This window comes from Myotis nattereri (assembly GCF_964212035.1).
Source record: "Myotis nattereri genome assembly, chromosome: X".
Classification (NCBI taxonomy): Eukaryota; Metazoa; Chordata; class Mammalia; order Chiroptera; family Vespertilionidae; genus Myotis; species Myotis nattereri.
The window spans coordinates 80,228,042-80,516,399 of NC_138078.1; the positions used below are offsets into that span (position 1 = coordinate 80,228,042).

Below are 288,358 nucleotides of genomic sequence, written 5' to 3' on the forward strand. Positions count from 1 at the left end.
GCACAGGTCCTTCTCTGCCAAGGGCTGTAGCCCTGTGGACACTGGGTAGTAGATGAAGAAGACATGAGTAATTGTCATTGGGCATAAAAGAAAAATACAAATATTCTCTCCCATTCTGGGTGGTAACTTTTGTTTTCTGGCTTTGGTGTCATATCCAATAAATTATTGAAAAATTTAATATAATGAAGCTTTCTTGGTATGTTTTATCATGGAATTTTTTTAGTAGCTTGTTTCAACTTAGCATAATGTCCTCAAGGTTCATCCATGTTGTTGCATGTGTCAAAATAGCATGGCCTGTGTTACTATTTGGTTAGAGTGTCTGCCCATGCACCAAAGGTTAAGGGCATATATCTGTGTTGCAGACTCAATCCAAGCCTGGTAAGGGCATGTGAGGGAGGTGACCAATAGGCATGTCTCTTTCACATCGATGTTTCTCTCTCTATCTCTCCATCTCTCCTTCCCTTCCACTCTCTCTAGAGATCAGTTGAAAAAATATTCTCTAGTGAGGATTAACAACAGCAACAGCAAGACAAATACTGTATTATTCTACTTATATGTGGTTCCTGGATTAGTCTAAGTCAGACAGGACAAAAGTGGAATAGTTGTTACTGGGGCTAAGGAGACCCAGGAATGGAGACTTGCTTTTTATGATTACAGAGTTTCAATTTTGCAAGATTAAGAGTTCTGAAGATAGATGGCAGTCCATGCAATACCACTGCAGTCTACACCTGAAACTAGTTAAGATTATAAATTTTACATTATGTGTATTTTATCATACATTTTTATGTACCTTAAGAAATGGGCAAAGGAGAAGAAACAAATATTTTGGAAGTTGTTTCATGTATAGATATTCACACAATTCTATGATATATTCTGGGACAATTTTAAGTGTTATTCCTATGTTATTTATGAAGAAACTAGAGGCCCGGTGCACAAAATTCATGCATGGGGAAGAGGGGTCCCCTCAGCCCAGTCTGCACCCTTTCCAATCCGGGGCCCCTCGAACATCCCTCACACAATCTGGGACTGCTGGCTCCTAACAGATCACCTGCCTGCCTTCCTAATTGCCCCTTATTTCCCCCCTTGCTGGCCTGGTCACCCCCAACTGCCACCCTCTGCCGGCCTGGTCACCCCTAACTTCCTCCCTGGTGGCCTGGTCACTCCTAACTGCCCCTCCTTTGGCCTGGTTGCCCCACACAGCCTGCTGTTCAGTCGTTTGATCATCCCTCACTAACCCCCCTGCTGGCCTTGTCATCCCACGCAGCCTGCCAACCTGTTGTTTGGTCGTTACTATTACTGTGACAGTGTCCCAGACAATTTGCATATTCCTCTATTACTAGTATAGATTGAGGCACAGAGAAAAGTAAGCAACTTACTCAAGGCAATAGAGCTAATAAATGGTGAAACTTAAATTAAAAATATAATAATTGTATTATTTGCTTCAATCGCTATATCATGCAGCCCCTATGAAATAACTGCCCCTTCATATTCCTGGTATACCTTCTGCTTAACATAATGACAGTCTGTTGATTCGTGAATTCTGATAGTGCAGCATTAGTTTTGAATTCTAGATTCAATAATTATTTAACTATATACCTGTGGATATTTAAGTCCTTAAACCTCGATTTCTCTTCTTTGCCGAATTTTTTTAGCCAGAGCACATAATAAATCCAGCTTTAGATTTCTGGTATATGTTCTGCTTAACATAATGGTAGTCTGTGGATATTTAACTCATTAAACCTCAATTTCTTCATATGCATATTGAGAATAGTAACAATTCCTTTCTTTTAAAGTTGTGAGGGTTATATGTAATAAACAATGTTAAGTGTTAGAAGAGTGCCAAAGCACATAATAAATCCAACTTATAGCAATGTGTAATTTAGTATGTTTTCAAATGTTTAACTGTAATGAAACATTCCAGTAAACCCAAGTGGTACTTCATATTGACCCTAAAATAATGCTAATTCAAAAGAACTCATGTGTCCTTACCATTTGGTCAATCACAGTAAAAGTGCAACTGTATAGCAAACAGAAATATTTTTGGCAACTTATATATTTGATTGTACCCCACAAAACTTTTGTATGCCTTACAGTTTATAAATAGATCTGAAGAATATTGGTTCCTGGTTAACAGCATTTCCAATAAAAATCTCTAAGTGTCCATCAGGGGACCTGCTACCTCTGACACAATTATGAAAGTGGCAGTTAAGAAGATACTTGAAAAGCTGTTAACTTCAAGATAACACCAAATTAGCACTAATCCAAGAAGCATCAAGCAGTCATTTCCCACCATAAATGCTTCTCAAATCCATTAGCTGGTGATTACGAACTGGAATGCATAACACACACACACACATACACACACACACAGAATGAAGCTTAAAACTTCAAAAATTTGATTGCCAGTGGCAATAACCCAATCAGCACATAAATGTCCTCTGACCCATTCTCTCTTTCTACATTTCACAGACAGCATATAATGGTCAGTATCTAATTTACTAATATAATTTTAGCTTGAAGTGGTCTGAAAATACAGTTTTTAGCTTTCCAGCTTCTGTACACTAGAAGAAAGTTAAAATGGATAGTGATACATAAAAATATGCTAACAAATAAATTGATAGGTTTTAATGTGTTGTGGTTTTTTTTTTTTAATGCAAAGTTATGTGCATTAGCTCTAGTTTCACAGGCAGGTCATAAAGGCATTCTGGTCAATTCTCATACACTTTTTCTTAAAGGCAAAGGTTAATTTACTGACTAAAACTTATGTGAAGTCTATTAATTATCGTTCAATAACAAACCACCTCCAAAATCTAATACCTTAATGCAGGGGTCCTCAAACTACGGCCCGCGGGCCACATGCTTATACAAATATTGTATTTGTTCCCGTTTTGTTTTTTTACTTCAAAATAAGGTATGTGCAGTGTGCATAGGAATTTGTTCATAGTTTTTTTTTTTAAACTATAATCTGGCCCTCCAACGGTCTAAGGGACAGTGAACTGGCCCCCTGTTTAAAAAGTTTGAGGACCCCTGCCTTAATGCAACAATCATTTATTATTTCTCAAAAATGTTTTATGTTGATAGGGTGGTTCTCCTGGAATTGGCCTCACTCAGCTGGCATATTACTGCCAGCTAGCTGGTTTAAGATTGCCCTCACATTGGGAAGGACAGATTACTTTCTGCTGAGAGAACTGAAAAAACTTCATGACTGGTGCAGCCACTGTAGAGAACAGTATGGAGTTTCCTCAAAAAACTAAAGATGGAACTCCCATTTGACCCAGTGATCTCACTTCTAGGAATATATCCTAAGAAATTAGAAACACCACTCAGAAAGGATATATGTACCCCCATGTTCATAGCAGCACAATTTACCATAGCTAAGATTTGGAAACAGCCTAAGTGCCCATCAGCAGATGAATGGATTTGAAAACTGTGGTACATCTACACAATGGAATACTACACTGCTATAAAAAAGAAGGAATTGTTACCATTTGCAACAGCATGGATGGAACTAGAGAGCATTATGCTAAGTGAAATAAGCCAGTCAGAGAAAGCTAAATATCACGTGATCTCACTCATTTGTGGAATATAATGAACAACATAAACTGATGAACAAAAACAGATCCAGAGACAGAGAAGCATCAATTAGACCGTAAAACCTCAGAGGGAAGGTAGGGAAGGGTGGGGGTAAGGGGGAGAGATCAACCAAAGGATTTGTATGAATGAATATAAGCCTAACCAATGGACACAGACACCAGTGAGGTGAGGGCATGAGTCGGGGGTGGGAGGGGCAATGGGGGGATAAGGACACATATGTAATACCTTAATCAGTAAAGAAAAAAAAATGTCATGAGTGAGAGACTGTAAGAGGGATTTGAGGAATAGATAATATTTTGACCAAAAAACAACTTTCAAATAAGAATTAGGAATTAGAAATTCCAAGCAGAAGAGATATCATAAACTCACAGGAGTAATCCAGGTAATCCAGGATATTTGGAGAGCAGTGACCCAGCCAGATCTTCAGCTCAGATAGAACACAAGAGTATATTGATAGGATTGTTGTAGAAAGTTACTTAGAAAGGTCTGTGGAGACTACATGATTACTATTTTTGGATATTAGCCTAACTCAATATCTTTTAACAAAATTGAGCATTTGAACAAATAGAAGTGACAAAATCGGAGTCATGCTTTAGAAATAACAAGTCATAGACAAGATGATGTAGAATAGATGTGGAGTAAAATAAGGGCAGCTCCTTCATGTGTTTTCAATATATTAAATCTGATCTCTTAAAAATATGATTATAGAGTGGGGGGAAGATGGCCGCGGTATAGGCAGACGCGTCCCAGGTCCTGTCCCGGAGCAAATGGAGTGAGCAGCTGAAACAAGTAACATCCACCCCGAATTGGCGAAATTGCTCAGCTGGTGAGACGGTTTGCAGCCGGGAAGAGCAGAACTCCCCTGGAAAGGTAAAAAAAAAACAGGGATTTGAGCAGGAAAGTTTGCCAGACCTCTGAGCCCAGAGAGTCGGAGGGAGACCGCGTGGCAGACAGGCGCGTCCCTTGGGACAGGCACAGCCCCTGACAGGGGAAAGGAGAACCGCGGGATTCCTGGCTCCGCAGGGGGAGTTGAGAGCTGGGTTCTGTGATCACGGAGGACTGAGCCTAAAGGGAGCAGCCAGAAGAGCTGACCAGACCATGCAGTCCCGGTAAGAGAAGAAGCTTACAGAAACCAAGCCTTCCCCGTTTCCTTGGCCGGAGTTTGTTAGTTTGTTTTCACTGAATCCTGTTCATGGGACATTTCGGATACAGACACTCACCTGTGCTGAAGAGAGGGAGAGGGTGCGGAGGAGTGGAATCTGGGGAGAGACTGAGGAGAGAAGGGGGGCCGGGAGAGGTGGCAGCGAATTGAGTGCTGAGACACCCCTGAGCCCAGGACTGGGGCAGCCATTCTCTCCAGAGAGTGAGACTCCTCCCCCCAGGCCCCAGGCAAGGAGCACAGCCACACCCAGATTCCACCCTGTAGGAGATCAAGGATTAAAATAACCTGATCAGTCCCTGGGAGTTAACAGGGTCTGGCCTATAGAGGGATTTTCAATCCCAGCAACAACACAGCGCCAGTAACTAACTATTACCCAGCCAGCTCTGGGCAGTGAACTTCCACTGGACAGAGAGGCCCTATAGCCTCAGAGGCCAACCCCAGAACACTGCCACCCAGAGGCTGACCCACAAACTAACTCTTTGCTAAACACAAAATAAGGCAGTCTGGGAAACAAATGCGGCTTGCTTTAAAATAAGGACTGTGGTTTACAACACAGAGGAACAGTGTATCGCAGGGAAACCCAACACTCTCCTGAATACCTGGCAGGTCTAAGGCGAGCCACACTGAAGAATAGAAGAACCAAAGGACCTTCACTACTGCAATTTTTTTTTTCTTTTTTCACCTTTTAACTAAGAAACCAATTATTTTTTTCTTTTCTTTTTTTTTTCTTTTTTTTCTTCTTTTTCCATCACCTGATTTTACCCTTTTAATTACTACCTTCTTATTTTTAACCGGTATTATTACTGCTACCATTTTACCATTTTTTTTAAAGTGCCATGTTATTTTCTCTTTATTTTATTTTGGGATTAGTGTTCTCCATTCTATTTTCATTGTTATATTATTGGTTGTTTCTAGTTTGCTTTCTTCTCCAGGGAGCTGTTGCTGGAATTCGTTGGGATTAATGGCTGTTCTAGAGGAGTATTCTCCTCATATAAAAAAGTATCTTCCTCTCTTCCACTTCATTCTCTCTTTTCGCTCTTTTCTTTTCTTTTCTCGCTTTTATTTTCCCCACTCCTTTTTCCCAATTTCATTTTTGCACCCCCTTTTTTTGGTCCCTACTTTTCTTTTCTTTTTTTTCTTTTATCTTTTTCTCTTCCTTCTTCCTTATCACCTAATTCTCTTAATTCAGGTGGTCACCTTTATTTGGGGTTATTAATATCGTGAATATATTTGTGTATAGTGCCTGGTACGTGGTGCCTTGTTGTGTTGTATTGTGTGCCTTTAAATCAACGCAGCAGATCCAAGCTTCAGCAACCTCCTGAGCACCACACCCTCTGCTGAGGAACAGCAGCTGTACGTGAAACCTCGCCCCACCAGCCAGAAGAGCCACCACAGCTGTGAACAGCACCCACCAGAGGAGCTGCTGCCAACTGAAGAGCAGCTGCTACCGCAACCGCCCGAAGAGCAACCACAGACCAAGGAGTCACTGCCACCAAGGGAGCAACCACTGAAGGACTCAACATCTAGTTATGTCAGTGAGATCAAACATGGGTAGACAAAGAAACCCCCAAATGAAAGAGAAGGAGGACTCTCCAGAAAAGCAGCTAAGTAATACAGAGGCATGCAACATGAAGAAAAAGAATTCAGAATAAGGGTCCTAGAGTGCATAAACCGGATGGAGGAATAAATCGACAACTTCTGCAAGAAGCTAGAAGAAACAGCTGAAAAAATCAACAACTTAAGTAAGAGCCAAGAAGAAATGAAGAGTGATATAGCTGCAATGAAAAACTCCATTGAAAGTATCAACAGTAGACTAGGAGAAGCGGAGGACCGAATTAGTGAATTAGAAGACAAGGAAGCAAAACACACCCAAAATGTACTGCAATTGGAGAAAAAAATTAAAGGACAGGAGGAGAGCCTAAGGGAGCTTTGGGACAACATGAAACGAAACAACATACGAATAATAGGGGTACCAGAACAACAGAAGGATGAACAAGGATTGGAAAACCTATTCGAAGAAATAATATCAGAAAACTTTCCTGAGGTGGGGAAGAAAAAAGTCACACAAGCCCAGAGAGTCCCAAACAAGGTGAACTCGAAAAGACCCACACCAAGACACATCATAATTACCATGGCAAATGTTCAGGACAAAGAGAGAATCTTACAGGCTGCAAGGGAGAGACAGAAAGTTACATACAAGGGATCTCCCATTAGATTGCCAAATGATTTCTCAACAGAAACACATCAGGCCAGAAAAGAATGGACGGAAATTTACAAAGTGATGCAAAGCAAAGGACTGAATCGAAGAATACTCTATCCAGCAAGGCTATCATTCAAACTTGAAGGGGAAATAAGAAGCTTCACAGACAAGAAAAGGCTAAGGGAGTTTATCACCACCAAGCCAGCAATGCAAGGAATGATAAAGGGACCGGTATAAAAAGAAGAAATAAAAAGCTCAGAAAGAAAACAGACACACAAAAACAGAAATGGCTACAAACAAGTACCTGTCAATAATAACTTTAAACGTAAATGGACTAAATGCTCCAAACAAAAGACATCGAGTGGCTGAATGGATTAAAAAACATGACCCATACATCTGCTGTCTACAAGAAACCCACCTCATTAGAAGGGACTCACACAGACTGAAAGTGAAAGGATGGAAAAATATCTTTCAGGCAAATGGAAAGGAAAAGAAAGCTGGGGTAGCAATACTTATATCGGACAAAATAGACCTCAAAGTGAAGGCCATAACAAGAGATAAGGAAGGCCACTTCATAATACTAAAGGGATCAATACAACAAGAAGATATAACCCTCGTAAACATATATGCACCCAATGCAGGAGCACCCAAATTCATAAAAAAACTCCTGGAAGATATCGAAGGTGAGATCGACAACAATACAATCATAGTAGGGGACTTTAATACACCACTGACAACACTGGATAAGCCCTCTAGACAAACAATCAGCAAAGATACAGCAATCCTAAATGACTCACTAGATCAGATGGACTTAATAGACATCTTCAGAGCACTTCACCCCAAAGCCAGGGAATATACATTCTACTCAAATGCTCATAAGACATATTCAAAAACAGAACATATATTGGGTAACAAGCAAAGTATCCCCAAATTCAAGAAGATTGAAATCATAAAAAGCGTCTTCGCAGACCACGATGGCATAATATTAGAAATAAACTACAATAAAAACAACCCAAAATACACAAACACCTGGAAGCTGAATAGCATGCTATTAAATATTGATTGGGTTACCAATGAAATCAAAGAAGAAATTCAAAACATCCTGGAAACTAATGACAATGAAAACACAACAATCCAAAACCTATGGGACACAATGAAAGCAGTCCTGAGAGGGAAGTTTATAGCTCTACAGGCCTATCTCAAAAAACAAGAAAAAATGGTAGTAAATCATCTAACTCTACAACTCAAAGAATTAGAAAGAGAGCAATGAGAAAACCCCAGAGTGAGCAGAAGGAAGGAGATAATAAAGATTAGAGCAGAAATAAATGACATAGAGACCAAAAAAAAACAATACAGAAAATCCATGAAACCAAGAGCTGGTTCTTTGAAAGGATAAACAAGATTGACAAACCTCTAGCCAGACTCACCTCTAGCCAGACTCACCTCGACCTGCCCGCCCAGGTGTGAGAAGCAAAGAGAGAGGACCCAAATAAACAAAATCAGAAACGATAGAGGCGAAATAACAACAGACCCCACAGAAATACAAATGATTGTTAATAAATACTATGGACAGCTCTACTCCAACAAACTAGACAACCTGGAGGAAATGGACAAATTCCTAGAAAAATACAACATTCCAAAACTTATTCAGGAAGAAACTAATAATCTCAACAGGCCAATAACTATGGAAGAAATTGAAGTAGTCATCAAAAAGCTTCCAGCAAACAAAAGCCCAGGACGAGACGGCTTCACAGGGGAGTTTTACCAAACATTCAAGGAAGAACTAAAACCTATCCTCCTCAGACTACTACAAAAAAATTCAAGAGGAAGGAACATTTCCCAGCTCATTCTATGAAGCCAGCATCACCCTAATACAAACACCATGTAAAGACAACACAATGAAAGAGAATTACAGGCCAATATCCCTCCTGAACATAGATGCCAAAATCCTCAACAAAATCTAAGCAAATCGGATCAAGCAGTACATCAGAAAGATCATACACCATGACCAAGTAGGATTTATCCCAGGGATGCAAGGATGGTACAATATCCACAAATCAATAAACGTGATACATCACATAAACAAATTGAAAGAAAAAAACCACATGGTCATATCAATTGATGCAGAAAAAGCATTTGACAAAATTCAACACCCATTTTTGATAAAAGCTCTCAGCAAGGCAGAAGTAGAAGGATCATACCTCAACATAATAAAAGCCATATATGACAGGCCCACAGCCAACATCATACTCAATGGACAAAAACTAACACCATTTCCCCTAAGAACAGGAACAAGACACGGATGCCCCCTCTCACCACTCCTGTTCAACATAGTACTGGAAGTGTTAGCCATTGCAATTAAGGCAAGAAGAAGAAATAAAAGGCATCCAAATTGGAAAAGAGGAAGTAAAACTGTCCTTATTTGCAGACGACATGATCTTATACATACAAAACCCTAGAGACTCCATCAAAAAGCTACTAGACTTAATACATTAATTTGGCAATGTAGCAGGATACAAAATTAACCCCCAAAAAATATGAGGCATTTCTATACACCAATAGTGAACTTTCAGAAAGAGAGATTATAAAAACAATCCCATTTACCATCGCAGCAAAAAAATTAAGCTACCTAGGAATAAACTTAACTAAAGAGGTAAAAGACCTCTACTCAGAAAACTACAGGACGTTGAAAAAAGAGATAGAGGAAGACATAAACAGATGGAAGAACATACCGTGTTCATGGATTGGTAGAATCAACCTCATTAAAATGTCCATACTACCCAAAGCAATCTATAAATTCAACGCACTTCCCATTAAAATACCAATGGCATACTTCACAGATCTAGAACGAACTCTCCAAAAATTCATCTGTAATAAAAAAAGACCCCGAATAGCTGCAGTAATCCTGAAAAAGAACAAAGTAGGTGGGATCTCATTACCAGATATCAAGTTGTATTACAAAGCCACTGTTCTCAAAACTGCCTGGTACTGGATCAAGAATAGGCATATAGATCAATGGAATAGAATAGAGAGCCCTGAAATCGGCCCGAACCAATATGCTCAATTAATATTTGACAAAGGAGGCAAGAACATACAATGGAGCCCAGATATTCTCTTCAATAAATGGTGTTGGGAAAATTGGACAGATATATGCAAGAAAATGAAACTAGACCACCAACTTACACGATACACAAAAATAAACTCAAAATGGATAAAGGACTTAAATGTACAACAGGAAACCATAAAAATTCTAGAAGAATCCAAAGGCAACAAAATCTCAGACATATGCCGAAGCAATTTCTTCACTGATACAGCCTCTAGGGCACTTGAGACTAAAGAGAAATTGAACAAATGGGACTACATCAAAATAAAAAGCTTCTGCACAACAAAAGAAACCATCAACAAAACAACGAGTAAACCCACTGGGTGGGAAAACATATTTGCCAATGTCATATCTGATAAGGGCCTAATCTCCAAAATTCATAGGGAACTCATACAATTTAACAAAAGGAAGATAAACAATCCAATCAAAAAATGGGCAAAGGACCTAAATCGACACCTTTCAAAAGAGGACATTCAGAAAGCCAAGACACATATGAAAACATGCTCAAAGTCACTAATCATCCGAGAGATGCAAATCAAAACAACAATGAGGTACCATCTCACACCTGTCAGACTGGCTATCATCAACAAATCAACAAACGACAAGTGCTGGAGAGGATGTGGAGAAAAAGGAACACTTGTGCACTGCTGGTGGGAATGCAGACTGGTGCAGCCACTATGGAAGACAGTATGGAGTTTCCTTAAAAAACTGAAAATGGAACTCCCATTTGACCCTGTGATCCCACTTCTAGGAATATATTCCAAGAAACCAGAAACACCAATCAGAAAGGATATATGCACCCCTATTTTCATAGCAGCACAATTCACCATAGCTAAGATCTGGAAACAGCCTAAGTGCCCATCAGTAGATGAATGGATTAGAAAACTGTGGTACATCTACACGATGGAATACTATGCTGCTCTAAAAAGGAAGGAACTCTTACCATTTGCAACGTCATGGATGGAACTGGAGAGCATTATGCTAAGTGAAATAAGCCAGTCAATGAAGGAAACATACCACATGATCTCACTCATTCATGGATAATAGAGACCATTATAAACTTTTGAACAATAATAGATACAGAGGCAGAGCTGCCTCAAACAGATTGTCAAACTGCAGCGGGATGGCCGGGGAGGGTTGGGGGGCAGGAGGTAGGAGGGTAAGAGATGAACCTAAGGACTTGTATGCATGCATATAAGCATAACCAATGGACATAAGACACTGGGGGATAGGGGAGGCTAGGGGACTGTCTAGGGCGGGGGGGGGGGGATAAAATGGACACATATGTAATACCCTTTGTAATACTTTAAGCAATAAATTAAAAAATATGATTATAGATTAGATAAAGATAGATACACAGTCATATGTATCTATGTAAAGGGAGAGATATATAAACCTACAATATTAACATATGAATACATCCAAAATTATATGGTGACATTTTCAAGTAATTACACCTTAAATATCCAACCAATAGGAGTTTTTACAGCAAATAAAAAAGAAGATTGTAGAGAAAATGCCCTTTTATCACAATACATTAGTCATTGATATTGAATGTTAATTATACAAATAAATGAGACAAGTTAATTTATTTGGATTCATTAATTGATTGTATCATAAAAATAAAAGAAAATGAGAATTTATTTAGAAACACTTTATGTTGGTAGAGGAAAAACACATTTTTAACACATTATTGGAATTGCACATGTAGTTAGACTAACGATAAATACAAAAGATTTATTTTTGACCTTCAGAATCTAAAATGTCTAAATGCTTATCAAATGAGAGAAAGGTCAATGAGCTGAGGAAGCTTGTTTTCCTTTAAAGATTTTCTGCTTGAATGTCACTGCCTTTTAGTGCCTGCAGAACACCAAATTACAAATAGAATAAAAGTGTGAACTTTAGAAAATATTGAACCAGGTACTTTCAATGCCTATGCTACACATGAAAACAAAATAAAACACTCTTGAAAAATAAATTAACTTATAATTTTTTACTGTTTCAGTACAAAAAATGATACCTGTCTAGCAGAAAAGTGTTAATATCAATTTATAAATTGTTTAATATACTCTGAAAAACTAGATACTAGTGGGCAATCTTGGGTGGCTTAGGAGATAATGAATTTAATTTGTGGTTTAGCAAAAAGCAAACTTTCCTGATTTAATACTTTAAACTCTGAATCAGAGTGGCTTTTCTCTCACAGATGTCTGAGAATATACAGAAAATAATACCTAGCAAAGATGTTTTGGACAGAATGTACTTGAAACAGACAATTGGGTTATTTGAAATAATGTAAAGATTCTAAGAGATACACAACTGTGATTAATACTTAAAGTAAAGACCCAGAGTCAGCAATGCCACATGGACTAACCACTGCCAAGGCTCTGTAAATCAAATTTCATAAGAACAGAGTTCACCATAATCACATTTCAGCAATTAGGTATTGAAAATGCCTGGAGCTAACATTTAACACAGAATAGAGTTACCATGATGTTGGAGTACTTCCTCCTGAATGCTGCTCAACTATGCCAACTGTGGGTCCTCAGTTCCCTTGCCAGGAACTGGATGTCCGTGGATGCCGGGTATTAGGTGGAGAAGATATGAGAAGTTGTAGGCATGATAGAGAAACTTTATTGCAGACCTAGTAGCCATTGCTAACAAAAGCCATCAGAAAAAAACAGTTCTTCAAAGTAGCCTCACGAAGCAGTTGCTAACAAAGTTGTCACATAAAGTAGTCCCATACCGGCTGGTCAGTAACACATCTTTATACCAACTCAGACCAAAGAAACCTCTTGACAAAGAGTGACATCAGTATTTGGGTTATAGAAAGGTATGCCTGTGCAGTACATACAGAAAGATTACTGTGTCCTTGCTTTTGCACCTGCATATGGAAAGTTTGCCTTGAACATACAGTGTACTCTGATTAGGGTTCCTACACATGCAAAAGCTATGTTGTCTCTTAAATTTTTTAATAATATAATTAATAATACAGTTAAATTTCTCAATGAAACAGTTTGTAACTCACAAACAATCCTGGGTATTTCTTAACTTTGCAGTTGTTGCCTTCACATTTCAAATAGAGCAATGGCATTCTCAAAGACATTCAATAATAAAAAGCCTATCATGTGCAATAATTACTAGATTATTGGCATAATTAGGTAATCACAAATATAAAGAATGTATGTATTTATAAAGTATTAATGAAAATAAAGTTACATATGCTATATTTTACCAGTGTGCTTTGTAACCTCATATGCCCTTGTTTTAAAAATGTAATTATCGAAATTACTCAGCTGGTGAGACGGTTTGCAGCAGAGAAGGGCAGAGCTCCCCTGAAAAGGTAAAAAACCAGGGATCTGAGCAGGAAAGTTTGCCAGACCTCTGAGCCCAGAGGGTCAAAGGGAGACTGCGTGGCAGACAGCCGAGTCCCTTGGGACAGGCACATCCCCTGACAGGGGAAAGGAGAACCGTGGGATTCCTGGCACCAGAGGATTTGAGATCTGGGTTCTGTGATCAAGGAGGACTGAGCCTAAAGGGAGCAGCCTGAAGAGCTGACCAGACCATGCAGTGCTGGTAAGAGAAGAGCTTACAGAAACTCAGCCTTCCCCGTTTCCACAGCCTGCGTTTGTTTGTTTGTTTTCAATGAATCCTGTTCATAAGACATTTCGGATACAGACACTCACCTGTGCTGAAGAGAGGGAGAAGGTGTGGACGAGTGGAATCTGGGGAGAGACTGAGGAGAGAGGGGGGCCGGGAGAGGTGGCAGCGAATTGAGTGCTCAGACACCCCTGGGCCCAGGATCGATTGGGGCAGCCATTCTTTCTGGAGGGTGGGACTCCTCCACCTAGCCCCTAGGCAAGGAGCACAGCCACACCCAGATTCCACCCTGTAGGAGATCAAGGATTAAAATAACCTGATCAGTCCCTGGGAGTTAGCAGGGTCTGGCCTATAGAGGGATTTTCGATCCCAGCAACAACACAGAGCAAGGTAACAATTAAAGAACCAGCTCTGGATAGGACTAAGGCGAGCCAGACTGACGAGTAGAAGACCCTAAGGACCTTCACTACTGCAATTTTTTTTTCCTTTTTTCACCTTTTAACTAAGAAATAATTTTTTTTTCTTCTTTTTCCATCACCTGATTTTACCCCTTTAATTACTACATTTTTATTTTTAATCAGTATTATTACTGCTACCATTTTACCATTTTTTAAAGTGCCATTTTGTTTTCTCTTTATTTTATTTTGGGATTAGTGTTCTCCATTCTATTTTCATTGTTCCTTTAGTATCAATTTTCCCTACCTCAATTTTACCTCTATGCCAAAACCCTCTCCCTCACTTTTCCCCTTTTATTGTCCTGTTTCTCTTACCCTATTCCTGCTTTAGATTTTCCCTATTCCTTCTGTTTACCTCCTGTCAAAATTTCACCCTACTTATATATCCTATTTCCAATCCACTGCTATAAATCCTTATACACATACCCCTTATCTTTCTTCACTATCCAAAAATATTTTTTCTTCTTCTTTTATCTTTGTATTGTTTTGTTGCTGTTTGCTTGATTGTTGAGTATATTGTTTTTTGGTTGTTGTTGTTTGTTTGTTTGTTTGTTTTGTGTCTCTGTGTGTGTGTGTATTTTAGGACTGGTAGTGAGGCTATTTGTCTTTGTCTTTTTCTTTTTTTCTGCTAGTTTTACCCCTCCCTCCCCACCCCCGGTTACTTTTGTGTTTCTGTTTTCCCGTGCCTCTCTTCATATTATTGGTTGTTTCTAGTTTGCATTCATCTCCAGGGAACTGTTGCTGGAATTTGTTGGGATTAGTGGTGGTTCTATAGGAGTTTTCTCCTCATATAAATACACTCCTGCCCTCTTCTACTTCAGTCTCTCTTTTGGCTCTTTTTTTTCTTTCATTCTTTTTTTGTCAACCCTCCTTTTTCCCAATTTCATTTTTGCACCCCCTTTTTTTGCCCCTACTGTTCTTTTCTTTTCTTTTTTATCTTTTATCTTTTTCTCTTCTTTCTTCCTTATCCCCTAATTCTCTTAATTCGGGTGGTCACCTTTATGTGGGGTTATTAATATCGTGAATATATTTGTGTTTAGTGCCTGGTACGTGGTGCCTTGTTGTGTTGTATTTTGTACCTTTAAATCAATGCAGCAGATCCAAGAAACAGCAGCCTCCTGAGCACCACACCCTCTGTCTGAGGAACAGCAGCTGTACATGAAGCCTCCCCACACCAGCCAGAAGAGCCACCACAGCTGTAAACAGCACCCGTCAGAGGAGCTGCCGCCAACTGAGGAGCAGATGCTACCACAACCACCCGAAGAGCAACCAGAGCCCAAGGAGCTACTGCCACCCAGGGAGCAGCCACTGAATGACTCATCGTCTAGATATGTCAGTGAGATCAAACATGGGTAGACAAAGAAACCCCCAAGGGAAAGAAAAGGAGGACTTGCCAGAAAAGCAGCTAAATGATACAGAGGCATGCAACATGACAGAAAAAGAATTCAGAATAAGGGTCCTAGAGTGCATAAACTGGATGGAGGAAAAAATCAATAACATATGCAAGAAGCAAGAAGAAAGAGATGAAAAAGCCAACAACTTAAGTAAGAGCCAAGAAGAAATGAAGAGTGATATAGCTGCAATAAAAAACACCATGGAAAGTATCAACAGTAGACTAGGAGAAGCGGAGGACTGAATTAGTTAATTAGAAGACAAGGTACCAAAAAAAACAAATACTGTACTTCAACTGGAGAAAAAAATTAAAAGACAGTAGAGAGCCTAAGGGAGCTCTGGGATAACATGAAACGAAATAACATACGAATAATAGGGGTGCCAGAACAACAGAAAGATGAACAAGGATTAGAAAACCTATTCAAAGAAATAATATCAGAAAACTTCCCTGAAGGGAGGAAGAAAAAAGTCACACAAGCCCAGAGAGTCCCAAACAAGGTGAATCCGAATAGAACCCACAGCAAGACACATCATAATTACCATGGCAAATGTTCAAGACAAAGAGAGAATCATACAGGCTGCAAGAGAGAGGCAGAAAGTTACATACAGGGATCTCCCATTAGATTATCAAATGATTTCTCAACAGAAACACATCAGGCTAGAAAAGAATGGACGGAAATTTACGAAGTGATGCAAAGCAAAGGACTGAATCCAAGAATACTCTATCCAGCAAGGCTATCATTCAAACTTGAAGGGGAAATAAGAAGCTTCACAGACAAAAAAAGGCTAAGGGAGTTTATCACCACCAAGCCAGCCATGCAAGAAATGCTAAAGGCACTGGTATAAAAAGAATAAATAAAAAGCTCAGAAATAAAACAGCCACACAAAAAAAGAAATGGCTACACACAAGTACCTTTCAATAATAACTTTAAACGTAAACGGACTAAATGCTCCAAAAAAGGACATTGAGTGGCTGAATGGATCAAAAAACATGACCCATACATCTGCTGTCTACAAGTGACTCACCTCATTAGAAGGGACTCACACAGACTGAAAGTGAAGGGATGGAAAAATATCTTTCAGGCAAATGGAAAGGAAAAGAAAGCTGGGGTAGCAATACGTATATCAGGCAAAATAGACCTCAAAGTGAAGGCCATAACAAGAGATAAGAAAGGCCACTTCATAATACTAAAGGGATCAATACAACAAGAAGATATAACCCTGGTAAACATATATGCACCCAATGCAGGAGCACCCAAATTCATAAGAAAACTCCTGGAAGATATAAGGGGAGAGATCGACAATAATACAATCATAATAGGGGACTTTAATACACCACTGACATCACTGGATAACTCCTATAGACAAACAATCAGCAAAGAACCAGCAATCCTAAATGACTCACTAGATCAGATGGACTTAATAGACATCTTCAGAACACTTCACCCCAATGCTACGGGATATACATTCAACTCAAAGGCTCATGGGACAGATTCAAAAATAGATCACATATTGGGTCACAGACAAAGTCTGCCTAAAATCAAGAAGATTGAAATCATACCAAGCATCTTCTCAGACCACAAGGCCATAATATTAGAAATAAACTACAATAAAAACAACTCAAAATACTCAAACACTTGGAAGCTGAATAGCATGTTATTAACAATTGAATGGGTTACCAATGAGATCCAATAAGAAATTAAAAACATCCTGGAAACTAATGACAATGAAAACACAACAATCCAAAACCTATGGGACACAATGAAAGCAGTCCTGAGAGGGAAGTTTATAGCTCTACAGGCCTATCTCAAAAAACAAGAAGAAATGGAAGTAAATCTTCTAACTCTACAACTCAAAGATTTAGAGAGAGAGCAGCAAGAAAACCCCAGAGTGAGCAGAAAGAAAGAGATAATAAAGATTAGAGCAGAAATAAATGACATAGAGACCAAAAAAAACAATACAGAAAATCCATGAAACCAAGAGCTGGTTCTTTGAAAGGATAAATAAGATTAACAAACCTCTAGCCAGACTCACCAAGAAGCAAAGAGAGAGGACCCAAATAAACAAAATCAGAAACTATAGAGTCGAAATAACAACAGACCCACAGAAATACAAATGATTGTTAAAAAAATACTATGGACAGCTCTACTCCAACAAACTAGACAACCTGGAGGAAATGGATAAATTCCTAGAAAACTACAACATTCCAAAACTCAATCAGGAAGAATCTAAAAATCTCAACAGGCCAATAACTATGGAAGAAATTGAAGCAGTTATCAAAAAGCTTCCAGCAAACAAAGGCCCAGGACCAGACGGCTTCACAGGGGAGTTTTACCAAACATTCAAGGAAGAACTAAAACCTATCCTCCTCAAACTACTACAAAAAAATTCAAGAGGGAGGAACACATTCAAGCTCATTCTATGAAGCCATCATCACCCTAATACCGAAACCAGGTAAAGACAACAAAATGAAAGAGAATTACAGGCCAATATCCCTCCTGAACATAGATGCCAAAATCCTCAACAGAATCTTAGCAAATCGGATCCCGCAGTACATCAGAAACATCATACACCATGACCAAGTAGGATATATCCCAGGGATGCAAGGATGGTACAATATCCGCAAATCAATACACGTGATTCATCACATAAACAAATTGAAAGAAAAAAAACACATGGTTATATCAATTGATTCAGAAAAAACATTTGACAAAATCCAACACCCATTTTTGATAAAATATCTCAGCAAGGCAGAAGTAGAAGGATCATACCTCAACATAATAAAAGCCATATATGAGAGGCCCACAGCCAACATCATACTCAATGGACAAAAATTAACACCATTTCCCCTAAAAAGAGGAACAAGACAGGGATGCCCCCTCTCACCACTCATGTTCAACATAGTACTGGAAGTGTTAGCCATTGCAATTAGGCAAGAAGAAGAAATAAAAGGCACCGAAATTGGAAAAGAGGAAGTAAAACTATCCTAATTTGCAGACGACATGATATTATACATACAAAACCCTAGAGACTCCTTCAAAAAGCTACTAGACTTAATACATGAATTTGGCAATGTAGCAGGATACAAAATTAACCCCAAGAAATCTGAGGCATTTCTATACACCAATAGTGAACTTTCAGAAAGAGAGATTATAAAAACAATCCCATTTACCATCGCAGCAAAAAAATTAAGCTACCTAGGAATAAACTTAACTAAAGAGGTAAAAGACCTCTACTTAGAAAACTACAGGACGTTGAAAAAAGAGATAGAGGAAGACATAAACAGATGGAAGAACATACCGTGTTCATGGATTGGTAGAATCAACCTCATTAAAATGTCCATACTACCCAAAACAATCTATAAATTCAACGCACTTCCCATTAAAATACCAATGGCATACTTCACAGATCTAGAACGAACTCTCCAAAAATTCATCTGTAATAAAAAAGACCCCGAATAGCTTCAGCAATCCTGAAAAAGAACAAAGTAAGTGAGATCTCAATACCAGATATCAAGATGTATTACAAAGCCACTGTTCTCAAAACTGCCTGGTACTGGAACAAGAATAGGCATATAGATCAATGGAATAGAATAGAGAGCCTTGAAATCGGCCCAAACCAATATGCTCAATATTTGACAAAGGAGGCAAGAACATACAATGGAGCCAAGATAGTCTCTTCAATAAATGGTGTTTGGAAAATTGGACAGATATATGCAAGAAAATGAAACTAGATCACCAACTTACACCATACACAAAAATAAACTAAAAATGGATAAAGGACTTAAATGTATGACAGGAAACCATAAAAATTCTTGAAGAATCCCAAAACAACACAATCTCAGACATATGCAGAAGCAATTTCTTCACTGATACAGCTCCTAGGGCACTGGAAACTAAAGAGAAAATGAATAAATGGGACCACATCAAAATAAAAAGCTTCTGCACAGCAAAAGAAACCATCAACAAAACAACGAGAAAACCCACTGGGTGGGAAAACATATTTGCCAATGTCATATCTGATAAGGGCCTAATCTCCAAAATTTATAGGGAACTCATACAACTTAACAAAAAGAAGATAAACAATCCAATCAAAAAATGGGCAAAGGACCTAAATCGACACCTTTCAAAAGAGGACATTCAGAAAGCCAAGAGACATATGAAAACATGCTCAAAGTCACTAATCATCCGAGAGATGCAAATCAAAACAACAATGAGGTACCATCTCACACCTGTCAGACTGGCTATCATCAACAAATCAACAAACGATAAGTGCTGGAGAGGATGTGGAGAAAAAGGAACACTTGTGCACTGCTGGTGGGAATGCAGACTGGTGCAGCCACTATGGAAGACAGTATGGAGTTTCCTCAAAAAACTGAAAATGGAACTCCCATTTGACCCTGTGATCCCACTTCCAGGAATATATCCCAAGGAACCAGAAACACCAATCAGAAAGGATATATGCACCCATATGTTCATAGCAGCACAATTCACCATAGCTAAGATCAGGAAACAGCCTAAGTGCCCATCAGTAGATGAATGGATTAGAAAACTGTGGTACATCTACATGATGGAATACTATCCTGCTGTAAAAAAGAAGAAATTCTTACCATTTACAATGGCATGGATGGAGCTGGAGAGCATTATGCTAAGTGAAATAAGCCAGTCAATGAAGGAAATATACCACATGATATCACTCATTCATGGATAATAGAGACCATTATAAACTTTTGAACAATAGATACAGAGGCAGAGCTGCCTCAAACTGATTGTCAAACTGCAGCAGGAAGGCTGGGGAGGGTTGGGGGGCAGGAGGGATCGGGGTAAGATATCAACCAAAGGACTTGTATGCATGCATATAAGGATAACCAATGGACATAAGACACTGGAGGGTAGGGGTGGCCAGGGGATTGTTAAGGGCAGGGGAAAAAAAGGGACACATATGTAATACCCTTTGTAATACTTTTAGCAATAAAAAAAATGTAATTATCTTCTTATATAAGAAATGTTAACAGAACAGAGATCATATAGGCTAAAGTTATCTTAAGTAGGTGTTACTGAAAACACTTCTACTGGATTAAAATGGATCTTTTACAGAAAAAGTAATTCTTTTGTCAAATTTAGAAAATTCAAAATCAAAGTTAAAAAAATATTCTTGTTTGCTTTTAAAAATTTTCCCTTTACGTTTCCTCAGAGCCTCTAAAGAACTAGAGTGCTTCTGACACTCCAAGATAAAATATAGTGTAGCATTTCCCAGATATATCAAATATGGAGCTTTTATTGTAATTGGGCCTTTTGTAACTTGTATATTATACAATACTAGTGTCGTCATGCACAGATTAGTGCACATTGAAAGGAAATTAATTAGAAGAAATATTTAATATCTCTATTTGCATCTTGCTAATGAAAAGAAAATAGGATTCTATCGAGTCTCCTCTCTACCTACTACAGGACTTCTGTGAGGATCAAATGAGATGAGGCATGGGAAAATGCTTCACAGACATTTGGATAAAGTGTGAAATGTTTGCACCTGGCAATAAAGCAAGTCCATTTCCTGGGCTGAAGAAACTCCAAGGAGGCTAGTCGCTAGGGAGAGGAAGCCAGGCAATACTATGCGACATCATTATCTGGTGCCCACAGCAACCATTTCTGAGCTGGGCTGGGCTGTGCGCCGCCTTTTGCACCATGGGGTCTTGGCAACATTGGCTCTTATTTGGCAGGCTGTTGCTCCAGGATGGTAGTGGGGCCTGTGCTTGGGGGAAGTCGAATGTTGGTTTGTCCACACAAGGTCTGTGGTGCCGTTTATTTTTAAATGGCCAGTGTGCCTCATGGCAGCTCCTGAATTGAGTGTCTGCTCCCTGGTGGTCAGTGAGCGTCTTAGCTACTGGTTGGACAGATGGATACTTAGCCTTTTATATATATAGACTAGAGGCCCGGTGCACAAACATTTGTGCACTCGGGGGGGAGGGGGGTCCCTCAGCCCGGCCTGTGCCCTCTCGCAGTCTGGGACCCCTTGGGAGATAATGACCTGCTGGCTTAGGCCTGCTCCCAGGTGGCAGAGGGCAGGCCCAATGCCTAGGTGCAGCCCGTGGTCGGGCTCAGAGCAGGGCCGATTGGGGAGTTGGGGTACCGCCCCCTGTCATGCACAGAGCAGGGCGATCGGGAGGTTGTGATGCCACCCTCAGTCACGCTCAGGGTAGGGCCGATTGGGGGGTTGGGGCACTGTCCCCTGTCACACTCAAGGCAGGGTCGATTGGGAGGTTGTGGCGCCACCCGCTGTCACGCACAGAGCAGGGCCAATCAGGGGGTTGGGGAGCTCCCCCTTGTCACTCACAGAGCAGGGCACATCAGGGGGGTTGGGGCTCTGTACCCTGTCATGCACAGAGCAGTGCCAATCAGGGGGTTGGGGCGCTGCCCCCTGTCACACACAGAGCAGGGCCGATCAGGGGGTTGGGGCGCTGCCACTCTCACACTCAGGGCAGGGCCGATGGGGAGGTTATGGCTCTACCCCATCACACACAGAGCAGGGCCCTTGGGTGGGAGTTGGGGCGCCGCACCCTGTCACACACAGAGCTGCAGGGCAATCAGGGGGTTGGGGAGCTCCCCCCTATCAGGCACAGAGCAGGGCTGATCAGGGGGTTGGGGCTCCTTCCCCTGTCACGAACAGAGCAGGGTGAATAGGGAGGTTGTGGCCCCGCCCCCTGTCAAACACAGAGCCACAGGCCGATCAGGGGGTTTGGGCGCTGCCCCCTGTCACGCTGATCCCTGTGCTGGGAGGCCTCGCGGCTCCGCTGATCCCGGTGCCAGGAAGCATATTACCCTTTTACTATATAGGGTAGAGGCCTGGTGCACGGGTGGGTGCCGGCTGGTTTGCCCTGAAGGGTGTCCTGGATCAGGGTGGGGGTCCCCACTGGGGTGCCTGGCCAGCCTGGGTGAGGGGATGATGGCTGTTTGCAGCTCATCACACATCCTTCAGGGTGGGGGTCCCCACTGGGGTGCCTGGCCAGCCTGGGTGAGGTGATGATGGCTGTTTGCAGCTGGTCACACACCCTTCAGGGTGGGGGTCCCCACTGGGGTGCCTGGCCAGTCTGGGTGAGAGGCTGAAGGCTTTTTTCATGCTGGGGGTGACTGAAGCTCCCAACCACTCCTTTTTTCTTTTTTCTTTTTTATTCTGGGCCAGCTTTAGCTTTGAGGCTTGGCTCCAGCTCTTAGGCCTCTGCTGCTGAAAGTAGGTTTCGGGCCTTTGCTTACAATGTTGCAATCCTGCTGGCTGAAGCCCAGCGGATTCTGGCCTTTGCTTACAATGTTGCGATCCTGCTGGCTGAAGCCCGGTGCACTAAAACAGGTTTCTGGGGTTTTGCTTAGCTTCTATATTTGTTACATAGTTGCTTAGAGTTGCAGCTCAGAGGCCTACAGCGGCAGGCGGGGAATGTTGGAGTCCTCCGTCACTGAATCAAGCAAGCCTCATGTTAGTTTCAAGCTGCCTGGCTGCCGACCGCCATCTTGGCTGACAGTTAATTTGCATATCGCCCTGATTAGCCAATGGGAAGGTAGTGGTCGTACGCCAATTGCCATGTTTCTCTTTTATTAAATAGGATTATCTGGTAAGTGAAGAATTAATAAAAACCACATGCATGAAGTGACTACCCCAAGGTCTCACAGTACCCTAAACAGAATGAAAATACACATCCTCTTGTACCCTGCCCATTGCTGATTCCATTGTCACAAAATAGCTTCCAATTTTAACTGCTAATATTTGTTTAAAATTTAAAAATAATCAAGTTAACTATAAAAGTTATAGAAGACATTGAAAATGAAAGTGGGCCCTAACCAGTTTGGCTCAGTGGATAGAGAATCGGCCTGCAGACTGAATGGTTCTTGGTTTGATTCCAGCCAAGGTCATGTACCTTGGTTGCGGGCACAACCCTAGTAGAGGGTGTTCAGGAGGCAGCTGATCGATGTTTCTCTCTCATTGATGTTTCTAACTCTCTATCTCTCTCCCTTCCTCTCTGTAAAAAATCAATAAAATATATTAAAATTATAAACAAGAAAATGAAAGTAGACTCATAGAACTCCAGAGTCAAGAACGAATTCTATAAAAATAGTATGCTTCCTAATACACAACACTGTCTTCTCTTGTAATTCCATTGTCTAAGTGTGTGCTTTACAAATTATTTTGCTTTTATACACTGAAGCAATTGAAATTCGGGTTAGGTTTCAATGTCAGAATGTCTCACTTATAAATAAACTAGAGGCCCGGTGCACAAAAATTTGTGCATTCGGGGGGGTGTCCCTCAGCCCTGCCTGTGCCCTCTCGCAGTCCGGGACCCTTCGGGGGATGTCCACCTGCTGGCTTAGGCCCGCTCCCTGGGGGATTGGGTCTAATCTGGCAGTCAGACATCCCTCTGGCAGCCCGGGAGCCCTCGGGGGATGTCCACTTGCCAGTGGGAGCAGGCCTAAGCTGCAGTCAGACATTCTTAGTGCTGCTGAGGAGGCAGGAGAGGCTCCTGCCACCACCGATGTGCTGGCAGCCATCAGCCTGGCTTGTGGCTGAGCAGAGCTCCCCCTGTGGGAGCTCACTGACCACCTGGCTTCTTCCATTACCAGGGGAGACCCAAGCCCCCTGCTCACTCCATCTCCATAGTCGCTGTCATCTCAATTGGGTTAATTTGCATATTCACTCCTGATTGGCTGATGGGCATGGCTTTTGGGTGTAGCAGAGGTACGGTCAATTCGCATGTTTCTCTTTTATTAGTTTAGACTAGAGGCCCAGTGCACAGATTCATGCACCAATTGGGTCCCTCAGCCTGGCCTGCACCCTCTTGCAATCCAGGATCCCTTGGGGGAATGTTGGACTGCCGGGATCACGCCGAAACCGGTAGTCTGACATCCTCTGAGGGATGTAGTAGTGCGTGAAGCTGCAGGAGGCCGGGGAGGAGCCAGAATCCAGGCCAGGCACTGCTTCCACTCAACCTGGCCCCATTGTACCTGCCGCAGCTGCTACTCAGTAGCGCTGCCGCAGAGATGGGAGAAACTCGTGCTGCTGCAGCTACACTTGCCAGCCGTGAGCCCAGTGTCTAGCACCTATTGGTCATCTGAGTGGCAATCCTGCTGTAGGAGCGCACTGACCACCAGGGGGAAGTTCCTGCATTGAGCGTCTGACCCCAGGTTGTCAGTGGGCATCATAGTGACGGTCATTTGATCGCTTAGGCTTTTATATATATAGATATTTGCATTGAAACCACAGCACTATATGTATTTTTTAGAGGCCCAATGCACGAAATTCATGCAAGGGCCTTGGACCCAGCCCCCACCCACTGCTGCCATAGCCAGGGGCATCTGCCACCTCTGCCGTGGCCCCTGCCTGCTGTGGCTTTGTCCAGAAGGAAGGACATCCAGAAAGACCACGGCTCTAATTAGCATATTATGCTTTTATTATATATATGTATATATATATATATATTGCTAATCCTAACCCAGAGATATATTTTTCCATTGATTTTTAGAGAGAATGAAAGGGAGGGAGGCAGTGAGAGAGACAAGCATCAATGTGTCCATATCAATTGGTTGTCTCCCGCAGAGCCCCAATCAGGGCCAGGGATCAAACCTGCAACTCACATATATGCCCTTGATCAGGAATAGAACCTGTGACCCTTTTGTGCACAGGCCTATGCTCTAACCACTGAGAGTATTGGCCATGGCAAGTCACAGCAATATTTTTTAAAATATATTTTTTATTGGTTTCAAGGGAGGAAGGAAGAGGAAATGAGAGATAGAAACATCAATTATGAGAGATAAGCATTGATTGGCTGCCTCCTGTATGCCTTCTACTGGGGATCAAGCCCACAACCAGGGCATGTGTTCAGACTGGGCATCAAACCATGATTTCCTCATTTATAGGTCAACATTCAACATTCAACTACTAAGTCACACCAGCTGGGCATAGCAATATTTTAAAGCTACCACGGAATAAACCCAGTTCATATTGTAGCCCTGAAACATTTTCTGAGAAAGTCAATGAGCCCCTAATAGATCTAGTCTAAGTGTCCTCCAAATGTCATTTATGTAATGTGATTATTTATAAAAACTTATTTTTTTCAATTGCTTTTATTTTACATGGAAAATTTGATAAATCCGTATTAGATAACTTAAAGAAATTAATTTTACACTAAAAAAGGGAAATATATTCTTGTACCCCTTACAAAATTACATTATCTTGAGAAATAAACATGGTAGACATAATAAAACTATTTTTTTCTACAAAAGAAGAAATCTCTAATAATGCAAAATAATTGAAATGTTATATTTTGGTATATATTAGACTGAATTTCTCAAAGGCAGTGACTGTTTTAAAAAAATATTTTATGGGGTAAGAACATTGAACATGAGATCTAACCTCTTAATACATTTTTAAGAATAGCATATAGTTTGTTTACTATAGAAACAATGTACAGCAGATCTCTAGAATTTATTCATCTTGCTTAAGTAAACCTTATTCTTTTTTATTAGAACCTCCCCATATTGCCATAAATTCAGAGCCTAGTAACCACCATGTCACTATTTGAATCTATACTGGTAAACTTGACTATATATAAGTAGAGTCATGCAGTATCTTCAATTATGTAACTGGCTTATGCCACTTAGCAATATGTCCTCATGGTTAATCTATGTTGAATGTGCATACAAAATTTTTTATCCATTCATTAGTCAATGGGCATTTAGATTTTCTCCACATCTTGGCTCTTGTGAATAGTACTCTTTGAGATCATAATATCAATTATTTTAGATATATATCCAACAGTGGGTTTGCTGGATTATATGATTCTATTTTTAGTTTTTTCCCATAGTAGCTGTACGACTTTATAATCCTACCAAAAGTGTACAAGGGTTCTAATTTCTTTGTATCTTTATCAGCCTTTCATGCCTTTTTTCTTATGATGGCCATCTTGTCAGATGTAAGGTGATATCTCACTATAGCTTTGATTTGCTTTTTCTTGTTGATTTAGTGATGTATCATACCTGTTCACCATTTGCATGTCTTCTTTTAATAAATGCCTATTCAAGCCCTTAGTCCAATTTCTACAGTGGTTAATTTTTTCGTGTGTGTGTGTGTGTGTGTGTGTGTGTGTATTTTTTTCTATTGACTTGTAAGACTTGCTTATGTATTTTAAAGATTAACCCCTTATCAAATATATGAATTACAAATATTGTCTGCTAGTCTTTAGGTTTCCTTTCCACTGTGTTGATTGTAAACTTTGCTGTGCAGAATCCTTTTAGTTTGTTGTAGCCCCACATTTTATTTTTTTTAAATCTTTACCGTTGAAAATATTACATATGTTCTCCTTCTTCCCCCATTGACCCATTCTAAGCTCAGTACCACACCTCACTCTAGGCCTCCATCATCCTATTGTCTATGTCCATGGGTTATGCATATATGAATACAAGTTCCTTGGTTGACGTTATCCCACCCACTCAACATCCTCCACCTTCCCTCTGAGATTCAACAGCTCATTCCATGCTTCTATGCCTCTGGATCTATTTTAGTCATCAGTTTATTTTGTTCATTAGATTACACATATGAATGAGATCATATGATACTTGTCTTTCTCTGATTGGCTTATTTCACTTAGCATAATATTCTCCAGGTCCCTCCATGCTGCCTCAAAGGGTAAGAGATCTTTCTTTTTACTGATGCGTGGTGTTCCATGGTGTACTAGTAAATATACCACATCTTTTTTATCCACTGGTCTCCAGATGGGAACTTGGGTTGTTTCCAGATCTTAGCTATTGTAAATTGCACTGCTATAATGTGCATACATTTTTTCTGACTGGTGTTTCTGTTTTCTTATGATATATTCTTAGACGTGGGATCACTGGGTCAAATGGCAGTTTCATATTTAATTTTGTTTTGTAAACTCCATAATGTTTTCCATAATGGCTACACTAGTCTGCATTCCCACAAGCAGTGTACTAGGGTTCCCTTTTGTCCACATCCTCACCAGTACCTGTCATTTGTTGATTTGTTGAAGGCAGCCATTCTGATGTGTGAAGTGATACCTCATTGCCGTTTTAATTTGCATCTTTCTGATGATCTGTGATTTTGAGTATTTTTTCATATGTCTCTTGGCCATCTATATGTCCACTTTGGAGAAATATCTCTTTAGGTTGTCTGTGTTGTTGATATCATATCCATTAAATCATTGCCAAGACCAATGTTATAAAGTTTCCCCGTTTTTGTTTTTTTGGAAATTTTTTGTAGTTTTAGGTCTTACATTTAAGTTTTTAGTCAATTTTGAGTTGATTTTTATGTATATTTAAGAGTCCAATTTCATTAGTTTGCATGTGGATATCCAATTTTCCCAGCACCACTTGTTGAAGAGACTAACCTTTCTTTATGTATATTTTTGGCCCCCTTATAAAAAAAAGAGTTTACTGTATATGTATGGATTTATTAATGAGATCTGTATTTTGTTCTATCCATCTATATGTATGTAGATTATGTTAGTACCATGTTGCTTTGGTTACTGTAGTTTCATAGTATATTTTCATATCAACAGGTGTGATACCTCCAGCTTTATTCTTCTTTCTTAAGATTGATTTGACTCTTCATGAGGTTTTATGATTCCATACATATTTTATTTTGTTTTTGATTTTTGTAAAGATTGTCATTGATGTTTCAATATCAAATGCCTTGGATCTGTTGACATTTTAACATATTATGGACATTTTAACATATTCATTCTAAAAATTCAGGATGTCTTTCCATTTGCTTCTCTCTCCTGTAATTTCTTCCATCAGTTTTATTTTTTTTATAGTTTCAAGTATACAAATATTTGACCACCATGATAAAGTTTATTCCTAAGTATTTTGCTCTTTATGGTTCTATTGAAAATGAGCTCATTTTCCTAACTTCTTTTTTCATGTAGTTCATTGATAGTGTACAAAAAAAGTAAATGATATATGTATGTTGATTTTATATCCTGCAACTTACTGAATTAATATTAATTTATTGTTAATATTATAATATTACTAGGGGCCCTGTGCACAAAATTCGTACACTGGGGTGGGAGGTGCCTCAGCCCAGCCTGCCCCTCTCACATACTGGGAGCCCTCAGGGGATGTCCTACTGATGGCTTAGGCCTGCTCCCTGCTCCACAAAGGGAGGCCACCGGGCTGATCAGGGGAAGGTGCCAGCCCCATCACCCCGCTGCTGCAGCCACTGCCAGTCACCCCAGCCACCAAGGTATTTTCATCAACATGAACTCCAGTCCCTTCACCATAAAAAAATTACAACTTTCTTTAGGCATTTTCAAGATGTGTCTTTCCTAGGATATGACATTTCTTTATTATTTTTTGTAATCCTCACCTGAGGATATGTTTCCACTTATTTTTAGAGAATGTGGAAGAGAAAGGGAAAGAGAGAAACATCAAAGTGAGAGGAATACTTTGATTGGTTGCCTCCTGCATGAGCGCTGACCTGGGCCCCAGCCAACGAGGAGTCTGCAACCTAGGTACATGACCTTGGTCAGAATTGAACCCAGACCCTGTGGTAGGTAAGCCGATGCATTATCTACTGAACCAACCCAGCTAGGGGAGGATATGACATTTCTTAGCCCTCCAGCACTGGACCTTCATTTTTTTCTCCAGGAGTGTGGTAGAAAAACCCTAGGTCACCTTCTTGAATTTTTATTACCCAAGTTACTAAGAATATTACCAGTGCCATACAGGAAGCTTTGCCAATGAGAGTCAGAAAAGGTGTTTCCTCTGTAGTTCACACTGATCCCCAGCTCAGCCTCTGCCCAGGCCTAAGGCCTCTGGCCACGGCATTAGGCCTGGGCAGGGGTGGAGCCTTCTATCAGAGCGGGCTGGGGGTGACCCTGCACAGGCCTGAAGGGCTTTAGGCCTGGGCAGGGTACCTTCCAGCCCTGTGCAATCACAAGCTCCACCCCTGCCCAGGCCTCAAGTCTCTGGCCGAGCCTTAAGCCTGGGCAGGAGCCCCCTCAGCTCTGATTGCAGGCTCAGGCCTTGCCCAGGAGCCCCCTGGTTCGGGGCCTACCTCAGAGTGACCTGGGTGCCCTATGATGTTTCCTGGACCCAGGCCACTGGTGCCTAGTATGCAAATTAACCACTAGCTTAGTTGGGTTAATTTGAATATTCACTCCTGATTGGCTGGTGGGCGTGGCTGGTGGGTGTAGTGGAGGTACAGTCAATTTGCATGTTTCTCTTTTATTAGATTAGATACTGTTATTGTTATAAAAGTTTTTATGGAGTATTTGGAGTTATGTGTATACAAAATCATGTAACTTATAAACTGGACAATTATACTTCTTTATTTCTGATTTGAATGCATTTTTAAAATGTCCTAATTGCTCTAAGTTTTCCAGCTCTTTGTTGAGTGAAAGTGGTGGAAATGGGCATCTTTTCCTTGCTCTTGATCTCAGAGGGAAATCTTTTAAATTTTTACCATTAAGTATAATGTGACTTTCTTATGGATGGCATCTAGGTAGGACTTATTTTTTATCCATTCAGCCATTTTTTTGTCTTTTGATTGAGGAATTTAATCCACATATATCTAAGGTAATTATTAATAGGACAGGATATACTATTGCTACTTTACAATTGTTTTCTGCTCATGTTTTAGTTCTTTAATTGGTATTTTCTTTCCTTGTTCTTCTTTGTGTTTTTTGTTTGTTTGTATTGATACAGTTTTAGTCATTTCTCTCTTGCTTTTGTGTAATTTTTACATATATATTTTTGTGTTAATTTGGGGCTAACATATAATGTCTTAAAGTTATCACACTTTATTTTAAACTGATATCAACTTAAGGTCATTTGCATAAAATAACTCTCTACTACACACACCCCCACATTTGATGTTATTGTTGTCATAATTTTCATATCTTGTTATTTTGTATAATGTAACAATTTGTAGCTTTTAAATTATATTTTTTTCAACTTTTACTATAGTAGAAATATATTTTTTTACTTAACACCATTACAGTAAAACAGAATTATGCATACGTATATATTTACCTATACCAATGAGTTTCATACTTTCTGCTATTATACTGCTGTTTTGTTTCCTTTGGTTTCAAATTGAAAAATTCACTTTAGAATATCTTGGCACATCTAGTGGTGATAAACTCCCTCTTCTTTTGTTTTTCAGGGAAAATTTTTATTTCTTCTATATTTTTTAAGGAGAGTATTGTTAAGACTAGTATTCTTAGTGGCCACTCTTTGAGCATAACTTTGAGCATATAATTCCAATGCCTTCTAGCCTGAGAGGTTTCTGCTGAAAAATCCAAATGGTAGTCTTATTAGGACCCTCTTGTATGTGATGGGTCATTTTATCTTGCCACTTTCAATATTCTCCCTTGGTATTTGAATATTAACAGAATTTTTAGCTTCAGTGTGGATTTTGTTGAGTTCATCTTATTTTTTTCTCCTTTGGTATTCTTGAACCTAAATGCCAATTAGCTTTCCCAGATTTAGAAAGTTTTCAGACTATGCTTTTTGATCCTTTTTGTTTCTCTTCTCCCAGGGCTCCCATAATGTATATATTGATTCTTTTGATAGTTACCTGTAATTCCTTTAAAGTTTATTCACTCTTTTTCATTATTTTTTGAAAATTTTTGATCCTCTGGTTGTATTATTTCTAGTGACTTACTTTGAGCTTGCTGTTTCTTTATTCTGCTTTATATAGTTTGTTGCTGAAATACTTTAGTGATTTTTTTCAGTTCAATTACTGTTTTTAAGCTCCGTGATTTTTGTTTGATACTTTTTCATATGTTTGTCCTTTTGTTAAAATTTTCACTTTGCTAATGTCTTGCTCTCTTTACCTCTGTCATCTTTATGACAGCTATTCAAATTATCAGCCAGGAAAATCCTATAACTCTCTTTCATTAGGGTTGGTTTCTGGATATTTATCTTGTTTCTTTGTTTGGGACATTTATGCCTAGTTATTTTAATTCTTTGTGTTGGTTTCTGTGCATTATGCAAAGTGGTCACCTCTCTTGCTTTTTATGTTCTGGTCTTGTACAGGAGAAGACCCTGACCAATCTTTTCACAGATTCTCAGTACCTATCAAATGTTCATAATATTTCAACCCATTTTCTGGGTTTTTTTGTTTTTGTTTTTTTGTTTTTTATTGTCCCTTTTCATCTATGATATGACGGATCCTATACATTCACCAGAAAATGTGATAATAAATCCAGTTTCTTGGTTGCGCCCCGCCTCCCCAAATTGAATCTTTGGATATTCCATTCAACCCCTTTCCTCCTCAGATAGAAGCTTAAAGCTGGATTTTTAAAATCCACTGCTCTATGCTGAACCTGGAGGGAGGGTCTATTGTAACTGCTAGCACAAATCTGTTTATATTCTCACTTTCCCACAGGTAATCAGATTATGCCATGACCTATCAGCACTGAGGTAGGCAATATAGAATCCAGTTATTTGGGAAATCTCTAGAAAAGTTATGGCTTTGGAAACACAGATCAATTCTTCCCCTCCCCAGGTTGAAAGAGGCAGGTTTGCTTTTTGTTTGTTTGTTTTTCTGATTGGACTGTGCTGAGCTGTGGAGAGGAGTTATGATGTCTACCATCCAAGCCAAAGACTCTTCTACTTCATGTGGCTAGGCTATGTTGGAGCTGCCAAAGCTCTAAGATTGGCAAAACTGATGTCAGTTCTTCGAGCCAACCTGGAGTAATTCCAGCATTAGACTCATGAATCAACCCTTTCCCTCCCTGATGGAAAATGAGAGCTGGAATTTTTCATCTACTCACAGTATGCTGAACTATGGGGAGTATAAATGATGTCTACCAGTGTATTCCACTGTCTCCCTCTCCCCTTGGTGGCTAGACAGTTCTAAGCCCACCAGAGTTATACATATGGCAAAACAGAAGCCAGTTCTATGCAGAGCACCCTTGGAAAAGTTGAGAAGATAAAAGCATAATCTGACACTTTTCCTCTCATGAGAGAAGCTGGGGGTAGGGGTTGTCTTGATCATATGATACTGTGTCATGGGTACAGATTGTGGCAAGACGGTATCCAAAAACCTTCTTACTGGTTTCAGTGAGTGTTTTCAGGTTCATCTGAGGTGCTGATGACTTTCAATTAATTTCTGGATTTTTCAAAAAAGGAATTTGTCCTGGAATTGTTATTGAATTGTGTGTTCTTTGGGGTGTGTTTTGGGGGGAAGGAGGGTCTAGTCCTTCCTACTTGCTGACATCACTCACTGGACAGTGACTGAGACATACATCCTTGTAGCAATGATGCCTAGCAAAACCCAGGACTTAATGGGCTCTCCAATTTTTAAATGGATTTTTGAGTGAATGTGTGCTTTCAATGATAGAGGACATATGTTCCAAATTGCTTACAATTTAAACTAAATGCCTTTATAGCTTACATTTTAGAAATGTAGGATATACACAAAGATATACAGTTATGTAAAATGAATGTTAGAATGCTTGAGTGTAGTGTATACGTTAGGGCCTAATATCCTTGGTGTGAAAACACAGATGTGAAATTATAACTGAGAAAATATAATTTTGTATATAATTATTTATATCACACATTTTTAGAAAGACATTTCATGTATAAGTTAAGATCAAACTGTCTTATTTCTCCTTTATTTCTTTTAGATATGTTAATTGAAAGATAGGCCTAAAAGGGATCTTAAAAGGCCATTAATTCATGGACTGCATTTAAACAAGACTAAAACTAAAACTAAAAAAAAAAAGCTCTATCTCTGATAGTGGGGAAGCTTTTGACTTTAAATTTCCTTTATAACGGTAATCCAGAAGTAAATAAAAGAATATTTTTAATTTCCAGATATTTCCCAAATTTAATTTTTAAAAAACCTACATTTATCTCCTCTCTTTCTCTCTCTCTCTCTCTCTCTCTCTCTCTCTCTCTCTCTCTCTCTCTCTCTCTTTCTCTCTCTCTCTCTCTTTCTCTTTTCTCTTTTTCCAGGTGTACTCTAAATGTATTCAAATGTTGATGTAGCAACTATAGCAATCCAACTGTGCTTTTGTTCATTAACTCCACATGATATTTGTGCATAAAAAGTGAACACTTAATAATGAAATAAAGAATAAAAATAGACTAACAAAATATTCTACCATAAATATGTATTAAATATTTTGTACTCTCTTATTTACATCAAGCATTTGTATTGTATCTTATAGATTTATAGAGATATACAGGACTATATGCCAATACTTATCTATACTAATAATAGAGAAATATGCAAATTGTCTGGGAATCCATCACAGTAATGACTGAACAGCAGGCTGTGTGGGGTGACTAGGTCAGCAAATGGTTAGTGAGGGACAACCAAAGGACTGAACAGCAGGCTGTGTGGGCCAACCAGGCCAGCAAGGGGGCTAGTTGAGGGTGACCAGACCAGCGGCGGGGCCGTTGGGAGCAACTAGGCCAGCGGGGGGGGGGGTAGTTAAGGGCAATCAGGCTGGCTGGCAGAGGCAGTTAGGGATTATCAGGCTGGCAGGGGGGGCAGTTAGGGGTGATCAGGCAGGCAGGCAGGTGAGCAGTTAGGAGCCAGCAGTCCTGGATTGTGAGAGGGATCCCTGATTGGAGAGGGTACAGGCTGGGCTGAGGGGACCTCCCCATGTACGAATTTCATGCACTGAACCTCTAGTAATACATAATTTTATTAGTGTTCCACAATTCTATTTACCATAATAATGAATCTAAACATTATAGTTTGAACTACCATAATGTATCATTTATCATTTTAATATACATATCATATTTTGCATATTAATTTAAATATGATGTTATGTAAATCTATTTAAGCTAATTATATATTTTGTATGCACACATGTTAGTTTTGATGGAGAATATGTTATATAATTTTATTAAATGTAAACTTACTCTTTTAAGGTAGAGTTAGGTGACCATGTCAGCCTACTGTTAACATTAAATTAGTCTAAAAGTTTATATAATATATTCCACTGGATATTTCCCTTTTAAGAAGACAAATGCTTATTTCAAAATATTTAAATTTTATAGCATTACAACCCTAATATCCAGATTACTGGATATATTTCATTTCCAAAATTACATATATACTAGAGGCCCTGTGTACAAAAATTTGTGCACTTGGGGGGGTCCCTCAGCCCAGCCTGTGCCCTCTTGCAGTCTGGGACCCTTCGGAGGATGTCCACCTGCTGGCTTAGGCCCGCTCCCTGGGGAATCGGGCCCAAGCTGGCAGTTAGACATCCCTCTGGCAGCCCTCGGGGGATGTCCACTTGCCAGCGGTGAGCAGGCCTAAGCTGCAGTCAGACATTCTTAGCACTGCTGAGGAGGCGGGAGAGACTCCCACCACCACTGCTGTACTGGCAGCCATCAGCTGCACCAGGGGGCAGCTCCTCCATTGGGCATCTGATCCCTGGTGCTCAGTGTGTGTCATAGTGACCAGTCATTCCCAGTTGTTCTGCTGTTAGGGTAAGTTTGCATATTACCCTTTTATTATATAAGATAGAGGCCTGGTGCATGGGTGGGGGCCAGCTGGTTTGCCCTGAAGGGTGTCCCAGATCAAGGTGGGGGTACCGCTGGAGTGCCTGGCCAGCCCGGGTGAGGGGCTGATGGGTGTTTGCAGGCTGATCACACCCCCTTCAGGGTGGGGGTCCCCACTGGGGTGCCTGGCCACCTGGCTGAGGGGCTGATGGCTGTTTGCAGGCTGGTCAAGCCCCCCCCCAGTGGGGACCCTCACCCCATGGGGGTTTGGCCAGCCTGGGTGAGGGGCTGATGGCTGTTTTCAGGCTGGCCACACCCCCTTTAAGGTGGGGGGGTCCCCACTGGGGTGCCTGACCAGCCTGGGTGAGGGGTTGAGGGCCATTTTCAGGTTGGCCAAGCCCCCCGGCAACAGAAGCTCCCAGCCTCTTTTTTTCTTTCTTTTTATTTTATTCTGGGTTTTATTTACCTTCTATAATTGAAACTTTGTAGCCTTGAGAGGATCTCAGAGCCAGCCAGCGTGGGTGGGAGGGAAGCCTCCTGCTAGCTCCAGCTCCGTGGCCACGGCTGGCTGAAAGCAGGTATCTGGGGTTTATTTATCTTCTATAATTGAAACTTTGTTGCTTTGAGTGGAGCTCAGAACTTGCCGCGGCAAGCTTCCTCCATCATTGGGGCAGCCAAGCCTCCTGCTTGCTCTAGCTCCATGGCTGCCGGCCGCCATCTTGGTTGGATTAATTTGCATATAGTTGCTCTGATTGGCTGGTGGGCATAGCTTAAGGTGTAGCAAAGGTACAGTCAATTTTCATCTTTGTCTTTTATTAGTGTAGATAAAATCAACAGCGATTTTCTGATAGACCTCCTCATATAATAAATACTGGGAAGAACCTCAGACTGAACTCTCAGCTTCCCATACTACACTTGCTTGTTTATGCCATCAGAGTCAACCACTGCATGCATACCCTGGTTTTGCCTTCCTACCAATAGAGTGAGACATGTCCTTCCCAATCAGAACTGCACAATTTTCATACCTCACTTACATAAAACAGACATAATTGATAACCTGGGTAGAAACTTTTACTTTAAAAGTTTGCCTCCCCTTGCCCGGCCAGTGTTGCTCTGTGGTTGAGCATTGACCTACAAACTAGGAGGTCACAATTCTATTCTGGCTAGGGCATATGTCTAGGTTTCAGACTCTATCCCTAGTCAGGGGAGTGCAGGAGGCAGCAGATCAATGATTCTTTCTTATCATTGATGTTTCTAACTTTCCCTCTCCCTTCCTCTCTGAAATCAATAAAATTATATGTTATAAACCAAAGAACTTCTATACTTATATGCATAGCCCATGGACACAGGCAATAGGGTAGTTAAGACCTGGGAGTGGGTGGGTAGGGGCTAGGAGGAAGGGGGTGGGGGGAAAAGGGAGATATCTATAATACTATCAACAGTAAACATATATTTTTTAAAAGGTTGCTTCCCCTTTGTTTCAGTGGAACACAATTTAGGTAAAAACCTAAATTTAACCTGAATTTGTGCCTCCTGGGCTGCAGTTTCTTTTGTTCTAATAAACACATATTTATTGTTTACAGTCTAACATTAATTTTGGTTTACTGTAATGGTGGCATTGGTGGGATTCCAGGATGACTGCCCTCTGATCCCTGGTGACACTGTGGACTTGTTCAAGGTACAGGCAAGAGGCCATGGTCTTCTTAGGCAGCCTCATATATCAATGGTAAGCCTTCCTGGATCCAATCTTTCTTTGGTCGAAGTTCTGGATTTTATTTGAGCATTGCTTCTCTATTCGCTGGCTTTCACTCATCTGAGTGAGAGATTCAGACATAAAGATTTATGTCCTCATTTTTTTTCCCCCAGCATATACAGTTTTTCACATAAAAGAAGGAAAACTTTATCCAGTTTTGGGCTTGGTTCATATGATGGTGGATTTCATCCATAAGGTTTGTATTCAACTCTATCATAAGAGGGAAGACACTCGCACTTCAGATCGATTCACCAGGTGAGTTCCAATGGGTAACCCATGTTTACGTTGTAATTAGGTATGTCTTTGAACAAAAATTAGTAGCATCTGAGGCATCTTCTTTGTCTTCCTATCTTTGTCTCCAGATATGTGCAGCCACCAGCTTCCTTTAGAAAAATCTGTCCTTTAAATTCAGGCCTTCTGCAGCCATTCTCTTTTCATTCTGACCTTTCCAACTTTAATGTGAACACTTACTTTCTACTTATTTTTGTTTGTGTTTGTTGATAAGTTGACCTTAAGTGGCACCATTAAAGGAGGAGACCTCAGACTTCTCAGAAACAATAGAATATATTATTTGATTTTAACACAGCTTTAAAAGAATTCTTACGTCATGCAAAAACTTTGGCTATCTAAGCAAAGCTTCAACTTAATCCATTACTAGAAAATATAATTTGGATCTAGTTTTTCTTCTGAGTTTTGTATCGTGCCAGGGACACACAATTTAGTGTTTTAAAATGACATTTATGTGATATCTGTCTGGATTTGTCTGTGTTTTTATGTATATGTATATACATATGTTATAGATATGACATATTTCTACTGCTGGATTGTATTGCCAAAATTGATTAGTAATTTCAAAATTAGGTTATCAGGAGCCTTATTCAATTAACTTAAACAAAAGTGTGCTCATATTAATTGGATAAATAACAGAAACTAACCCAAATACTCTTCAAGTACACACGATCTAGAATATTTAGTAAATAAAACTAGTTTAATGTTGTTGGTTTAATTAAAACAGCCATGTCTTTATTTATCAATGCTGAAAAATAATGCAGGCATGCAGCTTTCATTCTACCTGGTTTTATTAGACAAATAAGTTCAGTTTTCTTTGTTACACAGTTTTCCAGGAAGAAAAATAATGTAAGATAATGGCTAAATACTTTAATTTCTCATTAAATCTTCAGGAGTAATCAAAATATAATTGTTAAAAACAAATGTTTTAACTAGAGATTAAAAGGATACATTTCTAAACAAAATTTTCAGCAAGTAGTTTCAATAATCTTTTTTTTAAATATTTTTTATTGATTAAGATATTACATATGTGTACCCTCTACCCCCCCCCCCGCTCATCCCCTCACCCCCCCGTTGTCCGTGTCCATTGGTTAGGCCTATATGCTTGCATATAAGTCCTTTGGTTGATCTTTCCCCCTTGCCCCCACCCTCCCCTGCCTTCCCTCCAAGGCCCGACAGTCCAATCAAAGCCTCTCCATCTCTGGATCAGTCCTTGTTCATCAGTTTATGTTGTTCATTATATTCCACAAATAAGTGAGATCTTGTGGTATTTATCCGCTCTCCAGTTCCATCCATGCTGTGGCAAATGGTAAGAGTTCCTTTTTCTTCCTCCTCTTCTTAAAGAATACCTTTCAGCATTTCATATAATGCTGGTTTGGTGGTGATGAACTCCTTTAGCTTTTTCTTATCCGTGAAGCTCTTTATCTGACCTTCCATTCTGAATGATAGCTTTGCTGGGTAAAGTAATCTTGGTTGCAGGTTCTTGCTATTCATCTCTTTGAATATTTCTTGCCACTCTCTTCTGGCCTGCATGGTTTCTGTTGAGAAATCAGCTCACAGTCGGATGGGTACTCCCTTGTAGGTAACTGACTGTCTTTCTCTTGCTGCTTTTAAGATTCTCTCTTTATCTTTTGCTCTTGGCATTTTAATTATGATGTGTCTTGGTGTGGTCCTCTTTGGATTCCTTTTGTTTGGGGTTCTCTGCGCTTCCTGGACTTGTAAGTCCATTTCTTTCACCAGGTGGGGGAAGTTTTCTGTCATTATTTCTTCAAAAAGGTTTTCAATATCTTGCCCTCTCTCTCCTTCTGGTACCCCTATAATTCTGATGTTGGTACGCTTGAAGTTGTCCCAGAGGTTCCTTACACTATCTTCATATTTTTTGAATCTCTTTTCTTTTTTCTTTTTCGGTTGGGTATTTTTTGTTTCTTTGTATTTCAAATCTTTGACTTGATTCTTGGGATCCTCTTGTCTGCTGTTGGATCTCTGTAAATTATTCTTTATTTCAGTCAGTGTATGCTTAATTTCTAGTTGGTCCTTTTTCATGTCCTCCATGGTCTCACTATACTCCTTGAGGGATTCATTAAATTTATTGGCGGTTTCCATAAAATTCTTGACAAACCTTATAAACGTGGCCTTGAACTCTATATCCAGTCATCTGCCCTCCTCCGTTTCTGCCAATTGTGACCTGTTTCTTTGTCTCCGCATTTTTGCTGCTTCCCTGTGTTGATAGAGTGGCCCTGCGCGACAGGTGTCCTGTAGGGCCCAGTGGCTCAGCCTCCCCAGTTACTTGGGGTGGACACTCTTGGTGCACTCTTGGTGCCTTGGTTGTTGTAGGATCACTGGGAGGAATTGACCTCCAGGCCAATTGGCTGTGGGAAGCAGCTGTGTCTGAAGTGGGAGAATGGTCCCCCTCTGACCACTGGGTACAGTGGCTCCTGGATCTAAGGAGGTGCTAATTCAGCCCCTGCCTGAGGCCACACAGCAGGAGCCACGAAGAGGCTCAGCTGTGAAGCAATGCAAGCCGCTGAGGGGCCTTGGGCCTTCTCTTGGAAGTTCCGGGTCTGCCTGGCTGGGCTGTAGTTAGGTACATTCACATGCAAAAGCCTCTGCCGCAGCCTGGGTGGGGCGGGGTCTCTGGGAGTCAAAAGGGCGGAGAAAGCAGTTATGGTCATTCTCCGCACCCGGAGTCGTGTGTCTCAGTGTCCCGGTAACGGCTGCAAGCACCTCTGAGGGAAATCCGCCCTCAAGTTCGCCCGCTGCCGCCTGACAGACCAGCCTCTCCCCATATGAGTCCTGGGTCCCCAGAGACTTCCCGGAACCGGAGTTCGATTCAAAAAGACAGCCGCGTCCTCAGGTGCCACCCCCTTTCCGCGCGCGCGAGCTGCCACCGTACCTCTGCACTCAGCCTCCGCAGCTCCTCTGGCTCTCAGCGTGCTTTTCTTTTCTTCTAGTTGTAGAAATTACACTCAGCCAGCCTTCCTGTTGCTCCGTCCTTTGGGATATTTTTCAATTGTTGTGTGAGGCTACTATTTCCCGGTGTTTATCTATGCTGCCATCTTAGTTTCTCCCCCCAAATTGATCTCAATAATCTTTTAATAACTGGAAACCTTTGAGTCCTGTCAAATTAAATTAAATTATGAGTCAAATTACATTAATTAAATACCTAAATCATCACCCAAGAAGTCGAAATACTAAAACATCTAATGTTAAATTCATCTAACTTAATCCTCTTTTGACTTGTTACAGATAAACTAAAAGATAAGTTTGAGCATGTTAATAAAGATGTTTTGTTGAGTAGGCATATTTTATAAAAATTATGAACCTATGTTTTTAGAGGTTTTGAAATAGATTCATGAATTTGTCAGCCTAAAAATGCTGATTACTTACTTTTTAGTGTCTTTAGAAGTTGTTTTCTAAGGGTTAATAATTCTAATTAATATGGAAGGAAATGATGCGTGTTTTCAATGAAGAAAGAAGGAAGGCATGGAAGTTTATTTTTGAGGGTTTGAGGGAATTAGAGGGAAATGGTCTGTCCTAAGATAGTTTGGTGGTTTTTGAGTAAGAAGAAACAAACTAAGAAGGTCAAGGAAAGTTGTAGAAGGCTTGTAGAAAAAGAATCTTGAGAAAGGAATTTTATGTGTGATCAAGATAAATAAAATTAAATGAATTTAAGTGGATTTGACTATCAAAAATGGTCTGTGATTCTGTCGCTCTCTTAAAAGGAAAAGTTACTCTTGTACTATTGGTATGTTCTTAATAAGAAACCATAAACAGAAAATATATATTTTATGTTTTGCTTAAATTATTTCCTGCGATGTACCATAAGGTATAATATCTTGACAGTATGTAGTCTGCCAGGTCAGTGTGTAACTTTTCTTCTCTCACTCTTGGGGTAATTGTACTGAATAGTGTTCAGCATTTTAAAGATTACTTCCCTTGTGGGTGTCTTGTCTTCTATCTTATGCCAATATTTAAAATTAAAATATGTTGGATAATAAATTTAATATATATATATATATATATATATATATATATATATATATATATACTGGAATATTAATAGGCCTTAAAAAAGAATAAAATCTTGCCTTTTGTGACAGCATGGATGAACCTTGAAGATATGCTAAGTGAAATAAATCAGTCAGAAAAAGATAAATATCATATGATTTCACTTATATGTGGAATCTAAAGAACAAAATAAATGAATATACAAAATTGGAACAGATTCATAGATAAAGAGAAGAGACTAGAAGGTTGCTAAAAGGCAGGGGGCTTAGGAACTGGGTGAGAAAGGTGAAAGGATTCACAAGCATACATTGATAGTTACAAAATAGGCATTGGGATGTAAAGTACAATATAGTGAATATAATCAATGATACTGTAATAATAACATGGTGCCTGGTGAGTACTATAAATAACAGGGGGATCACTTTGTAAAGCATATGATTGTCTAACCACTATGTTGTACACTTGAAAGTAATATAAAAAATATTGAATGTAAACTGAAATTGAAAAATAAACTTAAAAATTAAAAAATACATGCAATAATTCAGAAAAAAATTGAAACGTATTATAAGTGGTGTCAGAGGGAATGTCTAACATGTATGAAGAAATCTGTATCACTTTCTGAAATACAAATTAAAGATGAATATAATCAGCATGTGCCCAGACTTGAGCAATATTAATGCAAGTCTTGAGACTCTATAGCTGACATATGAAAGGTTCTGAATTTTATTTATGTGAGTCATTTTAGTTTGATATATTTCTCCTGAAAAAAAATAATAGATTTTGATTTCATTTGCTTTGTTTATCATTTATGGGATATATCCTAAACATTTTGAAAGATCATTTGGAATATAGACTTGGTTTGATTAGTCTACTATAGAATATTTCTGAATGCCTGGAATTTAAGTTATAATCAGAAATGATTAGTTTTAATTGATGCCTAGTTACTTGAAGATATACAAAATGTGTAGACCTCTTAAATGATGACTACTGAAATTTTAAATAATATAACTGCTTTGAAGTTTTAACATCTTTTTAGTGTCATCAGTATTCTAAGCCATAAATAGGAACAGCAGGCAAACTACTACTGAATTTTGCCCAAATATAAAACTGAATTTAATATCTTGTGTGTGTTACACAGTGACTATTTGGTTAGGAATATTAGATCTTGTTACTTACCCAGTGAAGCAAGAATTAATACCCATTATTCTCAAGCTTTCCCCAAAAATTAAAGAATAAAGAACACTTTCCAATTCTTTCCATTATACCAGCATTACAGTAATACAAAAGCCGGAAAAAGAGAATAGCAAAAAATGACAAATATCCTTAATGAACACATGCAAAAAACCTTAATAAAATACTAGTAAATGAAATTTAATAGCACCTTAAAATGATCATATATCATGGCCAAGTGGGATTTATCTCTTGGATATAAGAATAACTCAACAGATGAACATCAACGAAGGATTAAAATTACATGATTAACTCAATGTAATATTATTGAACAGTAAAATGAAATGAGCTCTGAAGCTATGACAAGACATCGAAAAACCTCAAGTACATATTACTAAGTAAAAGAAACCAATCTGAGAAAGCCACATTCTCTATGATTCCAACAATTCAAAATTCCAGAAAAGGTAAACCTATGAAGGCAATAAATAGATCACAAGTTTTCAGAGGCGAGGGAAAGATGAATAGGCAGAGCACAGAGTACTTTTAGCACTGTAAAATATACTGTATACTATTATAATAATACATATGTATCATCATGCATTTGTTCAAATCCACAGAATGTACAACACCAAGAGTCAACCATAAAGGATGGCCTTTGGTGATTATAATCTGTTAATGTAGATATATCCCTGCTAACAAAAATGCTATTCTTTTGAGTAATGTGGATAATGGTGGAAGCTATGCATATGTGGGGGCATAGTTTACATGGCAAATCTCTGCATGTTCCTTTCAATTTTGCTGTGAACCTAAATAAAATCTAAAGAAAGCCCCACATCTACAGAATAAAGGAATCAATCAAGAAAAAAAGGCAACCTACAGGAAAGGTAGAAATGTTTGCAGACCACATATCTAATCATATTATTAACCAAAATATATGAGGAAATTTAACCACAAAATAGCAAAAACAAAACAAAACAAAACAACAACAACACAAATAACCCAAGAAGAAATGGCCAAAAGTGTTGAATAGACATTTCTCCAAAGACAACATAGAAATGGCTAACAGGTATATGGAAAGATGTTAAACATTAATAATCATCAGTGACATGCAAATGAAGACTATAATGAGATATCCTATCTCTGTTAGGGTTGCTATTATTGAAATGTGGGGTTTGGGATGCAGACTTTTCTTCCCGTGGGTTCTTGTCCTCACCAAGTTTGAAGAATAAACTTGCAGACAAAAAGGCTTCTTTAATAAAAAAAAAAATAGAAGTTTATTGGAAGCAGATACAAACTCTATCTGGGCAGGGTTGTTCCCGAAAGGGACCTCATGGGGAGGCCCCTCCCATGATGGGAAAATCCTGCTCTCTCTAGCTAATGGGAAAATCAATCTAAAAAAAAAAATGTGTCTCATGTCCCTTTGTTTCTAGTTTATGTATGCTGCAGTTCTTTTGTCTGAACATGACCCTTTTTAATTGGCCTCTTTCCTTAATTTGGAACCCACATGCTTTCCTCATTGGTCATTGTGCTACATAGAATTATTTTCAAAGTTCAAAACCCACGTGGTGCCCCCTTCTTTCTCTCCCCCTTATCTTGCTAGTTAGAGTTGCTTTTGATCTCCCAGCTGCTCTGGCCAGAGATATCTCTGTCCTTGGTTTATGGCTGTTTTAATTGCTCAGGCCAGAAATGTTTCCATCTGCCTGGACCCCCTCTTCCTGTGGCATTTCTCTATCATCTGTATAAGTACGATATGCATTTTGGTGTCTTCAAGTCCCTATCTATGCATTTCTTACCCATGGACCCCCTTTATCTCTAAAATTCCATAAACCTGCCTATTTTATCTCTAAAATTATTTCCATTATCAAATAGAAAAAAAATAACAAGTGTTGTCAAGGATGTAGAGAAATTGGGACCCATCCTACTGTCATTAGGATGGTAAAATTGTGCAGTAGCTATATAAAATAGCATTGAGGTTTCTCTATTGAAAATGTCTACACAAAAGGGTCCTTGATATTTGATCTTGTCCAAAATATCCATGCTTAAAAAACGCCTCTGGATTCAAATAGCCCATGACATTTATTTATATTTTTTGTTTAAAAGATTAACACATTGAAATGCTATAACAGTTTATGGAGCCAATGATTGTGTTGTGGCTGTATTGCCAATACAAAGCCTTCCTGCCTTGGTGGACTAGCTGGTAATGAATGGCACATTGGCTCAGTAGATGGATCAGAGTTCAAATCTCACAGTATTGTAGGATTTATATTAACTACTAGAGGCATGGTGCATGAAATTCGTGCACTGGAGGGTATCCCTCAGTACAGCTTGCACCCTCTCCAATCTGGGGCCCCTAGGGGGATGTCTAATTGCTGGCTCCCAACCGCTCACTTGCCTGCCTGCCTGATTGCCCCTAACTGCTTCTGCCTGCCAGCCTGATAACCCCCTAACTACTCCCCTGCCAGCCCAATTGATGCCTAACTGCTCCCCTGCTGGCCCAATTGACCCCAACTGCCCTCCCCTGTTGGCCCAGTCACCCCTATCTGCCATCCCCTGCAGACCTGGTCCCCCTCAACTGCCCTCCCCTGCCAGCCCAGTCCCCCACAACTGCCTTCCTTCCCCTGCAGGCCCTGTCATCCCCAACTGCCCTCCCCTGCTGACCTAATTGCCCACAACTGCCCTCCCCCGCCGGCCATCTTGTGGTGGCCATATTTTGCCCACATGGGGGTGGCCATCTTGTGTGAGGGTGTTATGGTCAAATTGCATATTGCCTCTTTATTGTATAGGATGCAAATCAAATGTCTTTGTGGATTTTTTTTTCATCTTTATTGTTGAAAGTATTAATATGTCCCTTTTTGCCCCCATTGACCTCTCCCAACCTGCCACCTCCCATCCCAGGCCTTGACTACATTATTGCCCTGTCAATGGGTTATGCATATATGCATATAAGTTCATTGGTTGATCTATTCCCACCCACCCACTCACCACTGCCTTCCTTCTAAGGTTTGACGGGCTGTTTGATGTTTCTATGTCTCTTGGTCTATTTTTGTTCACCAGTTTATGTTCATTAGATTCTACATATGAGTGACATGATGTGATGTTTATTGTTCTCTGACTGGCTTATTCCACTTACAATAATGCTCTCCAGGTCCATCCATGCTGTTGCAAATGGTAATAATTCTTTCTTTCTTTTTTTTTTTTTTACAGCTCTGTAATATTCCATTGTGTAGATGTGCCACTGCTTTTTATTCACTCATCTGCTAATGGGCACTTGGGCTGTTTCCAAATCTTAGCTATTATAAATTGTGCTGCTATGAACATAGGGGTGTATATATTCTTTCTGATTGGTGTTTCTAATTTCTTGGAATAGATTCCTAAAAGTGGGATTACTGGGTCAAATGGGAGTTTCATTTTTAGTTTTTTGAGGAAACTCCATACTGTTTTTCACAGAGGTTGAACTATTCTGCATTCCCATCAACAGTGTATGAGGGTTCCCTTTTCTCCACATCCACATCAACACTTGTCCTTTGTTGATTTATTGATGATAGCCATTCTGACAAGTATGAGGTGATATCTCACTGCAGTTTTAATTTGCATTTCTCTGATGATTAGTGACTTTGAGCATTTTTTCATATGTCTCTTCACCCTCTGTATGTTCACTTTGGAGAAGTGTCTATTTAGATCCTTTTCCCATTTTTAAGTTGGGTTGTTTATCTTACTTCTGTTAAGTTGTATGAGTTCCCTATAAATTTTGGACTTTAACTCCTTATTGGATGTATCATTGGAAAATATGTTCTCCCATGCAGTGGACTCTTTTGTTGTTTTATTGATGGCTTCTTTTGCTGTTCAGAAGCTTTTTACTTGGATGTAGTCCCATTTGTTTATTTTCTCCTTAGTTTCCATTGTCCTAGGAGCTGTATCAGTAAACATATTGCTACAAGAGGTGTCTGAGATTTTGCTGCTTATGTCTTCTAAGATCTTTATGGTTTGCATTTTACATTTAAGTCTTTTAACTATTTTCAGTTTATTTTTGTGTTTGGTGTAAATTGGTGACCTAGTTTCACTTTTTGCATGTATCTGTCCATTTTTCCCAATGCCATTTTTTGAAGAGGCTGTCTTAACTCCATTATATGCTCAAGATTGCTGTGGCTATTCAGGGTCTATTTCAATTCCATATATATTTTTGGAGAGTTTGTTCTGGGCCTGTGAAATATGCCATTGGTATTTTAATAGAGATTGCATTGAATATATAGATTGTTTTGGGTAGTATGGACATTTTAATGATGTTGATTGCACTGACATCATTAAAATGAAAAACACAGTATATTCTTCCAGTTGTTTATATCTTTCTCAATATCATTTTTTCTAATATCCTGTAGTTTTTAGAGTACAGGTTTTTTATCTCCTTGTTTAAGTTTATTCCTAAGTATCTTAATTTTTTGTTGTTGCAATTTTAAATGGGATTTTTTTTTTAGTTTCTCTTTCTTTCTGAGCTCATTATTGGTGTTTAAAAATGCCATAGATTTCTGGGTGCTAATTTTGTATCCTGCTATGTAGCCAAATTCATTTATTAAATCAAGTAGTTTTTTGATGGAGTTTTTAGGGTTTTCTATGTACAATATCATGTGTTCTGCAAATAATGACAGTTTTACTTCTTCCTTTCCAATTTGGGTGCCTAGTATTTCCTTTGTTTGTCACAGACTATTCCCATGGAAAATAGATTCAAAAGATACCAATACAAGCTCTATAACTTTTTTAAATGCATGTAAAATGCAAAAAGTTTTATATATATATATATATATATATATATATATATATATATATATATTCACTCAATTAAGCTTTATTTATATAAAATGCAAGTGATATGTGGGGCAAGAGTGAAAACCAAGCTGGGGAGATGGAACTACTAAGGATGGAGAAGCAGGCTCCAATCACAAGGGAATTTGTTGAGACTTCTATTTAGCACAGGGTTTGGGGAAATAATTTGTTAGTGTTTCCTCATATAATTTTAGAACTCCTTGCATATTATATAGTTTTGGAAATCCTTGTATATTATAATTCTGATAGAAGCTGTATTTTGTAAAAATGAAATTATTGCTTTACTTTCTAAGTTCCCTTTTTTGTTTAGTGAATATGTATCCATCAATTTGATTGTCCTTTAGATATTGCCAAAGTTTAGATTTATATTGATTTCAGGCAGAAATGAACCTGCTTCTAAATTAAATAAAACAATGCACAACAGAAGAAAAATTTCAAATAAGAAAAACAATATTCATAATGAAATGATTCTCTTTCCCACACCCACACATTAACACACAATGCTAACTACTAAAGAGACACTTTGGGCGGGGGGGTGTGGGAAGAAGCAATATCACTTTGATGTATGTTCTACTCTTAATTTAAAGACAATACTGTTCTATTTGTACTTGAAGTTTGATTTGTTGGGATATTTCTTGAGTTAAATTATCAGAACACCATATTAATATATGTCACTTTATACAATGGTATAAAGTCATATAAAATATTCCCAAATGAAACCAACATGACTTCATTGACAGTAATTCCATACTTTTAATATATTTATTATGATATTGGGATAATTATAAATGTTATTTTATTTGAAATTTTAATATCATATAGTAAGGCTTAGACTTAGTATGCAACCACATGTATGCCATTCCACAAAGTCACATAGCTCAAGAGATTCTGGGTATCTATTCATCATATATAGTAAGTAAAAAAAATAGAATTTTATTATAATTACTAGGGGCCCGGTGCACGAAATTCGTGCACTGGGTGGGGGGGGGGGGGAGTGTCCCTCAGCCCAGCCTGCCCCCTCTCACATACTGGGAGCCCTCAGGCGCTGACCCCTATCACCCTCCGATCTCCTGATTAGCCCCTTGCCCAGGCCTGACGCCTCCGCCAGAGGTGTCAGGATTGGACAGGGGACCCCCATCTCCCCCCGATCACTGGCTCTGGCCCCCACCCAGGCCTGAGGCCTCTGGCCCAGGAATCATGCCTGGGAAGGGGACCCCCATCTCCCTCTGATCGCTTGCTCCACCCCCCGCCCAAGCCTGACCCCTCTGACCCAGGCTTCAGACCTGGGCAAGGGGACCATCATATCCCCCCAATCCCCGACTCCGCCCCCCACCCAGGCCTGATGCCTCGGCCAGAGGAGTTGACCCTCATCACCCTCTGATCACCAATCACTGGATCGGCCCCTTGACCAGGCCTGAGGCCTCCGGCAGAGGTGTCAGGCCTGGGCAGGGGACCCCCAGCTCCCCGCGGTTGCAGGCTCCACCCCTGCCCAGGCCTAACGCCTCTGGCCTAGGCATCTGGCCCAGGCAGCGGGGACCCGCAGTGGCAGCGGGGGGCGCCGTGATCGTGGGCTTCGCTTTAGGCCCAGGCAAGGGACCCCTAGCTCCTGGGACTGCCAGCTTCAACCGTGCCCAGCTCCCATCGCTGGCTCCACCCCTACTTCCTGCTATCACTGGCCATTGCGGCAAAGGCGCCTGATTCTCTGATCATGGCTGGGGGGCAGGGCAAAGGCGGCCCCAGGGCCGCCTTTGCCCTGCCCCCCAGCTCTTAGCTCCCCCCTGGGTTTCAGATCACTGTCAGTGGCAGGGGGCTTCTTCCTACTTTCCCTTTCACCTCCCTGCATTGTGCCTACATATGCAAATTAGCCGCCATCTTGTTGGCAGTTAACTGCCAATCTTAGTTGGCAGTTAACTGCCAATCTTAGTTGGCAGTTAATTTGCATATAGCCCTGATTAGCCAATGAAAAAGGTATCGCCGTACGCCAATTACCATTTTTCTCTTTTATTAGTGTAGATTTGTCTTTAACAAGTTATTTCCTATGTTCTTTTTCAGGATTATGTCCCCAAAAATGTGTTAGAGTATAAAAAAGAAGATGCATTTAAAGGTTTACAAGATAAATATTTGATTGATACTTGAATTGCTGCCCATTAAGCTTACTATCTTGGGAAGAGGAAATACAAAGACAACTTTTTGTTATTTGTTGTTTCTTCCTGAAAAAGATGTAACCAAAATCCATAAAAAGTAAAATTAAAAATTGTTTTCTCTCCTCTCTGCCTGATTCCACACTTTGAGTTAATAGTACCATTTATTGGGCAGCTTTCCCCCAACCACTAATCCCAACAGAATTTTAAAGCTGCAAAATGAAAACTGGAAGCCAGAGCACTCAGAATGACATTGTTGCAAACAATCTCAGCATGTGTATACTTCTGGCTTTGACATTGGCTCTGTATTTCAATTAACAGACTAGTTCATCAGGCAGTAGCTGTTTTCACGTATTATATAATTGTACCACATTACAAAGGTTAGAAAAAATCTCAATGTAACAAAAAAAAGTGGTCTCCATAGGTAGTTTAGAAATCGGAACTACTGGTGTTTATTTATCTTTTCTATTTTTGGTAGAATAAATCTTAAATCAGCACTGGAAGACATGGTGCATAAGAAGAGAGTAAGAAATGAATCATTACTACTTTACAATATACAAGTGGTTATATATACCTAAACTCTAACTATAAATAAATATATGTATGTATATATATATTGTCCAATTGAGTAATCACTATCCATAGGTAGCTAAATTTAAACTAATTAAAACTAAATAAACTTTAAAATTAAACTCTGCCGAAACCAGTTTGGCTCAGTGGATAGAGCGTCGGCCTGCGGACTGAAAGGTCCCAGGTTCGATTCCGGTCAAGTGCATGTACCTGGGTTGCAGGCACATCCCCAGTAGGAGGTGTGCAGGAGGCAGCTAATCGATGTTTCTCTCTCATCGATATTTCTAACTCTCTATCTCTCTCCCTTCCTCTCTGTAAAAAATCAATAAAATATATTAAAAAAATAAATAAATAAAATTAAACACTTCAGTTGTACTATAGACATTTCAACTGATGAGAAGCCACATATAGCTAGTAGTTATCATTTTCTTTTATAGGATATTTCAATCATTGCAGAAAATTCTATTGAACAGTGATATTTTAGACTATATATCTATATACATTATAACATGAAAAATATAAAATTAAAAGATTATACTCAAAGTGAATAGACATTCTAATATTCTCCCTTTCCCCAAAGAACAAGACTGTACATGTACAATCTTTGTGTGCCTACATTGCTCTTTGGAGAATTTGACTGACCTATATAAAAGGAAGTATCAAACTCATGAAATTTATTTTTTAAAATATATTTTTATTTATTTCCAGAGAGGGAGGAAAAGGGAGAGAGATATAGAAACATCAATGATGAGAGAGAATCATTGATTGGCTGCCTCCTGCACATCCCCCACTGGGGATCGAGCCCACAACCTGGGCATGTGCCCTTGACCAGAATCAAACCTGGGACCCTTCAGTCCACAGGCCGATGATCTATCCACCAAGCCAAACAGGCTAGGGCATGACATTTATTTTTATCTACAGTATGTCAACATGTGTTTAAATTAAGTTAATATACTTATTATTTAGAATTAAATGAATATAGTTATTACTTCTTTTTTTTGCAGGTTTTTTTTTTTTTATTATTGCTTAAAGTAATACAAAGGGTATTATATATGTGTCCATTCCCCCCACCCCGCCCTAGACAGTCCCCTAGCCTCCCCTATCCCCCAGTGTCTTATGTCTATTGGTTATGCTTATATGCATGCATACAAGTCCTTTGGTTGATCTCTTACCCCCTTACCTCCTGTCCCCCAACCCTCCCCGGTTTTCCCGCTGCAGTTTGACAATCTGTTTGAGGCAGCTCTGCCTCTGTATCTATTATTGTTCAAAAGTTTATAATTTATTACTTCTTATTATTTTCTTTAGAGCTGGAGACTCTAGCTTTTTTAGGATGCTTTTCTTAATTGATGTAAAATTGAAATACTATATCTTATTAATTTTCGGTGTACATAATAGTAATTCAATATATAAACACATTGCAATACGATCCCTATAATGAGTATAGTTACCATCTGTCACCATAAAAAGTTATTACAATATTATTGACTATCTTTCTTATGTTGTTCACATTCATGGCTTATTTATTTTATAACTGGAGGTTTGTACCTCTTTTTTTAAAATATATATATATATATATATATATATATATATATATATATATATATTGATTTCAGAGAGGAAGGAAGAGGGAAAGAGAGAGAAACATCAATGATGAGAGACAATTGGCTGCCTCCTGCACGCCCCCCACTTGGATCGAGCCCACAACCCTGGCATGTGCCCTTGACCAGAATTGAACTCCAGACCCTTCAGTCTGCAGGCTGACACTCCACCGACTGAGCCAAACCAGCTAGGGCTGGAAGTTTGTACCTCTTAATCCCCTTCATCTTTTTTCATGCTCCCCCAGCCCTTTCTTTCTCTGGTAACCACCAGTTTGTTTCCTGTATCTGTGATTCTGTTTCTGTTTTGTTTGTTTTGTTCTTTTAGAGTCCACTTAAAAGTGAAACCATATTGTATTTGACTTTCACTGTCTGGCACTTTACTTGGCAAAATATCCTTTAGTTCTATCCATGTTGTACATGGCAAGATTTCATTCACATATATTCTTTAATAATTCATCTATCACTGGACATTTAGATTGCTTCCATATCTTGGTTGTTATAAATAATGCTGCAATGAACAAAGGAGTGCTTATATCTCTTCAAATTAGCAAAGTGTTTTTGTTTGTTTTGTTGTTTGTTTTTTAGAATAACTTTGAACATAATTTACAAAACAAATCAGTGTTTTGTAAATATAGGGCATTTCATAAACTGATAATGTCATACAGTTAGAAGACGTATACTTCCCTAAACACAAAATATTAAGTTTCAAAAATGAAATAACTTTTAGGCTGAAACAAAATTACTCAGTTGTCTCTGTGGTGAATTGCCTAGGATCCTAAATATTAAAAAAAAAAATTGTTCTAAGAAGTTTTAGCTTTCCTAAGCTCCTCTGCATGACAATGTACAGAAGTTATAATCACTTTTATGACAGAGTACATTTAAATAAGAAATAGTTTTGCTTCAGTGCCATTGTATAATGGCTAAGTGTGCACTACTTTTTGAATTATAACTATTTCATTATTTGTATTTTTAAATATTTTACTTATCAAGAATTTTAGAAAATGAGTTTATTATTTTGTGGTCATATTAAATATTAAGTAAGCTGGAAATTATATATTATGTAATATAATTTACTTAGAATAATCAAACATTTTTCTTATATAACATTTATTGAGAAGAAATTGGTATATGTGCACAAAGGCTATATTTTTCAAAAATGTATCACATAAAATATGTATTTGACTAAAATCCTTTTTGGATAAAGAAATTATCTATTTATTTAATTAAAGTGAAAATAAATATATTTTGAGGAAGAAACATAACAAGTGTAACAAAATACACTGAATTATGAAATATTATGAGAAGTTTGAGATCTAATATATTAATTTTATCAACAAAAGTGAACAGGGTTTATTCACCTATTTTTTAAAAAAATGAATTTGGCTTACAAAGCAATATCTAACTATGTGCTATACATGAATCACATCCAAAGAAAAGTTAACTCAGAAAAGTAAAGAATTAAAAGATATAAAAAGCTATAGCAGTGTGGGAAACCGTTTATTGTCTTCACTAGCTGATAAGCATAGACAGAGAACCCCAGAAGGCTGGGTGCCTTTGAAGCCCTAGCAAAGGTCAGAGCTAGGCACCACCTTTGTTTGTCCAGACAGTGCTAGCTGAAGCAACTTCCCCATTTATTATTATGTAAATCCTTGCTGATGGGCTAGTCTGCCTGTTGCTGGGGGTCACCTGCCTAAGGGCTATGCTATGGGTATATCCCAGATCAATAAAAGCTTGGTGAGGCCTGAGCACCAGGGGAAGTCCTTCCTCCTGAGTTGGACTTACTCTCCTGGTCCCCCAATATTTCCAAATTATCTCGTGTATTTTCTCTTTCATTTGTGTGCGGCTCTGCTTCCAGGTCCTGAACCCTGATCCACGCAGGACGTGGAGGGAAACCTTTACCAACATAGCAGGAAAATGGAAACATATGGATAGCAATTCTTGTATTAGACAAAGTAGAATTCAAGTAAAAAAGCCTCATATATGAAAGAAGATATTTGAATACTAGAGTTCATAATGTACAATTAATTCATAACTCTTATTATGATTTATGAATCCAAACCCACAGCAATCTAATTTATGAAGAAATTGTATCTGAGATATAAAGAGACATAGAAACAAACTATTAATATGAGATTTTAATACTACCAAAAAATATGGAGATAAAGAGTTAACATACTACTAATGTAGAGAATACATCTTCTACTTAAGTACATTTACAAAAATAAATCATATATTATGTCAGAAAGAATTTATCAGCCATTTCCATAGTTGTAATCTTATAAACAGTACACTTTGATTGTAGTGCAATAAAACTAGAAATTACTAATAAAATTTTAAAAAGGTGTTTTAACTGAAAATTAAAAGAAAAACATCTCAGACAACTTTCAGTTAAAAGGAAAAATACAAACTAAAATTGTAATTCTCAAAAAATAATGGCAATGAAAAACACTACATATCACATCTAAGGATGCATTTAAAGCTGTGACCAGAACTTTCAAAATATTAAACACTTCTATCAGGAAAAATTCTTTAAGTAAAATTAAGTGAATTAAATTCCCATTTCAAGAAATGAAAAATAGAAAATCATATAAATAAAAGCAGGAATTAATGAAATACAGTGTAGAAAAAAACGGAATTAGTAAATTAAAATACTGCATTTATAAATAATATAACAAAAGAGACAAACCAATAGCCAATCTGATCAAGGAAGAAAAGAAAGCAAAAATTCACACAAAAAATATAAAAGGACAATGAGGAAATGACCATTGAAACTAAAGATTTTTTTATTTGAAATGTGAGAGACAAATTTCCAGCCATCTTTGCAAATAAATATAAAAATCTAGATGGCATAGTTAATTTATTAGGAAATACAGGTTACAAATTTGTTCCCTTTAGAGTTAGAAAATATAAAGGGAAAATTTCCATAGAAAATTAATTATGAAAGAATTATCTCCCCAAAAACACAAGGCCCAGAAGTTTTCACATGAAATTTCCATTAAACTTTTAAAATACAGATAGTTCATCTATCTATACTAATAAAAGGGTAATATGCTAATTAGACTGGATGTCTTCCAGATGTCTTTCCAGACAAAGCCGCAGGAGCTGCGAGGGCCAAGAGCCAGTGGCACAGGAGAGGAGGGCCGGCCCCGGTGGGCCTGGGCAGTCCCACCCATGCCACAGGGCCCCTCTGTCCACAGAGTCAGGCACTGGGAGAGGAGGGTCCATGCCAATTGCAGCCCCTCCTTCCACAGAGGCGGCACTAGGAGAGGCAGGGTGGCCCGTGGTCCTGGACCCTCCATAGAGGCTGGAAGGGGTGTGACCATGGTGCCTCAAACTCCTAAAGCCTCTCTCCCAGCCTGCCTCGCCCCAGATTGCCCCCCTACACACAAGTGGGTGAGGGGCAGGGCCAGCGCTAAGAAGCAAGGGCCGAAGGTCAGTAGCCCCAGTGGCTGGCTTTGGCAGCAGCAGCTCATTGATGGTGGCAGCACCTTCTCCTGATCCTCCCTGTTGCCTCGCACAGAGGAAGGCCAGGCTGCAGCTAAAGCAGTCAGTAGGACATACCCTCAGGGCTCCCAGAATGTGAGAGGGGGCAGGCCAGGCTGAGGGAACCCCCACCAGTGCATGGATTTTCATACACCAGGCCTCTAGTCCTATATAATAAAAGACTAGGTAGCATCAGGCCCTTGCACAACATCGTCACAAGATGGCTGCCACAAGATAGCCACCACAAGATGGCCGCCTCAAGATGGCCAACAGGGGAGAGCACCTGGGGGTGATCACGCTGGCAGGGGAGGGCAGTTGGGGGCAAGATCAGGCCGGCAGGGGAGGGTATTTGGGGGCCATAAGGCCAGCAGGGGAGCATTTAGGTGTAAATCAGGCCTAGGAGGTGATCATGCTGGCAGGGAGAAGCAGTTAGGGGCAATAAGGCATGCAGGCAGGCATATGGTTAGGAGCCAGCAGTCCAGATCGTGTGAGGGATGTCCAGCAGTCAGACATCCCCCAAGGGGTCCCAGATTGGACAGGGTGCAGGCAGGGCTGAAAGAAACTCCCTGTGCACAAATTTCATGCACTCAGGAGGAAGGGGGGGGGGGGTCACTCAGCCCGGCCTGTGCCCTCTCGCAGTCTGGGACCCCTTGGGAGATAATGACCTGCTGGCTTAGGCCTGCTCCCGGGTGGCAGAGGGAAGGCCCAATCCCTCGGTGCAGCGCCTGGTCGGGCTCAGAGCAGGGCTGATTGGGGAGTTGGGGCGCTGCCCCTGTCATGCACAGAGCAGGGTGGATTGGGAGGTTGCGATGCCACCCTCAGTCACGCTCAGGGTAGGGGTGATTGGGGGATTGGGGCACCGCCCCCTGTCACACTCAAGGCAGGGTCGATGGGCAGGTTGCGGCACCACGCCCTGAAACACACAGAGCAGGGCTGATCAGGGGGTTGGGGAGCTACCCCTGTCACTCACAGAGTAGGGCCGATAGGGGAGTTGGCACACCACCCCCTGTCACACACAGAGCAGGGCGGATCAGGAGGTTGGGGCGCCACACCCTGTCACATTCAGGGCAGGGCCGATGGCGACGTTATGGCTCTACCCCATCACACACAGAGCAGAACCCGTGTGGGGGCGGGGGGGGTTGGGGCGCTGCAGCCTGTCACACACAGAGCCACAGGGCAATCAGGGGGTTGGGGAGCTCCCCCCTATCAGGCACAGAGCAGGGCTGATCAGGGGGTTTGGGCGCTGCTCCCTGTCATGCTGATCCTGGTGCCGGGAGGCCTTGAGGCTCCACTGATCCTGGTGCTGGGAGGCATATTACCCTTTTACTATATAGGATAGAGGCCTGGTGCACGGTTGGGGGATGGCTGGTTTGCCCTGAAGGGTGTCCTGGATCAGGGTAGGGGTCCCCACTGGGGTGCCTGGCCAGCCTGGATGAAGGGATGATCGCTATTTGCAGCTGGTCACACATCCTTCAGGGTGGGGGTCCCCACTGGGGTGCCTGGCCAGTCTGGGTAAAGAAAAGAAGAAGCCAAATTTATCATTGTCAGGATAGAAAGAGGTATATCACTACATATCACACAGGCAGCAAAAACATAATGAGGAAATATAATAAATAACTAGAGGCCCAGTGCACAAAAATTCGTGCACTTGAGGAGGTCCCTCAACCCGGCCTGTGTCCTCTCGCAGTCTGGGACCCCTCGGAGGATGTCCACCTGCTGGCTTAGGCCCGCTCCCTGGGGGATAGGGCCTAAGCTGGCAGTCAGACATCCCTGTGACAGCCCGGGAACCCTTGGGGGATGTCCACTTGCCAGCGGTGAGCAGGCCTAAGCTGCAGTCGGACATCCTTAGCGCTGCTGAGGAGGCGGGAGAGGCTCCCACCACCACCGCTGTGCTGGCAGCCATCAGCCTGGCTTGTGGCTGAGCAGAGTTCCCCCAGTGGGAGCACACTGACCACCATGGGGCATCTCCTGCATTGAGCATATGCCCCCTGATGGTCAGTGTGTGTCATAGTGACCATTCATTCCCAGTCATTCTGCTGTTAGGGTCAATTTGCATATTACCCTTTTACTATATAGGATAGAGGCCTGGTGCACTGGTGGTGGCCGGCTGGTTTGCCCTGAAGGGTGTCCCGGATCAGGGTGTGGGTCCCGCTGGGGTGCCTGGCCAGCCTGGGTGAGGGGCTGAGGGCTGTTTTCAGGATGGCCACACCCCCGGCAACCCAAGCTCCCAGCTTTTCCTTTTTTGCTTTTTGCTTTTTTTTCTGGGATTTATTTATCTTCTATAATTGAAACTTTGTAGACTTGAGTGGAGCTGAGGGGTGGCCAGGGCAGGTGGGAAGCTTGGCTTTCTCCATCGCTGGGGGCAACCCAAACCTCCTGCTCGCTCCAGCTCTGTGGCTACCACCATCTTAGTTAGGTAAATTTGCATACTTGCTCCTGATTGGCTGGTGGGAATGGCATGTGGGTGTAGCGGAGTGTCAGAGTGATGGAGTGATGGTTAATTTGCATATTTCGAGCTCCAGTAGCGCAATCGGTTAGCACGCGGTACTTATAATTTGGATAATTCTCTTTTATTAGTGTAGGTTCTATGCCTGTAAATTTATTAACCTGAATAATGTAAACAGACTTCTTGAAAGACATAAATAATCAAAACTGGCCCAAGAGGAAATGGAAAATTCTATTATCCCTATATCAGTTAAAAAATTGAATTCGTATTTAAAAGTTTTCCACTTGAAAAAAATGTATTGGGAGTTGGGAGGAAAGTGGGTGTGGTTATAAAAGGACAATTAGGAGGAGAAATAATGGCAGTCGAATAAGCAGATCTACTGTGCACCTGTCCCAGGGTCAGACTAGAAATACAACTAAATTAGAAATCATTCACCTGAAATTACCAGCTGAGATTGAGTTGAGGAGGAGACATATCAAGAAAAGAGAGAAAACACTTTGAAACCAGTAGGAAGGGCAAAGTCTCTTCAAGGGGCACCAGGCCTACAGGCCAAGAGGGAGGAGGGAGCTCTGAGAAGCAGGAGGGTTTGCTCCCTCAGAAGATAGAAGTCTGGAATCCAGGCTGGGCTCCACAGTCCAGAGCACCATAGCCAAGACCTGGGGCACAGGTGACATCCTGCCACAAAAGGTCGCAGAGCTGCTGGCCATGGCAGAGTCTGGAGCTGGTAGGCCTGAGCCAATCAGAGAGAAATCCTCACTTTTATTTAATTTTTAACCCTTAGCACAGGAGTTTTCATTTGCAGTTACTCTCCTGAGGTTTTGCTGAATGTAGGGAGACATGAATTCAAGGGTAGGCTGGGGTGGGAAGCATTGTGGGGAGACTTGAAAAAATAACAGCCAGGAGCATTTGGTCATAGGCCTCCAATCTGAAATAATCATTTTTCCTGAGAGGAGCTAGAGCTCCCAGTAGCCTCAGGTCAGGGAAAAAAAAACCCACACTACACTGGGTGATTCAACCTCTCCCACCCTCAGGATCCCTGTATGCTACACCATACACTTTGAGCTTTTCCTAGAAAACAAAAGCAGAAGCCAAGCCTACAGGTTTGAACAGTCTCAGGACCCTCAGTGATTGGACTGGGGAGGTGTTCTGCCTCACTATCATGGGAACCAGACTGGTACTTTCCTTCTGCACAAGAGGGCTGATAAAAAAAAAAAAAAAAAACCCTCTAGGTTTCTAGCCAACACCACTGGTCTCCATACAAGGATCTCTGTCCAGCCAAGAGCAGAATAATATTTTGAGCAGCTCATAGAGGATGAGCTCTGGGACAGGGAAACACACCCACCACATTCCATGAAAACTAAACTGCATTTCCACCATCTAAAGCTTTTTCAGGAACAGACTTTTGAGTTATTAAGATTGCCAGCTGGCTATCAGGCAAAGGCAGGCAGCGGCAGAGCCCTGGGAACAAGGGAAGTTTACTGACCCAGCCCTGGGCCACATGGTGCTAACAAACCTACTTTAGAGGGCAGATTGGCCCCTCATGCTTGCAGCCAAGGCCTATGGAGATAGACACAAATGGCGGATCAGTGGATTGCTTGGAGCTTCAAGCAGGTTGCTGAAAGCTAAAGGAAGACAGTTGCTGAGAGTGGTTAGCATCAAGTACCTCACAGGGAGACCAGAAATGGCAGTCAGAACAGAAAGATCAGGATCCAAAGTGAGGGCCTCTGGGGCACTAAACTCAGGTGAAACTAACTCCATTTTTTTTTCTTTTCTCTTTTTTCTCCCTGTTTTCTTCTCTTTTCTTTATTGTTTTTTTTCTCTTTAATTTCCTTTTTCCTTTTTTAAATTTATCTTCTTTATCTATCTGCTTTATTGATTTGTTATTCTAGTCTCTGTTGCTTTGTTCAGGTATCTAATTTTCCTCTTCCCTTTTCCTACTCAATTTTTTTTTCACTACTCAATTGTTTTTCTTTTTTCTTTCCCTCTTTTCTTTTCCCCCTGCTTTCTCATCCCTTTTAATTTTCTTATTTTAAGTCTATCTGCTTTCTCCTCTATTTTCCTTTTGAAATTTTTCTCTTGTGTTTTCATTTCTTTTCTCATTTCTTTATTTTAAACTGTTTTCCTTCCCTTATTCCCCTAATTATTTATTCTTATTTTCTTTATTTCAACTCTGTATCTACATATTCCATCTCCCCCCTTTTTTGTTTGTGCATTTTTATTTGTTTTTGTTTTTTACTCTCCTATTTTTTCATTCTTTCTTTTTTTCTTACATTGTTGTTCTCTTTTCTATTTCATTATTATCTCTCCTCTGGTGGTTGCTTTTGTTGGTGTTTCAGGAATCTTGTGTATGGCTTTGTTTTGTTTATCTTTTCCATGTTTTAGTGTGTTGGATTGTGTACTGTTTGGTCAGCACCTCCACAATAGTTTACATGACATGGTCGGGGGTGAGTCACAGAGTCAGCCAGCCTGAGAATAGACTCCATCTATGAACGTGATAATAACATTCAAGACCCAACTATAACAGGAGAAGGCAAATAACTTAAGTACAGGGCTTTCCTAGAGCACCTAGCTTAGAAGATCTAAAAGCATGCACTACTGGGTCCCACAAAACACCTACTACATAAGACCACCCCACAAAATCTGAGAGGCATAACAGTTTGATTAAATGCATAGAAATGAAACAAAGGGACAGAAAAAATGCGGAGAAACAAAAACAAACCTCAAATAAAATAAATGGAGGTATTGCTAGAAAAAGAGCTAAATGAAAAGGAGGTAAACAATTAGATAAATAATTCAGAATAATGGTAATAAGGGTGCTCATACAACTTAGTGATAACTATAAGCAACTTAATAAGAATTATAAGGGTCTTAATGAGACCTATACCAACATGAAGAGAGACCTTGAAACAATAAATAAAAATCAATTGGAAATGAGGAATGACATAGATGAAATAAAGAACACCCTGGAAGGATTCAACAGTAGACTAGAATTAGCTAAGGATCAAATCTGTGGATTAAAGGAAAAGGTAGAAAAAAAGCATCCATTCATAGCAACAAATGGAAAAAATTGAAAAGCAGGAGAAGAGTCTAAGGGAGCATTAGGACAACATGAAAAGTAACAACATTTGCATTACAGGGGTACCAGAAAGAGCAGAATCTGAGAAAGGAATAGACAATCTGTTTGAAGAAATAATGGTGGAAAATTTCCCTAAACTGGTGAAGGAAAAAAGTCACTCAAGTTCAGGAAGCTCAGAGAGTCTCAGTGAAGATTAGCCCCCAAAGACCCACACCTTGGCACATATTAATTAAAATGGCAAACATTAAAGACAAAGAAAAAAAATCTTAAAGGCTTTGAGAGAAACAGAGAGTCACCTACAAGGGAGCTCCCATTAGACTGTCAGTTGACTTCTCAACAGAAACACAACAGGTCAGAAGGGAATGCCATGAAATATACAAAGTAATAAAAACCAAAGGACTTTATCCAAGACTAGTCTATCCAGCAAAGCTATCATTCAAAATCAAAGATGAAATAAAAAGCTTTGAAGAAAAAAAAAAAAGCCAAATGAGTTTATTACAACAAAACCAACACTGCAAGAAATGCTAGAGGGATGGCTGTAATAAGAAAAAATAGAGAGAAAGAGAAGAACACGGGCAAAAAGAATAACAAAGACAATAAATAAGTACCTATCAAGACTATCCTAAAATGTAAATGGATTTAATGCTCCAATAAAAATACATAGTGCAGCCCTAACCAGTTTGGCTCAGTGGATAGAGAGTCAGCCTGCGGACTCAAGGGTCCCAGGTTCGATTCTGGTCAAGGGCATGTACCTTGGTTGTGGGCACATCTCCAGTAGGGAATGTGCAGGAGGCAGCTGATCGATGTTTCTCTCTCATTGATGTTTCTAACTCTCTATCCAACTTCTTTCCTCTTTGTAAAAAATCAATGAAATATATTTTAAAAAAATACATAGTGTACCTGAATGGATAAGAAACGTGATCCATATGTATATACTGTCTATAAGAGACCCAATTCAGAACAAAGGATTACACAGCACGAAAGTGAAGCGATGGAAAAAAAATTCAGGCAATGGAAGTAAAAAGCTGGGGTGGCAATATCCATATCTGACAAAATTAACTTAAAAGTGAAGGCCATAACAAGAGATAATGAAAGCCACTTCATAATACTAAAAGGATTGATACAATAAAAGGATATAATTCTGGTAAACATATATGCACCCAATACAGGAGTACCCAAATACATAAAAAAACAACAAACAAAACAAAACAAAAAACAACAACAACAAAACTTCTGGAAGATATCAAAGGAGAGATTGACAGCAATACCGTCATAGAAGGGGACTTCAATACCCCACTAACATCACTGGATAAATCATCTAAACAAAATATCAGAAAAGAAACATCAACACTAAATGACTCACTACATCAGATGGACTTAATTGAAATCTTCAGAACATTTCACCACAAAGCCACAGAATATACATTCTTCTCAAGTGCATACAGGTCATTTTCAAAGATAAACCACATATTGGGACACAGGCAAAGTCTCTTCAAATTCAACAAGATAGAAATCATATCAAGAAGCTTCTCAGATCATAATGGCATAAAATTAGAAATCAACTACAATAAAAACGATAAAAAATCAAACAACTGGAGGTGAAATAGCATGTTATTAAACAATGATTGGGTTACCAAAGATATTAAAGAAGAAACAAAAACCATCAAGGCAACAAACAACAATAAAACACAACAATCCAAAATCTATGGGACACAGTGAAAGTACTCTTTAAAAAGGATGGTGAACCTTTTGAGCTCGGTGTGTCAGCATTTTGAAAAAGCCTAACCTAACTCGGGTGCCATGTCACATATAGAAATTGTTGATATTTGTAATCATAGTAAAACAAAGACTTATATTTTTTATATTTATTTTATATAATTAAATGCCATTTAACAAAGAAAAATCAACCAAAAAATGAGTTCGCCTGTCACCTCTGACACACGTGCCATAGGTTCGCCATCACTGCTTTAGAGGGAAGTTCATAGCTCTACAGGCATACCTCAAAAAACAAGAAAAAATGGCAACAAATTATATAACCCTACAACTCAAAGAGTTAGAAAGAGAGTAAAAAGAGAAGCCCAGAGTAAACAGAAGAAAATAAATAATAAAGATCAGAGTGGAAATAAATGACATAGAGAAAAAATATATAATAAAAAAGATCAACAAACCAAGAGCTGGTTCTTTGAAAGGATAAACAAACAAGACTGATGAACCTCCAACCAGGCTCACCAAGAAGCAAAGAGAGAGGACCCAAATAAACAAAATCAGAAATGAAAGAGGTGAAGTAACAACCAATCCCACAGAAATACAAACGATTATGAAAAAATACTTTAATCAACTCTATTCTAACAAAATGGACAACATAGATGAAATGGACATATTCTTAGAAAAATACAAGCTCCCAAAACTCAATCAGGAAGAATAAAAAAACCTAAATAGGATGATAACTACTGAAGAAATTGAAGCAGCGATCGAAAATCTTCCAGCAAACAAAAGCCCTGGTCTGGATGGCTTTGCAGGGGAGTTCTAGCAAGCATTCAAAGAAGAACTAAAACCTATCCTCCTCAGACTATTCCAAAAAATTCAGGAGGAAGGCATACTTTCAAGCTCTTTCTATGAAACCAGCATTACCCTAATTCCAAAACCAGATAAAGACACCACAAAGAAAGAGAATTACAGGCCAATATCCTTGATGAATATAGATGCTAATATCCTGAACAAAATTCTAGCAAATCATATCCAGCATTACATTAGAAAGATCATACACCATGACCAAGCGGGATTTATTCTGGGGATGCAAGAATGGTACAGTATCTGCAAATCAATATATATGATACATCACATAAACAAATTGAGAGGCAAAATCCACATGATCATATCAGTCGATGCAGAAAAACCATTTGACAAAATCCAACACCCTTTCTTGATAAAAACTCTCAGCAAAGTGGGAATAGAGGGATCATACCTCAACATAATAAAAGCCTTATATGACAAACCTACAGCCAACATCATACTCAATGGGCAAAAACTAAACTCATTTCTCCTAAGAACAGGAACAAGACAGGGATACTCACTTTCACCACTCCTGTTTGACATAGTATTGGAAGTGCTAGCCATAGAGATCAGATAAGAAGAAGAAATAAAAAGCATCCAAATTTGAAAGGAGGAACTAAAAGTGTGATTATTCAGAGATAATATTGTACATAATAAATTCTAAAGAACCCATTAAAAAAAACTAGTAGATTTAAGAAATGAATTCGGCAACTTTGCAGGATACAAAATTAACATCCAAAAATGTATGGCATTTTAAAAAATATATATATTTTATTGATTTTTTAGAGGGACGAAGGGAGATGGATAGTTAGAAACATTGATGAGAGAAACATCGATCAGCTGCTTCCTGCACACCCCCTACTGAGGATGTGCCCACAACCAAGGTACATGCCCTTGACAAAAATCAAACTGGTACACTTCAGTCTCCAGGCCGTCACTTTACCCACTGAACAAAACTGGCTAGGGCTCTATGGCATTTTCATGCACCAACTAAAGGCCCAAAGCACAAAATTCATGCCTCAGCCCCCGCCACTGCAGCTTTATCTGCAAGGTCATCCAGAAGGACATATGGTCTAATTAGCATATTGCACTTTTATTATTATAGATAATGAACTCTCAGAAAGAGAATCTAAAAGAATTAACTAGGACTTCCAAAATGGCGACAAGCAGGAAGGTAGGGAGGGAGAGAGTGTGAGAGCGCAAGGAAGTGATAGAGGAGTGTGTGGACGCATGTGGTCTGTGTGTATGAGCTAGGGACAGTTAGATTCTGCAGGTCTTCTAAGGGGCTGATAAACCAGGCAGTCTTAGGCGGCGGAGTCCCACTCCCTGTGCAGACACTCCTGGGCGGCCAGCACAGGCATGGCGACCACGCCATCTTGGGAAACAGAGCTGCTTGAGACTAGGATCCTGGCCTCAGCACCACCCAGTCTGATCTCAGACACATACCAGGACCCTGCAGCCACTGGGGACAGAGAACTGTGACCACAGCTACGGACCTGCGGACACCAAAAGTTCAGAAATCCCCGAGGCAGATCCATGAGTAACAGAGCCCATCTCCCCTTCCCGCAGGCTTGCTGGCAGCACCAGAGTAACTAACTGATAGACCCACCCCTTGCCAGGGCCTCAGCACTCCAGGAACTTTAGCCTGGAAGTGCACAAGCACCTTGGAATTGATCCTACATTCTCTGCCACTTCTGAGCCCTGGGCTGGAAGCAAATGCGCGAAAACCAGGAACTGAGCCTAGGCGCAATGCCGGCTTCTGAGCCCTGGGCTGGGAGCAATCACATGAACACCGGGAATTTGTCCCACATATCACAGGCCCAGGGACCCCGATTCTCTGGGCCGGTGGCAGCACCAAGCACCAGTGACTTGACTGTGTTTCTTTTCACCTGCACCTGAGATCCTGATTTCCTGTGTATTCATACTAAGAGCCAGTGACTCCAATTCCTGGTGCAAGGACACACAGGGACCCTGATTCTCAAGGCAAGGTCGCACAAAGCAACAGAGACTCTGATACTGAATTCTGGGGAACTCTGACTCCTGGCACACGCTAGAGGGCTCTGATTTTCAACACGCTTCAGGGGGGGTCTCTGTTTCAGCACGGTGCAGGCAGGGTCCCTGATTCTAAGGGCGCGTACAAAGCCACATTGAGCGCTGACAACACTGACTCTGAGCGAGCCTGGTTCCCACCAACCCACAACAACCACACATATTAGTGTCACAGCTCTTCAGAGACACTAGGGTGGTGGGAGGCTCCCACTGCACACGGCCCAGGCCCACGCAACTTGACGTTTGAACCATCGGGAGATAATCAGAATGAAGAGACGAAACAACACCCAGAGAAAAGACAATGAGGAGTCACCAAGAAAGGACAATAATGAAGTTGAAGCATGCAACATGACAGAAAAAGAATTCAGAATAATGGTTGTACAATTCATTCACCAGATGGATAAGAAAATCAACAACCTATGCAAGAATCCGGAAGAAATGAAAAGTGATATAGCTACAATCAAAAACACCATGGAAAGTTTCAACAGCAGACTAGAAGAAGCAGAGGACTGAATTAGTGAATTAGAAGATAAGGCAGAGAAAGAAGATCAATCTGAACAGCAACTGGAGAAAAGAATTAAAAAGCAGGAGGAGAGCCTAAGGGAGCTTCAGGACAACATGAAACGAAGTAACATACGCATAATAGGGCTGCAAGAAGAACAAGAAGAGCAGCAAGGATTAGAAAATCTATTTGAAGAAATAATGTCAGAAAACTTCCCTGATATGAGGAAGAAAAAAGTTACACAAGTACAGAGAGTCCCAGGCAAGATGAACCCCAAAAGACCCACACCAAGACAGGTCATAATAACGATGGCAAATGTACAAGAAAAAGAATCTTAAAGGCTGCAAGAGAGAAACAGAGAGTTACGTACAAAGGATCCCCCATGAGATTATCAAATGATTTCTCAACAGAAACACATCAGGCCAGAAGAGAGTGGACAGAAATTTACAAAGGGATGCAAAGCAAAGGACTGAATCCAAGAATACTCTATCCAGCTAGGCCATCATTCAAAATTGAAGGGGAAATAAGAAGCTTCACAGACAAAAAAAGGCTAAGGGAGTTTATCACCACCAAGCCAGCAATGCAAGAAATGCTAAAGGCAATGGTTTAAAAAGTAGAACTAAAAAGCCCAGAAAGAAAACAGCCACACACAAAAAAATTAGAAATGGCTACAAACAAGTACCTTTCAATAATAACTTTAAACGTAAATGGAATAAATGGTCCAATCAAAAGACATCGAGTGGCTGAATGGATAAAAAAACATGACCCATATATTTGCTGTCTACAAGAGACTCACCTCATTAGAAGGGACTCACACAGACTGAAAGTGAAGGGATGGAAAAATATCTTTCAGGCAAATGGAAATGAAAAAAAAGCTGGGGTAGCAATACTTATACCAGACAAAATAGACCTCAAAGTGAAGGCAATAACAGGAGATAAGAAAGGCCACTTCATAATACTAAAGGGATCTACACAACAAGAGGGTATAACCCTGATAAACATGTATGCACCCAATGCAGGAGCACCCACACATAAGAAAACTCCTGGAAGATCTCAGGGGAGAGATCGACAACAATACAATCATAGTAGGGGACTTTAATACACCACTGACATCACTGGATAAATCCGCTAGACAAAAATTCAGCAAAGAAACAGCAATCCTAAATGACTCACTAGATCAGATGGACTTAATTGACATCTTCAGAACACTTCACCCCAAAGCCACAAAATATACTTTCTTCTGAAGTGCTCATGGGACATCTTCAAAAATAGACCACATATTGGGTCACAAACAAAGTCTCCCCAAATTCAAGAAGATTGAAATCATACCAAGCATCTTCTCAGACCACAAGGCCATAATATTAGAAATAAACTACAACAAAAATAACTCAAAATACTCAAACACGTGGAAGCTGAATAGCACATTACTAAATATTGATTGGGTTACCAATGAGATCAAAGAAGAAATTAAAAACATCCTGGAAACTAATGACAATGAAAACACAACAATCCAAAACCTTTGGGACGCAATGAAAGCAGTCCTGAGAGGGAAATTTATAGCTCTACAGGCCTATCTCAACAAACAAGAAAAAATGTTAGTAAATCATCTAAATCTACAGCTCGAAGAATTAGAAAGAGAGCAACAAGAAAAGCCCAGAGTGAGCAGAAGGAAGGAGATAATAAAGATTAGAGCAGAAATAAATGACATAGAGACCAAAAAACAATACAGAAAATCAATGAAACAAAGAGTTGGTTCTTTGAAAGGATAAACAAGATTAACAAACCTCTAGCCAGGCTCACCAAGAAGCAAAGAGAAAGGAGTCAAATCAGCAAAATCAGAAATGATAGAGGCGAAATAACAACAGATCCCACAGAAATACAAATGATTGTTAATAAATACTATGGACAACTCTACTCCAACAAAATAGACAACCTGGAGGAAATGGACATATTCCTAGAAAAATACAATATTCCAAAACTTGATCAGGAAGAATCTAAAAATCTCAATAGGCCAATAACTATGGAAGAAATAGAAGCAGTCATCAAAAAGCTTCCAGGAAACAAAAGCCCAAGACCAGACGGCTTCACAGGGAAGTTTTACCAAACATTCAAGGAAGAACTAAAACCTATCCTCCTCAGACTACTACAAAAAATCCAAGAGGAAGGAACACTTCCAAGCTCATTCTATGAAGCCAGCATCACCCTCATACCAAAACCAGGTAAAGACAACACAATGAAAGAGAATTACAGGCCAATATCCCTCATGGACATAGATGCCAAAATCCTCAACAAAATCTTAGCAAATCGGATCCAGCAGTACATCAGAAAGATCATACACCACGACCAAGTAGGATTTATCCCAGGGATGCAAGGATGGTACAATATCCGCAAATCAATAAATGTGATACATCACATAAACAAATTGAAAGAAAAAAACCACATAGTCATATCAATTGATGCAGAAAAAGCGTTTGACAAAATTCAACACCTATTTTTGATAAAAACTCTCAGCAAGGTGGGAGTTGAAGGATCATACTTTAACATAATAAAAGCCATATATGACAAACCCACAGCCAACATCATACTCAATGGACAAAAACTAACACCATTTCCCCTAAGAACAGGAACAAGACAGGGATGCCCACTCTCACCACTCCTGTTCGACATGGTACTGGAAGTATTACCCATTGCAATTAGACAAGAAGAAATAAAAAGCATCCAAATTGGAAAAGAAGAAGTAAAACTGTCCTTATTTCTAGATGACATGATATTATTCTTAAAAAACCCTAAAGACTCCATCAAATAACTATTAGACTTAATAAAAGAATTCGGCAATGTAGCAGGATACAAAATTAACGCCAAGAAATCTATGGCATTTCTATACACCCATAGTGAATGTGCAGAAAGAGAGACTAAAAAAGCAATACCATTTACCATCGCACCAAAATAATTAAGCTACCTAGGAATAAACTTAACTAAAGGGGTAAAAGACCTCTTCTCAGAAAACTACAGGACGTTGAAAAAAGAGATAGAGGAAGACATAAAGAGATGGAAGAACATACCATGTTCTTGGATTGGTAGAATCAACATCATTAAAATGTCCATACTGCCCAAAGCAATCTATAAATTCAATGCACTTCCCATTAAAATACCAATGGCATATTTCACAGACCTAGAACGTACTCTCCAAAAATTCATCTGGAATAAAAAACGACCCCGAATAGCTGCAGCGATCCTGAGAAAGAACAAAGTTGATAGGATCTCAATACCAGATATCAAGCTGTATTACAAAGCCACTGTTCTCAAAACTGCCTGGTACTGGCACAAGAACAGACATATAGATCAATGCAATAGAATAGAGAGCCCAGAAATCAGCCCCATCCAATATCCTGAATTAATATTTGACAAAGGAGGCAACAACATACAATGGAGTCAAGATAGTCTCTTCAATAAATGGTGTTGGCAAAATTGGACAGATACATGCAAGAAAATGAAACTAGACCACCAACTCACACCATACACAAAAATAAACTAAAAATGGATAAAGGACTTAAATATACGACGGGACACCATACAAATACTAGAAAAATCCAAAGGCAACAAAATCTCAGACATATGCCAAAGCAATTTCTTCACCGATACAGCTCCTAGGGCATTGAAAACTAAAGAGAAAATAAACAAATGGGACTACATCAAAACAAAAAGCTTCTGCACAGCAAAAGAAACCATCAACAAAACTATAAGCAAACCCACTGTGTGGGAAAACATATTTGCCAATGTCATATCTGATAAGGGCCAAATCTCCAAAATTTATAGGGAACTCATACAACTTAACAAAAGGAAGATAATACAATCAAAAAATGGGCAAAGGATCTAAATAGACACCTTTCAAAAGAGGACATTCAGAAAGCCAAGAGATATATGAAAACATGCTCAAAGTCACTAATAATCCGAGAGATGCAAATCAAAACAACAATGACGTACCATCTCACACCTGTCAGACTGGCCATCATCAACTAATCAACAAACGACAAGTGCTGGAGAGGATGTGGAGAAAAAGGAACACTTGTGCACTGCTGGTGGGAATGCAGACTGGTGCAGCCACTATGGAAGACAGTATGGAGTTTCCTTAAAAAACTGAAAATGGAACTCCCATTTGACCCTGTGATCCCACTTCTAGGAATATATCCCAGGAAACCAGAAACACCAATCAGAAAGGATATATGTTCATAGCAGCACAATTCACCATAGCTAAGATCAGGAAACAGCCTAAGTGGATGTTCTGTAGATGAATGGATTAGAAAACTGTGGTACATCTACACGATGGAATACTATGCTGCTATAAAAAAGAAGGAACTCTTACCATTTGCAACAGCATGGATGGAACTGGAGAGCATTATGCTAAGTGAAATAAGCCAGTCAATGAAGGAAAAATACCACATGATGTCACTCATTTCTGGATAATAAAGACCATTATTAACTTATGAACAAAAATAGATACAGAGGCAGAGCTGCCTCTAACAGACTGTGAAACTACAGCAGGAAGGCCGGGGAGGGTGGGAGGGCAGGAGGGGGGTGGGTAAGAGATCAACCAAAGGACTTGTATGCATGCATATAAGCATAACCAATGGACATAAGACACTGGGGGGTAGGGGAGGCCAGGGGATTGTCATGGGTGGGGGGAAAAAAAGGAGACATATGTAACACTTTTTGTAATACTTTAAGCAATAAAAAAAGAGAAAGAAATACTAACAACCAAAAGCAAAAAAAAAAAAAAAAAAAGAATTAACCGTTGCAACAAAAAATTCAGACACTTGGGAATAAACTTAACCAAGAGGGTAAAACACCCATATTCAGAAAACTACAGGACTTTGATAAAAGAGATAGAGAAACATATAAACAAGTGGAAGAATATACTGTGTTCATCCATGGGTAGAATCAACAACATTAAAGAGTCCATATTACATAAGCAATCTATAGAGTAAATGCAATCCATGTTAAAATACCAACGACATATTTCACAGATACAGGAAAAAAAAAAAACACACACAAAAAAAATTCCAAAATTTATACGGAACCAAAAAAAAGATTTCAAATGGCTACATCAATCTTGAAAAAGAAGAACAAATTTGGAGGAATCACTATACCAAATATCAAGTTATACTAAAAAGCTATTGTACTCAAAATAACCTGTTACTAAAACAAAAACAGGAACATGGATCAATTGAACAGAAGAGAGAACCCAAACATTGACCCAAGCCCTTATGGTCAATTTCTATTTGACAAAGGAGGTAAGAGTAACAGTGGAGTCAACACAGTCTCTTAAACAAATAGTGTAGTAAAATCACACAGGTACATGCAAAAAAATGAATCTAGACCATCCAGTTACACCATATAGAAGAAAAAACTAAAAATAGAATAAAAGACTTAAATGTAAGTCATGAAACCATAAAAAAAATTTGAAGAATCCATAGGCAGTAAAATCTCAGACATCTCTCATAGCAATATGTTTATCAACACATCTCCTGTGGCAAAGAAAAAGATAAACATGGTACAACATCAAAAAGAAAAACTTCTGCACAGCAAAAGAAACCATCAAGATAACAACAAGTCCACTATACAGGAGAACATATTTGCCAATGATACAGCCAATAAGGGGTTAATTTCCAAAATATATAGGGAACTCACACAACTTAACAAAAGGAAGACACATCTTATCTAATAAAAGAGAAAGATGCAAATTGAACGTACCTCCCCTACACCAACAAGCCATGCTCACCAGCCAAAGCCCACCAGCCAATCAGGAGTGAGTATGCAAATAAATCCAACCAAGATGGCGGTGGCTACAGAGCTGAAGCAAACAGGAGGCTTGGGTTGTCCCTGGTGATGGATGAAGCCGAGCTTCTCGCCTTCCCTGGCCAGCTGTGGGCTCCGCTCAAGGCTACAATGTTTCAATTATAGAAGATAGAAGATAAATAAATCCCAGATACCTGTTTCCAGCTGGGCATGGCCTCCGCTCAAGGAGGGTCTGGGAGCCTGTGTTGCCCCGGGCTGTGGCCAGCAGGCAAACAGCCATCAGCCACTCACCTAGGCTGGCCAGGCACCCCAGTGGGGACCCCCACCCTGAAGGGGGTGTGGCCAGCCTGAAAATGGCCCTCAGGTCCTCACCCAGTCTGGCCACACCCCCATGGGCTGAGGGACCCCACTGGGGAGCTTGACCAGCCTGAAAGCAGCCATCAGCCCCTCACCAAGGCTGGCCAGGCACCCAAGTGGAACCCTCCAACCTGAAGGGGGTGTGGCCAGCCTGAAAACATTCCTCAGCCCCTCACCCAGGCTGGACCCAGCCTGGGGACCCCAGCGGGGACCCCCACCCTGAAGGGGGTGTGGCCAGCTTGAAAACAACCCTCAGCACCTCACCCAGGCTGGCCACACACCCCCAGCGGGGACCCTCACCCTATGGGGCATGGCCAGCCAGAAAACCACCACAGGCCCCTTGCCCAGGCCACACCATGCCCCAAGGGAACCCCCACCCTGATCCGGGACACCCTTCAGGGCAAACCAGCTGGCCCCCACCCATGCACCAGGCCTCTATTTATATTAATAAAAGGATAATATGGTAATTAGACTGGGAGACCTTACAGGAGACCTTCTGGACATTCTTTTGGACAAAGCCATGGTGGCGGGGCCCAGGTAGAGGCAGTTAGAGGTCAAAAGGGGAGGGCAGTTGTGGATGATCAGGCTGGTGGGAGGTGGTGCTATTGGGGGTAAGCAGGTCAGCAGGGGGGCCAGTTGGGGGCAAGCAGGCCATCAGTGGGCATCAGTTGGAGGTGATCAGGACAGCAGGGGGGTGGGCAGTTTGGAGTGAGCAGGCCAGAAGGGGGTCAGTTGGGTGTTAGCAGGCCAGTGGGAAGGGAGGGTGGGGGTGAGCAGGCCAGCGGGGGGGGGCAATTGGGGGTGATCAGGCTGGTGGTGGGGGGCAGTTGGGGACAAGCAGGCCGACAGGCAGAATGGTTAGGGGCAATCAGGCAGGGAGGCAGGCAGGTGAGTGGTTAGGAGCCAGCAGTTCCTGGATTGCAAGAGGGATGTCCGACTGCTGGTTTTTGCCTGATCCCTGTAAACGGGCAGTAGGACAACCTTCAAGGGGTCCCAGATTGGAGAGAATGCAGGCCGGGCTGAGGAACACCCCTTCCCCCATGCACAAATTTCATGCACCAGGCCACTAGTCCTAGCTAATAACAGGGAAATGTGCAAATTAACTGTCACTCCATCACAAAGATAGTGTCACCCATAGCCACAATATGGCGGCACCCAGTCCCCTCAGGCCTGATGGAGTCCCCAGTCCTTTTAGCCCGAACTGATTACTATGGAATGTGGACTGAGAAGGTTTTCAGCAAGTGTGAGAAGCAAGCCTTGGTGGAATCGAGCGAGAGGCGACGGGCTCAGGGCCGCTGCTCCCAGGGGAGGCCCTCGGAGTTCAGGGCTGGGGAGGAAGCGCTGCTGCCGCTGGCCCAGCGCCAGGTCCCTGGTTAAGGAAGCAGGTCCTAGTTGCAGCCATGAGGCCTTGCGGGGCTGTCTCACCCCAGACCATCATGGCTGAGCTCTGGCAGGGGTGGCGAGGGCCTCCAGGATCACTGTCTGCCCCTGGGATCACTGTCTGCCCCCGTGCCACCTGCAGACACTGGAGGCGCAGGTGCGGGTTGAAAATGGGACTCCTGTGCTCCGCCCCACTGTGCCCCAGTCCCCAGCGAGAAGAGGGCAGCAGAATGGGGGTGCAGCCTCGGGGCCCCGTTAGGAGGCACTGGGGCTTGGGAGGTGCTGGGTGCAACCTGCAGATGTGCTACAATGAAGAGGTGCTGAATTGCCAGGATGCTGAGTGCCAGCTGCTGGAGGCACAAAAAGGTGCAGATGATGCAGCGCTCACTGATGCTGAGCTCAAAATTTCATTGACAGCCTGATGGATGAAATTGCCTTTCTGAAGAACGTGCATGAAGAGGAGGTCACTGAGCTGCAGGTGCAGATCCAGTACAATCAGATCTCCATGGAGATGGACATGTTCTCCAAGCCTGACCTCTTTGCCCTGCTCAAGGACATCTGCACCCAGTACGAGAAGCTGGCTGCCAAGAACATGAAGAATGCCAAAGAATGGTTCAAGAGCCACTTTACCATGATGACTGAGAGTGCTGCCAAGAACACTGAAGCAGTGGGCACCGCCAAGGACAAGGTGTCCAAGAGCCACCTGCTCAAGGCCAAGATCCTGGAGATGGAAGCATGCTGGGGCATGAACAAAGTGCTGGAAAAGCAGCTGCAAGAGCTGGAAGGTAAGCAGAACGCCAACATTAGTGCTATGCAGGACACAATCAACAAATTAGAAAATGAGTTGAGAACTACAAAGAGTGAAATGGCATGATATTTAAAAGAATACCAGGACCTCCTCAATGTGAAGATGGCTTTGGACATTGACATTTCAGCTTATAGGAAACTCTTAGAAGGTGAGAAGACCTGGCTCAGTTTCACCAGCGTGGGAAGCATAGCCAGCGGTTACTCCCATTATTCCCAAGTCTTTGGCCAATCTGCCTACAGTGGTTTACAGACCAGCTCCTACTTGATTTCTGCTTGTTCCTTCCCTTCTTAATACACAAGCCATGTCCAGGAGGAGCAGATTGAGGTGGAGGAGACCATTGAGGCTGCAAAAGCCAAGGAAGCTAAGGATGAACCCCCCTCTGAAGGAGAAGCTGAAGAGGAAGAGAAGGAGAAGGAAGAGCCTAAGGAAGAGGAAGGAGAGGAAGAGGAAGAAGGTGCCAAGGAGAATGTGAGGACACAAAGGAGGAAGAAGGAGGTGAAGGTGAAGGAGAAGATGCCCAAGAAGCTGAGGATGAGAAGAAAGATGAAGATGCTGGGGAGGAGCAAGCAACCAAAAAGAAAGATTGAGCCCCCCTTTCCTTAATTATTTCAGGAATAATCCTCCCACAACCAGGTCAACCCCATCACCAACCAAGCAGTTGAGTTCACGATATCACATGAATTAAGAATTCAATATATGTAACATTCTGAGGTGACTCAGGTTGGACATTAATTGTTGCACTATGACTTTTCTCCTTATGCACAGTATCTTTTTCCTTGCAGAGTGGCTTCCTGGCTTGCTGCCAGCCTGTGCATGGTCCACGCTTATGAGTTCAGGATCTATGGGAATGTGAATAATTCAGACGTTTACAATAAAAACACATGAATACATGAATTCACTAATGTTAATGTTAAACTTAATGGAAAAAATAGTCCTTTGAATCTTTGTTGGTTAGAAATTAAAGACCTCAAATCATGTGCAATAAACAGTAAATAAAGTTACACTGAATGACAAAAAAAAAAAAAATACATCAGGAGCCAGGAAACTTTGAAAGAACTGAGGAACCATTCCCAAACCAGAAAGGGAAGCCACAGAGTGTATATTATTGCTACAAATACAGTATTTCCTACTACTTACAATATATACAATGTAATGTAGTAGATGCCTTCCTATCACATGAAGTATGTATTCTCATTCTAATACTGGTAGATGTGTTATAGTTATGGTGTGCCGGGGTCCAACCCCAGCAGGTCCAGGGGTTCCCAAAGGCGTAGACGGAGTCGGCGAAGAAGGAATGACACGGAGACAGAGTTCAGTTGATCAGCAGCCTAGCCAGGATCTCCAGCCAAGTTCTGGTCTCGATCTCCAGAGAGGTTCTGCTGCTTATTGTCTTGTTACATCCGTATTTATACCAGTTGATTTTAATCCTGTCAATTTCTATTACAAAGGTTAGGGCGTTTCTTATCTCCATTCCAGGGAGTAAAGATTATGTAGCTTAAACATGATTGTTTGTAGTTAAAGTGATTAACTACCCGCCTGGCACTTAGTTAAGGAGTTTCATCCCCTCCCTGACTTCAGGGAAAAATCCCTACCTGGGGAAACAACCTTTCTCAGAGAGGTGACCTTGGTTAAAACACACAGCGCTAAGGGGAGCAAACATATTAAGAACAGTATGCTATATATGCCAGGTCCCTTGAAACATATGCTGTGCAGATGTTTCTATCCTGCAGCGACTGTGTCAAGCAGCAAGGATGGACCGGCTTCCGGCAATGGTGGTATGTCATATCCTATCTATACTAATAAAAGGATAATATGCTAATTAGACCATGAGACCTTCTGGACAAAGCCATGGTGGTGGGGCTGAGGCCGAGGCTATTAGGGGTGATCAGGCCAGGAGGGGCGGGCAATGGGGGTGATCAGACTGACGGTGGGGGGGCAGCTGGGAGCAAGCAGGTCGGCAGGGGGACCAGTTGGGGGTGAGCAGGCTGGCAGACAGGGTGGTTAGGGGCAATCAAGCAGGCATACAGGTGAGCGGTTACGAGCCAGAGGTCCCAGATTTCAAGGATCAAGCCTAAACTGGCAGTCGAACATCCCCCGAGGGATCCCAGATTAGAGAGGGTGCAGGCCGGGTTGAGGGACACCCCACCTCATGCACGAATTTCATGCACCGGGCCACAAATAATCCAATAAAAAAATGGAAAAAGGACCTAAGGACCTAAATAGACACATCCAAAGTGGACATACAGAAGGCCAAGATACATATAAAAAAATGCTGAAATTCACTAATCATCAGAGAAATGCAAATTAAAAGTGCAATGGATATCACCTCATACCTTTCAGAATGGCTATCATCAACAAATCAACAAAGATAAGTATTGGTGAGGATGTGGAGGAAAAGGAACCCTGGTACACTGTTGTTGGGAATGCAGACTCATGCAGCCACTGTGGAAAACAGAATGGCATTTCCTCAAAAAATTAAAAATAAAACATCCATTTGACCCACTGATCCTACCTCTAGGAATATATGCTAAGAAATGGGAAATTTACAATAGTCAAGATTTGAGAACAGCCTAAGTACCCATCAGCAGTTGAGTGGATAAAAACGCTGTGGTACATTTACACAATGGTATACTACGAAGCTCTAAAAAAGAAAGATATCTTACCATTTGCAACAGCATGGATGGACCTGGAGAGTATTATGCTAAGTAAAATAAGCCAACTGGAGTAAGATAAGTATCACCTGATCTCACTCATCTGTGGAATCTGATAATCAATATAAACTGATGAATAAAATAGAACCAGAGACATAGAAGCATGGAACAGACTGGAAAATTTCAGAGGGAAGGTGCATTTGGGTGGGGGGGGGGGGTGGTCGAGTAATTAACAGGGAAATTTACATGCATGCACACATAACCTATGGATACAGACAATAGAGTAGGAAAGGCCTAGGATGTGTTAGTATGGGGTGGATGGGTTCAATGGGAAAAAACATACACACAAACAAATGGGACATCTGTAATATTTTCAACAATAAAGATAAATTAAAACTAATAATAATATTTAAAAATGACAATTAGAAGGTTCCACATGGTGATAAAAATATTCTGTAATTTTTAAGTAATCAATATTACTGTGCTGGTTTTAATATTGCACTAGATTTTTTAAAAAATATATTTTTACTGACTTCTGAGAGGAAGGAAGAGGGAGAGAGAGAGATAGAAACATCAATGATGAGAGAGAATCATCGATCAACTGCATTCAGCATGTCCCACTCTGGGTATTGAGCCTATAACTTGGGCATATACCCTGACCAGGAATCAAACGGTGACCTCCTGGCACATAGGCTGACACTCAACCACTAAGCCACACTGGTCAGGCTGCACTAGTTTTACAAGATTTTACCATTGGGAGAACTTAGTAAAGAGTGCATAAGTTGTCTGTATTATTCCACACAAATGTAATTCAATCTAAAATTATCACAAAATTATAAAATAAAACTTTTTAAAAAAATGCAATTGGCAGAATGGATTTTTAAAAAGTTTCCAAATCTGTATGATGTTTATAAGAAACTTATTTCAATCACCATCACATAGGTAGATTAAATGTGAGAAGAAGAGAAAGATATACCATATGGACCCCAATATTTTTAAAGCATAACTTGCTACATTAATATGAAACCAAGTAAATTTCACACACAAAAATTTACCAGGAGCAAAGAGAAACATTTTATAATGATAAGAGAATCAATTCACGAAGAAAAATTAGTGACACTATGTGCGTATATACCACAAACCAAAGCCCTCAAGATACATGAAGCAAAACCTGGTAGTGATAAAAGGAAAAAGAAACAGCCATAACCAGTTTGGCTAAGTGGATACAGTTTTGACTTGCAGACTGAAGGGTCCCAGGTTCAATTCCAGTCAAGGGCATGTACCTTGATTGCAGGCACATCCACAGTAGCGGGTGTGCAGAAGGCAGCTGATCAATGTTTCTCTCTCCTTGATGTTTCTAACTCTCTATCCCTCTCCCTTCTTCTCTGTAAAAAATAAATAAAATATATTAAAAAAAGGAAAAAGAAACAAATTATAGTTTGATATTTCAGCATCCCATGCTCAATGATAAATCTTTCAGACTGAGTACTTCATATAACAGATACCAAAGAATGGTGTGTCACCATGAACCATCAGGATATAAATTAATAATTACAGATGAATCCACACAACAGCAAGTAAGAAAATATTCTCAGTCATAAAAAAAAAAAACTAACAGTTTTAAGAGAATTGAAATAATACTGTGCACATCCCCAAACAATAGTGGAATCAAATTCAATAATACCATAAAAAGACAACAGGAAAAATTTCAAACACTTCTAACACTTCTAAATAATTCATGTCATGAAAAGTAAATATTAAAGAGTATAGAAATACATAGAATGCTATGAAATTAAAATGCAACAAATAAAAATATGTGAGAAATAGCCAATGTGTGAGGGATATTTATAGTATTACATGCTTACATTATAAAAGAGGAACAATCTCACATTAATAATCTAAGTACTTCTGGAAACGACAAAAACAGTGGCAAAATAAATTCATACCTAGCAGTAACAAGAAAACACTTAAAAAAATAAAAGAGCATATATTAATGAAATTGAAAACCAGAAAGCAATGGAGAAATTTATGAAACGGAGTGCTATATCTTGAAAAATAATACAACCAATAAACCTCTACCACAGACAATAGGGTGGTGAAGGCCTGGGATGGGGGGCGGTAGTGGGCTTGAAAGGGTCAATGGGTGAGAAAAGGGGACATATGTAATACTTTCAATAATAAAGTATTTTTAAAAGACTATCCTATATAATAAAAGCCTAATATGCTAAGTGTCCGGTAGTCTGATGACAGATTGACTGTTCAATCAATCAAAGCATAATATGCTAATGATATGCTAAGACTACTCAACCGCTCGCTATGACATGCACTGACCACCAGGTCATGCATCGGGCCTCTAGTAAAAGATAAAAAGAGAGAAAACACAAATCACCAGTATCAGGAAGGTGATAGTTTATATCACAACATATCCTACAATCACTTAAAGGGTAATAAAGGAATACTAAAAAGGAAATCATGTGCACATATTTGACAACTTTGAGAAAGTGGTTCAATTTTTCGAATGCCACATAGTAATGTCACTCAGCTATTATGAATAACTTCAATAGCCTAGAACTATTAAATAAATATATATTTTTTGAAATTAAAAAGCTCTAAAATAAGAAAGTTCCAGGCCCAAATGGTTTTACTACATAATTTTACCAAACATTAAAAAAAGGAAGAAGTAATTAATGTTATGCTATCTTTTCGTGAAGATAAAAGCAGAAAGAGCACTTTTCCTCAACTCTTCTCATGAGACCAGAATTACAGAGAGCAAAGTAAGACAAAGACAGCATAAGAAAGAAAGAAAGAAAGAAAGAAAGAAAGAAAGAAAGAAAGAAAGAAAGAAAAAAAGAAAGAGAGAAAGAAAGGAAGGAAGAAAGAAAGGGCCCAGATGATGTTACTCAGTATTTGAGTATCGACCTATGAAACAGGAGGTCAGCGCATGGGCTTGATCTCCAGTAGGGGCTGTGCAGGAGGCAACACATCAATGATTCCTGCTCATCATTCGTGTTTCTATCTCTCTGTCCCTCTTCCTTCTTCTCAGAAAACAACGAAAAATATATTTCTTTAAAATGCAAAGTATAGATCTGTATATCTCATGAACTTCTCTGCAAATACCCTCAATAAAATTCCAGCAAAAATCCAATATATGAACGAACAATCTATCATATTATATAAATGGTGAATTTCTTGTTGCCATGGGGTAGGGGGTGAATATATGACCCTAATATGCAAATAGATCGAATGGCGGAACAACCAAACAACCAGTCTCTATGATGTGTGCTAAACACCAGGGGGCACACATGGAACATTGTGGGTGTTGGAAGCAGGCAGCAGAGTGTGGAACATGGCAGGTGTTGGCTGCGGTGGGATGGTGGAGCAGGTGATCAGGGTCACCAGAGCAAGGCAGGGCACAGGTCACTGTCATCTGGGCGAGCCTCTGGTGGTTACTGAAAATTCTTTGCTCCCACACAGTGCAGTCCTGTCCAGTGCTTACACCTGCTGCCAGCTCCCGGTGCCAGCCCTGGTCGCTCGGCACCATCAGTGGGTGCAAGCAGCAGCTGCTGGCCATGATTGCCCCTGAGGGTTTCTCCAGCTCCCCCTGCTCCTGCTGATGGTACCTGCCCCAATTGTTCTGTGCTGTCAATGTGTGGGAGCGGTGGTGGTGGAACAGGGCTGCTAACAGACAAGGGACTGTTGGCCATGGCAGGAGGGGCCAGGCAGGGGCACAAAGGATGAGCCGAGACCCACCCCTGTGCCTACCACAGCCTCGTGGCCCACAGTTCCTTTCAAGGTGCACAAATTTGTGCACTGGGCCCCTAGTGTGGAAATAAAGGAAGTCCAAGGGAATCTTGTGGTGATGTAATTTTTAAGTATGATTATGGTGCTTGCTAAATTAAGGTACACATACATATAATTTTACACATGCACACTAATGAATGCATGTAAACATGGTAAAATCTTCATAAACTCTATGGATTGTACCAATGTGAGTTTCCTAGTTTTGATATTAAATTATAATTATATATGCTGTTAACATTGGCATAGACTGGGTGATACGTAAATGTAAACTCTCCATACATGTCTTTGAACCTTCCTGTGTCTCTATAATTATTTAAAAATAAATAAATTGAGTGATATCAACTGATTTCTAGGGTATCTATACTTATAAAAGCCTATGTGGCCCTAGCACCCTCGCGTGAGGCCCTCACCTCATCACAGGATGGCCACCCCATGTTGTCACAAGATGTCTGCCCCCACATCGTCACAAGATGGCCATCACAAGATGGTCACCACAAGATGGCAAGCAGGGGAGGGTAGTTGAGGGCAACCAGGCCTGCAGGGGAGGGCAGTTGGGGGATATCGGGCTGGCAGGGGAGGACAGTTGGGGGCAATCTAGCCAGCAGGGGAGCAGTTAGGCATCAATCAGGCTGGCAGGGGAGCAGTTAGGGGCAATCAGGCAGGCAGGCAAGTGAGTGGTTAAGAGCCAGAAGTCTCAGATTGTGAGAGGAATGTCCAACTGCCAGTTTAGGCCCAAGGGGTCCCAGATTGGAGAGGGTGCAGGCTGGGCTGAGGGACAGCCCCATGCACAAATTTTGTGCACCGGGCCTCTAGTATTATTAAAGAAAAAGAAAAATAATGAAAAGAATCTGCACTATGCTTTCCTTGATGTAGAAATGATAGGGATATAAAATATAAAACGTACATGATTTTTCTAAGGTTTAAGAAGCCATCCAGAAAAGTTTAAGCAGAAGTGAATGAGATTCAGAAACAGAGGAAAATATAAATAAATGGGAATATATTAATAAGGATGACAAGGTGATGACATTACTCTCAGTATATAATTTCATAGCTCTAATTATTAAAATCAAGGTCATGATCTGCACATTCCCAAAATATTAATAACAGAAATCTACCCTATTAGTGGAGCAATGAAAATGGAATATAAACAATAACAAATATATTAAAATGAATAGCATAGCCGAAACCGGTTTGGCTCAGTGGATAGAGCGTCGGCCTGCGGACTAAAGGGTCCCAGGTTCGAGTCCGGTCAAGGGCATGTACCTGGGTTGCGGGCATATCCCCAGTAGGAGATGTGCAGGAGGCAGCTGATCGATGTTTCTCTCTCATCGATGTTTCTAACTATCTCTCTCCCTTCCTCTCTGTAAAAAATCAATAAAATATATTTTTTAAAAAAATGAATAGCATAATCATACTGGACAGAGTAAAGAAGAAAACAACTAACACCTAAGTAATAATTGTTCCATGCAAAAATCATAAATAGATACTAAAATAGAGATTAAGAGAAAATATAACAGAAATGAGATATTTCCATACAGTAGGTCCTCAGGTTATGTTGGAGATTCATTCCTATGGTGTGATGTAATGTGATTTTTGCCATAATCCAGAATCTACCTACATAAGCACCTACAATCACTCACATGGAACATGTACACAGTAGTAATGAAGTGAAACAGTAAAAAAAAAAAATTAAAAGAAACCTAACAATTCCTGACCTTTACTTGTGGTAAATAGATAATAAAAAATATAAAACACATATGTATATATATCAAAATGATGAAACTTTTTTTTTTTTATAAATAAATAGGTGGCGACATAACCATGAAACAACATATGTCAAGTCCAACATAATCCAAGGACTGTCTATACTCTGTTATCTCCCTGCACTATAGAATACAGATAGATGACTTAAGTGCAGAAAAACCTGGCAGCTACTTCCTTTACTAAATAATTAAAGTGAATATGAGCAGTAATAAGGTATATTAACATCAAGTATCTATATATATAAAAGGCTAATATGCTAAGTGTCTGATGTCTGACCGGTCGCGATGATGTGCACTGACCACCAGGGGGCAGACAGTCAATGCAGGAGCTGCAGTAACGCACACAAAGAAATGGCACCATGGACCTGGCACACACAAAGCAACACTCGTCTTCCCCTCAAGTGGGACACAGGCCCCACCACCATCCTGGAGCAACAGGCTACCAAATCTCAGCCAACACTGCCAAGACCCCATGGTGCAAAATGTGGCTCCAAGTCCAGCCCATTCCTATGGTTGCTGTGGGCGTCAGGTAATGATGTCACGTAGCAATGCCTGGCTTCCTCTACCTAGCGACAACTAATCTCCTTACAGTTTCTTCAGCCCAGGAACATGACTTGCCTTATAGCCAGGTGAAAACATTTTACACTTTAACGAAATGTCTGTGAAGCATTTTCCCGTGCCTCATCTCATTTGATCCTCACAGAAGTCCTGGAGTAGGTAGATAGGAGACTCGGTGGAATCTATTTTCTTTTCATTAGCCAGAAAATGGAGATTTACAAAGCATAGAAGCTTGACCCGACTGAAAAGAAATAAGAAATGGTGGACCTTGAAAATGACTTCAGGTTTTCTCACTGCCCAGAATATAGTCAAACACTGCTGCAGTTCAACATTTTACCCTTTGTTCCCCCTGTGTGATCTACAATAATAATCTGCTTCATGTTGGTATTTACTGCTGTGTTGCTGACAATTACCTGAAAGAGATGTTGGGGGTGCTTCACTGGACTGGAAAAAGTTCAGCTACATCAGAAAGCAGGTTTAATTAAGCAAGTTTATTCTATAACTATAAAAGGCTAAGTTGACTCACACATGCAAGATACATATAAAGCTCTTGCTGGTGCCAATCGTATGCATGTGTTTCAATCTGTCATTGTTGATTGTGAATTTGGTTGACACTTCTATTACAGAGAAAGGGCAAATAGCAATATTAAAATATTTCTTCTAATTAATTTCCTTTTGATGTGCATGGATTTGTGCAATGGGCCTCTAGTCCCCAGATAAGATTCACTAAGAAGGGTACATTCCTTCTGTAGCATTCTTGCAAAAACTGCATAACTTCAATCTAATCATAAGTAAATATAGAATAAACCTTAACTGAGGAAATTTTTACAAAAACAAAATCTGACCAGTATCATTCAAATATGTCAAGGTCATGAAAGACAATAAAAGACTAACTGTCACAACAGAGATTAAGGAGACATGATTATTAATGCAATGTGAGATAATGGATTGTCTTTTAGAACAGAAAAATGATATTCACATGAAAAATAGTGGAATTTAAATAAAATTCATAAATTTGTTTGAATGGTAATTTTCTGGTTTCTGTAACTGCACAATCTACACTAACAAAAGAGAAACATGGTAATTGGCGTACAACCACTACCCTTCCCATTGGCAAATCAGGGCAATATGCAAATTAACTGTGAGCCAAGATGGCGGCCGGCAGCTAGGCAGCTTGAAACTAACATGACGCTTGCTTGCTTCAGTGACGAAGGACTCCAACGTTCCCCGCCGGCAGCTGCAGGCCTCTGAGCCTGCAGTTTCAAACATTGTAACAAATATAGATGCTAAACAAAACTCCAGAAACCAACTTTCAGCCGGCTGGGATCTCAGAGCTGGAGTTGATACAGAGTTTCGAGAACCGAAACAAACCAGATACCTGCTTTCAGGAGCGGAGGCCTAAGAGCTGGAGCCTCAGAGCTAAAGCTGGCCCAGAATTAAAAAAAAAAGAAAAGAAAGAAAGGAGCAGTTGGGAGCTTCAGTCCCAGCCTGAAAACAGCTCTCAGCCCCTCACCCAGACTGGCCAGACACCCCAGCGGGGACCCCCACCTTGAAGGGTGTGTGACCAGCTGCAAACAGCCATCATCCCCTCATTCAGGCTGGCCAGGCACCCCAGTGGGGACCCCCACCCTGATCCAGGACACCCTTCAGGGAAAACCAGCCGGCCCCCACACGTGCACCAGGCCTCTATCCTATATAGTAAAAGGGTAATATGCCTCCCAGCACTGGGATCAGCAGAGCCACGAGACCTCCCAGCACCGGGATCAGCGTGAGAGGGTGCAGCGCCCAAACCCCCTGATCGGCACTGCTCTGTGGGTGATAGAGGCCTGCGCCCCAACCCCCCCCCCTCACGGGCCCTGCTCTGTGTGTGATGGGGTAGAGCCATAACCTCCCCATTGGCCCTGCCCTGAGTGTGACAGTGGCGGCGTCCCAACCCCCTGATAGGCCCTGCTCTGTGGGTGATAGAGGGTGGTGCCCCTACCCCCTGATCCGCCCTGCTCTGTGTGTGACAGGGGGTGGTGTGCCAACTCCCCTATCGGCCCTACTCTGTGAGTGACAGGGGGGAGCTCCCCAAGCCCCTGATGGGCCCTGCTCTGTGCGTGACAGGGGGCAGTGCCCCAACCCCCTGATTGGCCCTGCTCTGTGCGTGACAGGGGGTGGCGCCACAACCTCCCCAGCGACTCTGCCTTGAGTGTGACAGGGGACGGTGCCCCAACCTCCAATCAGCCCTACCCTGAGCATGACTGAGGGTGGGATCACAACCTCCCAATCTGCCCTGGTCTGTGCATGACAGGGGGCAGTGCTCCAACTCCCCAATTGGCCCTGCTCTGAGCCCAACCAGGGGCTGCACCTAGGGATTGGGCCTGCCCTCTGCCACCCGGGAGCAGGCCTAAGCCAGCAGGTCGTTATCTCCCAAGGGGTCCCAGACTGCGAGAGGGCACAGGCCGGGCTGAGGGATTCCCCCCCCCCCCGAGTGCACAAATTTTTGTGCACCGGGCCTCTAGTTATTATATAAAATGTTAACAGTAAAAGAAACTGGGTTATGGGTGTGAGGAAATTCTCTGTACAATTTTTGAACATTTTCTATGTCTAAAATTGCTTTAAAATAAAAGTTTTTAAAATGTCAAATGTTGATTCATTTAATGGGAGAAAACTCCCACAAGTTATGTAACAAAGAGTCAAGCCCTATGCAGAGATCACCTACAATGTAAGAAAGAAAAAGCATACAGCCTAAAGAAAAATGAGCAGAAATATACAAGGACAATTCAGGGTGGAGGAAATGCAAATGGCCCCAATAAATACATGACAAGATCCATATTCTCACTAGTGATGAGGGACTGCAATTTCAAATGGCATGATGCCTTTTTATTATTAGGCAGACGAAACATTTTATAAATTACAGTCAAACATCAGTTCTGCAGTGTTTCCCATCTCAAACAATTAGTTTCTCCACCCAGTTGTTCATAGAAAAAATGTCTCAGTTGTTGAACAAAACTTCTGTTCTTGACCTGGGAATTATTTGGGGTTCCTGAATAAATTGATTCAATTTACATTATTTCTAATGGGGAAAAAATTATTCAGTTTTTGAACAAATTGCTTCTCAAACAGCATTACAAAAAGAATTAAGTTTGAGAACTGAGGTATCACTGTAATTTTAACCAGCATCACTGAGGGTCTTGTACTTACATATGTTTGATGGGAGTATTTAGTGCCTCATCTTTATTGGTGTGCCCTTTAATAATGCAGATCAACATGTTAAATATACATACCGTGACCTATCGATCACATTTTTGAAAATTAGCTTTGTATAATATAATAATCAGTGAACATTAGTTGCAATCTGCTGATTCATAAGAATTTGATTGTAAAAAAATAATATTACACAATGTGAGACTAAACATATTTCCATGCTCACATTTTTATTTTTATTTTTTTATTTTTTTTAATCTCTTTAATAAAGTATTACATATGTGTCCATTTTATCCCCCCGCCCTAGACAGTCCCCCAGCCTCCCCTATCCCCCAGTGTCTTATGTCCATTGGTTATGCTTATATGCATGCATACAAGTCCTTAGGTTCATCTCTTACCCTCCTACCTCCTGCCCCCCAACCCTCCCCGGCCTTCCCGCTGCAGTTTGACAATCTGTTTGAGGCAGCTCTGCCTCTGTATCTATTATTGTTCAAAAGTTTATAATGGTCTCTATTATCCATGAATGAGTGAGATCATGTGGTATTTTTCCTTCATTGACTGGCTTATTTCACTTAGCATAATGCTCTCCAGTTCCATCCATGACGTTGCAAATGGTAAGAGTTCCTTCCTTTTTAGAGCAGCATAGTATTCCATCGTGTAGATGTACCACAGTTTTCTAATCCATTCATCTACTGATGGGCACTTAGGCTGTTTCCAGATCTTAGCTATGGTGAATTGTGCTGCTATGAACATAGCGGTGCATATATCCTTTCTGATTGGTGTTTCTGGTTTCTTGGGATATATTCCTAGAAGTGGGATCACAGGGTCAAATGGGAGTTCCATTTTCAGTTTTTTAAGGAAACTCCATACTGTCTTCCATAGTGGCTGCACCAGTCTGCATTCCCACCAGCAGTGCACAAGTGTTCCTTTTTCTCCACATCCTTTCCAGCACTTGTCGTTTGTTGATTTGTTGATGATAGCCAGTCTGACAGGTGTGAGATGGTACGTCATTGTTGTTTTGATTTGCATCTCTCGGATGATTAGTGACTTTGAGCATGTTTTCATATGTCTCTTGGCTTTCTGAATGTCCTCTTTTGAAAGGTGTCTATTTAGGTCCTTTGCCCATTTTTTGATTGGATTGTTTATCTTCCTTTTGTTAAATTGTATGAGTTCCCTATAAATTTTGGAGATTAGGCCCTTATCAGATATGAAATTGGCAAATATGTTTTCCCACACAGTGGGTTTTCTCGTTGTTTTGTTGATGGTTTCTTTTGCTGTGCAGAAGCTTTTTATTTTGATGTAGTCCCATTTGTTCATTTTCTCTTTAGTTTCAAGTGCCCTAGGAGCTGTATCGATGAAGAAATTGCTTCGGCATATGTCTGAGATTTTGTTGCCTTTGGATTCTTCTAGAATTTTTATGGTTTCCTGTCGTACATTTAAGTCCTTTATCCATTTTGAGTTTATTTTTGTGTATGGTGTAAGTTGGTGGTCTAGTTTCATTTTCTTGCATATATCTGTCCAATTTTCCCAACACCATTTATTGAAGAGACTATCTTGGCTCCATTGTATGTTCTTGCCTCCTTTGTCAAATATTAATTGAGCATATTGGTTCGGGCCGATTTCTGGGCTCTCTATTCTATTCCATTGATCTATATGCCTATTCTTGTTCCAGTACCAGGCTGTTTTGAGAACAGTGGCTTTGTAATACAACTTGATATCTGGTATTGAGATCCCACCTACTTTGTTCTTTTTCAGGATTGCTGCAGCTATTCGGGGTCTTTTTTTATTTCAGATGAATTTTTGGAGAGTTCGTTCTAGATCTCTGAAGTATGCCGTTGGTATTTTAATGGGAAGTGCGTTGAATTTATAGATTGCTTTGGGTAGTATGGACATTTTAATGATGTTGATTCTACCAATCCATGAACACGGTATGTTCTTCCATCTGTTTATGTCTTCCTCTATATCTTTTTTCAACGTCCTGTAGTTTTCTGAGTAGAGGTCTTTTACCTCTTTAGTTAAGTTTATTCCTAGGTAGCTTAATTTTTTTGGTGCGATGGTAAACGGGATTGTTTTTATAATCTCTCTTTCTGAAAGTTTACTATTGGTGTATAGAAATGCCTCAGATTTCTTGGGGTTAATTTTGTATCCTGCTACATTGCCAAATTCATGTATTAAGTCTAGTAGCTTTTTGATGGAGTCTCTAGGGTTTTGTATGTATAATATCATGTCGTCTGCAAATAAGGACAGTTTTACTTCCTCTTTTCCAATTTGGATGCCTTTTATTTCTTCTTCTTTCCGAATTGCAATGGCTAACACTTCCAGTACTATGTTGAACAGGAGTGGTGAGAGGGGGCATCCCTGTCTTGTTCCTGTTCTTAGGGGAAATGGTGTTAGTTTTTGTCCATTGAGTATGATGTTGGCTGTGGGCCTGCCATATATGGCTTTTATTATGTTGAGGTATGATCCATCTACTCCCACCTTGCTGAGAGTTTTTATCAAAAATGGGTGTTGAATTTTGTCAAATCATGCTCACATTTTTAAACAAATGATTGTTACACCCCAAGAGAAACCACATTCATATAAATATGAATGGGAAAAGGAACCAGTGCTTAAAAAAGCATGTTTTGTATAAGTAACATTCTGCTATTTAAATACAGGATAATTACACTGATTTTTGCATAAGCTATTTGAATAGACAAAAGTCCAGTTCACAAACTGTAGTCTGTTAATGTTTATAGAAGCATATAGTAGAAAATCTTCTTGGAGGATAAACCTGTGCTATTTTCTATAAAAACAAACAAACAAACAAAAAAAACCCATCTTTTTTTCCCCTTTGACGTAGAATTTCAAAGAATTGTTTTTCTATTTCTTTTTGTAACAGATAAATGTGGAAAAACTAATTACTATGTTTTAAAAATATGAAATGATTATGGCTTTGGAAACAAATACTTGTGGTTATAAAGACCAATCAGCCATAGCCGGTTTGGCTCAATGGATAAAGTGTCCGCCTGCAGACTGAAGGGTCCCAGGTTCGATTCCGGTCAGGGGCATGTACCTTGGTTGTGGGCACATCCCCAGTCGGGGGTGTGCAGGAGGCAGCTGATCGATGTTTCTATCTCATCGATGTTTCTAGCTCTCTATCTCTCTCCCTTCCTCTCTGTAAAAAATCAACAAAATATATTTTAAAATAAAGACCAATCAAATTAATTACATGATATTATGGGCACCTTTCTTGACTTCTACTGGTTCAGATGATATTTTGAAAGATGAACACACAAATACATATCCCACTTCCACATGCCTCTTACTATCATCATTTAAGTTTAGTAAAACGTCTTATTTATTAAATAAGACATTAAGACGCTTGAAATGGATTGGCACAACTTTAACTCATCAAGCATAAATTAAAAACTGTTTAAGGAACAACTTAAGTGTATAGGCCAGTGGTCCACAAACTGCAGTTCAGGAGCCACATGCGGCTCTTTAGCCCCTTGAGTGTGGCTCTTCCACAAAATACCAACTTCTGCGCATTGGCCACAAAGTTTCAATAGCACTGTACATGCGCGCCAGCACATGGTATTTTGTGGTATTTTGTGGAAGAGCCACACTCAAGGGGCCAAAGAGCCACATGTGGCTCGCGAGCCACAGTTTGCCGACCACTGGTATAGGCAAATAGTTAAAGTGTTCTAATTTTAAAAAAAATTTGAAGTAGTTATATGTAAGCTACAGAGTTTTAAATATTTAAATTTATTTACCTCTGTGTGCCAATGGAATTTTTATAGATGAAAACTAAATTTGCTTTTATTTTTAACTAGAGGCCCAGTGCACAAAAATTTGTGCACTCGGGGTGGGTCCCTCACCCGGGTTGGTGCCCTCTCGCAGTCTGGGACCCCTCGGGAGATGTCCACCTGCTGGCTTAGGCCTGCTCCCCAGGGGATTGGGCCTAAACTGTCAGTCAGACATCCCTCTGGCAGCCTGGGAACCCTTGGGGGATGTCCACTTGCTGCTGGGGTCCCACCCCAGCGGGTCCAGGGGTCCCCAAAGGTGTGGACGGAGTTGGCGAAGAAGGAATGACATGGAGACAGCGTTCACTTGATCAGCAGCCTAGCCAGGATCTCTAGCCAGGATCTCCAGCCAAGTTCTGGTCTGGATCTCCAGAGAGGTTCTGCTCTGGATCTCCAACCAGGTTCTGTGTCCATGTTGTCTTGCTAGGTTCTCCAGCCAGGTTCTCCAGGTTCTCCAGCCAGGTTCTGTAGCCAATTTCTGTAGTCAGGTTCAGTCCAGGATCTTTTGCCATGTTCTCACACTAGGTTCTGTCTCTAGGTTCTGAGGCCAGTTTCTGTCCAGGATCTTTTGCCATGTTCTCTCCAGCGAAGTTCTTCTGTCTCTAGAGAACGTTCTGTGTAGGTTCTGTGCCTAGGTTCTGTCTCTTCTCGTTCTGTCTTCTTACATCTGTATTTATACCAGTTGATTCCAATCCTATCAATCTCTATTTCAAAGGTTAGGGCGTTTCTTATCTCCATTCCAGGGAGTAAAGATTATGTAGCTTAAGCATGATTGTTCGTAGTTAAAGTGATTAATTACCCACCTGGCACTTAGTTAAGAGGTTTTATTCCCTCCCTAACTTCAGGGGGAAATCCCTACCTGGGGAAACAACCTTTCTCAGAGACCTTGGTTAAAACTCATAGTGCCTAGAAGGTGAGCAAACATATTAAGAACAGTATGCCATATATGCCAGGTCCCTTGAAACAGCAAGGATGGACCGGCTCCCAGCAACTTGCCAGTGGGAGCAGGCCTAAGCTGCAGTGGGTCATCCTTAGTGCTGCTGAGGAGGCAGGAGAGGCTCCTGCCACCACTGCTGTGCTGGCAGCTGGCAGCCTGGCTTGTGGCTGAGCAGAGCTACCCCTGTGGAAGTGTACTGACCATCATGGCACAGCTCCTGCATTGAGCGTCTGCCCCCTGGTGGTCAGTGTGTGTCTAGTGACCAGTAATTTCCAGTCATTCTGCTGTTAGGGTCAATTTGCATATTATCCTTTTATTATATAGGATAGAGGCCTGGTGCATGGGTGCGGGCTGGCTGGTTTGCCCTGAAGGTTGTCCAGGATCAGGGTGGGGGTCCCGCTGGGGTGCCTGGCCAGCCTGGGTGAGGGGCTGAGGGCCGTTTTCAGGCTGGCTACACCCCCTTGAGGGAGGGGAGTCCTGCTGGGGTGCCTGGCCAGCCTAGATGAGGGGCTGAGGGCCATTTTCAGGCTGTCCACATCCCCTTTAGGGAGGGGGGTCCTGCTGGGGTGCCTGGTCAGCCTGGGTAAGGGGCTGTTGGCTGTTTTCAGGCTGGCCACCCCCCCCCAGCCGGTATCCTTACCCCATGAGGGTGTGGCCAGCCTGGGTGAGTGCCTGATGGCTGTTTGCAGTCTGGTCACAACCCCTTCAGGGTGGGGGGTCCCCCCTAGGGTGCCTGGCCAGCCTGGGTGAGGGCCTGATGGCTATTTGCAGGTTGGCCAAGCTCCCCAGCAGGGACTCTCACCCCATGAGGGAGTGGCCATCATGGGTGAGGGGCTGATGGCTGTTTGCAGGCTGGCCACAGCTCCTTCTGGGTAAGGGTCCCCACTAGGGTGCCTGGCCAGCCTGGGGGATGGCTGATGGCTGTTTGCAGGCTGGCCACGGCCCCCAGCCACCCAAGCTCCCAGTGGAGGCTGGCTGGAAGCAGGTATCTGGGATTTATTTAGCTTCTATAATTGAAACTTTGTTGCCTTTTGCAGAGGCCACAGCCTTATAGAGCAGGCGGGAAGCTTGGCTTCCTCCATTGCCCGGGCAACCAAGCATCTTGCTTGCTCCAGGTCTGGGGCTGCCGGCAGCCATCTTTGTTGGGTTAATTTCCATATAGTCTCTCTGATTGGATGGTGGTCGTGGCTTGGGCATAGCGGAGGTGCAGTCAATTATCATCTCTGTCTTTTATTAGTGTAGATATTTATTTATTTATTTATTTATTTATTTATTTATTATTTTTAAATGTTAATGTTGATATTACTGTAGGTGTTCTCCCCTTGCCCACCTCCATCCCCTCCTTCCTCCCCCTGTCCCTTGGCATTTACCAAACTATTGTCTATGCCCATGGGGCAGACATATTTGTTCTTTAGCTAATCCCTTCACCTTTATCCTATCATCACACCCCCCTCTGCTCTGGCAACTGCCAGTCTCTTCCATGTATTCATGCTTGCAGTTCAATTTTGTTTGTCAGTTTATTTTGTTCACTAGATTCCATTAAAGGTAAGAACAATGTTTAACTACAAAAATAGTAATGAAGTTAGTAAAATAATTATGTCTAATAGTGTCTGATCAGGGAAAATAGTTTAGCCTGCATGTTTGACAAAACAAAAACCTAGATCAGGAACACCAATCAATTCATTTGAGAGAGAGAGAAAGAGAGAGAGAGAGAGTGAACTTAAAACTGAAAGCATAAATATATGAGAATATATTTATACTGATGGCCTGGTGCACAAAATTCATGCACGGGGGTGTCCCTTAGCCCAGCCTGCACCCTCTCCAATCTGGGACCCATGTGGGATCTGGTCTAAACCAGCAGTTGGACATCCCTCTTGCAATCCGGGACTGCTGGCTCCTAACCGTTCACCTGCCTGCCTGCCTGCCTGATCACCCCTAACCATTCTGCCTGCTGGCCTGATTGTCTCCAACTGCCCCTCCTGCCAGCCTGCTTACCTCAACTGCCCCCCTTTCTGGCCTCGTCACCCCCAACTGCCCACCCCAGCCTTCTCACCCCCAACTGCCCACCACTGCTGGCCTGCTTGCCCCAAACTGCCCCCCCCGCCAGCCTGATCACCCCCAACTGCCCTCCCTTCCTAGCCTGATCGCCCCTAACTACCTCTGCCTTGGCCCCACAACCATGGCTTTGTCCAGAAGGACATATGAACTTGCATTGGTGGTATAGTGGTGAGCATAGCTGCCTTCCAGAAGGACGTACCTTCCAGAAGGTATCCTGGTCTAATTAGCATATTACCCTTTTATTAGTATAGATGGAGATATTTAATCACATAAAAGTTATGTAGTTGTAATGATAACACAAATGAATTTGTTACTGCTGCAAAAATATTTTATCTTTGGTCTGTAGCAGTGTCTTAGAATTATGTTGAGGTGAATTGATACCACTTTATCATAAAAAGGCCAATAAGCTTACATTCTGGGGATGTGCCTGCAACCAAGGTACATGCCCTTGATCAGAATCGAACCTGGGGACCCTTCAGTCTGCAGACCGACTCTCTATCCACTGAGCCAAACTGGCCAGGGCGTGAATTTATTTTTCTATGTTTATTTTTTTTACTATAATTTATCTTTATTGCTCAGAGTATTACATATGTCCCTTTCCCCCTCCCTTGAACTCCTCCACCCTGCACCCCTAAGTCTACCACACTATTGTTTGTGTCCATGGGTTATGAATATCCTAGAGGCCCAGGGAACCATTAAAATCAGGGGAGGAGGTGCCCTGCCTCCCACTGTGAGAGGAGGCACCCTGCAGGGGGCCAGGACCAGCACCTGATCCGCATAGCCCCGGCTGACACATAGTGTCTGCTGGGGTGGGGGCATGCTCCGAGCCGCACAGAGGCCACTTGGAACACGCCCCCGGCCACCGCATTGTGTCTGCTGGGGTGGGGGCAGGTGCTCCTGTGAGTTGTGTCTCCGCTCCCATCCACCCCAAGCCCGAGCCTCCCCTCGGCCTCTGGGGTGGGGGCGGAACGCAGTCCCCTCCTGCCCATCTGCATGCCCAGCTCCTCCTGAGCGGTTGTGATGCAGCCTCTTCCTGAGTGGTTGTGAAGTTCAGCTAATTAGCATATTCCCTGTTTATATATATATAGATTAATATATGCATGTAAGTTCATTGGTTAATATCTTTCTATCCCACTTCTCCCCCCTCCCCTCTAAGACTCATCAGTCTGTTACATGTTTCTATGTCTCTGGATCTATTTTGTTCATCAGTTTATAAGTGAGTTCATGTGTGCTGGAAGCTAATTCCAGCAGGTCATAAATGCAAAAAGTTCATCAAAAGGTTGGTCAACCTTAAAGCTTCAACAGGGCTGAATCATATAACCTCCTGCTGAAATAGCTAAAAGCATTTCCCCAAACCTGAAAATCTACATGTTATCACCTGTTGCGGAACAGCTGAGGTCAGTTCCCTCAAACCTGACAATGCCTACTGTATACCAAACCTTACCCTTTGATATGTCTATCTGCTTTGCTTTAGGGCAATTTGTGTTAATTAAAGAGCCCAGGGTCTGGAGATTCAGGGAGAACTTGGTTGCTATAGCTAGGTCTCCTCTGGCTCCCCCATATATTCCAAATTTATATTTTTAGTCTCCTTATTAATTTACACACAGCCCTTCTCCAGATTCCTGAACCCTTCTAGATGCTGAGAAAGACCCTGGCAATGTGACACTTGATTTTCTCTGACTGGCTTATTTTTCTTAGCATAATAATCTCCAGGTCCCCCAAGGCTGCCTCAAAGGTTAAGAGATCTTTCTTTTTTACAGGTGCATAGCATTCGATTGTGGAAATGTACCAGTTTTTTAATCCAATCATCTACTGATGGACATTTGGGCTTTTTCCAGATCTAGTTTTAATATATTAATCTGAAAATGTAGCAGGATACAAAATTAACACCCATAAATAGATGGAATTTTTATACACCAATAATGACTCTCAGAAAGTGAAACTGGAAAAAAAAACAAAAACCTAATTTACCACTGCAACAAAAAAATTAAGATATTTAGGAATAAACTTAACCAAGGAGGTAAAAGACCTGTACTCAGAAAACTATAGGGCATTGCAACAAAGGGAGGGATATATAAACAACTGGAAGAATATACCATGTTTATGGATGGGTGAATTAACATCATTAAAATGTCCATACTACTAAAGCAATCTATATATTCAATACAATCTATATTAAAATACTAACGGCATATTTCACAGATCTTGAACAAGCACTCCAAAAATTTGTTTGGAACAAAAAAGACCCCAAATAGCAGAATTAATTTTGAGAAAGAAGAACAAAGTTGGAGGGATCACAGTACTGAACATCAAGTTATACTACAAAGGCACTATAATCAAAACAGTATGGTACTGGCATATGAACAGGCATACAGATTAATGGGGGGAAAAAAAGAGAACCCAGAAATTGACCCAAACCATTATGCTCAATTAATCTTCCGTAAAACAGGCAAGAGCATACAATGGAGTCAAGACAGTCTCCTCAATAAATGGTGTTGAGATAATCGGACAGCTACATGCAAAAAAGCAAACAAACAAACAAACAAACAAAACTTATGAAGAAACCATAGACAGCAAAATATCAGACATCTCATGTAGCAAAATTTTCACTGATACAATGCCTACTGGAAGAGAAACAAAGGAAAAAATAAATAAATTGGATTGCATCAAAATAAAAAGCTTCTGCACAACAAAAGAAAACAGCATCAAATGTAAAGGAAGCACACTGTATAGGAGAATATATTTGCCAATCATACAACTGATAAGGGGTTAATATCCAAATTATATAAAGTACACATACAACTCAACAAATGGAAGAAAGACAATCCAACTAAAAAATGAGCAGAGGACCTAAAGAGATACTTGTCCAAAGAAGACATACAAAAGACCAAGAGACATATGAAAAATGCTAAACATCACTAATCATCAGAGAAATGCAAATTAAAATGACAATGAAGTGTCACCTCACACCTGCCAGAATGGCTACCATCAATAAATTAACAAACAACAAGTGGTGGTGAGCAAGTGGAGAAAAGGGAACCCTAGTACACTGCTGGTGGGAATGCAAACTATAGCAGCCACTATGGAAAATAGTATGGAGTTTCCTCAAAAAATAAAAAAATGGAACTCCATTTGACCCATTGATCCTAATTCTAGGAATATAGCCTAAAAATCCAGAAACGCCAATCAGAAAGAATATATACACCCCTATGTTCATAGCAACATTATTTACAACTAGAGGTCCAGTGCATGAATTCACTGGGTGGGGTTCCTCAGGGTGGCCTGCGGGGATCGGGCCCCAGATCGCAGCCTCAGCCTCACATCCCTGCAGCCCCGCCTGGCACCCTGCTGTGGCCTGGTGCATCCCCTCACCTGCTCCACCATCCTGCCTGCAGGGCCATAGATCAGGGCAGGGTCCCCCTGCCCTATTCCCTCAGAGCCTAGGAGCCAGGCGGCGGCCCTGCCCCCCAACTCTGCTGCTGGTCACCATCTGCGGGGTGATCGCCTGGGTGATCAGGCCACCACTTGCACCCACCTTGGCCTGGTGCTGCCCACTCACCTGCTCCACTGTCCCACAGTGGTCCCGCTCTTGTCAGGGCCCATTGGGACCAGCAGTGCCTCCACTGCCGCCCACTGCCAGTGCCACATCGCAGATGCCCGCCATGTTCTGCACCACCCCCTGGTGTCAGTGCACATCATAGTGAGCGGTCAAACTCTGGTCGAACTCCCAGTCGAACAAATTTTATATTAAGCTTTTATTATATAGGATAGCTAAGATCTATGTTTATTTTTAAAGTCATTTAATACAAAGCTATAATAATTAAAATAGTATGTATTGGCATAAAAATAGACATGTAAAGAATTAAGAGCCTGATATAAAACCTTGCATATATGGTCAACTAATATTTGACAAGGGCACCAAGAATTCTCACTGGGGAAATTATAGTCTCTTCAATAAATGGTGCTGGGAAAACTATATAATTGCATGCAAAAGAATAAAATTGGAATCTTATCGTACTTTTACCATTCATAAAAATTAACTCAAAGTTTATTAAAGACTTAAGTATAAGACTTGAAAGTGTAAAACCTCTCAAAGAAAACACAGGAAAAAGCCCCTTGTCATTGGTCTTGGCAATGTTTTTTTGTTTGTTTTGTTTTGTTTTGGATATAACACCAAAGTACAAACAACAAAAGCAAAAATAAATAAATTGGATTACATCAATGTAAAAAGTTCCTGCACAGCAAAAGAAACAATCAACAAAATGAAAAAGCAACCTAAAAATAGTAGAATGGTAGAATGTACAAATCTTACATTTGATAGAGAATTAATATCCAGTCCTGGCCAGTGTGGCTCAGTTGGTTGAGCATTGTCCCATGCACCAAAAAGCAGCAGACTCAATTCCCTGTCAGGGCACATACCTGATTTGCAGGCTGGATCTACAGTAGGGGATGTGCAGGAGGCAGCTGATGGATGTTTTATTTCTCATAGATGTTTCTCTCTCTCTCCCTCTGCCTTTCTCTGTCTCTAAAATCAATAAAACCATTTAAAACAAGAATTAATATACAAAATGTATAAAACACTTATATATCTCAATTCCAAAATAAAATAATCTTATCTAAAAATGGTTATAGGAATTGAATAGACATTTTTCCAAAGTATAATGGCCAACAGGTACAGGATAAGGTGTTCTACACCATTAATCATTAGGGAGATGCAAATCAAAACCACAATGACATATCACCACACATACTTCAGGATGAGATACCAAATGTTGATGAGAATGTAAAGAAAAAAGAATCCTTACTCACTGTAGGTGGGGATGCAAATCAGTACAGCTGTTATGAAAAATAGTATGGAGGTTCCTCAAAACCTACAAATAGAACTAACTTATGATTCACCAAAAAATCCCACTGCTGGTGTGTATACAAAAGAAATTAAAACAGGATCTTGAAGAGAAATATGCACTTCCAGATTCATTGTATTATTATTATTAAAAACTAGAGGCCCGGTGCAGAAAAATTTGTGCACTCAGGGGGGTCCCTCAGCCTGGCCTGAGCCCTCTCGCAGTCTGGGACCCCCTTGGGGGATGTCCACCTGCTGGCTTAGGCCCGCTCCCTAGGGAATCAGGCCTAAGCTGGAAGTCAGACATCCCTCTGGCAGTCCTTCGGGGATGTCCACTTGCCAGCGGGGAGAAGGCCTACGCTGCAGTCGGACATCCTTCGTGCTGCTGAGGAGGCAGGAGAGGCTCCCGCCACCACCGCTGTGCTGGCAGCCTTCAGCCTGGCTTGTGGCTGAGCAGATCTCTTACTGTGGGAGCACACTGACCACCGGGGGCAGCTTCTGCATTGAGCATCTGCCCCCTGGTGGTCAGTGTGTGTCATAGTGACCAGTCATTCCCAGTCATTCTGCTGTTAGGGTCAGTTTGCATATTACCCTTTTATTATATAGGATAGAGGCCTGGTGCATGGGTGGGGGCTGGCTGGTTTGCCCTGAAGGGTGTCCCGGATCAGGGTGGGGGTCCCGCTGGGGTGTCTGGCCATCCTGGGTGAGGGGCTGAGGGCCGTTTTCAGGCTGGCCACATCCCCTTCAGGGTGTGGGTCCCCACTGGGGTGCCTGGCTAGCCTGGGTGAGGGGCTGATGGCCATTTTCAGGCTGGCCACGCCCCTTTCCCCTCCCCCACCCCGGCGACCCAAGCTCCCAGCCTCTCCTTTCTTTCTTTCTTTTTTTTTTCTATCTGGGATTTATTTATCTTCTATAATTGAAACTGTAGTCTTGAGCGGAGCCGAGGGCCGGCTAGGGCAGGCGGGAAGCTTGACTTCCTCCATCGCTGGGGGCAACCCAAGACTCCTGCTTGCTCCAGCTCTGTGGCCGCTGCCATCTTAGTTGGGTTAATTTGCATACTCACTCTTGATTGGCTGGTGGGCGTGGCTTATGAGCATGGCTTGAGCGTTGCAGAGGGATGATTAATTTGCATGTTTCTCTTTTATTGTATAGGATAGCCCATGTATAATAGAAATGTACATTTGAAACCTATATAATCTTAGTAACCAATGTCACCCCAGTAAATTTAATTAAAAAAATAAATACCCAAGTTTTAGAAACTATCTAAGTGTCTGTCTGTCCAAAGATGAATGAAGAAAGAAGATGTGGGATATTTAGCCATGAGAAAGAAGGAAATCCTGCCATTTGCAGCAATGTGGATGTAACTTGAGAGTATTATGGCAACTGAAATAAGTCTGACAGAGACTGACACTGTAGGTTATTACTTATATATGGAATCTTAAAAGCCAAACTCAAACAAACAGAGCATAGAATGATGGTTAGCAGGTGCTGGGTAGCGGGAGGTGTTGGTGAAAAAGTAAAAACTTCCATTTTTAAGATGTAAGCTCTAGGGATCTAATGTATAGCATGGTAATTATAGTTAACAGTACTGAAATACATACTTGAAAATTGCTAAGAGTAGATCTTAAATGTCCTCATCACCAAAAAAATGGTGATTATGTGATGTGATGGTGATATTAACTAATGCTACTGTAAGCATTTACAATATATGTGTGTCAACACTTTGTACATCTTATATTTACATGTTATATATATATGTTGATGATATCTCTATAAATATGTAAACAAGTTGTTTTAGACTTTTCAAGTCACAGACTTATTACTTCTCTATATTCACTGTTTTTACGTTGACAAAATTTTTGTTTTTTAAAATATATTTTTATTTATTTCAGCGAGAAAGGAAGAAGGAGAGACAGAAACATCAATGATGAGAGAAAATCATTGCTGAGAGAGAATCATTGATAGCTGCCTCCTGCATGCCCCACAACAAGGATCAAGCCAGCAACCTGGGCATGTGCCCTTCCTGGGAATAGAACTTTGACCTCCTGATTCATAGGTCGTCGCTCAACCACTAAGCCATGCCAGCCAGGCTGATTTAATTTTTAATACTTTACTATTTGTAAATCAGTGATGCTTTTCAGAATCTATAGTTCATGGAACATGACAGGTTATGACATAAGTGAGTAACAATGGCTTGTATGGGACTTATTATTTTTAATTTTTCTTTCATTATCTTTCATACAACTAAATGTGTTAAATAATATTCCTCTTCAATATTGCTTTATGTGAATATGAGTTAGTTGAGATAAGGTCCAGATTTAGATGCACGCTGATTTCTTAAAACATTGCTTTTGTTTAAATTGTTCTCCAACATGGAACAGTTTTTCCAGTAAAAATACAAATTTTCAAATCAGAATCCCATATGTAAAGCTATAAGTGTGAATGTATGATCTGGAAGAGATTAACCAAAGAACTTATATGCATACATGCATAGCCCATGGACAAATAATAGTGTGGTGAAGGGCTGGAGTGGGACAAAGGCTGGGTGGACGGAGGCAAAGGGGGGAAATGGGGGACATCTGTAATACTGTAAACAATTTTTAAAAATGCAAAATACAAAATTAGTAATGTTTGATTGCATTGCCAATATCTGCTTGCTATTTTAATAAAATAGAAAATAATTCTATGCAATGATGTTCCACTTAACGACAGGGATACATTCTGAGAAATGCGTCATTAGGTGATTTTACTATTGTGTGAATATCATAGATGTACTTAAACCCAGATGGTATAGCCTACTACTATTAGTATATAATTGTATATGTTACTTATATATGAAGAGCAGTGCTGTAGGTTTGTTTACACCACCATTACAACAAACATGTGAGTAATGTGTTGTGTTATGATGTTCCAATGGGTATGAAGTCCCTAGGTAATAGAAAAATTTTAGCTTCATTATATTATGTGACCACTGTCATATATGTGGTCCATCTTTTACTGAAATGTTGTGTCACATGACAGTATAATATAATCTCAAGCACTTTGATGAAAATATATATATATTTACTTGTAGTGGCTTATTAGCTTTCTGCTAAAGAAAATCAACCATTCCTTGTTTTCTAAGCTTTACTGATTTTAAAATAGGTTTTATTTTTGAGTACCTTTACTAAGTGGTCATTTTGTTAAAAAAAAGTTGAGAATTAAAAAAAAATACACAAAAAACACACTAGATACCATGATAAATATGAGGGTTTTCTTTTTTTCAGTTTCTTGCAAATATGTTATTTTTCATATTAAGGCCTACCTTTTTTTCCTTTTTTCTTCACTGTCTATTTTATATTTCCTGATGGAAAACAACATGATGCAGAAGGTGTTTTAACAAGCGAAAGAAATTTTAATACAGTAGAATCAAAAAGGAGCACCTTACTGGCCTGAAATAGATCATATGATTCTTTAAGTTTATGAATACTCTGAAAAATTTAGAATAAATACAAACATACACTGAAAATGTCATTGTTAGGCTAGAGCTTACCTATTAATTATATGCAAAATGTGATTGAATGTCACGAGTAATCTTTGCTTAATATTGGAACAATCTAGAACTCAAATCAAAGGGAAAACTCATAATTTCTATACAGGGTGCGGGCTAGCTTCATGGGCATGCAACCTGTGTATTTTCAAAGGCAGGAGTCTTAGAAGTGTCTTACATTTGGTTTAATGCTCTATTGTCATAATCTTGAAATTCTTAATAATTTTTGAACATCAGGCTTTACACTTCCCATTTTGTCCTAGATCCCACAACTTATGTAACCAATCCTCGATAGGTTCTAATGGCTAGGGGCCAGAAGTCCAGCTAGAATAACTATCCAAGCCTATGTACAGTGCTATCTAGGATTATACCAAAATCCTGGGTAGACCAGGGTAGTATGAAAAGCAAGAATAAAGTAAAGTAGGACAAATAATTAAAGGGACTTTAGAAACTGTAGGAAGTATACCTTCCTGTAATAAGTAGAGTGAATTTAACCCTCACATAAATTATGATATTAATATATGTAAAATTGAAAGGGACTTCCCTCTGCCCAATTTGAATTTCTGAGTTTGATGCAGACCTTTATTAGACCCTATATAGAGCAACTTTTATAAGCTATGGAATGATAAAGCACTTTGTGGCAGCATAGTATTCTTCAGCATGTATTGACACAAATGACATTAGTATTTGCATTTTCTGGCAACATGTATTGCTATATTAATCCTAATAAGTTACAGCCAAAGACTTTCTCTATATTTGAAACATGTACTTAATCATTCTAAATGGTTTCACTCTATAATTGATCATTTGATATGTTTAAATCATTCAAAAATATTTATGACTGAAAATTTCATTGAAAATAGACAGTCAACCTTGTATACAAAAGAAAATAGAAGAATTTACAAGCTATGACATAACTATCAAAATATATTTATATTTACTAGAAATAAGCATAATCTAATGTCTTTGAACCTGTTTTCTAATATGAAAATGGGGGAAATCATCTCTAATTCACAATGCCAAGAAGAACATGTAACTTTTAAATGGTAGTCCTTCTCTCAAGATTCTGTATTCTTCTTCGTTGTTTGTATATGAAAAATTCTGCATTTCCAATCTAGAGGTCATTTCAACCTCTAGGGTTGAGGATTTCACCTCAAATATAAACTGTTTTGCTTTACTGATGCTTATTTTTAAATACAATATCTTTTTGTTAAAGTTTTTAAATTTTAACAAGTGTGAGGATAGATTAAGCATAATTTTATATAACATTTATTTAAAAAGTTGTCTAAAGCAATCAGACACACACGGTGTCATTCTCAAGATGCAAAGCACAATAAAACATAGTAAATGCTAATTTGAGAGAATAAAATTCCCATCCTGAGTTTCAAGTTCCAATTAGGTTTTGCAAAGCATGAGTTCTGAATGACTGCATTTTTAAAATCATGTAGGGCAAATATTAATGTCAAATAGCAATCAGGATTGTTTGCATAGCATAGACTTTCATTTAGTTATAACAGCAAACCAAGAAAATTCATCTGTTGTAGAACACGAGCAAATATCATTAAAGACAATGGATTTGCAAGTATGTACCTGAGGACTGATTCTGGCAAAGTTTAGTAAGTTGTTCTGGAAAAAAAATAAAAAAAGAACAAAGCTGTATAAGGAAATGTTCAAATATATTTCAAAATTATAAATAACCAGGCTAATAAAGGTACAAAATATTTTCTACTTATCATAGTGTCTACTTAATAAGTTGAATGATTCCAGTCAAAGCTGCAAAAAAAGCTATTTTAATTAGGGAATTTAATAAGCCCAACATTATTTCATTCACCTGTTACTCGATTAGTTCTGCCTTTTCTCCCCTGTTTGGATTCAGGAAGAGAGTATGTATGTATAATTCTGGTTCATTAAGGAAAAATGCCTAAAACCTATATTGACGATTCTATCAGCATTCTTCTATTCAAAGGGAATAGCCATAATATTCAGCTCAAATTTTAAAAATATGGAGTGATTTGTTTTCAAGCATTGTAGAAGCTAATTGATCTGATTCTCAGATTATTAGGAAAATGTTTCATCCTCTTACACTCATGCACATGTACACACACAAGCCACATTCAAACACATATGACAAGATGAGAATAAAATTATATTAACAAATAATGCTTTAAATATCCATTGCTATACCCTTGAAACAATTTCATATTTTTATTTAGGGTATAGAGAATCATCCCATACCCTTCTCCACATCTAGGGGAGCAGAAAGAGAATCTTTACAATTCTATTCTTTAGTCAGTTCTGAAGTTTACCCACCATAAATAATGCACTCCTATTGTAAGAGTTCTTTGACATGCAGTGGGTTTACAGTTATATTATGTAGAGGAGAAGAAAGATGTAGAAAGGTGTAAGATGATTAAGAATTCTGAGAATTTTAAATTCCTTCATAAAATAAGTATTATGAAAATCCCTAACTTCAAAAATGGTAGAATAAATTTTATCCAGTGATAGTTCCACTAAGCACTTTGTTTTGTACATTAATGTTAGCAAATTACCCTTGAGCAAATTAATTCTCCAATTGATGTGGCTGTTTTCAGTATTACACCTGTGTTCTAAAAAACTTAAATATTAAAGTGCCAGAAGCTCACTTGAACATGAATATTAAAATTGTTTCTTTAAATAACCAAAATTAACTATACAAATATTGAATGCATTTTGAGAGTATTTTAAAATATTTTCATAATGATATCTATACTAATAAAAGGGTAATATGCTAATTAGACCAGGTTGACCAGACATCTTCCGGTCATCTGGTCCTCCTTCCTGACAAAGCCACGGTGGTGGGGGCCAAGGCAGAGGCAGTTAGGGGTGATCAGGCTGGCAGGGGAGCAGTTAGGGCCAATCAGGCCAGCAAAAGAGAGCATTTAGGGGTGATCAGGCTGGCAGGGGAGGGTGGTTAAGGGCAATCAGACTGGCAAGCAGAGGTGGTTAGGGATGATCAGGCAGGCAGACAGAGGGGTTAGGGGTGATCAGGAAGAGAGGCAGAGGAGTTAGGGGTGATCAGGAAGGCAGGCAGTTGAGTGCTTAGGAGCCAGCAGTCCCAGATTGCAAGAGGGATGTTCGACTGCCAGTTTGGGCCTAAACCAGCAGTTGGACATCCCCCAAGGGGTCCTGGATTGGAGAGGGTGCAGGTTGAGCTGAGGGATGCCCCCATGCACAAATTTCATTCACCAGGCCTCTAGTATAGTATAAATCTATAGTATACATGATATTTTTGCTATTCTTTATATCACTCCTTAAACAATTTCTGAAAACAAAAGTGATCCTCATCTTTGTCCATGATCCAGTTTGGGTAGTATCTACAGGCAAGTTTCTCAAAATGTGACCCTCAGGACCTCAGGGGAGTCTGGGAATGTTTCAGGGGTCAGGGAAGTCAACATTACTCTAATAATAATACTAAGATGTTTTCCCTTTTCCACTGTGTTCACATTTTCACTGGAGGTGCAAAACCTATGTGGGTAAAATTACTGACACTTTAGCAGAACTGAGCCAGTGAGTGATTTTATTTTTCAAATTTACACACTCATAAAAGAAATACTAATAAAAAGATAACTTTACTTAACAATGCCTGGATGAGTGAAAGTGAAGAGATTAGCCGAATAACATATATGTATATCACACAGACAGACCACAGTGTGGTGATGGCCAGAGGAAGGGTGCTGGAGGAAGGGTGGAGGTGGGCAAAGGTGAGGAAAATGGAGGACATTTGTAATAGTGTCAACAATAAATAAATTTTTAAAGTGCCCTTGATAATGTAGTAATAATTATTAATTATCAAACCTCAAGTAGAGGTTTTTTTTAAAGAGTCTATATAAGGAAATGAAAAGTATGTATAAAACATTTCTGTTGAACACCCATGTATAATGTCTATCTCAGGAAAACTATTTGTGCCATTATTTGATTGTGAGGTGAACTATCAGCTTTTCTAACAAACTTTTTTATTTTTCTGAGTTTTTACATATTGTTCTTACAGTCACTGGACAAGCCAGATTTCATACTCAGCATTGCAGTTCATAGTTTCTTCTAAACCTAGAAATGCTGAGAGAATCCAGTAACTTTCAAGGTTATATCAGATTAGGCTGGAAGACTATGATGATACAGAAAATATGATGTATCTTTGTTGGAATTTGGCCTTAACCTTAGCAGATTCTAAAACAGTCAATGGTGTTAGGAGATGAGATAACAGCTATAGCTTCTGGGAAATCTCCAATTATCAATGCTTGAAAATCAAAGAAGCAGGTGGAGTTCAGTGGACCTTGGAAGAAGCATAATTTGAGTCTCACATAGTTTACCTATTTTAATATTCATGTAAACTAGCAATCACCTATAACAACAGGCTCTAACACTATAATATGATGCCTTTATTTATGTGAGAACAAAATGATCATACTTTCCCCCCTGGGTGAGATGTGCTCATGGTATAAATTCAATCCTTCTAGACTGTGACTAGTTAACTTTTCCTAAAAGATTTAGAACTTTAGAAAACCAGTTACATTTCCCACTGCTGTAACTGGTTCAAAAGATGAAATTGGTACTTATCATCTCCCCAATACACATTTGTAGGGCGCGGCTATAGGGTTAAGCCTCAGACTGACCTGTTGTCAAAGCCACAAACAAGTCCCAGCCTAGAGGGCACAGTCCTCTTAGCATAATTAGGCTTGACATTATGATGCTCCCTAGATCCTTCCTAGGTAGCTAATGAGCTGTGGGAGATGTAGCAAGTGTTTCCAAAATAAGTGAAACTCACAAGAACATTTTAACTATGGTGACCACTACCTTGTTTACCTCTGGCTATAAAATAAAGGCTCAGCTTGCCTCTGGATCTCTCTCTGTGGCCTCAGCCAGGCACAGGAAGATCCACCTAGACCCAGCTTATTCTCTTCGTCATTTCTTCATCCTTCACCACCCTCACTCAGGCTTGCCGAACCCTTGGCTGAGCTGGCTGGGCACACACATTTAAGAAATGTAATCCTCGCCCTAACCTGTTTGGCTCAGCGGATAGAGTGTCAGCTTGCAGACTCACAGGTCTCAGGTTCGATTCCGGTCAAGGGCATGTACCTTGGTTGCGGGCACGTCCCCAGTATGTGTGTGTGTGTGTGTATATATATATATATATATATATATATATATATATATATATATGATAGTCCTCATGAGATTTGAGTTGCTTTTCTGGTGATATGATTGAGATTTCTATCCCTATTGGATGGAAGGCCCTAGTTGTCTTGCTTTATGATGCTGTGATGTTACATTGGTCCAGTCATATTATCAGTGGGCATGGAAGAACTAAAAGCCACTTTACAAGGCACCAAGATGGTGGCATAAGGTACAAACCTGTACATGCTGCCCCCCACAACAACATTAAAACTACAACTATAAGACAAAACAGCTATCATCCAGAACCACGGGAAAGATGACCGAGTGGAAGTTCTACAACTAGAAGGAAAGAAAAAAGTGCATTGAGACCAAGTAGGAGGTGCAGAGGCACCAAGAACAGAGGTATGGAGGTGCACGCTCAAGGTGGCTGCACCTGGGTGCACGGTTTTTTTTCAATCGGAAGGGGATATGAGCTCTTGAATGCACTGAACTCATTTACGGTGAGACTCTGGGGTCCCAGACTCCTATGGGGAGAAACTGGACTGTCTTGCAGCGGGTCAGAAAGTGAGGGTGACTTTCTCGCAGAGCTGCTCGCAGGGATCATTGTTGCCGTGGGGGTGCGGGACTTGGGGACGCAGAGACACGGAGTCGGAGTCACGGAGACACGAGGAGTTGCGGAAACACTGACAAAACCATTGTTGTTTGCTCCGCCCTGGTGATTCTCTGAGGCCCCGCCCCACTCAGTTTACATCCCCACCCAAGCTGTGCCAGTGGCGCAAAGGAAGCACCTGCACTTTTGCAGCCTAACAAACTGCAGCTGGATCAGAGAGCTCCAAAATTTTCAAACTCCAAACAAAGAGGAGAAATCTGTTGATATTGCTATAGCTCCTGCTGGATGGACACACAGAGTGGTTGACTTGGAGATCCAGGAGCCAGGGTACTCCTAGTCAGATACTAGATTTCAACTCCTCACATCCATAAGGGACACACTCAAGAAGCAGACTCAGTGAGCACCAAAGCCCCACTGGAGCAAGTCCTATCCCATAAGGGTGTCTCCAGCACAGCAGTTCTTCCACTGTAGACACACTGGGTCCTTGCAGTCAGCCAAAAATGCGAAGACAAAGAAACATGTCAAAAATGAAAGAAATGGAGGAAAGCAAACTAATGGAGGACATAGAATTCAAATTCAGTTATAAGGTTACTCAAGAATCTTCTACGAAACTCTGAGGAACTTAGTCAGACCTTCGAAGATCTTAATGAGACCTTCAAGAATCTTAATGAGAATGCCAAAAAAATGGAAAAGGACAAGTCAGAAATTAAACATACACGAACTGAAATTAAAAATAATATACAGAGATCCAACAGCAGACTAGAGGATCCCAAGAATCAAGCCAAAGATTTAAAATACGAAGAAGCAAAAAACACCCATCCGGAAAAGCAAAATGAAAAAAGAATCCAAAAATATGAAGATAGTGTAAGGAGCCTCTGGGACAACTTCAAACGTACCAACATCCGAATTATCGGGGTGCCAGAAGAAGAGAGAGAGCAAGATATTGAAAGCCTATCAGAGGAAATCATGACAGAAAATTTCCCCTACCTGATGAAAGAAATAGACTTACAAGTCCAGGAAGCGAAGAGAACACCAAATAAGAGGAATCCAAAGAGGACCACACCAAGACATATCATAATTAAAATGCCAAGGGCTAAAGACAAAGAGAGAATCTTAAAAGCAGCAAGAGAAAAACAGTTAGTTACCTACAAGGGAGCACCCATACGACTGTCAGCTGATTTCTCAACAGAAACCATGCAGGCCAGAGGGGAGTGGCAAGAAATATTCAAAGTGATGAATAGCAAGAACCTACAACCAAGATTACTCTACCCAGCAAAGCTATCATGTAGAATTGAAGGTCAGATAAAGAGCTTCACAGACAAGAAAAAGCTAAAGGAGTTCAACACCACCAAACCAGGATTATATGAAATGCTGAAGGATATTCTTTAAGAAGAGGAAGAAGAAAAGGTAAAGATAAAAATTATGAACAACAAAGTGACAACAAATAAATATCTATCAATAAGTGAACCTAAAATTAAGTCAGAATAAACTGGGGAATATAATAGAAGCAGGGGCATAGAAAGGGAGTGGACTGACAATTCTTGGGGGAAAGGAGGTGTGGGAGGTGTGGGAAGAGACTGGACAAAAATCGTACACCTATAGATGAGGACAGTGGCAGGGGGTAAGGGCATGGGGTAGGGTGGGAACCAGGTGGAGGGGAACTATGGGGGAAAAAAGAAGAACATCTGTAATAATCTGAACAATAAAGATTAATTTAAAAAAATCCACTCTACCCTTATTGTGCATTAGCAACTCTAGTTCCTCATGGTGATCAAAGCCAATTACCTTAGATAGCAGAGTATCTCCTTTCTTTGATCACTGAACTACTAGCATGAGAAATAAAAAGTATCCAGGTGATAACTGCAGATTTATTTAAGTGAACTTTATTATTTCCTGGCAGAAGTATTCCTCCAGTCCCTCAGGAACCAGGACAACATACCTGGAAGACCATATATTTATGGGTCAGGAATCACAAATTCCAAAGTAAGACACTGGAGTGTTGGTAAAAAGGGATACTCTTCTCCCATGTCCTTTCCTTCTGAACCTATTAATTCTAGTAGTGCCATACATGAAAAATGTTACACATTAGTCTTTGGTTCAGTACAACCTGTAGGATCATGCCCTAACCCCACAAGATGCTTTCTTTGTACTTACACTTTTATTGAGTACTTTGGGGGGGGGGGGTATTTCACCATTCTATCAGGTTGGCTGCTTCTAGGAATTGGAGTACATTGTGAGACCAGTGAATCCCACAATGATAAGTCCATAATACATATCCTTTGATCATGTTGGGTACCATGTCAATGGATTAGGTATTCTGTAAACTATCAGAGTGTGGTGTTGGAAAAGACACATAGAACATTCAGTGTTCCAGTAATTATGAATTTGTGCTCTCTACAAAGAGGAAGGGATATAATTGATCAACATTCCATCAGTGGTTTCCTGTTCTCACCAACAAATGCTGCCATATCATATAGAAATCTTATCACATTAGTATCTTTTTTTTAACTGACAAGTTAAACATTTAGTAGTAGCACTGGCTAATTCAGCCTTGGTAAAGGGGACACTGTATTTTTGGACTAAAAAATAGCCTCATTTACTGCAACCATGGCCACTCTCATGAAGGGTCTATTGTGCAAGTATGAAGGATCCTGTAAAGAGAGTCTAATTATCATCCAGGAGAGGTCATCTTGGGTACTGGTGAATTTTTGTTTTGTTTTGTTTTAGAGATTAATCTGTAGTAGAAGATTCAGGTTAGAATTAATGTAAAATACATCCTCCCTAGACTGTTTTGTCCACAATCTTCCAGTCTTATATATTCCTCATCAACTAGCCAATTCATTTGTCATGTTTCCATAGTGTTATATTCATAGCTCAGACTACCTTTTTCATATGAAGTGGACAACTTGGAGTAAAAAAGTGCTACTCACAGGTCTGCCCACTGGGAAGGTTCCCTTTTACCACTTTTCTTCAAGGTCATCACTGAGTGTGAGTATAGCATGCAGTGTTTTATAACTAGTCCTATCATATCACATTGACCCATTTCAGAATAATACTTGAGTCTTTTATGCTTCCATTTTTAAGGAATCCTCTGTGAAGCCATTAGTTTGGGCTGAAAGAAAGGATTTAGTGTAATAGAGTTATATAACGTACAGTTCTGGGCCATCAGTTTATACAATTTACACATGCTTTTCAGACCTACTCTAGTCTGGTCCTGAATGTGTTATTTCTATAACTTAATGGACTGCTATTGTGCCTACCAGATCTTGGGATATGGTGAATCTGTCCATAATTGACAGTTTATGTTCCATGGCTGAGTACTCAATCTCTATTACTGACCCAGGAGTACACAGGATCTGTTTTTCAAATGGAGAGTAAATCTCTCCTATACAAAACATAGTCTTGTTCCAGAACACTAGAAGGCTGCTCTATAATAGTCATATTGGGGTTTGCCAATGATACCACTAAGTATACTTATCTACGATAGATACTGTTAGGTGCTTATGATGGTCCCAGTTTGTTGGATCCATGTTGATATACTCCAGTGAAGGTATCATATTTCACACAGCATCTGTAATTGAAGCTATCACTGTTTATGGTAATCTATCATCTGGATATTTCAGGGAACAGACTATTGAACCAAGAAGAGATAATAGGGAACCCATTATCCCTATACCCTAAAACTATTTGATGTTGCTTTTTAACCTGCACAATTCCTCTAATATTTTGGTATTGCTTCTGATTTAATTTTTTGGTGTGTGTGCTTGAAGTGGGACAATTTCAGGGCTTTCACTTGAACACTTCCTGCCACAAGAGCATTTACTCCAGCATCAATGTAAAGTTTACTCAAGCTGTTAAGTTTATTTATCCCAATTTGCCATTTAGAGACCTGGGAAAAAATCACAGTGAAGGTCTATGGAATTACTGGACCCAATTTATCACCAACTCTAACTCAAGAACTATGATGGTATTTGAAGTTTATCTGTGTTAGTGCAGATCCCATAAAGAATAGCCTTAAAAAGTTTGGATATTTCTGTTTCCCAAGTGCAGATTTACCCTTGCAATTGGCCATAATAGGTCTGATGAGGCCCAGAAGAAAGCCGAAACAGCTGGTAGAGTTAGGAGATGAGAGAATGAAGGTAACAGCTGGAACTTTGCTAAAGGAATAACTGATGTCCCCCAAGGTAGTTGGGGCCAAGTGAATTTGTTGAGGGGCATAAACAGAGTTCACTGCATCTGCTTTTTGACTCATTTGTTTTCTCAAAACTTGAAGGAATTTTCAGCTAAGGATAGAAATTTTATTCAAGTAGTTATTTTGCAAATGCTGTGAGTGCATCAACATTTGGAGCATGATAAAGAGCAAAATAGTTATTAATAAATAAACAATTGAGCCCTAACCGGTTTGGTTTAGTGGATAGAGCGTCGGCCTGCAGACTGAAGGGTCCCAGGTTCGATTCCGGTCAAGGGCATATACCTTGGTCGTGGGCACATCCCCAGTAGGGGGTGTGCAAGAGGCAGCTGATTGATGTTTCTAACTCTCTATCCCTCTTCCTTCCTCTCTGCAAAAAATCAATAAAATATATTTAAAAAAATAAAATAAATAAACAATTGAAATAATTTTTCATCCAGGAGATTTGGTATCACATGTATGGCTACTATTTTTCTTTTATTTTAAAACCTCTAATCATCTCTATGTCAATAATATTTAATAAATGCTTAGTATGTATTACATGTAGTGTTAATCACTATAAAAGCATGTATGTTAAGTGTATATATACTTATATATACATATACATGTACACCCACACCTCTAATAGTAAAATTACTTTATGAGTATCTATTAATATCCTCCTTTCCATAGACCATAAGCAATACACTTGCTCACATATCATTACACTATTGATAAAGGCATTCCATTTTATATTCCCAGATTCTCTTAAAATCACCCCTAACGTTTGGATATTGATGTAGGAAGAACAATATATGCTATTCTGCTACTTATTTAAATATATATTATAAAATTATCTGATAGAAATAAATCTACTAGAAAAAAAACAATTAGCAGTACCTATTTTGTAGGGGAAAATCTGTTTAATCACTCCACTTGATGGCATAAAAATGTAGTTTCCAAAAATGGTGCAGTAAAAGTACTGTGAATAGTGTCCTTAATAAGTGTTTGGCTATATAAATTCTGATTTAAATTATGGTTATATGTGGCAGAAGGACAGTTATGTTGCTGTTATCTTAAAATATAAGCAATAAATATCACTGACCCTTATTCTCCTGTATCTTAAAACGCTATAATAAACTCATTGGCATCCTACTATATTTTCTGAATACAAAGTTGAGCAGTGTTTATGGGACATCTGGGACCAAGATGCTCAACAGTTTCATCATTTCCTCCTTGTGATACAGCTTTTAGTAGCATTGCTATTGATTCCTAAAAATAGTATTTCTTGTATACTATTTCAGAATTGATCCCTTCATTTGCTTAAAAATAGTCATGCTAATGTAAAGGTTAACAAAATTATAAGCAAGGCGTTTAAAATTCCTTTTTGTACTTAAATTCTGTATAGACTCAATGTGTGAAAAGTAGCTTTTAAATGACATTGTAGATTTCCTATATATTTTTGTTGTTGTTACCTAAAATTATTTTTATCCAGAGCAGAGTAGGCAGCCTCTGGCTATCCTTTAAAGAATAACTTGCCATACAGAGACTGCAAGAAGCCAAGCTATTTTTTCTCTTCAATCACAGTAAATAGCTCAAGTGTCTCTTTAAGAAGTCAACAATTTTCTTCATCACTAAATACATGAACTCCCTAACCTGGTAACATCAAGATGAGCTTCTTTAATATGCTTTTATCTGTCAAATTCCATCATAGAAGGTACAGGTATAGAGGATACTATTAATAAGTAATGATAAAATATTACCAATGGTAAAAGGTTAAATCAGAATAGTTACTAATAAAGTTGTTCCTCTAAATATAAATTTTGGCTTCTTAAAATAACATGATTCTTTATTGTCAAAGATTCTAAAGTAAATTTCAAAGAAATCACAAACTACACTAGTAATAAAGAGTAGATTGGTAAGTAAAGAAGATAGACAGCAAATATTCATTAATAATAAATCCTACATAATTGTGTTAGAATTATAAAATGATGGTAATATTTCTACAAGTGAACTCACATTTAAGGAGTTGGTTACATAAACAACAAAATTTAATCATTAAAATGTTTGGATTCAAATGCTAATTCCCAACAAAGAAGGTTCATTTCCCTCCACCAGGTTCAATTGCTGCCAACTCTTAATTAGAATGCAATATACCATCTCATTTACATATTGTCCTTCTACTCTTTCTTTCCTCCTCTCAAGTATTTTCTACAATGTGTTGAATTCACTTTGAGAGGGACAGAAAAAATAGATTAGTGAATTTTAGTAATTATTGTTATAAATGGCATTAAATACCTGTGAGTTTTGGTTATGAACATAACTATTTCTCCCAGATATAATTGTTGATTATGATCTGGCTGAAATCTCTAAATTGATACCCTTCCCCCTCAAAAAAGAGGCCCTTACCTAAAACTTTCTATTACATCACAAAATTCAGATTTGGGCAGAACTCTACCTATCCATCCATTCAAAAAATATGTATTGGGTAACTAGCACAACACATACATTGTTTTATAAATTGGAGATGAAATAATGAACTACATTGAGTGTAAATATAAATAGTCTGATAAAAAATGAAAATTTATATGTTGTGGGAGGGAGAGGAAGAGATTGTGGGAGAGATGGCTTTAAATAAGCAACAGTGGTTGGGATTAAGTAAGCAAGCAAGAAATGGTGGTATTTCCTAGAGACATACAGTTCATCCACAATAAAAGTGCAAAGGTAGAGTGGATCCATTCACATGCAGTTAACTTGATAGGTGTGTTGAGAGTTGGTGAATGTTTTCCTCTGATAGTTTCTGTTTTCTTAGTGTATTATGAACTAAGGACATTAGCTGAAAGTGGTGAGGGAGAATTGTTGGAGGCATATTACAAGAGAATGTGTGAAAGAGTTGCCTGAAATGTAGCAGAGTGAATAGAGCAGAGAATATAGTATGTTTGATACAAAATGTTGAAAACCATTTAAATTCATTATTATATATTTAAAATAGTTCTATCAGTGTTTTTATCTCTAGTTGAGTTTGAATTTATAAGATTGAGCAGATAGGTTCATCTAGTGTTGTAGTTTGATGAAGTGAGTACAACAAAATGAGAGAGAAGAAAAAGAGTGGAGTATACTAAAACAGTGATAATAGTAACTGACCCTAGGAAGAAAAGAAGTGAGGACATGAGATGATATAAGAGAGAGTGAAAATTTGGTCACACCAACAGATTATAAATTCTGGTACAGTTGTGTAATTGTTGTAACTCGGATATTAGAATGAGTGGGCTAGAACAAGGAGATTTATTAATTAGAGAGTAGGATGTATAAAGCCAAGGTTACAGAGTGGCATAGTTATTGATAATGACAAATTCTTAGATTTGATGATACACATAAGAGACTGACTGTTTCTCGGCCTTTTGGTTAAGATCAAGTGTAGTAAGATTAAGATAATGAGTTAAGAAGAAGTGCAGATTTATTAGAGAAGAGGAGGATAAGGGACTAAAAAGACAGGATTAAAAGTATCATCTACAATGATACTAAAATTACTAAGGATCAATAGTAGAGCTGGATAGACAGAGAATAAAATTTTCGAGAGATAACAGAAAATGAATGTTAGGATTTGAATTTTGTGCTCCTAAAATATATGTTCTACTCTGGCCGTGGGCAAACTATGGCCCGCGGGCCGGATCCGGCCTGTTTGAAATGAATAAAACTAAAAAAAAAAAAAAAAAAAGACCGTATCCTTTTATGTAATGATGTTTACTTTGAATTTATATTAGTTCACACAAACACTCCATCCATGCTTTTGTTCTGGCCCCCCAGTCCAGTTTAAGAACCCATTGTGGCCCTCGAGTCAGAAAGTTTGCCCACCCCTGTTCCTAACTCCCATTACTGCAAAATGTGACTTTACCTGAAATAGTTAAGTAAAGATGAGGTCATATAGGAGCTAGTTTGGTCCTTAATACAATGTGACTGGGAACTTATAAAAAGAGGAGAAGGACACAAATGGGGAAGATGACCATTTGAATAAAGAAGGAGAGGTCAGATTCCAGAAAACTGGGATCTTAAGCCAGCCAAAGGAATGACATTTCAATTTTTCATTTTTATTTTTTTATCATTATTTTGTTAGCTTTTTTTTTTGATTTTTGTTTTGTTCTCCTTTTTTTTTTATGGTTCCTTTATTTCCTACTTTTTTTCACATTATTTTTTCAACCACGTGAGCAGCAGACACATGAGCGGCACACTCTTATCCAGGGAGCATCAGCCCCGTGAGCAGCCTGCCTCCAGCCTAAGAGCAGCAACCTCATGTGGCCTGCCCCTGTCCAAGGAGCAGCAGCTGTGTGAGCGGCCTGTTTCCCCGTCTGAGGAGCAGCAACCACATGAGCAGTCTGACCTGTCCGAGGAGCAGCAGCCGCACAAGCAGTCTTCCTACGTCTGAGGAGCAGAAGCCCTGTGTAGCCTGCCCCCATCCGAGGAGCAGCAGCTGCACACACCCTGCACTAGTCTGAGGAGCAGCAGCTGCACAAACATCTTGCCCTCATCCAACCAGCAGCAGCTGCAAGAGAAGCCTGCCAAATCTGAGGAGCAGCAGTTCTGCCAGCAGCCCGGCCCCATTCGAGGAGCAGCAGCGGCCCACCCCGGTCCAAGGAGCAGCAGCCGCACAAGCAGACCGCCCATGTCCGAAGAGCGGCAGCTCTGCACAGCACACACCAGTCCGAGGGGCAGAGCCACAACAGCCTGCACCTGTCCGACGAGCAGCAGCCGGGTGAGTGGCACGTCCCTGTCCAAGGAGGAGCAGCCATGCATGCAGCTCAATCCCGTCCAAAGAGCAGCAGCTTCGCAAGAAGCCCACCCTGTCCGAGGAGCAAAAGACTCGCAATCAAACTGTCCAAGTCCAAGGAGCAGTAGCCCCACAAGCAGCCCACCACATCAGAGGAACAACAGCAGCGTGCAGCCAGCCCCCATCCAAGGATCAGCAGCCTCGTGATCAGCACACCCTCTGTCTGAGGAAGAGCAGCTGTGTGTGAAGCCTCCCCCCACCAGCCAGAGGAGCCACCCCAGCTGTGAACAGCACCCACCAGAGGAGCTGCTGCCAACTGAGGAGCAGCTGCTACCACAACCGCCCGAGGAGCAACCACAGCCTGTGAAGCCACTGACACCCAAGGAGCAGCCCCTGAACGACTCAACATCTAGATATGTCAGTGAGATCAAACATAGGTAGACAAAGAAACCCTCAAAATAAAGAAAAGGAGGACTTGACAGAAAAGCAGCTAAGTGAAACAAAGGCATTCAGCATGACAGAAAAAGAATTCAGATTAAGGGTCCTAGAATGCATAAACCGGACGGAGGGAACAAATCAACAAGTTATGCAAGAAGCAAGAAGAAACGGATGAAAAAAATCAACAACTTATGTAAGAATCAAAAAGAAATGGATGAAAAAATGAACAAATTATATAATAACCAATAAGAAATGAAGAGTGATATAGCTGCAATAAAAAACTCCATTGAAAGTTTCAACAGTAGACTAGGAAAAGCGGAGGACCTAATTAGCGAATTAGAAGACAGGGAAGCAAAACACACCCAAACTGAACTGCAATTGGAGAAAAAAATTAAAAGACAGGAGGAGAACCTAAGGGAGCTATGGGAGAACATGAAACAAAACAACATATGAATAATAGGGGTGCCAGAACAACAGAAAGAGGAACAAGGGTTAGAAAACCTATTTGAAGAAATAATATCAGAAAACTTCCCTGAGGTGGGGAAGAAAAAAGTCTCACAAGCCCAGAGAGTCCCAAACAAAGTGAACCAGAAAAGACTCACACCAAGACACATCATAATTAACATGGCAAATGTTCAGGACAAAGAGAGAATCTTAAAGGCCGCGAGAGAGAGACGGAAAGTTACATACAAGTGTTCTCCCATTAGATTATCAAATGATTTCTCAACAGAAACTAATCAGGCAAGAAGGGAATGGAATGAAATATACAAAGTCATGCAAAGCAAAGGACTGAATCCAAGAATACTCTATCCAGCAAGGCTATCATTCAAAATTGAAGGGGAAATAAGAAGCTTCACAGACAAAAAATGGCTAAAGGAGTTTATCACCACCAAGCCAGCAATGCAAGAAATGCTAAAGGGACCGGTATAAAAAGAAGAAATAAAAAGCTCAGAAAGGAAACAGTCACAAAACATAGAAATGGCTACAAACAAGTACCTTTCAATAATAACTTTAAACGTAAATGGAATAAATGGTCCAATCAAAAGACATCGAGTGGCTGAATGGATAAAAAAACATGACCCATACATTTGCTGTCTACAAGAGACCCACCTCAGAAGAAGGGACTCACACAGACTGAAAGTGAAGGGATGGAAAAATATCTTTCAGGCAAATGGCAATGAAAAGAAAGCTGGGGTAGCAATACTTATATCAGACAAAATACACCTCAAAGTGAAAGCCATAACAAGAGATAAGGAAGGCCACTTCATAATACTAAAGGGATCAATACAGTAAGAGGATATAACCCTGGTAAACATATATGCACCCAATGCAGGAGCACCCAAATTCATAAAAAAACTCCTGGAAGATATCAAGGGAGAGATCGACAACAATACAATCATAGTAAGGGACTATAATGAACCACTGACATCACTGGATAAATCCTCTAGACAAAAAATCGGCAAAGAAACAGCAATCCTAAATGACTCAATAGATCAGATGGACTTAAATGACATCTTCAGAACTTTTCACCCCCAATCAACGGACTATACTTTCTTCACAAGTGCTCATGGGACATTTTCAAAAATAGACCACATATTGGGTCACAAACAAAGTCTCTCCAAATTCAAGAAGATTGAAATCATACCAAGCAACTTCTCTGACCACAATGCAATAATATTAGAAACAAACTACAATAAAAACAACCTAAAATATTCAAACACTTGGAAGCTGAATAGCATGTTATTAAATATTGATTGGGTTACCAATGAGATCAAAGAAGAAATTAAAAACATCCTGGAAACTAATGACAATGAAAACACAACAATCCAAAAGCTAAGGGACGCAATGAAAGCAGTCCTGAGAGGGAAGTTTATAGCTCTACAGGCCTATCTCAAAAAACAAACAAACAAAAAAAAAAAAACAAGAAAAAATGGTAGTAAATCATATAACTTTACATCTCAAAGAACTAGAAAGAGAGCAGCAAGAAAAGCCCAAAGTGAGCAGAGGGAAGGAAATAATAAAGATTAGAGCAGAAATAAATGACATAGAGACCAAAAAAACAATACATAAAATCAATGAAACGAAGAGCTGGTTCTTTGAAAGGATAAACAGGGCTCACCAAGAAGCAAAGAGAGAGGACCCAAATAAACAAAATCAGAAATGATAGAGGCGAAATAACAACAGACCCCACAGAAATACAAATGATTGCTAAACAATACTATGGAAAACTCTACTCCAACAAACTAGACAATCTGGAGGAAATGGACATATTCCTAGAAAAAATACAACATTCCAAAACTGAATCAGGAAGAATCTAAAAATCTCAATAGGCCAATAACTATGGAAGAAATTGAAGCAGTCATCAAAAGCTTCCAGCAAACAAAAGCCCGGGGCCAGACGGCTTCACAGGGGGAGTTTTACCAAACATTCAGGAAGAACTAAAACCTATCCTCCTCAGACTACTACAAAAAATTCAAGAGGAAGAAACACTTCCCAGCTCATTCTATGAAGCCAGCATCACCCTAATACCAAGACAAGGTAAAGACAACACAATGAAAGAAAATTACAGGCCAATATCCCTCATGAACATAGATGCCAAAATCCTCAACAAAATCTTAGCAAATCAGATCCAGCAGTACATCAGAAAGATCATACACCATGACCAAGTAGGATTTATCCCAGGGATGCAAGGATGGTACAATATCTGCAAATCAATAAACGTGATACATCACATAAAACAAATTGAACAACAAAAAACCACATACTCATATCAATTGATGCAGAAAAAACATTTGACAAAATCCAACACCCATTTTTGATAAAGACTCTCAGCAAGGTGGGAGTAGAAGGATCATACCGGAACATAATAAAAGCCATATATGACAAACCCACAGCCAGCATCATACTCAATGGACAAAATCTAACACCATTTCCCCTAAGAACAGGAACAAGACAGGGATGCCCACTCTCACCACTCCTGTTCAAAATAGTACTGGAAGTATTAGCCATTGCAATTAGACAAGAGGAAGAAATAAAAGGCATCAAAATTGGAAAAGAAGAAGTAAAACTGTCCTTATTTGAAGATGACATGATATTATACATAAAAAAACCCTAAAGACTCCATCAAAAAACTATTAGACTTAATAAATGAATTTGGCAATGTAGCAGGATGCAAAATTAATGCCAAGAAATCTATGGCATTTCTATACACCCATAATGAACTTACACAAAGAGAGACTAAGAACACAATCCCATTTACCATATCACCAAAAAAATTAAGCTACCTAGGAATAAACTTAACTAAAGAGGTAAAAGACCTCTACTCAGAAAACTACAGGACGTTGAAAAAAAAATATAGAGGAAGACATAAACAGATGGAAGAACATACCATGTTCTTGGATTGGTAGAATCAACATCATTAGAATGTCCATACTATCGAATGCAATCTATAACTTCAATGCACTTCCCATTAAAATACCAATGGCATATTTCACACACCTAGAATGAACTCTCCAAAAATACATCTGGAATAAAAAAAGACCCCGAATAGCTGCAGCAATCCTGAGAAAGAAGAACAAAGTAGGTGGGATCTCAATACCACATATCAAGCTGTATTACAAAGCCACTGTTCTCAAAACTGCCTGGTACTGGCACAAGAACAGACATATAGATCAATGGAGTAGAATAGAGAGCCTAGAAATCGACCTGAACCAATATGCTCAATTAACATTTGACAAAGGAGGCAAGAACATGCAATGGAGTCAAGATAGTCTCTTCAATAAATGGTGTTGGGAAAATTGGACAGATACATGCAAAAAAATGAAACTAGACCACCAACTTACACCATGCACAAAAATAAACTCAAAATGGATAAAGGACTTAAATGTACAACGGGAAACCATAAAAATACTAGAGGAATCCTAAGGCAACAAAATCTCAGACATATGCCGAAGCAATTTCTTCATCGATACAGCTCCTAGGGCATTCGAAACTAATGAGAAAATAAACAAATGGGACTACATCAAAATAAAAAGCTTCTGCACAGGAAAAGAAACCATCAACAAAACAGCAAGAAAGCCCAGTGCATGGGAGAACATATTTGCCAATGTTATCACCTATAAGGGTTTAATCTCCAACATTTATAGGGAATTCATACAATTTAACAAAAGGAAGATAAACAATCCAATCAAAAACTGGGAAAAGGACCTAAATAGACACCTTTCAAAAGAGGACATTCAGAAAGCCAAGAGACATATGAAAACATGATCAAAGTCACTAATCATCTGAGAAATGGAAATCAAAGCAACAATGAGGTAGCATCTCACACCTGTCAGAATGGCTATCATGAACAAATCAACAAACGACAAGTGCTGGAGAGGATGTGGAAAAAAAGGAACACTCGTGCACTGCTGGTGGGAATGCAGACTGGTGCAGCCACTATGTGCCGGAGTCCATTCATTGTCTTCACTAGCTGAGTTTAGACAGGGAACCCCCAAAAGCTAGTAACCTTTGAAGTTCTAGCAAAGGTCAGAACTGCGCGCACCACCCAGTTAATTTAGGTAATAATAGTTGAAGCATCCCCGCCTTAGTTCCCTTAATTCCTTAGATACTTATGTAGCTCCTTGTTGATTAGTGTTAATCAGATACTCTTCCTACTCCTGGAAATCTATTGATGAGCTAATCAGATACTTTGTCTATTCCTGTAAATTGTTTGCTGATCTGTGTGTCATTGAAACCTCCTTACACTAAGGGCTACTCCAGATCTATAAAAGATTGGAGCAGCCTCAGCAGTGGAGGAAGTCCTTCGGGACTTGCCCACCTGGTCCCCCAATATTGCAAAATTATCTCATGTCTTTTTCTCTCATTTGTTGTGCGGCTCCTCTTTCAGATACCGAACCCTACTCTACGCAGAACGTGGAGGGAGTCTTACTCAACAACTATGGAAGACAGTATGGAGTTTCCTCAAAAAACTAAAAATGGAACTCCCATTTGACCCCGTGATCCCACTTCTAGGAATCTATCCCAAGAAACCAGAAACACCAATCAGAAAGGATATATGCACCCCCGTGTTCATAGCTTCACAATTCACCATAGCTAGGATCTGGAAACAGCCTAAGTGCCCATCAGTAGATGAATGAATTAGAAAACTGTGGTACATCTACACGATGGAATACTTTGCTGCTGTAAAAAAGAAGGAATCCTTACCATTTGCAACAGCATGGATGGAACTGGAGAGCGTTATGCTAAGTGAAATAAGCCAGTCAATGAAGAAAAAATACCACATGATGTCACTCATTTATGGATAATAAAGAGCATTATAAACTTATGAACAAAAATAGATACAGAGCAGAGCTGCCTCAAACAGAATGTCAAACTACAGCGGGAAGGCCAGGGAGGGTTGGGGGCACGAGGGGAGGGTAAGAGATCAACCGAAGGACTTGTATGCATGCATACAAGCATAACCAATGGACATAAGACACTGTGGGTTAGGGGAGGCCAGGGGATTGTCAAAGGCGGCGGAAAAAAAGAGACATGTAATACTGAAGTATGGTACCTATTTGCTTTTTTTAACAATGGACAGGTTATTTTGATTTTCTGAATTGTATAAATCATCCCTTTTGATTGAACGCCTTATTGATTGAATGACTATTCCATTGATTGTTATCATACTGGTCTTAGAGAGCACATTCTTCTGTACCTGGGAAACAGGACAGCACAATTACCCTAAATTGTTTTAGTGGCCACAGGTTGTGCGTTCCAGCTGCCTCAGTGGTCCCGAGACCAGGACAGCACAATTACTCTAAATTGTCCTGACAACTCAGTTGTCGGGAGACCCGAGGGCTCCAGATAATGTGTTTCTATCAACTCAGTGATCCAGAGACCCAAAACTGTAATTTAGATAACATGCCTAAGTTTAACCCAGGTTACCTAAGGACTCTAGATAATGTATTTCTGTCAATCCAGTGACCCCGAGACCCGAAACTGTAATTAACATGCTTAATTCTGCTTCTGTAATCTGCTTTTTGCGAGCCTGGTGCCTCATTCCAAACCCTGAGATGTAATCAATACCTTTGTGATTTTTGCCTATATAAGTCTGGTTTTGCCACCATCTTATTGCTATGAGATTTGGGAATGGCCCCTCATAGTCCCGGATTGCAATAAATGTGACTCTTTAATTCGACTTCTTGAGGCGTCCTTCTGTGATTCGCGGGGTACATTACAACAATACTCTTTGTAATACTTTAAGCAATAAAACAATTTAAAAAAAAGAAAGAGAGGTCAGAGTGATGACAAAGATTATTGGAAAACAACACAAGATAGAAGTGAGGAAGGATTCTTTCCTATAGGTTTCAAAGGAAGTCCTGCTAATGCCTTGATCTAGCCTTCTAGTCTCTAGAACTTTAATGCAATAAATTTATGTTATTTAAGTCATTCAGTTGTTGCTTAATTAATATTGCATCCCTAGGAAATTAATGCAATAAGTATCTGCAACAAGGAAGGGAAAATTGTTGGGATAGACTGGTGGCATGAATCTAGCACAGAAGTTATGAAGGGAAGAACAATAGCATGTAGTTTGGCAATAAAAAACAGGAAGACAACAATCCCTGACAACAAATAAACAAAATTCACCATTTGAGAGATTTGCAATTGAAATAGTAAAATCAGCAGAGAGGGTTCCCAGGAAGGAAATAAGTGAAACATTTACAGTAGAGATAGAAGATATAGAAATTTTACTAATTACTTTTATAGTCCAGAGTCCCAATAAGTGGGTTTGGGAATTGAGAGGATGGGTATAGATTAGGGGAAATGAGAGAAATGTGGATCTAAAAAATTGGATGGGTAGAAGAGACCTGGAAATCTTGAAATTCTTGGAGTGATTGATGAAAATAGGTAAGGAGGACATGGTGGGATTATTCCTGATGATTTCTAAAGCAAACTATACTGTGAAGGCTGGGAGTCTTAATGGGGAGGGATGAGTAAGGGTTCTTTCTAGGCAGACATATTTGCTCTGGGACTTTCTCTTCTGTTTTGTGTTTACAGGCCATCTGTAGAATGCTGTCACAAGGAAAGATGAGAACCTTTGTGGACTCCCCTTGCCAGTGTGTAGATGGTGATTTTCAGACAAATAAAAAGATAGGAAGCATGCCACTAAGAGCATGCTAGCCTTTGTGGGAGGTCACTGGTATCTCTTAAATGATAATGAAGCTGCTGTATGGGTAATGTTTCCAGAACTAGTGGAGTGTGTTAAGGAAATGTTTATAAAAAGAGTCAGGATGGTTAAAGAAAGCATCCTAAAATAATTAATATGTGAACCAAAGCCAAGCAAATCATTGCTTTGGACTAGGGTCATAGCAATGGGATTTAATAAAAGTGAAGAGTTTCAAACTAGTTGGGGTACATAAAACAACTTACCTTTCTTGGGAAGGGCTGAAAAGAGGAAGAAGACAAGTAAAACCCCAAGTTTCTTGGCTTCAGCAACTAATTGGTTCCATTAATTGAAAAAGAGAAGACAGAGAAACAACTAATTTTGGGCAGACCAATTTGTTTCAATTCAAATTTATTTTATTCTATTTCATATTGACTCTCAACACTTTCAGTAAATGTTTAATTTATCTTTAAGTTTTATATTTCTCATAGGACCTATTCCTAATATTTTCTCCACCTCCTCACCACTATCTCTGTCCATACTCTGTAAATGAATTGCCTTGCTTCCTATTATATTGAGAATCAGTTTTGAAAAGACAAATAAGGTTTCTTTACAATGACGTCTCTTAATTTCAATTAAAATATTTTACCATTCTTATTCTATTGTGCAATTCTCAGAAATGTACCTCTTCTTCTTAAGAAAACCCCTTTCCACTTTGGTTGTTGACCCCATTCCCTACTTTTCATTTCTAATTGGATGTATGACAAGCACTACAAATGTATATGGTCTGTGCTTTTGCTTACTCTGTACTAGTGCTTACACTGTTACCATGACTGAATTATTTTTCATTGATTCACATTCCTGAATCTTTCCATTCTTCAACCCTTTGTCTTATCATCCTGCTGCAAATAATTTTTTTTTCACCTGAATTCAGGTTGTTTATTATCTTTTCTCCTCTAATGACATTTATTACATTCCACCTTATTTGTGGTTATTTAGGAACACATCGTTTGTCTCATCTACTCTGATAGCTAATTTTAAAACAGCTCTGTCTTTTTTATTTTTAATCTAGTATAACTCCTGGAGCAGTGGGTTGTATATAATAATTTAATTAATGAATTATTGATTGATTGAATAACCAAGAACTAGCCAAGGTAACTAGAGTGGAAGCTTTTATTTATGAGAAATTTCTATCCTATTAAAGTTCACACACACACACAAATTATCTCCAAACTTTCTTTTAGACCATTTGATTGTGTGAACTAGAAGATGCCTTTGAAAGTTGGCCTGAGTCCTTTTTGTTTTTTTCCCAGTCAGTCATAAAGTCTAAAATTGTGCTCTATTAAACCTAACTAGAAACCACTTCCTTGTCTCTAAATTCTAGCCATACTGGTAGGCTGGTATGGCTCAGTGGTTGAGCATCAACCCAGGAACCAAAAGGTCTCGGGTTTGATTCCTGGTCAGGGCACCTGCCTGGGTTGTGGGCACGATCCACAGTAGGGGATGTGCAGAAGGCAGCCAATTGATGATATTCCTCTCTCATTGATGTTTCTATCTCTCTATCCCTCTCCCTTCCTCTCTCTCTAAAAAAAAATCAATAAAAACATATCTACACTAATAAAAGAGAAAAATGGTAATTGGCGTACAGCGATACCTTTTTCATTGGCTAATCAGGGCTATATGCAAATTAACTGCCAACTAAGATTGGCAGTTAACTGCCAACAAGATGGCGGCTAATTTGCATATGTAGGCACAATGCAGGGAGGCGAAAGGGAAAGCAGGAAGAAGCCCCCTGCCACTGACAGTGATCAGAAACCCAGGGGGGAGCTAAGAGCTGGGGGGCAGGGCAAAGGCGGCCCTGGGGCCGCCTTTGCCCTGCCCCCCAGCCATGATCGGAGAATCAGGCGCCTTTGCCGCAATGGCCAGTGATAGCAGGAAGTAGGGGTGGAGCCAGCGATGGGAGCTGGGCACGGTCGAAGCTGGCAGTCCCAGGAGCTAGGGGTCCCTTGCCTGGGCCTAAAGCGAAGCCCACGATCACAGCGCCCCCCGCTGCCACTGCAGGTCCCTGCTGCCTGGGCCAGACGCCTAGGCCAGAGGTGTCAGGCCTGGGCAGGGGCGGAGCCTGCAACCGCGGGGAGCTGGGGGTCCCCTGCCCAGGCCTGACACCTCTGCCGGAGGCCTCAGGCCTGGTCAAGGGGCTGATCCAGTGATTGGTGATCGGTGGGTCATGAGGGTCAACTCCTCTGGCCGAGGCATCAGGCCTGGGCAGGGGGCGGAGCCGGGGATTGGGGGGATATGATGGTCCCCTTGCCCAGGCCTGAAGCCTGGGTCAGAGGGGTCAGGCTTGGGCGGGGGGTGGAGCAAGCGATCAGAGGGAGATGGGGGTCCCCTGCCCAGGCATGATTCCTGGGCCAGAGGCCTCAGGCCTGGGCGGGGGCCAGAGCCAGTGATCGGGGGGAGATGGGGGTCCCCTGTCCAAGCCTGACACCTCTGGCGGAGGCATCAGGCCTGGGCAAGGGGCCGATCAGGTGATTGGAGGGTGATGGGGGTCAACGCCTGAGGGCTCCCAGTATGTGAGAGGGGGCAGGCTGGGCTGAGGGACACTCTCCCCCCCCACACCCAGTGCATGAATTTCGTGCACCGGGCCCCTAGTGTATAATAATAAAAGTGTAATATGCTAATTAGACCAGACAGCTGAACAACCTTCTGGACATCATTCCTGATATCCTTCCAGACAAAGCCGCAGCGGTGGGGGATGAGGCATAGGAGGTTAGGGGTGATCAGGCAGGCAGGCAGTGGTGGTTAGGGGAGATCAGGTGGCAGACAAGAGGTTAGGGGCGATCATAGAAGGCAGGCAGAGGCAGTTAGGGGCAATCAGGCAGGCAGGCAAGTGGTTGGGGGGAGCAGTTATGGGCAATCAGGCAGGCATGCGAGTGGTTAGAGGCTATCAGGCAGGCAGGCAGAATGGTTAGGGGCGATCAGGCAGGCAGGCAGAGGTGGTTAGGCGCAATCAGGCAGGCAGGCGAGAAGTTAGTGACAATGAGGCAGGCAAGTGGTTAGGGCAGCCGTGGGCAAACTACGGCCTGCGGGCCGAATCCGGACCGTTTAAAATGAATAAAACTAAAAAAAAAGACCATACCCTTTATGTAATGATGTTTACTTTGAATTTATATTAGTTCACACGAACACTCCATCCATGCTTTTGTTCCAGCCCTCCGGTCCAGTTTAAGAACCCATTGTGGCCCTCGAGTCAAAAAGTTTGCCCACCCCTGGGTTAGGGGCAATCAGGCAGGCAGGCAGATGAGTGGTTAGAAGCCAGTGTTCCCGGATTGCAAGAGGGATGTCTGAATGCTGGTTTAGGCATGAACCCGCAGGGACCTCTGTGGGATCGGGCCTAAACCAGCAGTTGGACATCCCCTGAGAGGTCCCAGATTGGAGAGCGTACAGGCATGAATTTTGTGCACTGGGCCTCTAGTATGTATGTATGTGTGTGTATATAAATATATATACACATATATATGCCTAAGTGATCATTTGATCATTTGACCGGTAGCTATGATGCACAATGACCAGCAGGGGGCAGAAGCTCAATGCACAGGCATGGAAATATGGAACAGACTGATGAATCTCAGAGGGAAGGGGGAATGGGCGAGGGAAAGAAGAGATTAATCAAAGATCTTATATGCATAGTAGAGGCCTGGTGCATGGATTCATGCTCCAGTGGGGTCCCTTGGCCTGGCCTATGGGGATCAGGCTGAAACCAGCTCTTCGACATCCCCCGAGAGGTTCCAGATTGCAAGAGGACACAGGCCAGGCCGAGGGACCCCACCGGTGCACAAATCCATGCACAGGGCATCTAGTATTTAATAAATAAATAAATGAATTCTAGCTATACTAATTCATGTTTTTATAATACTGTTGTATCATTCTTACCCATGCTTTTTGCTAAGTGATTCTTTCTTCTAAATTGTCCACATTTCCAAATAAGAGGCCAAATATCATACTTACATTACAGAGTTGTACAAATATTTGGATTATTCTTTTTAAATGCTTTAAAACTTTTAAATAAAATATGTTAAAATAAAACCATAATTAGTCAACCACCAATTTCACCAACCACAGTTCAACCAGAAACCAAGAAGAATTACCAAGAAGAATATAGACTCAAGAAAAGGTGAGTCTATATTCAAGTATAAATTTCCAGTAATGAAAACTGTTAAAACCTGAAATTTCAATTGGAAAATTAAGAGACACATCCATGAGTGAAAATCTAAATTATAGAATTGGTGTAATATTGGATTTAGTTACTGAAAGTGAAACTTTTTCTAATAGTACTCAATGCTCAATGGTCCTGTAAATGAAATTTACAAATAAAGTGCACCTATGTAAAAAAACGACTAATAAATAACAAATTAACAAAATATGTTAAATGTCTATCATTGTTCTGATGTTGTAGCTTTTTTTGTGTCCCATCCTATCTAATAAAAGAGAAACATGGTAATTGGTGTACGACCACTACCCTTCCCATTGGCTAATCAGCGAGATATGCAAATTAACTGCCAGCCAAGATAGCGGCCGGCAGCCAGGCAGCTTGAAACTAACATGAGGCTTGCTTGCTTCAGTTATGGAGGACTCCAACGTTCCCCGCCTGCCTTGCCGGCCTCTGAGCTTGCAGTTTAAGAAACATTGTAACAAATATAGAAGCTAAACAAAACCCTAGAAACCTGCTTTCATCGAGCCCGGGATCTCAGAGCTGGAGTTGATACAGAGTTTCAATTATAGAACCGAAAGAAACCAGATACCTTCTTTCAGCAGCAGAGGCCTCAGAGCTCGAGCCAGAGCTAAAGCTGGCCCAGAATAAAAAAAAGAAAAAAAGGAGCAGTTGGGAGCTTCAGCCCTCAGCCCCTCACCCAGACTGGCCAGGCACCCCAGTGGGGACCCCCACCCTGAAGGATGTGTGACCAGCTGCAAACAGCCATCATCCCCTCACCCAGGCAGGACAGGCACCCAGTGGGGACCCCCACCCTGATCCAGGACACCCTTCAGGGCAAACCAGCCGGCCCCCACACGTGCACCAGGCCTCTATCTTATATAGTAAAAGGGTAATATGCATCCCAGCACTGGGATAAGTGGAGCCGCGAGGCCTCCCAGCACCGGGATCAGCGTGACAGGGGGCAGCGTCCAAACCCCCTGATCGGCCTGCGGCTCTGTGTGTGACAGGGGGCAGGGCCAAAACCTCCCTATCCACCCTGCTCTGTTCTTGACAGGGGAAGGTGCCCCAACCCCCTGATCAGCCCTGCACTGTGCCTGATAGGGGGGAGCTCCCCAACCCCCTGATCACCCTGTGGCTCTGTGTGTCACAGGGTGTGGCGCCCAACCCCCCCACCCCATGGGCCCTACTCCGTGTGACGGGGTAGAGCCATAACCTCCCCATTGGCCCTGCCCTGAGTGCGAGAGTGGCAGCGCCCAACCTCCTGATCGGCCCTGTTCTGTGGGTGATAGAGGGTGGCGCCCCAACCCCCCCCACCCCACGTGCCCTGCTCTGTGTGTGATTGGGTAGAGCCATAACCTCCCCATCAGCCCTGCCCTGAGTGTGACAGTGGCAGCGCCCCAACCCCCTGATCCGCCCTGCTCTGTGGGTGATAGAAGGTGGCGCCCCAACCCCCTGATCGGCCCTGCTCTGTGCATGACAGGGTGCAGCACCCCAACCCCCTGATCCGCCCTGCTCTGTGGGTGATAGAAGGTGGCGCCTCAACCCCCTGATCGGCCCTGCTCTGTGCATGACAGGGTGCAGCTCCCCAACCCCCTGATTGGCCCTGCTCTGTGCATGACAGCGGGTGGCGCAGCAACCTCCCCATTGACCCTGCCTTGATTGTGACAGGGGGCAGTGCCCCAACCCCCCAATCGGCCCTACCCTGAGAGTGACTGAGGGTGGCATCGCAACCTCCCAATCCGCCCTGCTCTGTGCATGACAGGGGGCGGCACCCCAACTCCCCAATTGGCCCTGCTCTGAGCCCGACCAGGGGCTGCACCTAGGGATTAGGCCTGCCCTCTGCCACCCGGGAGCAGGCCTAAGCCAGCAGGTTGTTATCTCCTGAGGGGTCCCAGACTGCGAGAGGGCACAGGCCGGGCTGAGGGGCCCCCCCCTCCCCCTCGAGTGCACAAATTTTTGTGCACCAGGCCTCTAGTTTATACTAATAAAAGGGTAATATGCTAATTAGACCAGGTTGACCAGACATCTTCCATTTGTCCGGTCCTCCTTCCAGACAAAGCCACGGTGGAGGGGGCCAAAGCAGAGGTGGTTAGGGATGATCAGGCCAGCAGGGGAACGCAGGTAGAAGCCAGCATCCCAGATTGTGAGAGGAATGTCCAACTGCCAGTTTAGGCCCAATACCATTTTGGAGAGGATACAGGCTGGGCTAAGGGACCCACCCCCCACCTGTGCACGAATTTCATGCACCAGGTCTCTAGTGTATAATAAATCTATCTAGCCATTATAATCTAACATTTCCTGTAACACAAAGGCAATCATTTACAGCGGAAAAAATAAGAATCATTGTTTGAAATAGAGTGACAATAACAAACATATGGAGAGCAGTATTTTATTTCCTTTCTTCTTTTTTCTTTCTTTCTTTCTTTCTTTCTTTCTTTCTTTCTTTCTTTCTTCTTTCTTTCTTCTTTTAATTTTAATTTTGCTGAGCTGAATTCTCAGGTTGAAAAGAGAAATACTCTAGCTTGCCAAAAAAAAAAAAAAAATGCTGTCGAAGAACTTCAGTTTTAGGCATCCACTCTATGCACAGAAAACACATTCCAAAAAAAACTGAGTCAGATCCCATCATTCAGGAATAATAAAAACATTTTGATGTGGTCAACAATGCTAAAAATTCATGTAAAGTTGCTGTGCTGTTGCTGTCATCCAGGTTCAAGATTCAAAATCCTACTGAAATCTTTCCATCCCAGGATCTGAAGTAATAGATAGATTTCACAGAACCATGCATAATTATACTCTAGAGAGAAGTAAAAAAGAAATATCTGCTATAGACAAAATAAATACAAGAGAAATATGCAAAAATGATCTCATATGTATATGCAATGGTAGATCCAGGTCTTGTAGAGTTTGAGACTTATTCGATTTGAAGGAGATCTCTTTAAGCAAAGAAATGAAAAAATCAGATATGAAAGTGAATGTTTCTTTAGAATAAGCAAAATAAATAACATGAAATAAAAATTTATAAAAGGTGACAAGTATGACAAACATTACAACATCCGGAAAAAGAACATATTTTTAATTAACTAACAAATCTCTTTTATATTATTTTTCCTACATTTTTCCTACATACTCTTTGAACACCTCTTCATAGTACAAATGTTTTGTGTCATCATTTTCTATTGAATGTAGAGAGTAATAATTCAGTCTTACCCTTAGCATAGTTTAGAAAAGTTTATTTCAGCCTTATAAATCAGAGTTGGTAATGTAAAGTATGAGATTGTGGTCAATTTTTTTAAAGTGGTTACAAAGTCTCTTTTATACAGAAACAATACGATTTGGAATAAGATTATAAAGCTTAACTTTGGTTACACACATTCCAAAATTTGTTTCTCCTCCACTAAAACATAGTTTCAAGTATTGAGTACTTTTGGACAAGATCATTATCACAATATGACTTCTGACTTTGCAACTTCATGTCATGATGCACAATGAATTGGCACAGTAGGAAATAGTCACATACTGGGAGGCCAATTCTATTCCACATTGACAAGCAATAATCTATCTAATCTAATAAAAGAGAAGCATGCAAATTGCCACACCTCCACTATGCCCCTAAGCCACGCCCACCAGCCAATCAGAGCGACTATATGCAAATTAACCCAACCAAGATGGCAGCCTGCAGCCACGGAGCTGGAGCAAGCAGGAGACTTGGTTGCCCCGGTGATGGAGGAAGTCAAGCTTCCCGCCTGCCCTAGCCAGCTGTGGCCTCTGCTCAAGGCAACAAAGTTTCAATTATAGAAGCTAAATAAATCCCAGATACCTGCTTCCAGCCAGCCTCCACTGGGAGCTTGGTTGGCTAGGGGCTGTGGCCAGCCTGCAAACATCCATCAGCCCCTCACCCAGGATGGCCACACCCTCCTGGGGTGAGGATCCACGCTGGGGGGCTTGGCCACCCTGCAAAGAGCCATCAGCCTCTCATCCAAACTGGCCAGGCACTCAAGTGGGGACCCCTACCCTGAAGGGGCTGTGGCCAGCCTGCAAACAGCCATCAGCCCTTCGCCCAGGCTTGCCAGGCACACCAGCGGGGACCCCCACCCTGAAGGAGCTATGGCCAGCCTGCAAACATCCATCAGCCCCTCACCCAGGCTGGCCACACCCTCATGGGGTGAGGGTCCCCGCTGAGGGGCTTGGCAGTCCTGCAAACAGCCATCAGCCACTCACCCAGACTGGCCAGGCACTCCAGAAGGACCCCCTACCCTGAAGGGGGTGTGGCCAGCCTGAAAACAGTCCTCAGCCCGTCACCCAGGCTGGCCAGGCACCCCAGCGGGGACCACGATCCTGAAGGGGCTGTGGCCAACTTGCAAACAGCCATCAGCCCCTCACCCAGGCTGGCCAAACCCTCATGGGGTAAGGGTCCCCACTGGGGGGCTAGGCCAGCCTGCAAACAGCCATCAGCCACTCACCCAGGTTGGCCAGTCACTCCAGTGGGGACCCCCACCCTGAAGGGGGTGTGGCCATTCTGAAAACTGCCCTCAGCCCCTCACTCAGGCTGGCCAGGCACCCCAGAGGGACCCCCACCCTGATCCAGGACACCCTTCAAGGCAAACCAGCTGTCCCCACCCATGCACCAGGCCCCTATCCTATATAATAAAAGGTTAATATGCAAATTGACCCTAACAGCAGAATGACTGGGAATGACTGCTCACTATGACACACACTGACCACCAGGGGGCAGACGCTCAATGCAGGAGATGCCCCCTTGTGGTCAGTGCTCTCCCACAGGGGGAGCTCTGCTCAGCCACAAGCCAGGCTGATGGCTGCCAGCATAGCGGTGGTGGTGGGAGCCTCTCCAGCCTCCTTAGCAGCACTAAGGATGTCCGACTGCAGCTTTGGCCTACTCCCTGCTGGCAAGTGGACATCTTCCGAGGGCTCCCAGGCTGCTAGAGGGATGTCTGACTGGCAGCTTAGGCCCAATCCCCTGGACGTGGGCCTAAGCCAGCAGGTGGTCATCCCCTGAGGGGTCCCAGACTTCGAGAGGGCACAGGCCGGGCTGAGGGATCCCCTGAGTGCACAAATTTTTGTGCACCAGGCCTCTAGTATATATATAAAAGCCTAAGTGACCATTATGACCAGATGACCGGAGGACCGAATGGTAGCTATGATATGCACTGGCCACCAGGAGGCAGATGCACAATGCAGGAGCTTCCCCCTGTGGTCAGTGTACTCCCACAGCCAACCTCCCATGGCCAGCCAACCTCCCATGGCCAGCCAACCCCCCGTCCCCCAGCCCTGGCAGGCTCTATTTGGTTCCGATCTGGACTGGGTGAGATGGCCGAATCATCCAGGAGGGACCACACCCATGCACGAATTCATGAACCAAGCCTCTAGTTTAAATATATAAAGAAATGACTATTATCCATACACTAGTAAACATATCTAAATGTACCCCCAAATCATATTCCTCTAGATCTAAAAATTTTCATTGCTTTTCTAAAATGAGAGGAAGTATAACTGAGAGGAATATGAAATGGAAAGCAATAGCAATCTTAAAATTTTTGGTTAAATTACCTTATTGTCAAACTTTAAACAAGAACATACAACCCATGGGAACACATCTGGAGGACCCTTTCAGGGCTTTGGAAGTGGCCAATGAAGTGAGGGGCTCTGATGTTAAGCTTTATTAGCTTTACAGTAAATTTGACTCTTGTGGAATGACAGACACATACTATCCTAGCAGAATTCTTATATTTTGTCCATTAGAAACAGTTGTATGTGTGAGTATTGGTGTATGTGCATGTGTGTGTGTGTGTGGGGGGGGGTAATGGGAGGGGCTGAGGTGCATGGCTATGGAACTGTGTGTGCTCAATCCAGAAATAGCTGGCAAACTCAAGCTGGGAATCTATAGTGGCCATCTTTTAAGTAATCTGGAGGTAAGAGTCTTTTCACTGTCACATTTATCATTCCAATTCATATTTTATTTTTATTCTTTTTATAATTTCTTAAAAAAAGAAGAGGTAAAAGTGAATCATGAAAGTTTGATCCAAGATGCCTAGAAAGTAGTCATAGATGCAGGAAAAACATTCTATAGCTGCCTATCATTAACATTGTGCTGCCACAAGAGTAAACGCTGGTCTAGTCAACATGATAAGAGTAATGCTTTTCTCTGATAGAAAATATTTTATGTTTTTAATTTTATTTTTAGAGAGAGAGGGAGAGAGAGAGAGAAACATCAATTAGCCACCCACCTGCACATCCACTACTGGGGATTGAGTCAGGAAACTGGACATGTGTTCTGTAAGGCAACCAGTGACCTCATGATGCAAAGAACAATGACCAACGAACTGAGCCACACTGGCCAGATCTCTGACAAAAAATTTAAGATGAGAATTTTCAGATGCTATTAATCTAACACCCATGTGTATTATCAGATATTCTCAGTAATTACAAAACTGAACAGATATCTACTCCAAATCATACAACCACAATAATGAACTCTTGGAAGTTTTTAAAAAATGAAAAAGAATGTTGCCAAGAACTTAAGTAAAACCATCTGTTTTATAACCATTTCTTTTTTTTTTTCACAGAACATTCTGAACATCAGAAAAGTTATCTGATGTTTTACTGCTAAAGATTGATCATAAATACTACTGCTTCACATTTTAAATTATATATTAATTTTATATATATCAATAATTAATAAAGTTTATATTAATATACATTAATTTATATATATATATATATATACATATATATATATATATATATATATATATATATATATATATATATAGTTTTTTTTTTTTTAGAGGCCCAATGCACAAAATTTGTGCAAGGGGCTTGGCTCTCACAGCCGCAGCAGCTTGCCTTGGCCCTCGCAGCCGTAGTTTTGTCCAGAAGGTCATTCGGCAGTCTGGTCTAATTAGCATATTGTGCTTTTATAATTATAGATATATATATATTAAAGCATCCAGGAAGACTCAAAATAATAATACATCAGAAAAAAATATATTTATAAAGTTAGAAAACAAAATATTTCAAAAATATATTCTTTAGTTATAACAAAAACATTATGCTCTGAAAAATCTGATTGTCTGAACCATATAGTTTGCACCCACAAAAAATAAACCTGCCCTAACAGGTTTGGCTCAGTGGATAGAGCATCAGCCTGCCGACTGAAGGGTCCCAGGTTTGATTCCAGCCAAGGGCATGTACCTTGGTTGCAGGCACATCCCCAGTGGGGGGTGTGCAGGAGGCAGCTGATCAAAGTTTCTCTCTCATCGATGTTTCTAACTCTCTATCCCTCTCCCCTCCTCTCTGTAAAAAATCAATAAAATATATTTAAAAAAATAAATAAATAAATAAATAAACCTAAAGTTTTCAGGTCTGAAAGTGACTGGATCATTGACCTATCATGCTTCTATGGCCAATTAATTTCCAAACATAAGTTTCCTTCATCTAAAAATTCTAAACAATTCACTATATCATGAATATAATTAATATAAAATATTTTCACCTTATGCCTGACATGCACTAAACTTTTTAAAAAATAATAATATTTTTCCCATAGAGCTTGGTTCAATCATATACAGAAGAAGGGAAAAAAGAGAAAAGAAAAAAAACACTGCAAATTTTAATGAGTTGTCTTTGGTGGAAGACGGTATTCCTTTTAAGGACCTAGTTTCTCCACTAGCTACCCAAATTTGTTCAGACACAAAAAACACCTTTTTATTTCAGAAAACATTATATGAAAGTCTCCAAGTAATCCCACTTTCATAAATGTCTACCATTCTATTGTGTTGGAAGTCATATTTTCTATATTTATATATTTTAATTTGGGATTAGAAGAGTTTGTGACTGATCATTTACATAGATATTGTTTTACCAGAGGCCCATTGTGCACAGTTAGGGTCCCTAGGCCTAGCCTGGCCTCCATCACATGGCCTCTGCCTCCCTGTGATGCTATGTGAAGCTCCCTGTGCCAGGATGCTCCGTGATGCTAGCAGCATCTAGACTGCTTTGTGATGAACCCCCCACCCCTTGACTGCTTCGTGAACCCTGCGACTCCTCCGCAAGACCCCCCTTCCTGGACTACTCAGGGACACTTGCTGCTGCCCTGTGAAGCTCACTGCTGGATACTCCAGGGAACTACCCTGCCCCACAAAACTTCCCCGCCCTGTGACTGCTTTGTGAAACTCACGGCCACCCGGATGATTGCTCCCCTAAACTCATGGCCACCCCACAAAGTAGCCCACCACCGCCACTCAACAGTCCCCAGTCCTGCCCTGCCACTAGCCCTCCCTCATGGTGAGTGTATCAGGGGCCAGGGGACAGGGGGTACTGAGAGGTGCTCCATGCACTTCATGGTGACTAGCCGCCCGTTCGGTCAAGACAGCACCTAGCTCTTTATATATATATTAGGATAATAAATATGTTCACTTTTATTTTGTCTACCATAAAAATAGCTTTTGAAACTATCAGTATTTATCTATCAGTATTTTATAATACAAAGACTGGAAGGGCATCAAGAAAGAGGTAATGAAGAAGAAAATAAAACATTTAACCATGGAAAGATTTCAAAACACAGAAAAATCTGTCAAAAAGTGTACCATAACTATTGAAAAGTATGCCATTGATTATACTTACATTAGATTCTCAATGTATTAAGTAGCCAATAATATATAACGTAAAATATTTTGTCATTAAATGTTAATTGAATGAATGAAGTTTGCCCATATAATAAGCACTAAAGGCCCGGTGCATGAAATTCATGCACTGGGGGGGAGGTCTGCTCAGCCCAGTCTGAACCCTCTTCAATCTGGAACCCCTCAGAGGATGTCCAACTGCCAGCTTAGGCTTGATCCCAGGCCTAAACCAGCAGTTGGACATCCCTCTCACAATCCTGGACCACTGGCTCCTAATTGCTCACCTGCCTGCCTTCCTTGTCACCCCTAACTGTCCCCCTGCCAGCCTGGTTGCCCCTTACTGCCCCCCTTGCTGGTCTGGTCACCTCCAACTGCCCCCCTCTGCCAGCCTGGTTGCCCCTAACTGCCACCCACTGCCAGCCTGGTCATCCTTAACTGCAACCCCTGAGTGGTCGCCTCTTACTGCCCCCCTGCTGGTCTGGTTGCCCCCAACTGCCTCCCCTGCTGGCCTGGTCACCCCTCATGGCCCCTCCGCCAGCGTGGTCACTCCATGCAGCCTGCTGTTCAGTCATTTGATCATCTCTCACTAACCCCCTGCCAGTCTGGTTGTAGGCAGCCATCTTGTGAGGGTGTGAGGGTTACTTTGCATATTACCTCTTTATTATATAGGATTCTTATGATTCTTTCTTGGTCTGTAAAATCAAGATGCTCATCTTTTCTGAGATACAAAGCAGTATTTTCCCTGTCTGATTTAATTTGAGTTCCCTGGAGAAAGAGCAACAGACCTCTAACTTTTGACCTAAGTTTAAATGCCAGAGTGCTATCCTATAAGCATATTAGCTACAAATAACAAACCTATTTTGTGGCTCTGGAAGACAACTCAATAAGCTACAATTATACTTTGGTTTGCTTTACAGAACACAATGTTTATAGCACACAGACCCTGATAATTTCATAAAGGTGATGAATTAGCAGCCAAGTTCAGTGGTATAAACCTATAAAAGCCCCGGGGATACAGTTTTCTCTCTGAATATAATGAGTATTTATGTTAAACTGATTATGCTAAGACTACTTCAGATTGAGCTTAATTTTTCTGGTTTCTGAATGCTTAGCTCAATATATCACATAATAACATTCCATCTGTGTGAACTGTTTTGTGCTTGTTTGTATGTTTCTGTGTGTATTAACAACAAAATATTAATATAAATACATAAATATTTATCCTAAGAATTCGAGCTGTATTTCAAATTCTATTTTTGGATAGAAATATCCAGAAACTAATAGACTTTCTCATCCAATTAACACCCTGCTTTATAAGTCATTAAAAATAAATGTAAGAGATCATTTAAGAGGTTATACAGTTCTTCACTCTGTTCCTTCAAAGACCTTCATTTAAAAAAATCAAATACTAGTTAATTTATCCAGTTATCAGGCTTCCAAAACTTTTAAGAGTTTGAAAAATTACCTCTGAACCTGACCTAAAGGGACAATAGTCTGCTCTGTCTTCTACATCTACAAGACTAAATTAGTATCACAACCAGGCTTTCACCAAGACTACTATGTGTTAAATCAAGCAATGATTTAGAAGCTACAAGGACACAGATCTGAAGAAAAGGAACAGAAGATTTTTACAGAACAGAGAACATGTCATTAAAAAAAAAAGATGAAAACCACAGTACTAAAGACAATTTAGTGTAGGAAACATAAACTTAGTTTGACAAACACTTTTTAAGCAAAATAATCAGTGGAAAACTCTACCAACTTGCTCAGGAATTGGACAGATAAAAGAATTAGAAAAAATCAAAGGCAGAGAAATTATTTCTTGCTTATTGGTGCTTGGGGAAGACACAGTACAGTCATGCAAAGGTGAAGGGTTATAAACATGATAAGCAAAGTAAGTAATGGGTAACTGAGTTTGGTGGCAGCACTAAGTATATCAATGAAGTATAGAAATGAAATATAGGCTGAAATTATATACAATAAATATCTGATCATCAAATTGAAAATATTGGAATTCAATTAGTAAGCAATAGAAACCTATAATAGCCATTTGCAAAGGAAGGCAACCAACCATCTAATGTCTGTATTTTAGGAATATTTAAACACCAAGCAAACTTACGCTTAACAGAAAATAGCCTTTCACTCTATAGTTTAAAATTATTACAACTAGTTTTTATAATGATCAATCTGTGTCATGAATAAAATTTGGACATTAATAACAGAAAGTGTGTGGGGGAGATTAAATAAGAATATAGAATTTTGTATGCATTTAAGTTATTATTAGCTTAAAATCAATTGTGATAACTAGAAAATATTTTATGTAAGCCTCATGTTAACCACAGATAAAATAGCTAAAAGATAAAAAAATGAGAAAAAATCAAAGCGTGTCATTACAAAACATTAAAAAAACACATAGAAATACAGAATAAAAGAAAAAGTGTCACAAAAGAGGTACAAGACAAAGAAATTAACATGAAAGCAATAGTAAGTCTTTTTCTAACAATAAATAAATTATATAAACTTCTCAATGAAAATACATAGAGTGGCTGAAGATAAAAAGGACAAGATCCAACTATATATTGTCTACAAGAGACTCAATGTAGATTTAATGACACACTTAGGCTTAAAATGAAAAAAAAAGGAAACAATATTTCATGAAAATGTCAATCAAGAGAGAAGACAAAAATAGACTTTAAGTCATAAACTGTCACAAGAATCAAAGAAGGTTATTATATAATGATAAAAAATAAATTTACCAAGATGTAACAACCAGAAATAAATATGCATAAAACATCAGAGAACCTAAATATATAAAATAAACTTTGACAAAGATAAAGAGAGATAGCAATAGCAACACAATAATAGTAAGAGGTTTCAATGCTCCACTATTAATAATGGATACAAGATACAGACAGAAAATAAACAAGGATACATTGGGCTTTAACAACTATATAGACCACATGATTGTTTTAGGCATATAAACAAAAAAAAAAAAATCACCAAACAACAGAATAATACAAATTCTTCTCAAATATGCACAGAATTTTTCCAAGGTAGATTATAGGTTAGGTCACCAAAAAAACTTTAAGACATTTCAGAATATTTTGATCATAACAAATATCTCTTCCAGCCATAGTGGAATGAAGCCAGAAATCAATAACAGAAGCAAAACTATAAAATTAAATATATGGAAGCTATCAACACAGTCTTGAACAACCATGTATCAAAGAACAAATTGAGTTAAATTGGAAAATATCTTGTGACAAAAAAATTGAAAATACAACATACAAAAATTTATGATGCAACAAAAGATGTACAAAGAGCGAAGATTCTACCCATAAACATCTACTTTTTAAAAAAAAGTAACAAACAACTCTATACAAGAAAAAAAAACTGAAAAAGAAAAACAACAAGCACAAAGTTAGCAAAAATAATAAAATTTTAAAGATTAAAGCAGAAATAAATTAGAGAATAGAAGCATAATGGAAAATTGAATGAAATTATGAGTTGTTTTTTAACTGACAAATATTTTTCTAGACTAAGAAAAAATGAGAGAACATCAAAATTAGAAATGAAAGAAAATACATGACATGTGATACTATGGGAAAACAAGAATTATAAGAGATTATTATTGCATTTCAAGAAAGTAGAAAAATTCCTTTAAAAACCACACTAAGACAAAATCAAGAATAAATAGAAATTCTGAACAGAAATATAAGTAGTAAGGCAATTAAATCAGGAAATTAAGCTCCTTGCCCTCAAGAAAAATGCCCATGACCAAACGGATTCACTGGTGAATTCTGCCAAACATTTGAAGAATAAGTAGCAACCCATTATAAATTCGTTCATAAAATTTGAAGAGAATGAAATACTGTCAAACTCATTTTTTAAAGCCAACATTATCCTGATACCAAAGCTAGACAAACATATTATACGCAAAGAATGCTATAGGCAAATATCCTCAGTGAACATGTATGAAAAAATCATCAACAACATACTAGCAAACTGAATCCATCAGCCCATTGGAAGGATAATATTACTTGATCAAGTGGCATTTACCTCTCAGATGCAAGGATGATTCAACATAATAAAATCAATTAATGATATATACCACACTGAGAGAAGTAAGAATAAACCTCACATGATCATTGCAATAGATACAGAAAAAGCATTTGACAAAATTTAACACTGTGTCATGATAAAAACTAAAAATACCAACGACAAAAAACAAACTACGTATTTAAGAAATTTACCTCGCCCTGACCGGTTTGGCTCGGTGGATAGAGTGTCGGTCTGCGGACTGAAGGGTCCCGGGTTTGCTTCTGGTCAAGGGCATGTACCTTGGTTGCAGGCACATCCCCAGTAGGGGGTGTGCGGGAAGCAGCTGATCGATGTTTCTCTCTCATCAATGTTTCTAACTCTCTATCCCTCTCCCTTCCTCTCTGTAAAAAAAAAAATCAATAAAATATTTTTTTAAAAAAGAAATTTACCTCAAACTAATAGAGCTAATATATTGAAAGGCTAAAAGTAACTTCATACTCAATGGTAAAAATCTGAATTATTTTTCTGGTAGATTTTTAATAAGTACAGAATGTCCACCTATACCAGTCCATTCAACACAGTACCTGAAATCTTAGAAAAATTAGGCATGAAAAAAATAAAAGTATTTACAATTAGAAAGGAATATGTAAAATTATCTGTTTGCAGATAACATTATCTTATACGTAGAAAACCCCAAGGATTCCAAAAAAAAGAAACTGTAAGAGCTAATAAATACAGCAGTGGTGGAGGATACAAAGTAAATGAACAAAAATGAGTTCCATTTTTCAGACATCATTATAAATTGTGCCTTCGTTTTTCAAATATATTGAATTATTTCATAATTTTTCTAAAAATGATTTAATTGCCTTTCTATTAAAAATTGTATTTCCCTCTATGTCATGTTGGAGCACAATATATTCTATTTACTAATTGTAGACAAGAACATCTTATTGATGCTATCACAGGGTCAGGATTATACCTGTCAATTATAAACTCAATAAAATATACAGCTGTTTTTCTTTTTAAATAGTATGGTTACATCAGTTGATTCAAAATTAGAATATATTTTATATGATGTAATGTTGTACATTGTTAAACAAATTTTTGAAGTAGCAAATATTGTAAAAATTAAAACAGGAGAAGAAATAAAGAGATTTATGTACTCAGAAAATTATCCTCAGTGTCTTCTTTCCACAAGCAGAAAACGAAGTAAATCTGTTTATCTAATCTAATAAAAGAGAAACATTCAAATTGACCATACCTTCACTATGCCCCAACCCATGACTACCAGCCAATCAGAGTAACTATTGCAAATTAACCCAACCAAGATGGCGGCCAGAAGCCATGGAGCTGGAGCAAGCAGGAGGCTTGGTTGCCCCAGCTATAGAAGAAGCCAAGCTTCCCGCAGGCTCTGGCCAACTCTGAGCTCCACTAAAGGCAACAAAGTTTCAATTATAGAAGATAAACAAACCCCAGATACCTGCTTCAGCCAGCCTCCACTGGGAGCTTGGGTGGTTGCGGGCAATGGCCAGCCTGCAAACAGCCATCAGCCCCTCACCCAGGATGGCCACCACTTCATACGGTGAGGGTCCCTCCTGGGGGTTTGGAAAGCCTGTAAACAGCCATCAGCCACTCACCCAGGCTGGCCAGGCACCACAGCAGGGACCCCCCACTCTGAAGGGGTTGTGACCAGCCTACAAACAGCCATCAGCCACTCACCCAGGCTGGCCAGGCACCCCAGAGGGACCCCCAGCCTGATCTGGGACAACTTTCAGGGCAAACCAGCCGGCCCCCACCCATGCACCAGGCCTCTATCCTATATAATAAAAGGGTAATATGCAATTGATCCTAACAGCACAATGACTGGGAATGACTGGTCACTATGACACACACTGACCACCAGGGGTCAGAAGCTCAATGCAGGAGATGCCCCCTGGTGGTCAGTGCGCTCCCACAGGGGGAGCTCTGCCCAGCCACAAGCCAGGCTGATGGCTGACAGTACAGCGGTGGTGGTGGGAGCCTCTCCCGCCTCCTCAGCAATGCTAAGGATGTCTGACTACAGCTTAGGCCTGCTCCCGCTGGCAAGTGGGCATCCCCCAAGGGATCCCGGCCTGCCAGAGGGATGTCTGACTGCCAGCTTAGGCCCAATCCCCCAGGGAGTGGGCCTAAGCCAGCAGGTGGTTATCCCCCGAGGGTTCCCAGACTGTGAGAGGGCACAGGCCGAGCTGAGGTACCCCCCCCCCCCGCGAGCACACAAATTTTTGTGCACCCGGCCTCTAGTACTATAATATAAATATAAAATCACAATAAAAATAAAATATCATTTGAAAATGATTTTCATATTAATACATTAACATTGGGAATACTGAAAAAAATAAGAAAACATTTTAAAAACCTATAAAATAAAATACTTAGTAATAAGCTTAAACAAGGATGCAAAAATTTGTACACTAACATCTATAATACATTCCTAAAATTAAAGAAGACACAAAATAAATATCAAAACATCCCATGCATTGAAATATAAAATATTGCTAAAATGCACTTACTTACCAAAGTGATCTACAGATTCAATACAATCCTTATCAAAACATCAATGGTAGTTTTTCAGAAATAGAAAATAACAATCCTAAAGTTTATATGAAACCACAAAGGCCCTCAAATAGCCAACAATTCTTGAAAAAGGACAACACACTTTCTGAATCGAAAATATATTACAAAGCTACATTAATCAAGACATCATAATACTAGCATAAAGACAGACATAGAGACTGATGGAACAGTGTGGAGAGCACAGAAGCAAACCCACACTTACAGAGTGAACTGATCTCTGACAAGGCTATGAAAATACACAATAAGGAAAGAATATTCTTTTTAATAAATGGTATTTGAAAAACTAGATATCCACAATTAAAAGAATGAAATTGGACTTTTCTCATATAACACACATGGGGATTAACTCAAAGTGTATTATGCATCCTATCTAATAAAAGAGAAACATGGTAATTAGCCGTATGTCCTCTACCCTTCCCATTGGCTAATCAGGGCGATATGCAAATTAACTGCCAGCCAAGATGGCGGCCGGCAGCCAGGAAGCGTGAAGTGAACATGAGGCTTGCTTGCTTCAGTGACAGAGGACTCCAACGTTCTCCGCCTGCCTTGCTGTCCTCTGAGCTTTCAGTTTGAAACATTGTTACAAATATAGAAGCTAAACAAAATCCCAGAAACCTGCTTTCAGCCTTCCGGGATCTCAGAGCTGGGATTGATACAGTGCTTCGATTATAGAACCCAAACAAACCAGATACCTGCTTTCAGAAGCCGAGGCCTCAGAAATGGAGCCAGAGCTAAAGCTGGCCCAGAATAAAAAAGAAAGAAAAAAGGGAGCAGTTAGGAGCTTCAGTCACCTGCCAGCCTGAACACAGCCCTCAGCCCCTCACCCAGACTGGCCAGGCACCCCAGTGGGGACCCCCACCCTGAAGGGTGTGTGACCAGCTCCAAACAGCCATCATCCCCTCACCTAGGCTGGCCAGGCACCGCCGTGGGGACCCCCACCCTGATCCCAGGACACCCTTCAGGGCAAACGAGCCAGCCCCCACCTGTGCACCAGCCCTCTATTCTATATAGTAACAGGGTAATATGCCTCCCAGCACCAGGATCAGCGGAGCCACGAGGCCTCCCAGCACCGGGATCAGCGTGACAGGGGGCAGCACCCAAACCCCCTGATTGCCCTGCAGTTCTGTGTGTGACAGGGGGCAGGGCCATAACCTCCCTATCTGCTCTGCTCTGTTCGTGACAGGGGAAGGCGCCCCAACCCCCTGATCAGCCCTGCCTCTGTGCCCAATGGAGGGAGCTCCCCAACCCCCTGATCACCCTGCGGCTCTGTGCATGACACGGTGCAGTGCCCCAAGCCCCTGATCGCCCTGCGGCTCTGTGCATGACACGGTGCAGTGCCCCAAGCCCCTGATTGCCCTGCGGCTCTGTGTGTGACACGGTGCAGTGCCCCAACCCCCTGATGGGCCCTGCGCTGTGCATGACAGGGAGCAGCGCCCCAACCCCCTGATTGGCTCTGCTCTGTGCGTGACAGGGGGTCGTGCCGCAACCTCCCCATTGACCCTGCCTTGAGTGTGACAAGGGGCGGTGCCCCAACCCCTCAATCAGCTCTACCCTGAGCGTGACTGAGGGTGGCATCACAACCTCCCCATCTTCCCTGCTCTGTGCATGACAGGGGTTGGTGTCCCAACTCTCCAATCGTCCCTGCTCTGAGCCCGACCAGGGGCTGCACCTAGGGATTGGGCCTACCCTCTGCGGCCCGGGAGCAGTCCTAAGCCAGCAGGTCGTTATCTCCCGAGGGGTCCCAGACTGCGAGAGGGCACAGGCCTGGCTGAGGGACTCCCCTCCTACCCGAGTGAACAAATTTTTGTGCACCGGGCCTCTAGTGTAAATATAAAACCAGAAACTTCTGAAAGAAAAAAAATAGGAAGACATCTTCATGATATTGGCCCTAGCAATGTTTTCTTGCATATGTCACAGAAAGCACAGGCAACAAAAGCAAAATTCTGTAAGTAGGACTGTATTGAACTAAAAATATGCACATCAAAGGAAAGAAGTACTAAAGTAAAAGGGCAACTTAGAGAATGAGAAAAAAGTATATATTTGCAAGCCATATATCTGATAAAGCATTAATACCCAAAATATATAAAGGACTCCTATAACTCAGTAGCGAAAAAATATTAATACAATTTAAAATTGGCAAAGACACATTTCTTTAGGAAAAACATAAAAATGGCCAATAGGTATATGAAAAGATTTTCAATGTTACTAATTTTCAGAAAAATGAAAAGCAAAACTATAAGAACTATCCTTTCACATTTGTTATGGTGGCAATTATGAAAAAAATATAGAAAATAACTAGTAGTGAAAATGTAGAGAAGTGGAACCCTTGTGCACTATTGGTGGAAATGTAAGATAGCAGAACCACCATAAATTACCTTATGGAAGTTTCTCAATTATAAATAACAGAACTACCATACTTATGGGTATTTGTAAAAAAGAATGGTACTCAGAATCTTGAGAAACTATTTACACCCCCTTATTTACTGCAACATTTTTCAGAATACCCAAGAAATATAAACAACTGTAATGTTAAATGAATAAAGAAAATTTGGTATATAATTATAATTAATGGATAGATACAGAAAATGTGGTATATACATACAACCAAATATTATTTAGCCATTAAAAAGAAGCACATGGTATAACAGGAATGGCTCTTGAGGACATTATGCTAAATGAAGTAAGCCAGTCACAGAAGGAAAAACACTACATAATTCACTTCATAAACTGGAAAATAGCATGTTATATTGCCTTTATAGTTATCCTTACAATACATGGAAAATGTAAAATTACTTGTTTGATTTTTTAAAAAAATTTTGATGAAATCGCTTTAAACTGACTTCATATTTTCTAGATTTCATTACAGTATTTACTGTATTTTCTTTGAAACTTTATATTGATTTCAAAATTTAAAAACATAATTACAATGGAAATTTAAATAATTTAACTACCTGAAATACATGATAATTAAATATTAACAATTTTTAAAGAATCCAGGATATATGGATGACTCAAGCACTAGGCAGACATAAACAATAGTATGAGGCATTGTAGCATAACATAGTTGGGAAAGTGTATCCTTGACACATATATCTCTTCAGAAGTGAAAAAATAGAATAGGAGGAGAAAGAAAAGCCCATATTAAATTTAGTTGGTCTCATATAAGTTCAAGATGGCAGCAAAGTAGGTAGAAGTTGCATTCCCCTATTCCTAAGGCCAAACTGTAATTACAACCAATCTGAATATCCAACTGAAGACTCGCTGAACAGAAATCTTATAACCAAACATCTACAGAAGAAGCCTCATCTGGAGTGGTAGGAAGAGCAGAGCTGTCCCCACAACCAGATGCAGCAGCTGAAAATCTGGAAAAATGTTTCACCTGCAAAGTTCCATGCTGAGGAGCAAAATGTCTCCACTCCAAGCCAGGCTCTCCTGTCCAGGGTTCCAGAGATGGGGGGAGGAGCCTATATAACATGTGGCTATAAAATTCAGTGGGGCAATGGGGGGATAAGGACACATACGTAACAGCTTAATCAATAAATAAATTTAAAAAAAATCAGCGGGGATTCTTTCCACCAGGGAGAGGGCCAGTGCACAAAATCTTATTTGTAGCTACTATACAAGGTCTCTGGCAGAGGGAAGGAATCTCAGAGCAAAATAGAGTCTTGTAATGACAGACTGAGTTATATGGCTCCTAAAGAGAGATCTGAAGAAAAAGCCACCAGGGTCCCTGTGCTGAGTCCCCCTCCCACACTGCCCAAGCAGGAAATCTTTCTTGAGTGGAGCACACCCCGCCATATGACATTAGCCTGGAAGTATGCAATAGCCTTACCTTCCTCTGTCACCTTATCACCTCCCTCAGCATAGCTCATGTGCTAGGGTAGACTCAGCTGCCTGGGCCCATGATATAGAGGTCCAGGCAGATTCAGGGTGTGTCAGAGACTGAGCTGTTTGGCTCTGGGGCAGGAGCCTTTTCCCATACTTCCTGTGAGCCTGACTGGCACCATATCCCCAAAAGAGATCAACTAGCCCCACTTTCCTGACTTCTGACACCACTGCTCTGCCCAGGGCTAGCTTTTGAGATCTGGATAGAAACTGGAACAGACTGAGTTGTGTGACTCTGAGGTGGGGGCTTTTTTTTTTTTATCTCACACCCAACTGGTGTGACTGTTCCCGTGCCAAGCCCTACTTTACACAGAAATCTTAGTCTGTTTGGGCCTGATGAAATCTGCTGGCTACGCCCTAACAAATTCCCAAAACCCTACCCTACCACAAAGGTATACAGGTACATGATGTGTGGCAGCTGGCCTTAGTAATCCCTGAGAATTTTTCTGAGTGGCCTCAGACCCAGCACTGCCATTGAGTTTTAATCTGTATCAAACTGGTGAACACCATTCACCCTTACCTTGTGACTCACTGAGAATCAACCTGACATAACTGGTGTACCACCAGAGGCTCTTTAAGTGAAGGAGCCTACCAGGAGGCTAGCTGTCAAAGTCAGACTGAAGCTAATTTCAGGGTGCCTTGAGCGTTTTGTAGACCTACCCCCAAGCTCCATGCTGGTGGAAGCCAATTTTGGTGTGCAGCTTGCCCCTTTCCCATGCATACTCAGGCTGAGCAGAAGCAGCCACAAACTCTTGAATGCTCTGTAATTCCCAAAAGTTTCCCAGAGACTGTCACAAGCAACATCTAACATTTACATACATAGGAGTCCCTTCCAAGAGGCCTCCAAACCAACACACCCAGTGGTGAACTTTAGTCAACATCAAAGCAGGACCCAATTAGCTTCACAAGTGGCATATCCAAAGGGAGATCACTGCAGATACTGAACCTTGCTGAGGCAAATATGATTCTTGTGGTCAGTACATGCAAACAGCTCATACATTATGTTCTGGGTTGATGCTCACTGTCAGCCATCTTGAGGGTCAATTGTTTATATGGATGGGCAACAATCAAGTCTCAACTATAACAAGGGGGCTCATATAAACCACATAAGGGACATTTCTGGAGCACCTTGCTCAGATGATCAGTGAGACTGAGCAACTGAGCCACACAGGATACCTACAATAATAGGTCACCATACCAAGATTGGGAGACATAGCAAATCTACATAATACAAAGAAACAACAGAGAGGCAAACAAAGTAAGAAGAGAAAGAAACTTTCCCCAAATCAAAGAACAGGGGATAGCCTCAGAAAAAAAATACAAAAACAAACCAAAGAAAACTAAGTTAAATGGAGGCAAGCAATCTACTACGTACAGAGTTCAAAACAATGGCTATAAAGATGCTGAAGGAACTTAGCAGAAGAATGTATGAACTCAGTAAAAACTTAAATAAAAATAATAAGCATAATTCAAAGTTTTTTTTTCTCTCTGTCGTTTTGTTATTGTTTGCTTGATTGTTGAGTATATTGGGTTTTTTTTATGCTTGTTTGTGAGATTGTTTTGCTTTTGCTTTTTATTTTTCTGTTGCCCCCCCCCCCCAGTTATTTTTTTGCTTCTGTTTTCCCTCTCCTTGCTTGATATTAATTGTTGTTTGTAGTTTGCATTCATCTCCAGGGATCTGTTGCTGGAATTTGTTGGGATTAGTGGCTGTTCTATTGGATTTTTCTCTGCATATAAATAGCTTCTTCCCCTCTTCTATTTTATTCTCTTTCTTTTTTCTCTTATTTTTTTTCCTTTTCCCAATTATATTTTTGCACCATGTTTTTTTCTATTTCTCTTTTTTCTTTTTCTCTTCTTTCTTCATTATCCCCTAATTCTCTTTGATCTGGTGGTCACCTTCATTTGGGGTTATTAGTATCGTGAATACATTTGTGTTCAGTGCCTTGTGTGTTGTGCCTTGTTGTGTTGTATTTTGTGCCTTTAAATCAACACAGCAGAGAGAGAACTACATAACCAAACACCTGCAGAAGAGAGATCATGGGGAGACAAAGAAACAGCTCACAAGTGAAAGAAAAACAGGCATCACCAGAAAAGGAAGTAAACTAAATGGAAGCAATGGAGGCAAGCAACCTGTCAGAGAAAGAATTCATTCAGAGAAATGCTCATAAGGTGGATGAAAAGAATGAAAGACAAATTCAACAATATGTGTAAGAACCAAGAGGAAATGAAGAAGAACCAAGAAGATATGAAAAATGACATCACTGCTATAAAGAACTCAATAGAAAGCATCAACAGTAGACTAGAAGAAGCAGAGGACCACATCAGTGAGCTAGAAGACAAAGGTAGGAAAAAATACCCAAGCAGAGCAGCTTCTAGAAAAAATAATTAAAAAGCAGGAGAAGAGCCTAAGAGAACTTTGGGACAACATGAAACAAAACAACATCCTCATAATAGGGTTGCCAGAAGGAGAGGAAATTGAACAAGGAATAGAAAACGTGTTTGGAAAAATAATGACAGAAAACTTCCCTGATATAGAGAAGAAAAAACTCACACAACTCCAAGAAGCTCACAGAGTCCTAAACAAAATGAACCCCAAAAGACCAACACCAAGGCACATTATAATTAAATTGGCAAACACCAACAGCAAAGCAAGAATATTAAAAGGGGCCAGAGAGAGACAGAAAGTTACTTAAAAAAGATCCCCCATCAGACTAGCGATGGACTTCTCAACAGAAACACATCAGGCAAGAAGGGAATGGAATGAAATATACAAAGTCATGCAAAGGAAGGGTCTGAATCCAAGAATACTGTATCCAGCAAGGCTATCAATCAAAATTGAGGGTGAAATCAAGAGCTTCACAGACAAAAAAGGACTATGGGAGTCTATTACCACCAAACCAGCAATGCAAGAAATGCTAAAGGGTCTGCTATAAAAAGAAAAATAGGAAACGAAGAAGGAACACAGGGGTAAAGAATAAAAATGGTGACAAACAAGTATCTATCAATAATAACTTTAAATGTAAATGGATTAAATGCCCCAATCAAAAGACATAGGGTAACTGAGTGGATAAGAAAACATGACCCATATATCTGCTGTCTACAGGAAACCCACCTCAGAAAAAAAAGACACACACAGACTGATGGTGAAGGGATGGAAAAAGACAAATGGAACTGAAAAAAAAGCTGGTGTAGCAATACTTATATCTGACAAATTAGATCTCAAAGTGAAGGACATAAAAAGAGATAAGGAAGGACACTTCATAATACTAAAGGGAGCAATCCAACAAGAAGATATAACCCGAGTAAACATATATGCACCCAATATAAGAGCACCATAAGAAAACTTCTGGAGGGGATCAAGGGAGAGATTGACAGCAATACAATCATAGTAGGGAACTTTAACACCCCACTATCACCATTGGACAAATCCTCTAAACAAAAATCAGCAAAAAAACATCAATCCTAAATGACTCACTAGATCAGGTGGAATTAATTGACATCTTCAGAACATTTCATCCGAAAGCCACAGAATATACCTTCTTCTCAAGTGCACATGGGTCATTTTCAAAGGTAGTCCATATACTGAGTCACAGGCAAGTCTCTTCAAATTCAAGAAGATAGAAATCATATCAAGCATCTTCTCAGATCACAATGGCATAAAACTGGAAATCAACTACAATAAAAACAATCCAAAAAAATTAGACACATGGAGACTAAATAGCATGTTATTAAACAATGACTGGGGTACCAGAGAGATCAAAGAAGAAATAAAAAAACATCATGGCAACAAAAGACAATGAAAACACAACAATCCAAAACCTATGGGATACAGCGAAAGCAGTCCTGAGAGGGAAGTTCATAGCTCTACAAGCCTACTGCAATAAACAAGAAGCAATAATATTAAATTACCTAACCATACACATCAAAGAGTTAGAAAGAGAGCAATAGAAAAAGCCCAGTGTAAGCAGAGGAAAGAAATAATACAGATCAGAGTGGAGATAAATGACATAGAGACAAAAAAAAAACCAATACAAAAGATCAACAAAACCAAGAGCTGGTTCTTTGAAAGGATAAACAAGATTGACAAACCGCTAGCCAGACTCACCAAGAAGCAAAGAGAGAGGACCCAAATAAACAAAATCAGAAACGATAGAGGAGAAATAACAACAGACCCCACAGAAATAAAAAGGAGTGTTAAAAAATACTATGGACAACTCTACTCCAACAAACTAGACAATCTGGAGGAAATGGACATATTCCTAGAAAAATACAACCTTCCAAAACTTAATCAGGAAGAATCTAAAAATCTCAATAGGCCAATAACTATGGAAGAAATTGAAGCAGTCATCAAAAGCTTCCAGCAAACAAAAGCCCGGGGCCAGACGGCTTCACAGGGGGAGTTTTACCAAACATTCAAGGAAGAACTAAAACCTATTCTCCTCAGACTATTCCAAAAAATTCAAGAGGAAGGAACACTTCCAAGCTCATTCTATGAAGCCAACATCACCCTAATACCAAAACCAGGTAAAGACAACACAATGAAAGAGAATTACAGGCCAATATCCCTCATGAACATAGATGCCAAAATCCTCAACAAAATCCTAGCAAATCGGATCCAGCAAAACATCAGAAAGAGCATACACCATGGCCAAGTAGGATTTATCCCAGGGATGCAAGGACGGTACAATATCTGCAAATCAATACACGTAATACATCACATAAAGGAATTGAGAGATAAAAGCCACGTAGTCATATCAATTGATGCGGAAAAAGCATTTGACAAAATCCAACACCCTTTCTGGATAAAAACTCTCAACAAGGTAGGAATAGAAGGATCATATCTCAACATAATAAAAGGCATATATGACAAACCCACAGCCAACATCATAATCAATGGGCAAAAACTAAAACCATTTCCCCTGAAAACAGGAACAAGACAGGCATGCCCCCTCTCACCATTCCTGTTCAACAGAGGGCTGGAAGTACTAGCCATTGCGATCAGACAAGAAGAAGAAATAAAAGGTATCCAAATTGGAAAAGAAGAAACAAAACTGTCCTTATTTGCAGATGACATGATACTGTACATAGAGAACCCTAAAGACTCCATCCAAAAATTATTAGACTTAAAAAATGAATTTGGCAATGTAGCAGGATACAAAATTAATGCCAAGAAATCTATGGCATTTCTTTACACTAATAGTGAACTTACAGAAAGTGAGACTAAGAAAGCAATCCCATTTACCATTGCACCAAAAAATTAAGATACCTAAGAATAAACTTAACTTAGGAGATAAAAGACTTATATGCGAAAAACTACAAGACACTGAAAAAAGAGATAGGGGAAGACATCAACAGATGGAAGAACATACCGTGTTCATGGATTGATAGAATCAACATCATCAAAGTGTCCATATTACCCAAAGCAATCTATAGATTCAAGGCAATCCCCATTAAATTACCACCGGCATATTTCACAGATCTAGAACGAACAATCTAAAAATTCATCTGGAATAAAAAAAGATCTCGAATAGCTGCAGCAATCCTGAGAAAGACGAACAAAGTACGCGGAATCTCAATACCAGATATCAAACTGTATTACAAAGCCACTGTTCTTAAAACAGCTTGGTACTAGCACAAGAACAGACATATAGATCAATGGAATAGAATAGAGAACCCAGAAATTGACCCAAACCACTATGCCCAATTAATATTCGACAAAGGAAACAAGAGCATACAATGGAGTCAAGACAGTCTCTCCAATAAATGGTGTTGGGAAAATTGGACAGATACATGCAAAAATATGAAGCTAGACCACCAACTCACACCATACACAAAAATAAACTCAAAATGGATAAAAGACTTAAACCTAAGATGGGAAACCATAAAAATACTAGAGGAATCCACAGGCAGTGAAATTGCAAATATATGCCGAAGGAATTTCTTCTCTGATACTACTCCTAGGGCAATGGAAACTAAAGAGAAAATAAACAAATGGGACTACATCAAAATTAAAAGCTTTTGCACAGCAAAGGAAACCATCAACAAAACAACAAGAAGGCCCACTGTATGGGAGAACATATTTGCCAATGATATCACTGATAAGGGTTTATTCTCCAACATTTACAGAGAACACATGCAACTTAACAATAGGAAGATAAACAATCCAATCAAAAAATGGGCAACGGTCTTAGATAGACACTTTTTGAAAGAGGACATACAGAAAGCTGAAAGACATATGAAAACATGCTCAAAGTCACTAATCATCCGAGAGATGCAAATCAAAACGACAATGTGGTATCATCTCACACCTGTCAGAATGGCTATCATCAACAAATCAACAAACAACAAGTGTTGGAGAGGATGTGGAGTAAAAGGAACCATTCTGCTCTTCTGGTGGGATTGCAGACTCATGCAGCCACTGTGGAAAACAGTATGGAGTTTCTTCAAAAAACTAAAAATGGAACTCCCATTCGACACAGTGGGAATCCCCATAGGGAAAGTAAGGGAGGGTGGGGGTAAGGGGAAGAGATCAATCAAAGGACTTGTATGCATGCATATAAGCCATTCCCACTTCTAGGAATATATCCCAAGAAACCAGAAACACCAATCAGAAAGGATATATGTACCCCCATGTTCATAGCAGCACAATTCACCATAGCTAAGATTTGGAAACAGCCTAAGTGCCCATCAGCAGATGAATGGATTAGAAAACTATGGTACATCTACATGATGGAATACTTTGCTGCTGTAATAAAGAAGGAATTCTTACCATTTGCAACAGCATGGATGGAACTGGAGAGCATTATGCTAAGTGAAATTAGCCAGTCAGAGAAAGATAAATACCACATGATCTCACTCATTTGTGGAATATAGAGAACGACATAGACTGAAGAACAGGGACAGATCCAAAGACAGAGAAACAGCAATCATACTATTAATCCCCAGAGGGAAAGTAGGGCAGGGTGGGGGAAAGGGAAAGAGATCAACCAAAGGACTTGTATGCATGCATATAAGCCAAACCAATGGACATGGACAACAGGGGGATGAGAACATGAGTGGGGGGGGGGAAGGTTGGGGGTTAATGGGGGGATGAGGACACATTTGTAATACCTTAACCAATAAAGAAATTAAAATAATAATAATAATAATAAGCATAAAGAAACAGAAACCACAAGAACTAACCAGTTTGAAATAAAGGATACAATATCTGAAATGAAGAACAAACTAGAAGTAATCAACAGTATGTTAGATGAAGCATAGGATTGAATTAGTGAATTTGAAGACAAGGTAGCAGAAAACACCCAATTAGAACAACAAAAAGATAAAAGAATTTTAAAAATTAGAGTTGTTAAGCGACTTTTGGTACAACATGAAGCATAACAATATCTACATCATAGAGACACCAGAAGGAGAAGAGAGAGAGAGCAAGGGATTGAGAACATATCTGAAGAAATAATAACTGACAGCATCCCTAATCAGATGAAGGAAAAGGACACAAAAGTTTAGGAAGCACAGAATCTCAATCAAAATGAACCCAAAAAGAGCCACACCAAGACATATAATAATTACAATTGCAAAGGTTAAGGACAAAAAATCTTAAAGACAGCAAGAGAAAGACAATTATTTACCTACAAGGGAGCTGCTAAAAGACTGTCAGTTGATTTCTCAACAGAAACATTTCAGACACAAAGGGATTGGTACAAAGTGTTCAAAGTGATGAAAAGAAAAAAACCTACAACCAAGAATACTCTACCCAGAAAGGCTATCACTTAAAAGTGAAAGAAAAGTAAAGAGCTTCATAGGTAAGAAAAATCTAAGGAAGTCCATTACCACCATATAAATATTAGAAGAAATGTTAAAGAGACTTCTTTAAGAACAAGAAAGAAAAAAAAGTGAAACATAATCATAAAGAATAAAATGGCAATAAATATGCACCTATCAATAATGAATTTAAAAAAAAGTATCATCACCTGAGGAATTTTTTCCCCATTACTTTTAGAGAAAATGGGAGGGGCTGAGAGTGAGAAAGAGAAGCATCAATGTGAGAGAGACAAGAATTGGTTGCCTCTTGCACAAGCCCTAATTAGACCCAGGGTCTAACCTGCAACCCAGATATGTGCCCTTGACCAGGAATCAAACCCATGACCCTTCAGTGTGGGTGTTGATGTTCTAACTACTTAACATACCAGCCAGGGTAATAATCACTTTTAATATAAATGGCTTAAATGCCCCAATCAAAAGACATAAGGTAGCTGAAAGGACAAGAAAACAAGACTGATATATATGTTGTCTAAAATAGTAAGACCTCAGCCCAGCTGGCATGGCTCAGTGGTTGAGCATTGACCTATGAACCAGGAGGTCATGGTTAGATTCCCAGTCAGTGCACATGTGCAGGTTGTGGGCTTGGTCCCCAATGCGGGGCATGTAGAAGGTAACCGATCAATGATTCTCTCTTATCATTGATGTTTCTATCTCTCTCTTTCTCTCCCTTCCTCTCTGAAATCAATAAAAATATATTCAAAAAAATAAATAAAATGGTATCACCTCAGAATGAAAGACATGCACATTCTAAAAGGGAAGCATTGGAAAGACATTTCATGAAAATGGAAATTAAAAAATATAAGCTGGGATAACAATATTTATAACAGCAAAGTAGACGTTAAAACAAAGGCTATAATAAGACACAAAGAAGAACACTACATAATGATAAAGGGATAAGCCATCAGGACGTGGTAATCCTTCTAAATATTTATGCACCCAGCAAAGGATCACCTAAATAGATAAAGCAAAACTTGATAGACATACAGGAAAAAAATCAATAGTAATACAGACATAGTAAGGAAGATTAATACTCCATTGTCATCAATAGATAAATTTTATAGACAAAAAATAAACTATTGACTTAAATGACATACAGGACCAGATGAATTTCATTCATATCTTCAGAGGATTTCACTCTAAACAGCAGAATATACATTATTTTCAAGTACACCTGGAACATTTTCTACGCTTGACCACATGTCAAGACACAAAAGAAAAATCTTAGCAAATTTAAGAAGATTGAAAATATATCAAGCATCTCCCCTAACCACAAGGTTATGCAACTAGAAATCAATTAAAAGAAATAAAACTGAAAAACACACAAACACATGAAGACTGAATAACATTTTACTAAACAATGAATGGGTTAAATATGAGATGAAAAATAGAAATCAGAAGATTCCCTGAGACAAATGAAAATGGGTACACAACAACCCAACATCTATGGAATAGAGCAAAAACAGTCTAAATAAGGAAATTCATAGCATATCAGGCCTACCTCAAGAAACAAAAAACATTATCAAATAAACATGTACATCCTAAAGAAACTAGAAAAAGAACTGCAAACAAACACCAAAGTGAGTATAAGGAAGGAAAAATAAATATCAGAGCAAAAATAAGTAAAGTGGAACATAAAAAATCAATAATAGTGTGATGAAGGCCTGCAGGGGAGCAGGGTTGAGAGGAATAATGGGAGGAAAATATGGGACATTTGTCATATTTTCAACAATAATGATAAATTAAAATAAGAGAAACAATAAAATAGATCAATGAAACCAAAACCTGGTCCTTTGAAAAGAAAAACAAGATTGATAAACCTTAACCAGATTCATTAAGAAAAAAAAATAGAGGATCCAAATAAATAAAATCAGAAATCAAACAGAAGTAACAACTGAAACCACATATATACAAATGATTATAAGAAAATATTATGAAAAGCTATATGCCAACAAATAGGACAATCCGAGGGAAAATTGATGGATTCTTACAAACATACAATCTTCTAAAATTAATCAAGAAGAAACATAAAATCTGGACAGATTGCAACTAATAAAATCAATGGAGTAATAAAAAAATAAAACAACAAGAACAAGAACAATAAAAAAACTCCAACAAACAAAATCCTGGACCAGATGGATTTGTAGGGTAGGTGAATTTTACCAAGCACTCAAATATGAACTAACACTTATGCTTTTCAAACTATTCCATAAAGTTCAAGAGGAGGTAAGACTCCCAAGCTCATTTTTTTTTCAAAGCCAGAATTACTCTAATTCCAAAACTAGATAAAGACACTAAAAAGCAAGAACATTATAGACCAATATCCCTGATGAACATAGATGCAAAAATCCTTAAAATATATTAACGAACTAAATTCAGCAATACTTTTAAAAGATCATACACCATGATTAAGAATGATTTATTCATGGGATGCAAAGTTGGTATAATATTCACAAATCAATTAATGTGATATTCCACATAAACAAAATAAAAATCATATGATCATATAAATAGATGTAAAACAAGCATTTGTTAAAATCCAGTATTCATTTATCCTAAAAACTCTCCAGGAAAGTGGGAATACCTCAATATAATAAAGACCATATATTACAAACCCACTGCCAACATCTTACTCATTGGAAAAAAAAAACCTAAAAACATTTCCCTTAAGATCAAGATATAGATATTCATTTTCACCACTCTTATTAAACATAGTGCTGGAAGTCTTGGCTGCAACAGTCAGACGAGAACAAGAAGTAAATTGTATTTCAAATTCAAAAGAAGAAATACAACTATCATTATGTAGACCAAAATAATTCTAAAACTGATAGATAAATTCAGTAATGTAGCAAGATACAAAATAAATATTCATAAATCAGTTGCATTTTTATACATCAATAATGAACTATCAGAAGGAGGAATTAAGAAAGCAATACAATTTATAATTCCATCCCCCCAAAAAACCAACTAGAAATAAATTTAACAAGATAGTTAAATGACCTGCACTTGGAAAATTATAAGACACTAAAGAAAGTAACTGAAGAAGAAACAAATAAGTGTAAGTACCAGTACATGCCATGCTCATGACTAGGAATAATTAATATAATTAAAATGTCCATAATACAGAAAGCAATCTATGGATTTAACCCAATTCCTACAAAATACTAATGGCACATTTCACAGAATATAGCAAATAATCAAAAATTTATATAGGAGGGAGGGGGGTAAGAGATCAACCGAAGGACTTGTATGCATCCATATAAGCATAACCAATGGACATAAGACACTGCGGGGTAGGGGAGGCCAGGGGATTGTCAAGGGCAGGGGGAAAAAAGGACACATATGTAATACCCTTTGTAATACTTTAAGCAATAAAACAATAAAAAATGGTTAAATGGCAAAAAAAATTATATGGAATATAGGAACAGCAATAATTTTACCTAATATCAAACTACAGTACAGAGTTATAGTAATCAAAAAGCATGGCACTGGCAAAAACACATACAAATAGGTCAATAGAACAGAGTAGAGCCCAATAATAAACCCACACCTATTAGTCAATTAATCTATAATAAGGAGTCAAGAACATACAATCAGGTAAAGACAGTCTCTTCAATAAATGGTTTTAAGAAAACTGAATTTAATATATGAAAAAAATGAAACTAGACCACTTTCTTATATAACATTCTAAATTAAACTCAAAATGAGTTAAATACATAAATGTAAGTCCTGAAACCATAAAACTTCTGGAAGAAAAAATAAGCAGTAAACTCATTGACATTTATGTTAGCAATATTTGCTTTGAATATATCTCATTGGGCAAGGGAAACAAAAGGAAAAAAATAAATGGGACTATATGAAACTAAAGAGTTTTTGCACAAGGAAGGAAATCATCAAACAGAAGAAAAGGCACCCTACTTAAAGGTAGAAGATATTTGCCAATGATACATCAGATAAGGTGTTAATATTGGAAAAATATAAGGAGCTCATAAACTTAGCAACAAAAAGACAAACAATCCAATTAAAATATAGGCAGAGGACCTGAATAGAGGTTTCTCCAAAGAGAGCATACAGATAGCAAATGGACATATGAAACAATGCTTAATATCACTAATCATCAAAGAAATACAAATTCAAACCACAATGAGATATCACCTCACACCTCAGAACGGCTACCATTATTAAGTCAATCAACAAGTGTTGGCAGGGATGTGGAGAAAAGGGAACCTTCATGCACTGTTGGTGAGAATGAAGATTGGTACAGCCACTATCAGAATAGAGGATACCCCCAAAATTAAAAAATTAACTGCCTTATGACCCAGTGATTCCACATCTGATTGCATATCCAAAGAAACCCATTACACTAATTTGAAAGAATATATATACCCCTATGTTCATTGCAGCATTATTGACAATAGCTAACAGATGGAAGCAACCCAAGTGCCCATCAATATTACAGCAAGTAAAACAATTGTTTGTCTCAATATAAGATAACAGAAGATTTAACTTTGGGTGGTAGGTACATGGTGCAATATACAGATCTTATAACATAAAAATCCACACTTTAAACCTATTTGTTCATGTTGACTAATGTCACCCCAATCAATTTATAAATATATATTTAAAAGGAGTAAAATGAAAAAAATGTTGTTATATATTTACAAAGGCATATTTCTCGGTCATAGAAAAGAAGGAAATCTTACTATTTGTGACAACATGGATGGACCTAGAGTGTATTATACTAAGTGAAATAAATCAGTGAGAGAAAGACAAACACCATATGATTTCATTTATATGTGGAATCTAAAGAATAATACAAACAAACAGAACAAAAACAGGCTCATAAATACAGAGAACAGATTTATGGTTGCCAGAGGGAAGGGGGTTAGAGACCAGGGTGAAGGGATTGAGAATTATAGATTGGTAATTACAAAGTTTTAATAAGGATGTAAAGTACAGCATAGGAAATACAGTAAAAAATATGGTAGCAATAATGTATGGTGCCAAGTAAATACTGGAAATATAGAGGGGAAACATTTTGTAAAGTATATGATTGTCTAATCACTATTTTATACTACTATAAAATAGTATTGACTATAAATTGTAATTGGAATTTTAAAAATTTAAGTAGTATTTTTTAAAAGTAATATAAAATAGTATTGACTGTAAATTGTAATTTTTTAATTTAAAAAATTTAGTTGGTCTCAATCTATTCATATTGTAACACAGTTGTTTAAACATTCAGAAATCAGGTACATGCAAAAAAATAAAACTATCCACCAATTTATACCATGCACAATAATAAACTCAAAATGGATAAAGGACTTAAATGTAAGTTATGAAACCATAAAAATCCTGGAAGAAACCATAGGCAATAAAATCGCAAACATCTCTCATAGCTATTTATTTACTGATACAGCTCCTAGGGCAAAGGAAACTAAGGAGAAAATAAACAAATGGGACTACATCAAAATAAAAAGCTTCCACATAGCAAAAGAAAGCAACAACAAAATGAAAAGTGAGCCCACTGCATGGGGAAACATATTTGCAAATGATATATCAGATAAGGGGTTAATTTCCCAAATGTAAAAGGAACTCATACAACTTAACATAAGGAAGACAAACAATCCAAGTGCTGGAGAGGATGCGAAGAAAAAGGAATCCTCTTGCACTGTAGATGGGAATGCAGACTTGTGTAGCCACTGTAGAAAACAGTATGGCATTTCCACAAAAAAAAATAAAAATGGAACTTCCATTTGACCCAGTAATCCCACTTCTAGGACTATACCCCAAGAAAACAGAAACACCAATCAGAAAGGATATATGCACCCCTATGTTCATAGCAACACAATTTACAATAGGTAAGATTTGGAAACAGACTAAGTGCCCATCAGCAGATGAGTGGATTATAAGACTGTGGTACATGTACACAATGGAATACTACGCTGTGGTAAAAAAGAAAAAATTCTTACCATTTGCAACACCATGGTTGGAACTGGAGAGCATCATGCTAAGTGCAATAAGCCAGTCAGAGGAAGATAAATATCACATGATCTCACTCATTTGTGGAATATAATGAACAACATATACCGATGAACAAAAATAGAACCAGAGTCATAGAAACATTGAACAGACTGTCCAACCTATGAGGGAAGGTAGGGGGTGAAGGGGAAAGATATCAACCAAAGGACTTGTATGCATGCATATGAGCATAACCAATGGGCATAGGGGAGGGAGTGAGGACATGTGCTGGGCAGTAGGGTGGCCGGGGAGAAGTCAATGGGATAAAAAGGAGACTTATGTAATACTTTAAACCAGGGGTCTTCAAGCTACGGTCCGCGGTCCACATTCGGCCCGCCGAAAACATTTATCCGGCGCACAGGGTGTTTTTGTCTCCGCTGTGTGCATAGGAATTTGTTCATAGTTTTTTTTAAAAAAACAATAGCCCGGCCCTCCAATGGTCTGAGGGACAGTGAACTGGCCCCCTGTTTAAAAAGTTTGAGGACCCCTGTAAATTAAACAATAAAAAAATTAAATAAAAAAATAAAAATAATGGGCAGAGGGCCTAAATAGACACTTCTCCAAAGTGGACATAAAGCATGCATATAAGCATAACCAATGGACATAAGACACTGGGGGATAGGGGAGGCTAGGGGACTGTCTGGGGGGGGGATAAAATGGACACATATGTAATACCCTTTGTAATACTTTAAGCAATAAATTAAAAAAAAGAAAAAAAAAAGGAGGCCAAGAGACATATGAAAAAATGCTCAAATCACTAATTATCCAAGAGATGCAAATTAAAAAACAATGAGGTATTACCTCACACCTGTCAGAATGGTTACCATCAACAAACCAGAAGTGTTGGCAAAGATGTAGAGAAAGGGGAACCGAGGTGGGAATGCAGACTGGTGCAGCCATTGTAGAAAGAAGTATGGAGTTTCCTCAAAAAATTAAAATGAAACACTCATTTGACCCAGTGATTGCACCTCTAGGAAGATATCCTAAGAAACCAAAACCCACCAATTAGAAATAATTTATGCACTCTTATGTTCATAGCAGCACAATTTACAATAGCTCAGATTTGGAAACAGCCTAAATACCAACAGCACATGAGTGGATAAAAAAGCTGTGGTATATTTACACAATGGAATAGTATGCTGCTATAAAAAAGAAGGAATTCTTACCATTTGCAACAGCATGGATGGAACTGGAGAGTATTATGCTAAGTGAAATAAGTATCACATGATCTCACTCAAATGTGGAATCTAATGAACAAAATTAACTGATGAACAAAATAGATTCAGAGATATAGAAGCATGAAACAGATTAAAGAATTTTAGAGGAAAGGTAGGGGTGGGGAGGTGGGGGGAGTAATTAACAGGGGATCTTTTATGTATATATGCATAGACCATGGACGCAGAAAATAGAGTGGTGGAGGCCTAGGTGGGGAGAGTGCGGGGTGCAGGGGGTCAATAGGAATAAAAAACAAAGAGTACATCCGTAATACTTTCAACAACAAAGATAAATTTTTTAAAAAGGTGATGAGCTCATCAGTCATGAATTCTCAATATTCTACTGAACAATTTCTACCAGAAATAAAAGAATCATAAATGAATCAGTCAGCTATCAGATGCATGATTAAGAGTAATTAACTTCAGCTACTCCAGTAACAATTGTGCAGAAATGTATTGTTAAAGATTGCCCTGATGGTTATGGACCTTTGGTTTATTAGTGCAATTATCAGGTATAGAATAGCTTTAAGTTAAATTTTTAAGTAAGCATGTATATTTCCCTTAGTTTAAGAAGAGGAAATTTAAACATTCTGAAAAGCACAATATGTTAATTAAGAATTTCTATATGGAGGATAAAATTTTTCAATTACCAAAGGAAATTTTAGATTAAATCGCAGTTTGTTTTTTTAATCACTTGTAAAACCAATATGTGTGGTGTATCAACATAAAAATCTCTGAAAGTGTAGGAAACTTAGCCAAGACATTCCTGGTGGAAATGCATCAACTTAAAATAATTTTGTTGTATTTAAAACATTACACACCAGCTGTGTAAATTTACTTCTTTACTTCTCAGAGTATCAGTATAATTTTTTAAAGAAAGGCAATACATGAATAATATTATAGTTTGTTTATATTGCCAGGAGGAGGCCTCACCTTTTCATAGTTTATAGTATAAGAGTAGTAAAGCAAAAGCTATATATACAATTGTATTAACAAATACATAGTACAGTTCTAATGGTGGAATAGAGAAAAATGAAGAATGTGTAGAAGAAACATAAATGAATTTAGAACTTTGGTGACTGATAGGGAATACATGTGTAACTATAATACAAATTTTATTAATCCTTCCAAATCATATTTTATTTGGTCAGAATTAATACCAGCAGTTTGTTACTGCATATAGACCTGAGGAATGCTTTGAAAAATATCTGTATTATAAAACAGAACACCAGAAGTATTCGACCCATATTTGAGAGTCAAATAATGATTCATAATTTTAATGGCCTTTATAATTTATTATTTGATTTCTCTGTCCTTGCACAAGATTATACCTCAGAATTCCCCCCAAGGGTTAAAAGATATGTGCTTACAACAACAAAAAAACAAACAAAAATTTTAAGTATGCAAGGTTAAAGAAGTAATTATTTTTGAAAAATAAAAATAAACATATTATTTTTTCCTGTGTTATTCTTAAATGGATTTTTGTTAAATAATTATTAACAGTGATTCTAAAAGAATAAACTAGCATAAAATGTACTTGAGCTTCACAAGTACAAAATTTTTTCTAGAACAAAGAACTTCCCACAATGGATGCAAGACATAAGACAGCATAAAACATTGAATACATAAATTTACCTCTCTAGTAGTTTTTGTATTTCCTTCATCTTCCCTCTACATACCTATAGATTATTCTCTAATAGTTGTTTTTTTTTCCTTTACTCTGTAGACATTCTAAGATATGAATAAATTTATATTTGTGTAAGTAAAAAAAAAAAACCAACAAAGTTAGATATTTTTTTAAAAAATGTTATTCCTCAACCAATAGTTTTGAATTTATTTAAAGATGAAAAAACAACTGTTTGCTTTTATGTCAGAAATGTAAACTGGAATTGTACTTATTAAGCTACCCATATCATATTGTATTATTCTACAATGTCTAATGAGAATTTTCAAAATTTATAATATGCGTGATCCTTATAGGGAGTAAAAATCCTATATAATAAAAGCCTAATATGCCAAGTGTCCGGTCATCCAGTCGTCCATTCAACCAATCTCCAGTCGTCCATTCAACCAATCAAAGCAAATTATGTTAATGATATGCTAAGGCCACTCAACCGCTCTCTATGACATCCACTGACCACCAGGGGGCAGACACTCCGACCAGTAGGTTAGCTTGCTGCTGGGGTCCAGCTGATAGGGACTGAGGGAGATGAGCTGGGCACACCCTAGAGCCCTCCCACAGTCCCTTCCTAGCTGGCCAAATTCCCACATCCTTCCCCAGCCCCAATTGTGCACCAGTGGGGTCCCTCAGCCAATCCGGGACCGGGTGGGGGGGTATCGGAGACCCTATTTCAACCAGATCCTGCAGGCCAGGCTGAGGGATCCCACTGGTGCACGAATTGCAGCAGGCCTCTAGTATGCGTTATAATAATATAATACCCACATTTGGAGAAGGAAACAAGTTTAAATGGTACAAAGGAAAGAGAGCTACTTTGGCCTGTTTTTAGATTTTTCTCCCATATATTTTATTTCTTTTCTTATTATTTTTTTATTTTATTTTATTTTTTTATTGCTTAAAGTATTACAAAGAGTATTACATATGTCTCCTTTTTTCTTCCCTCCGCCCTTGACAATCCCCTGGCATCCCCTACCCCCCAGTGTCTTATGTCCATTGGTTATGCTTATATGCATGCATACAAGTCCTTTGGTTGATCTCTTACCCACCCCCCTCCTGCCCTCCCCCACTCCCCGACCTTCCTGCTGTAGTTTGACAGTCTGTTCGAGGCAGCTCTGCCTCTGTATCTATTTTTGTTCATAAGTTTATAATGGTCTTTATTATACAGAAATGAGTGACCTCATGTGGTATTTTTCCTTCATTGACTGGCTTATTTCACTTAGCATAATGCTCTCCAGTTCCATCCATGCTGTTGCAAATGGTAAGAGTTCCTTCTTTTTTATAGCAGCATAGTATTCCATCGTGTAGATGTACCACAGTTTTCTAATCCATTCATCTACAGATGGGCACTTAGGCTGTTTCCAGATCTTAGCTATGGTGAATTGTGCTGCTATGAACATAGGGGTGCATATATCCTTTCTGATTGGTGTTTCTGGTTTCTTGGGATATATTCCTAGAAGTGGGATCACAGGGTCAAATGGGAGTTCCATTTTTTCTTTTTTGAGGAAACTCCATACTGTCTTCTATAGTGGCTGCACCAGTCTGCATTCCCAACAGCAGTGCACAAGTGTTCCTTTTTCTCCACATCCTCTCCAACACTTGTCGTTTGTTGATTTGCTGATGATAGCCAGTCTGACAGGTGTGAGATGGTACCTCATTGTTGTTTTGATTTGCATCTCTCGGATGATTAGTTACTTTGAGCATATTTTCATAAGTCTCTTGGCTTTCTGAATGTCCTCTTTTGAAAGCTGTCTATTTAGATCCTTTACCCATTTTTTGATTGGCTTGTTTATCTTCCTTTTGTTAAGTTGTATGAGTCCCCTATAAATTTTGGAGATTAGGCCCTTAACAGATATGACATTGCCAAATATGTTTTCCCACGCAGTGGGTTTCCTTGTTGTTTTGTTGATGGTTTCTTTTGCTGTGCAGAAGCTTTTTATTTTGATGTAGTCCCATTTGTTTATTTTCTCTTTAGTTTCCAATGCCTTAGGAGCTGTATCGGTGAAGAAATTGCTTTGGCATATGTCTGAGATTTTGTTGCCTTTGGATTATTCTAGTATTTGTATGGTTTCCCGTCGTATATTTAAGTCCTTTATCCATTTTTAGTTTATTTTTGTGTATGGTGTGAGTTAGTGGTCTAGTTTCATTTTCTTGCATGTATCTGTCCAATTTTGCCAACACCATTTATTGAAGAGACTATCTTTACTCCATTGTATGTTGTTGCCTCCTTTGTCAAATATTAATTCAGCATATTGGATGGGGTTGATTTCTGGGCTCTCTATTCTATTCCATTGATCTATATGTCTGTTCTTGTGCCAGTACCAGGCAGTTTTGAGAACAGTGGCTTTGTAATACACCTTGATATCTGGTATTAAGATCCCACCTACTTTGTTCTTTCTCAGGATCGCTGCAACTATTCGGGGTCGTTTTATATTCCAGATGGATTTTTGGAGAGTTCGTTCTAGGTCTGTGAAATATGACATTGGTATTTTAATGGGAAGTGTGTTGAATTTATAGATTGCTTTGGGCAGTATGGACATTTTAATGATGTTGATTCTACCAATCCAAGAACATGGTATGTTCTTCCATCTCTTTATGTCTTCCTCTATCTCTTTTTTCAACGTCCAGTAGTTTTCTGAGAAGAGGTCTTTTACCTCTTTAGTTAAGTTTATTCCTAGGTAGCTTAATTATTTTGGTGTGATGGTAAATGGGATTGCTTTTTTAGTCTCTCTTTCTGCACATTCACTATTGGTGTATAGAAATGCCATAGATTTTTGACGTTAATTTTGAATCCTGCTACATTGCCGAATTCTTTTATTAAGTCAAATAGTTTATTGATGGAGTCTTTAGGGTTTTTTATGTATAATATCATGTCATCTGCAAATAAGGACAGTTTTACTTCTTCTTTTCCAATTTGGGTGCTTTCTTTTCTTCTTCTTGTCTAATTGCAATGGCTAATACTTCCAGGACTATGTCAAACAGGAGTGGTGAGAGTGGGCATCCCTGTCTTGTTCCTGTTCTTAGGGGAAATGGTGTTAGTTTTTGTCCATTGAGTATGATGTTGGCTGTGGGTTTGTCATATATGGCTTTTATTATGTTGAGGTATTATCCTTCAATTCCTACCTTGCTGAGAATTTTTATCTAAAATGGGTGTTGGATTTTGTCAAACGCTTTTTCTGCATCAATTGATATGACTATGTGGTTATTTTCTTTCAATTTTTTTATGTGATGTATCACGTTTATTGATTTGCCGATATTGTACCATCCTTGCATCCCTGGGATAAATTCTACTTGGTCGTGGTGTATGATCTTTCTGATGTACTGCTGGATCCGATTTGCTAAGATTTTGTTCAGGATTTTGGCATCTATGTTCATGAGGGATATTGGCCTGTAATTCTCTTTCATTGTGTTGTCTTTACCTGGTTTTGGTATGAGGGTGATGCTGCTTCATAGAATGAGCTTGGAAGTATTCCTTCCTCTTGGATTTTTTGTAGTAGTCTGAGGAGGATAGATTTTAGTTCTTCCTTGAATGTTTGGTAAAACTCCCCTGTGAAGCCGTCTGGTCCTGGGCTTTTGTTTACTGGAAGCTTTTTGATGACTGCTTCAGTTTCTTCCATAGTTATTGGCCTATTGAGATTTTTAGATGCTTCTTGATCAAGTTTTGGAATGTTGTATTTTTCTAGGAATATGTGCATTTCCTCCAGGTTGTCTAGTTTGTTGGAGTAGAATTGTCTATAGTATTTTTTAACAATCATTTGTATTTCTGTGGGATCTGCTGTTATTTTGCCTCTATCATTTCTGATTTTGTTGATTTTGCTCCTTTCTCTTTGCTTCTTGGTGAGCCTGGCTAGCAGTTTGTCAATCTTGTTTATCCCTTCAAAGAACCAGCTCTCTGTTTCAATGATTTTCTGTATTGTGTTTTTAGTCTCTATGTCATTTATTTCTGCTCTAATCTTTATTATCTCCTTCCTTCTGCTCACTCTGGGCTTTTCTTGTTGCTCTCTTTCTAATTCTTCGAGCTGTAGATTTAGATGATTTACTAACATTTTTTCTTGTTTGTTGAGATAGGCCTGTAGAGCTATAAACTTCCCTCTCAGGACTGCTTTCATTGCGTCCCAAAGGTTTTGGATTGTTGTGTTTTCATTGTCATTAGTTTCCAGGATGTTTTTAATTTCTTCTTTGATCTCATTGGTAACCCAATCAATATTTAATAACGTGCTATTCAGCTTCCAAATGTTTGAGTATTTTGAGTTGTTTTTGTTGTAGTTTATTTCTAATATTATGGCCTTGTGGTCTGAGAAGATGCTTGGTTTGATTTCAATCTTCTTGAATTTGGGGAGACTTTGTCTGTGACCCAATATGTGATCTATTTTTGAAGATTTCCCATGAGCACTTCAGAAGAACGTATATTTTGTGGCTTTGGGGTGAAGTGTTCTGAAGATGTCAATTAAGTCCATCTGATCTAGTGAGTCATTTAGGATTGCTGTTTCTTTGCTGAATTTTTGTCTAGCGGATTTATCCAGTGATGTCAGTGGTGTATTAAAGTCCCCTACTATGATTGTATTGTTGTCGATCTCTCCCCTGAGATCTTCCAGGAGTTTTCTTATGTGTGGGTGCTCCTGCATTGGGTGTATATATGTTTATCAGGGTTATACCCTCTTGTTGTGTAGATCCCTTTAGTATTATGAAGTGGCCTTTCTTATCTCCTGTTATTGCCTTCATTTTGAGGTCTATTTTGTCTGATATAAGTATTGCTACCCCAGCTCTTTTTTCATTTCCATTTGCCTGAAAGATATTTTTCCATCCCTTCACTTTCAGTCCGTGTGAGTCCCTTCTAATGAGGTGGGTCTCTTGTAGACAGCAAATATATGGGTCATGTTTTTTTATCCATTCAGCCACTCGATGTCTTTTGATTGGACCATTTATTCCATTTACGTTTAAAGTTATTATTGAAAGGTACTTGTTTGTAGCCATTTCAATTTTTTTGTGTGGTTGTTTTCTTTCTGGGCTTTTTAGTTCTTCTTTTTACACCATTGCCTTTAGCATTTCTTGCATTGCTGGCTTGGTGGTGATAAACTCCCTTAGCCTTTTTTTGTCTGTGAAGCTTCTTATTTCCCCTTCAATTTTGAATGATAGCCTTGCTGGATAGAGTATTCTTGGATTCAGTCCTTTGCTTTGCATCCCTTTGCAAATTTCTGTCCATTCTCTTCTGGCCTGATGTGTTTCTGTTGAGAAATCATTTGATAATCTCATGGGGGATCCTTTGTACGTAACTGTCTGTTTCTCTTGCAACCTTTAAGCTTCCCTTTTTTTCTTGTACATTTGCCATCGTTATTATGACTTGTCTTGGTGTGGATCTTTTGGGGTTCATCTTGCCTGGGACTCTCTGTACTTCTGTAACTTTTTTCTTCCTCATTTCTGGGAAGCTTTCTGACATTATTTCTTCAAATAGATTTTCTAATCCTTGCTGCTCTTCTTGTCCTTCTTGCAGCCATTTTATGCGTATGTTACTTCGTTTCATTTTGTCCTGAAGCTCCCTTAGGCTCTCCTCCTGCTTTTTAATTCTTTTCTCCAGTTGCTGTTCAGATTGAGCTTGTTTCTCTTCCTTATCTTCTAATTCACTAATTCGGTCCTCTGCTTCTTCTAGTCTGCTGTTGAAACTTTCCATGGTGTTTTTGATTGTAGCTATATCACTTTTCATTTCTTCCTGATTCTTGCATAGGTTGTTGATTTTCTCATCCGTCTGGTGAATGAATTGTACAACCATTATTCTGAATTCTTTTTCTGTCATGTTGCATGCTTCAACTTCATTTATGTCCTTTCTTGGTAACTCCTCATTGTCTTTCCTCTGAGTGTTGTTTCGTCTCTTTATTCTGATTATTTCCCGATGGTTCAAACGTCAAGTTGCGTGGGCCTGGGCCGTGTGCAGTGGGAGCCTCCCACCACCCTAGTGTCACTGAAGAGCTGTGACACTAAGATGTGTGGCTGTTGTGGGTTGCTGGGAACCAGGCTCGCTCAGTGTTGTCAGCGCTCAATGTGGCCTCGTACGTGCCCTTAGAATCAGGGACCCTGCCTGCACCGTGCTGAAACAGAGACCCCCCTGAAGCGTGTCTAAAACCAGAGGCCCCTAGTGTTCACCAGGAGTCAGAGTTCCCCAGAATCCAGTATCAGAGTCTCTGTTGTTTCGCGGGACCTTGCCTTGAGAATCAGGGTCCCTGTGTGCCCTTTCACCAGTAATTGGAGTCACTGGCTCTTAGTATGAATGCACAGGAAATCAGGATCTCAGGCACAGGTGAAAAGAAACACAGTCAAGTCACTGGTTCTTGGTGCTGCCACCTGCCCAGAGAATCGGGGTCCCTGGGTCTGTGATATGTGGGACAAATTCCCGGTATTCGCGTGATTGCTCCCAGCCCAGCGCTCAGAAGCTGGCAGTGTGCCTAGGTTCAGTTCCAAGGTGCTTGTGCACTTCCAGGCTAAAGTTCCTGGAGCGTTGAGGCCCAAGCAAGGGGTGTGTCTATCAGTTAGTTACTCTGGCGCTGCCTGCAAGCCTGTGGTAAGGGGGGATGGGCTCTGTTACTCACAGATCTGCCTCGGGGATTTCTGAACTTTTGGTGTCCGCAGGTTTGTAGCTGTGGTCACAGGTCTCTGTCCCCAGTGGCTGCAGGGTCCTGGTATGCGTCTGAGATCAGACTGGGTGGTACTGAGGCCAGGATCCTAGTCTCAAGCAGCTCTGTTTCCCAAGATGGCGTGGTCGCCGTGCCTGTGCTGGCCACCCATTAGTGTCAGCGCAGGGAGCGGGACTCCGCCGCCTAAGACTGTCTGGTTTATCAGCCCCTTAGAAGACCTGCAGAATCTAACTGTCCCTAGCTCATACACACACACCACACGCGTCCACACACTCCTCTATCACTTCCTTGCGCTCTCACACTCTCTCCCTCCCTACCTTCCTTCTGGTCGCCATTTTCTGTTCTCTATATTTTATTTCTTAATGATCCCTCATAAATATAGGAAAAAACAAAAAACACACACATGTGGGTATGATAAAAATCAGATAAAATAAGAAGCTATAGGTATGAATCCTCCCTAAGATTCCTTTTCCTTATTGAAGTTAGCAAAGTGAACTACAGTAAAGGGAAATTGCACCTACGCACAGTCCTTGCTTTCATTAAGGAAGTTGGTGGTGTATGTAGAACATAAGGGATTAAATGGGTAGTGATTTTGAAGAGCACATCAATAAGAATTGAGGATAAAATTTGTTTCAGATATTTAACCCTGATTGAAAGACGAATGCTTCCCTTGGTGGAAGTAATGAAATTAGGAATAATAGTGCAAACCCCATAAATATTTTTTGAAGAGCTGAGGAGATGAATCTTATTTTATGTATGTGGAGTAAGGAAACAATTGGACTTCCAAATAATATTACTGCCAACACTTAGACTTATGAAAATAGAACTAAAATTAGAGAGGTTGCAGCTAAATATAAATATATGAGGATGTCAGTATAGAGGTGGTAATTTAAGCCAGAATTATGATAATTTTATTAAACCAAATGGAGAAAATAAATAGACTTAAATGAATTATTGACCAAATGCACCTTTTATGAAAGAGTTAAGAAGTAATATTTGGGAAATTTAAGTTTATGTTTATATGTTATTACCATGAGTATACACTGACAGGGGATGATCAAATTAAGTATGATTTCATTTCTATTTTAATATAAATTTCTAGTTGACTCACTCATTCCAAGTGTTCATCTTACTAGTGAGTCCCAGTCCTGGAGCTAAGGGAATATACTGAAATACTTTCTCTGGCACAGGGAATTCAACTTAATATTTTCAGGCTTAAATATGCACATTGCTTCAAATATATTTTATCATCTACTAGTATAATGAGAAATGAAATATTTGTGACCTAGTTATCAGAAATGGGTCTTTGGTAATTTTAGTCATCCCTGTTAGATATATTGAATAACTAACGATTTCACTGTTCATTTATTTACGTATCTATTTAACAATTACATATTTAGTTTATTCTCAATGTTATGCTTTGTGCCCGGAATTGGGAATATATCAACAAGAAGAAAATGGCCCAGTTTTTCCATGCGTGGAGCTTATAATCTAGAATTGGAGAGAGATATAACACATAAGATCACATAAATATAAAATTACAAAATAATAAGTTTGCTATGAATACAAAAGTATAGAACATAATGAAAATTATACACACACACACACACACACACACACACAAACTGAGTAGCCAGATTATTATGACCAGTCAGATTATTATGACCACCCCATCAGTACTTCGTTGGGCCACCTTTTGCCTTCAATACTGCAGCAATTCTTCTTGGCATTGACTCCACGAGATGTTGAAAAGTGATGCGAGGAATCTGACACCATGCCTGATGAACAGCACTGTCCAGTTCTGTGAGAGTTGATGGTTGTGGAACCAGCTGCCTGATGGCTCTTTTAACTTTGTCCCACAAATGCTCAATTGGATTGAGATATGATGATTGTGGGGGGCACCTAAGCAAGGTAAAGTCTCCCTCATGTTCTTGAAAGCACACCTGCACAATATGAGCACCGTGGCATGGCGCATTGTCTTGGAAGAAGCCATATCCATTGGGATACACCATCAACATGATAGGATGAACTTGCTCAGCAATTATACTTAGGTATGTTGTGCTATTCAGACGTTTATAATGGCCTGGCCCTCTAGCAACTGCAGCTCGAAATTATAGCTAATTTGCCTACAAACGTCAGGTGGTCATAATAATCTGGCCACTCCGTGTATATATATATTGAGAGGCTAGTAATAGATTTCTCTGAGGAAGTGTCCTTTAAATTAGAACTGAAAGGGAAGTAAATGCTAATTTAGTGAAGTGGTGTGAAGAGAAAAGAACATACTAGGTAGATTAAATTGTGTATTCAAAGGCTCTGGAGTTGAGGAAGCCTAACATTTCTTTGAACTGCAAAAAAGCCCATTGTCACATTATCACTGGATTCCAGAAAGAGCAGTGGTAAGGATAATACTCATAGTATTTTGACACCAGAGGGCACAGTCACTGACCCAGTTAGATGTAATATCTATCCTGGGTGTGAACTGAGAATAATAAATTACTTGTGAGTTAAATTGTACAAAGACTTTTATTTTATATAAATGATTATGTACTTATCCCAAGTGCAATGAAAAACTATTGAGTTGTTTGGAAATTTCTAGTACAAGACTTTAAAAATAATCCATACAAGATATGATGGTAATTTACAGTAAAAAAAAGTAATAAGATGAGTAAAAGTGGAGAGAGTATCCAATATTTAACATCAACTTGATATGAAAGGTAATATGTATCAAGCATTGTAAAGGGTCTGTGATTTTAACTTTTTTGCAAGATGACAATCAGCCTGCTATAGTTTCATGGCTGCTGGCAGAAAACATGAGACTCCTGGGTTAGTGACAAAGGACTTTATTATGGGGAAGCACTTATTACTATGGCACTAGCAATAACCACAGTGCCAACATTTGCACCAATTTTCTGACATGCAATTCCATAGCAATGTGACATGGGCCTATACATATAGCTGGTTGTATGAAAACAAAGGAACCCCAAGTCTAATAAACCCAAATCTTTATAATGGGCAGTAAGCCTGAAAAACTTTTGTTCGATGGTAGAATTACTTTTATTATATTGGATAATAAGCAAACTTGCTTTTCATTCTGGAGGAATGTTATGTTTATCATCCAAGATAAATAGCTATACAAACATACTTGAAAAAATAGTCCAGAACAAAGGCAGTTAGTGAAACTGTTCACTAGTCATGCAGAAAATATGAGAGACACATGGGGAATTGTCTTTCAAAATTATGAGTAATAAAGAGAAAACTATAAACAAAATTTTGAAATGTATGGCTTATTCAAGATAATCAAAGGGCATCTTTCACTAAAATAAATAATAGGTATTTTAAAGTAAGGATGAGGAGGGTGATGAGGAAAACATTATAATTTCAGTTGCAGAAATGTTGGATTTTAGGTACCCTTGAGATATCTAGGAAGAGATGCCAAGTAGATAGTTAGACATATGTGAGTGAAGCTCAGAAAAAAAAAATTGTATTGTTTGATTTAAAATTGGAAGTTGTTTACATTACTCAATAATGCAAGTCTCAGATATGAATGAGGTTTCCAAGGGAAATAGAAACCCTTCATTATTATTTAGTTACTAGAGGCCTGGTGCACAAAATTAGTGCATGGGTAGGGTCCCTAGGCCTGGCCGGCAATCAGAGCCAATCAGGGCCTTCCTTCCCCAGCTGTTGGCTGCTGGCAAGGGCCTTCCTTTGTTCCATGCCCCCCCACCCCCGGTGGTCAAAGCACATCATAGCAAGTGGTTGAACTCCCGTGGGGAAAATTTGCATATTAGTCTTTTATTATATAGGATGTGTGTCCAGGACTAAACCAATAAAAATGAAACATCTGTATTTCTGTATGTACATTCAGTTAGTTTTTTTTTAAAAAAAATACATTTTTATTTATTTTAGAGAGGAAGGAAGAGGGAGAGAGAGAGATAGAAACATCAATGATGAAAGAGAATCATTGTTTGGCTGCCTCCTGCATACCTCCACTGGGGATCAAGCCCACAACTTGGGCATGTGCCCTTGACCAAAATTGAACCTGGGAACCTTCAGTATGCAGGCAGACGCTCTATCCACTGAACCAAACCAACTAGGGTCATTCAGTTAGTTGTTGTTTTTTATTTATTATGTTATGTATATAAAGAATGATGGAGCAGGAAGAAACATGAAAGAGTAACTAGATCATTTTTCTTAACCATTTCAAGGTCACAGATATTCTTTAAGTATGAGAAAATTACAAACTCCAAAGAAAAAATGTGTGTGTACATATACACAAAATGGAGAGTCACGTGCCATCCCTAGGTCTATCCATGTCAAATTTAGAACCCTCAGTTAAGTTCTATATTTTCATTTAATATCTTAAAATACTGAGTACAAACAAAAGAAATTACCTGTTCAAAGCCATGAATAGTATACATGAATATAACCAGGCAATTAAGAATTATAAAAATACTTCTGAGATGGATACAGCCTATTTTTCTAGGCATTTCCACATTTGCCTTCATAAGTATTAGTGTAGCAGAAAGTATAAACTCTTGAAGAGCCTCACTGTGTTCACATCCAAGATCCATGATTTTGTAATTCAGCATTATCAGAAAAACAGAATTACTCAGATAGAAAGTTAAAGTGATGATATATTGATTAATCAATCAATAGATATATATAAAAGAAATAGATGCTAGAATTGATAAAGGTATTTGACATTATATAATTGTGTAAACAAGTTATTGCTTTTACCACTGATTCTGGTGTTTGAATTCATGGGGTAAGCATGTGGAAAGAGAAGAAATATGTAAAGTGGGGGAGAGTAAGAGTGAATTGGAACCCATACACATCAGGTGGGAACATATAAGACTGAAACTCATGTCATTTCTTGTTTGAGAAAAAAATCAAAAGTCAGAAGGAGAGCTTGAGGGAGCTTTGGGACAACATGAAATGAAGCAACATACATATATTAAAGGTGCCAGAATGACAAGAAGAAGAGCAAAGGCTTGAAAACCAATTTGAAGAAATAATGTCAGAAAACTTTCCTGATTTGGGGAAGAAAAAAGTCACACAAGCACAGAGAGTCCCAAACAAGATACACCCAAAAAGACCCCCACAAAGACATGTAGAATTACAATGGCAAATGATAACAACAAAGAGAGTCTCTTAAAGGCTGCAAGAGAGACACAGAAAGTTACCTACAAGGGATCTCCCATTGGATTAACAATTGATTTCTTAACAGAAATACATCAGGCCAGAAAGGAATGGAAGGAAGTATACAAAGTGATGCAAAGCAAGGGACGGAAACCAAGAATACTCTGTCCAGCAAGTCTATCATTCAAAATTAAAAGGGAAATTAGTAGCATCACAGACAAAGAAACACTAAGAGAGTTTATCACTACCAACCCAGCAATGGAAGAAATGCTAAAGAAACTGCTGTAACAATAAGAAAAAAAGGTGCGGGGGGGGGAGGGGGGAGAAGAAACACAGGCAATAAAAAAATGGCTACAAACAATTACCTATGCAAATCAACAAAAGGGCAGAACGACCAGTTGCAATGATGCACACTGAACACCAGCAGGCAGATGCTCAAAGCAGAAGCTGCCCCCTGATGGTCAGTCTGCTCCCACAGGGGGAGCACCACTCAGCCACAAGCCGAGTTGAAGGCTGGCCAGTGCAGCAGCAGTGGTGGGAGCCTCACCTACCTCTGCAGCAGCGCTAAGGATGTCTGACTTACATGGAGCGGGCCTAAGCCATCAGTGGGACATCCTACGAGGGCTCCTGGATTCGGAAAGGATACAGGCTGGGCTGCGGACCACCCAGAAGTGAACAAATGTTGTGCACCAGGCCTCGATTCAATAATAATTTTAAATGTAAATGGAATAAATGCTCCAATTAAAAGACATTGAGTAGCTGAATGGATAAGAAAACCAGACCCATATATATATGCTGTCTACAAGAGACCCACCTCAGAATAAGAGACTCACACAGACTGAAAGTAAAGGGATGGAAAAATATCTTTCAGGCAAATGAAAATTTTTTTTTAAATTAAAAATATTTTATTTTATTTTTTTTCAATTTTTTTTAATTGCTTAAAGTATTACAAAGGGTATTACATATGTGCCTTTTTTTTCCCCGCCCTTGACTATCCTCTGGCCTCCCCCACCCCCCAGAGTCCCATGTCCATTGGTTATGCATATATGCATGCATACAAGTCCTTCAGTTGATCTCTTATACCCCTCCCTCCTGCCCCCCAACTTTCACCGGCCTTCCCACTGCAGTTTGACAATCTGTTTGAGGCAGCTCTGCCTCTGTATCTATTACTGTTCAAAAGTTTATAATGGTCTAAAAAAGCTGGGGTAGCAATACTTGTATTTGGCAAAATAGACCTCAAAGTGAAGGCCATAACAAGAGATAACAAAGGCCACTTCATAATACTAAAAGGATTGATACAACAAGAGAATATAACTCTGGTCCACATATAGGCACCTAATACAGGAGCAACTAAATACATAAAAAACTTGTGAAAGATATCAAGGGAGAGATCGACAGCAATACGATCATAGTGGAGGATTTCAATACCCCAATGACATCACTGGATAAGTCTTCTAGACAAGTAATCAGCAAAGAAACAGCTATCCTAAATGACTCACTAGGACAGATGGACCTAATTGACATCTTCAGAACATTTCACGCCAAAGTTACAGAATATACATTATTCTAAAGTGCACATGGGACATTTTCAAAGATAGATCACATATTGTGTCACAGGCAAAGTCTCCAAATTCAAGAAGATTGAAATCATATCAAGCATCTTCTCATATCACAATGGCATAATATTAGAAATCAACTACAATAAAATCAATCAAAAATTCAAACACTTGGAGCCTTAATAGCATGCTATTAAACAATGATGGGGTTATCAAAGAGATCAAAGAAGAAATTAAAAAAAAACATCCAGGAAACAAATTACAATGAAAACACAACAATATAAAATCTATAGGACACAGTGAAAGCAGTCCTGAGAGGGAAATTCATAGTATTACAGGCCTATCTCAAAAACAAACAAACAAACAAACAAACAAAAAAAAACAGCAACAACAACAAAAATAAACAAGAAAAACTGGTAATAAATTATCTAACTCTACAACTTAAATAATTAGAAAGAGATCAGCAACAAAAGCCCAGAGTGAGCAGAAGGAAGGAGGTAATAAAGATCAGAGCAGAAATAAATGAGATAGAGACCAAAAAATATATGTAGATATAAAGGTCAATGAAAGCAAGAGCTGGTTCTTTGAAAGGATAAACAAGATTAATGAACCTCTAGGCAGGCTCATCAAAAAGCAAAGATAGAGGACCCAAATAAGCAAAACTAGAAATCAAAGAGGCAAAATAACAAATGACCCCACAGAACTACAAAGAATTGTAAAAAAAAAAAAAAAATACTATGATGAACTCTATTCCAAAAACTAAACAATCTAGAGGAAGTGGACATATTTCTAGAAAAATATGACCTTCCAAAACTCAACCATGAAAAATAAAAAAAATCTCAACAGACCGATAACTAAGGAGGAAATTAAAGCATTCAAGAAAAAGCTTCCAGCAAACAAAAGCCCGGGGCCAGATGCCTTCACAGGGGAGTTTTACCAAACATTCAAAGAAGAACTAAAATCTATCCTCCTCAGACTATTTCAAAAGATTCAAGAGGAAGGCACACTTCCTAGCCATTTCTATGAAGCCAGCATTACACTAATCCCAAAACCAGATAAAGACACTACAAAGAAAAAGAATTACAGGCCAATATCCCTGATGAACATGGAGGATAAAATCCTCAACATAACTCTAGAAAATCTAATCCAGCATTTCATTAGAAATATCATACACCATGACCAAGTGGGATTTATTCTGGGAATGCAAGGATGGTACCATATCCGCAAATAAATAAATGTGGTACCACATGAACAAATTGAGATCCAAAAACTACATAATCATATCATTTGATGCAGAAGAGGCATTTGACAAAAGCCAACACCCTTTCCTGATAAAAAAAAATGTTCAGCAAAGTGGGAATAGAGGGATCATTCCTCAACATAATAAAAACCTTATATGACATATATTCCTAGAAGTGGGATCACTGGGTCAAATGGGAGTTCCATTTCTAGGAATATATCCCAAGAAACTAGAAACACCAATTATAAAGAATATATGAACCCCTATGTTCATAGCATCACAATTCACCATAGCTAAGATTTGGAAACAGTCTAAGTGCACATCAGCAGATGAGTAGATTAAAAAACTGTGGTACATCTACACAATGGAATACTACGCTGCAGTAAAAAGAAGGGGTTTTTACCATTTGCAGCAGCATGGATGGAACTAGAGAGCATTATGCTAAGTGAAATAAGCCAGTCAGAGAAAGATAAATATCACATGATCTCACTCATTTATGGATTATAATGAACAACATAAACTGATGAACAAAAACAGATCTAGAGACAGAGAAGCATCATTGATCAGACTGTCAAACCTCAGAGGGAAGGTAGGGGAGGATGGGGGTAAGGGGGAGAGATCAATCAAAGGACTTATATGCACACACATAAGCCTAACCAATGGACACAGACAACAGGGGGGTGAGGGCATGAGTGTGGGCGATGGGGGAATGGGAAGGATGGGGGGGTAATGGGGGGATAAGGACACATATGTAATACCTTAATCAATAAAGAAATTTTAAAAAACGCCTTATATGATAAACCTACAGCAAACATCATAGTCAATGGGCAAAAACTAAAACCATTTCCCCTTAAGAACAGGAACAAGAATGGGATGCCCACTCTCACCACTCCTGTTCGACATAGTACTGGAAGTACTAGCCATAGTGATCAGACAAGAAGTAAAATTAAAAGGCACACAAATTGGAAAAAAAGAAGTAAAAGTGTCATTATTTGCAGATGACATGAAATTGTACTTAGAAAACCCTAAAGACTCCATCAAAAAACTAGTAGACTTAATAAATGAATTCAGCACAATAGCAGGATCCAAAATTAACAAAATTAACAGAAATCTATAGCATTTTATACACCAATAATAAACTCACAGAAAAAGAAACTTTAAAAAAACCCATTTACCATTTCAACACAAAAATTAAGGTACTTAGGAATAAATTTAACCAAGGAGGTAAAGGACCTGTACTCGAAAATTACAAGACGCTGAAAAAAGAGATAGAGGAAGTGATAAACAAATGGAAGAATATACTGTGTTCATAGATTAATAGAATCAACATCATTAAAACGTCCATACTACCCAAAGCAATCTATAGAATTAAAAGATCTAAAACAAACTCTCCAAAAATTAATCTGGAATAGAAAAAGACCCCAAATACCTGCAACAAACTTGAGAAAGAAGGACAAAGTTGAAGGGATCACAATACCAGATAACAAGCTGTATTACAAAGCCACTGCTCTCAAAACTGGCTGGTGCTGGCACAAGAACAGACATATAGACCAATGGAACAGAACAGAGAACCCAGAAATCGACCTAAGCTATTATGCTCAATTAATATTTGACAAAGGAAGCAAGAGCATACAATGGAGTCAAGACAGTCTCTTCAATAAATGCTGTTGGGAAAATTGGACAGACACTTGCAAAAAAAAGAAACTAAATCACCAACTTACACCATACACAAAAATAAACTCAAAATAGATAAAGAACTTAAACGTAATGGGAGAAACCATAAAAATCTTAGAAGAAGTCATGGGCAGCAAAATGGCAGACATTTGTCCTAGCAATATCTTTACCTATACAGCTCCTAGGGCAATGTAAACTAAGGCAAAAATAAACAAATGGGACTACATCAAAATAAAAAGCTTCTGCACAGCAAAAGAAACCATCAATAAAACAATAAGAAAGTCCACTGCATGGGACAATATATTTGCCAATGTTATCTCCTTTAAGGGTTTAATCTCCAAAATTTACAAGGAACTCATACAACTTAACAAAAGGAAGATAAAAAATACAATAAAAAATAGGCAAGGGTCCTAAATAGACACCTTAACAGTGGTTCTCAACCTTCTGGCCCTTTAAATACAGTTCCTCATGTTGTGACCCAACCATAAAATTATTTTCGTTGCTACTTCATAACTGTAATGTTGCTACTGTTATGAATCATAATGTAAATATCTGATATGCAAGATGGTCTTAGGTGACCCCTCTGGAAGGGCAATATGCAAATTGACCATCATGCCCTCACACAAAGATGGCTGCCCCCATGTGGTCAAAGATGGATGCCCCCATGTGGTCACAAGATGACCACCACAAGATGGCCAGCAGGGGAGGGCAGTTAAGGGCAACCAGGCCTGCAGGGGAAGGCAGTTGGGGGTGACCAGACCTGCAGGGAAAAGCAGTTGGGGGCAATCAGGTCAGCAGGGGAGCAGTTAGGTATCAATCAGGTTGGTAGGAGAGTGGTTAGTCGGAGGTGATCAGGCTGGCAGGCAGAAGTGGTTAGGGGCAATCAGGCAAGCAAGCAGGTGAGTGGCTGGGAGCCAGCAGTCCCGGATTGTGAGAGGTTGCAGGCTGAGCTGAGGGACACACACCCAGTGCACAAATTTCATGCACCAAGCCTCTAGTTATATTATAATGATCTGTGATCTTATTTAGTCAAGTGTTCTCACCTTTTGACATTTTGACAACTCCCAAAAATCAAATTTTAATCAGTGTCATTTTTACCTAAAAGTAACCTAGATATTTTTAAAAGTGCCCCTGGAAATACTCAAAAAATTTGTTTCTCACTTGGTAAAATGTTAAACTAATTAGGTTTATTTGATATGTTAAATTACATGGGAAGCTTTATCAAATAATAAGTTATGTTTAATCTTATTTATATTTGTATGTATGTGTATTATTAATGCAAGTGCTCTAGAAATTGTATGAAATCCTAGAATTCTGATATGTCCTAGTACAATGTTATATCATAATTCCAGATATTATCTTAAAATGTTATATATCATAGAAATAATCATTTCCTTTTCAATTATATTATAATGATCTCTCCTTGATAGGGGGACATATTATCTGATAGATAGAGCACCTGAATTAATCTGAAAAATAATCATATTATTTTAAATCTTAGATCACATATACTTATGTGAATAGGGGGTTAAGTTTCTTATATGTGAATATGGGGTTAAATTTTTCTTGTTTCCTTTTCAAGACCTGTGCAAAGCCATTAAGGAGGTGACTCAGCTGTGAATCCAGCAAGCAGAACCAATAAGCATGGTCAGACCAACTAACCAGGAATCAAACATCATATCATTGCCTGATGACTAAGGACAACAACTGACTTCTGTGGACCTCCAGGGCTACATGTAGCTGCATTCCATTCCCAGTTTTACCCTAGCTCATTCCCCTTTATAATCCCGTCCCCTGCACCTTGCTATAAGGCAGGATTTAAATCAGTGGTTCTCAACCTGTGGGTCACGACCCCTTTGGAGGTCGAACGACTCTTTCACAGGGGTCGCCTAAGACCATCCTGCATATCAGATATTTACATAACAGTAGCAACATTACAGTTATGAAGTAGCAACAAAAATAATTTTATGATTGGGTCATAACATGAGGAACTGTAATTAAAGGGTCAGAAGGTTGAGAACCACTGATTTAAATGCTTGTAAGTGCCCTGTCTTTTTGGTTGGCTGGCTTTTTCAATAAACGCCTTACATGATTCAACACTGTCTTCCTTATTGGACACAGCGGCAGGCAGCCCGAGCCCACCCAGGGGTTTCCTGGTAATATCATCAGATATTTAACAATGTGTATTTTTAAGCCTTTTGTCATTTACAGTCATTTATTTTTTTTTTACTCCAGTGCTTTTTCAAAAGTGAAATTCATAGAAAGAACCCTACCAATAAGTCTTAATGACTGACACCACTGCCAAATGACAGTGTCAAATCTTGGGTGCATCTTTCACTAACTGAAGATGTCTCTCCTGACATCTTGTTCTGTGTAAACACAGGTAACTTCAAAATCAAATTGACTAGGACTAGGGAGAGAAATAACAGACATTGAGGTAGACTGCTTCCACACAATATGTCAGATTAAGAACATTTCTTTCCATTCCTTCTCTCTTCACTGATCATCCTTTCCCTAAGTTTTACACCATGATAATCATTATGATCCTTTTGTCTTGCTCTGGCATGGAAATAAAATGCCATTGTTCACATATCCCAGGCCATTACAAAGGGAGCGTGGTGTACTCCAACCTCCAAACAACTATTGTAAAGGTGCTTGTGATTCTGTAGTTCTGCCCAGCACAGACTTCTCTCTGATTTTCAATGCTTTCGTTTCTCTGGAAAAAACTCAGCACCCTCTCGATTGTGTCAGGCTCTCTAACCCTGGAGATCTGTTTTCCCATCTCTAGTTAACAATCAAAAACCCTGGAAACTTGTATCCAGGCTCTGTACAAAGCAATAGACTGAAAGCAAGGGTAACCAAAATAAAATCACTTGTGCCATCTACAGACCCTTCATTTTACTGGGCTTACTGGCTGTCACCTCTCAAGCCCTGAACCACAGATTCAAACAGGAATTACCAGATGGTATTAATGATTTAAAAATTGCTTCCTTTGATAAATCACTAATCCACTGGCTAGTATTAAGTAAATATGAGACTATAATCAAGAATCTCTCCTTAGCACTTCAAAATATTGCAAGAATCCATTGTTAAAGCAATAGCTGCCCAACAAATATTTCTAAACACTCAGGCCAAAGTTGTTTTTGATAATCAAATAGACCTAGACTATCTTTTAATTAAACAAGGAGGTATTTGTGCCATAGTCAACACCACTTGCATCATTTGAAGTAATACTTCTTGGGAAGTTAAAACTCAGTTACACAAAATCCAAGTACAAGCCTATTGGTTACCACAGATCCAATGTAACTTATCTTGGATTTTTTTACTTATTCAGCTGGTAACAAACAGTATTGGGCTCATTGTTTAGATGTGTAAATGAATTTGGTTTCTCTAACTCATTTTCATTGTATATTGTGTTGTTATTTTGAAAGCATTCAGCTGTTGTCCATATAGCATTTGTAAACACAAGAACCTTATAGTTTGGTGCTTGTCCAATTCTTTGAAATGATATGTAACACTTAGATAGACTGATGCTTGTCTAATGCTTTAAAATGATACCTAAAACATATATCCTTGACAAAACCTCCCTACCTTGACTCTCATTTTAACCTAATATAAGGAGTTGCTCAAATGTAATCTTTTAGTTGCTACTAACCCCAATAGCTTCTCTCACCCTAAAGAAAGGTGTCCGATCATGACAATAACAAAAATGGATGATCAATCAAAAGGCCAAGTTCAGACAGAAGAAACACTTAGCAATGCATTAGGTGATCAATGCCTCCTTATGGAGATTTGATCAAAAGGGGACAATGTAGAACCAAAATAAAATGGAATAACTTATGTTAGGAATAAAATTAAGATGGTCAATGCAGACAAGTAAAGAAAAGTTACCCCAATCTTACAGAAATTTATACCTTAGATATCAGCAGAGGACATCAGCCAATCTCCAAATGCAATTCTGTCCATGCCATCTCTGGAATCCTTTGTTCCCCTGACACAAATAAGAAAGAGGACCACTAGATAATCAATTACCTGAAAAAGCCATATAAACTGTATTAATCTCATAAAAATTCTGTAGCTTGTGAATAACTTTAAACTCATTGCTCCAATAGTCTTGAGTATCCAGGATGGCAGGTCAAAGCCTTGCATTAAACTTATTCTATTGTGTGTGTGTGTTTGTTTTTAATTCATTATGCAGAGTTTGTTTTCTGACACTTCTTTGACCCTTTAGTTGTTTAATAAAGTGTTGTTTAATTTCTGCATATTTGTGAATTGTCTTTATTTTATCAATTTCTAACCTCATTCTGTTGTGATCAGAGAAGATACTTTGTATGCTTTTGACCTTTTAAAATTTATTACTATTGTTTTATATCCTAACAGTATGGTCTATCATGGAGAATATTCTATGTGCATGTGAGAAGAATGTATAAATTGCTGTTGTTGGGGGAGTGCTGTGTATATTTCTGTCAGATCTAGTTAGTTTATCATATTATTCAAATTTTCTACTTTCTATTTATTGTCTATCTAGATGTTGTATCCACTATTGAAAATAGGTTATCCAAATATCCAACTAGTATTGTTGAACTATCTTTTTCCTTCAGTTTTGCCAAGGTTTGATCAATACATCGTGGGCTCTATTATTGATTGCATACATGTTTATAATTGTGATATATTTTTGATAAATGGATGCTTTCATGAATATAAAGTGTTGTTCTTTGTCTCTTCCAATTTTTTACTTAAAATCTATTTTGTCTATTTTGGGTGTATAGGTCTCTTTTGGTTTCTATTTTCATATAATATTTTCTTCATCCTTTTATTGTCCACCTATTTGTATTTTATTTTTTTAGTATTTATCGTTTTCTTTCTTTTTTTAGGGGAGATGGGGGCCCTTATTTTTTTAATTTAAATTCTTTATTGTTTAAAGCATTACATATATCTATTTTCCCCCCATTGACTTCTCCCCAACCGCTCTCACCCCCCAGCACATGCCCTCACCCCGCTATTGTCCGTGTCCATTGGTTATGCTTATATGCATGCATTCAAGTCCTTTGGTTGATCTCTTACCCACCCCCTCCATCCCCTTTATTCAATTTAACCTTATTATTTGTTATTAAATTTATTGGGGTGACATTGGTTAATTAGATTATATAGGTTTCAAGTGTACATTTCTATGATACAGGATCTGTGTGTCCAACACCGTAAGTCAAATCATCTTCCATCATAATATATTTGACCCCTTTTACACTTTATTACCCCACCCTCCTTCCTTCTGGTAACCACCATAGTGTTATCTGTGTCTATGAGGGGTTTTTTTGTTTGTTTGTTTGTTTGCTTGCTTTTCTTATTTGTTCATTTGTTACTTGCAATTTTATATCCTACATAAGAGTGAAATCATATGGTTATTCACTTGTTTTTGTTTTAAGTGTAAAGTGAATTTCTTATAAACAGCATATAGTTGGATACATTTTTATAGATTGCTATGTCTTTCAAATTCTGAGTTCAATACACTTACTTTTATTGATAATTAAGGAATTACTTATGCCATTTTGATATTTTCCAAACATTTCAAATATATTTTTGTTCCTCATTTCTTTTATACAGATTCTTTGATTGATGTTTTTCTAGTGTATCATTTTTATTCTCTCTTCATTTCCTTTTCCTTTGTTTTAGTAATCCTCACTGAGAATCTTTTCCATTGATTTTAGAGAGAGTGAAAGGGAGAGGGAAAGACAGAGAGAGACATTGTTTGGTTGCCTCCTGCACATGCCCTGACCAAGGCTGGGAGCCTACAACCAAGATACATGCCCTTGACTAGAATTGAACCTGGGACCCTTCAGTCCATAGGCTGATGCTCTATCCACTGAGCCAAACTGGCTAAGGCACATTTCCTTTTCTGTATATATATATATAAATTTTTAGTAGCTACCATGGGAAATACAATTAATATTCTAAATTTATAACAACTCAGTGTAAAATTATACCAATGTGGCTTCAAATGTATATTGTGTACATGAACCCTGCTTTGATCTAACTCTAACCACTTATGTTGTTATTTTTCAGAAACTACATCTTTATGATATGTGCCTGTTAACATATTTGTATGATTATAGTTTTAAATCATATAGGAATCAACAAAAATAGTTACATTACCAAAATACAAGAATAGTAGCTTTTACATATATCTATATAGTTTTATTGACCAGTAATTTTTATTTATTTGGATGGCTTCATGTTAATACCTAGTATTTTTTTAGTTTCAGGCAAAAGGAATCCCTTAGCATTTATTGTAGTACATAGATTCTGTTTATTTGGAAGTGTTTTAATTTTCTCTTCATTTTTGAAGAATAGTTTTGCAGATGTACAATTCTAGGTTGACATTTTTTTCAACTTTTTAAATACATCATCTCACTATCTTCTGTCTTCTGTCCTCCATGGTTTCTGATGAGAAATCCTACAAAGAATATCTTGATGGGCTGCTTCTCTTCTTGTTGCTTTCAAGATTCTCTCTTTGTCTTTCAACCATATATGCTGTGTCTTGGTGGGTGTGGGATTCTTTGAGTTTATCCTCTTGGAGTTTAGTAAAGTTCTTGGATGTATAGAGTAATGTCTTTTGTCATATTTGAGCTTTCAGTCATTTTTTTCTTCAAGTATTTTTTTTCCTGTTTCTGTTTCTTCTCCTTCTGGGATTTTAATAATGTATATGACAGCATACTTAATGGCGTCCCTTTATTTTTTAATTCTTTTTTCTTTCTACTCAGCAGAATGTTACTTAAACTATCCTTTCTTAAAGTTCCAGATTTTTTTTCTTCTTCCTGCTTAAATCTGCTATTGAACCTCTCTAGCATTTGTGTATGTGTATTTATAAAATTTCAGCTGTTGTATTTTAGCTCTAGAATTCCTATACAACTTCCTTTTGTAATTTCTGTCTTTTGTTGTTATCACTCAACATTCCATCTCTTAATGATATTGATAGCATTTTTCTGATTTTCTTTAGTTCTTTGTTAATGATTTCTTTCAGCTGCTTGACATATTTAAGACAGTGAATTTAAAATTTTTGTCTAGTAAATTCAATGTGTGGGTCTTCCTCAGAACTGATTTCAGTTAATACTTTTTTCTTGTTAGTGAAGCATACTTTCTAGTTTCTCTGTATGCCTGTTATTTTTTATTGTTGTGTTGAGAACTGGACATTTTGAGTAATCTAATGTGGTAACTTTGGATTCTGATTTTATCTCCTCCCTCAAGATTGTTGTTTTACTTGATTAAGAGGATAGCTATCCCTTTGTTTAGTGACTTTTTCAAACTATTTTTGCAAAATAGCTATGTGTAGTCACTGAATTCTGTTCTATTCTATCTATGTTCAGCCAAATAAGCTGTCAATATTTCCTCAAATGCCTGGATTCAATAAGAAAAAGAAGAAAAGGGTGTCTGTCTCTGTAAGTTCCCTCTGATGATCTCCACCAGGGAAACTGTTTTAGCCTATGGGTTTGAAATTGTCTGGCTGCTGTTCTAGATAATCAGTAATCAAAAGCAGTGATCAAAATCCAGAAATCCAATTCTTAGAGGGCAAGGTATCTCTTGCCCCCTCTGTCATCAATAATACACACCTGGATTACAGATTGCTACCTTCAGTCTACCTCCCATTAAGCTGGGAGCATAACACATAATGGCAAAATTCACCAAGATTTAGCAGTATCTCTCCTCATCAAATCTACCCCTGAAATCTGAAAAAAAAATTTGTAGACTCCAGAGTTCCAAAATAGTTGCTTTCCTTCTAACTCAATGGTAGCTTTAATGGAGAGAGCTTTCTGGAGGAAACCAGGAAGAATTCCTGGAGCTTCTCACTATGAACTCTTCCTTGAAGCCACTGCTATGTGTAAATTTAATATGTATTCCTTAGGAGCTAATTTAATCTTCAAATCAACTATAATTTCCTCCTCTTACAGTTGAAAAGTTGAATATCATAGAAGTTAAGTAGTTTGGTCAAGATCACACCATTACTAACTAGCAGATTATTTCAAATGCACATTTGTCTAGCTACAAAGTATATACTCTTCCCACAATATCATAATTCTTTTTGTTCTTTTTTAAACTTTATTTTGCTTGAATTTAATAATAAACTACAAATCCATAAACTGTACAATTTGGTTAGTTTTTATATAGGTGTATAAATGTATAACTGTTAAAACCTCATCACAATCAAGGTAACAAACATTTTTACCACCCCTCAGTTTTCTCATGCTTATTTATAACACTAGAGGCCCGGTGCACAAAAATTTGTGCACTCGGGGGGAAGGGGGGGTCCCTCAGCCCGACCTGTGCCCTCTCGCAGTCTGGGACCCCTCGGGAGATAACGCCCTGCTGGCTTAGGCCTGCTCCCGGGTGGCAGAGGGCAGGCACAATCCCCAGGTGCAGCCCCTGGTCAGGCTCAGAGCAGGGCCGATTGGGGGGTTGGGGTGCTGCCCCCTGTCATGCACAGAGAAGGGCGATCCGGAGGTTGTGATGCCACCCTCAGTCACGCTCAGGGCAGGGCCAATTGGGGGGTTGGGGCACTGCCCCTGTCACACTCAAGGCAGGGTCGATGGGGAGGTTGCGGTGCCACCCCCCGTCACACACAGAGCAGGGCCCATCAGGGGGTTGGGGCGCCGCCCTCTATCACCCACAGAGCAGGGCCGATCAGGGGGTTGGGGCTCCGCCACTCTCACACTCAGGGCAGGGCCGATGGGGAGGTTATGGCTCTACCCCGTCACACACAGAGCAGGGCCCGTGGGGGCGGGGGGTTGGGGAGGTCCCCCCTATTAGGCACAGAGGACGGCTGCTCAGGGGGTTGGGGCCCTGCCCCCTGTCACACACAGAGCCGCAGGGCGATCAGGGGGTTTGGGCGCTGCCCCTTTTCATGCTGATCCCAGTGCCGGGAGGCATATTACCCTTTTACTATATAGGATAGAGGCCTGGTGCATGGGTGGGGCTGGCTGGTTTGCCCTGAAGGGTGTCCTGGATCAGGGTGGAGGTCCCCACTGGGGTGTCTGGCCAGCCTGGGTGAGGGGCTGAGGGCTATTTTCAGGCTGGGAGTGACTGAAGTTCCCAACCGCTCTTTTTTTTCTTTTCTTTTTTTTTATTCTGGGCCAGCTTTACCTTGAGGCTTGGCTCCAGCTCTTAGGCCTCCCTCCGGTGCTGAAAGTAGGTTTCTGGCCTTTGCTTACAATGTTGCAAATCTGCTGGCTGAAGTCACGCGGTATTTGTTACAATGTTTCTTAAACTGCCCGCTCAGAGGCCTGCAGCCACAGGCGGGGAACGTTGGTTTCCTCCAAGGATCCTCTGTCACTGAGGCAAGCAAGCCTCATGTTAGTTTCAAGCTGCCTGGCTGCCGGCCTCCATCTTGGCTGACAGTTAATTTGCATATCTCGCTGATTAGCCAATGAAAAGGGTAGTGGTTGTACGCCAATTACCATGTTTCTCTTTTATTAGTGTAGATGTTTATCCTTCCATTTCTATCCTTGGGAAACCACTAATGTGCTCATTATAAATTATTTTGAGTTTCATATAAATATAATAGTACAATATGTACTTTTTTTGGCAGGGGAGAGAGACTGACTTCTTTCACTCAGTATAACTTTGATTTCCATAGATGTTCTGTGTATCAGTACTTATTTAATTAATTACTAATTTTGCTGAGTAGTTTTTCACTGTATGGATATACCACAACTGGTTATCTGTGCATTTGTTTATGGAGATTTTAATAGTTATTTGGTTTCAGGTTATGAAATAAAGCTGCTATGAATGTTCATATACAAGCCTTTTTCTGGACCTATGCTTTCATTACTCTTTGAAAAGTGCCTAGAAGTGAGAAAGCTGAATCACATGGTAAGTACAAAATTAATATTTTTAAAAAGCTACCAAAATATTTCCAACTGTAGTTGTAAAATTTTGTGTTGCAACCAGTAGTGTATGAGTTCCTGTTGCTGACCATCTTCATTGACATTCAATATCATCACTCTCATTTTAATTTTAGCCATTTAATCAATTTGTAAAGATACCTCATTATGGATTTTTCATTTACTTGATGATTAATGATTTTGAGCATTTTATATGTATGTTTGTGGGCAATGCATATGTATTTTTTGATGAAGTGTTTATTTGAATTCTTTGTCTGTTTTAAAAATTTTCCCACCCTATTGCACTGCAAGTTTTCTTTATATATTCTGATGCACTTTTATTGTGTTAAATATTTTAGGGATATTTTCTTCCATTGTCTGGCATTACTTTTTATATTCTTAATGTTGTATTTCTGAAGAAAACATTTAATTTTGATAAAGTCTAAATTGTTATTTTTCTTTTATATTTTGCTCTTTGTGTTCTATCTTAAAAATCCTTCTCTCACTGTGCATGCAAATAATTTTTCTTATTTTTCCCCAGTTTTAGTAAAAAAAATTCGGTTCAACATTTAGTTCTAGGATATATAAATTTATCTGTGGAATGAGAGGTAATGTGTTATGGTCACTTGTTTTTCTTGTGGATATTCTATTGATCTAGCACGATGTGTTGAAAACCTTTTAAACAATTGTCAAATAGGAACATAAAAAAGGTTATTCAAAGTTATGAGGAATTGAATAATAATGAAGAACATGGGATAAGATAGGATAAGACTAAGTCTTCCAGAAGTGGTAAATAAAACACAAAGAAGATTAAAATGAAGGGGTGGGGAGAGGATAGTAAGTTTAAGATTTTACCTTAAAGTTATGAAGAAATGCACATGCAGGGTATACTTGAGGCATAGTGAATGGCAACTTGTCGTTGGAGCATAAAATGCTTGGTTGTACTGAGGATAGGACTGCTTCATTTTGGAGACTATTTTAGTCAGCAACAATAAATGTTGCAGAGATTCTGTAAGATTGCAAAAACAAACAAAAAACAATGATTGGATATTTTTTAATGAAACTTCAAAGACTTTATAGAAAACATATTCAGTAGTGTGGAAGGTTGTAAATGTGAGGCAAAAGGTATAAGTCAGAGTAGATTTATCTCCTAAGAAGTGTTGCAATGAAGGGAAGAGAATGCCTTTAAAATGTTTTGTTTTGTTTTGTTTTAAGATGAGGAAGCAGGAGCATGCTTGTGGCAAAATGAAAGGAATCAATGAAGAAAGAGTAATTAAAGTGTAAGGGAAAATAACATAATAGATCAATGTCTTTAAAGAGACAGGAATGGGTCTAAATAATTACTTCTGCATGTTAATTATATAGGTCTCACTTCATGATTTCTGTCAGTAGCAATTCACTCTTTATCCTACTAAATAATGTGAAGTGTTCATTGGAAAATTAGAATTATAGGAAAATTCCAATGTCCATTTTAAGTTGCATTTCATAACTTTAGGATATTTGCTTTTCTAAATTGTCTTAATTATCCTTTTTAATTATACCTACAGAAATTAAGTTAACCTATTATGTAAGCTCTATGTTAATAGTGTTCAATAGCCACACAAGTTGACTATTTCCACTTGATTTAATGTTTGTTTCTTCAGTCACCAGATGCACAAAGAGCATCGCCTAGAGTACAGGTAAATCATTGACTGCAATTGTGACATGTCTTAAAACGTGAACATTAGCAAAATAAGCATAGGCACCAGATCGAGTTAATATATGTAGAAATTATACAAGTATTCTCAAAGATAACTGGTGTTTGCCACGGAGCTTATTACACTGCCAACATTTATTCCTCCTGTTCTCCAAATATTATGCTACAATTCTATGGCTCAAGAACTATTTACATGTGCTTAATGACAGCATAAAACTCACACAGCAACCCAATGAGTGTGCTGAGTCTTGTGATAAAGTTCTAATGTTTCAAAATGTTTTAAAACAATTACTAAAATATAAACCAAAAAAGGATCTATACTGATCAAAATCTTAAGCTTGCAATAATAGAAAAACTACCCTCAATTTAGAATTTAAATTAACATGTGAAGGGTTATTTAGATTTTTTGGCAATTTACACTAACACATGTTCATTGTACTACCTCTAGATTGACTCTTATAGTCGAATATCATCCCTGTTTTTCTTCTTGGATATTTATTTTCTATAAAGATAGCTGGAATTTCAAGCTTTTGACTTCTTCAACAAGCTGCTGATTCCAACCTATAATCTTTATTTCCTTTTTCATTTATACAACACATTGTGTATTGTATTGTACAAATATTCATTTTTCTTTTAAATTAAAAGTACTTAAATCCATTGTACACACTAAAAACTGACTTTTTATCTTGATCATTTGTTTTTGTTATCACAGAGAGTCACAGTTTTTATCTCTTCAGGAAATTAATTACTAGGGAGAATTGACCCCATCCCTGCACAATAAGGTAAAATGCTGCAGGATAAATTCTGCCTGAAGACACAATTCTAAAATTATCTGGGAAATTAAAGTGAGATATATAGATAGATGCAGAGAAATACAAATTAAAAGGAGAGAGAGAGAGAGGGAGAGAGAGAGAGAGAGAGAGAGAGAGAGAGAGAGAGAGAGAGAAGAAGAAGAAGAAGAAGAAGAAGAAGAAGAAGAAGAAGAAGAAGAAGGAGGAGGAGGAGGAGGAGGAGGAGGAGGAGGAGGAGGAGGAGGAGGAGGAAGAAGAAGAAGAAGAAGAAGAAGAAGAAGAAGAAGAAGAAGAAGAAGAAGAAGAAAACAAAGAAGGAGGAGGAGGAGGAGAAGGAGAAGGGAGGAAGAGGAGGAGGAGGAGGAGGAGGAGGAGGAGGAGGAGGAGGAGGAGGAAGGAAGAAGAAGAAAAGGAAGATTAACAGGAGTGGGAGATGAGAGAAGTGAGTTTGATTCTTTTAAGTAAGCATTCCTTTATTGATGGCTTCATCCTGAACAGTCATCATTTGTTAATTCATTTACCAGTTTGTTTCCTGTGCATCATTCCAGTTTTGGTCAGTAAAATATGGTATTGCAGATATAAATGATATTAGTTTTAGTTGAGATGCTTAATGTATTTGAAAACTCTTTGTTAAATCTTTTAAAATGTAAGGCATTAGTCAGCATTTGTTTTTTCTTAATTGGTCACATAGTAAATATTTTCAGCCTTGCAATCCATACAGGCTATGCTGTAACTTCTCACCACTTTGTTTCATGAAAGCTGTCATAAATAATACAGAAACGAATAGGCACAATTGAGTTCCAATAAACTTGATTAAAATACAAAATAAAATAGCAAACAGGTAGATGCCCTCACGTACCAATTGCTTAAGGCATCATTGTGATACATTATCAATTTATTTAGCATCATTCCATACTCTAGCATTCTCCCATTAAATTCAAATTTATGAATGTCTATTAGTTGTCTTTATGTCTATTATGTGAAATGTTTTAATGAAGAATAGTTTCATATATATATTCAAGATAATGTTGCTATTAATAATAAAATGACTGCTATTACTTAAGAGGTTTTTAAAGAATTGTTGCAATGCATCATTTTATCCAAAAACAGGCAGAATTACACTAATTAAAAGGCTAGAGTTCATTTTAAAATTTAAGTGTTTTTTGTGCGTATAGGTCTTTTACCTCCTTAGTCAAGTTTATTCCTAGGTATCTTAATTTTTTTGGTGCGATGCTAAATGGAATTGCTTTTTTAGTCTCTCTTTCTGTAAGTTCACTACTGGTGTATAGAAATGCCATAGATTTCTTGGAGTTAATTTTGTATCCTGCTACATTGCAGAAATTCAATTATTAAGTCTAATAATTTTTTGTTGGCGTCTTTAGGGTTTTCTATGTACAGTATCATGTCATCTGCGAATAAGGACATTTTACTTCTTCTTTTCCAATTTGGATGCCTTTTATTTTTTCTTCTTGTCTGATTGCAATGTCTAGTACTTCCAGTACTATGTAGAACAGGAGTGGTGAGGGTGGGCATCCCTGTCTTGTTCCTGATCTTAGGGGAAATGGTTTTAGTTTTGCCCATTGAGTTTGATGTTGGCTGTGGATTTGTCATATATGGCTTTTATCATGTTGAGGTATGATACTTCTATTCCCACCTTGCTGAGCATTTTTAACAAGAAAGGGTGTTGGATTTTGTCAAATGCTTTTTCTGCATCAATTGATATGACTATGTGATTTTTAGCTCTCAATTTGTTTATGGGATGTATCACATTTATTGATTTGTGGATATTGTATCATCCTTGCATCCCCGGGATAAATCCTACTTGGTCATGGTGTATGATCTTTCTGATATACTGCTAGATCTGATTTGCTAGAATTTTGTTGAGGATTTTGGCATCTATGTTAATGAGGGATATTGGCCTGTAATTCTCTTTCACTGTGTTGTCTGTATCTGCTTTTGGTATTAGGGTGATGCTGGCTTCCTAGAATGTGCTTGAAAGTGTTCCTTCCTCTTGAATTTTGTGGAATAGTCTCATGAGGATAAGTTGTAGTTATCCCTTGAATGTTTGGTAAAACTCCCTTGTGAAACTGTCTGACCTGGGCTTTTGTTTGCTGGAAGCTTTTTGATGACTGCTTCAATTTCTTCCATACTTATTGGCCTATTGAGATTTTTAGAATCTTCCTGATTGAGTTTTGGAAGGCTGTATTTTTCTAGGAATGTGTCCATTTCCAACAGGTTGTCTAGTTTGTTAGAATAGAGTTGTCCATAGTATTTTTTAACAATCTTTTGTATTTTGTGGGGTCTGAAAATGAGATTGAGGAAGACATAAACAGATGGAAGAACATACCAAGTTCATGGATTGATAGAATCAACATCATCAAGATGTCCATACTACCCAAAGCAATCTATAGATTCAATGCACTTCCCATTAAAATACCAACAGCATTTTTCACAGAACTAGAACAAACTTTCCAAAAATTCATCTGGAATAAAAAAAGACCCCAAATAGCTGCTGCTGAGAAAGAAAAACAAAGTAGGTGGGATCTCAATACCAGATATCAAGCTGTATTACAAAGCCACTATTGTCAAAACTGCCTGGTACTGGCACAAGAACAGACATGTAGATCAATGGAATAGAATAGAGAACCCAGAAATCAACCCAAACCACTATGCTCAATTAATATTCTACAAAGGAGGCATGAACATACAATGGAGTCAAGACAGTCTCTTCAATAAATGGTGTTGGGAAAATTGGACAGATACATGCAAAAAAAATGAAACTAGACCTCCAACTTGCAGCATACACAAAAATAAACTCAAAATGGATAAAGGACTTAAACATAAGACAGGAAACCATAAAAACACTAGAGGAATCCACAGGCAGCAAAATCTCAGACATATGCCGAAGCAATTTCTTCACTGATACTGCTCCTAGGGCATTGGAAACTAAAGACAAAATAAACAATTGGGACTACATCAAAATAACAAGCTTTTGCACAGCAAAGGAAACCATCAACAAAACAACAAGAAAACCCACTGCGTGGGAGAACATATTTGCAAATGTTATCACTGATAAGGGTTTAATTTCCAACATTTACAGGGAACTCATACAACTTAACAAAAGGAAGATAAACAACCCAATGAAAAAATGGGCAATGGACCTAAATAGATACTTTTTGTAAGAAGACAGAAGAAAGGCCAAAAGACATATGAAAACAAGTTCAAAGTCACTGATCATCTGAGAGATGCAAATCAAAACAACCATCTCTCACCTATCAGAATGGCTATCATCAACAAATCAACAAAGGACAAGTGCTGGCGAGGATGCAGAGAAGAAGGAACCCTCATGCACTGTTGGTGGGAATGCAGACTGGTGAAGCCACTGTGGAGAACAGTATGGAGTTTGCTCAAGAAACTAAAAATGGAACTCCCATTTGACCCAGTGATCCCACTTCTAGGAATATATCCCAAGAAACTAGAAACACCAATTAGAAAGGATATATGCACCCCTATGTTCGTAGCAGTACAATTCACCATAGCTAAGATTTGCAAACAGCCTAAGTGCCCATCAATAGATGAGTGGATTAAAAAACTGTGGTATGTCTACACAATGGAATACTACATGGCGGGAAAAGAAAAAGGAGTTCTTACCATTTGCAACAGCATGGATGGAACTGGAGAGCATTATGCTAAGTGAAATAAGCCAGTCAGAGAAAGATAAATATCACATGATCTCACTCATTTGTGAAGTATAATGAACAACATCAACTGATGAACAAAAACTGATCCAGAGACAGAGGAGAATTGATCAGACCGTCAAACCTCAGAGGGAATGTAGGGGAGGGTGGGGGTAAGGGAAAGAGATCAACCAAAGGACTTATATAGTTGCATATAGGCCTAACCAATGGACATAGACAACAGGGTGGTGAGGGCATGAGTGGGAGGGGATGGGGGGTAATGTGGGGATAAGGACACATATGAAATAATCAATAAAATAAAAAAATAAGTATTTTTTATTTATTTCAAACAGCAGAGAGAGGGAGACAGAGATAGAAACATCAATGATTAGAGAGAATTATTGATGGCTGCTTCCCGCAGGCCCCACACTAGGAATTGAGCCCACAACCCAGGAATGACCTCCTGGTTCATAGTTTGATGCTAAAACTTATTTTTAAATCTGTTGTTTGGATTTGCTCCTGTGTAGTACACAATTTAATATACCAATGGGCATATAATTATTATCCTCAAAATTTAAAAGTAATTCTGAAAGTGTCAAATATACAAATAAAATAAAAATAGCATGTGGCATAAATAAATAATTTATATACAAACAGAAACTAAAAATGCCGTGTATGCATACAAGCATAACATCACTAATAAACATGAAAATGCAAGTTAAAATGAAGAATTTTTATGCTCATCATATTGACAAAAACAGAAAATAAATAAGTATTGTGACTTTTAATAAATATGTGAGGAAACATAAAGTTTCCAATAGTTTTATAGAACAATTGGATATATCTATGACTGTTGTAAATATTCACAACTTGAACTCAGCATTTTTCATTATTTCAAATGTATGCAAGTTAGCAAATATTAATTACCCAATTATTTGCAATAGTGAACATTTAGAAACAGTCTAAATGACTATAAGTAAGGACATGGTTAAAACAAACAAACAAACATACAACAATAATATAAAAAATGCAACCACACAACAGAATACTACAACCATTTCAAAGAATAAATGAGACATCTATGGATTTATATTAAAATAAGACCAAGATATATTGACAATCATGAGAGCAAATTGCATAACTGTATATAGAATATAATCCATTTTTAAATAAAAATATTAATATAAATATGTAAAAGTTCTTTACAATAATAAATAGTGAAACTTAAAAAAATTTTAATCTCCTGACCGAGTTTCTACATTTAAAAATATTCTAGTACCGGACCTGGCTGGTGTGGCTCAGTTTCTGTATCATCATGCTGTGTCTTCACACAGGAACTGTAGAATAGGTAATACACTGTATGTCTCCTACTTTGCAGAATAGGGAATTTAAATAGTAGAAAAGTATATTTAAGTTTTAGCTACTTCAAGAAATATATCATGCTAATGAGTTATTACCACAATTTTTTAATATAAAGAATGTTAGATAATTATTGAAAAATGACATTGGAAGATGAAATGCTGAAGAATAGTTTTAAAATATAATAACAATATTGGGTTAAATATGCCTTAAAATTTCTGTTTGTTATAAAATTTGATTAAGAATAATTAACATAATCCAATAATAAATATTCCATATGGTATATTATGTGTAATGAAGGTTATTTTAAGGAAAAGAACATTCTTTTAAAATGTTTGATAATTAAATAAATGGTTTTTTTTAACTTTTTAAAATAAATATTTTAGACAAGTACCATATGATTTCACTCATATGTGGAATCTAATGAACACAATGAACTAACAAACAAAATAGAGACAGACTCACAGATAGAGAGCAGGCTGAGAGCTGTTAGTGTGGGGGACACGGGGTTGGGGGTGGAAAGATTGAGCAAAAAAAAGGAAAGAACTCATGGACATGGACAGCAATGAGGATTGCCAGAGGGAGGATGGGGAGAGGGCCAATGACATAGGGGGGATAAATGGTGATGGAGAGAGACTTGACTTGGTGTGGTGAATACACCATATAGTGTACAGATAATATGTTGCAAAATTTTGCACCTGAAACCTGTATAATTTTGTTAATCAATGTCACCCCAATTAATTCAATAAAATTATAATTCAGAAAATCACTTAAAGATGGCTTGAATGCCAAATTAAAGTATATTGATGAGCACTGTTTATTTTCCTCTCACTACTTTCATTTATATTTTACTAGGGGCCTGGTGCACGAAATTCGTGCACTGGGTGTGTGTGTGGGGGCGGGGGAGAGTGTCCCTCAGCCCAGCCTGCCACCTCTCACATACTGGGAGCCCTCAGGCGTTGACCCCCATCACCCTCCGATCGCCTGATCGGCCCCTTGCCCAGGCCTGATGCCTCCGCCAGAGGTGTCAGGCTTGGACAGGGGACCCCCATCTCCCCCCGATCACTGGCTCTGACCCCCGTCCAGGCCTGAGGCCTCTGGCCCAGGAATCATGCCTGGGCAGGGGACCCCCATCTCCCTCTGATCGCTTGCTCCACCCCCCGCCCAAGCCTGACCCCTCTGACCCAGGCTTCAGGCCTGGGCAAGGGGACCATCATATCCCCCCAATCCCCGGCTCCGCCCCCCACCCAGGCCTGATGCCTCGGCCAGAGGAGTTGACCCTCATCCCCCTCCGATCACCAGTCACCGGATCGGCCCCTTGACCAGGCCTGAGGCCTCCGGCAGAGGTGTCAGGCCTGGGCAGGGGACCCCCAGCTCCCCACGGTTGCAGGCTCCGCCCCTGCCCAGGCCTAACGCCTCTGGCCTAGGCATCCGGCCCAGGCAGCGGGGACCCGCAGCTGCAGCGGGGGGCGCTGCGATCGTGGGCTTCGCTTTAGGCCCAGGCAAGGGACCCCTAGCTCCTGGGACTGCCAGCTTCGACCGTGCCCAGCTCCCATCGCTGGCTCCACCCCTACTTCCTGCTATCACTGGCCAGGGCGGCAAAGGTGCCTGATTCTCTGATCATGGCTGGGGGGCAGGGCAAAGGCGGCCCCAGGGCCGCCTTTGCCCTGCCCCCCAGCTCTTAGCTCCCCCCTGGGTTTCCGATCACTGTCAGTGGCAGGGGGCTTCTTCCTGCTTTCCCTTTCGCCTCCCTGCATTGTGCCTACATATGCAAATTAGCCGCCATCTTGTTGGCAGTTAACTGCCAATCTTAGTTGGCAGTTAATTTTCATATAGTCCTGATTAGCCAATGAAAATGGTATCGCCGTACGCCAATTACCATTTTTCTCTTTTATTAGTGTAGATGTAAAATGAAAAATATAAAGATTGAGTTACCCTATATAATAAAAGGCTAATATGCAAATTGTCCCCTTAAGAATTCAACTAACTGGGAGTTCAACCACTAGCTATGATGTGCGCTGACCACCAAGGGGCAGCGCAGAATGAAGGAAGGCCCTGGCCGGCAGCCGGATGGCTCCATCAGCCCTGATTGCTGGCCAGGCATAGGGACCCTACCCATGCACAGATTTCATATACTGGGCCTCTAATTTTTAAATAAGTGTATAAGAGGAAATCAAGCACTGCAAAAAAAAAAAAAAACAATTGTTTTAAAGGAGAAAGCATCACTTCAAATCCTATTCATTAGAAATAATCATGAACAGTCAAAATTTAATGACTATAACTTCTCGTTGTATTTTACAAATGTTTACTAACAAATACAATGATAATTTAACGTCTTCCAAACTCATTCTCAATCTCATTAGCTTAAACTCAGAAGAGAGCCAGATCACTCATAAGATTTTAGAAATAAAGATTATTTTGTAGCCCTGCCCATTTTGCTCAATGGTTGGGGTGATGGCCTGCTCACTAGAGGGTCTTGGATTGGATGCCTGTCAAGGGCATGTACCTGGGTTTCAGGTTCAATCTCCTCTATGGTCGTGGTGCGTGCAGGAGGCAACTGATCAATGTGTCACCCTTACATTGATGTTTCCCTGTTGTTTTTCTCTCTCTCTCTCTCTTTCTCCCCCTTCTCCTCCCTTGCACTTTATCTAAAATCAATGGAAAAAATAAATATTCTCACTCATTGGGTGAGGATTTTTAAAACGACAATTTTGTAAAGTATAAATATAGGCATAATTTTCTTTAATAATAAGTTGGATTTTGTGATAAAGTATGAAATATATGTTTATTAGTTAATAAATCTTTACCTTGGTTAAAGCAGAGGGGTTCAGCCTGGTAATATATTTTCAAATGCTGACTATTCTTACCATTACCATTAATACAGCCATGACTGATCTTCTTTTTCTGTTTTGCAAAGCTATTGTGGCAAAGATATCAATAATGGTTTCACTTGGAGATAGTTTTGGCTGGAGCCAAAGATCACTAGTAGGGCACTTTTTCTCAGATTTTAATATTTTTTAAAAAAATAAATCACGTGGATTTTTTTTTTTTAAATTTAGAATCCCAGTGGAGATCCCAGATGTCCTCATTAAGAAATTCTGGGAAGAGGCTCAAGAATCAGAATATTTAATAAGTACTCTAATCATCTCTGCTGCGGATGGCATGTAGGCTGAATTATATAAACAATGTTCTAAATTTTATTCCCTTTAGTCTCTGAGTAGAGACTTTTCTGTGTGAATAGTTTTACCTTATCTAAAGGGCATACTTAAGATATATTTAAGACCTTAGAATTTGTCAGATATTCCTACACTTAGGTCAATTATTTCATAACTAAAATTCCATTTGAGATTTTGACAGAAATAAGAAATAGTATGGTCATCACCGGCCAGGCCTAAGGACCGCACCCATGCACGAATTTTGTGCACTGGGCCTCTAGTACAGAATAATTATTTTAAAATAAGAAATACATTCTTGCTGAGACCGGTTTGGCTCAGTGGATAGAGCGTCGGCCTGCGGACTGAGGGGTCCCGGGTTCGATTCCGGTCAAGGGCATGTACCTGGGTTGCGGGCATATCCCCAGTGGGAGATGTGCAGGAGGCAGCTGGTCGATGGTTCTCTCTCATCGATGTTTCTAACTCTCTATCTCTCTCCCTTCCTCTCTGTAAAAAATCAATAAAATATATTTTAAAAAAAAAAAAGAAATACATTCTTAGGAGTCAACTTCAAAATTATCATATAGAAATTCTCAGTCCAAGAAATACTATGATATCCTAAATAACAAAACTTTTGAATACTGATCTTAACTTCTCATTATAACTGTCCAACTTATATTTATTACTTAACCCATTCAACCTTATCTTGTATAATTGTACATTGATTTTATATTCATTATTAAATATATTTTAAAAAACAACTAAACATTAGCCAATTATTAATCCCTCTATCCATACCCTTTTTAAGGATCTCTATTCACCAGTGTCTCAGAATTGCTATTTATAGTCCCCATCATATGCCCTCATCTTCCATCATGGGTACAATTATTGTATGCAGTCCTTTGGTTTATAACTGGTTGTTGATATTTATAACATGAATGCCTTCTCAAGAATCATTGCTTGTGCAAAGTTAGTGCTTTGTTCACGGTAGAGAAAGCCAAGGAGTTTCATCAGATCTGACCACATCTTCTAAACAAACAGGAAGTGAAGGTGAGTAGTTTCACCCAGTGACCAACCTGTCATTTGTAGAGGATTGCTTGTTTGTCTTCATTTTTGTTTTGTTTTTTGTTTTGTTTTGTTTTGTTTTGTTTAGGCTTTTTAAAGTGTTCTTACAAGGATGGACCTCTTTATATTATCCACTTTCTTGTAGGAGGTTAGCATCAGAATTTGTACTCTTTTAAGGCCAAATCAATTTCAGTTGCTAGCCTACTCTTTATTGCTTTATCTTGCTTAATGAAATAAAGTGTATTGAACCTAAATCAAAAGAGATGTCTGTTTTTCACTACAAGTTTTTATCTATTTTATTTATTCCAACAATTATAACATTATTCTATAAGAAATTCTACCATACACATGTTTACTCAGACTGTCAAATATTTTCCTTGTTTAATTATAACTCTAGAAGGATTATCTCTTTCTCTGCCATGCTTCCTTGACCACAGAAGAGTTTATGACTGCCCTCCATAGTGAGAACATAACATTTCTCAATCTCAGACATAAATCTTTTTATCATGTATATTATAAACAATTGACTATCTGTAACTCTTTTTTCAAAAAATATATTTTATTGATTTTTTTACAGAGAGGAAGGGAGAGAGATAGAGAGTTAGAAACATCAATGGGAGAGAAACATCGATCAGCCGCCTCCTGCACATCTCCCACTAGGGATGTGCCCGCAACCCAGGTACATGCCCTTGACCGGAATCGAACCTGGGACCCCTCAGTCCGCAGGCTGACACTCTATCCACTGAGCCAAACCGGTTTCGGCTATCTGTAACTCTTCAGGTGAACCATGAATTGGTTGGAAAAAGCTACCCATATATCATAACTGTCTTTCCCCTTTTTTGCCAAGGATACCACAACACTTTTGAAGAAATTATGTGACAGAATAATGAAGACAGGCAATATATATTAGAAAAATTTCTTTGATACCTGGAATCTCTAATGTGGGGAGTGCACAGTGAGGATGAGAAGGCTGCCTGATTCTATATAACACCAATATATACACAGTGAGCATAAGGGAAGGGACCAATGAATTAAATGGAAACATTTACAGAAGTAAAAAGACCAAGATATCAACATAGAAGCTAAAAGGAAAAAAAGGGGGGGGCGGTTTCAGAAAGATAGACTGGTCAATGATGTCACATGCTACAGAAGAACACAATTAATATAGGGTCCAAGAACAACATATTACGTTATTTTTTTAATTAAATATTTATTGTTCAGATTATTATAGTAGTTCCTCTTTTCCCCCCATACCTCCCCTCCACCCAGTTCCCACCCCACCCTCTGCCCTTATTCACCCCCCCCCCACTATCCTCATCCATAGGTGTACCATTTTTGTCCAGTCTCTTCCCGCACCCCCACCCCTCTTTTCCCCCCGAGAATAGTCAGTCCACTCCCTTTCTATGCCCTGATTCTATTATATTCACCAGTTTATTCTGTTCATAAGATTATTTATTCACTTGATTTTTAGATTCACTTGTTGATAGATGTGTATTTGTTGTTCATAATTTGTATCTTTACCTTTTTCTTCTTCTTCCTCTTCTTAAAGGATACCTTTAAGCATCTACTTATATAAAAACCATGGGTGGTGTTCATCACGACTGGGGTCTGGCTGGTGACCAGAAGAAAGTCAGTCCTGCAGGAGTTGTCTTGGCAATGCCTGCGCCCTCCCCGGAGCTGTTTCCCATAGCTGTTTCCTGTAAGGGCAGGGTTTGAGGCAAGAACCTGCCCTTGGAGCTTGGAGGCAGATCTTTCTAAAGTGTGCGCGCACCAGTACGGCCATGGGTGAACCTGAGTGGGGGGTGGCGGAAAAGCTTAGAAAAGACAGACAAGAGAATGAAAGCCAGGTCTTGGTGGGATGCTGCTTCTCTGAGAGACAGTGACCACGCCCACAGCCATGCCTTTATTTTATAGCAGATGCTACAAGGCAAAGTAAGGGCATGACCAAGATGTTTACAACATTCTCCTGGGTTTCAATCCTACTCAACTACATGCACCTGAACTCTATCAAGCCTACTTCACTCAGGCACGTGGGGCCACATGTTTGGACCATAGGTTCAAGCTTACAACTACAGCTGTTGGCTATAATTGTAAGGCCCTGCCCTCCAAGCTGGGACTTGTGAGTGGCAATGAGAGGACTGTGCCCTCTCATCAGTCCAAGGCTTGAAACTGTCCAAAACACTGTAGCAGCTCCCCACAATAAAGTTTTAATTCTGTTTCTTTGTTACTAATGCTGTGGCCCCACCCATAACAAAGAAACAATTTCCAGAGGATGAGGCCAAGGAATCAGGATTTTAAAAAGATTCCCAGGTGGTTCTAATGTGCAGCCAAGGTTGAGAACCACTGCTATGATTCCATTGATTCCATAGATGATGCTGAAAAGGAAAATTTTCCCATAGAATTTCTTAATAGTATTACTCCTTCAGGAATGTCGTGTCATATATTAAAATTGAAAGTGGGTGCAATCATCATACTATTGAGAAATCTCAATAGTAAATGGGGTCTTTGTAATGGTACCAGATTTATTATCAAAAGATTACGACCTAAAATTATCGAAGCTGAATTATTAACAGGATCTGAAGAGGCAGAGGCTGTTCTGATTCCAAGAATTAATTTGTGCCCATCTGACACTGGCCTCCCATTTAAATTGATTCGACGACGGTTTCCCGTGATGCCAGCATTTGTGATGACTATTAATAAATCACAAGGACAAACTCTAGACAAAGTAGGCATATTCCTACCTGAACCCGTTTTTGCACATGGTCAGTTATATGTTGCTTTCTCTCGAATTTGCAGAGCATGTGATGTTACAGTTAAAGTTCTAAGTACTTCATCACAAGGGAAATTAGTCAAGCACTCTAAAAGTGTTTCCACTCTTAATGTGGTGTACAGGGAGATATTAGAATAAGTTCAATCACTTTATCAGCCATTGTTTGCATCACTGATGTTTTTATATCATGTTTTTGTTGTTTTCATATCATCTTTTTGTCGTTTTTATATCATGCCTCTGTTGTTGTTATATCTTTTCGTTACTGTTTATTTATTAATAAATTTATATATTATTTTCATATACATTTTACTAATTTCCTTTCATCTCTCACACTTCTATTATAGAGAAAGGGCAAATAGCAATATTAAAATATCTCTGCTAATTAATTCCCTTTTTTAAAAAAAAAATATATTTTATTGATTTTTTACAGAGAGGAAGGCAGAGGGAAAAAGAGTTAGAAACATTGATGAGAGAGAAATATCGATCAGCTGCCTCCTACACACTCCCCACTGGGGATGTGCCCGCAACCAAAGTACATGCCCTTGACCAGAATCAAAACTGGGAACCTTGAGTCCACAGGCCGATGCTCTATCCACTGAGCCAAACCGGTTAGGGTAATCAATTCCCTTTTAATGCTCACAAATTTCGTGCACTGGGCTACTAGTTTCATATAATACTGGTTTGGTAGTGATGAACTCCATTAGCTTTTTCTTATCTGTGAAGGTCTTTATCTGACCTTCAATTCTGAATGATAGCTTTGCTGGGTAAAGTAATCTTGGTTTTAGGTTCTTGGTATTCATCACTTTGAATATTTCTTGCCACTCCCTTCTGGCCTGCAAAGTTTCTGTTGAGAAATCAGCTGACAGTCGTATGGGTATTCCCTTGTAGGTAACTGAGTTTCTTTCTCTTGCTACATTTAAGATTCTGTCTTTGTATTTTGCTCTTGGCATTTTAATTATGATGTGTCTTGGTGTGGTCCTCTTTGGATTCCTTTTGTTTGGGGTTCTCTGTGCTTCCTGGACTTGTAAGTCTATATCTTTCACCAGGTAGGGGAAGTTTTCTGTCATTATTTCTTCAAATAGGTTTTCAATATCTTGCTTTCTCTCTTCTTCTGGCACTCCCATAATTTAGATGTTGGTACGCTTGAAGTTGTCCCAGAGGCTCCTTACACTATCTTCATATTTTTGGATTCTTTTTTCTTCTTGTTTTTCCAGTTGAGTGTTTTTTGCTTCTTCGTATTTCAAATCCTTGACTTGATTCTTGCGATCCTCTAGTCTGCTGTTGGAACTCTGTATAATATTCTTTATTTCTGTCAGTGTATGATTAATTTTTAGTTGGTCCTTTTTTTCATATCCTCGAGGGTCTCACTAGATTTATTGAGGGTCTCACTCAATTCATCAGTGGTTTCTAGAAAATTGTTGAAAATCCTTATAACCGTGGTTTTGAACTCTATACCCAGTAGTTTGCTTTCCTCCATTTCTGTCATTTGTGACCTGTTTCTTTGTTTTCACATTTTGACTGCTTCTCTGTGTTGATGAGTGGCTTTCTGTGTTAGGTGTCCTATAGGGCCTAGTGGCTCAGCCTCCCCAATTACCTGAGGTGGACACTTTTGGTGCACTCCTTTGTGGACTTTGTGCACAGTCTTGTTGTAGTTAAGCCTTGATTGTTGTAGGTATCACTGGGAGGTATTGACTTCCAGGCCAATTGGATGTAAGATTCAGATGTGTCTATGGTGGGAGAACTTCTTTGCTGGAAACACCCTTCTTGGGCAAGACTTGCTTCAGTGGGGCTTTGGTGCTCACTGAGTCTGCCCCCTTAGTGTGTCCCTTATGGATCTGAGGAGTTTTAATCTGGATGTCCTACTCTGACCACTGGCTACACTGGCTCTTGGATCTCTAAGGAGGTGCTAATTTAGCCTCTTACTAAGACTACCCAGCAGGAGCTATGGGGAGATCTGCAGATTCCTCTTCTTTGTTTGGGGTTTGGAAGTGTCCAGATGAGGCCCAGCTGTGAAGCAATGCAAGCTGCTGTGGGGCCTTGGGCCTTCTTTTGGAAGTTCTGGGTCTCTGACCCAGCTGCAGTTTGTTAGGTAATTTTCAGATTGCAAAAGGCCAGGCCTTTCATATGCAAAAGCCTCTGTGCACAGCCTGGGTGGGGCGGGGTCTCAGGGAATCAACAGGGTGGAGCAAACATCTATGGCTGATCCTCAGTCCTACCCTAAGAGGCCCCACATCTCAGTGTCCTGGTAATCATTGCAAGCACCTCTGAGAGAAAGACGCCCTTGAGTTCCAACCAATACCAGACAGTCCAGTTTCTCCCCATATGAGTCTGGGTCCCCAGAGACTTGCCCAGAACTGGAGTTAAGAGCAGTCAGGATCTTGAGACTTCTTCCTGATTGAAAAGGACAACCGTTTCCTCAGTTGCCAGCCCTTTCCGCGTGCACCTCCATACCTCTGCACTTTACTTCCGCACCTCCTTTGAGTCTCAGTGTGCTTTTCACTTTCCTTCTAGTTGTAGACTTCCATTAAGCCAGCCTTCCTGTGGTTCTGGATGATGTCTGTTTTGTCTTTTAGTTGTATTTTTGAAGTAGTTTTGTGAGGCAGCAATTTCCAGTGTTTACCTATGCCGCCATCTTTGTTTTCAACATATTATGTTTATTATCAATAGTACATTAGTGACCTTGGTTAGAGAAGTTTGTTTTTTTGTTTGTTTGTTTGTTGTGTTTTTTGTTTTTTTAGGTATGAATGAGATTCATGTATATTACTAAGGACACTGCCTAAGGCAATTTATAAAGGCTGTCTGAAAATTCATTTAAATTGGTTCTCCTTTTGGGAAAGCCAAATAAATTAAAACACATATATCAAATATTACATTTACTTACTCTTTGAGGGCACAGACTCAAATTAAATCCTCCTCTAATTGAACTTCATAAAGAATGTGAGAACTTATGTACTTATATGCATAGCCCATGGACACGGGCAATAGGGTGGTAAAGACCTGGGGGTGGGGTGTAGGGGCTGGGAGAATGGAGTAAAGGTGGGAAATGGGAGACATCTATAATACTATCAACAATAAAAATATATATTAAAGAATAAAAAATTGAAAATAATGTGAAAATGTTTCAATGTTTTCTGTTTTTAATTTTTATTAATTTATTGGGGTGACATTGTCTAATAAGATTATATAGGTTTCAGGGTACAATTTTATAGTACATCATATATACATTGTATTGTATGTGCAGCCTCAGAATTAAATCCCACTTGGTCATGGTATATGATCTTTTTAATGTGTTGCTGGACCTGGTTTGCTAATATTTTATTGAAAATTTTAGCATCAGTATTCATCAGAGATGTTGGTCAATAATTTTTTGTCTTTGTAATGTCTTTATCTGGTTGTGGAATTGGGATAATGCAGGCTTCATAAAATGAGCTTTGGAGTCTCCCTTCCTCTTGAATTATTTGGAATTAGTTCTGTGAATGTTTGGTAAAATTCACCTGGGAAGCCATCCAATCCAGGACTTTTGTTTGCAGGAAGTTCTTTTTTGTTTTGTTTAAATAATCCTCAGCAAGGACAAGTTAATTGATTTTTAGAGAGAAGGGGAAGGGTGGAGAGAAAGAGAGAGAGAGAGAGAGAGAGAGAGAGAGAGAGAGAGAGAGAGAGAGAATTGAGAGAGACAGAGATTTGACAGTGAAACATTTAACAGTTGACTGACATGGGATCCAACTGACAGCCTTGGTATATAGGCATGTACCCTGACTGGCATATGGGGTGATGCTCCAAGCAACTGAGCCACACTGGTCAGGGCTGGAAGTCTTTTGATTACTGATTCAGTTTAATTAGTTGTAATTGGTCTATTTAGGTTTTCTGATTCAGTTTTGTAAGATTGCATGTTTTTTAGAAATTTATCCATTTTTCCCATATTGTCCAATATGTTGGCATACAATTCTTAATTTTTTCTTACAATTCTTTTTATTTCTGTGGTGCCAGTTATTTCTCTTCTTTCACTTCTGATTTTAATTATTTGGGATCTCTCTCTCTCTCTCTCTCTCTCTCTCTCTCTCTCTCTCTCTCTCTTTCTCATGAATCTAGTGGAAGGTTTGTCAATCATTTTATCTTTTCAAAGAACCAACTCTTGGTTTCATTGATTTTGTTTCGTTTTGTGTTTTAGCCTCCATATCATTTATTTCTTCTCTAATCTTTATTAATTTCCTCCTTCTCCTTACTCTGGGCTTTATTTGATTGTGTTTTCCTAGTTTTTTAAAGGTGTAATGTTAGATTATTTATTTGAGATTTTCCTTGCTTCTTGAGGTAGGCCTGTAATGTTATGATTTTTCTCTCTTGGTGAAGCATCCATCTTACATAAAAAACTGCTGTTTGAAATTTTAATCCTGCTATTTTGGCTTCTGTAAACACTTGCTTGCTTAAATAATAAGGATAATAAGACTACTCCCATTCCAGAGAAGCCATAAACTATGCTCCAGACAGACTTGTCAGTGCTGGCATCAAGCCAGGCCTTAAGATATGGTCTCATGGCCCCTTCCCAGCACACAGGCCTTCTCTCTCAGAAGGCCCGGGAGTCTCATTCCAAACTTGGGAGAGGAAGGACTGGAAAAAGTCTAAATAGAGAGAGTTTTTGTCATGTTGGGGGGCTCAGAATTTGAAAGATACATTTTTCTCTGGGCCTGTGCATAAATATAATTAAAATGTAACTCCCTTTATCTAAGTGTGGCTTGGTTTTTCTCTGGTCTTCTACAACATTAATGGTTCTCTGACCATGAAGAAGGCCAAACATGCTGGACTTTTGTCCTCCAGTAAGTGGACTGGGTTTGGTGCCTGGGGGAGCCAGACAGGCCTCCTGTAGGTGCCGCTCTGCTGATTTAGCAGAATTGAACAGGGGAACTTCGGGCACTTCCAGACATCAGCATAGGACCTGGCCAGCATCTGGAGAGAGCAGACAGACACTTCTGTACCTGTCAACAGAAACTGTAAGGTAGGATCACCTATCACTCAGGCCCACTACAAATGAGTGGAAGGGGGAGCTTGATCACCTCCCCAGAAGTCATAAGGCTTCCTCAGGCAAATTAATCAGGAATCAGGTGGACTGTTTAAACTCTGAGTAAAGTCTGCTGAAGTACAGTCTGAGTTAAGGCATAAAAAGTCAAAACTCAGACTGTCTGGTATATAAATACAAGTGTGAGAGTCTGTGTAAAGCAAAAGTTACTTTGTGCCATGTGGCTGTACACATGAGAGTATTTGTTATCTTTTTCTGTTGTTTAATTTGTTTAAAGATAGGGCAAACCCTACTTTAGGAGGAAGACAGTAGAGAACTTTTAATTTGCCTTTCCCTGATTTGTGATGTTGTTGTATTAGGTTAAAATTTTGGAAGTCTAAGGTTCATTTAAAGGTATAAAATTTGTGAAGGTTGCCAACCCAGAGAATTTTAAACAAAGGTTTGTTGGGTTAAGATTAGTACATTTTCTCATGGCCTGTGTAGGGCGAGGGAGAGGGACTGCAGTATTTTTATCATGTAGTCCTGAGACCTGCAACCTGCCTGCCCTTCCTGATAGATATACATTGGATCTCTGTTAGGGGCAGCAGCTGCTCTGCCTGGGGGAGGAAGAGAGCCGAAAACTGCTCTGGAGTGGGTGGGAGATAGGGTGGTGGTGATAGGATTTGCTGGGTAGGGTGGTAGCCTCTCAGCCTGCTGAGATGAAGGAGCCCTGGACTGGGAGACAGGGGGATGGTCAGAGAGATTAAAAGTAGTAAAGGAGGAGGAGGATTTGAGATCCTCTGGGACTTAAAGAAGGAAAAATCTTGGAGGAAGAGCAGCTAAGGACAGAGTAAATGGTTAATACAGAAAAAGGGGGGGGGGCGTCGGCAGGGAGAGCAGGGAGAGATAGGTTTTTGTTGATTTTTGCTGATCTGAACTATGCTGGACGCAAGGCCGCAAGCTGCTAATAAGGCACAATAAGCTTTCTCTGCCCCATTTTGTTCTCTTTAACACTTCCAATACTAAATTAAAAATTGCATAAGAAAGAATATGACAGGTTTTACTAGACAAGTTTTAATTTACCTGCTCTTAGTAATCTAAGAAATGCTGGCTGTTTACTTTTTAGTAATCATTAAAGGATTGAAGTTTCTAAGAATAAGGAATTACTAAGTAAAAGGTCCAGGCATGGTTATGCATTTTTAAGGACATAGAAAGAAGATTTAAAGGTAAATTTGAAAATATGAAATTTATAAAGGTTGTGTATGTAATAATAAGAAGAGAAATGTTAAAAGGAAATTAATTAAATAATACAGGCCAGTAAGCCAGGAAGAGTAAATAATTTACATTCTGCATCCCTTAGCAGAGGGTAAATAGTTATACCAAAGTACTTAGAGGGGGGGAGACTGATAAAAGAAATCCAACAGTTACTATTTTGTTACTTTATAAAATATTACTCTGGAGGGTCCATAAAAAGGACTGGCAAGGAAAATCTGAAGATATGAAAGCAGGTCAGTATATTTTTCTTCTTATACAATTCCTCTGAAATTTGGCAATTCTTAATAAATAAATCATGGCAATACATTTCTTTGCATAAATTCAATAAGACCGGTTTCCAATAGTGGTTTTATTGACTGAAAACTTTGACTGGAGTGTCATATTTTAAAGAGCCCTGTCTGAATCTGAAGACTTGAAGCCAATAAGAGTAACGCAGAGAAAGCCTGGTATCCTGCTTAGTAGCCCTGAAAATAGCTGGTGCTGGAGTGTCAGGTCCATACCCTACCATCGCTGGCAGTTGGTCAGAGTAGAAGGGGAGCAATAAGGACACCTCTGCGTCCCTGTGGAACCCCCACACACTCTAGGCCGCAATGGGTAATAAGGCTGCTAAGATGGGCCTTGAAGCCTAGGGCATGGGCCCGGGTAGAGCCACTGCAGGTGAGGAATTCACCTAACTCATCAGATACTGCAGGCAAGCTTCACAGTAGCTGGTTGGCTTGGCTTCCTGGCCCTATGGTGCACATTAAAATTCAATCATAAAATTCCAGCAAAGGTGGTCATCTACTATTCTTATTATGTTTATGCAAACAATCAGGCCAAATTGAATACAATAGATAAATTAGTCTTTTAATAGACAAAAGGATAATTTTAAGGAGAAAAATTCTATTTCAGTAGAAGTTATTAAAACTGAAATATTTTCTTTCCCTTCTACCAGACCATTTGTTACAGTTTGTCTCCATCAGGTCACAAGCCCACCTCCTTCTGTGCCCAGGCCTCATTGTCCCTCTGACAGACAGCAAGGATCTCTTAGCTCTGAAAGAAAACTCTGGCCCACCTCAGTAAGAGGTAATTACAGAAGAAATCCAACGTTCATTTTCCCTAAAAAAATTCAGAGCCAGAATCCTTGAGGTAACATATTAGGCAGTAAGACAAACATGATCAGAGCAAGGACAATGGGCCAACTAGCTTTACCAAATGTAACTAAGTCTTTCCACCTCTACGTATGTGAGACAAGGGTACTCCCCAGAAGCAAGAGGAAACTAGGCTGCAGATAAAGCAGCCCAGGAGGCTGCTCTAAAACCAGTGGGGCTTCTACAGATTCTAGTGACTCTTCCAGACCCCACCTACCCACCTCACCAGCTTACATGGAAACCCAATCTAGAAAAGCTGAAATCCATAACCAATCTTTACTCAAGTTCTTACAGGCTTTACAGTCCACCCAGAAAGCATTCCATAAGCACATCCAAGACACTCTGCCTGCACCAACTTCTGATCCGGTTCATCCCTTCCAACCTGATGACTCTGTTTGGGTAAAGAAATTTACCACCCAAGGACTGACTCCTACCTGGAAAGGACCACCCCCACGGCAGTCAAGGTCAACAGGATCCTCATTACACCTAGCTCAAGACAGCCCAGGCAAAATAGAGAGTCCAGGACTCTTTGGACCCTCTAAAGATTACTCCTGGCCCTCATTGCAGGCTGATATCTTATAAACAGGCCCACTGACTTTATTTGGCAGATAATTAATTCTATCAAGCTTATAGTCTTCAGGGGTCAATATAACTCCCTCCACAACAATGACCCAAAAGAGTAAATGATTTGACTCATGTACATAAAAGCAGTGGGGAATGAAGCATCCATCTTATATAAAAACTGCTGTTTGAAATTTTAACCCTATTATTTTGGCTTCTGTAAACACTTGCTTGCTTAAATAATAAGGATAATAAGACTACTCCCATTTCAGAGAGGCCATAAACCATGTCCCAGACAGACTTGTCAGTGCTGGCACCAGGCTAGGCCTTGAGATATGGTCTCATGGCCACTTCCCAGCATGCAGGCCTTCTTTCTCAGAAGGCCCAGAAGTCTCATTCCAAATTTTGGAAAGAAAGGACTGGAAAAAGTATAAATAGAGTTTCCACCATGTTGGGGGGCTCAGAATTTGAAAGATACATTTTTCTCTGGGCCTGTGCATAATTATAATTAAAATGTAATTCCCTTTCTCTAAGTGTGGCTTGGTTTTTCTCCGGTCTTCTGCAACATTGGGACTGCTTTTGTTGTGTCCCAGAGATTTTGAGTTGTTGTGTTCTCATTTTCATGTGTTTAAATTTGTTTGATTTTTTTCCTTAACCTCACTGTTAATCCATTCATTTTTTTCAGTAACATATCTAGACCCCATGTGTTTGTGTGTTTCCCAGTTTTGTTTCGTTTGTTTGTTTATGATGATGTTGTTTTTGTAGTTGATTTCTAGTTTTATACCATTGAGTTTGTAGAAGATGTTTGATATGATTTAAATCTTCTTAAATTTACTAAGGCTTGTTTTATGTCCTAACATGTGGTCTATCCTGGAATATATTCCATGGGCACTTGAAAAAAATGTATATTCTGCTGCTTTGGGGTGAAATGTTCTAAAAATAGCATTAAAATCCATCTAGTCTAGTGTGTCATTTAAAGTTGCTATTTCTTTGCTGATATGCTTTTTTTTAGTGTTATTGCTATTAGCTAGAACAGAATATATCCCTTTTTCTGTTTGTCCTACTTACTTCTCAAGTCATATGTCCTATTAATAAGAAATTCTTATTTTCATATTATATTTGAATAAGTATTTGTACATTTTTCTCTAATGTTACAAATACAAAAGTAATGAGAATCAAAAGATAATATGTTTAAAATTTTAAGGTGAAATTATAAGAATTATTTAAATTATAATTAAATTATGGAATCTCATCAGAGTGATATTTCCTCTTCTTTTTAAATAACTCATAGAACAAAATATATAGACTATTTCCTGAAGCGTCCAGATGACACAGATTCAGTGTATTATTAGAACTATCAAAATTAATTTTTTATTTTGGCAAAAAATTGTGTAATTTTAGATTATACATAAAATAACTTTACATGAGTGTAATTGTGGGTACTAGCTAGATGACCCATTAGAGAGAATGTGATGTAAGCTGTTTTGTTTGCTTTCCAAGTTCACATTTTATTTCAAATCAGTGCAAACAGGAGTTGGAAAATTTGATGACCTAATTATCTACTATTCTCAAGAATAAGAAAGAATGTCAAATATGTATCTTTTTAGAAGGCAGGTCAGAATACTGTAGACAGGAAAGGAGCAAAAAACCTCAACAACTTTAATTATGTTTTCTACAAAGCCACCTTGATTTCACATCAATATTCATATTAGGAATCTGTAGGACATTTAATGTTCTGTCTAAATTATATGGTGTTATTTCTAAAGGCTTGCTCAGGCCAATATTTAAGATAATAAAAGCAAAGATCTTTTTTTAAGACTTCTAGAGTACATGCAGTTTTCTTTTTGCAATATGGATGAAGAAGGGTAATCTGTAGAAGAAGAAAATAGGGGAAGAAAAATGGTAAGAACTGTTCAACTGCTTCCTGCCATCTTTTTTTTTTGAACACTTACAAACAAATAAACTATGTGTATGGAAATATTTACTGTTTTACTGCATGTCTACTACTCAGTCCCACTAGTATAAATGAGTTGAAGATAATCATAGAGGTGAACAGTAGTTCTTTAAAAGCTCAAAAGAAATTTGACATCCAAATAAATCTATTAATTCATTTGGCAATTAAAATAATTTACACCAGAGGTTAGAAAATTACAGAATGCAACCCCAATACAGCCCAGTTCCTGTTTTTGTACAGGAGTCAAGAATGTATTTTTACAGATGAATATTTACAATTGATTTTATAATAGAGAACACTAGCTTTGAACTCCAATTAAGCTAACTTTATTCACCTGCAAAAATAAATCTATTATTCTTATAAGACCTTTATTACAGAAAGTAGTATTCCGTTTTAAATATTGAATTTCATCAATAAATATTTTCTGGAAATTTACTTTATGTCTTCTTAATGTTGATTATTGATCCACAAAGCCTAAAATTAATTTAGAGTGAAATTCTATTTGTATTAATAAAATCAGCCCAGTATAACTATATATGACCAGCTTTTATTATTAGAGAGACTTAAATGGAATAAAATATGAGGCTCTGCTTTAGATTTAAAATTGCAGATAATAGTAAGGATGTAGGTTGTCAAAAAGATATGCTTTTGGTGTTTAGGCGGAGTCTTCTAAAATAATATATGTGATAGATGGCCACTGTAATTTTTTAAAATATATTTTATTGATTTTTTACAGAGAGGGAGGGAGAGGGATAGAGAGTTAGAAAAATCAATGAGAGAGAAACATCAATCAACTGCCTCCTGCACACTCCCTACTGGGGATGTGCCTGCAACCAAGGTACATGCCCTTGACCGGAATTGAACCTGGGACCCTTGAGTCCTCAGGCTGATGCTCTATCCACTGAGCCAAACCGGTTAAGGCTGCCATTGTCATTTTTAAGAGAGAATATAAGAAATCATTAGAAAGAATTTGTTTCTACAGTTCTTTTCATCAGCTAGTACTCGAGCTAGATAAGGTATGAAATTCTCCAGGAGATTATAAATTTATAGCTTTCATCTCTCTTATTGTACATCCTGTACAACTTCTGAGGTATTTCTCAGAATATTGTTTAAAACTTGCTGACAGTCACATTGTATTACAATTAATACTGAGTCATTTCATATGAGTGTTTTATTCTCTTTTATTTTTTCAATTACAATCAACATTCAATATTATTTTATATTACTTTCAGGCATAGTGATCAGACATTTATATAATTTATAAAGTGATTCCTCCCAGTAAGTCTAGTACCAACATTGCACCATACATAATTATTACAATATTATTAACCATATTTCTTACGCTTTAGTTTACATCCCTTTGACATTTTGTAACTACAAATTTGTACTTCCTAATCCTTTAACTATTTTTACCCAGTCACTAAATGCCCCTTGCATCTGGCAACCCTTAGTTTGTTCTCTGTATGTATGAGTTTGTTTCTGTTTTCCTTTGTTTTGTTTATTTTGTTCTTTTGATTCCAAATATAAGTGAAATAATATGGTATTTGTCTTTTCTGTCTGACATTTCACTTAGCATAATACACTTAGATGCATCCCTGTTATCCTAAATGATAAGCTTTCTTACTTTTTTATCATCTGGTAATATTCCCTTGTATATTAAACCACATCTTCTTTATCCAATCATTTATTGATGGACATTGGGGCTGTTTCCATATTTGGCTATTGAAACTAATGTAATGAACATAGGGGTTCATATATCTTTTCAAATAAGTATTTTGGATTTTTTCATATAAATACCCATAAGTGGAATTGCTGGGTCAAATACAAAGCCATTCTAATCAAAACAGCTTAGTACTGGCACAAGAACAGGCATATGGATCAATACAACAGAACAGAGACCCCAGAAATTGACCCAAGCCATTATGTTCAATTAATATTTGACAAAGGAGGCAAGAGCATACAATGGACTAAAGACAGTCTCTTCAAAAAAATGGTGTTAGGAAAATTGGACAAGCACGTGAAAAAATGAAAGTAGACACCAACTTACACCATACACAATAATACACTCAAAATTACTAAAAGACTTAAATGTAAGTGGTGAAACCATAAAATCTTAGAGGAAACCATAGGCAACAAAATCTCAGACATCTCTCATAGCAAAATGTTTACTAACACATCTCCTAGGTCCTAGGACAATGGAAACAAAGGAGAAAATAAACAAATGGACCACATCAAAATAAAAAGCTCTGCAAAATAAGAGAAACAATCAACAAAATGAAAAAGGTGCCCACTATATGGGAGAACATATGATAAATGATAAGGGCTTGATTTCCAGTATATATAAAGAACTCATATAACTTAACAAAATGAATACAAACAATCCAATTACAAAATGGACAGAGGACCTAAATAGGCACTTCTCCAAAGTGGACATACAGATGGCAAAGAGACTTACGAAAACATGCTCAGAATCATATGAGAAATGCAAATTAAAATGACAATGAGGTATAACCTCACAACTGTCAAAATGGCTGCCATCAACTCTAGTACACTGCTGGTGGAAATGCAGACTGGTGCTGCCATTTATGGAAAAGAGTATGGAACTTCCTCAAAAAATTAAAAATGGAACTGACATTTGACTCAGTGATGCCACTTCTAGAAATATATCCTAAGAATCCCTAAACACTAATCAGAAAGAATATGTGCACACCTATTTCCATCGCATAATATCTAAAATCTGGAAATAGCCCAAGCACCCATAAGTAGATGACTATATAAAAAAGCCGTGGTACATTTATGCAATGGAATACTATGAAGCTCTAAAAAACAAGGATCTCTTATCCTTTGAGACAGCATGGAGGGACCTGGAGAATATTATGCTAAGAAAAATGAGCCAGTCAGAGAAAGACAAGTATCACATGATCTCACTTATATTTGGATCTAAGGAACAAAATAAACTGACAAAAAAATAAATCTAGAGACATGAAAGCATGCAACAGACTGACGAAGCTCAGAGGGAAGAGATCAACCAAAGAACTTGTATGCATAGATGCATAAATGATGGACACAGATAATAGTGAGGTGAAGGCCTGGGGAGGGGGTGGGTCTGGGCTGGAGGGAGACAAGGGGTGGTATCTGTAATACTTTCAACAATAAAGTTTTTTTAAGAAGAAAAAAAGGTAATTGAATTTTTAATGTTTTGAAAAATGTTCATACTGTTTTTTTATATATTTTTATTGATTTCAGAGAGGAAAGGAGAGGGAAAGAGAGATAGAAACATCAATGATGAGAGAGAATCATTGATCAGCTGCCTCCTATACACCACGTACTGGGGATGGAGCCCGCAACCCGGGCATGTACCCTTGACTAGAATCAAACCCGGGACCCTTCAGTCCACAGGCCGGCGCTCTGTCCACTGAGCCAAACCAGTTAGGGCCATACTGTTTTCTATAGTTGCTGCACCAGTCTGCATTCCCATCAGCAGTACATAAAAGTTCCTTATTCTCCACATTCTCATTAATACTTTTTTTGTCGATTTATTAGTGATAGCTATTCTGACAAGTGTGAGGTGATACCTTATTGTGGATTTAATTTGCATTTCTCTGATGACTAGTGATGTTGAGCATCTTTTCATGTCTATTGTTTATCTGTAAGTCCTCTTTATAGAAATGTATATTCAGATTTTTGTTTCCAAGACTTGAATGTAGAGTCCATGACAGTAAGATCATCTCTCCTATATCCTTTATGTCTTCATTTTTCCCACTGCTCATCTCTCCTATTATACTCTACAAATGTATTTCATATGTATTCAGTTAATGGTGTTCCTTAAATCATAACTGGAAGGGCCTTCTTCAACAGCAGAGTCTTTGAACAACTCTTCTTCTGAATAAACTGGCCAAAATATTTTTTTCTGCAAATGAAATCAATCCAACTATCTTAGTCATGACTAATTTAGCAAGAAATTAGTCTCTGATCAAAGATTTTAATAGTACACTGGGAGATGAAAATCTGTGTGTAAATCATTTGGTTAGCAAAAGAATCCCATGAAATCTTTTGTCCTGGAAAATTTGAATAGGCATGACATACCAATACTTCATGTACTTTGCCCACCAAATCTTGAGAGTGTTGGGACCCATAGTGACTATGTAATATGAGATAGCTCCCTGTGCTATTTCAATATCTTAATATATAAAAACCCTGGGTCTATCACATCCACAGCGACCAGAGTCTCGACCTAACACCCAGGCTGCACACGCAGTAGGCTCTGGTGTGTGGGGACTTGTGGCAGCGGAAATGGGGATGGGGGAGGTGGGGTTGGCACTCACACTTACTCACAACCACACACACGCACACACACACAGCGCCCACCAACTCACATCCTTTTCTCCTTTTCTTTCCCTCCCTCCCAGCTCACTCTTGGAGCCTCTCTCAGAATGAGGAAACAAAACAGACTGGGCCTGAAGAGGCCTGAATGGAAGGGAGGGCAGGCGGAGGGTGGAGTGGCCCCCACTGGCCCCGCCCCCTCCCAGCCAGGAAAGAGGAAGAGGGAGACAAGGAGGCAGGAAGCCTGGAAGACTGCTAAGAAAAACAAAGAGAGACAGAGACTGGGTGAGATCAGGCTGGCACTGGAGGGCAGTTGGGGGGATCAAGCAGGCAGGCAGGCTGAGGCAGTTAGGGGCAATCAGGCAGGTAGGCAGAGGGGTTAGCAGCAATCAGGCAGGTAAGCAGAGGCAGTTAGGGGCCATCAGGCAGGCAGGCAGGTGAGCAGTTAAGAACCAGCGATCACAGATTGTGAGAGGGATGTCCGACTGCTGTTTTAGGCTAACCCCCAAGGGGTCCCCGATTGGAGAGGGTACAGGCTAGGCTGAGGGACCTCCCCACCACATGAATTTCGTGCAGCGGGTCACTAGTATCTACACTAATAAAAGACAAACATGCAAATTGACAGTACCTGTGGGAAACTGTTTATTGCCTTCACTATCTGATAAACATAGACAGAGAACACCCCGAAGGCTGGGTGCCTTTAAAGTCCTAGCAAAGGTTGGAGCTAGGCGCCACCTCTGTTTGTCCAGACAGTGGTAGCTGAAACTACTCCCCCATTTATTATTATGTAAATCCTTGCTGATGGGCTAGTCTGCCTGTTGCCAGGGGTCACCTGCCTAAGGGCTATGCTATGGGTGCATCCCAGATCAGTAAAAGCTTGGTGAGGCCTGAGCACAGGAGGAAGTCCTTTGGGACTTGCCTCCTGGTCCCCCAATATTTCAAAATTATCTCGTGTCTTTTCCTCTCATTTGTTGTGCGGCTCCTCTTTCAGATACCGAACCCTACTCCACGCAGAACGTGGAGGGAGTCTTACTCGACAAGTACCTTCACTATGCCTTAAGCCACGCCCACCAGCCAATCAGAGTTAGAATATGCAAATTAACCCAACCAAGATGGTGGCCAGCAGCCACGGAGCTGGAGCAAGCAGGAGGCTTGGTTGCCCCAATGATGGAGGAAGCCAAGCTTCCCGCGGTGGCTCTGAGCTCCACTCAAAGCAACAAAGTTTCAATTATAGAAGATAAATAAACCCCAGATATCTGCTTTCAGCCAGCTGTGGCCACAGAGCTGGAGCTAGCAGGAAACCAAGCTTCCCTGCTGTGTCCAGCTCTGAGCTCCACTCAAAGCAACAAAGTTTCAATTATAGAAGGTAAATAAATCACAGGTAAAAAAAGAGAGGCTGGGAGCTTCTGTCGCCAAGGGGGCTTGGCCAGCCTGAAAACGGCCCTCAGCCCCTCACCCAGATTGGACAGGCATGCCAGGGGGACCCCCACCCTGAAGGGGGTGGGACCAGCTGCAAACAGCCATCAGCCCCTCACCGAAGCTGGCCAGGCACCACAGCGGGACCCCCACCTTGAACTGGGACACCCTTCAGGGCAAACCACCCAGCCCCCAACCATTCACCAGGCCTCTATCCTATCTAATAATAGACAAACATGGTAATTGACCATACCTTCGCTATGCCTCCCATTGGCTAATCAGTGTGATATGCAAATTAACCGCCAACAAAGATGGCGGTAATTTGCATACTGCAGGCAGGGTGGGACAGCGCAGGCGCCAGTGCCCGCCAGCCCCAGAAGCCCCAGAAGCTTCCTAGAGCCAGTGATCCGGGGGAGACGGGGGTCCCCTGCCCAGGCCTGATGCCTGGGCCAGAGGCATCAGGCCTGGGCTGAGGGCGGAGCCAGTGATTGGGGGGAGATGGGGGTCCCATGCTCAGTCCTGACACCTCTGGCGTAGGTTTCAGGCCTTGGCAAGGGGCCGATCTGGTGATCGGGGGGATATGAGGGTCTCCTGCCCAGGCCTGAAGCCTGGGCCAGAGGTGTAAGGCCTGGGCGGGGTCTGGAGCTGGCAATTGGAGCAGTATGGGGGCCCCCTGCCAAGGCCAGATGCCTCTGGCGGAGGGGTCAGGAATGGGCAAGGGGCCTATCCAGTTATTGAACAGGTCGATGCCTCTGGCTGAGGTGTCAGGCCTGGGAGAGGGTTGACCTGGCTATTGGAGTGAGATGGAGGTCCCCTGCCCAGGGCTAACACCTCTGGCTGAGGCATCAGGCCTGGGCAAGGGGCCAATCTGGTGATCAAAGGGTGATGGGGGTAAACGACTCTCGCCGAAGCGTCAGGCCTGGGCGAGGGCGGATTCAGCAATGGGAGGGAGATGGGGGTCCCCTGCCCAGGCCTGACACCTCTGGCGTAGGCATCAGTCCTCCAAAAGGGGCAGATCTGGCGATCAGAGGGTGATAGGGGTCAATGCCTCTGACCAAGGAATCAGGCCTGGGCAAAGGCAGAGCTGGTGATCAGGGGGATATGGGGGTTCCCTGCCCAGGCCTTATGCCTGGACCATCAGACCTGGGGTGGGGGGAATAGGGGGCAAGCCAGCAATTGGGGTGAACTACAGAGGAAACACCTTTTCTGACCGCTCATTGGTTAAGATCTCTGTTTGCCACTGGTAATATTCTTAGTAACTTGGGTAATAAGAATCCAAAAAGGTTATCTAGGGTTTTTCACCACACTCCTGGTAAAAAAAAAACGAAGGTCCACTGCTGGAGGGCTAAGAAATGTCATATCCTGCCCTAGCCACTTTGGCTCAGTGGATAATGCCTTGGCCTGCTGATGGCAGGGTCTGAGTTCAATTCGGACCAAGGGCATGTACCTACATTGCAGGCTCCTCCCTGGCTGGGGCCCAGGTCAGGGCTCATGCAGGAGGCAACCAATCAAAGTGTTCCTCTCACTTTGATGTTTCTCTCTGTCTTTCCCTTTCTCTTCCACATTCTCTAAAAATCAATAGAAACATATCCTCAGGTGAGGATAAAAAAAAAATAAAAATAAATTATTATTATACTAGGGGCCCGGTGCACAAAATTCAAGCACTGGGGGGGGGCAGTTTCCCTCAGCACAGCCTTCCCCCTCTCACATACTGGGAGCCCTCAGGGTATGTCCCATTGACGGCTTAGGCCCGCTCCCTGCTCACCTTGAGGAGCAGGCCTAAGCCATAGTCTGGCTTCCAATTGTGGGAGGTGACTGGGCTGATCAGGGGAAGGCACAAGCCCCATAACCCCGCAGCTGCAGCCACTGCCAGTAACCGCAGCCAGCAAGATTTTTTCATTAACACAGACTCCAGTCCCTTCACCATGAAAAAATGACAACTTTCTTTAGGCATTTTCAAGATGTGTCTTTCATCCTATCTAATGAAAGAGAAACATGGTAATTAGCCGTACCCCCGCTACCCTTCCCATTGGCTAATCAGGGCGATATGCAAATTAACTGCCAGCCAAGATGGCGGCCAGCAGCCAGGCAACTTGAAGCGAATATGAGGCTTGGTTGCTTCAGTGATGGAGGAAACCAACGTTCCCCGCCTGCCGCTGCCGGACTCTGAGCTTGCAGTTTGAAACATTGTTACAAATATAGAAGCAAAACAAACTCCAGGAACCTGCTTTCAGCCTGCTGGGATCTCAGAGCTGGAATTGAAACAATGTTTCAATTATAGAACCCAAACAAACCAGATACCTGCTTTCAACAGCTGAGGCCTCAGAGCTGGAGCCAAGCCTCAGAGCTAATGCTGGCTCAGAATAAAAAAAGAAAAGAAAAAAAGGAGCGGTTGGGAGCTTCAGTCAACCGCCAGCCTGAAAACAGCTCTCAGGCCCTCACCCAGGCTGGCCAGGCACCCAAGAGGGACCCCCACCCTGATCCAGGACACCCTTCAGGGCAAACCAGCCAGCCTCCACCCATGCACCAGGCCTCTATCCTATATAGTAAAAGGGTAATATGCCTCCCAGCACCGGGATCAGCAGAGCAGCAAGGCTTCCCGACACCGGGATCAGCGTGACAGGGGGCTGCGCTCAAACCCCCTGACCGCCCTGCAGCTCTGTGTGTGACAGGGGGCGGGGCCACAACCTCCTTATCTTCCCTGCTCTGTTCGTGACAGGGTGTGGTGCCCCAAGCCCCCCCAACATGGGCCCTGCCCTGTGTGTGACGGGGTAGAGCCCTAACCTCACCATCGGCCCTGCCCTGAGTGTGACAGCGGTGGCGCCCCAACCCCTTGATCGGCCCTGCTCTGTGGGTGATAGAGGGCAGTGCCCAACTGCGCCCCACGGGCCCTGCTCTGTGTGTGATTGGGTAGAGCCATAACCTCCCCATCAGCCCTGCCCTAAGTGTGACAGGGTGCAGAGCCCCAACCCCCTGATCTGCCCTACTCTATGAGTGACAGGGGGGAGCTCCTCAACCTCCTGATCGACCCTCCTCTGTGCGTGACAGGGTACGGAGCCACAATCCCCCTGATTGGCCCTCTCTGTGAGTGACAGGGGACAGCTCCCCAACCACCTGATCGGTCCTGCTCTGTACGTGACAGTGGGTGGCGCCGCAACCTCCCCATCGACCCTGCCTTGAGTGTGACAGGGGGCGGTGTCCCAACTCCCCAAACGGCCCTAACCTGAGTGTGACTGAGGGTGGCATAGCAACCTCCCAATCCGCCCTGCTCTGTTAATGACAGGGGGCGGCACCCCAACTCCCCAATTGGCCCTGCTCTGAGCCCGACCAGGGGCTGCACCTAGAGATTGGGCCTGTCCTCTGCCACCCTGGAGCGGGCCTAAGCCAGCAGGTCGTTATATCCCGAGGGGTCCCAGACTGCAAGAGGGCACAGGCCGGGATGAGGGACCTCCCCCTTTCCCCCGAGTGCACAAATTTTTGTGCACCAGGCCTCAAGTATAATAATTTCTTTATTATTTTTTTGTCCTCACCTGAGGATATGTTTCCATTCATTTGTAGAGAATGTGAATGAGAAAAGGAAAGACAGAGAAAAACATCAAAATGAGAGGAACACTTTGATTGGTTGCCTCCTGCATGATCCCTGACCTGGGCCCCAGCCAGGGAGGAGCCTGCAACCTAGGTACATGCGTTTGGTCAGAATTGAACCCAGACCCTGCCATCGCCGGGCCAAGGCATTATCCACTGAGCCAAAGTGACTAGGGCAGGATATGACATTTCTTAGCCCTCCAGCAGCGGACCTTCGTTTTTTTTTACCAGGAGTGTGGTGAAAAACCCTAGATTACCATTTTGGATGCTTATTACCCAAGTTACTAAGAATATTACCAGTGGCATACAGGGAGCTTAACCAATGAGCGGTCAGAAAAGGTACTTCCTCTGTAGTTCAAACCAATCAGGGGCTTGGCACTCCACCCACCCCCGCCCCAGGCTTGACGCCTCTGGCCCAGAATTCAGGCCTGGGCAGGGGAACCCCATTTCCCCGATGACGGGCTCTACCCTTACCCAGGCCTGACGCCTTTGCCAGAGGCGTAGTCCCCCATCACCCTCCGAATGCCGGATTGGCCCCTTGCCCAGGCCTGACGCCTCCACCAGAGGTGTCAGGCTTGCACAGGGGACCCCATCTCCCCCTGATCACTGGCTCTGACCCCCGCCCAGGCCTGATGCCTCTGTCCCAGACTTCAGGCCTGGGCAGGGGACCCCCAGCCCCCTCCATTTGCTGTCTCCACCCCCAGCCAAGGCCTGACACCTCGGCCAGAGGAGTCGACCCTCATCACCCTCCAATCACCGGATCGACCCCTTACCCAGGCCTGAGGCCTCCGGCAGAGGTGTCGGGCCTGGGGAGAGGACCTCAGCTCCCCGCAGTTGAGGGCTCTGCCCCTGCCCAGGCCTAATGCCTCTGGCTGAGGCATTAGGCATGGGCAGGGGACCCCAGCTCCCCACGGTTTCAGGCTCCACCCTTGTGCACGCCTAATGTCTCTGGCCAAGGTGTTAGGCCTGGGCAGGGGACCCCTAGCTTCTCACAATTGCTAACTCTGCCCCTGCAGGGGACCCCCAGCTCCCCACGGTCTCCCACTCTGCCCCTGCCTAGACCTAATGCCTCTGGCCAAGACCTTAGGCCTGGGCAGGGGACCCCCAGCTGCCCAGGTTTGCTGACTCTGCCCCTGCTCCCCGCGATGGATGGTTCCACCCCTGCCCAGGCCTAACTCCTCTGGCCTAACCCCCAGTTCCGTAAGATTGTTGACTCCACCCCTGCCTAGAATTAACGCCTCTGGTCAAGTCATTAAGCCTGGGCAGGGGACCCCCCAGCCCCCCCGGGTCTTAGCTCCCCCCTGGGATTCTGATCACTGTCAGTGGCAGGAGGCTTCTTCTGTCCTTTCCCTTTCGCCTCCCAGCATTGTGCCTACATTTGCAAATTAACCGCCATCTTTGTTGGTGGTTAACCGCCATCTTAGTTGGCAGTTAATTTGCATATCACCCTGATTAGCCAATGGGAAGGGTAGCGAAGTTATGGTTAATTACCATGTTTTTCTATTATTAGATAAGATGAAAGACACATATTGAAAATGCTTAAAGAAACTTGTCATTTTTTCATGGTGAAGGGACTGGAGTCCATGTTGCTGAAAAAACCTTGCTGGCTGTAGTGACTGGGAGTGGCTGCAGCAGCGAGGTGATGAGGTTGGTGCCTTCCCCGGATCAGCCCAGTCACCTCTCACAAAAGGAGGCCAGATTGCAGCTTAGGCCTTATCCTCAAGGGGAGCAGGGGGTGGGCCTAAGCCATCACTAGGACATCCCCTGAGGGCTCCCAGTATGTGAGAGGGGGCAGGCTGGGCTAGTCCTATCTAATAATAGAGAAACATGGTAATTAGCCATACCTCTGCTACCCTTCCCATTGGCTAATCAGGGAGATATGCAAATTAACTGCCAACCAAGATGGAGGTCAGAAGCCAGGCAGCTTGAAGTGAACAGGAGGCTTGCTTGCTTCAGTGATGGAGGAAACCAACGTTCCCGGCCTGCCTTGCCGGCCTCTGAGCTAGCAGTTTAAGAAACACTGTTACAAATATAGAAGCTAAACAAAACCCCAGAAACGTGCTTTCAGCCAGTTGGACTTCAGCCAGCAGGACTGCAATATTGTTTCAATTATAGAACAAATGCAGATCCCTGCTTTCAGCCAGCCGGGATCTCAGAGCTGGAGTGAGCAGGACCACAACAGTGTTACAATTATAGAACCCAAACAAACCAGATACCTGCTTTCAGCAGCCAAGGCCTAAGAGCTGGAGCCAAGCCTCAGAGCTAAAGCTGGCCCAGACTAAAAAAAAAAAAAGAAAAAAAGGAGCGGTTGGGAGCTCCAGTCACTCGCCAGCCTGAAAACGGTCCTCAGCCCCTCACCCAGACTGTCCAGAAACCCCAGTGGGAACCCCCACCCTGAAGAAGGTGTGACCAGCCGCAAACAGCCATCATCCCCTCATCCAGGCTGGCCAGGCAGCCCAGTGGGGAACCCCACCCTGGAGGGGGTGTGACCAGCTCCAAACAGCCATCATCCCCTCACCCAGGCTGGCCAGGCACCCCAGTGGGGACCCCCACCCTGACCCAGGACACCCTTCAGGGCAAACCAACTGGCCTCCACCAGTGCACCTGGCCTCTATCCTATGTAGTAAAAGGGTAATATGCTCCCCAGCACCGGAATCAGAAGAGCAGCGAGGCCTCCCAGCACTGGGATTAGTGGAACTGCAAGCCCTCCTGGCCCCTAGAGCAGCGTGAAAGGGGGCAGTGACCAAACCCCCTGATCGCCCTGCAGCTCTGTGTGTGACAGAGGGCAGGGCCACAACCTCCCTAACCACCCTGCTCTGTTCGTGACAGAGGAAGGTGCCCCAAACCCCTGATCAGCCCTTCTCTGTGCCTTGATAGAGGGGAGCTCCCCAACCCCCTGATCACCCTGCGGCTCTGTGTGTGACATGATGCGGCGCCCCAACCCCTAATCGGCCCTGCTCTATGTGTGACAAGGTGCGGCGCCCCAACCCACCCTCCATGGGCACTGCTCTGTGTGTGACGGGGTAGAGCCATAACCTCCCCATTGGCATTGCACTGAGTGTGACAGTGGCGGCGCCCCAACCCCCTGATCGCCCCTGCTCTGTTGGTGATAGAGGGTGGCGCCCCAACTCCCCTATCAGCCCTATTCTGTGAGTGACAGGGGGGAGCTCCTCAACCCTCTGATTGACCCTGCTCTGTGCATGACAGGGGGGATCTCCCCAACCCCCTGATGGGCCCTGCTCTGGGCATGACAGGGGGCAGTGCCCCAATCCCCTGATCGGCCCTGCTATGTGCTTGACAGGGGGTGGTGCCTCAACCTCCCTATTGACCCTGCCTTGAGTGTGACAGTGGGGCAGAGCCCCAACCCCCGAATTGGCCCTACCCTGAGCATGACTAGGGGTGGCATCGTAACCTCCCGATCCGCCCTGCTCTGTGCATGACAGGGGGCGGCGTCCCAACTCCCCAATCGGCCCTGCTCTGAGCCCGACCAGGGGCTGCACCTAGGGATTGGGCCTGCCCTCTGCCACCTGGGAGCAGGCCTAGGCCAGTAGGTCGTTATCTCCCAAGGGGTCTCAGACTGCGAGAAGGCACAGGCCGGGCTGAGAGACCCCATCTCCCCCCCCGAGTGCACAAATTTTTGTGCACTGGGCCTCTAGTCCTATCTAATAATAGACAAACATGGTAATTAGCCATACCTCCGCTACACTTCCCAGTGGCTAATCAGGGTGATATGCAAATTAACTGCCAACCAAGATGGCGGCCGGCAGCCAGGCAGCTGATGAGCAGTAGGCTTGGTTGCCCCGGCGATGGAAGAAGCCAAAGTTCCCCGCCTGCTGCAGCCCAGCTCTGAGCTGCACTCTAAGCAACAATGTTGCATTATAGAAGCTAAACAAAACCCAGATACGTGCTTTCAGCCAGCCGACCTCGGAGCTTGAGCCCCAACAAAGTTTCAATTACAGAAGGTAAATAAATCCCAGAATAAAAAAAAGAAAAAAAGCAGAGACTGTGAGCATTCAGTTTTACACTTGGCCTGACTGAAAAGAGCCCTCAGCCCCTCATCCAGGCTGGCCAGGCACCCAGCGGGGACCCCCACCCTGAAGGGGATGTGGGCAGCATGAAAAGAGCCCTCAGCCCCTCATCCAGGCTGGCAAGGCACCCCAGTGGGGACCCTCACCTTGAGGGGGTGTGGCAGTCTGAAAACAGCCATCAGCCCTTCACCTAGGCTGGCCAGGCACCCAAGCGGGACCCCCACCCTGATCCGGGACACCATTCAGGGCAAACCAGCCGGCCCCCCACCCGTGCACCAGGCCTCTATCCTATATAGTAAAAGGGTAATATGCAAACTGACCCTAACAGCAGAAAGACTGGGAATGACTGGTCACTATGACATACACTGACCACCAGAGGGTAGATGCTCAATGCAGGAGCTGCCCTCTGGTGGTCAGTGAGCTCCCACATGGAGGAGCTCTGCTCAGCCACAAGTCAGGCTGATGGCTGCCAGTATAGCAGTGGTGGGGGGGGCCTCTCCTGCCTTCTCCGCAGCGCTAAGGATGTCCGACTACAGCTTAGATCTGCTCCCCGCTGGCAAGTGCACATCCCCAGATGGCTGTCAGGCTGCCAGAGAGATGTCTGATTGCCAGCTTAGGCCCAATCCCCTGGGGAGCAAGCCTCAGCCAGCAGATGTTCATCCCCTGAGGGGTCCCAGACTGTGAGAGGGCACAGGCCGGGCTGAGGGACCTCCCCCTCACCCCGCTGAGTGCACAAATTATTTTTCATTGGGCCTCTAGTCCTATATAATAAAAGGGTAATATGCAAACTGACCCTAACAGCAGAACGACTAGGAATGACTGGTCACTTTGACACACACTGACGACCAGGGTGTAGATGCTCAACGCAGGAGCTGCACCCTGGTGGTCAGTGAGCTCCCACAGGGGGAGCTCTGCTCAGCCACAAGTCAGGCTGATGGTTGCCAGTACAGCGGTGGTGGTGGGAGCCTCTCCCGCCTCCTCAGCAGCACTAAGGATATCCGACTGCAGCTTAGGCCTGCTCTCCGCTGGCAAGTGGGCATCCCACAATGGCTCCCAGGCTGTCAGAGGGATGTCTGATTGCCAGCTTAGGCCCAATCCCACGGGGAGCGGGCCTAAGCCAGCATGTGGTCATCCCCCGAGGGGTCCCAGACTGCAAAAGGGCACTGGCCGGGCTGAGGGACCCCCCACCAAGTGCAAAAATTTTCGTGCACCAGGCCTCTAGTATATAATAAAATCCTAAGTACCATTACAGTGGAATAACCAGAATGACCAGTTGCTATGATGTCCACTGACCACCAGGGAGCAGATGTTCAATGCAGAAGCTGCCCCCTGGTGGTCAGTGCGTTGTCACAGAGGATCACCACTCAGCCAGAATCAGGGCTCATGGCTGGCAAGTGCAACTGCCAAGTGGGAGCCTCTTCCAACTCTACAGCTGCACCATTGAGCAGCAGCAGCAGGTGCAGTGGGCCAGGATGAGTGTGAGCAGTGTCCAGCCCTGATTCAGGCTCCTCCATGGCTGCCTGCCACTTGGTGCACTGCTACATCCTTCTGGTGATTTTTGACTGCTGGTTTAGGGAGTCGGACATGTCCCAAGTGGTCCAGCACTGTGATGTCCGACTGTAGGCTTAGGCCTGATCCTGGTACCATTCTCTGTAGAAGGCAGTCAGTTTGAAAGAAGGCAGTCAGTCTGAACAACTCAGTGACTCAGGTAAGTGCAGGGAACTCAGGGTGAGCCTGCCCCCATGCTTGACTTGCCACTTAATGGTGTTCACAGGACTAATTGTGGTTGCCCAGCCCATGTAGGTGCAACAGCTGCTGAAGCTCAAGCAGAAGGCCATGCAGCAGCAGGCCATCTAGCCACAAACCAGCAGATGGACATCACCCCAAGGGGTCCTGGACTATGAGAGGATGCAGGCCGGGCTGAGGACCCCCTGCCCAGTGCACTATTTCATGCACTGGGCCTATAGTATATATATAATTAGTCCATCTAAATATTTCTAATCTAAAAAATCTGAGCTTTCATCATCTTTGAAAATTCATAGCAAATTATAATCTGCTAGTTTAGCATATACACCCACAGTTTTTGTGGTAAACCAAAGACACAAACCATGGCTATGGGCAAGAAACTATTCTGTGCTTCACTTTTTTCATCTCTAAAATTAGGGTAAGAATAACACCTACACTATCAGGTTGTTGTGACCATTTAAATGTTCATCTATTATATGTAAGTTTTTTTTAACACTTATATAGCACATACTCTTTTCCAAATGTAATTTCTGGTACTTTTCCAAATGTTAACCCATTCAATGCACATAAAAATACTGTGAGACTTGTACTATTATTATGCCCATTTTATAGATGAGGATATTGATGCATGGAGAAAAAATTGTCCTACCCTAGGCACAAAGTTAGTTAGTGATACTTAAAATAGAACCTGGCATATGGCTGATGCTTAATAAGTATTAGATATTCTTCTTCTTCTAATTGATACTAGTACTACTACTACTACTACTACTATTATTACTACTATTCTATAATATCTGGCCATACTTTGTATGCATTTCCAGAGTAATCAACTTACACAAAAAGTATTGGTTCTATTATGAACTAATGGATTTATACATATTTGATGTGCTTCAATCCATTTCAGTAGTTATTCTTACTGATCCTCAGGTTCTCACAACTTTAGCTAGTGGTAACCTCTTCAAATTGATTCAAGTTTTTTTGTTGTTGTTGTTTTTTTGTTGTTGGGTTTTGTGTGTGTGTGTGTGTGTGTGTGTGTGTGTGTGTGTGTGTGTTTGTTATACAAGCCTAGTAGGCTTTGATAGATTTCTATTTATGATGATGCAAAAAAGATCCTTAGTTTATCATTTAGTTAATCCCTTATTATTTTGAAGACTGGTAAATATAAATGAAATAATGTTGCCTTTACTTTATGAACTGCACTTCCTGGTAATTAAATATTTTAAAATGAATATTTATCATTATTCTTCATATAAAAGTATTCAATACTAGAGGCCCAGTGCACAAAAATTTGTGCACTCGGGGGAAAGGGGGGTCCCTCAGCCCGGCCTGTGCCCTCTTGCAGTCTGGGACCCCTCGGGAGATAACGACCTGCTGGCTTAGGCCTGCTCCTGGTGGCAGAGGGAAGGCCCAACCCCTAGGTGCAGCCCTTGGTCGGGCTCAGAGCAGGGCTGGTTGGGGAGTTGGGGCACCGCCCCCTGTCATGCACAGAGCAGGACGGATTGGGAGGTTGTGATGCCACCCTCAGTCACACTCAAGCTAGGGCCGATTGGGGGGTTGGGGCACCGCCCCCTGTCACACTCAAGTCAGGGTCGATAGGGAGGTTACAGCGCCACCCCCTGTCATGCACAGAGCAGGGCCAATGAGGGGGTTGGGGAGCTGCCCCCTGTCACTCACAGAGCAGGGCCCATCGGGGGTGTTGGGGCTCTGTACCCTGTCATTCACAGAGCAGGGTTGGTCAGGGGGTTGGGGAGTTCCCCCCTGTCATGCATAGAGCAGGGCCAATAAGGGGGTTGAGGAGGTCCCCCCTGTCACTCACAGAGTAGGGCCGATAGGGGAGTTGGGGCAACACTCCCTATCATGCACAGAGCAGGGCGGATCAGGGGGTTGGGGCACCGCACCCTGTCACCCTCAGGGCAGAGCCGATGGGGAGGTTATGGCTCTACCCTGTCACACACAGAGCCGCAGGGCGATCAGGGGGTTTGGGCGCTGCCCCCTGTCACACTGATCCTGGTGCCGGGAGGCCTCACAGCTCCGTTGATCCCTGTGCTGGGAGGCATATTACCCTTTTACTATATAGGATAGAGGCCTGGTGCACGGGTAGGGGCCTGCTGGTTTGCCCTGAAGGCTATCCTGGATCAGGGTGGGGGTCCCACTTGGGTGCCTGGCCAGCCTGGATTAGGGGATGATGGCTGTTTGCAGCTGGTCACACACCCTTCAGTGTGGGGGTCCCCACTGGGGTGCCTGGCCAGCCTGGGTGAGGGGATGATGGCTGTTTGCAGCTGGTCACACACCCTACAGGGTGGGGGTCCCCACTGGGGTGCCTGGCCAGTCTGGGTGAGGGACTGAGGGCTGTTCTCAGGCTGGCAGTTGACTGAAGCTCCCAACTGCTCCTTTTTTTCTTTTCTTTTTTTATTCTGGGCCAGCTTTAGCTCTGAGGCTTGGCTCCAGCTCTTAGGCCTTGGCTGCTGAAAGCAGGTATCTGGTTTGTTTGGGGTCTATAATTGAAACACTGTTTCAACTCCAGCTCTGAGATACCAGCTGGCTGAAAGCAGGTTTATGGGGTTTTGTTTAGCTTCTATTTTTGTAACAATGTTTCAAACTGCAAGCTCAGAGTCCGGCAGCGGCAGGCGGGGAACCTTGGCTTCCTCCATCACTGAAGCAAGCAAGCCTCATGTTCGCTTCAAGCTGCCTGGCTGCGGGCTGCCATCTTGGCTGGCAGTTAATTTGCATATCGCCCTGATTAGCCAATGGGAAGGGTAGTGGAGTGACAGTAATTTGCATGTTTCTCTTTTATTAGTGTAGATAACTAATGACAAATGAATTCTATGTTTAAATATCAATATTTTGTAAGGACTAATTAAGTAATATATCTTGGCAATCATTATTAATGGGTTATCCCTGCTATTATCTTAAAGAGAAACAACCAAATATAAGGTGCCTTCTTATGGAGTGTGAAAGCCTACATGTTACATATTCTTACCCAAACAATTCATTGTGAATCTAATCAAGGCTTTTGTTCAGTGCTGTCTAATAGCACTTACTGCAATTATGGAATTGTTATAATTCACACTATTTAATAAGATACTCACTAGCTACATGTATCTTTTCAGCACTTGAAATGTAATTTGTACATATTAAAGAACTAAATTTTTAATTTATTTTGCTTTAATCAATTTAATTTTAACTAGCCACATGTGGTTAGTAGTGACTCTATTGAACAACACACCTTGAATGCAACAAACAATTTACAGTAAATTGAGAGGACAGTGGGGCTTATTCAAAGATACCACAGGAATTTAATCAGGAATCCAAGACAGTAGGAAATTCTACAGAGCAAATTACCCAGTTACTTCAACAAATAAATTGCAAAAAGGGAACACTGCCAAGAGATGGAGAGAAACTCTATATGTTAAGGAATGAAAAAAAAAAAAAAATATATATATATATATATATATATATATATATATATATATTCAACCAATCTAATTTATGGAACTTATTTGAATCCTGATTCAAGCAAATAAACCACAAAATCAAAGTATGAGATAATTTGAATAGATAATAAACACAATAAATTAAACTTCAGTGTATAGATATACTGAAGCATTTATGAATGAAAATACATAATGTCATGATGATGTCTGGGATTTACTTCAAAACTATTCAGTGGGGAAGAGGGAGTGGGTGTGATTTCAGTGAAACAAAATCAAATACTAGTTGTTAATCATTGAAGCTAAATGATGGATACACGGGAGTTCATTACATTTAGACATCTACTTTTGTACATATTTCACATTTTTCAAAATGAAAGTTTTTTTGTTTTTATTACTGGCTCAAATATTTGGAGAACACCATGTTTCTCTATCATGGCATAGCATTCTGTGCTTCGTTTTGCTTGTTATTGAAGGTTAGGCAGAGTAGAAGCCAAAGACTCACAATCTAGTTAAAGGTCTTTTGTAGACCAAGAAAAACAATTTAAAAATTAAAGTCCTATTAATTATAAGTCTCTCCAGATGTTAGTTATCGAAAGGTTTAAGAAGACTAGAGTTGTAATTAAACCTTAAAAATTTTGATACAAGCTAGTGATGGAAGTTTTAAAAAGGAAACATTGGAAGGTTGAAATATTTTGGTTATATGATATGGCATGTTTTATTGTTATCTTCTTTTAATTCTCAGAAATGTTATAATCACTGTAGACAAATTTTCCTATTTTAATTTATTTTTAATATATTTTTATTGATTTCAGAGAGGAAGGGAGAGGGAGAGAGAGGTAGAAACATAAAAAATGACAGAGGATCATTGATATGCTGCCTTTTGCAAGTCCCCCAACTGGGGATGGAGTCCACAACCCGGGCATGTGCCCTTGATCAGAATTGTACCCGGGGCCCTTCAGTCTGAGCCAAACTGACTAGGGAAAATTTTTCTATTTTAATATAAAAATATTTAATAATGTTTTCTGAAGCAAAGAGTATTTGGTTTCTAGTTTGCTAATCATGCTTATGACTTTTGGGCTAAAAATGTTTCCTATTTAAGTATATGCAATTGAATTTCCAGGTTAGTTTGAAATACAACTTATCTGCCCTGTGGTCTGTCAATAAAAAAAAAAAGAAGAAGAAGAGGAGGAGGAGGAGGAGAAAGAAGAAGAAGAAGAAGAAGAAGAAGAAGAAGAAGAAGAAGAAGAAGAAGAAGAAGAAGAAGAAGGAGAAGAAGGAGAAGAAGAAGGAGAAGAAGAAGAAGAATCGAAAATGATTAAATTAACTTACAATTAATGAGTACTTACTGGTATTTTGCTAAATAATTTAAATAAATTATCTTATTAATTGTCCCAAAGACCTAAAATAGGTATTATTTATTACCTGCAATTGCAGGTCAGAAAATTGAGAACAGAAAAGTTAGCTAACTTGTATAAAGCCTGAAACATGGCAATTGGCATACGACCGCTACCCTTTTCATTGGCTAATCAGCGAGATATGCAAATTAACTGTCAGCCAAGATGGCGGCCGGCAGCCAGGCAGCTTGAAACTAACATGAGGCTTGGTTGCCTCAGTGACAGAGGAAACCAACCTTCCCAGCCTGCGGCTGCAGGCCTCTGAGCCTGCAGTTTGAAACATTTTAACAAATACCGCTGGACTTCAGCCAGCAGATTCGCAACATTGTATGCAAAGGCCAGAAACCTACTTTCAGGAGCAGAGGCTTAAGAGCTGGAGCCAAGCCTCAAGCTAAAGCTGGCCCAGAATAAAAAAGAAAAAAAGGAAAAAAGAAGCATTTGGGAGTTCAGTCACCCCCAGCCTGAAAACAGCCCTCAGCCCCTCACCCAGACTTGTCAGGCACCCCAGTGGGGACCCCCACCCTGATCCAGGACACCCTTCAGGGCAAACGAGCTGGCACCCACCCGTGCACCAGGCCTCTATCCTATATAGTAAAAGGGTAATATGCCTCCCAGCACCGGGATCAGCATGACAGGCGGCAGCGCCGAAACCCCCTGATCGGCCCTGCTCTGTGTGTGACAGGGGGCGGAGCCACAACCCCCCCCCCCCAGACCCTGCTCTGTGTGTGACGGGGTAGAGCCATAACCTCCCCATCGGCCATGCCCTGAGTGTGAGAGTGGCGGTGCCCCAACCCCCTGATTGGCCCTGCTCTGTGGGTGATAGAGGGTGGCGCCCCAACCCCCCCCCACGGGCCCTGTTCTGTGTGTGACGGGGTAGAGCCATAACCTCCCCATCAGCCCTGCCCTGAGTGTGAGAGTGGTGGCGCCCCAACCCACTGATGCGCCCTGCTCTGTGTTTGACAGGGGATGGTGCCCCAACTCCCCTATCGGACCTACTCTGTGAGTGACAGGGGGGAGCTCCTCAACCCCCTGATGGGCCCTGCTCTGTGCATGACAGGGTACAGAGCCCCAACCCCTCTGATGGGCCCTGCTCTGTGTGTGACAGGGGGCAGTGCCCCAACCCCCGGATTGGCACTGCTCTGTGCGTGACAGGGGGTCACACCGCAACCTCCCCATCGACCCTGCCTTGAGTGTGACAGGGGATGGTGCCCCAACCCCCCAATCGGCCCTGCTCTGAGCCCGACCAGGGGCTGCACCTAGGGATTGGGCCTGCCCTCTGCCACTCGGGAGCAGGCCTAAGCCAGCAGGTCGTTATCTCCCGAGGGGTCCCAGACTGCTAGAGGGCACAAGCCGGTCTGAGGGACCCCCCCTTCCCCCCGAGTGCACAAATTTTTGTGCACCGGGCCTCTGGTATATATATAATGTTAAGTGTCCTACCAACTGTTTGACTAGTTGCTATGATGTGCACTGACCACCGGGGGAAGACACTCAGTGCAGGAGCTGCCATGATGCACACTGGCCATTTACAAAGAAATGGATTTGGCACCCACAAAGCAACACTTGGCTTTCCCCATGTGGGACACAGGCCCAGCCACCACCCCATAGCTACAGCCCATAAAATCACAGCCTATACTGCTGAGACCCCATGGCACAAAATGTGGCCAACAGCCCAGCACAGCCTGGAAATGGTCAGTGTGAGAGCCGGGTAATGATGTCACATAGCAATGCCCAGCTTCCTCTCCCAGGTGATGAGTTTCCTTGGAATTTCTTTAGCCCAGGAACACAACTTGCTTTAGAGCCAGGTGCAAACATTTTACAGTTTTACCAAATGTCTGTGAAGTGTTTTCCTGTGCCTCATCTCATTTGATCCTCACAGAAGTCCTGGAGTAGGTAGGTAGGAGACTCGGTCGAATCCTATTTTCTTTTCATTAGCCAGAAAATGGAGATTTAGAAAGTTTAGAAACTTGAACCTACTGAAAAGTAAGAAATGGTGGATCTTGAAAATGACTTCAGGTTTTCTCACTGTGCAGAATATAGTCAAACACTTCTGCAGTTCAGTATTTTACATTTTGTTTTCCTTGTGTGATCTACAATAATCATCTGCTTTGTGTTGATATTTACTTCTGAAATTAATTAATCTAATCTAATGAAATGGTAATATGCAAATTAACCATCACTCCAACACAAAGATGGCAGCGCCCATAGTGGCCAGGGTGGGGCACTGGCATCGTCACCCTGGCGATGATGCCAGCGTCCCATGCCCCAGCCATGGAGGGAACGAGGGCAGCAGACACAAAGTGGGGCTGCTGGGCTGGAGGCGTGCTCCCAGTGGCTTCAGCATGCCTCAGGGCATGCCTCCAGCCCAGCAGGCACAAGGCAGAGCCCCATGAGGCCTAAGGGGAGGAACAGAGAGTGAGAGTGCTCAATAGGGTTAGAGGAGGGGCAGCCTAGGGCTGGGAGACCTATGAGTGGGGTGCCCGGAGCAGGCCCCAGAGGGGGCAGGAGGTGCTCACCTTTCAGGACAGAGCTGAGGAGGAGGCCAGAGACCCACTCAAGGGAGAAGAGGCCAGGGAGCCAGGAGGGGAGGGACAGCAGGGAGAACATGGCAGCCAGATCCAGCCCAGCCTTGGGCCAGGTCTGCTCTGGAGAGGCTGACGTCATAGGGCAAAGGTGCCAGTGAAGGCGAGGGAGGTGGGAGGGGTCAAAGGCCCAGGGGTGGAGGGCAGGGAGGGGAGTGGGAGGGTTAAGGGACAATGGGACCAACTGCTGCCCAGGTGTTCCCCGTCTGGGCAGCACCAGGTGAAGGGGCATCTCTAGGTTTGGTCTCTGTCCCTGCTCAAGTCTGGTGCCCGCTTTTCTCACTCTCCCTTAGGGCTTGCCACACAGTGGCTTCCTGAAGGCCAGGTTTGGTCTGTCCTGTCATCCTTTGTCCCCAGCATAAAGTCTGGGCTCTGTCCTCTCAGCCTAGAATCTGGAAGGGGGCGTATATCTCCCCCAGGCCTGAGGATGGGATCCAGCTCTAGGCCCCACCCCCTCAGCCACTGGCAGCTGCTTTGACTATCCTCTCTGTGTCCACTAGGTGGCAGGCTTCCCGGGGCCAGATGGGGTGGGGCTGGACTGCTCAATTCTTTTGGATCCTCCTTTCCCAGACTGAAGTAGCCAAGGAAAGGGGTTCGGGGTGGGGAGACTGAGGCTGCTGGTAGAGGAGACTCATTGAATTAAAGAAAATAGAAAACTTTATTGGTTTGGAGCAGGGGTCTTCAAACTTTTTAAACAGGGGGCCAGTTCACTGTCCCTCAGACCATTGGAGGGCCGGACTATAGTTTAAAAAAAAACTATGAACAAATTCCTATGCACACTGCACATATCTTATTTTGAAGTTAAAAAACAAAATGGGAACAAATACAATATTTGTATTTGCATGTGGTCTGCGGGCTGTAGTTTGAGGACCCCTGGTTTGGAGTGTTGGTAGGTGTGCTCCTGGGAGCAGCTTTTCCAAGACGCAGGTATTGGCAAGGAAGGCAGTTCAGGCTGCTGGGCCTGGGCCAGGCCTCCCCTTTCCAGCGCCTGGGTGTTCACCTCCCTAGCACAGAGGTCAGTGCGGCCTTAGGGACACCCACGCGGGAAGTGTGGCTGCAGCTTAGGGGAAGCGCCGGAGAAGGATGCCAGGCTCTGCTACTCAACTTGGGCCAGTCACTCCCCCAGCTTGGCCTCAGTCTCCTCATCTGAGGGCTCCCAGTCTATGAGAGGGGACAGGCTGGGCTGAGGGAACCTCCCCGCTCCCCAGTGTACAAATTTCATTCCTTGGGCCTCTAGTGTTATATAAAACCATTGACACATATTCATTTTATATTTGCTTGAGAGCCATGATTTTATATTTAAAAATCCTTTAGCATTGCTTTTTAAACTTAAAATACATCATTAACATATATTCATGAATTTATATATACATTGAAACCTTTTTATTGGTTCCATAATATTCCGTGGTATAGATATACCATGACAGTATCTATGCACATGTAAAATGTAAGTACTTTGTAGAAAATCTATGAGGCCAGCATTACCCTGATATGAAAACCAGGCAAAAGACACTACAAATAAAGATAACTATAGGCCAATATCCCTGATAAACATAGATGGTAAAATTATCAACACAATACTAGCAATCTGAATTCACTGGTATATTAAAATGATTATGCACCATGATGAAGTAGGACTTATATCAGGGATGCAGGGATGCAAGAATGGTTCAACATGTGCAAAAAAATTAATGTGGCTCATCACATCAACAATATAACAAATAAAAATCATTAATTGTCTCAATAGATGCAGAAAAAGCATTTGACAAAATTCAACACCCATTTATGATAAAAACTCCCAACAAAGTATGGATAAAAGGATCTTACCTCAATTTGGTAAAGTCTATACAATACAAGCTTGCAGTTACCATAATACTTACTGATGAAAAACTGAACGCTTTTTCTCTAAGATCAGGAACAAGGCAAGGATGGCCACATTTACCACTATTATTAGCATATACTGGAAGACCTAGACAAAGAAATCAGAAAAAAATAAAAGGCATCCAAATAGGAAAGAAAGAAGTAAAACTATCACTATTTGCTGATGATACAGTACTATATAAACCACTCTAAAGAATTCACAAAAAAATTAATAAAACTAATAACATAATTCAGTAAAGTAGCAGGTTAAAAATTAATATACAGAAATCCAATCTATTCCTACATACTAATTAACAATCGGAAGAAGAAATTAAGAAAACTATCTCATTCACAATTGCATCAAAAAAGAATAAAACACGTAAGAATAAATTTAACCAAAGAGGTGAAAGACCTCTATTCAGAAAACTATAAGAAATTAATGATATAAATTGAAGAGGACAAACATTAATGGTAGGATATGCCATGTCATGCATAGGACAGATGTATAATGTTAAAATGAGCATATTACCCAAAGAAATTTACAGATCTAATGCAATTCCTGTCAAAATAGCAATGTCATTCTCCTCAGAACTAGAACAAATAATTACAAAACGTATATGGAACCACAGCAAAGCTTTAATAAGCAAAGCAATCTTGAGAAAAAACAAAATTAGAGTTATCACACTCCTCAAAGTATACTACAAAGTTATAATAAAACAGTATGGCTACTGGCACAAAAGCAAATACATAGATCAATGGAACAGAATAGAGTGGTCATAAATAAACCTTCATTTATATTTTCAACTAATCTATGACAACATAGGTAAAAATACACACAGGAGTAACGACAGTCTCTTCAATGAATAGTATTGTGAAAAGTGGACTGATACATGCAAAAAATGAAACTAGGCCACTCTCTTATACCATATACAAAAATCAAAATAAAGACTTAAATGCAATGTCTGAAACCACAAAATTCCTAGAAAAAAAACATAGGAAGTAAACTGACATCAGCCTGAGTAATATATTTTTTAGCATGTCTCTGCAAGCAAGAAAAACAAACAAACAAAAAAGAAACTATATCAAACTAAAAAGCTTCTGCACAGTGAAGGAAATCTTCAATAAAATAAAAAGGCAACATACTGACTGGGAGATTATATTTACAAATGATATATTCCTTAAGGAGTTGATATTCAAAATATGTAAGAAACTCACAAAACTCAATAAAAAAAACAAAAACAATCTAATAAAAAATGAGCAGAGGACATGAAAATACATTTTTCTAAATAAGACATACCTCAATGTGAGGTTGGGGAGATGAGAAAAGATAAACCAAAGAACTTATATACTTGTATGCATAGCCCATGGACATGGACAATATGGTAGTAAAGACCTCGGAAGTGGGTAGGGACTGGGAGGAGGTGGAAAGAGGGGGATGGGAGATATCTGTAATACCATCAACAATAACAATAAATTAAAAATGACAAAAAAGAAGACATGCAGGTGGCCAACTGACATATGAAAAAATCAACATCACTCACCATCAGGGAAATGCAAATCAAAATCACAATGAGATACCACCTCACACCAGTCAGAATAGGTATTATCAAAAATCAACAAAAGCATGAATTGGTGATGATTTGGAGAAAAGGGGTGGGACTGCTAACTGGTGCAGCCCCTATGGAAAACAGAATGGAGATTTCTCAAAATCTAAAAATAGAACTACCGTACAACCCAGAAATTTTACTTCTGGTTAATTTCCAAAGAGAAAGATATATACACCCCTAGGTTCGTTGCATCATTGTTTACAATTTGAGGCCTGGTGCACAAAATTCATGCACGGGGAGAGGGGTCCATCAGCCCTGCCTGCACCCTCTCGCAATCTGGGACCCCTCAGGGAATGTCCAACTGCTGATTTAGAGGTTAGAAAAAAACCTTGTGAGAGAAAAATACCAAAACAAAACAGCGGCCACTTCAGTGAGGGTGGGTTCTGAGGAGCTAGGGTCAACCTTCTGCATGAAGATTCGCCAGGCCTGGTAAGAGGAGAGGAAAGAGAGAGAGAGAGAGAGAGAGAGAGAGAGAGAGAGAGAGAGAGAGAGAGAGAGGAGAGAGAGAGAGAGAAAGAGACCTTCCCAAAGACTCTAGACCAGTGGTTCTCAACCTTCCTACTGCCGTGACCCTTTAATACAGTTCTTCATGTTGTGGTGACCCCCAACCATAAAATTATTTTCGTTGCTACTTCATAACTAAGTTTGCTACTGTTATGAATCATAATGTAAATATCTGATATGCAGTATGTATTTTTATTCTTACAAATTGAACATAATTAAAGCATAGTGATTAATCACAAAAACAACATGTAATTATATATGTGTTTTCCGATGGTCTTAAGCGACCCCTGTGAAAGGGTCGTTCGACCCCCAAAGGGGTTGCGACCCACAGGTTGAGAACCGCTGCTCTAGACTCTTTTGTTCTAAAGCACAAAACTTTGCTTTCCCCACATTTATTGCATGTCTAAATAAAAACCATCATGTACTTCAAGCAACATGTATTAGGGAAGAAAAATGCAACCTTAAAGCAAAGGGTGGGGGTGTCAGAAGTCCTCTGGTCCCCCCAGCTGAAGCTCCTCAGGAGCCTACCTCTTTGTGAATCCACATTTATCTCTTGGAGCATGGGAGTTTAGGGAGCACAGCATTATCCTGGGAGGGAAGGTCATGAGGACTGTACCCATGGTACTTGCCCCAAGTTTCATTTCCTCACCCTCCCAGGTTGCTTTCCACCCCACCACTGATCCAGTTAATAGGGTTGGAGGTGTGCAGCTGGATGCCTCCAGGTGAAGAATGCGCTGGGGGCTGCGTGGTCCAGGTCAGAGACCCCTGAGTCCACATCCCACCCCCACCAGCTTCCCACTTTTCGAAAGAGGACATTCAGAAGGCCAAGAGACATATGAAAACATACTCAAAGTCACTAATCATCCGAGAGATGCAAATCAAAACAACAATGAGGTACCACCTCACACCTGTCAGAATGGCTGTCATCAACAAATCAACAAACTACAAGTGCTGGAGAGGATGCAGAAAAAGGTACCCTCCTTCACTGCTGGTGGGAATGCAGACTGGTGGAGCCATTGTGGAAAACAGTATGGCGTTTCCTCAAAAAATTAAAAATGGAACTGCCATTTGACCCAGTAATGCAACTTTTAGAAATATATCCCAAGAAACCAGAAACACCAATCAGAAAGGATATATGCACCCCTATATTCATAGCAGCACAATTTACAACAGCTAAGATGTGGAAACAGCCTAAATGCCCATCAGCAGATGAGTGAATTAGACAACTATGGTACATCTACACAATGGAATACTATGCTGCTATAAAAAAAGAAGTAATTCTTACCATTTGCAACAGCATGGATGGAATGGAGAGCATTGTGCTAAGTGAAATAAGCCAGTGAAAGAAAAATACCACATGATCCTACTCATTTATGGATAATAAACAATATTATAACCTGATGAACAAAAAGATAGATAAAGAGCCAGAGAAGCATCGAACAGACTGTCAAACTACAGTGGGAAGGCTGGGGAGGGTTGTGTGGGAGGTAAGAGATCAACCGAAGGACTTGTATGCATGCATATAAGCATAACCAGTGGATGAAAGACGCTGGGGGAGAGGTGAGGGCATGTGCCTGTGGGTAGGGGAGGCTGGGGGAAGGTCAATGGAGAAAAAAAAGAGTCATATGTACTATTTGTAATACTTTAAATAATAAAATTTAAAAAATATAGTAAATAAATTAATATGAAATTTTGGTTAAAATGAAGAAAATCTGCTAAGTGCATAATTCAGTTACCATAAGAGGTATGTTTTATACATTACTTCATTATGCTTTTTAATAGATTTCTGTGTTTCCTATTCAGAAGAGAGTCATCCATATTTTCAAATTCAAGTGTTAAATGCCACAACAAACAGTCTAAATTATTTTCTCCTCTCAAAATTGGAAGTGTAAAAAAAATATTTGAAGACAAATGCCTCAGAATTACCGTTTTTCTTGTTAACTTTGATCAATTGAAAACTCAGAATTACTATTTTTCTTGATTAACTTTGATCAATTGAAAAACTAAACACATCTCTATTCAGCACATTTCTTAATTTTCTCACTTTACTATTAGTTGTTGTTAAGCATAAAGTTAATAATGATTATTACTCAGCTGAGTCATTTTACCATTTTACATAGTTATTTATTAGATACTAGAGGTCCGGTGCACAAACTTCGTGCATGGGGAGGGGGTGTCCCTCAGCCTGGCCTGCACCCTCTCCAATCGGGGACCCCTCGGGGGATGCCTGACTGCCAGTTTAGTCCTCTCACAACTCGGGACTGCTGGCTCCTAACTGCTTCCCTGCCTGCCTGCCTGACTGCCTGATTGCCCCTAACTGCTCCTGCCTGCCAGTCTGATTGCCCCCTAAACACTCCCCTGCCAGCCTGATCACCCCGAACTGCCCTCCCCTGCTGTCCCAATCGCCCCCACTTCCCTCCCCTGCAGGCCTGATGGCCCCCAACTGCCCTCCCTTGCCAGCCTGGTCACCCCCAACTGCCCTCCCCTGCAGCCCTGGTGGCTCCCAGTTGCCCTCCTCTGCCGGCCTGATAACCCACAACTGTCCTCCCCTGCCAGCCATCTTGCGGTGGCCATCTTGTGACAGCCATCTTTTGATGATGTAAGGGCGTCGTGCGAGGGTGAGAGGACCACCTAGGCTTTTATTAGTATAGTTATGTTGTGAATATATACACAATCGTTTGCTCAGATAAATAAAGATTTATTTTTAAATGGAAAATTTTATGGACATATTTGCTGATAAATGAAAAAATGCAAAATATAGATAACCACAAAATTATCATAGTACCTCATAAAATAATAAAATTTTTACCTACTCAATAATTGTGTCTAAAATTTATTTGGTTTAATCTACTATCTGCTTAAAATACCACACAACATTTTTGAACTTGCCATCCTTTAATTCCTAATCAGAACATCCTTAGACTTTCACAGCTCCTCTATTTAAATGTTTATTATGTAAGAGCATATGATAATTTAATATAGGAATTACTAAACAACAAATCCCTCTACTAATAGTACTACAGTATATTTTACATATCAAGTTTTCAATTAATATTTATCAAATTGAAGTACAAATTAGTAGTAAAAACAAATCAGTTCATATATTTGTTTACCTATTCCTTTTGCTCTCTTTACTACTTTTGTATATAATATTTATTTGGTATTATAAAATATAATAAAGAAAACTAAAAATGTTTAGCATTTTAATTAAGAGTTTGCACTCTGTTGCCTGCCTGAGTTCATACTGTAGGTCTGCTATTTATCAGTTGGATGGCTTTGAACAAGTTATTCAAACTCTTAATGCTTTAATTTTGTTACTTGTAAGGGGGTAATAGTAATAGAACCACACTGATAATTATGAGTATTGCATGAGTTAACATATGTAAAGTTCATTTAACAGTGTCAGATGTACAAGTTTTATATGTATTTGTTTTTATTATATATTGAAAAATAATATTCATATATGGACTGTGGGTAACTATGAGCAGCAGATAGATTAATCAAATTCCAGTGCAAGCAAAACGATCAGAATGCAAGGGACAAGGAAAAACAGAATCTATTAGAAGTCATCAAACCACTTCAGAATTCAGAAGACACCAATATTAATAAAGAAATAGCCGCATTGGGTTTTGCAACTCACCTTTGAGACTAACAATGAAGCAATTGTAAAATTAAATGATTAATGTTACACAGATGTTAGTGACAATATCTATATTCTGGAATTTAACTATCAGTAACTAATTAGTATGCACTTTAAGCCACATGAGTCAGCCATCTATTGAATATTAAAGTTCCTATGTCACAGATGAGAAAACTAAGAAATAAATCAAATTTTGTCAATATAATTTTATAGCTGCACTGCAGGACTGATTAGAGAGTTGAAAGCTATTTTTAAATCCTCATAAAATTTATTTGAGGCAGAGTGTCAAGACTATGATCTTCTTTCATAGTAAAGGTAATTGAAAAATAAATGTTCCAGTTAGATGCAGAAGAAATTCCTTTAGTCTTTAAAATAAGTCATGACAAATGACAAAAAGCATGGGATGAAAAAAATGACCCAACTAGTATTTTAAACATATAAATGTATATAACATATATTTATATATTAACTGCATATATTAAATATATATACATATATAAATAGTTATATATTGATATACAATGCTTATATATAATTATTATGAATCTAATATTTATATATTTCTGTTAAGTATCCTATATAATAAAGACCAGTGACCATAATGGTGTAACTACCAGAATGACCAATTGACCAGTTGCTATGAGGTGCATTGACCACCTCTTGCTCCCTCCCCGCAACTCACAGGCTCTGATAGATTGCCAGATGGAGAACGGGGAACCAGGGTGGGTGTCAGCAGTGGGTCGGGACTGGGGACTGGTGAGTGGGCAGAAAGCTGACCTCTTGGTCCCTCCTATCAGTCCACAGTCTCCAATCATGGCTAACGGGGAACCACTGGGAACCAGGGTGGGTGGTGGTGGGGCAGGACTGGGGACTGGCAAGCAGGCAGAAGGCAGACCTCTTGGTCCCTCCCCCTGACCCACAGGCTCTGATCACTGGATGGTGAACAAAGAACCACAGGGAACCGGTGTTTGGGGCAGCAGGGTAGGACTGGGGAGTGGTGAGTGGGCGGAAAATGGCCCTGATCGCAGGCTAGGCCTAGGGACCCTACCCAAGCATGATTTTGTGCGCTGAGCCTCTAGTCTATAATAATAAAAGCATAATAAGCTAATTAGACCGGACAGCCAAACAACCTTCTGGACATCATTCCAGACGTCCTTCCGGACAAAGCCACGGTGGCGGGGGCCAAGGCAGAAGTGGTTAGGGGTGATCAGGCAGGCAGGCAGGAAAATGGTTATGGGCAATCAACCAGGCATGCTGAGTGGTTAGGAGCGATCAGGCAGGCAGGCAGGCAAGCGGTTAGGAGCCAGTGGTCCCAGATTGTGAGAGGGATGCCCAACTGCAGGTTTAGCTTGATCCCTGTGGGGTCCCGGATTGCGAGAGGATGCAGGCCAGGCTGAAGGACAACCCCCCCGCCTGTGTATAAATTTCATTCACCAGGCCCCTAATATATATATATATATATACACACACACACACACACACACACACACACACACACACACACGAGGCCCGGTGCACTGAGGGGAGGAGGTTCCCTCAGCCTGGCCTGCACCCTTTCACAGTCTGGGAGCCTTCAGGGGATGTCCTACTGATGGCTTAGGCCCGTTCCCCCCAACTGGGAGCAGGCCAAAGCCGTCAGTTGGACATCCTTAGCATTGCCACAGAGGCAGGAGAGTCTCCCACTACTGCCACTGCACTTGCCAGCCGTGAGTGCAACTTCGGGCTGAATAGTGCTCCCCCTGTGGGAGTGCACTGACCACCAGGGGACAGCTCCTGCTTTGAGCATTTGCCCCCTGGTGGTCAGTTCATGTCATAGTGACTGATTGTTCCACTATCGCACTGAAGCCAGCTCTCCAAAATCCCCCAGGGAGTTCTGATGACAAGAGGGTGCAGGCCAGGCCAGAGACCCCACTGGTGTACAATCAGGGCCGGGGGCGGGGGATGTGGGAGATCGGCCAGCTGGGGAGGGACCATGGGAGGGCTGCAGGGTGTGTCCATTCCATCTCGCTCAGTCCTGATTGACTGGACCCCAGCAGTAAGCTAACCTACTGGTCAGAGCATCTGACCCCTGGTGGTCAGTGCATGTCATAGTAAGCAGTTGAGCGGCCTTAGCATATCATTAGCATATTAAGCTTTGATTGGTTGAATGGCTGACCAGACACTTAGCATATTAGGCTTTTATTATATAGGCTGTTGTAAATATATCATAACAGAGGCTGCGTGGTAAGGCCTAAGACATCCTGTCTATTAAAGAAATCAGGGACCATATTGTCATGCACTAATTTGGTGAACATCTCCAGCACTTTCCTTAGCCCTGAGCAGTCTTTCTGTGGGTTCCCAGGTGATGGAATTTCTACCAATGACTCCCGATGGCCCCTCCGAGGAGACACTGCTGACAGACACCACACTGGCTTATCTGACTCAGATTTGTTTTGTTCATTTGTACATTTCTTACAGTGGAATCTGTGTCCTACATGCTAGACTTGGACCATTTCACATTGACAAAAAGATCTGAGACTCTAAGCCCCCCAGCAAGATGGACTCTGCAAGGCCTCCTGGGAGATCTGACAACTGCCTATGGGGACCATGGAGAATGGACCCGTCACCTCCTCGGATAAACAGTTGGCAGGAGTCACACATTTCCCAACATTTAGCATCCAGGCAACACTGTGACAGGGTCCAGGGTGACTGGTGTCCGTGGTGGGCAGACCCCAGTGGCCCTGGTGTCCTGCCTCATGTGAAGGTTTCCTCTTGAGTATGGCAGAGGACGTGGCTGCTCCTAACAGCCCAGCCAGGGAGCTGGGATGTGGTTCCCACAGCTCCCTGGGCCTGTTCTGCTCAGTCGTGGCAGCCGTGGCGGCGGGGGAGGGGCGGGGCGGGGGGATCCCCTTAAGGACTGGAGAAGCCCTGGGAAGGAGCTGGGGTGGCCTCTAGGACCTCAGGGGGTCTCTGTCCACAGTCAGCACGCAGCTGGACCTCTTGTCAGATGTCCCCAGGATGGGTTCTGCCAGTGTCCCAATGAGCGTGGGCCAGAAGGCTCCCGGCTCACCGCAGCCTTGCACAGCATGTGAGAGCTGGAGCCGAGGGTCCGCTAAGCTGCCCCACTCTGACCACAGGACCTGTGAGACCCAGGCCTGCTGTTGGCTGAGTCCAGGGGGGTTTTACCGCCCCTGCTGCCCTCTGCCACCACCTCCCCTCTCGTGCAGCACCGCTGTCTGCCTGCCCAGCTCCCATGTCCCTGCAGTGCTCAGTGTCCTCCCGTGTATTCCTGAGTGCACCTCGCTTTCTGAAGTGCTGGCCTTACCCTCCCCACCACTTACTCTCCACTTGCTCCCTCATTGGCCACAGAGCCTCTGACCCTGTCCCTCTGGGGGCCAGTTTCCATCCTCCTATAATGAAGGACCACACACATGGGCTGACAGCAGTGCACACTGATGGACTTGCAGTTCTGTCGGTGGGGACACATTGGCAGCACTGGGTGTGGCAGGCGTGTCTCTCCCCAGGGGCTTGGGAGAACCACTGGCTCCGCATTCAGCCTCTTCCTTCAGCAATAATAGCCGAGCCCCTCACACTTCTTCAGGTCCTCCTTCTGCCTCCCTTGGCCCCATGTGCGAGTACTCCCGCGATCACAGAAGCCCAGGGATTCAGGGCATTCTCCCGCCTCAGTCAGCTGAGGTGCCATCTCAATTCCACCTGTTTAGCTTTGTGTGTCTCCCTGTAACACCTAGGGACGGGATGCAAATTTCATGGCCGGTTTTCCTGCCTTCACACACTGTGAGAGCTGTAAGTTCAAACAATGGTCTGAGGCCTCCCTGAAGCCTGGGGTCCACCCTCCAGGGGACGTACATCCTCAGGAGACCCCAAAACGCACAGAATGCTGACATCTAAGGGCTCCACTTCCTGTGTGCTCCCTGGCACTGGGCACACCCTGAAGATATATTTTAAGGGGGGGGATTCAATGGTTCACAAACCACATCATAAAAATGACGGCTGGGTCCGCCTTCTTTTGAAAACGTCTCCCAGTTTGACCTTCACGGTTCACACCCTCTTATTCTCCTCTCACAACCTGAAGGGGTTGGAGGTGCAGCTGTGATGATGAGCTGAGCAGTGAGAGTGCTAGAGCCCCTCAGAGCTGGTGCCAGGCCTGCAGGGCAGGGGGTCGGGGGAGGGGCAGCCACTGCATCACAGGAGCCCACAGCAGTCATTTCAGGGGCTCTGCTGGGTGACTCCCCGGGTGCATCAATGGTCTCAATGAGAGTCCCAAATTTCCCAATAAATCTCCAAACAAAATTAATTTTAATGACTTTAATTAGCCTTAATGGACTATTCCTATTAGTACCTGCTCCTTTTGTGAGGTTGTTGAGGAAATACTTATAGGCCAATGAGGGAAATGATTGGTCCAAAATCTTTTGAAATTAATTGCCTGTGTGCTATCTACTCACATCTATTTCCGTGTGCATTGCACACACTTCATCTGCAGTGGGGCTGGTGACCTGAAGGAAGCACAGGGAGAGAAGTAACCGCTGGCGCTGTAGAGCAGTAACAGCACTAGATGGCACTGCTGGCGATATCCTTTCTTCCTTGTGGAGTATCTAGGGAGGGGAAGTGGCTGCAGTGCCTGAGGCTCAGTTCCAGGAGGCCTGCAGCACTATCAGGGTCCTGCCATTGGTGACTGGCCTGTCCTCTGGAGATTGTATCTGCAGGACTACTAAGGAAGCCAGTCCCCAGTTCCACCCCACCTCCACCACTGATTGAATGGAGTCTGAAGGCCAGAAGGTGGGACCAAGTGGCCTGCCTTCCAGCTGCTCGCCAGTCCCCATGTGCCACTCACTCTGGTTCCCTGTTAGCCATCCCCTGATCAATGGGAGCCTGCGGGCCTGGGAGGGACCAAGATGTCTGCCTTCCACCCGTTAGCCATCCCCTGATCAATGGAGCCTGAGGGCCAGGGTGGATGGATTGGTTGTCCATTTGGTTGTGATGGACCCAAGGTTTTTATATATATTAGGATATCCTATCTAATAATAGAGAAACATGGTAATTAGCCGTACCTCCGCTACCCTTCCCATTGGCTAATCAGGGTGATATGTAAATTAACCGCCAACAAATATGGCGGTTAATTTGCATACATAGGCACAATGCTGGGAGGCAAACAAGGAAGGACAGAAGTTGCCTACTGCTGACTGTGATTGAAAACCCAGGCGGCAGGCAAGAACGGAGAAGCAGGGGCGTGATCGGAGAAGCGGAGTAGCGGGGGCCTCAGCCTCCCAGGATTGATCAAAGCGGGAGACTTTGCCTGGCCCCCCAGGCATGATCGGAGAAGCAGGGGCCTTGGCCCGGCCCCCCAGGCATGATTGGAGAAGCGGAAGGCCTTTGCCTGGCCCCCCAGCCAGTGGTCAGAGAAGTGGGGTCCTTTGCCCGGCCCCCCAGGCATGATCGGAGAAATGGAAAGCCTTTGCCCGGCCCCGCAGCCAGTGATCAGAGAAGTGGGGGCCTTGGCCTGGCCCCCCAGCCAGTGATCAGAGAAATGGGGGCCTTTGCCTGGCCCCCAAGGTGTGATCAGAGAAGCTGGGGCCTTTTCCTGGCCCCCCAGCCAGTGATCAGAGAAACGGGGGCCTTTGCCCGGTCCCCCAGGTGTGATCAAAGAAGTGGGGGCCTTGGCCTGGCCCCCCAGGCGTGATCCTAGAAGCGGGGGTCTTTGCCAGGCTCTCCAGCCCTGATTGGAGAAGCCGGGCGGGGCAGGGAAGAGGCGGCACTGACACCTAAGTAGATTGCAAGCACCTTTCAAACTGTGGGGGTAAAGCCCCATGAGACCGGGTCCTGACTGCCCATGTAGATTGCAAGCACCTTTCAAATGCAAACCCCATGAGACCGGGTCCTGACTGCCACCTAGATCGCGAGCACCTTGCAAACTGAAAACCCCATGAGACCGGGTCCTGACTGCCACGTAGATCGCCAGCACCTTTCAAACTGCAAACCCCATGAGACTGGGTCCTGACTGCCACGTATATTGCAAGCACCTTTCAAATGCAAACCCCATGAGACCAGGTCCTGACTGCCACGTAGATCGCCAGCACCTTTCAAATTGCAAACCCCATGAGACTGGGTCCTGACTGCCACGTATATTGCAAGCACCTTTCAAATGCAAACCCCATGAAACCGGGTCCTGACTGTTACCTAGATCGTGAGCACCTTTCAAACTGCAAATCCCCTGAGACCAGATCCTGGCCGCCACATAGATCGCGAGCACCTTTCAAACTGCAAACCCCATGAGACTGGGTCCTGACTGCCACGTAGATTGCAAGCACCTTGCAAACTGCACGGGTAAAACCCCATGAGAACAGGTCCTGACCAACAGGTAGATCGCGAGCACCTTTCAAATGCAAACCCCATGAGACCAGGTCCTGACTGCCACGTAGATCGCAAGCACCTTTCAAACTGCAAACCCCATGAGACTGGGTCCTGACTGCCACGTATATTGCAAGCACCTTTCAAATGCAAACCCCATGAAACTGGGCCCTGACTGTTACCTAGATCGTGAGCACCTTTCAAACTGCAAACCCCATGAGACTGGGTCCTGACTGCCACGTAGATTGCAAGCACCTTGCAAACTGCACGGGTAAAACCCCATGAGAACAGGTCCTGACCAGCAGATAGATCGCGAGCACCTTTCAAACTGCAAACCTCATGAGACCAGGTCCTGGCCGCCATGGAGATAGTGAGCACCTTGCAAACTGCACAGGTAAAACCCCCTAAGACAGGGTCCTGACAAGCAGGTAGATCCCGAGCACCTTTCAAAGGCAAACCTCATGAGACCGGGTCCTGGCCACCATGGAGATCGCGAGCACCTTTCATACTGCGCGGGTAAAACCCCATGAGACCAGGTCCTGACAGCCCATGTAGATTGAACTGCAAACCCCCTGAGACCGGGTCCTAGCCACTACGTAGATCGTGAGCACCTTTCAAACTGCAAACCCCATGAGACCGGGTCCTGGCCGCCATGTAAATCTCGAACACCTTTCAAACTACATGGGTAAAACCCATGAGACTGGGTCCTGGCCTCTATGTGTGCTGCCACATAGATCTTGGGGGGCCAGCAGCTGCCTCCCCCCTCCTGCCCCCGCTGGTGATCGGAGAAGTACCTGTATTTTTTTTCAAAGTACCTGTATTTTTAATAATTTTTGACAATGTAAAAGAATTTTACATTATGATCCAAGGGCTGTGGGGTGAGGAGAAGGAGCAGCAGAAAAATCCAACAAACAAAAAGGGAAACAGAAATGCATGGTGGAAGGGATTTGAAGGGTGGGTAGGGGCATTGCCTAACTAAAATGCAATTGGTTTGTTACTGAGTACTATTCATGGGAAGACAGTATCCTGACTCCTTCTCTATACAGCTTATTGGGAGTAAATATGATGCATCCAGGTGGAAATTGATTAGGGGTTGGAAGACAGACAGGGAAAGAAGAAGTCAGAAATAGACACTGAGAGAGTTACTGGCTTGCTGGCTGCAAATACTGAGTCTGCAATAGTGATAGAATAAAAAAGTGGGGGATATCTCTGGAAGATTCAAGAGATAAGGGGCAACTCTTCTATGGTTTTGACTTGCCCAGCAGATTTCCACATACACATGTGTACACGCCTATGTTTGCATGCACACACATATACACATAACTGGCTGCCCTCCCTGGAATCACAGAAGAAGAAGCTGCCAGAAGAAGAAGCTGCCCACCTTTGGTCCTGGTGCCAGCACCTGCGGCTGGCTGCAGCCCAGGAGATGGACAAGCCACCTGCCCAAGGTCCCAGGCTGCAGCCACCTGGAGAAGCTGCCAGCCCTGTGGCCCAGGGCGCCAGCACCTGTGGCCAGGGAAATAGGTTCCCTCTTCTCCTACTGTAGTCATTACTTCAATATTCCCCTTCTGAATTTCTCTCCTGTGCTGCAACCCAATTCCACTTTTCATCAGAAGGATACGGAACAGAGAGAGCAGTGTTAAAAGCTTATATTTTTAAGCCGGTAAGGTTGGTACTTAAACATATAAATGGAAAACTAGAGTCCTCCTTAAGGTCACAAAGGCTACAAAGGACAGGGACAGTGCATAACCTATTATATCCAACAATTCATATGGGGACTGAAAACTTTGCAATGATGACAATTAATGAAGATATGAATCAACTAAAATAGTTGACAGGGACAATTCTTCCATCTTTGAAAATATCTACATCAAATCTGTTTAAATAGATTTTCATCTGCATAATATAACACATTCTTACAAGACCACCACCACCACCAATGTGGTCAGTGTTGTGCCGATAAATGTTTAATAACTGAGGGACCACTAGTATATATTATATATATCTTCTACCCAAAGTCCTAAGGGCCTTTTATTGCCTACACTAGAGGCCCAGTGCACGAAATTCATGCGGGGGGGAGGGGTGTTCCTCAGCCTGGCCTGCAGCCTCTCCAATATGGGACACCTCAGGGGATGTCCAACTGCTGGTTTAGGTCTGCTTCCTCTCATAATCCAGGACTGCTTGCTCCTAACCACTCGCCTGCCTTCCGCATGATTGCCCCTACCTGCTTCTGCCTGCCAGCCTGATCATCCTCTAACCACTCCCCTGCCAGCCTCATTGACGCCTAACTACTCCCCTGCTGGCCCAATTGCCCCCAACTACCCTTCCCTGCCGGCCTGATCGCCCCCAACTGCCATCCCTGCTGCGACCGACCTCCTCCACTGGGACCCGCCTCCTCTGCGTGAGATAGCAGAGACACCATGACCAGTCTCTTCTGCGCCGCATGCACAGCCATCTTGTGGAAGCCATCTTTGTGGTGGCCATCTTGTGGCGGCCATCTTTGTGGTGGCCATCTTGTAGCGGCCATCTTGTGATGATGTTGCACACAAGGGCACGAGGACCACCTAGGCTTTTATTAGTATAGATCCATGGTCGGCAAACTGCGGCTCGGGAGCCACATGTGGCTCTTTGGCCCTTTGAGTGTGGCTCTTCCTAAGCCTTAGGAGTACCCTAATTAAGTTAATAACAATGTACCTACCTATATAGTTTAAGTTTAAAAAAGTTTAGCTCTCAAAAGAAATTTCAATCGTTGTACTGTTGATATTTGGCACTGTTGACTAATGAGTTTGCTGACCACTGATCCTATCTAATAAAAGACAAAAAGGGTAATTAACCGTACCTCCGCTACGCTTCCCATTGGCTAATTAGGGCGATATGCAAATTAACTGCCAACAAAGATGGCGGTTAACTGCCAACAAAGATGGCTGTTAATTTGCATATGTAGGCGCAATGATGGGAAGCGAAAGGGGAAGGATGGTTCGGAAACCCATGCAGCTGGGAAGAGCCTTGGGGGTGCCCCCTCACCTGTGCCCCGTGATTGCATGGCAAATGGAGGGAGAGAGAGCCAGGCACAGGCTGGGCGGCACCCCCGCGGGAGATCGGAGGGAGAGAGAGCCACATCGGGATTGGAGAGCCAGGACACAGGCGAGGGGGCACCTGGCACCCCAGCACCTGACATGCAAAGGTCGGGAATGAAATGACTTTTCCCAACCACATCTTAGAAATATCCTGGGGAAGGCATCACTGAAGAGTGCACAACAACACTCTTACTTGGCAAGGAAGTAAACAGTTGGCAATGGAAACAATCCCTTACATCAAAGTTAAGGTGCCTATGAGTAAAAAAGAATATTTCCATCGTAAAGGAGGGAGCAGGCAAAAATAATAGGTTCTCATGGCTTCCACTGAAGTTTGAGCATATGACAGAGTCAAAATGAACATACAAATTAAAACAGACAGTGGACATTCAACATGACCCAAATCAACTGTCACTGTCTCAATAGCAGCAATGCTTATGTGATAATATAGTTTAACAAACTTACAAAACAAGTCACATGATAAGAGATGTTCGGCTTCTAAAGTAAATTGAATATGTTCTTTAAAAATTCTCATGTCCTCCCCTCTGACTATAATTCTTAATTTTCCAATCAGAAAATTACCCCAGGTAATCCAGTAACATGTAGAACTCCAGTAACCTAACTTATTTAAAAAAACAAACATCCCAACCATTTTTAAAATATTTAAATTGATATTTTAGGGTTAAAATTATAGAAGATATTTAGATCCAAATATATTTTCTGAATAGAAAATATTTCAGTTTTTGATTTTAAAAAAATAAACATAAAAAAATATATGTGACACATTTTCCCAAGGAACTCTGAATTAGTACCTTTCCCTCTAACTTTCTTCAAATTGAGAGAATCTATGGAGTTCCCTATACTGCACAAGTTTTTTTTTTTTAATATATTTTATTGATTTTTTACGGAGAGGAAGGGAGAGAGATAGAAAGTTAGAAACATCGATGAGAGAGAAACATCGATCAGCTGCCTCCTGCACACCCCCCACTGGGGATGTGCCTGCAACCAAGGTACATGCCCTTGACCGGAATCGAACCTGGGACCTTTCAGTCCGCAGGCAGACGCTCTATTCACTGAGCCAAACCGGTTTCGGCAGTATACTGCACAAGTTTTAATAAAGGAAAATTAAACTTTCTAAAAGCATCAAATACATGTTTTCTTATTTACAGACATATATACTCTTCTCTCTCTCTCTCTCTCTCTCTCTCTCTCTCTCTCTCTCTCTTTAAAATATATTCTTACTGATTCAGAGAGGAAGGGAGAGGGAGAGAGATAGAAACATCAATGATGATAGAGAATCATTGATCGGCTGCCTCCTACACGCCCCGTACTGGGGATCAGGCCAAAACCTGGGCATGTGGCCTGACCTGGAATCAAACTGTGACTTCCTGGTTCATAGGTCGATGCTAAACCACTGAGTCACACTGGCCGGGCTCAATTCTTATTTATAAATTCATTCCAAGGACAGATGCCGCTTGAAAAGCTTTGGAAGCAGTTTCAAAAAAACTAGCTTTTAAGTAACAAGAAAATAGTTATAGAAGAAAGTTTAAATTAAAAGAAAAAATTTTTTTAATTTATTCAAGAGTGGGAACATCCTCCATGAAAATGTGTACTGTGACTGTGGATGGCTGGGTGGCCTTATCACACCTTAAGAATTCAAATGCTTTTTACAATGAAAAGAAAGAGAGTTTCATCTCATTTCTCTCCCAGGGTAGATGTCTGTCAATAGAAGGTGGACATCAATAAAAGGAGGGGCTTGCACAATCAATCCAGAAAGTCAGCAATCTATGAATAATCCAGAACTGAGTATTTATCTCCTCTGCCACACACCCTCCCTCCCAGCCAGTGAGCAAATAATTACTCTCAAGTCAAGCTAAGTGCCCCCCCAGTCACAGTGGCCCAATGCTGACATACAAAGCATACAAATAATTCTCACTCTGGCATAAAAGTGACAACTTTCTTGGAAGAAAAGCAGATACTGTAAGTTTCTTAAAGTCTTCCTGAAACATTTTTTTAAAGTAATTTTTACTTCTTTAGAAAAAATGCATACATGGCAAACCATCTGTAATAAAAGGCCCATTTTATAAAATTTTAACTGGTCTTACTCATATCTGCAATCATAATCCTATTTACAGACAAATATATGTATACTAATAAAAGAGTAATATGCTAATTAGACTGGGAGACCTTCCAGATGTTCTTCTGGACAAAGCCATGGTGGCGGGGCTGAGGTAGAGGTGGTTAGAGGCCAAGAGGAGAGGGCAGTTGTAGGTGATCAGGCTGGTGGGGGGGGGGACCATTGGGAGTAAGCAGGCCATCAGTGGGGGTCAGTTGGAGGTGATCAGGACAGCGGGGGGGGGGGGGAATGGAGTGAGCAGGCCAGAAGGGGGACAGTTGGGGATGAGCAGGCCAGTGGGGAGGGAAGGTAGGGGCAAACAGGCCAGCAGGGCGGGCAGTTTGGGGTGATCAGGCTGGCGGGGGGTCAATTGGGGGCGAGCAGGCCTGCAGGCAGAGTGGTTAGAGGCAATCAAGCAGGCAGGCAGGCAGGTGAGCAGTTAGGAGCCAGCAGTCTCCGGATTGTGAGAGGGATGTCCAACAGCTGGTTTAGGCCCAATCCCTGTAAACTGCCAGTAGGACATCCTTTGCGGGGTCCCAAATTGGAGAGGGTGCAGGCCAGGCTGAGGAACACACCCTCCCCCATGCATGAATTTTGTGCACCGGGCCACTAGTATAGATAATAAATTCCAAATTCCTTAGGATAGTATTTAAGTACCTTCTGAGCTGAAATCAACAAAAAATGGTCTACTTCCATATTCTGATAGTTACTCTTCTTTCATCTGTCCATCACATCTACCAACTTCTTTATATACACACTTACCCTATATTGTAAACCTATGCCACCTTACCAAGGCACTCTATGCAATGCTCTTTTGACTCTTGCTCTTTTGACACTTGAAACCTTATACAAGCTGTTCTTGCTGTTTTGAAAGTTTGTTCCACTCTTCTCAACTTGGTGGACTCTAAGGTCTTTAAGACAGTTTAACAGTCAGGTCAGTTCTTCTCTCCAAGATTCCCCAGTCTTTCCCTCCCGCCCCCTGGCATTGAATTTACTGCTTCTAATTCTGTGCTTTGTTAACACCTATTACATTGTATTACAGCTGGTATTTACCTTTCACAATAGACTGTTAACTCCTTGAGGGAAGGGATCAATTCTAATGTCTGAATTTTTAAAGAGCTGTTGTAGATCCCTCTTCTCAACCCTTGGAAAATAGTTCATAGGTACTTGTCTTAGGTTCAGCCAGCTGGATAGTTTCCTTCCTGAGATAGTGTAAAACAACAACAACAAACAAACAAAACCTCTTTGAAACTGTTATGATGGCTTAGCATCACAGTCTGTTGGTGGCAGCAGCAGCAAGGTTTCTCTGACAGCAATGCCATTGACAATGTCTTCCTTACGAACGATTTCTTATGACTTTAGCTGGGCTCTCTGGTACTTACGCCTCTCCTGGTTTCTTCCATTTTCTTTTTCTTTCTTTTTTTTATTTTTATTTTTTGCCTTCTTCCATTTTCTTGAGCCTGGTAGCCTAGGGTTTCCACGGATTCTATGAGTTATCTGATATACTTTCAATAAATTCTCTTTCTACTTAGGAAAGCCAGATATATATATTAAACAAGAAAGATGATTGATGCAGTTTGGCACAGTTGATAAATAATGTCTTTAAGTACAAAGAAAAAGAGCACAACAGACTTCTACACTGTTTCGCATTTTTTTCTGTCTCATCTCCCTTACTAGATTTTGAGATGATGTTTGTATACACATATATCTTCCACAATTTCTTATAAGAAATATTAGTTCTATTTAACTTAAATAATGGATATGCAAATATTATTTAAAGTGACCAAATACAGTGTTTTTTTATGAAATAGACAATGTGCCGCCGGCCATCATGGCTAATTCAAATCAGCCTGGTTATGAATATGAAAGGTGCCTTTTCAGTTATCTCCCAGCTCTTTTTTCTGTAACTCATGGGTCTTGCCTCTGACTTCCCAGAATTTGCAATATGAGACCTCAGGAACTATCCACCTACTATTTTATCAAAATTTGATGTATTCTTTTTCTAATTCTCCCTGGGGCAAACATCTGTTTCATAAACTGAGAACTCAACCAACCTGGTAAGCTAATCCATAATAATAATGTACATATTAGCATTCTAGATAGCATTACTTTATAATGCCCTTTACAAAAAAAAAATTACACTTGGTTTTTAGAGCAGTTTTAGGTTCAGAGAAAAATTGAGCCAGGATTACAGATGATCCACATATATCCCTTGTCCCCACACATGCACAATCTCTCCCACCATCAATATCTTGTACCACAGTTGCACATTTGTTGCAATTAATGGACTTACTTGACACATCATAATCACTCAAAGTCTATAGTTTAGAAAAGGGTTCATTCTTGGTGTTGTACATTCTATGGGTTTTGACAAATGTAAAATGGCATGTATTCACCATTGTAGTATCATACAGAGTAATTTCACTGCCGTACTTCTCTGTGATCCTTCTATTTATGTCTCTCACTTAGCCCTTGGCAACCACTGATCTTCTCACTGTCTCTATAGTTTTTTACCTTTTCTACAATGTAATATAGTTGAAATCATATTATACTATGTAATCTTTTCACATTGATGCATTTCAATTAGTAAGGGGCATTTAAAATTCCTCAAGTGTTTTTACGTCTTAATATCTCATTTCTTTTTAGCACTGAATAATACTCCATTGTGTGAATATAGAGAAGTTTATTTATCTATTTATAAACTGAGGACATTTTGGTTGTTGTAAGCTATGGCCATTATGAATGAAGCTGCTATAAACACTTGTGAACAGATTTTTATGTGGAAATATGTTATCAATTCATTTAGGAAAATACCAAAAAACATGATTGCTGGATCATATGATAAGAGTATGTTTTGTTTTGTAAAAACTGTCAAATTGTCTTCCAAAGTGGCCATACCATTTTGCACTCTCACCAGAAGTATATGATAGTTCTTATTGCTCTACAAACTCACCAGCATTTTGTGTTGTCAGTGCTCTAGATTTTGGCCATTCTAATAGATGTATAGGCTTTTCTTAAGCCTTCCTCTTTTTGTGGTACAATGCTCTCGGAATCAATGCTTAACCAGTTTTTTGGGGGTTTTTTTTGTAGAAATTTGAGGCCTATGGGCTCAATGCTGAGGAGATCCTAGACTTTGTGGTGCCATTCAACTCTTACAAGTTAACGTACCCCTTATTTTATAATACTTAATATTTTACTTTTCCTATAATTATAAGATATATGAAACCATTAGTGTTCTCTAAACTTTTTTACTTGACCGAAGAACTAAGCACAATGTCCTGTACATAATATAAAGTAATATAGCCTAATTTAATACACACTAACAAAAAAGCTTAACACAGACCAATTATTGAAAGGAATCTTAGAGACAAAATAGGCAGTTCTAGGGAATATAAAGGGTCTGTGGGAGAAGATTGTATAGATAGGGGTTTGGAGATGCCAAAATGCTTATCTTGCAGAGATAGAGAAATGCCACAGAATAAGGGGGGAAGAAGACATACATTCATAGAGGATAAAGAAAAGTCACAAGGTATCAGGAAGAGGGATAGAAGAATGCTGCAAGATAAGAGGAGAGAAAGAGGGGGGAACCACGTGGGCTTTGAGCTTAGAAACTGATACTATGTAGTAGAGTGACCAATGAGAAATACATGGGGGTCCTAAATTAATGAATGTCCAATTAGAAAGGATCCTGGTCAGATAAAGAGCTACAACATATATAAATCAGAGACAAAGGGACACAAAACAGATTTTAGGTTTTTGAATTTAGATTTTTTTCCCATTAGAGAGACAGAGAGCAGGCTTTTTTCCATTTGGGAGCCCCTCCCCAGAGGGTCCCCTTTGAGGACACCCCTGCGCAGATGGAGTTTATATATGCTTTCAATAAACTTCCACATTTTTATTAAATAAATCTGTTAATCCATGAATGTATACAAGGATCCACTAGAATATGTCTGTACCCTTAGCCCCACCTTTCATTAAGATGATTAATGATGACTACCCTGATCTGTGTCAGCACACACACGCACACGGAGATATATATATATATATATATATATATATACATATATATATATATATATATATATATATTTGAAACAATGAAATGGTGTCTCAAGGTAAACATGATATCTTTAAATTGATATTTCTTAGAAATATGAATTTGAATCACTTCTCGGTGAATGTTCATTTGACATAATATTTTAATGTAATTACTGAATAACATTTTCTGTTATTCTGAAACTGGAATGCATTTCTGTGCTTAAGGCAAGTCAGCTGGAATAATTATAAATTATTATCCATTATTTCATTGGTATGCTTATACTGCCTTTACATCTGAATGTCTAATTGCTTTGAACTCACTGCAGGACTTCAATGGATATGTTTAATAGGACCAACTTGATTATGATTAACTTGAATTTTGGTCAGAAGAAGATATATTAGAATGTGTGGCTCAGTCATTTATTTATAAATTCAGGTCCTGCCCCTTTACCCTTCCTTTTAATTTCTGAGAAGCACATCAGGGGAAAATATCAAGAACCACAGAACTTTTGCAACAGATTAAGTCAGTCTATAAGACAAAATAACAAAGCTCTTTTATTCCCTACGCTGATGTGCCCTTAAGTGTAATAAATGTGCCTGAAGCATGCTGGAAGCAAACATTCTTACCAAGCTGTATAAGCCCTCTTTTTCTTTCATTCCATCATTCCCTCATTTTGTGGTTTATATTCTGTCTACCCATACACCAAGAGACTTATAAAAATCTTTTCCTTTTTTTTTTTTTTGAGAAATGACTACTGATGGTCCTATAGTCTACTTCTTTTATTCTACCTACTAGGGGCCCGGTGCATGAAATTCATTCACTTGAGGGGTGTCCTTCAGCCCAGCCTGCACCTTCTCCAATCTGGGACTCCTCAGGAGATGTCTGACTGCCAGTTTAGGCCCGATCTCTCTCAAAATCCAGAACTTCTGGCTCCTAACTGCTCGCCGGTCTGCCTGCCTGATTGCCCCTAACTGCTTCTGCCTGCCAGCCTGATCACCCCTTAACCACTCCCCCGCCAGCCTAATTGATGCCTAACTGCTCCCCTGCCAGCCCAATCGCCCCCAACTGCCCTACCTGCCAGCCCGATTGCCCTCAACTGCCCACTCCCACTGGCCATCTTGTGGTGGCCATCTTGTGATGACGTGGGGGCAGCCAACTTGTAATGACATGGGGCAGCCATCTTGTGGTGGCCATCTTGTGACGACATGGGGGTGGCCATCTTGTGATGATGCAAGGGCAAGAAGCCATCTAAGCTTTTATTAATATAGATTATCAGATAGGTAAAATAAATTTGCTTCATTAAAAAATTTCAATAAAAATATTTTATTTTCAGTTCTCTATTAGACATTCTTTGTAGTTTAACTATGTGTACAAGCAGTTTCAACTATTAGAAAATGTACATTCTCTTAAAAAATGTATCTTATATTTAGAAAGCTATCCATATAAGCAAAAAAGATATTTATTGTATTTATTTTAATAGCTGGTTTAATTTTATGTCTTACAAGGTACGTACATGTGGACTTGATTGGTTGTGTTAATTTTATGCCATTTAGCTATGTTCAACTTTAAGTTATAACAAGCTTCTTTTCAAAGACGTGTATGTTTGTCTGTGTATGTTTTAAGGCAACTGGGACTTTTTTCTGTTATTTCTATTATAGGTCAGATAACAGAAAATCTTAAAGAAAAACAAATGTGCTTAAGAAGATATATTCACTATGGAAGAAATTGAAGCAGTCATCAAAAAGCTTCCAGCAAACAAAAGCCCAGGACCAGACGGCTTCACAGGGGAGTTTTACCAAACATTCAAGGAAGAACTAAAACCTATCCTCCTCAGACTACTACAAAAAATTCAAGAGGAAGGAACACTTCCAAGCTCATTCTATGAAGCCAGCATCACCCTAATACCAAAACCAGGTAAAGACAACACAACAAGAGAGAATTACAGGCCAATATCCCTCATGAACATAGATGCCGGCTGGGGTCCAACCCCAGCAGGTCCAGGGGTCCCCAAAGGTGTGGACGGAGTTGGCGAAGAAGGAATGACATGGAGACAGCATTCAGTTGATCAGCAGCCTAGCCAGGATCTCTAGCCAGGATCTCCAGCCAAGTTCTGGTCTGGATCTCCAGCGAAGTTCTGGTTAGGATCTCCAGCCAGGTTCTGTGTCCATGTTCTCTTGCTAGGTTCTCCAGCCAGGTTCTGTAGCCATGTTCCCTCACTAGGTTCTCCAGCCAGGTTCTGTCCAGGTTCTCCAGCCAGGTTCAGTCACCAGGTTCTAGTCAGGTTCTCTTGCCATGTTCTATCCAGGTTCTGTAGCCAGGTTCTGTCTCTAGGTACTTCAGCCAGGTTCTCTCGCTAGGTTCTGTCTCTAGGTTCTGTTGCCAGTTTCTGTCCAGGATCTTTTGCCATGTTCTCTCCAGCGAAGTTCTTCTGTCTCTAGGTTCTGTGTAGGTTCTGTCTTCTTTCTGTCTCCTTATGTCTGTCTTCTTACGTCTGTATTTATACCAGTTGATTCCAATCCTATCAATCTCTATTCCAAAGGTTAGGGCGTTTCTTATCTCCATTCCAGGGAGTAAAGATTATGTAGCTTAAGCATGATTGTTCGTAGTTAAAGTGATTAATTACCCGCCTGGCACTTAGTTAAGAGGTTTTATTCCCTCCCTAACTTCAGGGGAAAATCCCTACCTGGGGAAACAACCTTTCTCAGAGACCTTGGTTAAAACACATAGTGCCAAGAAGGTGAGCAAACATATTAAGAACAGTATGCCATATATGCCAGGTCCCTTGAAACAGCAAGCATGGACCGGCTCCCGGCAGATGCCAAAATCCTCAACAAAATCTTAGCAAATCGGATCCAGCAGTAAATCAGAAAGATCATACACCATGACCAAGTAGGATTTATCCCAGGGATGCAAGGATGGTACAATATCCGCAAATCAATAAACATGACACATCACATAAACAAATTGAAAGAAAAAAAAAACCACATGGTCATATCAATTGATGCAGAAAAAGCATTGGACAAAATCCAACACCAATTTTTGATAAAAACTCTCAGCAAGGTGGGAGTAGAAGGATCATACCTCAACATAATAAAAGCCATATATGACAGGCCCACAGCAAACATCATACTCAATGAACAAAAACTAACACCATTTCGCCTAAGAACAGGAACAAGACAGGGATGCCTGCTCTCACCACTCCTGTTCAACATAGTACTGGAAGTATTAGCCATCGCAATTAGGCAAGAAGAAGAAATAAAATGTATCCAAATTGGAAAAGAGGAAGTAAAACTGTCCTTATTTGCAGACGACATGATATTATACATACAAAACCCTAGAGACTCCATCAAAAGCTACTAGACTTAATACATGAATTTGGCAATGTAGCAGAATACAAAATTAACCCCAAGAAATCTGAGGCATTTCTATACACCAATAGTGAACTTTCAGAAAGAGAGATTATAAAAACAATCCCATTCACCATTGCACCAAAAAAATTAAGCTACCTAGGAATAAACAACTAAAGAGGTAAAAGACCTCTACTCAGAAAACTACAGGACGTTGAAAAAAGATATAGAGGAAGACATAAACAGATGGAAGAACATACCGTGTTCATGGATTGGTAGAATCAACATCATTAAAATGTCCATACTACCCAAAGCAATCTATAAATTCAACGCACTTCCCATTAAAATACCAACGGCATACTTCACAGATCTAGAACGAACTCTCCAAAAATTCATCTGGAATAAAAAAAGACCCCGAATAGCTGCAGCAATCCTGAGAAAGAACAAAGTAGGTGGGATCTCAATACCAGATATCAAGCTGTATTACAAAGCCACTGTTCTCAAAACTGCCTGGTACTGGCACAAGAACAGGCATATAGATCAGTGGAATAGAATAGAGAGCCCAGAAATTGGCAGAACCAATATGCTCAATTAATATTTGACAAAGGAGGCAAGAACATACAATGGAGCCAAGATAGTCTTTTCAATAAATGGTGTTGGGAAAATTGGACAGATATATACAAGAAAATGAAACTAGACCACCAACTTACACCATACACAAAAATAAACTCAAAATGGATAAAGGACTTAAATGTAGGACAGGAAACCATAAAAATTCTAGAAGAATCCAAAGGCAACAAAATCTCAGACATATGCTGAAGCAATTTCTTCACTGATACAGCTCCTAGGGCACTTGAAACTAAAGAGAAAATAAAGCCGAAACCGGTTTGGCTCAGTGAATAGAGCGTCGGCCTGCGGACTGAAGGGTCCCAGGTTCTATTCCGGTCAAGGGCATGTACCGGGGTTGCGGGCACATCCCCAGTGGGAGATGTGCAGGAGGCAGCTGATCGATGTTTCTCTCATCAATATTTCTAACTCTCTATCTCTCTCCTTCCTCTCTGTGAAAAATCAATAAAATATATTTTAAAAAAATATGTTAAAAAAAGAGAAAATGAACAAATGGGACTACATCAAAATAAAAAGCTTCTGCACAGCAAAAGAAACCATCAACAAAACAACAAGAAAACCCACTGCATGGGAAAACATATTTGCCAATGTCATATCTAATAAGGGCCTAATCTCCAAAATTTTTAGGGAACTCATACAACTTAACAAAAAGAAGATAAACAATCCAATCAAAAAATGGGCAAAGGACCTAAATAGACACCTTTCAAAAGAGGACATTCAGAAAGCCAACAGACATATGAAATCATGCTCAAAGTCACTAATCATCCGAGAGATGCAAATCAAAACAACAATGAGGTACCATCTCACACCTGTCAGATTGGCTATCATCAACAAATCAACAAATGACAAGTGCTGGAGAGGATGTGGAGAAAAAGGAACACTTGTGCACTGCTGGTGGGAATGCAGACTGGTGCAGCCACTATGGAAGACAGTATGGAGTTTCCTCAAAAAACTAAAAATGGAACTCCCATTTGACCCTGTGATCCCACTTCTAGGAATATATCCCAAGAAACCAGAAACACCAATCAGAAAGGATATATGCACCCCTATGTTCATAGCAGCACAATTCACCATAGCTAAGATCTGGAAACAGCCTAAGTGCCCATCTGTAGATGAATGGATTAGAAAACTGTGGTACATCTACACGATGGAATACTATGCTGCTATAAAAAAGAAGGAACTCTTACCATTTGCAACAGCATGGATGGAACTGGAGAGCATTATGCTAAGTGAAATAAGCCAGTCAATGAAGGAAAAATACCACATGAGGTCACTCATTCATGGATAATAGAGACCATTATAGACTTTTGAACAATAATAGATTCAGAGGCAGAGCAGCCTCAAACAGATTGTCAAACTGCAGCGAGAAGGCCGGGGAGGGGTGGGGGCAGGAGGGAGGCGGGTAAGAGATCAACCGAAGGACTTGTATGCATGCATATAAGCATAACCAATGGACATAAGACACTGCGGGGTAGGGGAGGCCAGGGGATTGTCAAGGGCAGGGGAAAAAAAGGGACACATATGTAGTACCCTTTGTAATACTGTAAGCAATAAAAAAAAAGAAGATATATTCAGTGGGTTACAAATATTGCAATCTTTAATGTATTATTTTTGTTTTTTGTAAAGTTACTGAACATTTAACAATGTAAATTATGTATACAACATATTTTATTTTTTTTCTTTATTGATTAAGGTATTACATATGTATCCTTACCCTCTCATTGCTCCCCAAACCCCCCACTCATGCCCACAACCCCTGTTGTCTGTCTCCATTGATCTCTACCCATTGCCCCCACCCTCCCCTACCTTCCCTCTGAGGTTTGACGGTCTGATCAATGCTCCTCTGTCTCTGGATCAGTTTTTGTTCATCAGGTGATGTTGTTCATTATACTTCACAAATGAGTGAGATTATGTGATATTTATCTTTCTCTGACTGGCTTATTTCACTTAGCATAATGCTCTCCAGTTCCATCCATGCTGTTGCAAATTGTAAGAATTCCTTCTTTTATACAGCCACGTAGTATGCCATTGTGTAGATGTACCACAATTTTTTAATCCACTCATCTGCTGATGGTCACTTAGGCTGTTTTCAAATCTTAGCTATTGTAAATTGTGCCTATATGAACATAAGGGTGCATATATCCTTTCTAATTGGTGTTTCTAGTTTCTTGGATATATTCCTAGAAGTGGGATCGCTAGGTCAAATGGGAGTTCCATTTTTAGTTTTTTGAGGAAACTCCATACTGTTCTCCACAGTGGCTGCACTAGTCTGCATTCTCACCGGCAGTGCAGAAGGGCTCCTTTTTCTCCACATCCTCTCCAGCCCTTGTCATTTGTTGATTTGTTGATGATAGCCATTCTGACAGGTGTGAGATAGTACCTCATTGTCATTTTGATTTGCATCTCTCGGATGATTAGTGACATTGAGCATGTTTTCATATGTCTCTTGGCCTTCCTTCTGTCTTCTTTCAAAAAGTATCTATTTAGATCCATTGTCCATTTTTTGATTGGGTTATTTGTCTGCCTTTTGTTAAGTTTTATAAGTTCCATGTAAATGTTGGAGATTAAAACCTTATTGGTGATAACATTTGCAAATATGTTCTCCCATGCAGTGGGCTTTCTTGTTGTTTTTCTTGATGGTTTCTTACAGCATATTTTACAGACCTAGAACAAACTCTCCCAAAATTCATATGGAATAAAAGACAGACCCAGAATAGCTATAGCAATCCTGAGAAAGAACAAAGTAGGAGGGATCTCACTACAAGATATCAAGCTGTATTACAAAGCCACTGTTCTCAAAACTGCCTGGTACTGGCACAAGAACAGACACATAGATCAATGAACAGAGCAGAGAAGCCAGAAATCAACCCGAGCCATTATGCTCAATTAATATTTGACAAAGGAGGCAAGAACATACAATGGAGTAAAGACGGTCTCTTCAATAAATGGTTTTGGGAAAATTGGATAGATACATGCAAAAAAATGAAACTAGACCACCAACTTACACCATACACAAAAATAAACTCATAATGTATAAAGGCCTTACATGTAAGACAGGAAACCAGAAAAATATTAGAGGAATCCACAGGCAGCAATATCTCAGACATATGCTGAAGCAATAGCTTCACTAATACAGCTCCTAGGGCAATGGAAACTAAAGAGAAAATAAACAAATGGGACTACATCACAACCTATTTTCTTTTTTTAAAATATATTTTATTGATTTTTTACAGAGAGGAAGGGAGAGGGATAGAGAGTTAGAAACATCAATGAGAGAGAAACATCGATCAGCTGCCTCCTGCACACGCCCCACTGGGGATGCGCCCGCAACCAAGGTACAGGCCCTTGACTGGAATCGAACCTGGGACCCTTCGGTCTGCAGGCTGACGCTCTTTCCACTGAGCCAAACCGGTCAGGGCACAACCTATTTTCTTATTACAGTAAATATTATGTTGAGAAAATTGCAAGTGACAAAATAATGAATTATTTTTCTACACTACTTGGATGGAAAATATTAGAATGGAGCCATAATCGGGGTTCTAGTCTTGGTTTTGCTAACTTTTAAATATATAACCTCGGATAGTCACTTTTTCCTACTGTTCTCATTTTCCTAACATAGGACTGAAATTGAAAACTCTATAAAAACATTTTGAAATGAGTCTATTTGGGTGGAAAAATACTGCTTATTGTTTGCACCAATAACTTGATCCATGTATTTTAGAGATTTGTGGGGAAAGAGATATGGCCTGGGAATTCTATTACATACTTACTGGGCACAAGTTTAAGTAGACCTAGCACAGAAATGAACATTCATCCAAAAATGGGGAGGCAAAAGACTACAAGGACAAAGGAAAAGTAGATCAGCCCTGGCTGGTGTTTCTTATTGGTTGGGCATTGCGGGCTTGATTCCTGGTCAGGGCACATAGGGGCATGCAGAAGGCGGCTGATCAATGTTCCACTCTCACATCCATATTTCTTTCTCTCCCTGTCCCCTCCTCTCTCTCTCTAAAAATCAATAAATCTAAGAAAAGAAATTGATCAAAGTTATCTATTATAGTTAGAAGTTATTTCTTCTTGATGTAGGAAATATACCTGCAATTGTGGAAGTCACACTTTGAAAAGACACATCAGAGTGATTTATACTTTTCATAGTTTGTGTAGTATTTAAAACTGTAGAAGTAGTAAAAGCTTCACAAAAGCAGATATTTTGTACACTAATGTATCCCAAGCACTCAGAATAAGGCCAGTAATATAAGTAGGTACTCCTGTGAGCAATGCATTACAGAAACAAAATAAGCATCTGTAATACTGCAATATGGATCATCAGCTTGGAAACCACGGCATATGTTCAAATGTTAGCAGGAATAATAAAGCTGGACTAGTTAATCTCTAAATTTTGATTCAATCATAAAAATATGATTTCCTTTTTAATTCTCCAGAAACAGATTTCTCCTGTTTTTATTCTCTCTCTTTTACTAGGCCCTGTTTAGTTTAGTTAATATCATATTATCATTTGTGCATTTTTATCTAAACTCATCTTATAAATTTACATTTTACTTGTTTTCAATAAAATTTAGTTTTTAAAATAGTCTTATGATAACAGAAAAAGTATAAAAAGTTCCCATATGCCCCCTTCTCCTAAAGTTTCTCCTTCATTAATATTTTTCATTAGGATGGAATATTTGCTACAATTAATGAACTAATATTGTTATATCATTACTAACTAAAGTTCAATGTTTACATTAGGATTCCCTCTCTGTGGTGTACATTCTATGGATCTTGACAAAGGCATAAGGTCATGTAGCAGCCATTACAGTATCATAGAGAAGAGTATCACTCCTTAAAATTGTCCTGTGCATCTCTTCCATCCCTAAGTCCCAGAAAACCTCTAATTTGTTTTACTGTCTATAAGTCCTTTGGTTGATCTCTTTCCACCCTCCTCACCCTTTCCCTCTGAGATTCGTTAGTCTGTTCCATGCTTCCATATCTCTGGATATATTTTGTTCATCAGTTTATTTTATTCATTAGATTCTACATATAAGTGAGATCATGTGATGTTTGTCTTACTTTGACTGGCTTTTATTGAATATACTGGGGTGGCATTGGTTAACAAGTGCTGGTAAGGATATGATATTTTGCTTATCATGATAATTTCCATTGGCTTAATCCCTCCATGCTGTCTCAAAGGGTAAGAGATCCTTCTTTTTTCAGATGCATAATATTCCATTGTGTAAATGTACTACAACATTTTTATCCATTCATCTACTGATGGGCACTAGGGCTGTTTCCAAATCTTAGCTAATATAAATAGTGCTTCTTTGAACATAGGGGTGTATATATTCTTTCTGATTGGTGTTTAAGGATTCTTAGGATACAGTCCTAGAAGTGGGATTACTGGGTCAAATGGCAGTTCCATTTTTAATTTTTTGAGGAAACTAGAGTTTTCCATAGTGGCAGCACCAGTCTGAATTTCTACCAGCTGTACTCAGAAAACTTCAGGACATTGAAAAAGAAATAGAGGAAAATACAAACAAGAAGAAGCATATACCATGTTCATGGATTGGAAGAATTAACATCATTAAAATGTCCATACTACCCAAAGCAATATATGGATTCAAGTAAATCCTTATTAACACACCAATGGCATATTTCATAGATCTAGAACAAATAATCCAAAATGCATATGGGACCAATAAAGATCCTGAATAAGACTGGCAACGCTGAGAAAGAACAAAGTTAGAGGGATCATGATTCTGGCTATCAAATAATACTATGAAGCCATTCTAAACTACATAGCATGGTACTGGCACAAGAAAAGGCATATAGATCAATTAAATAGAGCAGAGAACCCAGAAATAGACCCAAGCCATTAAGCTTAACTAAAATTGGACAAAGGAGGCAAGAGCATACCCTGGAGTAAAGCTAGTATCTTCAATAAATTGCCGAAACCGGTTTGGCTCGGTGGATGGAGCGTCGGCCTGCGGACTGAGAGGTCCCGGGTTCAATTCCGGTCGGGGGCATGTACCTGGGTTGCGGGCACATCCCCGGTGGGAGATGTGCGGGAGGCGGCTGATCGATGTTTCTCTCCCATCGATGTTTCTAACTATCTCTCTCTCCTTTCCTCTCTGTAAAAAATCAATAAAATATATTAAAAAAAAAGAAGTATAAATTGTCAGTTATAAAAACAGACAAATGTAAAGGTAATCCTATCTAACAAAAGACAAAAAGGGTAATTAACCGTACCTCCACTACACTTCCCATTGGCTAATCTGAGTGATATGCAAATTAACCACCAACAAAGATGGCGGTTAATTTGCATATGTAGGCTCCAAGCAGTGGAGTAAAGCCAAAGGGCCCAAAGCCAGCCAAGCAGCGAGGCCTCATGGCCCCAGGATCAGCAGAGCCACAAGGCCTCACAGCCCGGGATCAGCGAAGCCTGATGGAAGCCCTGTGTGTTTATGCACCCTGGGGATGCAGAGGTCCCATCCTAGGCAGAGGCTGATGGCGCAACTTCCGACTCCGAGAAGTGGCCTGGGGGCTGGAAAGCGGCTCCTCTGACCTCAGTGCTGGAGTCCTGCTGCTCCACCAGGAGAGGAGCAGAGAAAGGCAGGAGCCTCCCTCAAGGTGACCCAAAATCCCCACCCACACCAGGCAGGCCGCTGGGCCTGTACACGGAGGACTCACCTCCAAGCCCAGCTGGTGGCCCTGCCGCAGCCATGGCAGTCCTGGGTGCAGGCCCCAGCGGGATTCAGGATGGCGGCGGGGGCACCTTGAGTCCTGGGCTCCTTGCCTGCCTTGCACGGCTTCCTCTTGCTCCAGGACCTTGCCCTCTGAGGCCTCCTCCTCTCCAGCACCCAGAGCAGTGGACCCACCGAGGGCCTCCCCGCTGGCCAAGGGGGTGAATGGAGCAGCTGGGACTCCTGGGTGAAGGGTCGCCCTAGGGAGGAGTCCCGACACCTCCATGCCCCACTCCTGGAGCGCTGCCCAGGCCCTGAGTGCAGCCTGGAGCCGCGCAGGCCTGGAGGGCACGGGTGTGGGTGGGCACACATGCGTCTGGTGCAGTGGGACATTCTGGGGAGCCGCCCACGTTCCAGGGCCGCCTCCTGCTTCAGGGCCTTGCCCACCTGGGTGCAGGCCCCAGGGGGATGCAGGGTGGTGGGGGGGCACAATGCGTCCTGGGTTCCTCGCCTGCCTTCCGAGGCAGGCCCTCCACAGTCCCCCCATCCCCAGCTCCCAGAGCAGCGGACCCACCGAGGGCACTCCCCACTGGCCGAGGGGGTGAATGGAGCAGCAGGGATTCCTGGGTGAAGGGTTGCCTTGGTGAGGAGTCTGGACACCTGCACGCCCCGCTCCGTTCAACAACATCCCCGAGATTGTGCATCTGCACCACGGGCTGTGGGGCAGCGTGATAGTGTTGATGGTGGAGAAGGCGCTGTGCATGTGGGTGCTGCTGCAGCCCAGGACCTCCTCAAAGGCTTCAAGATGTTCGGCTCCCTCTTCAAGCCCTACATCCGGTACTGCATGGAGGAGGAGGGCTGCATGGAGTACATGCACAGCCTGCTGCATGACAACGACCTCTTCTGGGCCTACGTGACTTTGGCTGAGAAGCACCAGCAATGCCAGCGGCTGAAGCTGAGTGACATGCTTGCCAAGCCCCACCAGCAGCTCACCAAGTACCCGCTGCTGCTCAAGTCGGTGCTGAGGAAGACATATGAGCCGTGTGCCAAGGAGGCCATCATCACCATGATCAGCTCCATGGAGCGCTTCATCCACCACGTGAACGCGTGCATGCAGCAGCGACAGGTGGTGGATGGTAGGAACGATGAGGTGGACAAGCTCCTGAAGGAATTTATGCACCTGGACCTGACCGTGCCCATCTCTGGTGCCTCCCCTGAGGAGACACACCAGCTGCTGTTGTAGGGCAGCCTGAGGATGAAGGAGGGAAAGGACAGCAAGATGGATGTGTCCTCTTCACGGACCTGCTCTTAGTGACCAAGGCAGTGAAGAAGGCTGAGAGGACCAAGGTCATCAGGCCACTGTTATGCCCAGATTTCAGGAACCCCAAGAGCCCACCAGGGAGCCAGCAAGTCCTATGCAAAAGCAGAGAGTCTTCTATTCAAACTAGTTCGGCTCCCCGACCACACTCACCATTGCAACGGTAAGCCAAGTGGCAGAGAGAGGGCTAGCCCGATGGGAAGAGGAGTTTTATAGGGGGGGGTGGAGCAAGGGGAGGAGAGGTGACTGTGGGCCCCGCTGATTGGCCAGACGCAAGTCAGTGTCCTGCCACACAGGATGTGGTCATATCCATGGCAACCTCCCCCGACTGTCATTGGTCAGTCCAAAGAAGTCCTGGGTGTGGTCAGCAGAGGCCTGGGCCTCCGGGAAGAAGCCCTGAGGAGCACATGGCCAAGGCAAGATGGAGGGTGCAGCCCTCGCCCTTTCATTCCCCCCTTTGTCTTGGAACTTCCAGCTCAATCATGAGACGATCTGTATTTCTATTTCACCCTTGCTAGAGGCCCATACTGGGCACACAGAATTATCAATTGAATTATTCCTATATGCTTAACAAATGGTTCCGTGGAAGGGAAAGAAACCATTTTAGCTTTTAACAACTTCTATTGAAATAGGATTTTTCTTCTTAAAATTCCTCCATGGCTATCAAAAAGCCAAATCAAAATTAATTTATCTACTGTCCTGGATGTTTGCATAAACACAAGAAGAATGGTAACTGACTACCTTTGCTGGAATCTCATGGTTGAATCTTAATGTGCCCCGTAGGGCCGGAAGCCAAGCCATCCAGCTGCCATCAGGCCTGCCTGCAGTATCTGCTGAGTTAGGTGAATCTCTCATCTGTAGCAACTCCACCTGAGCCCACGCTCCAGGCTTTAAGGCCCATCTCAGTAGCCCTCCTACTTGTTGTGGCCCAGAGTGTGTGGGGGTTCCGCAGGGATGCAGAGGCATCTTTACTGCTCCCCTTCTACTCTTACCAACTGCCAGTGATGGTAGGGCATTGGCTTGACACTCCAGCGCCAGCCATCTTCAGGGCTCCCAAGCAGGATACCAGGCTTTTTTTTTCGTGGCATTTTTACTGGCTTCAAGTCTTTGGAGCTCAGACAGGGCTCTTTAAAACATGATACTCCAGTCAAAGTTTTCCGTTAATAAAACCACTATTAGGAACCAATCTTATTGAATATATGCAAAGAAATGTATTGCCATGACTTTTTTAGCATTGCCAGATTTTGGAGGAATTACATAAGGAGAAAAACATACTGATCTACTTTAAGATTCTTTGACTTTTCTTGCCAATTCCTTTTCATGGATTTTTTAGAGTTATAACAAAACAGTAATTGTTGGCATTAAACTTTCTTTCTATGCATAACCATGCCTTAGACCTTTTATTCTAAACAGGCCTTTTCCAGCTTACTACCCCTGACATGGGCATGGTCACGCAAGCCTGCAAGCAGTACAGAGGCTGCCAACTGTCAACTGTCTCTCAACAGTGATCAAAACCTGATGGGCACCCTTCCCTGCCTAGTTGGGCACCTGCTCTCTTGGCAGCTAGACACCCTTTACTTTTGGGGTTCACCACACACAGTCCCCTTTCAGGATAACCAACATATATTCAAACCTGCAAGAGAATCAAAGGTCAATATAACATATCATGTGATCCTATAAATTGTCCTTGTCTCTTTGGAGCCATGTCCATGAAGATGAAGGCATTATCTAAGTCTATTACACAGTATTGTGGGGGCTCCTGGTGGCAGGAGTGATCGTGAGCAACGTTACCAGCATCAGGCAGGTCGAGCACGCTGTAGCTTGAGCTTGAGCGGGTTGCGTTGCTCTCGATCGACGCTCCATTTGGTGCACGGATGGGACCGCTGACCGGACGTGAGTGTAATGGACCCAGGTCGCGATGCCATCTACCTTGAGAGCGGTAGGGGTCATCAGCACCACAGTGTAGGGACCCTTCCAATGTGGCTCTTGGGCAGGGGTGGGCAAACTACGGCCCGCGGGCCGGATCCGGCCCATTTGAAATGAATAAAACTTAAAAAAAAAAAAGACCGTACCCTTTTATGTAATGATGTCTACTTTGAATTTATATTAGTTCACACAAACACTCCATCCATGCTTTTGTCCCAGCCCTCCGGTCCAGTTTAAGAGCCCATTGTGGCCCTCGAGTCAAAAAGTTTGCCCACCCCTGCTCTAGGGTCTCCCAGCGGTGCCTTCTGACGTAGACCCAATCTCCTGGTCTGTGCTGATGAGGAGTTGGGGTTGGGCTGGTCTCATAGATGGCGCGGAGGCATGGCCAAATGTCCTCGTGCGCCTTCTGGAGCCCTCTCAAGGAAAGAGATTGTTAAAGAAAAGCCACCCAGTCCCTGCCAGTCTCCGAGTCAGAAAGTCCTGATGGCTTCTAGGTAAACCTGTTTATTAGCTACAGTGCTCTGCTTTCTTGCCTTTCTACCAGTTCCCTTTGTGGCAGAGCAGCAAGCATGCCTCTTTCAAGGGAGTGCGCTAGAAGTGGGTATCAGCCCCTCCTTTGCTAGCAGCAACAGGTACCAAACCCTTTCAGTACATTTGACCAGCTTCATTCCTGCCCATCTTTACAGATTCTAAGGCCCATTGTCTTCTTTTAACCAGCAAGCCAAATGACACTGGCCTGTATTATTTAATTCAGCACAGGCAGGGGGAAGGGCCCATGAAATCTCTGCCTCGAGGAACTGTGAGCCCCACCCTTAAATGTCCCAATCAGACTAGAAAAGCCACAAATACATTTTAAATCTACCCCAGAATTCCAAAATCCCAACCCAGCACAGAATATCACATAGTAAATCAAAGTTCCCAGCAAACAAACAGACAGAGATGTTTATTAGTTAGGCTGGCCGATTCCACCTCTGACAGAGAGCAAGCGCCCTTGGGCAGGCTCAGGGTGCTTTGCTATCCGCCAGAGCACTCAGCCTTAAAGAAATCAAACATGTGCTTCCAACCCCCCCCCCCCCCACAGACTTCCACATTTACATGAACAAATAATTATATCCAAGTAGACATACAAACATTAAATAAACATTTACACTTACATCCTTTCAGTGAACAAGTACTTTTACAGTCTTGGGATCTTGAGCAGATAACAGGAACACCACCCAAGTCCCCTGATGGGGGCCTGACAGGAACAGATGTGGGGGCCTCCCTTTCCCACATACCAGGACAGGATTCTTGACCTATGTCTCATCCAGATAGAAACAGTACATCATAAACAAACAAACAAATCCAAAACCAAAAACCAAGAAAACCAAGGCCAAAAGTACCCTCTGACGTTTCAGGGGTACCAAGGAAGGAGAAGTTAGGCCGCGTCCAGCCCTTCTCACAATCCACCACCAGTGACCAGTCCCAGCTCAGTGGTCTATCATCTATTTAACATTTTCCTTTCCACCCATCACACCAAAGCCATGCTTTTCAGTTAGTTAGAACTTTTAGCCTTAATTTTTAGGTGACATGTAAATAATTAACATTCCTCAGATTAGCAATACATTCAAAATTTTTAAGAGACACATAAATTTCACTAGTTACACAATTTTAAACAACAAAGATACATATTTAAGCAATAAGGACAGATCAATTTACAGAAACCAGTTTCTACCTGAAATAATTGTACTTTACTTTAGAAATTGGATTACTGCTATCAGTCCCTTTTAAAGGCTTTGAAATAACCTTTAATTGTCCTTAGTTTAAGGAAAGCAGAGTTTTCTAGATTTAAGAGATTAGCTTAAAAATAAATCCGAGAGGCAAGCACACTTTCTGCCCCATCCACATTTCTGCAGCAAAACTTCGCCTTAAAGCTCCACCCCTGACTAAATCAGAGGGTGGGGCCTTTGCTGTTTAAACTGGTCCTTGCATCAAAAATCTTCAGTTGAGGTCACAAAATCAATCCTCCCTTCTCAATCAGACCAATAAGCAAAGGCATTTAGTTATTATAATTATATAATTTTTCCCAATTCAATTTGAACCTTAAACTTTTAGCTGGCAAGTTAAATATTCAGCATTTCTCAATATTCAACCAATAGATTTACTTTCAAGCGGCTTTGGAAAACCACATTTGAGCCTTGCAAAACAGGTTCTGGCCTACCTGGTCTTTTCAGATGTAAATTGACCACATTCTTCCTTGGGAAGGCAGCCTTAACACCCTTCAGTTAACATTTAAAAGCTGTTCTTTATTATGGAAATGCCAATCCTTCTGCTAGAATCTAGCCAGCATCTTTTTTCCCCCAGGTAAATGATCAGTCTTGGGCTCCATCCTGCACATCTGTAAGGAGACTCCAGCTCAAAACTCTATCCAAAATTGGATAGTGCGCACATTAGTTTTAAGTCAGATTTTCTCCTCACACGTGCACAGAAATCCCAGATGCATCTACTCGGGGAGGGGTTGACCTGTCTTCACAGACCCTTACTCAGATACCCGCCTGACAGAAGTCCTTGAGCCACACAAAGGAGGGGAGAGGGCAGGCCCCCTCCCTCCACACTCACATACTTTCACCAGATATTCATTCAGAGTTTAAACAATCCATTTAATTTCTAACAACTTCCCAACTCCTGAGGGAGCTCTAAAGCCTCCCCCAATCTCCTTGAAATGATCAATCACAATACCCAAAGGAGCAGTCTGAGTCCATCCCATAAAGTCTGTCCAGTAAGTCCACAGGAAGAAACATACAAACACAGAAAACTAAATGGGCCTGAAAATACAGCCTTCCAACTCCATGGAAGCAACTAGACGATGGCCTTATGCCAAACCGGCGGGAGAGACCCGCCTCGTCTCAAATCCATGAGGGGAAACCACATCCCTCGTGAGGGGAATACGCATCCCTCCTGGGGAGCAGAACGTCTTCCAACTCTCCCCCACCCGTGGTCCTTCAGTGGTGCGTCCACCTAGACCCCTTTGGGCATTTCAGATTTCAGAAGCGAGCTCGCACAGAACAGAACACACAACGACACAGACACCTACCGCAGTCAGTCAGACTCTCTGGATCAGGGGTCCCTCAATGGTCTTGGGAACCCCAGGAGAGCCCCCAAATGTTATGCCCAGATTTCAAGATCCCCAAGAGCCCACCAGGGAGCCAGCGAGTCTGATACAAAAGCAGAGAGTCTTTTATTCGAACTAGTTCGGCTCCCCGACCACACTCACCATTGCAACGGTAAGCCAAGTGGCAGAGAGAGGGCTAGCCCGATGGGAAGAGGAGTTTTATAGGGGGGGTGGAGCAAGGGGAGGAGAGGTGACTGTGGGCCCCGCTGATTGGCCAGGTGCAAGTCAGTGTCCTGCCACACAGGCTGTGGTCATATCCATGGCGACCTCCCCCGACTGTCATTGGTCAGTCCAAAGAAGTCCTGGGTGTGGTCAGCAGAGGCCTGGGCCTCGGGGAAGAAGCCCTGCAGAGCACATGGCCAAGGCAAGATGGAGGGTGCAGCCCTCACCCTTTCACCACCACTGCTGGTGGACAAGATAGTGTGCCGGGAGCTACAGGACCCTGGTTCCTTCCTCCTCATCTACCTGAACGAGTTCCACAGTGCCATGGGGGCCTACACATTCCAGGCCAGTGGCAAGTTCTGTGCCAGGGCTGGGTGAACTCCATTTACAATGCCCAGAACCAGTTGCAGCAGCTGCGTGCGCAGGAGCACTCAGGCAGCCAGCAGCACCTGCAGAGCCTGGAGGAGGATGAGCAGGAGGATGAGGAGGAAGATAAGGAGGAAGAGGAGGGTGGGGAGAGTAGCACTTCCACCGCCAGCTCCCCCACCATCCTGTGCAAAAGCAGCAACAGCCTGGACTCCCAGCACTGTGCCTCGGAGGGTTCCACAGAGACCCTGGCCATAGTGGTGCTGGAGCCCAGGGAGAAGCTCTCCTCTCCCGAGTTCGAGTGCGGCCCCTTCAGCTCCCAGTCGGAGATGTCCCTCGACCAGCGAACTGCTGGCCCTGGGCCCCTGGACAGCTGCTCCTGCTCCATGGACTCTGCATATGGCACCCTCTCCCCCACATCCTTGCAAGACTTTGTGACGCCAGCCCCTGTGGTGGAGCCAGTGCCCTGGCCCCTAGATTTACCATAGGCCCCTTCACCCCCGCCCTTGCCCCTCCTCTGCCGCTGCACCCCTGTCCAGCTGCAGCCCCGCCTGCCCCACCTGCTCAAGTCCAAATCTGAGGCCAGCCTCCTGCAGCTGCTGGCAGGGGCTGCCACCCAGGGGGAGCTCCCAGCCCCAACCCCCAGCCGCAGCCTGTAGGAACTCTGCTTGGCTGCCATAGCCACCGGCATTAGAACTCTGGGTTCCCCTCACAAAGCTGGGTCCTGCTGGAATTGCAGAGGCCATCAAGCCCTGGCAGTGGCTCCCAGCTATCAGAGATGGAGGGCAGGACCACTTGCCTGGTGGGGGAGCCCAAAGGGCCTGCCAGGAGGAGCAGAGAGCTGCCCTCAAGGACCTCCCCCAGGGTCCAGCCTGAGCCACCCCTGGGGATCTCTGCCCAGCACAGGAAGCTGATGCTGGCCCAGCTCTACCTCATCAGGACCACCCTGCTGCTTAACTCCCAGGCCCTGAGCACAGCATGGAGCCGCGCATGCCTGGAGGGTGGGGTGGGGGGGGCAGGAGCACATGTGACTGGTGCAGCAGGACTTGCTGGGGAGCCACCCGCCTTCCCGGGCAGGACTCAGGCCCGGTGGCCACCAGGCCCTGAAGGCTGCCCTGAAAGCCACACAAAGATAACCTGCTGCTGGAGGGCAGGCATGCGGTGCTCTGGGAAGATGATGGAGGTAGGGAAGGAAGGTCATGGAAGGGAACAATTGCAAGCGGAGATCCTGAAGGTTCTAAAAGCAGAGGACCAGCTCCTTGCAGACCTGAATTCCGTGTGGGCCTTTTTCTGGGCCCTGTGGAAGCAGTGCAAGACACAGGAGGAGGTGATGAACCGGGGCTGCGCCCAAGGAAGACTCGGAGGACGCAATGTGTGGACAGGGCCAGGTGGAGCAGGCAGGCCCATACGGAGCCCGCTGGAGCACAGCCAGACCCCAAGGCGATCACCAAGCCAGGCCCCAGGGAGAAGCGAACAGATGCCACTCCACTCGCTGGAGAAGACCATTGAGCAGAAAACTAAAGAAAGCAATTTTACATCATTTCCCAGGTGGAGAACAGTTGGCATGTAAGCCCCTGACCAGTTCCCAGCCTCTCCTCTGTCTGTCTCTCTCACTCTTAGGTACCATGTTCTTTGTTCTCTCTTAAGTGCAACTCATTTTTAAACTAGATTGCTTTTAAAAGAAGACTAAATAAACTTTCCCTTAAGTTATTTAGGCGGTGCTGAGGCTGCTGGGGGCCGGATTACAGTCACAAACACGCAGGGGAGCCCGGCACCCAGTAGCCCCAAGCCCCACTGAGGCGGTTTTGGGGCTGCTGGGGGCTTGATCGGAGACACAAACCAGCAGGCCCGGCACCCAGCAGCCCCAAGGCCCACTACTTTGGTGCTGGGGCTGCTGGGGGGATCAGAGACACAAACCCACAGATCTGGTACCCAGCAGCCCCAGCACAGCAGACCCAAACCCTGCCATCATTGAGCTGGGAATGCTGGGGGCAGAATCAGAGACACCAACCTGCAGGCTTGGCACCCAGCAGCCCCAAGGCCCACCACCTTGGTGCTGGTGCTGCTGGGGCCCTGATCGAAGACACAGATCCGCAGCCCCAGTACCCAGAAGCCTCAAGCCCCACCATCAGGGTGCTGGGGCTGCTGGGTGTATCAGAGACACAAACCCGCAGGCCCGGCCACCCAGCAGACCCAAGGCCTAAGGAGCAGCAAGCTGAGCGGTAGGAAGCAGCAAGCAGGTGGGCAGTAAGGAGGGAGGGGTCTCAGACTGCGAGAGGGCACAGGCTGGGCTAAGGGACCCCCCTACCTATCCCCAGTGCATGAATTTTGTGCACCGGGCCTCTAGTATAGTATAATTCTAGAATATAAAATTATACTACATTCTATATTCTAGTACCAGGTAGGTTCTAGAATTATTGGGTTGGTCACTTTGCAGATATATAAATGACTGCCAACTATGTTGTACACCTGAAACTAATATAAAATAATATTAAATGGCAACAGTAATTAAAAAATAGCCGAAACCGGTTTGGCTCAGTGGATAGAGCGTCGGCCTGCGGACTGAAGGGTCCCAGGTTCGATTCCGGTCAGGGGCATGTACCTGGGTTGCGGGCATATCCCCAGTAGGAGATGTGCAGGAGGCAGCTGATCGATGTTTCTCTCTCATCGATGTTTCTAACTCTCTATCTCTCTCCCTTCCTCTCTGTAAAAAATCAATAAAATATATTTAAAAAAATAAAATAAAAATAAAAAATAACATAAAATAAAATAAATTTCTGTTGGTTAAGCTAAAAAACCCAATACAATGAGATACCACATCACACCAGTCAGAGTGGCTATTATCAAATAACCAGATAATAATTTGGTAAAAGTCAAAGAAGGGGAAGAAGCGGGAAGGGAGGTGGATCTTGAAAATGACTTCAGGTTTTTTCACTGCACAGAATATAGTCAAACACTGCTGCAGTTAAATATTTTACCCTTTGTTTTCCCTGCATGATCTACAATAATCATCTGCTTCGTGTTGATATTTACTGCTGTGTTGCTGACAATTACCTGAAAGAGAAGTTGGGGGTGCTTCACTGGACTGGAAAAAGTTTAGCTAAATCAGAACGCAGGTCTAATTAAGCAAGTTTATTCTCTCTATATAAAAGGCTAAATTGACTCACACATGCACAATACATATAAAGCTCTCTGGCACCAATCGCACACATGTGTTTCGATCTGTCATTGTTGATTGTGAATTTGGTTGGCACTTCTATTATAGAGCAAGGCAGATGATGATATTAAAACATTTATTCTACTTAATTTCCTTTCAGTGTTCATGAATTCATGCACCAGTCCACTAGGTTGATATAAGGTGAGTGGAACAAATACATAAGTTATCCACTGTACTATTATAGTGCCTTACAATGACAGGGTAAGACATTTTGTGAATTGGTAACTTGGACTATTTCTAAGGGTATATTAGTCATTAAAGACATTTTGCCTCTCTGTAAAATTAATAAATTAAAACAAATACAAAGCTCATGAATTACAGTATATTCTTAATTTAATTAACAAAATCAAATGAGAAACATGTGCTAACTAAGATTTTGTTGGTGATACTGCTTGAATGAAAAAATTACAGTTGACAGCTAGTGTAGTCAAAAATGGGCACCACGAGAAAATTGGTGTCGAAGATACTTTAAGGACAATGTCTCTTAGAATTACAAAATTAGTTGGGCAATTAAAAATTAAACTTCCAAAGAATGACAAAATAGACACATTGGCTTAGTTCAGGTTATTTAAATAGACTTTATGAAAGAAAGGAAATTCATGAGAAAAGATAATCATTAGCAATTATATAAATACTAGAGGCCCAGTGCACAAGATTTGTGCACTAGTGGTGGATCCCTCAGCCTGGCCAGCACCTTAGCTCTTGGGATCAGGCCTAAGCCAGCAGTCAGGCATTCCTCTCACAGTCCAGGGCTCTCTCAGTCCAGCACCCCTTGCTCCTTACTGTCCACCTGCAGCAGAAGTAGGAGGGGCTCCTGCAGTGCTGCTACACTCACCAGCCCTGAGCCTGGCTTCTGCCTGAGCAGCGTTCCCCCTGTGGGAGTGCACTGACCACCAGGGGGCAGCTCCTGCATTGAGCATCTGCCCCCTGATGGTCAGTGTGCGTCCTAGGGATCAGTCCTTCTGCGGTTTGGTCAATTTGCATATTATGCTTCTATTATATAGGATATATTTTTAGATTACATAGTATTGATTTAAATAATCACAGAATAACACTTCAACTACACTTCATAATATAAATTTGGAGATTTTGTAACAACCTAAATTTAAGTGGAAGGGAAAAAACCAAATTTCAAAATTCAATTTTATTATTTTTTAAATATATCTTTTATTGATTTCTTACAGAGAGGAAGGGAGAGGGATAGATAGTCAGAAACATCAACCAGCTGCCTCATGCACACCTCCTACTGGGGATCCTACTGGGGATGTGCCCGGAACCAAGGTACATGCCCTTGACCGAAATCGAACCTGGGACCCTTCAGTCTGTAGGCCGATGCTCTATCCACTGAGCCAAACCGGTTTGGCTCAATTTTATATTTTAGTATTTTATTGATTCGTTTTATCTTTACCAGCACCACCATTTGACCACCGTGGTTAAAGCCACCAACTGTATTTAACTTGGAAGTCAATATATTTTGCCCCATCCCTTCCATATTTGCAGTGCTTTCTCCTAAAAGCAGCTAGAATGATCTCTTAGACATTTGTGAGATGCTCCTGTGGCAGAGTTAATATGAAAGGCATCAGCAACTATTTTTTAACATTTATCTTTAGTATTAAAAGTATTACAGATGTCCCCTTTGTTTGGTGTTCTCCCCCATTAACCCCTTCCATCCAGAACCCACCTCTCCCAGGCCTTCACCACTCTGTGTCCAGGGGCTATGCACATATGCATATAAGTTCCCTGGTTAATCACTCCCCATCCACTCCTCCACCGTGCTTTCCCTCTGAAATTTTTTAGTCTGTTCCATGCTTCTATGCAACAAATTTTTAAAGGTAAGGTTTAACAGAAAGAGTTTCCACATATTGATTTTTGAAAAAACATCTGCATTTTAGTTTGTCATAAGCAGACACCTCCATACTATACATAACTGCCTAAGAGGTGATTTTTTTTTTGTAATCAAATGCACACAGTTTTATTTTTTTTTCTGAGAGATGATTTTTAAATGTAAATCTAGTCACCTCACTTCCTAACTTAATTTATGTTCCAGTGTAGATCTTTCTACTAAGATCAAGATCCACATAGCCAATTGCCTATGGGAGAAAATGAGAATATTAAGACTATTTTCAAACTCAAGTTGTCATCAGCAAGATTCACTATCTCCTCTCCCCTTTTCCTTATTCACACCCAAGCTGCTCCTTGTCCACGGTCACATATTATCTCCATTCAGTTGCCAAAATCAGAAAACTGAGAAACATCTTTGATCTCTCTTTCCTCTCCACTCATATCCATTCAAGCATAAAGTGTGATTTTGCTTCTCAAACATCCCTCACACAGGTTCACTTAACTCTACAGTCTCTTGCCAACATTACTGTAAAAACCATTTAACTAATTTTCTTACTATAAGTCTTATTTTGAACTAATGCATTATCAATGTGGAAGTCAGAGCAATCCCTTTAAAATACAAATCTGATCTTGTTTTATTTTTCTCTGTTTATAAACTTTTGATAGCTTTCATCTTTTTTGGCAAATTATTTTTATTTTTATTTTTTATTTGTATTTACTGTTGAAAGTATTACAGATGTCCCCCTTTTTTCCCCATTGGCCCCTCCTCCCCACTCTGGTCCCCTCCCCAGGCTTTCACCTCACTACTGTCTGCATCCATGGGTTATGCATATATGCATACACATTCTTGGGTTGACCTCTTCCCTCCTCTGCCTTCCCTCTGAGAATCCTCAGGCATCTTCTTTAAGAAAAAAAATGTATGAAAGTAGTGAATGGTGTGGACTGAAATTCTAACTCTGGTATTTACTATTTGTGGAATATTTGGCAGTTTTCCCATCTGTAATATGGAGTATTGCACTTGATCTTAGCCAAAAGACAGAGAAGAGATTGAAATATGGACTACAACTAATAATATCTGCTACCAAATTTGTTATGAGAATGAGATAAGTAAAAGCATTATAAAATTAATCAATGAGATAATAAAAATTACTTAGAACAATGATTGGAATAAATGTGCTCTATTAGTCCAAGTAAGCTAATTGTTTAGAAAAAAAATCCAAAATACATAGGATGAGTTATGGATACCTTCATAAACTGGAAACATAACATCTGACATCATGCTCCTAAAAGCATGTAACACAATCATAACCCTTAAAAATATTTTAAACCCTAATCTCAAGGACTCTGAATGTGGTATGATATCATACCTGTGAACATTACCCTTACATGATAAAGGGAACTCTGCAGATATAATTGAAGTTATGAATCAGTTGGCCTTATAATAGAAATATTTCTGGATTATCCCAATGGGAAAAATGTAATTACATGAGCCGTGAAAAGCTGAGAAAGAAAGGGAAGAGAAATTCTGCAGAAGAGGAAGTCAAGGAGATTTGAAGCACAAATACTTATGATGCTTTTTTGCGCACTTTGAAGAAGAAAAGAGCCATGATCCAAGGAATGTTGTTTGCCTCTAGAAAATATACCAACCCCCAGTCATGAACCAGCATAAAAACAGGAATCTGAATCCTATAACCGCACAGAACTAAATTCCGCCACATACCTGAATAAGCTTAGAGGTAGTTTCTTCCACAGAGCCTCCCAACAGGACAGGTTGGCAGATGGCTTGGCTTTGGCCTTGTGGGGCCTTACCTAGAGAATCCAGTCAAGCTACCAGGACTACTGACATAAATAACTGTGTGCTAATAAATTAGCCACTACTTGTTACTTAGCAATAGAAAACTAAGACAATCATATCTGACAGCCATCTCTTTCTCCTCTCCCACACAATCTGTTGTACAGCCACTTAAAATTCTTTGCTTGAAAATATCAGTTTCTCTTCATCTTTCTCTCTTATTTCTCTCCCTGCAACTCAGCATATAATAATAATACTGTCTGGAATATCTTTTCTTTTTTACCTTTTCTTTCATATCACAACACAGATGTTTTTTGTTTATTTTTTTGCTTGTTTTTTTCTCTCAGAAAGACCAACAGAACCTATTATAATTACATGGGACATAAAAAGCCTTATTAAACAGGATAACAAGACTTACCATTCTCACTAACTTGGCAATGGAAAGGAAATTAATGTGGTCACAGCTTAGAAAACAGGTTGAGTTTTAAAAAGGAAAGGAACAAATATAAGAAACAAATATATCCCATCTAATAATAGACAAACATGGTAATTGACCATACCTTTGCTACACCTCCCATTGGCTAATCAGCGTGATATGCAAATTAAATGCCAACAAAGATAGCGGCTAATTTGCATACTGCAGGCAGGGCAGGACAGTGCAGCTGCCAGCATGAGATCTGCCATCCAGGCCCCCGTGTGCTGGCCCCAGTAGCCACAGAAGCCTCCCAGAAGCCGGTGATCGGGGAGAGATGGGGGTCCCCTGCCCAGGCCTCACACCTCTGGCTGAGGCGTCAGGCCTGGGCGAGGGTGGAGCCAGTGATCAAGGGGAGATGGGGATCCCCTTCCCAGGCCTGAAGCCTGGGCCAGAGGCGTCAGGCCTGGGCGGGGGGCAGAGCCGGCAATCGAAGAGGCTTGGGGGCTCCCTGTCCTGGCCTGATGCCTCGGCAAGAGGTGTCAGGCCTGGGCATGGGGCCAAGCCAGCGATCATAGGGAGATGGGGGTCCTCTGCCCAGGCCTGACACCTGGGCCAGAAGCATCAGGCCTGGGCGGGGGGCCAATCCGGTGATCAGAGGGTGATGGGGGTTGATGCCTCTGGCCGAGGCATCAGGCCTGGGCTAGGGTGGAGCCAGTGATTGGGGGGATATGGGAGTCCCCTGCGCAGGCCTGACACCTCTGGCAGAGGCGTCAGGCCTGGGCAAGGGGCCAATCTGGCGATCAGAGGGTGATGAGGGTCGTCGCCTCTGGCCGAGGCATCAGGCATGGGCGAGGATGGAGCCGGTGATCGGGGGGATATGGGGGTCCCCTGCCCAGGCCTGATGCCTCAGCCAGAGGCATCAGGCCTGGGCCGGGGGAGCCAAATAGGCGATTGGTGTGAACTACAGAGGAAACACCTTTTCTGACCGCTCATTGGTTAAGCTCCCTGTATGCCACTGGTAATATTCTTAGCAACTTGGGTAATAAGAATCCAAAAAGGTGATCTAGGGTTTTTCACCACACTCCCAGTGAAAGAAACAAAGGTCCGCTGCTGGAGTTCTAAGAAATGTCATACCCTGCCCTAGCTGGTTTGGCTCAGTGGATAATGCCTTGGCCTGCTGATTGCAGGGTCTGAGTTCAATTCGGACCAAGGGCTTGTACCTAGGTTGCAGGCTCCTCCCTGTCCGGGGCCCAGGTCAGGGTTCATGCAGGCGGCAACCAATCAAAGTGTTCCTCTCGCTTTAATGTTTCTCTCTGTCTTTCCCTTTCTCTTCCACATTCTCTAAAAATCAATGGAAACATATCCTCAGGTGAGGATAAAAAAAAATAATAAAAAATTATTATCATATGAAAGACACATCTTGAAAATGCCTAAAGATAGTTGTCATTTTTTCATGGTGAAGGGACTGGAGTCCGTGTTGATGAAAAAACCTTGCTGGCTGCGGTGACTGGCAGTGGCTGCAGCAGCGGGGTGATGGGGCTGGTGCCTTCCCCTGATCAGCCCAGTCAGCTCCCACAAAGGGAGTCCAGACTACGGCTTAGGCCCGCTCCCCAAGGGGAACAGTGAACGGGCCTAAGCAATCACTAGGACATCCCTTGTGGGTTCCCAATGTGAGAGGGGGAAGGCTGGGTTGAGGGACACCTACCCCCAGTGCATGAATTTCATGCACTGGGCCCCTAGTAGCATTATAAAATACTATTTAGTCTCCCCTCAGTTAATTACCCCAATAACCATACTATTCTCTGAGCCAGAAAACTGGATTTTGTCCCTTACTTTTTGACAAACATAATGAAGCACAAATCAATACCTTCCAAAACTCTTGAATTCATCCATTTCACTCAGTCTTCACTATCATTACTTTTCTTAGGCCCACCATCATTTTTCATTTGGATTATTCAACAATAACCTCCAATTGGCTTAACCCCTCTAATCCATGTTCTCCATGAGGCACAGACAATGCATTCTTCCAAAAGTCAAAATTGATCAGATAAAACCAAGTCTTGTTTAAAACACTTCACTGTGTGCTGTGTGGTTTTTTTTCAATTTCTTGCAGTAACAAGTAAAAATTTTGTAACTTTTTAAATAAACTACTTGCAGTTTTCCTTCTCTAAATCTTGGTAAGTTGCCTTCCTATGATCTTTCAAAGCATTCTGTATACATCATTTAATATTGCAATTGTAGCTTCCTGTTTACTTTTTCACCCTTTTCTTTCCTCTTCCATATACCATCACTTACACAATTTGTAAATTCTTTCCAAGATGTATCTCCAGCACCTAAAATATGTATAATGCATAATATATTTTCTTTAAACACATTAAGAATGAATGAAAACAATCATAATATAATAATAGCAATCATATTTATCTTACAACAATCTTGTGAAGTAGGTAAAGACTGTCATTTCTTCTTTATGGACCAGAGAATTACTTACAAGAATCTTGGGGATCTCAGTTTCTCTGAGAAAATTTAATGAAGGGCACACATGCTTAAAGTGACTGTCATAGTTGGCATTAATCCATATGCACATTACAAAAAGAAGGTAGACAGCATTATAATATAAATAAAAGGAAAACCAATTTCAATCTGAGCAATTCTTACAAAACCAGTATATTGCCTTAATTTTGCAGAACAAAGTCTTAACCTTTGGCAACTCACTTAACCTTTTCAAGTGTAAATTACTGATTCTTAAATTGGGGACACAGTGTTTAAATTTACATAAGTGTTGAGAAGCTTAAATTGTTTTCAAGTATAGCACTTGAATAATAGTCAGCACTTAAGCAAAATATTGCCATAATTGCTATTAATACAGAATAACTATAACTGAGTGAAATAAAGGATACAAATAAAAGACTTTAAATGACTCATATTTTTAAAGTAACAAAACAAAATTGCAATTGGCATTCAAAAGAAAATGACTTCAGAGAAAAGAAGAAGCCTTCAGAATTTCATATTTTATAGGTTAAAATGTGCATAAATTGGAAACCCCACTGTATATATATATACATGTAGAAAAGCAAGAATTTTTGTGGTCCTAAGCAGCAAAAAAAGGAGAGATAGAAAGTAATATTTTGAATGAATTTAATTTGCACAGAAATGTATTTCTGCTCCCAATTTTATTTAACAGCCACACTCAGGGAGAAAACTAGCTCTCAGAGGAATGATTGCAATAAACATATTCTGATTATAATTTAAAACATCGTGCTCACTGTAGAAATATTTTAAAATGATAAATAACTAAAAGAAAAAAAAATGCCATAGTCCTACTACAAAAAATAACTTTAACCATTTTGATATGTAAGCATAGAGATTGTGTGTAAGGGTAAGTATGTATATAATGCATATATATTGTATATTTGGATTCTAAATGTTAAATTCTGAACATTTGAATATTTCTAAATATTCCTCAAAATAATTTAAATTGCTGCTACTCTTCAATCTCATTCTACATCTTAATTTATTGTACTTATAGAAAACAGAAACCATTTGAGAGTCCTAATTTTGCATCCTCCAATTCTAGGGACAGCTCTTGACTAAAAATGTTTTTTAATTGACCATCCTTATGAGCATTTACAATTCTCTTTATGCATTCCCAGGCCCTTAGAAGTGAAGAACATTTTGTCAATTTCTGCAAGCTTAGCATAATCAGAACCAAAGGCAAACTTCTACAAGTTCATTTTGGCCATATCTTATGGTTTTTCTAAATATCTCAAATAAAGCTTATGTTAATCTGAAAAACAAATTAATTTCATATTACATTTATTATATATATATATATATATATATATCCATATATACACATAAGAATATATACATATATAATCATAATTTGTTTTATTTGAATGAGCAGTGTATGAGAAGAACAGAAAAAAGATACAAAATGAAAGAAATAATGAGTGTATGTCATAGTGCCAAAAAGTTTTGGAATTCCCATTCAGTGTTCTTATCTTCAGTAAGA

At 41.0% G+C, this 288,358-nt stretch overlaps 2 pseudogenes across 2 annotated transcripts; both read left to right on the forward strand.

The window, feature by feature from the left end:
- The first annotated feature begins 73,136 nt into the window (after positions 1-73,136).
- LOC308511733 (neurofilament light polypeptide-like) lies at positions 73,137-74,361 on the forward strand (annotated as a pseudogene). Its single transcript has one exon. The product of its transcript is annotated as a neurofilament light polypeptide-like (transcript).
- Positions 74,362-270,843: 196,482 nt separating this feature from the next.
- Positions 270,844-277,736, forward strand: LOC308511734 (pleckstrin homology domain-containing family G member 5-like; annotated as a pseudogene). Its single transcript has 2 exons — positions 270,844-271,501; positions 276,937-277,736. The product of its transcript is annotated as a pleckstrin homology domain-containing family G member 5-like (transcript).
- The last annotated feature ends 10,622 nt before the right edge of the window (positions 277,737-288,358 follow it).